The sequence below is a fragment of the Phoenix dactylifera genome, chromosome 16 (assembly GCF_009389715.1).
Source record: "Phoenix dactylifera cultivar Barhee BC4 chromosome 16, palm_55x_up_171113_PBpolish2nd_filt_p, whole genome shotgun sequence".
Lineage (NCBI taxonomy): Eukaryota > Viridiplantae > Streptophyta > Magnoliopsida > Arecales > Arecaceae > Phoenix > Phoenix dactylifera.
In genome coordinates, this window is record NC_052407.1 from 12,150,773 (window position 1) to 12,399,916 (window position 249,144).

The 249,144-nt window shown below is 39.0% G+C and overlaps 16 protein-coding genes and 1 long non-coding RNA gene across 44 annotated transcripts; 9 read left to right on the top strand and 8 right to left on the bottom strand.

The window, feature by feature from the left end:
* Positions 1-1,844: 1,844 nt before the first annotated feature.
* LOC120104082 lies at positions 1,845-12,225 on the top strand. Of its 6 annotated transcripts, none has more exons than XM_039114557.1 (8): positions 1,845-1,992; positions 4,361-4,610; positions 5,819-5,942; positions 6,345-6,691; positions 6,824-8,597; positions 9,957-10,213; positions 11,330-11,423; positions 11,984-12,223. In XM_039114557.1, the coding sequence occupies exons 1-7, from the start codon at positions 1,877-1,879 to the stop codon at positions 11,399-11,401; spliced, it is 2,940 nt and encodes a 979-aa protein (XP_038970485.1). In that variant the 5' UTR covers positions 1,845-1,876; the 3' UTR covers positions 11,402-11,423; positions 11,984-12,223. The 6 variants fall into 6 exon arrangements, with proteins under 6 accessions (XP_038970485.1, XP_038970486.1, XP_038970487.1 ...); XM_039114560.1 differs by lacking the exon at positions 11,330-11,423 and adding an exon at positions 4,152-4,215 and having other exon boundaries at positions 1,859-1,992; positions 11,989-12,223; XM_039114558.1 differs by lacking the exon at positions 11,330-11,423 and having other exon boundaries at positions 11,984-12,225.
* A 75-nt stretch (positions 12,226-12,300) lies between these two features.
* On the top strand, positions 12,301-13,811 carry LOC103703687 (transcription termination factor MTEF1, chloroplastic). Its single transcript, XM_008786620.4, has one exon. The coding sequence runs from the start codon at positions 12,668-12,670 to the stop codon at positions 13,571-13,573; it is 906 nt and encodes a 301-aa protein (XP_008784842.2). The 5' UTR covers positions 12,301-12,667; the 3' UTR covers positions 13,574-13,811.
* A 199-nt stretch (positions 13,812-14,010) lies between these two features.
* LOC103703685 (syntaxin-52-like) lies at positions 14,011-25,787 on the bottom strand. Of its 2 annotated transcripts, XM_008786616.4 has the most exons (8): positions 25,632-25,787; positions 20,751-20,845; positions 19,870-20,089; positions 16,056-16,157; positions 15,760-15,863; positions 15,304-15,404; positions 15,181-15,225; positions 14,011-14,347 (listed from the first exon to the last, which is right to left on the bottom strand). In XM_008786616.4, the coding sequence occupies exons 3-8, from the start codon at positions 20,085-20,087 to the stop codon at positions 14,216-14,218; spliced, it is 702 nt and encodes a 233-aa protein (XP_008784838.2). In that variant the 5' UTR covers positions 20,088-20,089; positions 20,751-20,845; positions 25,632-25,787; the 3' UTR covers positions 14,011-14,215. The 2 variants fall into 2 exon arrangements, with proteins under 2 accessions (XP_008784838.2, XP_008784841.2); XM_008786619.4 differs by lacking the exon at positions 20,751-20,845 and having other exon boundaries at positions 25,632-25,786.
* A 3,617-nt stretch (positions 25,788-29,404) lies between these two features.
* On the top strand, positions 29,405-53,201 carry LOC103703684 (solanesyl-diphosphate synthase 1, mitochondrial). The gene is given in 14 exon segments (XM_039114566.1): positions 29,405-29,605; positions 29,704-30,020; positions 38,490-38,582; positions 39,750-39,830; positions 39,990-40,061; positions 40,353-40,484; positions 40,663-40,749; positions 42,756-42,827; positions 42,940-43,025; positions 43,242-43,374; positions 43,484-43,573; positions 52,183-52,206; positions 52,208-52,282; positions 52,604-53,201. Coding segments are annotated over 13 exon segments (1,257 nt in total). The 5' UTR covers positions 29,405-29,605; positions 29,704-29,888; the 3' UTR covers positions 52,784-53,201.
* Positions 52,088-59,119, bottom strand: LOC103695846 (pentatricopeptide repeat-containing protein At1g09900). Of its 4 annotated transcripts, none has more exons than XM_039114564.1 (2): positions 55,847-59,119; positions 52,088-52,343 (listed from the first exon to the last, which is right to left on the bottom strand). In XM_039114564.1, exon 1 carries the CDS (start codon positions 58,593-58,595, stop codon positions 56,040-56,042), a length of 2,556 nt encoding a protein of 851 aa, XP_038970492.1. In that variant the 5' UTR covers positions 58,596-59,119; the 3' UTR covers positions 52,088-52,343; positions 55,847-56,039. The 4 variants fall into 4 exon arrangements, with proteins under 4 accessions (XP_038970492.1, XP_008775491.2, XP_026656484.2 ...); XM_008777269.4 differs by lacking the exon at positions 52,088-52,343 and adding an exon at positions 54,112-54,403; XM_026800683.2 differs by lacking the exon at positions 52,088-52,343 and adding an exon at positions 54,408-54,668.
* Positions 59,120-67,668: 8,549 nt separating this feature from the next.
* On the top strand, positions 67,669-82,588 carry LOC103703679 (putative hydrolase C777.06c). The gene is made up of 10 exons (XM_026803242.2): positions 67,669-67,952; positions 75,852-75,987; positions 76,250-76,377; positions 78,001-78,148; positions 78,233-78,338; positions 79,516-79,574; positions 81,183-81,218; positions 81,325-81,434; positions 81,731-81,792; positions 82,191-82,588. Exons 1-9 carry the CDS (start codon positions 67,741-67,743, stop codon positions 81,786-81,788), a joined length of 993 nt encoding a protein of 330 aa, XP_026659043.2. The 5' UTR covers positions 67,669-67,740; the 3' UTR covers positions 81,789-81,792; positions 82,191-82,588.
* A 6,362-nt stretch (positions 82,589-88,950) lies between these two features.
* LOC103703678 (protein kinase PINOID) lies at positions 88,951-91,441 on the top strand. The gene is made up of 2 exons (XM_039114568.1): positions 88,951-90,319; positions 90,436-91,441. Exons 1-2 carry the CDS (start codon positions 89,703-89,705, stop codon positions 91,160-91,162), a joined length of 1,344 nt encoding a protein of 447 aa, XP_038970496.1. The 5' UTR covers positions 88,951-89,702; the 3' UTR covers positions 91,163-91,441.
* Positions 91,442-104,500: 13,059 nt separating this feature from the next.
* On the top strand, positions 104,501-106,129 carry LOC103703677. Of its 2 annotated transcripts, none has more exons than XM_008786608.3 (2): positions 104,501-104,923; positions 105,044-106,129. In XM_008786608.3, the coding sequence occupies exons 1-2, from the start codon at positions 104,842-104,844 to the stop codon at positions 105,946-105,948; spliced, it is 987 nt and encodes a 328-aa protein (XP_008784830.2). In that variant the 5' UTR covers positions 104,501-104,841; the 3' UTR covers positions 105,949-106,129. The 2 variants fall into 2 exon arrangements, with proteins under 2 accessions (XP_008784830.2, XP_008784829.2); XM_008786607.3 differs by having other exon boundaries at positions 104,512-104,923; positions 105,089-106,129.
* A 1,332-nt stretch (positions 106,130-107,461) lies between these two features.
* LOC103703676 (mediator of RNA polymerase II transcription subunit 32-like) lies at positions 107,462-126,913 on the bottom strand. 16 transcript variants are annotated; one of them, XM_026803238.2, is made up of 6 exons: positions 126,080-126,913; positions 116,757-116,848; positions 109,940-110,228; positions 109,222-109,581; positions 109,032-109,100; positions 107,462-107,773 (listed from the first exon to the last, which is right to left on the bottom strand). In XM_026803238.2, exons 1-2 carry the CDS (start codon positions 126,636-126,638, stop codon positions 116,823-116,825), a joined length of 585 nt encoding a protein of 194 aa, XP_026659039.2. In that variant the 5' UTR covers positions 126,639-126,913; the 3' UTR covers positions 107,462-107,773; positions 109,032-109,100; positions 109,222-109,581; positions 109,940-110,228; positions 116,757-116,822. The 16 variants fall into 16 exon arrangements, with proteins under 16 accessions (XP_026659039.2, XP_026659038.2, XP_026659036.2 ...); XM_026803237.2 differs by adding an exon at positions 114,990-115,313 and having other exon boundaries at positions 109,222-110,194; XM_026803235.2 differs by adding an exon at positions 114,983-115,313 and having other exon boundaries at positions 109,222-110,194.
* A 798-nt stretch (positions 126,914-127,711) lies between these two features.
* LOC113462509 lies at positions 127,712-129,121 on the bottom strand. Its single transcript, XR_005506575.1, has 2 exons — positions 128,821-129,121; positions 127,712-128,740 (listed from the first exon to the last, which is right to left on the bottom strand). It is a non-coding gene; the product is annotated as an uncharacterized LOC113462509 (long non-coding RNA).
* A 2,579-nt stretch (positions 129,122-131,700) lies between these two features.
* On the top strand, positions 131,701-139,760 carry LOC103703675 (CSC1-like protein ERD4). Its single transcript, XM_008786601.4, has 6 exons — positions 131,701-132,192; positions 133,883-134,028; positions 135,559-135,834; positions 135,973-136,817; positions 138,355-138,610; positions 138,975-139,760. Exons 1-6 carry the CDS (start codon positions 131,922-131,924, stop codon positions 139,350-139,352), a joined length of 2,172 nt encoding a protein of 723 aa, XP_008784823.2. The 5' UTR covers positions 131,701-131,921; the 3' UTR covers positions 139,353-139,760.
* A 778-nt stretch (positions 139,761-140,538) lies between these two features.
* LOC103703718 (phospholipase A1-Igamma1, chloroplastic) lies at positions 140,539-142,569 on the bottom strand. Its single transcript, XM_008786665.4, has one exon. It carries the CDS (start codon positions 142,291-142,293, stop codon positions 140,794-140,796), a length of 1,500 nt encoding a protein of 499 aa, XP_008784887.2. The 5' UTR covers positions 142,294-142,569; the 3' UTR covers positions 140,539-140,793.
* A 3,853-nt stretch (positions 142,570-146,422) lies between these two features.
* Positions 146,423-152,808, top strand: LOC103703717 (protein BREAST CANCER SUSCEPTIBILITY 1 homolog). The gene is made up of 14 exons (XM_017841929.2): positions 146,423-146,595; positions 147,268-147,321; positions 147,447-147,517; positions 148,289-148,402; positions 148,766-149,259; positions 149,345-149,443; positions 149,565-150,581; positions 150,684-150,784; positions 150,877-151,063; positions 151,205-151,305; positions 151,409-151,529; positions 151,612-151,777; positions 151,898-152,016; positions 152,343-152,808. Exons 1-14 carry the CDS (start codon positions 146,540-146,542, stop codon positions 152,688-152,690), a joined length of 3,048 nt encoding a protein of 1,015 aa, XP_017697418.2. The 5' UTR covers positions 146,423-146,539; the 3' UTR covers positions 152,691-152,808.
* Positions 152,809-153,560: 752 nt separating this feature from the next.
* On the bottom strand, positions 153,561-163,835 carry LOC103703672 (hydroxyproline O-galactosyltransferase GALT2). The gene is made up of 7 exons (XM_008786599.4): positions 162,534-163,835; positions 159,910-160,142; positions 159,395-159,685; positions 154,952-155,080; positions 154,660-154,833; positions 154,152-154,259; positions 153,561-154,044 (listed from the first exon to the last, which is right to left on the bottom strand). Exons 1-7 carry the CDS (start codon positions 163,423-163,425, stop codon positions 153,838-153,840), a joined length of 2,034 nt encoding a protein of 677 aa, XP_008784821.2. The 5' UTR covers positions 163,426-163,835; the 3' UTR covers positions 153,561-153,837.
* A 1,642-nt stretch (positions 163,836-165,477) lies between these two features.
* On the bottom strand, positions 165,478-186,677 carry LOC103703674 (protein PLASTID TRANSCRIPTIONALLY ACTIVE 12, chloroplastic). 2 transcript variants are annotated; one of them, XM_039114572.1, is made up of 12 exons: positions 186,573-186,677; positions 186,155-186,250; positions 185,993-186,063; positions 185,083-185,754; positions 184,780-184,892; positions 183,022-183,284; positions 180,572-180,693; positions 177,347-177,415; positions 177,138-177,191; positions 176,777-176,872; positions 176,156-176,293; positions 165,478-165,976 (listed from the first exon to the last, which is right to left on the bottom strand). In XM_039114572.1, exons 2-11 carry the CDS (start codon positions 186,186-186,188, stop codon positions 176,195-176,197), a joined length of 1,593 nt encoding a protein of 530 aa, XP_038970500.1. In that variant the 5' UTR covers positions 186,189-186,250; positions 186,573-186,677; the 3' UTR covers positions 165,478-165,976; positions 176,156-176,194. The 2 variants fall into 2 exon arrangements, with proteins under 2 accessions (XP_038970500.1, XP_038970499.1); XM_039114571.1 differs by having other exon boundaries at positions 186,155-186,352.
* A 26,483-nt stretch (positions 186,678-213,160) lies between these two features.
* On the top strand, positions 213,161-225,532 carry LOC103703671 (auxin response factor 6-like). The gene is made up of 14 exons (XM_039114573.1): positions 213,161-214,577; positions 215,264-215,376; positions 215,774-215,872; positions 215,966-216,022; positions 216,117-216,272; positions 216,398-216,482; positions 218,632-218,722; positions 218,823-218,987; positions 219,066-219,188; positions 219,768-219,843; positions 220,021-220,168; positions 220,583-222,009; positions 222,626-222,816; positions 225,106-225,532. Exons 1-14 carry the CDS (start codon positions 214,535-214,537, stop codon positions 225,299-225,301), a joined length of 2,970 nt encoding a protein of 989 aa, XP_038970501.1. The 5' UTR covers positions 213,161-214,534; the 3' UTR covers positions 225,302-225,532.
* A 4,102-nt stretch (positions 225,533-229,634) lies between these two features.
* Positions 229,635-248,822, bottom strand: LOC103703670 (suppressor protein SRP40-like). 2 transcript variants are annotated; one of them, XM_008786596.4, is made up of 7 exons: positions 248,473-248,822; positions 241,034-241,098; positions 237,373-237,416; positions 235,772-237,171; positions 234,828-234,917; positions 234,674-234,735; positions 229,635-230,053 (listed from the first exon to the last, which is right to left on the bottom strand). In XM_008786596.4, the coding sequence occupies exons 1-7, from the start codon at positions 248,752-248,754 to the stop codon at positions 229,948-229,950; spliced, it is 2,049 nt and encodes a 682-aa protein (XP_008784818.2). In that variant the 5' UTR covers positions 248,755-248,822; the 3' UTR covers positions 229,635-229,947. The 2 variants fall into 2 exon arrangements, with proteins under 2 accessions (XP_008784818.2, XP_038970502.1); XM_039114574.1 differs by lacking the exon at positions 241,034-241,098 and having other exon boundaries at positions 248,473-248,772.
* Positions 248,823-249,144: the final 322 nt, after the last annotated feature.

A 249,144-nucleotide genomic window follows, 5' to 3' on the forward strand; every position in this document is an offset into this window, starting at 1 on the left:
TATTGCTAACAAAATATAATAAATATCCACTTTGATAGTTACTATCCATATTTGGTTTCTACTTCTGGTGGTTTTAGTAACACAAACTAGTTATCCTTTCCACGATGTATATCTATTAGAGCAACCTAACCTTGTACCATTTGTCATATCGATAGTTACATTTAGTCAATCTAAACTCTTGTCGCATGTTAATTCGGCCTACTTTATATTAACATCATGTTTGGCCCTTTTCTATATGTATTTGGCCTCTACCATGATTCCTCGGTCAACTCCATACATCGTCCATTCGGCCTTAGTTCTTGGGATATTTCTGATACCTATTGTACCTATTCTCAGTTTACCATGGGGCCAAACTCTAGTTATATCTTCATTCGTCCTACTTTATATTTACATCCTATTTGGCCTTTTTCTATATATATTTGGCCTCTAGCCTAATTCCTTGGTCATCTCCATACAACATTCATTCGGCCTCAATTCGTGGGATATTTCTGATAACTATTGTACCTATTCTTGCTCATCACAGAGCCAAGTCGGTGTGTGTCTCTTATATGTCTGTGGTATATATGTCTGTGCTCATCACATATTATTTAAATCTCTTAAACTCGAACCCAAGCCTCAGGACAACCAGCTTTTTAAGTATGGATGTGGTATATATAATATGTTAGTAAAAATAAATGTATTTTTTCATATTGAATATTTAAGATTTTTCTATTACATGTAATTGCAATGAATTAGAATTGTGCTGAAGGTTCATTAAGCAACTATTAGATGATAATAATGGTCCCCTGCATTTGGCTCTTCCCCAATCCCTCTCCTGCTGCAATTAAATTGAAACACTAATTGTCCTGCTTGCTTCCGATATGTTGGTGATTATTGCTGTTGAGGCTAGTTGAGAAAAGTCGAGAGTGACCACCAAACTCTTGTTCAATTTTTGGCTTAATATTTATCTAAATATTTTTTTGGTAGAGAATCAATAGGATTTCAGCATGCCTATAGAGAAGCCAAATACATAGCATACCTATTGTTTAGGATGGGTGTTTAATTCATGAAGTATTTATCATAATAAATATATCAAAAGAAGTTAAGACTTGTTTAGTTCTGAAAAGCTGATACCTAAATATATAGCATCTGAAAAAGTAATTTTTATATATTTAGTTGAACATAAAAAATAACATATTACATAATAACTTATATTTGGTTGAGTACCTTATTTCTAGGAATATTATGTAAAATATATATTATTCTCTTAATAAAAAAATCTTATCCCGTTATATATAATGACTTTAGGATATTTTTGAAAAAAAAAATTATCCTAATTTTTCACCGCTGGGATTGAACCTTTTTATCGATTTTCTTTTTACATAAAAACCTAGTTCTTATAAAAAAAAAAGTTACTTTTCCAATTTTATTTATTTATTTATTTATTTATTTATTTTGACTCCCCTTTCCCCTCCTCTTCACACTGGCCAAAAGAGACGGTAATTGTACTTCTGTGTAGCACCCGTCCAATATGGTCCGTAACATCTCCAACGATCTTGGGACTGCTTTCCAGTTCTCTTTTAGCACCGTCTGATCCAAAAGACTATCCATCCCAACCATCGAAAATCTATCAGGACAGGCCCCGCTAGTAATTGGGCGATTACAGCCGTCTATTTCCCTCTTCCCCGGACCTCTGCGGGTCAACGACGCAATACTTGGACGGCTAATGATTGGTTGGCGGTGGTTTGGGATAATTACACGTGTCCATCTGTTTGACGGTGGAGATTGCGAGGAGATGCGCCGAGCACCTCCCCCTCGCCATGTGATCAGGTCACCTGAGAGGAGCGTGCCGAGGGATTTTTTTTCTTTTCCTTTTCCTAGTTCCGAGAGAGAAAGGATGGGGAGGGAGAGGGAGAGAGAGGGCGGGATGAGAGAGGAGGTCATAAGCTCGGGGACGGTGGATCCCTTCGCGCTCGCCAGGTCTTCTTCTCCTCCTCCGACACCAGCCGCGAGGTAACACCAGCTCTCGCTCTCTTTCTCTCTCTGGCGTTCTTTTTGAGGCGCCTTTCTTGATTCTTGTGAAATTACTGTTTGATCTCCGCTTCTCCTTGCCTCAATCGCGGGTGTCTAGCCTCAAGACGGGTTCCATGGCAGGGAACCTCGGTTTTTGGCGCTTTCCGGCCCCAAAGCCCTAGAATTGGAGGTAGTTAGGTCAGAGGTAGCTGGTACTAAGTCTTGCTGCGTTCATGTGTGCTTGGTTTGACTTTTTGAAGAATTTTTTGTTGATGGATTTGAGAAGCCCTAGAACTTAGGTCGGTTAGCTGGAGAAGTTTGTAAGTGGCTTAACGGGAAGTGATTCAAAATTGCGTGATACTTGAGATATTAAGTGCGAAAAGTTTCGGTTTTTTTTTCTCCCTTTTTTCTGGTCGTTACTGTTAATTTGGATGGGGGGATCAGGGAGCATGCGTTTAGGAGTAAGGCCCTGTTTGAGGGAGCTTTTGGAGGGCCGAAAAGCACTTTCGAGCCCTCCAAAAGTAATTTTAGATAAAAATTGATGTTTGGTAAAATTTTCGGAAAGCTGTTTCAGTTTTTACGGAAAGCTGAAAACAGTTTTTGAAGAGAAGCTCTAATTTGGAGCTTGTCGAAAACGGTGTTTTTAGCTTTGTCGGGAAGCTGTTTTTTGGACCAAAATATCTCCATTTAAATCACACTTTTTTCCCCAAAACACTCATCCCGCCTCTTCCTCTCTCGCCCATCCTCTCCCTCTCCCTCTCCCTCTCTATCTTCTTCTTCCTCTCAACGCCGCCGTCTCTGTTCCTTCGTTCTCTTCTTTTTTTTTTTTTGGGAGCTCGTGGCTGCCCATGGTGGCCGCCACCATGCCGGCGACCCCTCTATTTCAATAAAATAAAATAATAAATAAATAAATAAAATAATGAGTGAGTGGCAAATAATCTGATCTAAATAAATAAATAAATAAAAATAAATATTAGTAATTATTTAACTAATTTTATCACCTAGCTAGAAAATTTGTTAGAGAGATAAAGATCATTAGAATGATGAAAAATTAATTTACACTAATAAATATAATATTTTTATATATTTATTATTGTATTATACTATAAATATAATATTATATTACATTATATCGTAATACATTAATATGTTATGTTAAATAATTTAATATTATATTAAATTATTATTCTATAATACATAATGTTATAGCACTATATTATAATAATATTATATTACATTACATTAATATTATACTATATCGTATATTTATGTATTAATATATATTATATTTTATTATGATCTGTTATATAATAATAGTAATGTCCTTTATGGTTATTTTGTCACACAAAAGTACTTTCTCAATTTGTTTACCAAACACATGTTAAAGTGCCACAACACTTTAGAAATGTAGTTACGAAACAGTAAACAGTTTTTTATAAACGCTCTACTTCAGACAGCTCTACTTCCAAAAGCTCTACTACTAACAGCTCCCGCAAACAGGACCTAATGCTGTTGGTATATTGGGGCTTCTACGGGTTACGTGGAGTTTCATCAGATAAATTAAGGATGTCAATGCAATTTATAATAAATAGTGTCTTTAATGGAAATGCGGGATTTTAGGGATTTGTTTATTTAGATTAAGTGTGTTTTTTATGGGAAGTCTTTCTATGGCAAAAAGTTTCTAAATTCAAGTGATATATTTAATGAAAGCATTGTTGTAGGTGGAAACTGAGTTGTCAACTGCGGTATTGATTTTCTGTCTATGTAAGTTCTTAATAGCAGCTGCAAAAGAATTGGGTTATGCTGCAGAGTATTTAATTTCCTGGGGTTGACTTCCCATAAAATGCCAATAAGTTTTATGCCTTGTCTCTCCTTGATATTTTTACATTGAGAGGCTCCTTAAGCTCTCTGCTCTCTCTCTCTCTCTCTCTCTCTCTCTCTCTCTCTCTCTCTCTCTCTGTGTGTGTGTGTGTGTCTTGAGCTGAGGGGTTTTATGTTGTTCTTTTTCTAAAATTGGATTCCTTGAATGCTGACGAAATCTGTTATGGACTCTAAGAAGGATCTTTGTTCACTATCAAGAGAGAGTTGTTCATTACGACAACATTTTCCTTCTGATGCTTGAGTGGCACATTTGATATTGCCTGCTTTTGTCATGCCAGTTTGCTTCTTTTCTCCTTCCTTCGCTGTGAATATTGGAAGGAAAACAATTATGGTGCAATAAAGGTAACTAGGTTCTACTGCCACAAACAAAAAGACTAATTCTAGCTCTAGATGTATCATCTTTCTGTTTGAGTTATATTTTCCAGATACATGACTTATGATATTATTCTTCTTGCTCACACTAAGCATGATATTGTTTACATATCAGTTCTGCTGGGGCATCCTCAGCTGCTGCTCCAACCAATATGCCCAGCATTGATTGGCATGGTAGTGCTCATGGTTCCAAAGCAGGTTCTTTGTCCTGTTTTGGTCCCCAACCCATTCGGACTTCTTTAAGCACAAATGCTGGTGGCTCTTCTCTGGGCTCCTCACTACCTTCATGCAGACCATGGGAACGAGGTGATCTACTTCGGCGTCTCGCCACATTTAAGCCTTCAAATTGGTTTGCAAAACCAAAGGTTAGTACCTTTCCAATATTAGCCCAATTTCTCAAGTATGCTTTAAATTTTTATGTGCTAATGTGTAATTGCCTTCATAAGTTTCATTTTCTTAATCCATGTATTGATGGTCTGTATTTTAGTTAGAAATACGTATTTGTTAATATTTTTATGTTAGATAGTGTGAAACTGTTAGATATTTGCTTGCAATTATGCCTGGACACTACTACTAGGAACATGTTTTCTTATATATGATTATGCATGTGTACATGCTCAGTGATGTGGTTTCTATGCACACCAAGATGTATGCCGTTGTTATATATGTGAAACAGTGGTAGCCAACAGACTCATCTTTTTATCATGCATGTGCATTTTCATCTTCAAATATAATCTGTTTACACACCTTAGCATCTTTAGTTGCAGTTTGTTTACCCAGATTTGTATCTTATGTAGGGGTAGGAATTTTAGCCAACCAGTCATGTACCTGATCTGACCGACCCAAATGGGGCGAGTTTTATCTGACCTGTTTAAAATCGGGGGCAAGTATGGGTTTTAGATATAATACCCGAGGCAGGTTCGGGTCGAGTATAGGTAATGGTATGCCCTGCCCCAAACCCGACCCAATATAAGATAACCTTAATCCACCCCCCTGGTTCACTCGATAGATGATAGCCATCACAGCCCTGTTCACCTCGATCATCCCTCCCCCCTTTTATTTAGAAATTTATTATTGTTAAAACTTAGAAAACATATATATTATGTGAAAATCATAACATTCGATTATTTTTGTTTGTTTTTGTTTCTAAACCCTCAATTAATTTGACTTATGTATGAATTGTTTCTTATTAGAATATATTGTAATTATTGATGTACACTAGGATTCTCTCTATATGAATCAAAAATTGGGTCATAAGAGAATAAGCTATAAGCTTCTCCCATTTATATAGCAGTTGTAATCTCATTAATTATAGCTATAAGCTATAATTATCCAACCCAACTGGATTTGTATTGTCTACACAACCCGACCCGCCACAACCCACCCCTACCCAACATGAGATCGGTACCGGGCGGGTATGGGTACAGGGTTCTTAAATGCGGGGCGGGTACGGGTATTGGCCGACCCGACCACTTGCCATCCTTAATCTTATGTATATCCATGCCAGTATTCTTGTTATAAGTATGTTGTCTTTTTTTTTTAATTTGAAGGTCTTCATTTATAAAACTTTCAGGCAGCCAGCTCGTTGGCTTGTGCTCGAAGAGGTTGGATGAACACTGATATGGACAGAATTGAATGTGAATCATGCGGTGCGCAACTCAAATTTAATGTATTAGCATCCTGGACAACTTCTGAAGGTATGATTGTAGGATGGTGCTAAATCTGTATCATAATTTACCCCAGCTGCTTTTACCAGGTTGTGAAAGAGATACGTGGTTTTCATTTACTGACCTAGTTATGTAACAGTTTCTGATCATAAGTTTGTTGTCTTTAACTAATATAGAATCGAATTTTTGAGGAAGAACAGCTTGTTCAACATCTTTGTTCGTTGTTGAATAGATATTTACGATGCAATTTGTTATCTAATATTATCAGTGCCTCATCAATTCATAATAGGTCACATTTAGGACTGACCTCTGCATTTGTGCTCTGCTTTAGTAGCAAAAAAAGCTAACCATTTTTTCTTCTTTGGCTTCCTTGCCAACTATTTTGGGCAGCCTTGCCAACTTACTAATGTTGTCATGTTATGCTGTTTATAGTTGATCATGCTGGGGAAGTATTTGCAGAACAGCTTGATGCAGGCCACAAAGTTACTTGTCCTTGGAGAGGGAATTGCTGTGCTGACAGCTTGGTGCAGTTCCCTCCAACTCCTCCATCGGCACTTATTGGGGGTTATAAAGATCGGTATGATGGGCTTTTGCAATTTCACTCCCTTCCAGTAATAGCTTCATCTGCAGTTGAGACTATGAGGCTCACAAGGAGTAGTCAAACTGATCGCCTTCTGTCACAAGCACATACATTTTTTTCTGGGGAATTAGGCTGTAAAGCAGATAGCACACCAGGATTAGAAATCCCTCGAGATGATTCCTTTTGGAGCCATTCTCATGTATGCTCTTCTATCATTCCTTGATGTTTTACAATTTACTATTATCATTCATTTCTTCATTGCTGGATCTGGACTTGTGGCTTCTTACTTGTTTGCATGTATTAACCTTCATTTAATTTTGAGTAAGCACAGAAGCTTATAAGCCTGTGTGGATGGGAGCCTAGATGGCTTCCAAATGTTCAAGACTGTGAAGAGAATTCAGCTCATTCTGCTAGAAATGCATGCTCAGTTGACCCGACCGAAGATGAATTTCATCATTCTCACTTTCCCCAACTTAGTAAGAATGCATTCCTTGTCTCAGTAAAGAAAGATGCTGGAAAGAAGTTGAAGACTGCTAAAGAATCTAGGTGCAGCATGAGATCTCCATTACTAGATTGCAGCTTATGTGGGGCTACTGTCAGAATCTGGGATTTCCACACAGTGCCTCGTCCTACATGTTTTGGCCCCAATGCTGATACTCCTGATGTGGGCAAGAAAAAGTCATCGACACGTGGAGTTAGTGCAGCCAGTGCAATCAATGGATGGGTTGCTGCTGAGGAAATGGAGAAGGAGCAGATTGAGGGTTGTGATGAAGCAGCAACAACTGATGAGGGAAAATCACTATCAAATGCTGGCGTGGATTTGAACCTCATGATGTCTGGAGGATTACCATCTATTCAATCTGGCATGCCAGCAACATCACGACATTTTGATGATGGTGGAATGGGGAGAGATCTAATGATTGGCCAGCCTACTGGTAGTGAGGTTGGTGACCATGCAGTTTCGCATGAGTCATGGGGTCCAAGCACTAGGAAGCGTTGCCTGGAGGAAGGTGGAAGCACAGTTGACAGGCCACAGGACAGGATTCAGCAGGTTGACAGTGTTGAAGGGACTGTTATTAACCATGATGGTGATGAAGTTGGTGATGGTACACAGGATTCAGATGGCCCCCACAAACGTGCTCGTGGGTTTGATATCTTTGATACATACCATCCATCATGCAGGATAGATTCTTCTGGTGCTGGTCCTCGTCATAATTTATGCTTTGATATAGATATAGATGTCAATAAAGTTTATGCCTTTAAAGAAGAGAGTGATGCAGCTGCTGGCCTCCCATCCACAAGAGATTCTGCTCAGGCATCCTCTGTTATTGCAATGGATACAATTTATCATACCCCTGAGGAGTATTCTATGGAAAGTGTTGAGAATTATCCAGGAGATCTTGATGCTGTTCAATTTCCCTCTCCAAGCATGCAGAGGAACTTTGACATGAAAGAGGCATTGGATTTAAATTACAGCAATCAAGCACAGCAAAGCACTTGCATACAACCTGCTGCTGGAAGTGTTGCCAGAGAAATGGGAGGCAGCAGCACAAATGAGGGGGAAGAAATTTTAAATGCAGAAACGGACACAGCTTATGCTAAGGACAGATTTAGTTTAGGAATTAGTGGAGGGAGTGTTGGTATGGGTGCAAGTCATGAAGCTGAAATCCATGGAGCTGATGTTTCTGTGCATAGAGCAAATAGCTCCGTTGATGATGCAGAACCAATCCCTGAAGTCACTGAGAATCTGAGGCAGACTGGTGAATCAGCTCGAGGACCTGGACTAATAGATGGTTATGTCCCAGAAGAAACTGGTAGAGATGATCCTCACGGTGATAGTCAAGACATGATGTCTCGATCGGTAGGAAGAGCTGATAGTGGGCCAAAAATTTATGGTTCAACAAAATCTGATTCTGTTGAAAGTGGGAAGAAGATTAGCCATACCTTGGGTCAGGACAGCAATGCCAATCCTTCACTTTCTTGTAATGCAATAAAACATTCCAATTATGAAGCATCCAAAGAGGAGGTGACTCAGACTGGCAAGGCATCTGCCACTGATGATCGTACACTCCTGGGATCAGATTATGTTCCTGAAAATGGGACAGGTACTTTCATCTGCTCGTTTATTGGTTTTTCTCTTCTCTGCATAAACATTTCAAGCTTTCTTGAACTGTCAGTAGAAGCTTTTATATGGATTTTTTATTAACATGTCTACTTTGATGTGATATGCAGAAATTATTGACTTTGGTTGAGGTCATAAGCAAGTTCCAATATTTAACTATTTGACTTAGCTTGGATCGATATTATAAGCAAGTTCCAACATGTGAATGTTGGGATAAATACTTACATATAAATGCACATTTAAAAGGGGAACAATACACTTGAGATTTAACAAATAATAATTCAAAAAGGTTTGGAAGGACAGTTTGTAAGGAAAAAAGATGAACTAGGGATAAGTATGAACTATTGGAGATGCTAAGCAGCTGGGCTCTATTCCCTTACAGTAACATGCCATTAGAATGTTTTCCTTTGAATAATGTTTTTCTTAAAAACTAATGGCAATTTCTTTTAGAAAAATGACATCCCCATGGGCTCAATTCCCTCATTGTGATATAATTAGATATGGTCAAATCTCCATAGTTCCTTGATTGGTTATCCTACTTTGTGTTGACAGGATTTATTTCTTTTAACCATCATTAGATCTGTTCATAATCTCAAAGTTAAGTTTGTATGGTTGGTCTATTGTCTCTGAAACTTATCTTGTGTACATGTAATGTTTATTTTCTTCACCCCTCCTCCTATGTGGAGAGGGCTATACTGGTGATTTCGTTAATGTATGCCACTCTTGTCTTCATCTGCTATTCTGTGTTTGTAATTTGCCTAGTATGCTTGAAGGACTTGGATTACATTTTGGTGTTAATATATGTATTGCCACTTAACGAACATGCTTGGTTCTGTATCATAACCATAAGCCTTAATTGTGAAAGACTTTCCTTATCTTTCTTTAAATCATGTCTTCAATTCAAGCCTGATTTTTTAACTGAAGGGAATGTTTTTGAGTTCTCTGACACAAAAACATCACTATTTTTCATGTCACTCAGGAATTACCATAACACTGGCTATAATGAGTTGTGTCTAATGCTAAAAGAACTCTCATAGATACTTTTGTGTAGCTGCAAAGAATTTACATTCTCCATAACATATTGGAAATATCAATGAACTTTTGTATGTATTACTGTAAGTCAATTAAGGTGGTGCTTGCATGTGAAATCATTTTGTGCCTTTCTATCATATCTACTGTCCACATTCTGCAATAATGTGTTACTGTTTATGTAGATGTGGTCCAATGTTCACGTAAAGAGAGAATAAGGGTTTTTCTTGGTTAGTCGTCACCATTTTATGCATGATTATTACTTTGTCCTCCGATCACAGTGCTTGTAACTATACTGCTATTTGTTTTCTAGGAACAGCAAATGGAGAGAATGACTATGAAGCAGAAGCTGGAGAATTTGATCCAATTAAGCATCATAGCAGTTATTGTCCTTGGGTAAATCGAAATGTTGCAGCTGCTAGTTCTGAAAGCGACAGTGGTTCAAGTTCCAGCAGTACTGTAGCTCTTTGTGGTTGGCAGCTTACGCTGGATGCTTTAGATACTTTTCAATCCCTTGGGCATGTTCCTAATCAAACAATGCAGTCCGAGTCTGCAGCTTCTTTGTATAGGGTAAATTCTGACTATCTGCTTATTTCTTGTTCCCAGAAAGACTTTTAGAATTTAGATTTTAATGATCTATTGGTTTTGCAAAAACACTTGTTAACTTTTTTTAGTTGAAAGATTGTGATTCTTTCATTTTACTAATTTAGTTTAAAAGGAAAGCAGGCAACAAACTTGTAGAACGCTTGCTTGTCAAGCTGATGTTAGTAAACACTTGCTGATACTTTTTTCCACTCCCACCCAGCCGCATGCTCCCATGCACAGATGATTTAAGGCGTCTGTCCATACTGTACAGTGCATACTGCCATTTCATGGATATTAATCTCTGCTGGTCCATGTTAGTTCTTCTCAGTCTGTTATGAACTGATAAGGACCACAAAAGACCCTCTTTTTTACTTTTTAGGCAGCTTGTGCTTACTTTGGCCTCTTTTAGGTGTATAATCTAGTTTTGACATATTTATTTTTCTTGTTGTTAAGCATTATACTCATCGATCCATTAAGAAAGTAACCTTAGACTAGCGTACCCAAGCATGCCAATGCACTAGTTGCATGGAAGTGGTTGCTATGTTTTGGCATAGCGCCGCAACGATATGTACTGTGTCAACCCAGACCATCACGTTTTAGGCATGCAGTGACCATCGCCTAGCTACATACAATTTTTTGGGACATCCATCTGATATTCTCACTAACTATGTGGTCAACTTCTCAGTATTCAGTTTGTTTCTTCATGTTGGCCGATTTACTGTTGTAAGTATCTGTAGCTTTCTCCAGGTAGTACCATTTCTATGAGGACAAGCTAGTTGGAATAAGGATTAATTTTACATTTTACTAAAAGAGAAGTAAGGATTGGAAACCAGGATTTCCTATTAGGGTCCTAGATTGGGGAGGGAGCAAAATAAACAGATGAAGGGGGTGATATATCCACTTTGTACCCGTGCACATTTCCTCAATATTAGGTATCATAAAGGATTTATGTTGTACTTTTGCTGATGCTGTACTCACATATGGACATAATTGATTTCATCATCTTTTTTTTTTCTTTTGCATTATATTTTTGGAAAGCATTTGGCAGTGCCCAATAATCCGTACTCATAACTCTTCGTGTGAGCATTTCCATGTGAACAGGATGATCATGTAACTCCTAGCCAGAAACTTTTGACACACTATTCTGTGAGTAAAAGCCAGGGAAAACACTGACCGAAATTTAATTAAGCACTAGGTATGTGTGCATATTTCGGTTTTCTTTACCTGCAAGTTACATGATCAGCAAGCACTCTTGCTTAGATTAAGAAAGAAATGAAGTTTCCGAAGATGCTGCAATTTCCATTCTTACAAGTATCCTTTCATTTCCCAATTCTGGTCGGACAAGTGACCAAGTATCCCTTATTGAAAGTAGTTCCCTTCAGGCATGCTAACATGTAGTTGGATATTACTTTCAACATACCAAGTGTTCTATAGGATATCTTGCTCTGAAATTTCTATTTTCACTCGTAGTCTGTCATGTCTTCTACGTTTATTATCAATTGTATCACGGGCATCACGCTGTGCAGCGTTCTGGGTGAACCCATACCAAATACGATGCACAGGTTCACATGTCCAAAAACAACTACTATTCAATATAATCCAAAATATGGACTCTCTAGTCACATATATGGATGGATCTGTGTGTTATTTGACTGAGTACTTTGAGCATGCATTGTTTGCACAGATGTAATGGATCTATCTTTGTATGAGGAAGAAATGACAGGGTGGATTACTAACTTCTTACAATACAACCAGGTCAGCTGGGCTGCCGCAGGAAGGAGAAGCAGAGCATGCGATTTCCGATAAGGGAAGAACGCACCACGTTTGTTTTTAGACTGTGTACTATGTATTCTCAATAACTCCCCGCAACTTTTCAGGGCTGTGACTAGCATACATCTAATTGTGCTGTAAACCAGGATTTCATGCACATCCTAAGTTAATCTTTTAAAGAATCTAAGGCAAGCCACTCTAGTTCTTGCTTCAATTCCCATTTCATATAAATATGTCTCAGTTTCTGCATTTCTGATGTCGCCATCCATGCGCACGACGATGAGAATTTATCTGATTTATCTGGTCGCCTCAGAATTTGCCAAGGAAGTTACTGGGATCTATCTGATTTTTCTTCCTTTTTATTTCTTTTTCGATGGACTGTTTTATATTGGTTTTCACCCCTTCTGAGAGGCCAATCAGGTGTACTGTACTTATCGTGAAATCATCTGCTACTTTGTGGGAGCTATCTTTATCACTTCACTTGTCTGGTCTTTTTTGGATGCATGCTTTTGCCACGCGTCGGCCTCTCATACCTATGAAATCTTAGCTACCAATGAGCTTTCAGCGAGGCAGAAGCAGATAAAGTGGGGATTACGATTGGATCCTTGCAGCCACCTCCAGAAACATAACAATACTCTCCTCCATTCCCTCTCTTGCCCCCGCTGCAGCATGCCAGTCCTCCATACTCTCTGTGCCTCCTCCTCGCTACCCAACACCATGACATCCCCCCAGTTATCAAACCTATCGGCTAAACCATCGACTCTGAATTCAAGTGCAGGCACGCCCAGGGCCATGCAAACTGACTTCCCTCTCCCTCTCCCTGAACTCCCCGGCCATGTCAGGGAGAAGATCCTCAGCCTAGAGGTCATGGGCATCGACTCCGGCCGGGCTCTTTCCCTCAATCCAGCCCTCCGCAGCGCATCCCTCGACTCCATCAACTCCATCATCTCCTATCTCCAGTCCAAAGGCATCCACCACAAGGACCTGGGCAGGATCCTCGGGATGTGCCCGAAGATCCTCACCGCCAGCATCCGCTCCGACCTCCGCCCTGTCTTCCAGTTCCTCTCCCAGGACCTCCAGGTCCCGGAATCCAATTGCAGGAGGGTCATCAACAAGTGCCCCAGGCTGCTAGCCTCCAGTGTCCGGGACCAGCTCAAGCCCGCCCTCATCTATCTCCAGAGGCTGGGTTTCAGGGACACAGATGCACTTGCCTACCAGGATCCAATCCTTCTGGTCTCCAGTGTGGAGAAGACAATGATCCCCAAGCTTCAGTACTTGGTGGGCTTGGGGCTCTCCCGGGAGGAGGCTGTGGGAATGGTGCTGAGGTGCCCGGGTTTGTTCACCTTCAGCATTGAGAAGAACTTCAAACCCAAGTACGAGTATTTTGTGAGGGAGATGGCTGGCACACTGGAGGACCTGAAGGAGTTCCCTCAGTTCTTTGCCTTCAGTTTGGAGAAGAGGATCAAGCCCAGGCATCAGGAGCTCATGGAGAAGGGGATCATGAAGGTCCCTCTCTCGGTCATGCTGAAGAGCACCGACGAGGAGTTCAAGGAGTTGATACAGAAAGGCAGTTAAAAGATGAGCTGCTCTCCTACCTGCTGCTGCTGTAAATAAAGAAAACCTGCATCATTTGGTTTAGTATATGCAATGATTTCGACATATATACTGGTAACAGTGATTTCGTATCAAAGACTACTTAGCTGGTAGCTAAATCATCTTCAGACAAATCTAGGCATCTTAATGAATAACCAGTGCCATCCTTCTGTAAAGCTGGATGTTTAGCAATGCCGAAGTATGGATTTTCATTACTTAATGGACGAGCCATAACGCAGCCAGCAGCTTAATGAATCCATTATGCTGGCAGGTCCTTGCAGAATTATTGTCGCATAAAAATTTTGCCGAAGACAGACTCTTCAGAATTTTGATTATTGGGTATGCTCAGCGTAATATAACAAAAATTTGTCTGAAAGAAAATTTTAATGGTTAGAAACTAGCAATCAAGAGGGGAAGGATGACTCCACAAACAAAAATTTTTGTCTTGCAATCAAACATACACGTAGCACTGGGTTATCCAACAGCATCTTTAAGTGAAGCGCAATTCCTGGAAACAAAACAATTGCCAGCATAACAAATGACAGTGTCCTGGAATGCTACAGATTGGTGAGCAGACTCAGACCAAAACAAGAGTGACTGGCAAGAAAATTGCCAGGGAAACTTTTACAAGTATTTGATGAGAATGAAAGCTATAGCAGCTAGAATCACAATAGCGCCCACCGACAGGAGAAGGCACTTGCAAGAGCAACTTCTTTTTACACGCCTGTTAAAAACAGCCAGTCTCTTTTGCACCCTCTGCATCCATAACGAGCAAAAATGGCAAAGATAGTCAAGCTTACATTATATAAAATATTTATAAGCTTATTTCCCAACAAACTGAACAAGTATTTAGCAAGATGATCACCGAATTCATAAAAGCTTTCAATTCACTTCTTTTGTTGTTGTGTGTGTGCGTGCGCACGTGCGTGCGCGTGCGTACATGCATGCATGCATAAGTCTGTGGTTGAGGGGCAAGTGCCTGAGATTATGACTTTTCAAACATATCACCTCAGGTATAACCTCATCAGGGGAGACACTAGTCCATTTTCTCTGCTCACTAATAGTAACCCCCAAAATAGTTAGTCATATTTGGGTTTTCTTCTGTTGTAAAATAATGGACCTCCTTACCCCTCAAGAAAAGAAAAGGAAAAATTCCAAATTGCTTAAATTTGCAAAACAGGGGCTCATAAATTCTGCAGTTTTTATTGGATGGGAAATCTACTCCTTTAAATCAAAGGTCAATTTACGTCATTAAGTTCTGATGTGATGACACCAGATCTGTATACTCAAAGGTCTACCACAGTAAATATATCAGAAGTTGTAAGTCGCAGTCCATCTCATGTTTAATATTTCCATTTTTCTATCTCTACCATGATCCCCTTTTTCTAATATTTTTTAACTAATATCAAAGATCTATAAAGTTTGGAATACATTCTTGATTGATATTTTCTGTACTTATTGTTATTGATCAACCAAAAGTGCAATGTTTTTTGCCTAATATAATCAAGGGGGCACTGACCGGGGAGAAGAAAAAATTATCATTATTACACATATCAAAGTAGACAGAATGTATAGCAGAATAGATTTACCTGAAGCCGTGAGTTTGTTGAGTCCACATGTTGGTCCAAGTCATCCTGCAATAGTCGGAGAGTTGCAGAGTGTCAATACAATCCATGAAATAAGGCAAACACATAAAATCATTTCTAACATACAATTAGTCTTGTATGAAGATCCAATTCTTCATTGACTGCCAATGCAATATGTTTTGTGCTTATCACTGTTTCCTCTAGCTTCTCAAGGCTCTCATCTTGTTCTAGAAAACACAAGACAGCACATAATGTCAAATCAGAACTTGAGTTATTAAAGCCAGACAGTACCAAGAAGGTCATTCCAATAAGTGTTGAGAAAGCATGTAAATGTTTAGACTGCCAAATGCAATGGAAGCTTTCCTTTATGATGTCTCAGTGGAAGATTAGCCATCAAAGTAAGGGTTTTCTCTCCAGGCAAAACCTAGCCAACTTGTAAAGAAGGTAAAACTGGGGGGCTGACTAGAATCATGGGATTCACTGGACAGTTTCCCTTCGTTCTGTTAATGTGATTCTTCAGCCAGACTTCGTATAAGGCTTTCTTGGCTATTTTGTAATCCTCAGTTAATCAAACAAACATACCTTTCATGATCTGCCGCTGTAAATGAACGACACCATAGTTATCTAACCCCGAAGTTCTTTCTATCTCATCAACTGATTTTTTACTTGGTCCAAGTAAGTCTTCCCTAAATTTCACAAGGAAAAAGAAGACCCCCCTTAGTATTCAACAAAAAACTAATTGTGACTGAAAACAGAATGACAATTGCAAAGTATACCAACAAAAACTAGTCTTAAAACAAGATTTAAATATTTAATACATAAAGAGAAAATATGTGGTATCATCCTTACAACAATTGACTCCTGCTTCAGATTTTTACCTCTTAGAAAAACTGGACATGTTCAATGCAGATGCCATCTGCTTTGCTTTAGATTTCAAATTTGCAACCATGTCTTGGCGTTTTTGCAACTCCTTTTGCATTCTGCAAACAGCAGGGGGAACTCAATTTGTTTTTCACTTGTGTTTAAAATAAAATTAAGGATTATGTTACAATAAATTCTGAACATATCGTCTTTCATTGAAATATAGCATTCATTTACAATAAAAAGGAAGCTATACACTGTCACTGTAGTCCATACTTCTGATAGTGCATTGCTGAATGTGATTCATATATTAACATTTTGAGGAACCAACTCCATTGCATGGTTATTAACCAATTCTCTCTTCTGTCAGCTATGTCATCCTTGGAAAAAATGATTTCTCACTAGAATGTTATTGTCAAAATGTATAATGCATGCCTTAATATGTATATATGTGTGTTTACTTTTATCATTCATGGATATGAGACACACTACCCACATTGTCAACCATTGCAGTCCACCTTAGTTATACATTTATGTATGAGTAACCAGAGCATATTATAATCTACATATTATATGAAATGTAATTGACTGGCCCATAAAATCTTAAATTAAAACTACACTTCTACAATAAGGCTAAAGATGGCCTTCAACAGCTGAGAGGCAACAGAATTTGGGCCTCTCTCTCCCTCTCATATTTCTCATTCTTCCTCTCAACAATTAAACAACTACCAAAAATCCTTTCAATATGAAATATTATAGAAAGAGCTCCAAACAAGATAAATCAGCAGATAAAACTTTTTTAAGCATGGAATATCACATAAAGAGCTCCACATGAAATTATTTCATTTTACTATAAAAATTGAATGGATAATACTTTTGGTTCAAGACTCGAGATTGAATGGATGGTAGAGGATACTGTAATATAAGATAGAGTTTTTGAGAAGAATGAAAAACTGAAAGTTTCTTTCAAAGATATAGTAATGATGATATTGAAAATGTTTCTCCCACATATATTCATGCATGTGTGCCCCTATGTTTGTATGTATAGTATTTGACAGTGATAACCTCTTGATAGTGATCAACAAGACAACAATGTAGGTTGCCAATTTTAACATCCTGTCATATATTTTAGCAAGCTAATACAATGGACATTGTAAAGAAGGAAGTTTTGGGTTTATTCCAAAATGCAGGTCGGAGTCCTGCTCCTAACTTGTGTATTTCGCATGGACTTGTTGCATTCTTAGAGTTCTCCAAAACATATGATTTTTTTCTTTTTTATTTCTAAGCATTTTTAGAGGTACAGATCAAAATCAGTGGTGTAAATCGTTGATTTTCAGATGGCCTATTATTGGTTTTATCATTGTGATGATGATGATGATCACCTTGTAATTTGTTAAATTGACAAGATCAGTTTAATGCTTTCAATGATCAAAAAAAATACTATCTGCAAATTTTTTTAATGGCATCACCAATTTATAGAACATTATAGAACAGAATATTAAGAAAACCTTGTGTGGATTTTTATTTTGCAAGCATATATCATTTTGTTACATAGATATGTTGTTGGTAAATCCTTGTGTGGAAAGGTAGAATTATAAGATCTACAAATGACAATTGAGTAGGTATATTTTATGAACTGAAGAACACAACCTTGTCTTACAAAAAACCGAGAATGAAAACACTATGTCATTCTGAAATTCTTAAAACTATCAAGGCATAATGATGTATAATTCCTGCTTGGAAAACAATGTACCTTAACAGCCACTACCAGAACTTTGGGCAAGCTCAAAAAAACTAACCATACTCATTAGAAAAAGGATCTCAAAAAGAAAAGAAAATAAAAGAAAAGAAATCCCAAAGTTTTTTCTTCATATTTGCTGGATGCTAAGATTATCTATACCCACATTCATGAGTTCTTTAGCAGATAGATGCTAGAACTTACAAATTGAACCCAAATAGAACTCACTTGAGTTCACATACATGGATACTGAAATATATTCAATTGCATAAGTGAAGAATCAGCATGTATTATGAATATCAGCTATATATAATTAGGTGCATCTAGTTTATCATGAACAAAAATTGCTTATGCAGTGATTGCCATGATATTAGCCATGATAAAAACAAAGGTTTGAAAATTGGCATTCCATAATAATCACAATTTTTCCAAGACCCTACACAAAATGATGACATGACAGGATTCTCCACAATCTGCCTCCCTCCTGCCATCCTTCTTAAGTGCAGCAAACCCTAAGACTACAACTTAGTCATTAGAGAAAAGGATAGGTAGTTATAAAGAAAACTTAAGACATTGAAAAAAACCCTCCATACTCGAACAAGCCAAATGAGATGGAAGGCCTTTAACAAATCTTTCTTAGGAGATTATATATATATATATATATATATATATATATATATATATATATATATATATATATATATATATATATATATATATATATATATATATCTGTGTATATGTATATATCTGTGTATATGTATATCTGTGTATATATGTATATATCTGTAGATATGTATATATCTGTAGATATGTATCTATATATATATATATATATGTATATATGTATATGTATATGTATATATATATATATATAGATATGTATATGTATATATATATATATATATGTATATGTATATATATATATATATGTATATGTATATATTATATATGTATATTATATATATATATATATATATATGTATATGTATATATATATATATGTATATTGTATATATATATATGTATATGTATATATATATATGTATATGTATATATATATATGTATATGTATATATGTATATGTATATGTATATGTATATGTATATGTATATATGTATATGTATATGTATATGTATGTATATATATGTATATGTATATATATGTATATGTATGTATATGTATAGCTATGTATATGTATGTATATGTATAGATATGTATATATATGTATATGTATGTATATATATATATGTATATGTATGTATATATATATATATGTGTGTGTGTGTGTGTGTGTGTATATATATGTATATGTATAAATATATATGTATATGTATATGGAGAGAGAAGAGCATGTCATGTAAACAATTTAAACAAATTAATAAATGTTTTCAAAAGATAGAAGGCAAAGCTACAAATAAGTGAATCAAAGGAAAATCAGGGGATGAGAATTGCATATGGTTAGCCTAAGACAACTCAAGAGGAGAGAGGCTTGTATACACATTTTGAGGATTTCTCCTTCAGCACAATTAGTTGGAGCATAGTATGCAACAACTCAGCCAAACAGACTAAATAAGGTTTGTTATTTATCTTTATATTTTTTGTATCTTGTATAATTCAAAATTCCAGAAATGAACGTTGAAAGAGAGAACAGTAAAATTAACATTAGAGTCTCTCAATGCATACCTCATGTCATATTAATAGGAAACCACCAAAAGGCCTTTGAACCCAGTCCAGCTGGGTTTACTCAGGTCATACGATGAATACAGGTTTAATCCTCATCATGATTGAATGAGGTTTTGTGCCATTTATTGGTACTATTTTCTATAGCATCAATTTCAAACCTAATAACTAATCAAACAGAAGCTTTTTATCTGAAAATTGGTCTTTTCCATGTGATGATAGGGTTCAGGATATCAGTAGCATGGTGTGCTCATAGAAATAAAATCTAGAATAGGGAATCTAAAATCCTTAAAATACCCAAGAAAGCCAAAAGCAGGGTAAAATAACCATGTGGTCTTGGTGGATTATAATAAATTATACACCCCCAATCAATTCTTGCAAAAGGGAAAAGCTTGAAAAGATTTACGTACTTTGGCTGAGTACTGGGATGCTTGGACAGAAGGGATTCCAAAGTATCTAGTCTAGTCCCAAGAATTGTTATCTTCCTCCTGATGGCAGATGTATGGCGTTGGGTTTCTGGGCCAGATGGGGGCAAAGAACCACTTTCAGAAATCATAACAGTAATATCATCAGCAAGCTTAGAAGCTTCATTGAACTCCTTTATCCATGGATCCACAGAGGACGCCATCGCTGAGAAAAAATGTAGCAGACATTAACTGACAAAATCCTGCTCTTTAATATTATATGGCTGCATTAACATCTATCACATTACAGAACAAGAATTAACTTAATCTAAAACAACTTCAAAAAATAGGCAATGAAACTAAAAGTTAGAGGCATATGATTTAAAATGTGGAAACCAAAGTTTATCATAAGAAAAAAAGGACATCCTGGAGAGGATGACCAAAGCAAACTGGTCATGGGTGGAAGAAGAAATGCAAGTTGTTGTTATGCTGATTGACTCGTAAGTCTTCAAAACATAGTCCATTACTTGAGAACCTAGATGAGGCAGGAAACTGAAAACAAAGATAAGAAAAAATGTGCCGCCACAATCTCCACAAATCTAACCCAAACTTTCAGGAATAGAGGATGACTTATTCCTGCCAATGCCATGATGTTTAACAATCTTCAGAACACTCTATGTTAGGGATACCAAGAGAAACCATTATCCAAAAGAATGCTGATCAAACATGTTAAGTCCATCCCATGGTTCCATGAACTCTAAGCAAGTTGCAACAAAATAAGTAGATGATCAGATCTTGTCATCATATCCAGGTAGATTCCATGCAACAAGCTAAGATTGAACAACCTTCTTAAGGAAAGCTATTATGCTTTGGCTATTTGTCGATACCTCATCAAGGTCACTTCAGATAAGCCTCCAAGTACCTCAACCTTCTCAATCACAGATTATCATAAACCCAAGCATCACTAACCTTAGTGAAAAGCCTGCAAAACAAGGATAAAAATGTTATATGGCATACCACTTATTAAGCTAAAATTTAACTCCATCAACCTACAACTTAGCAACTTTGAAACTGCCTAAAGAACTTAAGGAGGAGAGGAAAGGAAAAGAAAGGCTCGCTTTCCAAATCTGCTAAAGAGATTTAGCATCTAAAGCAATTATGTTTCACATGTTAGTATCTATATCTAACTGCTATTGAACAAAGACCAAAATCTGCAGTAGTTAAATATTAACCAATTGTATGTATTATGTCAAGCAATCTATATCTAAATATTTTTTGATCCCCCTTGCTCTTGCAAGCCTTTTGATGGGACAATCCCATCTCATCTTTCAACAAAAAATATAACCTTGATTTCTTTCATTTTTCAAACTGCTATAGGCCTCAAGCACAGAATGATTATACATAGGATATTTAGGGGAAAAATATTGAACTGAAGTGATTTTACCATAGAAAAAGAAAAATCATTTTGCACTTTCTTCATACGTGTCTTTACTTAAATGCGGAGAAACATTATATATAGGATGCAAGTTTGGTGAACCTTATGGGTTAACTGGCATCTCAATGGCGTAATCCAATTACTTCCTATCAAACCTGCTCCAGCAGGTTATCTTTCACTCACTTAAAACTTGATCTCAATCAGAGGATTGCTGCTAATACTAACTCTTGACCTCATCACCTCATCACTCAATACAAAGGAGGAGAAAGTGATAATAAATAGTGGTTTGCAAGTTTGATCCATACCCATTAACCCAGCTTGACTCAGTCTTAACCACCTGTCCTGATCTGTTAGTTCTATAGGTTGGGTTTTGGGTCATGCATGGCTGACCTGTTGAAAGGTTAAGTTTGGTTTGGACTGAGGTTGATGATCCATCAGGTCCTTGTTATGAATCTTGGGTAATATATAAACATTAATGCTTAAAATCCCTTCCTTAATCTCCACTCCTTTCCCTTCTACTCCTCTCCTAGTCTTCCCTTTCCTCAACCTCCTCTTCCTTTTCATTCTCTTATCGTTCCTCTTCCCCCGTCCTCTCCTCCCTCCTGTTCCTCCTTGCTCTCTTTCAATCCCCTTGGAGAATAGAAGACATAGCTTACTTTCAAATTTTTTTTTGCTTTAGGATCTTTTCTCAAGGTAAATTTTCATGCTAGTGTTATAGTCACTTTTGATAAGCATACAGAAGTCCCCCTTTAGATATAATTTTGGATTAGGAAACCATGAAGTCAGTAGGATCTAATTTCAGGTAGACTTTGGTGTTGAAAAATTCAAACTTAAACCATTGGATATGATCTACAGGCTCTAAAATGTCCATGTGTGAAAAGTCACATGCTTTGAAGACTCCTTGCCCGCAAATAAGGACCCCTCAAATTTATAGGTCTTAATGGCACAATAACATGTATTGGTTTCAGGAAGACTTGAAACATAGAGAAAAGGACATCGCAAACATTTTGTACATAGGCGTTTTAGACCTTGTAAATCACATTCAACAATCTAAGTTTGTCATGTTAAAATCATATGATTGATTAGGACTTTAATTGATATGTGATTGATTGTGCCAAACTTAGTTAGCCTTGATAAATTTCACCTTGATTGATTTGTGATTGATTGTGCTAAACTTAGTCGGCCTTACCAAATTTCGTCAGTTTTCTAGTACTATATAAAGGCTGCTATTGTACATTGTAACAAACAGACAAAAATACAATTTTCTTCCCTAATTCTTCTTTTTCAATATGGTATCAGAGCCACCGATCATATAACCTACTATCGTCCTCTCTTCCGCCTTCTCTGTGGTCGTCGTCGCTCGCAGATCCTCTATTTCTCCTGCCTCGTTTGGGGATAGCCGGGCTCCGCCCTCGGCGGCTTTCAAAGCCTCTTTCTTCTCATCGAGCTACTGATAAAATCCTAGCCTTCTTTCTTTTTTTTTCTTTTTCTCTTAATTATTTTTTTGTTAATTTCTCATTATTTTTTGTTTGACTTTCAATCGGAAGGTGATGCCGGCCCACTTGGATGCTCGAGGGGTATAGTATTTTTTTTTCACTCAAAAAAAAAAAGAGAAAAAAAAATTGGGCTGCCATGGGAGTGTTGTGCTTCACGTGGAGGGGGGTGGCCATAGCGTTTTCTTCCTCTTCACATGAGTATTATTTCACTTGGGGGGTTCAATGGGTTTTTTGGATGCTGTTCTTCTCTCCAAAGCCAAAAGAGAATTCTCTTCCCCGTGGGCGCTCAATCAAGTGGGGGTTCTCAGGCAGTTTTCTTCCCAAGCCAGAAGAAAGAAAAAGAGAAACCCTCTTCTTCCCATGGGTTCCTTTGTTCTTCCCGGTGTTCTCTAGTATCCGGCAGCTCCCAAGGCAAGGGGGAGAAGGATCTCCACTGCGCACCGCTGTCGACGTCTCGGAAGATCTCCTACCTGCAAGGGTTTGTTCTTCCGCTGCCGCCCGTCTCCTACCCATAGGTTCTTTTGGCTTCTAGGCCTTCTTTCCTTGGAAGATCTCGTCGATCTCGTTGCCAGGCTTTTTCTTCCTCTGCTTCTCTTCCTCCTCAGCCATAGCCATGGCCATGGACTCCTTCTCCCCCGATTTATTCTCCTGGGAAGGAGCCGGCTTCTTATTCTTCTTCTTATTTGTTGGTGTCGAAGCTGTCGGACTCGTGGGGTCGAGAAGAAGGAATTAGACGAAGGGAAGCAGCCGCCACCATGGCGCTGTACCGCGCTGAGGACCTTCTGGGGCTGTGAGCTTATGACTTTTGGCATGTAGAGGCATCCAGCAAACCCACCAACTCCACCCACACATCTGCTCTCTTTCCTTGGGCCCCATGGCCTCAGAAGTGCCGGAGCGTGCGAGCCCTTTCCCTCCAACAGAGCCTTGTCAGTTGGAAGCTTCGGAAGTCCCTTTGCTTCCCCCTTCAACAGTTCTACGAAATAGGAGTTGCCAAATTTTAGAGGTTCATTTGTCCACGCACCTTCAAATCAAGACCTTTTGGGGCTGTGGGCCCACGACTTTTGCCATGCAGCGCGTCACCCAATGGAATCTCGATTTCATGGAGATGAGGGAGTTAAAGCTCACTGAGCACCCACTTCCGATGCTCCTATTCCTCCATGTCAGTGACCTCCTCCTCCACAGTATCGATCATGCAACAGCAGCGCGCCAAACCGTACCGTCAAAAGCTTGGCAGGTAAACTTGGCAGGCGTGGTCTCGCTCCAAACCCCAACAGCAACGCAACAAACCGTACCGTTAGAAGCTTGGTGGGTAAACTTGGCAAGCGCGGTCTCGCTCCAAAACTCCAACAAAAGCGCGTCAAACCGTACCATCAAAAGCTTGGCGGGTAAACTTTGCAGGCGTGGTTTTACTCCAAACCTCAGCAGCAGCGCGTTAAACCATACTGTCAGAAGCTTAGCAGTTAAACTTAGCAGGGGTGGTTTCGCTCCAAACTCTAGCAGCAGCGCGTCAAGCCGTACATCAGAAGCTTGGTGAGTAAACTTGGTAGGCGTAGTCTCGCTACAAACTCCAGCAGCAGCGCGTCAAATTGTACAGTTAGAAGATAGGCGCGGTCTCGCTCCTTCACCAAAGCTCAGCGCGTCAAACCGTACCATCGAAAGCTTAGTGGATAAACTTGGCAAATGCGGTCTCACTCCAAACCCCGCAGCAACGCGTCAAACCATACCGTCAGAAGCTTGGCAGGTAAACTTGCAGGTGCGATCTCGCTCCTTCACCAAAGCTCAATGCGCCACACCGTACCGTCAAAGCTCGGCGAGTAAACTTGGCAGACGTGGTCCCGCTCTCGATCATGGAGGCGTACATCTGCATGGCACCACCCCAGTCCTCAATCTCCAGCTTTATTTGCTGCCTCCGGCTCCTTTATCATCTAGTTTGAGGTCTTTTGCTCTTTTTCTATGGTGCTTTCGTCTATGAGCATCGTTGAGCTTCGATTGCCTTCTCTCTGAGATCTGTCCTCACTGCGGACGTCTTCACCAAAGCTCATCCTTCTGGCATCTTTCGATTTTTTATTTCCAAACTCAAGTTGGTGTCTACTTTATTACCTTAAGTTTGAGGAGGGATGTTAAAATCATATGATTGATTAGGATCTTGATTGATCTGTGATTGATTGTGCCAAACTTAGTTAGCCTTACTAAATTTCACCTTGATTGATTTGTGATTGATTATGCTAAATTTAGTCGGCCTTACCAAATTTGTCAGTCTCCTAGTACTATATAAAGGCTTCTCCTGTACATTGTAACCGATAGAAATATAATTCTCTTCTCTAATTCTTCTTTTTCAATAGTTATTTCAATCCCCAACATTAAAATTTTGCAATCAATGTAAAAAGGAAAACAAAATAGGCTATTCTCCAAAAATCCCCTTCTTTAAATCCAACAGCTGAATATGAAGTACAGGGTGGGAATGAAATCCCATCTTTATCTAAGTCCTTTACATACCCAAACCAACTGCAGGCTATCTGCTAACTAGATTCAGAAAAGAACAGCAGAAACAACATTCTCAGCTCAACAATGTCAACCAAAACCAAATCAGTATAGCCATTTTGATATCCGTTTAAATTACAACCGTCGGATATCAGATGAATAGATTATAATTACCAAAAATATCGCAAGACAGCTATTCAATTCGACATATGCAATTCAGGAAACCAATTACAAACCAGCAAACAGCAGCAATTCACACGAAAAAGAGAAAACCATTTCGAGCAATCAAGTAGCCGTGGCTTGACCCTAAAGATCAATAAATCCATCAACCAGTTGTTCAGAGGGCAGACGAGAACCTGTGAGAGATCGAGATGCCGCGATGAATTATGGAGGGAGATCGATGGTGGTCGGCGAATCCGGAGGGGAGGAGAAGATCGAACTCGAAGCGGGAGGAGACGAGGAGAGAAGCCGAATGGCTTCCGTCTCGCCAGGGGCCTCAGATCCGAGAAGGGAGGCATGGCAGCTCGTGAGGGAACCGGGTTCCCATTTGATGCGGATCGGGTTCGAGAGGGGCAGATTCACGACCCGTTTTGGCTCCTCGAGTCGGGTTTACGGGTGGAGTGGAATCGACCCGGTCAAAGTCAACAGGCGGAAGCCCGGTGGACCGAGGAGGCTTGCCTTGACCGTTGGACGCATCACTAGAAAGTTCGGTGGAACAAGAACTTAAATGGTGAAGGATGACAACGACCCCGGAATTGGCGCGCTCGTCTTGTAAATATCTAAATTCCGGCATATTATTTACACGTATACCTCATGAATCTTATAAATATATAAATTACATGTATACTCTTTCAAATTTATTATTATTATTATTATTATTATTATTATTATTATTATTATTATTGTTGTTGTTATTATTATTATTATTATAAATTATTTTTTTATGTATATCCCTGTAAATAATTGTTTTTTGCATGCAGTCATGCTACAAAAGTAATTTATGTGGAAACGTATAACTATTAAATTGACAAGATATACATGCAAAAGAATAATTTATAAAGAAATACATGTAAATAGTATATTTGTAATAGTATACATATAATTTTAGATATTTGTAAAAGTATGCATATAAAATTAAAAAAAATATAAAGTTATATATATGTGTATATATATATATATATAATAAATTTGAAAGTGTATACTCATAATTTCAAATATGTATAAGGCTATATATGCGAAAAATCTTCACTTCTTAGCCGTACATGACTACTTAAATGTGAAAATTAATTATCTGGATGATGCTTTTATTTATACATCTATTTTTTGTGAGAGAGAGAGAGAGAGAGATGGAGGGAGATTGACATGTGCTATAGTTATGGAAGTTCATGTCTTTTGATATTGTTCACACCACATTCTAACATCTAGAAATCGTCACACATGTGGTGGCTCTGGGATGTGATCCGACAAGAAGGTTCCAAGTCTTAAGCTAAATAAAACAACTTTTCATGCTGTTTTACCAAGAAATATCACTTGATAGATTGAAGTAGTGAGCATTGTGGAAAAGCTGACCAAGCCAGCTTGAAGGTAATTTAGCATGGGAAAGCATTCTATGAGCTAAGTATATAGGGATAGCTGGGGTAAACTATTATGAGCAAACTGAACAAAGATACTACGACAAGCTTAAGACCGATCGAGTATGTTAATCAATCCAACAAACAATAGATGAGTCATCCATTATGATGAATGTGAATAGTAGAAGAAGTTGGTGCCAGTTGCTAGAACTGTTAGAGATGGATGCTTGATGCGGATTGCTATCATGGGCAATTATCTTATCATTTATTGTCTAGTATAAATAATAGATTGTAATATAAACAAAGGATCTTTTCATCATTTAATGAAATATGTTTATTTTTAAGTTATCCTTGCTTTATTTTTAAATTTCTTACTTTTAGTTTTCTAGTAGAACTCTAATTTATCAGTAGGAGTAATTGTAAAATACTTTGATTGTAGCTCCAGTTATACCCTATCTTTCCTTTTTCTAAATGGGAAGTGTGGTGATGGTGAAAGTTCTTAAAGAACAACGCACCTAGATCCATGCTACTTTCATCACCATTGTTTTATTATACTCCTTCCGACTAATTCAACACTAGTGACATGCACATACGTCTACCCTTACCTAGCCAACAAGCTCGTTACCACTCTTTGCTGCCTCCTATCATCATTGGGATCTCTCTATTCCTCTTGCCCCTCTCCATGCTGGTGGATAAAGCTAGGCCATAGGTGGAGAACCTCGAGCACTTATCGGGCTTGAATAATTGGAGCATGTGGCCTCTCGCCCTATGTTGGCATCTATCACGGCCATCCAATGAAAGTGGAGGGCATTGAGATACTTGAAGGCCTCGGTAATCTTCCTGACCTAGAGGCGGCATCCCCTAAACGATTCTTGAGTATGAGTGGCCGCATGAGGCTTGCCCTTGAGCTTAAGGGCAGGAGTAGCTCAATTTATTTGGGGGCCTAAGGCCGTTTTATCTTTGAGACTTCTCTGCAGTAGGCCGGCCTAAAGCAAACTCACAGGAGGCTTTTTTTCTTTCCATTTTGTCTTTGAGGCCTTTCTACGGTGGGCCTTTTTTGGGCCGGGATTTTAGGCAACCGTCTCAGTTGTCTAAGGATTAGGCTAGTCCTGCTTAAGGGACTTGAGGTGAGGAGGTGTTGCCAGAGCCAAATGGTGCCTGTGGAGTAGCAAATGGTGATGGGGTTGTGCTTTTGAGTGAATGCATCAATCAACACAATCTTCTGGCCTGGGGGTCCTCAATGTAACCCATCATGCGCACTAGCACCATGTCTGATATCCCCAAGCTCATCGCCTACTTCAACCTCCGCTGCTCTATCTTCGATCAGATTAGCAAAGGAAGAAGCTAGGGTTTCCAAGAAAGATAGATCTCAAAAAGGATTGAAGAAATCGATCTGGTTGAATAATGAATGGAGCTTATAAAAGTAGATTTGCACCTTGTGAGAGAAAATTCCGTGCAAAAACTATTTCTTTTCCTTATATGGGGAGTGGGGACGAAATGCTTGACAATTTTCAGTATGAGTTTTTCACACCAAACTTGTTGAAAAGATTAGATCATGGGAGAATGCGACTCATGATCTGCAATTTGGGCATGTATGAGTTGTTCGCACCAAAATTGAGCAGTATTGAACATATCATAGATTTTAAGAGCAACTCAATGAGTAAAATATTTGCCACAGCTCTTGGCATTTCCCTTTAACCATGTGTGTGTGTGTGAGTATGTGTGTGTTTCTTCTACTCCCTGCTGTTCCACCAGAGTCCTTCAAGAATGACATGGGAAGGGTTAATTGAAGAGAAATTTAGCTGCAACCAACCAAGCCCTCTTTTTTTTTTCTTTTTTTTTCTTTTTTTTTTGGGGTAAAAATGGCATTTCATATAGCTCTAACATGAGTATATTCTGGCAAGTCAAAAAAAAGTAAAAAATACAAAAAATGAGGTAAAACTGTCAATGTCGTCTAAATGAACTCTTCGGAGTGCCGAGCTATAAATGAGACGACCAAGTCTGCTGCTCTATTTGCCTCCCGGAACACATGTGCTGCCTGAAAGGAGGTAAACTCCCGAGCCAGTTTACGAATCTCACAGATCAGTGGGTGGTCAATCCCAAACTTGTCCACTCTTCGAATCCAGTCAATCATCGTGGAGGAGTTCCCCTCGAGACACACCCTATTGACGCCGAAAACATGCCTCGCATAAGAAATGTCTTCTCAGGCTGTCCGCAACTCCATCCCGACAACAGTCAAACCTAGGGTATGTTGACCCTCAGCTATAATCAGCCTGCCAAAATGATCTCTAATCACAAATTCTACCTCTTTTAAGATCTATCTATTGACATACTATCATCGAAGTTTATTTTGAGATAACCAACTAACCCTGTCATGTAGCCTTTAACCACACTTTCGTATCGCGGCCCACTGAGCCTGCCTCTTGCCCTTGGGCGATGCAGCGTGCGCACGTGCCGCGCACATGGCTCCGGGTCAGAGACGACCTTCGCACTAGCTTGGGCCCCGTAACATGTACTTATGGAATCAAATAGACCTCCTTGTTTTCCTATCTTTATAACGTAACCCATTTCTCCTCCTGAGCGGCTGAGGCAGGGGTCGCGTTCACCCTCTCCGCCGCCCTCAACGCTTCTCTCCCGTCTTCTCCGCTTCTTCTTTTACCACGAACACCCTCCCTCTATCTCTCTCTCTCTCTCTCTCACACACACACACACACAGCTGGAAGCATCGCCAAATCGGGGGAAGATTCGGATTTTGATTGGTTAATGTTTGACTTGGATTTTTTTTTTTTTTGACTATTTTTCGATCCATTCTTTGATTCTTTTCTGTTTTTTTTGTTTTATGGAACTTGGAAGCTAGGTCCATCTGCAGAGCTGAGAAGAGGAAGAAAAGCCGAGAAAGAAGTTTCTGGAGAATTGGGCCAAAAGCATCGAAGAAAATGAGACGAAATTTAAAGAGAATATAAGGATAATTTCGTTGCTTTTCTATTGGATTATTACTTCTATCTATCATTTTGTGATCCGGGCTTGACCGCATCGGATCTCATGTATCTGAGATGGGCTTTGAGGAGCTTGAGCTCAAGAACGAGATTTTGTGGCCGGAGACCGGAAAGTTTTTTGATGGAGGCTCGTGCTGGAACGCTTCTGAGTGGAAATGCTGCTAGTTTGATCTCGAAGGTACGATTTTTCGCTGAAATTTGTTTGTTTGCAGTTACATGTCTGGCTGAAAGTTGATGAAAAATGCATTATAGAATAGTTTGCATATGTATATATTTTTATGGACTTGGGTTGTTGGCTTGCGAAGAGAAATCTTGTTTATAGATGGCAGTGGCTATGCATTCTTAGTTGTTAGGGAGGATTTTTTTTTCCCAAGTCATGTGGAACTGTGGATTAACATTGCAATTCAGATGTTTTATTGGGCACTAGACCACCATTATGGTTAACAGCATCTTTTTTTCTTTTCCAGTCATGTGGCATTGTTGATTAAATTTGCATTTCAGATGTTTGATTCGGCATTGGACTACCATTGTAGTCAACAGCGTTTATGTGGACGAAAGCATCCACATTGATATGCCTACATGAGTTCTACTATAGTTACATACAGCTTCTCAGTATAAATGCATTCTCGCATATCTAGATGCAAGTACATGTGTTTATCCTCATCTCCTGGATACATCATTAATGCTTTCCAAGATGTGTTTCTTTTTCCTTGTAATGTGAAATGGTGTTTGCACTGTTTATGGTATATTCGTTTTACATGTTTCAAGATTTGTATAGTGACCGAAATGAAGCCTTGGGACTTCCATCTTGCCTCCTTTCAACAGGCTATGTTTGGAGTGTATCAACATAGGACAGCTGAATATGTTTCATTGGTCTGAGGGAGTACAGAATCAGTCGTAGGAATCTAAACTACTGTGATTTGGTACTACTTATAAAAATTATTCAAGTGAATGGTAATTTTTCTTTTGAAGAAGTTTCAAGAGCTGTAAGTATGAAGGTGAAGATAGAGAGTGACAATGGATGGCAAGAATTATGCTATTCATTATTGTCTGAGGTCAGATGTTGAGTGAATGAGAAAGTGCTATCTAGGTGTAAAAAAATAATCGCACCTTTCACTTCTGTTTTCATCTTCATGCTTATTAATTAAGAAAAAGTCTTTGAGTATTATCAATATGTACAGTCAAGTGTCATTTTGTGATGATATGGCATGGGCCATTCAGGCTGGTGCCAACATATGCCCTTTTATGTCTTTCTGGAAATAATTCAAGTTCTGTGTATATTCTGTTGTATGATGTGGAATTATGGATCTTATTCGACATTTCAGTGATACACAAACTCTGTGTCATTATAAGAGGTGACTATGCCACTGCATCAGATAATCCATCTGTAGTTGTTTTATCTCCTTTATTTCAGAGGCATACTTCAATCTTTGTAGCTTGGAAGTGGACTAAACATCTTCCAGTTTGTCTTTGAAGCGGGAATGCTACCTTAGAGTATGATTTCTTTGTAAAAACTTTTGAGCTTTTCAAGATTTATGAAGAAGCATGATTTGATCCTAAGATGTTGCACTTCTCATGAATACAGTAGCAGATCAATTCAGATCTGTATGACCTGAATTATCTAGCAGCTCAACCCCCTTCACTCATCTGACATTTTGAACAGAATTGAATCCTGATCAGATGTTGAAAGCAGACCACAAGCTGATTTAACCCATGTCCAATATCACACCTAATAAACAATAGCAATCTGCTGTATCTTATTACAACAAGCGAATCACTAAACAAAGAAAGGTGTGAAGAGGGAAAATATGAGAAGAGTAATGAGAAGAATAAAAAGAAGAAGAGGACAAAGAGCCTGCTGGCCCTTTTCTCTATTAAGTTTTCTCAAAAAGACTCCAATATGTGGTCCCCCAGAAGAGCTGGTGTGAGTTGTCTGATCAAGCACTGGTGATGCAAATGGACCGGGCTTGGATTGAGGGTATCAAAAATATTCAATAGATCTTACATGACAATGCAGCCCAAATAATGTAAAATTTGGCCCATGGGTGATCCCATTTGCAGAAATTTGGGCCATGGGCCATTCCATTTGTGCCCTGGTAGCTGGTATTGCGGCCCTTCAATCTCCTGTTTGGTTGATCCTTCACTGTCCTTAAGTGCATGAAGATTTGAAAATGATGTATTTCTAGACTGGAAAAATAGCCTCTATCTTAGAGAAATAGAGAAACTGTGAAGCACTTTGCTTGCATCATAAAGCAGCTTATGACTATCTTTGGTGGTTGGTAGTGGTGGAAGCTTGACTGATCATGCAAATCATTTGAATAATGATGAATTCAGATTTTGTAAATGAACTCATCTAGTGACAATTGGAGGATTAAGCCTTTGAGCAAGAATGATCATGTAGAAGAATGGAAAATGCATTATATCATGCGTTTTTGGCTCAGTGATGATGACTGCCATTGATATCCTATTTTCTTGGCTGACAATTGATGTCATATTCAGAAGCCTCTTAGAAATTGATTCCTTTAAGTTTATGTTGGCATTTATATCTTACAAATTGTAATAATTTCTTGTCTCACTGATTGGGGGAAGTGGCAGAGTTCCAGTAAAGAATGACAATAAAAGAGGTGCTTATTGTCTCTCCCTCTCCCTCCCTCCCTCCCTCCCCCTCTCTCTCTCTCACTCGGGAGTCATTTGAGAATCAAACAGTTGAATAGGCATCTTGCAGACTTAATCATCCCTTCCTTTTTCAACAAGCCCATAGAGCTAGAAATGAGATGACAAACTTGCTAGCTTGTAAGATTAAGTTGCAGCACCTCGAGTTAGTGACTTTGAATTCCTTTCAGAGGGAATAGCTATTGAAAGCTGAAATTAAAATGCAGAGCTTGGTAATGCTAATGTTCACACTCATAAGTGTACTCTAATTTAAATGTTCTATGTTTCCTGTCAGAAATAATTGAGGCCTTTGGATGATGTGTCTATTATGATATATAACTAGAAGTGTTGAGTAGCTCTTTGTCCGTCTCCACAACTCTGACTCTCATATGGTACAAGAAAAAGGAAAAAAATAGGCAACTCCAAACTGGAGACTCTCTCTTCTTGGAATCATAATACTCCCCTTTTCCCTCTTTTTATTTCAAATACTCGTCCTAATATACTATTAAGTGTATTGCATGTGCCAAATTCCTGTTGCAAATAACTAAAACACACACAATCCAGTAAAAGTGTGAGGAAGTGCTAATTTGAAACTTATTCCTAGCATAATTAGGATGCTTAAAATGAGTTGCATTAAGTATGCATCATTTATTGTCTAGAGCTCAATAATGACAGAAATCCATGATCATTTCAACAATTACATTATTTATAGCAGTGCCTCAAGAATCATCAAAACAACATGAATTTCATTTGGGAGAATTAAAGTGAGCACCTCATGCTTCTTACATTCAAGCAACTTGTTTCGTTGAAGCAGAAAATTATGCGGGATCAACTGGGAATGGCCTTTGAGATGTGGCTTAAAATGTTACGAATTTTAGATTTGGGTTAGATAATTATTCTGCTATTCAGTTAGAGAAAACATGGCAGGAAGGCTTGTTTTGAGTGCTATATGAAACTGATAGTATTTCTAAACCTGAAAGTTGGTTATGACATAACCAAGGATTTTAAGAAAAATATGTCAAAGTTTTGCAGCTGATAGATCAGTGAACCTCAGGTGTCAAGGCTGATTTCTGCAGAACCATCAATATAAACTGTGAGTTTAATAAAGTTTCCAATAAAATCATAAAAGAAAGTTGAAAATAGTGAATGGAAGAGGGAAGGCACAATGATATGCATCAAGCCTCTTCTCAACTGTGGCCAGCTTTATGGATTCTGTGAGGTTAAATAAGCTTTTTTATATTGCTTCACAACTTCTGTCTATATTATGATGTCTAAAATCAAAGTTGGGAATAATATATGCTACAGTTGCTAAGAAACTACTTAACCCCAAAAGCTTAGTGGGTCAAAACGTGTATATTATGCCTAGATTGCATGTGACACAAATCAAGACAACAACTGAAACAATTCAAGATGACAACTTCTGTACGTAATAAATAACTGACCTGGAGGGGATTTGAACTCATGACACTCAAGAATTTTAGCTCTTATAGCATTTTAACAAAATGTTTGATGAAAGCCTTAAGATGTCGGGAATGGATCGATGAATATAATGCTTAACAACAAAAAAAATAAATACGTCAAAACAATAAAAGATACAAATGACAGTGAAAAGTAGGAACATGGAGAAAGAATGTAGGTGAGAGAGGAGAACATGATCGAGGAAAACAGGTTGAGCCTCATTGAGGCTCTTTTTAACTAAAATTTCTCCAGTAATTCTTTGAAATTTGTCACTGTACATCAACTGCTATTTAAACAGACCTAAACAACTAGGAAATTTTTTTTTATCCTATTCTTAAAAGGACTCATAGTCTCATGTCCTACATGTTATGTCACTAGAAATCCTTCAACGTAATTTGAAGATCTTTAGCTGGTGCTGATTATGTCATAAGATTTTTGTGCAGAAATGAGTACTTGTAGTAGCCATTGTGCTACACTCCGATCAGAGAACAAAAGATGCCCAAGAAGGAGATGGCACACCTTTAGAGATAGGATCCAACATTGCGTTGCAACAACGAGTTAACCAATTAACTGAATCACTAAGCACCCTGATTTTGAGATTGGTGTTATTCACCCACACTACTTAGTGGGTACTATGATGAGAATCATTATTCAATTTGAGCATATGATGGCATGTCAAGAGAGAACACTTATGCAGCTGCTGAAGTCAAATGATGACAGTGCACAATTGGCCATGGCACTGGGCTCTAATCTTCATGTGATTCTCTTGTTGTTTGGTGAATGACCTAATGGTGCATTAGTATGGGATGACTCGATGGGTGCAAGAATCAGCTCAAAAGCACCCAGATCACTAGTTGAATTAAAGATTGGCTTGTATTGCAATATCAGCAAGTGTAGGAGGTGTTTTTGAACCCCATTCAGCTGCAAGAAGCACCATTGGAACCAAGGTCTGCCATACCGATCGGTTCCATAACGTACCGAACATACTATACCATATTGGTACCGAATTGGTATGCAGTCTCATACCATACCGATACTTGGTACGTCTCACCTTCTCGTACCATACCGTGTACTGACACTATAATAAGATGGTATCGGTACGGGCTCCGGTACCGAGATGACGAACCTTGATTGGAACGTATCAGACCATCAGATACAATGAAATGTTTGGCTGCAGCTTGCTCCCCAAAACTTTCAAGAGAAATTTTTAGTGGCAATTAGAGAGCTTTGGGTTCAGTCAAATTCTTTTTTTAGCACCAAATTAAGAGTTTTAAGTTTAGTAGAATTTTTTTTTGGCACCAAACTATCTTGAAAAGTCATAGGTCATATTGGGTAGCATGAGAGATCAAGTGTCCTTTTGGGAGTAGGAAACATTTTTTTCTAATTATATTAGTCTTTTGAAATAGTTCTCTATGTAGGGTAATGTAGTTTGAAGCATGATTAGTAATCTTGGTACCAGACCCTGTACCAATACTATGTTGGTATAATGTTGGTACGCCTTGTGTGGAGGTCGGTGTGGTGTAAGGACATTCTGTATGCCCCACGTACTGAATATCAGATCAATACCAAAAGGTATCACATGCACCGGTATTGCGAACCTTGGTTTGAAGAACTATTGAAGTTATTTTGATTAAGAGAAAAGACATTGGCATTTGGTCAGTCCCCTTTTCCTCCCTCTATTTGATCTTTTCTTCTTCACTCAGTCTCACAACTTCCTTCTTTAATTTCATTTTTTTCTCTGGCTCGTGAATCTGAGGCCCTGTTTTCTCAAAAAATTTGGGATGCAATAGCCCAAGGTCGGAGCAACCGGTATCGGGCGCCGTACCGGTTCTTTGATGGCTCGAGTTGGTACGGACCATGTTGGGCCTGTACCAACGAGGGCACGGTACCGTGAGAGAGAGAAAAAGAGAGAGAGAGGAGGAGAGGGAGAGACGCCGGCGGAGGCCGCGGCCAGACCCCTATTTTGTTCGAAACAGGAGAACTGGCTGCAACCTCGCCCCCCGCAGCCTCTCCCTCGCTCTCCCGCTCTCTCTCTCTTTCCTTCTCCTTCTCCAGCTCTGCCACGCGTTTCGTTTCTACAGCTGGAACCGTACCGGTGAGCCACCGGTATGGCTCGAAAAGGGCAAAACCATTCGGTATGGCTCGAAACGGGCGGAACCACCCGGTTCAGGATGGTTCTGCCGACCTTGAATAGCCCATTTCACCTAATTGGCATTCCTAGGTTGTTCAAGGATTGTCGATCAAAAGCAGCATTATTTTCTGGAATTCATAATTATTGGGGATTACCTATTCCATGAGGAGGGATGGAATTTGTTATTCCTAAGAGGAGGAATTTATTGCACCCTACTTTTTTCAATTCAGACTTGGAAATCTTAATGCTACCACCCAAAATCAATGTTTATCCCAAGTATCTGGAATATTGAAGAGTATGAATACATATTCCATATTTTACTGTTCTGCAACCAATGTCACCCTTATTTTCTTGTGATTCACCTTTCTTGCTGCTCATTTTAATTTTGATATTGATTTAGAGAATGCATTTCATTTGAATCAACGAACTGGTGCTTCTCCCTTCTGTTCACTCCTTTCAATAGTTTTTAGGTGATTCTATTGAAAAAAACATTACAGATACAGTTTGTATTTATATTTTTGCAAAAATCAGCTCTTGACACTGGAGACTGACTTACAGGTAAAGTGCAGGCCTTCTCAGATTCCTGTACTTTTTTTTTAGATCTGGTTTCCTAACATCCTCTGGGACCATCAGAAATAACTTGAAGGTTTATATATCCCCTTGGATCTGTGTAGTAGAAAAGAAAACCTTTCTGCTTTATTTTCTATAAAATGATAGCAAGATGATTAGTTATAACTAAACCCTTAATTTATTGACCATGTACCATGCATCATGGGCCATCCAAAAATTTTACCATGTTAGCAAGATGAGGTAGTGAAAATGTTATTGCCCTGTGAATTTGTGATAGTTGCTCTTGTCATGTCATGTAGCAGGATGCACGTGTGTGATGGCAATCATTACTTACTATTGGTTTTAATTTCTATTCAACTTCAGAAATTTTTTTTTTGTGAAACTAGTTTATCAGTAACTGGGGTGTCATCTTTCAGTTAGAGCAACTCTTATTCACTCTATGTGCTGTAAATGTGCAATAAGCAGATGGTGTCCATATGAAATATGTGTTTTGCTTTACACTGGTTATTCACTTCCTGAGATTTCCAAGTTTAAATGTAATGATGGCGTATTATCTCATTGGTTATTGCAAAACCAATCTGTAGTGGGTTATTGTGGCTGCATAGCAGGCAAGCAAAGTCAAATCTATGTATTCATCATGCTCTGCTTAAACTAATTTCGTTCCAGTCCTGTATTTTCTTGACAGATCAGACCTAGGCATTTCCATCTTCTGTTTTAAGGCTGCAGACTGCATTGGGATCTCCCTATGCATTATCATCACTCTTCATGTTCACTGCTTGCTGATGCAATGGTTGTGGTTCTGAAAAATAGTAGGATCATATTCTTGTGCCTTTAAGCATATTGGTTGTGACTTGCAAGTTAATGATTAAGCAAAAATGGCCATCATTGAACCACTGATTTTGATGTGCTCTGAATTTTCTAGCGGAATATATTGGCCTTCTCTTAACTTGGATGCTCTAAGATGATTCACCATTACAGCTTAATGGAAGAGAGCATGAATTAAAATCAGTTTGGCCTGCAAGCATGTTATAGGTGATGTTCAGGCCTCTTCTTTACAGCTTCACTCGGGAATTCTGAATATAAAGTCTTCTAGGCATTACAAGAATGCTAGTTGATCCCCCCTAGATGCCGTGCAGATTTGTTCAACAAGTCCTTGGTTCCTGGTTGAGCTGAATGCATATTCAATTATAGCATATATCCACTTAATTTTTCACCTTTACCTCCTTGTAAAGCATATGACTCAGCATTATGGTTGAGAAAGATGTGGGGGCTCCACCTAGGTTTTTCATACAAATCAACTGCATTGTCAGTGGTATTTTTTCTTGATTAAATTATATGCTAGACTATATTACTCAGTTGATCATTAAACAATCATTTATTTGCAGTGGTAGATATGATCTAACTTTATTATGAATGATTCTTTAACATTTAGCTGTTTTACCATATACTGTCTCAATTGTTTATCTTTATTTTTCTGCATGGCTGCATCTAAATCTAAGAGAATCATCGCTTCTTTTTCTACTAATATTTCACTTAAACATTCTTTCATTGTTTGTATTACTAAGTCTGCTAACTTGTGGAAGATATCTTGCATTTTCTGTGCATTTCTAGGAGTAAAGGCATAAGCATTTCCATGATTTTGAATAAAGAGTGTAGAGTGGATTAAATTTGTTTAGCTCGCCAGTCTTGTGATTCAAAAGAGTTCCATGCTATCCTCTGATTGCCATTTTAAGTACATGAAGAGGATTCCATCTACTGTTTTTCTATAACTATTGATACTCTGACATACTTATGGAGATTCATTGATGTGTCCATTACCTTTGTGTGGATTAGTAGGTGTTGGGTTGCAGAGGATCATTTTTTTGGAGTTCACATGACTTACATGATGTCGGATATCAGATTGATCAGGAGGGAAACTCTCCAGCTGAGGTAGTTGCTCTACTTTGTCATTGTTGTTTCAAAATTGTTCCGACTAATGTGTTGCTTTTAAGGATTAACTTAGAATTTAGACTAGAAAAGAAATAGCCAGTGTAGTGCAATAGTTGGACACAAAGTACAGTATCTGCAGCCTGCGTAAAACACTTTTTTTTTTTTTTTTGTGGCACTGATTATGCTATCAAAGGATAACATGCCATATCATCTAATAGCAAACTGAAAAATGCTGGCTGGAGAGTGGCATAGTCAAGGACAGGAGGGAGAGAGAATTAAATCCCATTCCTCTTTTTCTATTAAAATGGCACACAATAATCATTTACAAAAAGCTGTATCTAGGACAATAAAGATGCTGGAGATTTTGGCTTCATCCAGTTGATTAGATAGTAGATACTATTCTCAGCCTTCAATGGTTTACTATTTGATTGGATACTCCAACCATGCTATCCTTGTATAACAAGGTGTCCTCGTTGAGGTGTTTTACATGGACATATACAGAGTGCTGGACATGCATGTTGTGAATATTCCAAACCAGGTAAGTATGTCATACATCACAATTTTGTCTAAGAAATCAAATGAGACACAACAGAGTGGGCTATTTTTTTTTTATTTTTATATATACATCATATCTTCATCTACGAACTAAAATAATACAAAATGAGAAGAACTTTTATTTGTTTTCACTATTCATATTCCAGCGTCCTTTTTTACAATTTTTCTCTTTCAAAGGCCATATTACTGCCATGTGAATTCTTTTTTCTTATATCTTCCAATTATGTAGGATTTCTCAGCTCTATCTTTTTGCTTAATTCTTTATTTGTAGTTTCCTGTTGTTGTTGTTGTATCTGGCCTGCCTTATGCAGTCCAAAAGATGATCTCAGTGAAGCATTCCTTGCGGTCAGATACCCCTTTCTTGAGGAACATATTTCATCATGCATTTTATAAGCCTAATAAAAACCTGCGAAAGAATGATTTATAACAGCCAGAACAGTGCAGAGAAGAGATAATTTGTTTCAAGAAAATCAGTTAATTTTTCATTGTAATGCTCAACATAAATGATTGTAAAGGAATTATCATTTTCTTTTACACATGATGATACTTGCAAGTATGGTAAGCAAAAACTAAATGATTCTCATGCTTGGAGAGATCATTTGTTTTTATCAGGAACCACTGGATCCGTTCTCCCTTGTTGCCGATGAATTGTCCATCGTTGCAAATAGACTTCGTGCAATGGTGGTTGCAGAGGTATGTAATTTTACCATGCTTTGTCTGACTATTCATGCCATTTATTATATTTTTCTAAAGTAGTTTCCTAAAGACATATCATGTTTCGTGCACGACAGGAAGTGCAATTCATTTTAGAAACTTTATGATTGTGATTACTGGAAGCTAAGTTTCCTACAGGTCCCAAAGCTAGCTTCAGCTGCTGAATATTTTTTCAAAATGGGTGTTGAAGGGAAAAGATTCCGTCCTACGGTAAAGTCTTAAATCTGTAAGATATTCTGAAACAAAATGTCTGCCTACCTCGTATGCTTTTAGCAGCCCGCTGTATGCTTCATTCTATTTTACTTATTTGTTATGCATATACATCATTTCTGTTTATTCTTAAATCACAAGTGTCAAGAGTTATTTCTGTACAACCATATTAGTTTATTTACTTTATGATCGATGAGACAAAAGAGCCTGATAGATCATGTTGGTAATATTCATTTAGCTTCCTACCCATTCTCAGCAATTCGTGGAGTTATTGACTAGCACTTTGCACAGGTCTTGTTGTTGATGGCATCAGCTTTGAATATGCCCCTACCACATTCAGCTGCTGACGGTTTGTTTCATAGCTTACCAAATGAACTGCGTTCAAGACAGCAGTGTATTGCAGAAATAACTGAAATGATTCATGTTGGTGGCCGAAAATAGCACCTTGTGTTTGTTCTTCCTTTTATGACGTTCATACTTGTAACCTTGTATTGTTGGTGTTCCATCTTTTCTTCCTGAAAATTTGCTCAGTAAATATATCTGAAAGCCAAAATTTGTTTTTGGCTATCATTCATGAGCTTCTTTTCATTCCTTATTCTAGGTGGCAAGCCTTCTTCATGATGACGTCTTGGATGATGCAGAAACAAGGCGTGGTGTTGGTTCATTGAATTTTGCTTTGGGAAACAAGGTATTGCATTGGCTTTGCTTCTAATGCTTATGATATTATGATACTAATGAACAAATTTAAATTTCTTTGATATAATTAAGGACTAATCAATGATCATATCAAGGTAACTAGCAGTCAAAAGCGAGACATAAGTTTATGACTTATGAGCATGACATTGACTTCTTGTATTTAAGGCAGACTATAGGCACATTAAGTGTAAAAAGATAATTTCTTGGATAGAAATGGAAAAAAAATGATGGATCAAAAATTTGGTGAGAGAGGTTAAGAGAATTATGTTTTTTTTAAAAAAAATTTACCCATAGTCTCAATCTATAACACATATTGTTTTAATAAATAAATTAATTTCTTTTTCAATATGGGCAAATTGTCTAGACTCAGGCCTTAACCAGTATTGCCAGGACACGGCATTTTTGGGGACATGATATGACAAGCTGAATATGGCTTGATACACCGTGGATATGCAACTAAAGGAGTTTCCACAGCTCATGCTTCATCCAAATTCTTGATTCCAAAGACTGCTATCAATGATCAAGCTCATCTCCTGATCTAACAGATAACTTAGGGTTTTTTGGGACTGTCACGTCTCATCCATCTGCTCCTTTATGAAATATATGGGGAAGAGAAATGAAGGAAGAGGTGAAGAGCCGCAAACAGGGGGAAAAAGTAAAAGAAAAAAATAAAAAATCGAAAGAAGGAGAGAGAGAGAGAGAGAGAGAGAGAGAAGAGGGAATACGGCATAGCAGTGATCATGAAAAAAAAAAGTGCAAAGAAAAGAGAGAAGAAGAAACAGGACATACCATCTTTTGACCCATCCTCCACATCTAGCAGTAGTCTTCTCTTCTTCTACCCACTAGCCCAGTACCCCTAAACAGGGGCTGTTGGGACTTGAGATATATTATTCTTTTCTTTCTCTAATTTGAGGGTATTAAAATATAAAATATTTATTTGGTCTTAATAATGTGGCATATATAGCCGTGTTCCTGTATCTATATGTCGTCGATCGCCATGTCAGGTTCTTCAGTACACGTAGACACTTGACACCCCTGTCTAATGTGCAGGTAGCGCTAGCCTTAACTTATACTTTTCCACATAATATAGTGCAAAGTCCGCTGTACCGGCCATATCGACGTACCGGTGGGCGCCGGTACCAGTACGGTACCGGTACCATATCGAACCGAACCGGTACTGTACCGGTTTGGCTGATTCGGGCCAAAAGCCAAAAAAAATTTGAGGTCGGTACGAGCCGGTACCAGTTCGGTACGGCCGGTACCGGTTTGGTACGGGTTGCGAATAGCTGGAACCGAAAAATATAGCTGTACCGTACCGGTTCCGTCTGGTACCGATGACCCGTACCTGGCAGACCATTTATAGTGTTTATATGTACATACACTTATAATTATGATTTTATTTTTTGGTAAATGGTGGGAAGATTCCACCCAGTTTTTAAGTTGCCTCAAGACATGAGAAAGCTAAGTTATATCTCAGAGATGGATCTAAAGTGAAGGAAAAATAGGTTGAAGTTATAATAACTTATACGTGACTTGATGAATGATATTCTATTTGATGAAAGAGATATTTGTATCTAATGTCAATCTTAATGATCACTTGGAAGATGAAATATACTAGTTGTAAGTTTTCCATTTTGCAGTAAAATCTGCTATGGTATTGTAAGCTGGCAATACAAGTTTTATTTAATATTAATTCCACCATGATGTGTTTTGCAGATCAGGTCTTTTGAAAGATCTCATGTATGATAATTTATAGATATTATAATGTTACCTTAAGTGATTAATCGCCATATGTTTGTAATGAAATTCAAATATGATGATAATTCATGTGGAAAAGTTCTGTTACCTTGTACATGTAATTTCTACTCATTGAATACTCTATGGCACATGCCAAACATCAGTTCATTGTTGTTTTCACAAGATTTACATCATGACTTGTATTTTTTTTTAAAAAAAAAGGAGATGATACTAAATATTGTCATTTCCTTGGTTGTGTAGCTTGCTGTGCTAGCAGGAGATTTTCTGCTTTCCAGAGCTTGTGTTGCACTAGCATCACTAAAAAATACAGAGGTAATTATTGACCTCTAATTTTGTGAGCATAACTTGCCGAATGCTTCTGGTAATTATTTTGCAATTTATTCTTCTGTATAATTTTAGTATAATCTTAATTGCATGTCTGCAGGTTGTATCATTACTTGCAACTGTTGTGGAACATCTAGTTACTGGTGAAACAATGCAAATGTCAACCACATCTGAGCAACGACATAGGTACATAATTTCATTATGTACAATATGATATCTTGTTTCTACTCCCACCTCCCTTCCTTTGGATGCGATCTTGCAGGATGCCTAAATCCGCTTTCTCATGATTCTATTCCTTGCTGACTTTTGATTTCTCAATGGCAGTACCCATGATGGGTGAGATTTGTTGCCTTTCTTGATTAAGATAAAATCACTTAATGTGGCTATCATCTGGCTTTACAGCATGGAGTATTACCTGCAGAAGACATACTATAAGACAGCTTCATTAATTTCAAACAGTTGCAAAGCTATTGCTCTCCTTGCAGGGCAAACTGCTGAAGTTTCGATGCTTGCTTATGAATATGGCCGAAATCTGGTTTGCTATCATCTTAATCATTTGAAGTAGCCTAGTGTGTCCATGTTCTTAATGTGTTATATTGTCGACTCAATATTTAATTGAAGTACTAGTCTTGTCTCATATCCAGGGTCTGGCGTATCAGTTGATAGATGATGTTCTTGATTTCACTGGCACATCAACTTCACTGGGAAAAGGTTCTTTATCTGACATCCGCCATGTAATCTCCCTTCACCTAATGCTTTTTTTTAGTATCTAGATAAAAACAGCTTATTCTTTCTTTAAAAGAAATTACTGTTATCCATTTTGAGTCATTATGATATCATCGCAGATACTGTAATAACTAACAAATAAATTCTGAAATATATTTGTCAACATATTTAACTAGTGCTGTTGCGAACCTCAAATAGCTGTGATTGATTTTGTTGGTTATGTTGGCTATATTCCATTTACTTGTGCCATTTTTTTATCTCCTTTTCCATGCTATGCTATGATTGAAATGGACTTTTGATCCAAAAAGAAGAATAATATGTTGATGTTAAGAGTTGGATCTTGTGAAGGAGAAATGATAACAGCATAATAAAGAAAGTGTTGAACATATAATTGATGAACAACTTAGTGTTATTATGGAGATGGTGGAGATAATGAATGTTATAAGGGCTTGGATATTGCAAATGGAATTTTTTTAAGTATCAAAAGGCAATCATGGGATGAGATCGACATATTAGTGGTAGTATTGATAGAGGGAAAACATAGATAAACATGTATAGGAGTTATAAGAGGAAATATAAGTTGACAGGGAAACAGTATGTCAAAATGTTTGATAAATGAGGTAGAATAGTAATACTTTAGTCTGCATTGGTAGTTAGTTGATGAGTTAGCGCTCTCCAATTGCAGTTAAGGTCTTAAACATCTAATAAATTGATATTGTATACTTAAAGTATCGGGCAATAAAGAAAGTATACGAAAATAGATTGAATGTCGTAGAATGAGAATGTTAAGATGGATGTATGGTAAAATTAGAAAGGTTAAAATAAAAATAAAAATGAATACATTAGAGGCAATGTAGAAATTACACAAATTAAGGGCAAAAAATATTTGCCATACCAGTGTATCAAGTATGGAGGGCCTACTTAGTCTCGGTACATTGAACTGGCACCCATACGAGTGTACCGACACTATATCATATGGTGCCAGTATGGGGTTCAGTATCGAGATTGCGAACCTTGGAACAAAATGATGGAAAGTCGATTGAGATGGTATGGCAATGTATAACGAAGATCTAAAGAGGCTTCAATACTTTGGTTTGTATTCAAGATGGCAAGAAAAAGAGGGGAAACCTAAGATAGCATGGATGGAGGTTGTGAGGAAGGATATGGGAAAATTTGGATCAAAATCAGAGATGGCCTTAAATAGGAATACTTGGAGAATAAGGATGAGGATCCACCAAACCAACCTCAAATAGATGGAAAAAACCTTGATGATTATGATTATGATTATGAAATTGATCTATTGGGAACTTGAATATACCTTTTGTTGAATTGCTTGAGTACATCCTATATCAGTAAGATCTCAAGCAAGGTTCACCATCTCGGGTACAAAAATTTGTATTGGTACCATACTGGTACAACATCTATATGGCCGGTATCGGGATTGGTTCGGTGTATCAAGACTCGATAAGCCTTTCGTCCAAGTCTCGGTTTGTTACTAGACTACTAGTGTAGTATGCCTATTACAGGATAGTACACACCAATATATCAAACCTTGATCTCAAGTGCTCTACAGGTCTATAGCATGGATTTAAAACCTTAAGGACGTTTTCTCATAGTTCTAACCTAGTGAATAGTTGTCCAGTTATAATGGCACTTGCTTTCTCAGTTACTATATACTTGTAAAGGATCCTCCTCATTTCTGGTCCTATTAAAATGATTAATAGAGATTTCATCTTAGAAATTGATCTCATTAATAAATTTTACGTCATGGAACAAAGATTTATCTTATAAACTATTAATTTTGGCCTTTAAAAAATTTGAATATTAAATTTTCTCCTTGACAATGACATTGCTAATGGACACCCAAAAACTTCATTAGGGTTTGATGACCTAGATCTAAAAGAAGAATGAGAAAGGGAAAGACCAAGGCTTACCTTATAGAGGCCCTAGCTAGGAGAGGAGATGAGAGAGATGAAAGGATGGAGAGGAAGGGGATGGGAGACAGAGTAGTGCATTGCAGAGATCCTGAAGGGAGGTGAAGACTTGGTAAATGAGAAAGCAGCCAACAAGACTAAAGCAAAAAAATTCCAAATCCTATGGGCGGTGGTTGTCCCAGTTTTTCCATGAAAAGGGGATGCGCCACCATCCTGCCCCCTCCTAACGCTTGGGATGGGGGATGTCTCGGGACATGCTGGACGGAGGATATCTCGGGACAAGCTGCGTGGGATTCTGGGACAATAGTGGCATGGTCTTGTATTGATACTTGTGGCAGTGCCCCATCCTAACATTTCGTGGACACTCGATTGGGATTTGAATCACTAGACTAGAGTCCAAGGTGAAGATAGCCAAAAACTAAGCTCTTTGTCCATCCATGGAGAAGAGATGTTGATGCCGATTGGACAAGTAGAAATGGAGATTCTAGTAATATGAAGTGCTTATGGGCCTAATTAACATGGGTAAAGGAAGGTATATATGGGAGACAAAGCATCAAGTTATCAAATTAGGAGATAAAGGAAGTCTATAGGCCTTGGAACCTAGCTTAGCAGGAGAAATTCTTAGGATAGTGTTTCTTGATGGGGTTCTTTGCTATAGTTTCCAAGCTGCAATGGAAGCTTCAAAGGAAGTCTAAAATCTTGGCATTTTTAAAGTGTGACTTCCTAAGATGAGGATAATGTCTGTGTCGAAACTAAAAAGGCTATGCCACTATGCGTTGTAGGACTAGATGTTACCTTAAGAATTGGATGCTCTATTTTAAATTGACAAAGGATGTGATTTGCTGTTCCGTATTATAGATGCAGATGTTAGGCTTTCCGATCAAGTACTAGGGTTGGAAGATGATCCTTCAGATAGCATTTGTAGTAGAGTCTTGTGTCTTACCAAAAAGAAAAAACTACTAAAGCAGTGCTTCTATATTGAAACAAGGGAGATGTTTTGGCAGCCATTTATCAATGAAAACTTAAAAGAGTTTCACTTCATAAGTCATAGAATAGGTCAATTGCAAAATTAATGTGTTAGCACCCTAGCAGGGAAAAAGGAGGAACACGGGAAAGTAGTGTTACCTACCGTCTTGGCCTTGGATATGGCTAATGGTTTGACACCCACCACCAAGAATGGAGTGGAGGACCCAATGGGTAGGTGAGTAGCCATAGGAAAAAGCCCAAAAGCCTTGTAGTATGTTTGCTATTTCTCCTTGGCGTAGTGAAGGCTTGATGCCTTGATCACCGTGTTCTCTATAAATTTGGGTATATTATCAAAGTCCTTGATGCTGAACTTGAGGTTGCATAAGAGGGCTTTCATGCAGTTTATGATCGAATTGGATGCAGAGCATATGCTTAGAGGAAGACTCATTAGTAGCGGCCAGCTTGTTTAACAAAGATTGGTTGCAAAGCACTAGCTCCAAACGTCTTGTAGTATAAATTGGCGCCATCTATGGGAAACCACTTGTAGGGGATGCATGGTTTTTGGTAGACTTCTTCCACTGTTTTTGAGCTAGCCATACATACAAGGAGATGGATTAACATGCTGACTGGTTGGTAGATGTGGATCCATGCCACAAACATGAATGTATGATCAGAGACCTGATGTCGTATTAGATAGGTGAGATGGTTAGGGCCAATTTTATTGGTTGTAATTTCCATAGATATCACTAACTAAGGCTTCGCCTTTCTTCGCATCCCCCCAACCCAAAAGAAGCACCCATTTGTTTGAACATTTTATATTGGAGCTAGTTTATGTTTTGTATTATATAATCTTTGTCTTTCCTTATAATGTATCCAGCTTCCTTAGTTAATTAAGATTCTTTGCTTTTTCCTTTCATTTATTGAATAACACCCAAAAAGTTGCAAATGGTTTTAAAGGCGATTACATTATCCTAGTGCCCATGAGATTGCATTGTGCATAAAGAGGCGGTTGCTTAGGTGGAACACCTAGCTGAATTAAAGAAAAATCAAAAAAAAATAAATGAAAAATTTTACATTTATTTGAAGGCTTAGTATAGTGTGACATGGCATGTTAAAACATATAATTAAAAAGTTTTTTCCTACAAAAAGTTTAATAACTTTATCTAGTAATAAAAAAAGAAATCTCATTAATTCAAGTGAGTTGAGGCAACAAGCAACTCTATGTAAGATAGTTGAATACCAATAGACAAATATGGGTAATGGGTTATATAATTTCCTCATCTGACATGCATAATATCATGGAGACCAAAACCAGTGTAAAAGTAACCAAAACAAGATATTAATGGACCACCTACACCTACATAGGCCACTTAAGTATCTCATAAGCTATTAGTCCATTATGTCCATATATAAGGTTCACCAAGGCGATCAAACACCAAATAGCAAGGCCAAGAGGCTGCTCTAGTTGCCTAGACATTGTTGGTAGCTACTTTTTATAATAATGATGTTGCATGCCTCTTCTTTACGAATGCTATGATTTCATGTCCAAGTAACAAACAATTTCTTAGATTGAACTACAAATATATTTTTACTCATAATTGACATTTACATCCTACTTTTTACACATATATCTCAAATTGCCAAGAGAATTAACTTAAATTGATGAAGAAAGATACTTTATTATTTCAACAATAGATGATAAGTACTTTCTCTCATTATTGTCGTCATTTTTTAAAACTCATCATTATATTCTAAATTTATGTTTTACTACTACACGAAAGAATCAAACATCATTGATTGTTGCACCCAAAAGTTCGATCGATTGAAACTTAGAGAAACTTACCATCAGTATATGTTAATTGGAAAGTGAAAATCGAACAAAATGGAATTTTTGACAAAGAGTGTATCTCCCAAGAACTTGGATGTGGAGCAAGGTTTGCAATGTTGGTATTGGATATTGTATCAATACCTTATTGGTTTGGTACGATAAGGTATGCACCTTGCACCAAAAGAGTCCTTGGCTGGTACGCACCTCGGTATACCTCAGTACATATCGGTAGACCTCAGTACATGTCGGTACATCTCAATACGAGGTGGTAAACCTCAGTACGGGATGGTACGAGGCTTGTACCGACTCGAAGCTGAATTTTGTACCCTTTTTTTCTGATACAGTCTAGTACGTCTCGTACAGAGCGGTATGGTAAACCATGATGTAGAGAGTTTGAATGAATAACTAGTGAATGATTTAATATATTAACATTAAAGCTTTATGGATTTGAGTTTATATTTAGATGCATTTTAAATTATCTTGTCCAAGGTTTGGTGAACCTGCTTGAATTGGGTGATATAGTCCAAACTATATCGAGCTAGCCAAGAATCGGGACAAAAATGGACTCTTATTCGGTTGCATGTCCAAACCTGCTTGGACTAGATGGTACCAACTAGTTCTACCCAGTTTTAGATAGTACTGACTGGTTCTCCTACATCCTCTCTCATACAATGCTGAATCGCCTATATAAATATTCAGCATCCCTCTTTGCTGCAAAGAAAAAAAATAGTGTTGGTTTGTTGTTTTAGGCTCAAACTCCTTCCATGGTGATCTCTTCTTCCCTCCTCCTCCCTTGCCACTCTCCCCTGCCCACCCGCCACCCCCCCCCCCCCCCCCTCTCTTTCCAATCACAACCTCTCCCTCCCTAAGCCTCCCAAATCCCTCCAAAATCAAAACTTTTCTTTGCTTGGGAGTTAAAGCTCCTAGAGGTGTTTTCAAAGGAGCTCCTCCATGATCTCGCTCGATCTCCCCTAATCTGCCTCCCTTTGCCTCAGAGATTCTCCTTGTTTCCTAGCACTTCAAGGCCTTGCTCGACGATGCTCCACCTAAAGCTGAATGTGACTCCTCCTCCAGGTTGAGAACATGGCCAATGAGTTCCACGAGCTCTCCACTTTGCTGGATATTCTACCTTATGTAGAGCCAGCTTAATGTTGTGGGATGTAAGGGATCTAGTGATGTAGGGCCAAATTGGGATGACCTGCATTGTGTGAGAGGACCTTGGGGATTAGAATTTAGATGGCATAGGGTTTGAAATCAGCTTTGTTGCTTGTTGTCCAAGTCCTGAGAACATGACAGCCAATAATAAAATTGAATTTAGGACAATGGTAGATCAAAGAAATGTTTTGAACTGAGGGAACATGGTAGAAAGAGGTCCCTCACAGATTTAGGTCTTGATTGATGTGTCAGTTGTAGAGTTGCAATCAGATTTCAACAATAATAATTGGAGAATGAAACATAACATAATAAACTGAATTTAGCAACCAACTAGAGGAATCTATTGTGGGATTTAGAAGGAAAAGATTGATATATTTAAACCTAGCAGATTATAAAGTAAAGATAAAATTTGCTGAATGAAGTCTGATGACCAATTAAATAGTATCTATAGTAAACTATAAATAGTATAAAACGAAGAGAGATGAAAAACAGAATTAATGGAGCAAGTAGAAGTTAAGAAAGCAAAGATATAGAAAAGAAAGGGGAGTGAAGGGCAGTCGAACCAGACTCCAAAGAAGCAAGTTTGTCATTCATAAAAATTCTGCATGCAATGTTCTTTTAGATAACTCTTTTTGGACCCTTTATATTCGCAAAGATCCCCTAGCTTGAGTCTCCAAGACTTACAAATTATCGAAAGAAATTTCTCTAAGATCCCATTAAGTACCAATCTACTTTACTCTTGGTAGGACTCCTGAAAGGTCAATTACTAATAGACAATACTATTCATGCTACAACACCAAATAGTGACTCCGAGACACTTACCTACAAGGTTTGTTGTCTCGATACCAGACCCCATATCAGTAACATCTTGGTACAATATCAGTAAGCCTGGTATGAGGGTCGGTTCGTTGTACCAACACTTGGTATGCCCCTAGTATTGCATACTATTTCAGTATCGGTGTGGTACATTTTTATGCCCGGTATGCACCAATACCAACAATACGGCATACCATGCTTTCCTATCTAAAACACCAATTATAGAAATAAAATGCATAAATCAGGCCTAAACAATTTTTAAACCAAAGATCGCAATATCAGTACCTAATACCGTACTAGAATGTTACTAATTCGATACGACAAGGATTGATATGGTATGATACATATCCCATATCGAGACAGCTTCTGAGCCATTTTCTCACTTTTTATCACTGTACATCCTAAAACTAGTCAGTACAAGGCTGATCTGATCAAAATAGTATTTTCATGCCAATTCCGATTTGTTACAGTACGGTACGCACCAAACTGGTATTTTGAAGTGGTATGGCAAATATTGTTCTAAACCAAAAAAAATTGAGTTCTAAACCAAATAAACTTGAAAAGTTTGGATTATTGGATTTTTAATGTTCTAGGATCGTCTGATCATCGGTACATGACCGGCATAGTCCAACATATCATGTATTGGAGCAGGATTGTAATTGTACTTCCGATACAATGCCTGGTAGCAGTGAGACCAACCTTGGTCATGTCAAATGTCTTCAGTGTCTTTTGGTGTTATTCTTATAAAGATATCTGCATCAATAGTTTCTCTTTTGTTTGAGAAAAGCAGCAATAGAGGCTCTTGCTATTCTTTCTTTTTGTTTTGAAGGAAACTTATGGGATTTTCTTACAGCTGCCCCTACATACGAACATATCACATTTGCATGGAATAGTTATTCAAGAATTATTTTATTATAAAATTTATAAGCCAACTATGAAGTGTCATTTGTATATATAATAAACCATATGAACACCAAGATAATGAGATATAATTTTTCAGAATCAGATTTTGCTGTTTAAGCTAATTTATCACTGTTTTGATATTCCTTTTTAATTTATACTGATTATGTATTTGAAAATCAATAATATAAATTGACCACTATCTGCAGTCACTACTGTCCCTGTCTGTGCAAAATGCTGGCTTTACCAGTAGGCCCATTTGGCTGTTTAGTTTTCTTTCATCAGCGATCCTTAAAACATTCATTTCTTGAAGGTCTATCCATTTTTAGAAGAAGAAGAAGAAGAAATGGAAGAAATAATGGTGGAAAAAAAATAATTGAAGAGTCTTCCTAGGAGATCTCTGAAGCCATGATCCACTCCAACTTCATCTGTTCATGTCTATTATTTGTACAACTTTTTTCCTTTAATAATTCACCCTTCTTTGCCTAAATCTCTCTCTCTCTCTCTCATACACACGATGAACAAAGTTGTTACACAACCCAAATAATGGTGCTGCACATTCCGAAGTTCTAGTACTATAATATGGATGTAGAGATCAGTTACATCCCATTCACCAAATTAGTGGACTTATGGCTTGTAGATTGAATTTTTCCACTTGAATGATTTATAATTTGATGAGAATGTTTCCTTTTAATGTATGTCATGATAGAAGAGTATTTCTAGGTTTTTAATTTTGTGCTTCTAATTATAATACTATATGTACAAGGCACTTACACTTCAGTTATCTACTAGCTATAATATGGTGTGAATATAAGTACTTGGCTGGTTTAGTCTTCTTAGGTTCTTTCTATTTTTCATTCTGTGGTAGTTTTTGACCTAGAACTTATCATGCCTTTGACAATATCTGAAGTTTGTTGATTTTCTAAATTTATCCTGTGAACAAATGCAGGATTCAGTGAATTGATATGCCTTACATATGTTGTAATAAATTGTGCCATAACAAACTTTGATCTTACAGGGAATTGCAACAGCTCCCATATTATTTTGCAATAGAAGAGTTCCCTCAGCTGCGTGAGCTTGTAGACCGAGGCTTTGACAAACCTGAAGATGTTGATGCTGTAAGTTTATGCTGCCTTGTAGTCATGGTTTATATTCCGGGACCTTTCCCTTTTTCTTCTCCTAATTACAGGAGAGCATGGAATTAATTGAACCTACCAATCAGCATTGAGCATGTTGGGGACTTGACATGTGTGCCTACATAATCATGATGAACATGCAATATAATATCAAAGTATTAAATACTATTCTTTTGTATCAAAATGTGCTTAATAATGGGTTATCTTAGAATGATGAATTCAACATGTTTATGTTGTTATAGACAAAAAAAGTTATTTCTGGAGACAGTAATTTGAATAATTTTCCTTCAAACAAAACTTCAGGCTCTTGACTACCTTGGGAAGAGTCGGGGAATCCAGAGAACAAAGGAACTAGCCGAAGAGCATGCAAGCCGTGCTGTGGAAGCAATCGAAGCTCTTCCTTGCAGTGATGATGAGGATGTCCAGGTGTCAAGGCGGGCTCTTGTGGATCTTACTCGTAGAGTCATTACAAGAACAAAGTGAAAACACCCATCCATCTTGCTGAGAAAGCCCACCTGTCTTCACCTAGTTTCAGAAAATTTGGATTTATTGTTGCCTCACTTTCCTGTCAACTCCTTGCCCATTCTATGCCTACTTAACCCTTGGCTCTGAGGATCCACGTTGTCATGTAGCTCAAATTTATTGATTTTTCGCTGTAAAGTACAGCTCTGATGGTTGTAATCCATTTATTCAGATAAACGCCTTAGCCTGTAGCTGGTTTTGGTTAACCAGGTCTGAAGCTTCGTTTCTGACCTCCAAGAAAATATTATCCACCGATGCTTGGCAGTGGATGACTTGTATCACCTAAAATAATTTGTTTCTCTTGTATTTCATTAGGGATCGATAGTTCTTACTAATTTCGCACTGAAAGGCGTAAGACCAAGTGATGATTCTTTCTTCAGATTATCAAAGTTGTGGCATCCTCAACTGCCAATCTTTATCTCATGTTTTAGGGTTGAATTGCACAGATCTCTCTCTCTCTCTCTCTCTCTCTCTCTCTCTAGCTGTGCTCTAGAAGGAAAATAAGAAGAGTAGGATTATGAGTGTATTACCTCTCATGTAAACCTTATATTATAAGTCCCAAATATTTAATAGATTGATCAAGTCCTACATTGATCCATAAAATACTCCCTGTGCCTTGCCTTGCGTTTGATAAACACCATCATGCTGAATCCCTTCTTTTAAGAAGTGGTGACAACAAAGTCTGATCAGCATCTTGTAAATTATCTCTACATATAATAGCAACCCCCAAGGGTGTGACCGCACCCCTAAGCTCCTCTAGTTTCCACTTCTAAAATTACCTTCTTCAAAGAATAAAAATTCCAGCCTGTTTCTTTTCCGTTACAATGGGAGGGAAACCATAGATCTTTCCTCTTCATCCATAGATCTTTTCGAGTCTAGGTGTTCTTGGAGAGCTGTCCCTTACATTCAGGATCCTAAACTACGAACGAATGAGACCATTAATTGGTGCCTTTCTCCTGCCCAAAGTTCCACAGCTAGGGAACTCAGCTCCAGCTTTTAGATGGTTGGCATTAATGGTCAAGTCAAGATCTATGAATCCAACCTTGTGTGCACGGGATAAATCTTGTTGGTTGTAGTTAAGATTGGATAAGCAGCACATTGTTCTGAATGTTACTATTAGTTGCACATTGCTTGGAACTTAGCCAAGTGTTATTAATTTATTCTTTTTGTTTAGAATGGTGAGTCAATGCCAAGCGTTTAATTTTTATGCGACCAATGATTACGATGGAAATGCTTTTACTCTTCATCAAAATGTTTGATCACTGACTGTCATATATAAATCTCAGAAAAAGCGAATGTGTTACATGACATGTTCTATTTTGACGATAAATTGAGTACAATTAGTTAAATAATCTCCATCTACTAACAGTTGTTTCCACCATGATTAGAAGTTTATAGAGATTTTGTATGTATATACACAGACTGAGCAGTATCATTTTTACTAGGCACAACCCACCATACCTTTACTGAACAATTCAGGCAATTTGATGGATGGATTGGTTGTACTCCAGAAATTGTATGGCTTGATGACTGAACTACACCAAAATATGTTCCACCTGATTAACTTTTCTGAAGAGTAGCCTGATGAAAAAAGTAAGATTCAGTTAATTGGACCGGAAGTTGAGCAACTAGACCATCGGTCTTTCTCTCATTCTACTTATCTGTCTGCATATACATATAAATATCCAGGCAGTGATGATTTTAAGTAGTTCATAATACATCTTCATTGACATCTTTTGCTCATCAAGTCAGGTCGGCTGGGGAGTAGAATTATACTTCATAATCTAGGTTCAATTAAAGAAAATAACCATGCCACCGACCTACATACGAGTTTGTCTGCATGCCACTGGATGACACCCATCTCGCCACCACATATACCAGTAATCAACATGAGAAAACTAAGATATCAAGTAAAATTGACAAGAAAATCGAAAGACCAATGACGAAAAATGGAAATAAGAATAGTATCAGTCTAAAATCAGAAATCTCATTCTTTATAACATCCTGGAAGCATTACATCAAGTCTTCAGTCAATCTAAATGACTTACAAATAGCAGAATGTGGATCTATACATACAAAGAGAATGATCATCCGCCACACCAAAAGCTTCAAGAAGCAGAATTCAAGAACTTGTTAAAGCAAGAGAATGAAGTCTTCCATCACCTTTCTGATTACGAAGAACACTAGTATTATAGGAGTGCACTATGAATGCTGACTAATTACTAATGTATATGTGTTTTTGTTAGTTTAAAATGGTTCATCGGGGAAAACTGGTTGAACATCTAAGGAATGCTTTTTCATGAGAAGAGTGTTCTATCTAAGTAAACAATTAAATGATTTTGTGCAGTCTGACATAGTTGTGAATGACATTGGTTGATGGAATACACTGATAAGACTGCTATATCACCTATATGATTCAACTTTTATGCAACTCGCACATACTATTTGTTCAATCTTATAATGTCACAGGCAAGTTTGGGGGATGGAATCTACTAATACCACTACTTGGCACATATTGTGCACATTAGAGGAGGTGTGCAAGCTGGCATTCCTCCCATGATTAAATACATTCTTTGTTATTTATGTAACATGATAAATATATTCCAGCTTGGGAGGTGTACATGTTTATCTCTTCCTTAAACTAAAAAGTCAACTAAGTAATTGTATTTGCCTAAGATGGGAGTAGCTATACAGGTAGGGGGAGTGTGGGGATGTGCGGAGGAGAGACGCTCCCTAAAACATTCAGAAGACGAAACTTTTTTATTTAAAGAAAAAATGACAATGAATACCAGGCAAAGTGTTGCATTATCTAGTAGTATACATGTGCTGAACTGGTAAGAAGTCCATATGCTTGTGGTCCAGCAATGGATGACAAACTGATAAGATATCCTAAAAGCAATGGCAAGACCTTTAATTTCAGACAAAGACTTGGATTATGTTATGGTAATCATATTTTGCATGGAAACAGATATATATCCCTACAGACATGTATGACTTGTGAGCATAAATTGATATTATACAAACCTCAGCATGCGCTGCCTTGTCAAATCGTGAATAATAAAACTCCAAGCCGTCTCTTTGTGCAAATTCAAATCATTCAAGTCATGCAGCTGAATTCTACCCCCGAATTTTCTGAGTAAGACTTCTCCCAGCATCCTGTACATTCAAATGTCGAAATAACAACCCTCGTAAGCTTTCATGTCAAAGAGCAAATCTACTAATGCTGAGGCAACATAAGTCCTCTCTCAACAAACTTAATCATAAGCCTTCCACCCTCATCTGAATGTCCCAATGAGACCAACTTGTTGCTCACTTTCTGACACAATTTCACATCAGGAATCAAATTTCTCTGGAACATTCGGCAGGCAACTTTGTATGACTGCAAAGGAAGGCCTTTAGTCAGATAACCATCCATCAAAATATGGCATGACAAAGCGTCTGTCTTTGAGGCTGTCCTCAAAACCTTTCCTAAGACTTTATAAGCCTCGTCAAGTCTACCACATCCACAAAGTTTCTCCATGACCTGATTGTATGCCGTTCTAAACTCCTGCCTCGCCAGCATTTTCTCTAGCAGCTTGAGTAACTCTTCTACTCTACCTTTCTTGCAGTACCTATGGATAACTGTCCTATAAGTAACTGGTGTCGGAACCAAACCCCTGTGGAGCATCTTTTTTATGAGTTCGGTTGCTTCTTCAAATCTTCCCTTCCTTCCCAAAGCATCAACCACAACTGTATAAGTTACTACATCAGGATGCCTGTTAGTCAAATACATGTCATCTAGCAAAGAGAGCGCAGACTCCAAATCATCCTCCTGGCAAAATCCATGAATTATAGTGGTAAAATTCACCACATTAACTGTGCAACCCTTGCTCTGACACTCCTCCATGAACTTCTTTGCCTCACTGGCTTTGCCCTCCCTGCAGAGTGCATGAATCAGTAGGTTAATCTCAACCGGGGTGGGAAAAAAACCATTCTGCAACATCTGCATGACTAAATCACAAGCCTCTTTTAACTTTCCCTCCCTCCTGAGTCCATGCATGACAACACTGTATGTAGTACTGTTTGGAGTCCACCACTCTTCCTCACTCTTATTAAGCATTTCCCAGGCCTCCAATGAGTTTCCAATTCTGCACAACCCATTTAACAAGGCAGTGTATGTAACAGTATTGGGCTTGCAGCCATTCTTATACATATGCTTCAGCATCTTTCTAGCTTGATCTATCTTCCCTATCCGGCAAAACCCATTGACAACTGCACTGTAAGTTACGACATCAGGAAAACACTCCTTTCTAAACATCTCATTCACAATCCCTTTCGCCTCCTCCATCCTCCCATCACGACAAAAAGAATGCACAATGGCACTGTAGCCAACCTTGTCGACACGAAACCCTTTCTCTTCTGATTCCCTCAGGAATTCAAGAGCCTCATCTGCATGCCCATGCTTCGCAAGTACATGGATCAACGTATTGTAGGTAACCTGATCAGGGATCAAGCTAGCATCTATTTTCATCTTCTTTATCAACTCTCTAACCTCTCCAACCCTTTTCTCTCTACATAAGAAGCTTATCACTGTGTAGTAGCTGATCTTGTCTGGCAAGCAACCCTTAAGAGGCATCTCTTGGATCATCTGAAGCGCATCTTCAACCCGGCGAGCATCACAAAAACCCTTTATCAAGCAATTATATGTTATGACATTAGGGGTGATACCAACACGCTGCATTCGATCCAGGAACCTCAAAGCTTTCTCCAGCCGGTTAGCCATAACAAGCACATGGATTGCAGTATTGCAGATAGAAAGATCCGGCCCACAGCCATCTTTCTGCATCAAATTCAAGACCCTCATTGCACTCCTCAACTTTCCGGCACGGCTGTACGAGACCATCAAGTATGCAAATGCCTCAGGTTGTCGACTGATCCCTCGGCGGATCATCAGCCTTAGTATCCGCCTTGATGCCTGGCACAGCTTTGTCTTGCTGAGGATCTCGAGCATCGTATAGTAGACCTCCGGAGCATGTCGGTATCGCCATTGCCGATCAGCCCAGTAGAAGAAGCTCACGGCAATACGCTGATCAGGCTGAGAACGGAGGGCAGCACTGACATGTTGGGGTTTAAGGCTTCTTAGCAGATGTCGTAGCTCCCCTTCGAGGTTCGGGTTCCAAGCATGCCGGAGTCCAATCAACCTACATGCCTCTCTAACCAGAGGGTGTCTTGATACATCTTTCTCTTCCTGTTCAAAGTGCTTGCTTTCTTCCATCAGATCAGCATTCCCATCGAATATATCTAAAACCCTAAAGTCGTCGTCATCATTCCCATCTCCACCCTCCATTTGGTCGTTGGATTCCCCATCTTCATCCCCCTCATCATCAAAATCATCAAATTCACCAAAACGGCAGCCAGAATCTGGTTTGATTTCACTACTAGGGTCTCTAGCTGGACTTGATTCTTTACCAAATTCTCCAGGATCACCAAGACCTCCCATTGGAACCTCTTGTGCTGCATTAGTATCTCCATCCCTCGCCCATGGATCATCAAAGTCGCGTCCTTCCTCAAACAAGGAACCCGAAAGAGGGCTCAGGTTAGGGTTAAGGTAAGGGTTTAGAGGTGGAGCGGATGAGAAGAAGATCCCATTTTTGTACCGATACTTCGGGGCAAATGAATCAGAAATGGAACTAAAAATAATCTGCGATTCCCACAATGCTGTCTTCGTCGAACAGGCATGCTGGGATAGGGTAAAAATCCTAGATTTGAAACCCTTTTCTAAGGTTTTACGCATCGTAATCGAAGAGGGGGAAAAGAACCTTGGAGGACAATTAGCGTATGAAACGAAACATAATCAACCTTTCTAAATCAGAATACATGGTATCTAAGACAAAATCTTGTCTCAAACAATGTGCTTGAGAGAGAGAGAGAGAGGATAAGAGAATGAAACCAGTGACTTCGGCGGTGGTGTTGGGTTGTCCGTTGGGGTGGTGAGGCCACGGTATGGATACCAGAGATACCAGACGTGGGAGGCGATGGCGACACCGCGAGGAGGGAGAAAAGGGGCGAGGAAGGGCGACAGCGCCGGATGGCTCCGCCGCCGGAGGTGGCGGAGGCCGGGACAGTGCTAGCGGCGGTTTGGAAGGCGGGGAGGAGGAGGGGAGGGGTGGAGTTGGAGTTGACGGCAACAGAGAGAGAGAGAGGAGGGCGTGGGGCGACGCCGGGAGACGACTCGGTCGCCGGGGAGGAGCAGGCGGGCGGCTTCGGTGACGTCTGTCGAGCGGGGGGGCGCGTCCCAGGGAGCGCGGCGTGATCAAGTGCGCGGCCACGGGTTCCTGAAACCTGACATGGATATCGGCACGAATCTTAAAGCTGGATACCTAGAATTCCACATAAAAAGAATAAAAAGTTTTTTTTAAAATGAATGTATTATACATAGTAGATACGAATACATTCCAAAAAAAACTAAAAGGACAACAACTTCCGAAATGCACCTAAAAAACCATTACTATTGTAACGTTAACTGTCGCATTTCAACTCTCTAATTTTTTATTATTTTTAATTCCTCTTAAACATAGTTCAGGCCGGATTATCTTTGGAATCTTAGTGTCTCTCTTTTTTTTTTTTCTCTCTTTTTTTTCTCCTTCACAGACCCCAATACATTTTGCTTCCTATCATTTAACTGTAAGTATATGATTTGACAATAGAAAATATATGAAAAATAAGGCTCGAGCTAGAGATGGGTTAAATTAGATCCAAGCTTGATCCTAATCCGACTCAACTAGGACGAGTTAAGTTGGGCCTATTGAAAAGATTTTAGACCAATTGATTATCTGGATAAGGTCAGGATCAAGCATAACTTGGATCCGACCAGATATGTTCTTGTTTGGATCAAGGTTGGGTCAGCCTGAATTTATAGTTGAGTCAAATATTTAACCATTATTGCATAACTAAAATATAATAATTAATAAATTAAATATGAAATCATTAAAATCTTTTAAGTTCTTAATTTGTACTATGTAAAAAAAATGATAAGGGCTTTTATAGCTCATCAATAATTTCTGTCAAAAATGATAAGAGCTTTATAGCTCATCAAATCAATCTCGGCCATCTAATTAGCATACATTCCAAGATATCTTCAACTTCATCATATAAATGGTCTCCCATTTTATTTTCATGACTCTTCAATTAAAGGCTTGATTGAAAATCCTTGATGGACCCTTTTGCAGCTCAACTAAGTTAACAACTCCACCAATACTTTCAGTTAAATAAGGATTATAAGGTTCTGTAACTTAATAGTTTTCTTTTCCTTCAACTCCTAACATATATAACTATAAGGATTATAGTTGATGTGTGAACATAATTGAAAAAGTTATATGTAAAGTTATATGCAAATTTATATGTAGATCAATAATTTGGAATTCTTATGCTTGTATGATTTTATTTATAGGTGACTGTTAGAATAAGTGGCTCATATTAAGTGGTATTCTTATTTGAGTGGTACACCGGTATTCTAACGGAGCGGAGCGAAGCGACGGGATATATTTATCTTTGGGATAATTATGTAATATTTTATTTTACCAGGGATGCTGATAGGGATTGGGACTCTAGGGTTAGGGTTTAGCTATAAATATCTTGTAACCCTTGTTATTTGGTGACAGAAGAAAAGTTACGGCCGTTTCGCTCCCGTGGACGTAGGCACATTGCCGAACCACGTAAATCTCTGTGTTCAATTTCTTCTTCCTCTTCCTCTCTCAATTCTGTGCATTGTTCTGTTCGCCGTTTGGATCCTGTATTTTCCGCAACAATTGGTATCAGAGCCTCAGGTGATATTTCCTGCGGCCGTGGGCGGTGTTCTTCCCGTGGGGAGATTAGAGGCGTCTTCTCCCAGAGAAAACGCAAAGAAATTTTCCTCCCGTGGGTGGTCTTTTCCGTGCCAGGTTGGTTTCACAGGAGGGGTTGCTTCTTGAAGGCAGCGAAGAAGAGGTCCTTTCGTAGGAGGCTTCACGTAGGGGAAGGGGCTCTAGTGTTTTCTCTTCCCAAGTGCTTCACGTGGAGGGAATTTTTTGTTTTGGGGTTTGTGTGTTCTTTTCCCAAAACGAGAAGAAGAACAGAGGAAGGAGCGTGAGGGAAGGAACGACGGCCGTGGGTGCTGTTTCTCTTCTCACAGAGATTTTTGGGCGTTGTCTTCGTCCAAACCAAAATCCCCATCATCGGCGGCTTCCAAGGCAAGAAGAGGAGAGGAGATCCCCCCGGCCGGCCGGACGCGAAAGAGAAGGAGAGGCCGCGCGTTCCGCCGCAACGCCTCCCGTGCTCCCCTGATTTTCTCACCGGCTTCCACGTGAAAAAAAAAAACTCCCTGTTGCAGTCCACGAGCGAGGAAGAAAAGCCCCCGTGCGCCCATGTCTGCCAGCGTCCTCCCGTTGCACCATTGCCCGCACCGCCGTGCACCAGCACCCGTGCCCGTGACTGCGACGCCTCCGCCGCGCACGTTTACATCCGGAAGAGAAGGAGTCTTTCCCGTGCGCACGTTCTGACCTAGGAGAAGAGGGGCGTTTCTGGTATTTTTTATTTTCATCAGATCCTATTTTCTCTAATTTATTTTGCAAAAAGGTAAAATTGTAGGGATGTCTTCTGCAAAGTTCGATGTGATAAAGTTCGATGGAACTGGGAATTTCGGGCTATGGCAGAGGAGGGTGAAGGATCTGTTAGTATCACAGGGTATGGTGAAGGCCTTGTATGGAAAGAAACCAGATGATATGGGTAATGCAGAGTGGAAGGAATTGGAGGCTAAGGCTGTTTCAAATATACGACTTTGTCTGGCTGATGACGTGATGTATCATGTCATGGACGAGGAATCACCGACAGCAATTTGGTCAAAATTGGAGAGTCGGTACATGTCCAAGTCGTTGACGAACAAGCTCTATCTTAAGCAGAAACTGTACGGTCTTAAGATGACAGAGGGTGCTGATTTAAGCCAACATATCAACGTGTTCAATCAGATTATCAGTGATCTGCAGCGAGTTGATGTGAAGTTCGAAGACGAAGACAAAGCGTTGATGTTATTGCATTCTTTACCCGCTTCTCCTACGTACGAAAATTTGGTTATAACTCTGACGTGGGGAAAGGAGACCCTAGAGTTAGAGGACGTCATTGGAGCCTTGTTAGGTTTTCATCAGAGGAAGAAAGCCAGTGCTGAGAGTTCTCAGGGAGAAGGTTTAGTGGTGAAGGGTAACCGGGAGCGTGGAAGAAGCAACACAAGGAATGGATCAAATCGCAGTAAATCCCGGTCTAAATCCAGGAAAAAGAAGAGCATAACGTGCTACAAGTGTGGAAAACAGGGTCACATAAAGCGAAATTGTCCTGAGAAAAAGAAGGGTAAAGATGATGACAGATCTGAAGGGTCCAAGTCTGCAAATATAGTGAAAGAAGACACAGAGAGCAGTGACGGTGATATACTTTCAGTTTCATCCAGTTCAGATCATCTCGCGGATTCTTGGATTCTAGATTCAGCATGTTCCTATCACATGACGCCCAATAAAGATTGGTTTGATACCTACAGGTTAGTTAATTCTGGTTCTGTTTTGATGGGTAATAATGCATCTTGCAAAGTCATTGGAATAGGGAATATCAGAATTACTATGTTTGATGGTGTAGTTAGAACGTTGTGTGATGTTAGACATGTTCCAGATTTGAGAAAGAATCTAATTTCATTGGGTACCTTAGACTCTAACGGGTTTTGTTACAAGTCTCAAGGTGGAGTAATGAAGGTTAGTAGAGGTGCTATGACAGTGATGAAGGGGCAGAAAGTAGCAGGGAACATCTACAGGTTGATAGGGACTACTGTTGTAGGTGGAGTTGCTGCTGCAGAATCTGAGTCTGATAATACAGTCTTGTGGCATATGCGTTTGGGTCATATGAGTGAACGTGGTATGCTGGAACTGCATAAAAGAAATTTCCTGAAGGGTGTTAAAACTTGCAAACTAGATTTCTGCAAGTATTGTGTTCTTGAAAACAGAACAAGGTTCAATTCAGGACTGTCACGCACATGACAGAGGGTATTCTTGACTATATTCATACAGATGTTTGGGGACCAGTCAGAGTAGCATCACGAGGTGGACATACATATTTCGTAACTTTTATTGATGATTTCTCGAGAAAGGTCTGGGTGTACTTCATGCAGCACAAGTCAGAAACGTTTGCCAAGTTCAAGTTGTGGAAAGCTGAAGTAGAGAATCAGACAGGAAGAAAGATCAAATGTCTCAGGTCAGACAATGGGACTGAGTACACAGATTCAAAGTTCATTGAGTTTTGTGAGCAGCATGGGATTAAGAGACACTTCACAGTACGCAAGACACCTCAGCAGAACGGTGTGGTGGAAAGGACGAACAGGACTATAGCTGAAAGAGCACGGTGTCTCACGTTAAATGCAGGGCTTGCAAAGAACTTCTGGGCAGAGGCAGTGAATATGGCATGCTTCTTGATTAACAGGTCACCTAGGGCAGCACTAGATGGTAAGGTTGCAGAGGAGGTATGGACAGGTAATGAGGTAGACTACTCCGGTTTGAGAGTATTTGGATGTCCTGCCTATGTACATATTCCTAGTGAGGAGAGGTCAAAGCTAGACCCGAAGTTTAGACAGTGTATCTTTCTGGGGTATCAGAAAGGGGTGAAAGGGTACAAGCTTTGGGATTCGAAGGCAAACAAGGTGGTGATCAGCAGAGATGTGGTTTTTGATGAGAAAGCCATGTTGAAAAGTACTCAAGAAGAAGAGAAGCAGATGCCAGAAAGTTGCACCAGCAATAAGCAGGTGATGCAGGTGGAGTTAGAGAGTTCTGTCAAGAAAAATAATTTTCAGGGTACAGAGACTTCTACCTCAGCCGATCAAGAGCAACATAATATAACCACAGATAGACCCAAGCGTACTATCAAGCCACCAACTAGGTATGGTTTTGAAGATTTGGTTTCCTATGCATTAATCACTAGCAGTGGAGATCCTACTACTTTTCAGGAGGCAGTACACAGCCAGGAGAAGAGTAAATGGATGGGTGCTATGATGGAGGAGATGGAATCTTTGAATAAAAATCAGACATGGAAGTTGGTGGAGCTTCCAAAGGGGAAGAGAGCGATAGGATGCAAGTGGGTGTTCAAGAAAAAGGAAGCAGTATCAGAAAAAGAAGGGGAAAAGTTCAAGGCACGTCTGGTAGCAAAGGGATACTCACAGAGAGCTGGGATTGACTATGATGAGATTTTCTCTCCAGTGGTCAGACACACTTCCATCAGGGTAGTGTTGGCATTGGTAGCACATTACAATATGGAGTTAGAGCAGATGGATGTAAAGACAGCTTTTCTTCACGGTGAGTTGGAGGAGCAGATTTACATGCAGCAGCCAGAAGGGTTTTCAGAACCTGGACAGAAGCACTTAGTCTGTAAATTGAGGAAGTCACTTTATGGGCTAAAGCAGTCTCCGAGGCAGTGGTACAAGCGTTTTGACTCCTACATGATTCGGATTGGCTACAGAAGATGTGAGTATGACTGTTGTGTTTATGTGAGGAGCCTTGATGATGGTTCTTTTATTTTTCTGTTACTTTATGTTGATGATATGCTGATTGCTGCGAAGAGTATAAATGAAGTCAACAAGTTGAAGATTTTGTTGAGTAGAGAGTTTGACATGAAGGATTTGGGCGCGGCCAAGAAGATTCTTGGGATGGAGATTCGCAGGGACAGAGATTCCAGAAAATTGTGGTTATCTCAGGGTAGTTATATACAAAAGGTGTTGGAGAGGTTCAGCATGGGTAATGCGAAGCCAGTGAGCACACCTTTAGCGAATCATTTCAGATTGTCTACCTCACAGTGCCCAAAGACAGAAAAAGAAATTGAAGACATGTCAACGGTTCCATATGCTAGTGCAGTGGGGTGTCTGATGTATGCTATGATTTGTACCAGGCCGAATTTGGCGCATGCAGTTAGTGCAGTGAGCAAGTTTATGGCGAATCCAGGAAGACAGCATTGGGATGCAGTCAAGTGGATTTTCAGATACTTGAGGAGTACTATAGACCATGGTATCATGTTTGTCAGACAGCAAGATGATCTTTCAGTCGTAGGGTATGTTGATGCAGATTATGCAGGGGACTTGGATGACAGGAGGTCGACTACAGGCTATGTATTTACTCTTGCACGAGGGCCTATCAGTTGGAGGTCCATGGTACAGTCTCTAGTTGCACTATCTACGACTGAGTCAGAGTATATGGCAGTGGCTGAGGCTGCCAAGGAAGCATTGTGGTTAACGGGATTAGTCAAGGAGCTGGGTGTTCAGCAAGGTAGAGTTCAGTTGCATTGTGACAGTCAGAGTGCGATCTATTTGGCGAAGAACCAGGTGTATCATGCGAGAACCAAGCACATAGATGTGAGGTATCACAAGATCAGGGAGTTGGTTTCTTCAGGTGATATATTGCTTGAGAAAGTTCACACTTCTGAAAATGCAGCAGACATGTTGACAAAACCCGTTACTGCAGACAAGTTCAAGCATTGCTTGGACTTGGTTAACATCTCTAGGTGCTAGAGAGGATGTGTTCCAACCTATCAGCGTCAGGTGGTGTCCCATGTTATTTTTCTCCTAAGGGGTGAATATTCGCCAAGGTGGAGATTGTTAGAATAAGTGGCTCATATTAAGTGGTATTCTTATTTGAGTGGTACACCGGTATTCTAACGGAGCGGAGCGAAGCGACGGGATATATTTATCTTTGGGATAATTATGTAATATTTTATTTTACCAGGGATGCTGATAGGGATTGGGACTCTAGGGTTAGGGTTTAGCTATAAATATCTTGTAACCCTTGTTATTTGGCGACAGAAGAAAAGTTACGGCCGTTTCGCTCCCGTGGACGTAGGCACATTGCCGAACCACGTAAATCCCTGTGTTCAATTTCTTCTTCCTCTTCCTCTCTCAATTCTGTGCATTGTTCTGTTCGCCGTTTGGATCCTGTATTTTCCGCAACAGTGACCAAATGCTTCATTTGTTGGAGGTATGGTTAGTATGGACACATGCTCTTCTACATAAACCAACCGAAGGTAAGCGCCTTGCTTTTTGATTTTAAGAGAGAGGCAAATGACATAATTTGTTGAAGAGTTTAGTTGCAACAGCTTAATCAATGCTCATGACCTATTGTCATGTGGTATTTGAATTCCAGTAACAGTACTCTAAGACCTCTATGATGATCCTTCTCTAAGCCCAAATACACTCAAGGAGATGTAAACATCCAGTCAATATCAATCCGACAATTGAAGAAGACTTAAAACTGGATCTCTAGCATCATTCTGGTGATAGTAATCAACCACCATAGACAAGGAGATAGATGTGACCAAGCTTTACTCTAGTCCACTATTGCAAATGTCATGATTTGGAGTCAACAGTTGACTATGCAAATTAGATACTTGGCTCCTATGGAAGGTTGTATCTACATGGAAACAATGTAGGGGCTAAGGGGCTTTGGCCCCTTTGCCTTGCGAGAAAGACCAAAAAAAACAACATCCTAGTTAGTGTTTTTGTTTGTGCAGAAAAAAAGAAAAAGCAAAAGGAAAAAAAAAAAAAAAGAAGCTAACCACCTTGTTTTCTAAATAATATGCTCAGATATGGATGCTTTTTAACTAGTGCTGTATCATTTTCACTTTTGTTTTTTTCTCTAAGAAACAACCTTCTCTCACTTTTTCCAATGTCTATAGTTCTCTTTTATGTAATAAATTCATAATAGCTAATGATCTGAGCTCTGCATGATTTTTTTTTTTTGGAGTATCATGTTCACAATGAAGGAAACTATAATTTATATAAAAATCATTGTTTTATTCTTCTGGCTATATTTTGGAAATTTGATGCTTGGCATTTAGCTTGTGAAGTTTATTTATTATAGAATTGAGTATATGAAAATTGTGCATTCTAAATGATAAGAAGATGCAGTAACAAATAAAACCATCCATATAAACAATAATCTCATTATGGATGCCCCACAAATCATGGTAAACACGAGAGTTGATGTGAGACAGATTCATGTGTTGAAGTGTGACTGTATAAAAGTACAGGACAAGTGTGGGCTCAACAAAAGCCTAATCTCTCTTCTCGTGATCAAATAAAACACGCATCTATTTTACTCTATTCTACCATATGATGCCAACTTCCAAGTTGGACGATTCAAACTTTTCGACCTCCTCCTTATGTGACTAAGTTATATACCCATACCTGCTCTGTATTTGCTTTTGGATGGAACAGAGTGGATAGAATTAGGCAGAATAAATTAGATTGGAGAGATCAATTAAAGTTATATATACATACATATATATATATATATATATATATATATATATATATATATATATATATATATTGCACATATAAATCATTTTTTATTTCGAAAAAAGTTTTATAAATAGTTATATATCTTAGGTTGTGTTCGGAGCGAATTTTACCATTCTGCATCCACTTTGAATTCGCTGCGAATGAGGTAAATCAGATATATGATGGAGCCGAATAAATTACCACCTCTAATTATATCATATTTTCTTCCTAGGCTAAAGATTCAAGATTTTTGTTTATTATTATTGTTATTTATTTAAAAGTTTTTGTTTAAAATTTTTAAAACAATGTTGAAATTATTTTATTATAAATATATTTTTTTAAAAAAAAATTGAATAAAAAATACATTATAGCACGTGCCACGGTGGTGTGGGGAAGGATCCTGGAGGCTTGATGGTGGCACCCGATCGCCAATCTCTAACCTCGAATCTGGGCCGTTGAAGAAACGAAAGCGTTAGGATGCAAGAAAGTCCAGCAATCCGCGGCCAAATTCCCGCCCCTTTAAATACCGCTTCCGTTTGCCTCGAAGGCCGCCTTCCCACCCTCCCTTCTCTCTTTCCATTCCCTTTTCAAGCATCAAATTCCAAGGACCATGGAATCCAAGAACTCATCGCAAAACGGGAGCCTTTGCAAGGGCGATGGTCTAGGCCCCAACAATAGCGGATCCTCTTCTCTGATCTTCCTTGGAACCGGCTGCTCCAGCTCGGTCCCCAACGCCCGATGCTTGATCCAGCCGACGGATCCCCCTTGCCAAGTCTGCTCCCAATCGCTTTCAATCCCTCCGGAACAAAACCCTAACTACAGGTCGGATCGCCGAATCTTTCCTCTTTGTTTTCGATTGTTGGATGTTTGATTTCTTTTGGATCTGTTTTCATGGTTTGAGATTTGATCGTTGCTAGGGTTCTGTGAGTTTCTTTTGTGAGTCTGATTCGATGCCGATTTGGACATGCGAGTTGGGTGGTTTTCTTGGAGTGGAGCGTGTGATTTTAGTTATTATGAATGATCTGGTTTTCTGCGCGCTGGATTTGTGGTTTAATGGAAGGGAATTTGTGTCGTGAGACTGCGAGCGTAGTCAAAGTATCAATTTGGATACTCGGATGTTTATTATTTGAATTCAATTGGTTGTTTGGCCATGATACAGCGGTTCTTCTTGGCTATTTAATTGTTTGGGTTATTCAGTGCTTTTTGATTGTCATCACGCATGCACTCTAATAAGAGGTGAGAGAAACCGGTCTGCGCGAGAGAATTTCTCCTTTGCCTTTTCTTATAAAACCTAATGAATGTAGGTTTCTGCAATGCCCCATGAAGCATCTGTCCTTTCCCCCTCCTCTCTGTAATCTTACTACTCCCCCTCTCTGCCCACCACCTTTTTTTATGCGAAGAGCAATGCAGTGTGACACATAAAAGTTACAGATGTGGAATTCTGCTATTATTCTCTTTTTAATCGGTGCTGTGCAGCCTGCAAAGCTACAAGAGAGTTACCATCAGTTGTATAACTTTTCCTTTGTTTGATATTTCTATCACTAAAATATTTTTCATTATAAATTCTCTGAATCAGGATTCCAATGCTCTCCCAGCAATCCCACCACATTTCTTGGTTTGTACTCAATTAGCCACATATTCATCTCTTTCCTCCTATATCATCAATTACCCACTTCTCTTTTTATTCTTTCTTGCTCTTCCTCTGCATTCCTTAATTACTCAGTTATCTCACTTTTTTTTTTCCTGTGGCGACTATTGGTTTTTCTTTTCCAACCTCAGTAAACGACAAGTGCTTCGTCTATGAGGGTTCTATAGGGTTTGAGTTTACAATAATTGCAGCATTTCACCACAGGATGTTCCTGAATTCTTTCTCTATCTTATTGATAAAAAAATGTCTTTTCTATTCCCTCAGAAAATACCTCCTTTCTATTCCTTCTGAAGCTTTATTTATCCTATTTTGTTATGTTTTCAGAATAAAGGTTATGTGGTGGGAGAAAGCTAGAAAATCATACAACTATTGGAAAAAAAAAACTAATTTGGAATAAAAAATGGTTGTGCATTGTTTCCATCTGTTATTACTGATGATGAACCTAGATCCAATTTTTAAGCAATGGATTTAGATATACACTAAAGTAAACATGGCAAATGTGACATTATTTTGTGTGATTTTGAATGAGATTATTATTTGAACAATAGTAGCATGTTATGCCATCTGAAATCCACAATAGCGTATCGAGTTTATTGGTTACTAGAAAGAAATTAGTCAAAAAAAGAAAATAAATAGTTGTCTTGACCAAAATCCACATTTTAAATCATCATTGAGAAGACTCATAAGATTGAGATTCAGGCTTTTTATAAATGGGCAGGACAAATTCTTTCATTCTTTGCGTAATGTTCTTTCATTCTCTATGTAATGCACAATGTTCACATTTTCACCTCACTCTTATGATTTCATTTATGGGCTTGGTGACTGTTTATGCCTGCATAATTGAGCGGAGCTCAGATAATTACTTGAGGTTTGCTAGATTCTGATTCTTGTATTAATAAGAAGTGTCCCAAACGAACTGTAGTTGATTTTACTCATTCGAGCATATGCCCTATGATGCTTGTATTTTATAAAAGTCAACTTAGGTCTGGCTGAGTTAAATACATCACACCTCTTTATTGAACTTAATTTGTAGGGGATGCTTCAGTCTGTTCAATTTTGATCAAGTGGGTGAGGTTATGTTGGTATTGGGCTGTATTATACAATTTAGATTCAAATATGATTCATTTATTTGATGGCTGGGTCCTGCTCATGTTAGGTTAGGTTTGAGTTAAACATGCTAGACCTGAACTTTTGACTTGGTTGGAGCTTGAAGTCTCAATTTCAGCACCATACCAGTCCCATGGGTCCAGACTTCAAAGGTTTGCTTTGACTAAAATCATGCAGGGCATGATATCTAGGTTTACCCAAACCACTTGCACTTTGACTATTTTCCATATAATGTTAAAGGACTGACCCGATTAAATCATTAGTTTGATGTCTGGGTGGCTTTATTTTTTTTAATGTTCATGGTACAAGTTATTTCAGTCCATTATGGTTAGGTTATGAGTGGGTCGGATTAATTCCAGCTATTAGCTTACCCATATGCAACTTTAGACTAGCTTCAAGCCCATGTTTTGTACGCAGATACCAACTGGTTTGATGAGATGGCTTACACTTCCAACCCAGTTCAGGTTGGGACTGTTTTATCAGCTAGCCCAAAAATTTGACTAACCTTTTGTCATCTATAATCAAGTCAGCCTTAGACTTGAGTGGTTCACTCTAATATTGCTAGAGAAGTGTTCAATTTGATAGGAGTTTGAGTTTAGGTTTTGGATTATATCATAAGCCATAAGTATAGTTTGGAGTAGGACAGTTATTGATTGATCGATGCCAATGGTGTCTGTTCTTCCCTCTTTTTTAATGCACCCTTGTGCTTTGCACGGGTCTTTAGCTTATGCTTGTGCGGGTATGGTTATGATTTAGAATTTAAGGTAGTTGCTTCTTTGAATAAAATTTAATTTGATTCTACAGTTGGTAGCGCTTAACCGTTTATCCCTTTTAACTTGATTTAACCTATTGTAGGTCGAATTTCATTACCTATTTAATAAAATGGCCATGTTCGTATCTGACTTTTTTTGCCCATTTAATAAATAGGTCGGGTTTGCGTTGATAGATTTTTGATCTATCCCATATCCAACCCAACCTATATCTGGTCCAACTCGTCCCGATTGTCACCCCTACTTTATTCTTATCTTACTTTATATTGTAATCATCTTAGGTCCTTGTAGGGTTTTCTTAAGAGAAACCATTTACCTGCATTGTTTCCTATCTGTCTAGTGAGAGGCCTAGTGATGTAACCCCTAGGGTAGAATTACAAGAGGGTTACAAGATTTAGTCCATATGATGTACAATTTAATAAAATGAAGGCTTGTTATTTAGGATTTCAAAATCTGCAAAGCTGAAAATGAATCTGGGTAGTAGATACCAAAATTGGGTTATGCATCAAACTAAGGTTTCTAGTTGTTAAGACTATAATTCGGAATCAAAGCAATAGGTGTATAAAGCCTTATATGATGTGGAAAGATATGTTTGCAAGAAATCAGATCAGACATACTAGCTGTTTTGAAGTTGTGTTAATTGAAGAGCCTATACTAGGAGAAAAAGAAGGGTGTCTAGTGTTGGGGGGCGGATGGGGGACTCGGGACTTTAGTCCTACATTGGAAGAGTAGCGGAAAGGATTGTGCCTTATAAGGAGGGGCCACTCCTTTTCTTCCATAGGGCCCTTTTAAGAAGGACAAAGCCGTGAAGGGAATATTGCCCATTAAGAGCTGCACACGACACGTGTCGCGCGATACGTACGTACTTTCCCAAAGAGGACAATATTTTTGGTCGGGATGCAGTCACTTTTCCGTTCTAACAGATGGCGCTAGAGGAAGGGCCCCGCCAAAACTTTTCCGCACGAATCCTTCCCGCTGAGGGGGGGTAGTGTTGGGGGGCAAATGGGGGACCCAGGACTTGAGTCCCACATTGGAAGAGTAGCAGAAAGGATTGTGCCTTTTAAGGAGGGGCCACCCCTTTCCTTCCAGAGGGCCCTTTTAAGAAGGACAAAGCCGTGAGGGGAATATTGCCCATTAAGAGATGCACACGACACGCATTGCGCGATACGGACGCACTTTCCCAAAGCGGACAATACTTCTAGTCGGGACACAGTCTCTTTCCTGCTCTAACAGTGTCCATGTTTATATGGTCAATGCTTTGATTTAAGGTTGGGCAGTAGGCTTTAGATCTCAAGGCTGTTATTCAAAGAACAAATGGTGTGTAGTCAAATTGCATATGTCACGGCATATACAAGATAAGAAGATGAGGACCATGCATGCAGACATGACAATAATAATGTTTACTGCCATGTTTTGACAGGGACATGCTATGGCAACATTGACACAGATAGAGTGCAGTAGGGACATGGCTTGATGGGTGGATCACATATCTCATGATAGCTTATGAAGCAAAAGTAAGCCACATGTCTCACTCATGCTGGTCCTGTGTCTCACCCTGAAAAAAGGAACAGAAAGAGTCACCCCATGTTTTTGCTTTCTCCCTTGCTTTTGACCACCATGTCCTACCTAGTTCAGATTTTAGCTGACAAAGAACCTTAGCTGGGTGGGTGAGAGAAGGTGGGGGGGGGGGGGGGGGGGGGGGGGAGGATCTTGGAGATAGTGCTTGGCTTCATGTAGTTTTCTTGTCATCTCCTAGCTTCAAGCATTCCTCCCTCCCTTTAAGCACTCTTATTTTTTTCCCTCTTTCTTTCTTATCCTCTAACTTTCATCTTTCATATCTCCACAAAAGCAGGAGATAATGTTGCTTTTTAAAGCTTAGAATGTGCTTGAAATACGTGTAAAACCTACTGTTTTGTAACTCTTGGGGGAAACTCATGGTGGTTAAGGTTACCCACTTTTTAGATATATTTGAGGGTACACAATAAGGCTCCATCTGCTCAAGCTTTGTCAACAAAGCCCCATCTGCTCCTTGGCTAGAATTTGCCCCCAAGGGGGTTGACCATGGGATTAATACCTATCTGAAGCAGCTACGCGATTTTGTTTTTGCTTATCTTTTGGGATGTATTTGCTCTAGACCTTTGTAATATATACGGTGTTCCTGAAAAAAAAGGCACCAAGCCTACACCATAGTGCATTCTTTAAGGCAATAAGAAAAAAAGAACTAAAAAATCAAGCTTGAGATTATATGGACACCATAATTCACTCAAACATAAATCCTATTATGATTAAAGATCAGAAATTATGAATTTTAGTTGCATAAGAATTATTCAATTTATTATCTTATATCACATCAGTGTACTAAAATACAATGCATGCTGCCATATGCAGATGTGATCACCTGACAGCACCACATTTCTTCCTTGCTATTATTTATGGTTATTATTATTATTATTATTATCATTTATTATTTAATGCATTTTATTCATTTTAATTATTTAAAAATACAAATCATCTATGCAGCCCACAAACCACATATCCACTATGCAATCCTGTGCATGCTCCTACTCTGCAGTTGCCTTTTAAAACACTATTTTTTCCCTACCAACCATGCATGCAAATAGGTTTAATGCTTCCCACATACAATGTGAACATTTATTCTCTTTGCTACAAAATCTAATGCATATCTTTTAAATGTTAGATGATATATAAACATTTTGTATTCTTGAAATTCATATGTATGGAATATTTTATTTCCTATGTAAACTGGCAGTCTAAGATATTATAACATCTTTTAGGAACAGAAAAAAACTGATAAAATGCTATCCATTATCAAATACTTATTTTGATAACTCTAGACACGACCAATTCAATAGAAATATATAAACACTAAATTGATTAAAAATAGGAAAGGAAAAACAAGAAATCTATCTTATAGATTGATCTGATATAAGGGGTGTTGACTGTGGTATAGAGGATGTCAAAAAGAGACAAATAGGAAAGTACGCCACAACCTAACTATAGCAATGGGTGATGGTGGCTTGGGAAGTGGGATTTTTTTTTGGGGTGGAGGGAGGCAAAGGTTGACACTTGGAAGCAACTCGGTTTGGGGATCGCTAGCCAAAGATTAGCACACAATGCCTCGAAGTTGAGACTTGGTGTTTGGCACTTGTGTGTGGCTCTTGACGCTCCCATGTTCCATGGCTGATGCTCGAGACTAGGGGTGGTAAATGATCTGAACAGCTCGGGTTCAGCTCGAGAAAAGCTCAGTTTAGTCTAAGACCAAAGCTAGACAAACAAAGATTGAACCAACAATCTAGGCTCAATATTAATTTCAAGTCGAGCCAAAAATATACCTGTTTTGATCAATGTCGGCTCAATTAGGCTCAAAAATAAATGTCATATATATTATATATGTTTAGATAGTGACTATTGGATAAGATCCAACGGTCCATAGTATTAGGACCATTTCAAGCTTGAATGTTTATTTAGTTTTGAATCCATTAAATGTTAATTCAGGTACGGAAGCTTGACATCAAGCTTGAGTCAAGGGTTAATTCAAGCTTTAAACAAGTTTGTCTTAAGTTTGAATTCATTTCTAGCTTGATTTAGCATTTCCAAGCTGATCAATTAGGCTCATGTTTGGCTCAATTCGAAATTAAGCTTGAAATTGTAGTAAACAAATCAAGCTTGATCTTAACTTTCAAGCCAAAAATTATTTTTCAGACCTAGGCTCTATCAAGGTTGGGTCGTTTACACCTGTACTCAGAGACAAGCTAGAGATAAGGCAAAGCTTCAAATCAAAGGAGAAAAGGGAAAATAAATGAGTCAATCAGGCAAGATGGCTAGGTAAGTCAAGTGATATCGGTATTTGAATAAAACCTTCAGATATGTGAATCCATATCCCCAGAAAATGCTAATATTTGGAGATTCATATCTGAAATATTTTGTAGGTCTCTATCTGAATCCATATCCAAATCTGGGCCAGACAGACATTTGTACTTCTGAATCCGACCAGATTTGGATGTGGAATTGTATTTGGTCAGAGTACATCTGACATGTTTTCAGCCCTATTTCTGGCACCATCCCATTTTCTTAGTCTTTCATATTGTTTCAAATGCAAGTGTTAGATGCCCTGATCAAAAGATTCTCAAAATGTTGTCTGAAAGTTCAACTACTGCTTAATGCCCTTTATTGGACAACCTTAATGAAAGTCCAAACACATTGCGCGAAAGCTGAGATGAAACTATTGTTCAATCTGCACCTTATAAACTGGTTATGGATGAAAGTTTTTAAAACTTGCATGCATTCATATTTTGCGATAGGAGGATTCTAACATATAGTCCTCTTGGAACATTCACATGGCAAGACAATAAGTGTTTTTTGTGTGTATACCCATTTGCCTAGTAGGTCAAATCTATTGGCCTAATGCTGCAAAATGCAGATGGATTATTAATCTATGTATTATAAGATTATATTGAAGATGATCATAAGATTTAAAATTGCATTATCATTTTATACTATTAGGTCATCATTTAAAGTAATATTTACCCCCTATGCTAAATAGATCTGTACATGGTATTGTCCGGTCCATGAAACTGAGAACTAGGAAAGCCATCAAGAGGGTTAAAGCATTATAAGTTGCTTTAGCATTACATAATATATTGAATAATCATATTGTTTTATTGTTATTACTAATTTACTATTATTACTATTAGACTAGCATTTGGCATGTGCAATTCATGTGACAGATGCCTTCAGTATGCAGACTGCAATGATTAGTGTGCTTCATAGGAGTGGTGGGTCACATCATCATTCATGCTTGTCAAAAGCAAAAGGTGCCATCAAGGTGACAAGAGCCCCATATTGTCCTAGGGGTGGCAATCAAGTGGCTGTGTTGGGCTTTACTTCATAAATCAAGGTCCATAGAGCTTTAGCTAGACTCGATCTGCCAACCCACAATCGATTTTCCTTATTCAAAATTTGTTTTATTCATTGAAAAATTAGATTTGATGCATAGATTCAGTATTTTGGGAACAATTAAGAGACTTGGAAGGAATTCTGTGCCATTGGCTTATAATGATTCAGGCTGGCGTGTCTAAGAAAAATAGCTCTCTTTGATAGTTTAACTATAGACACCTTAATGTGGTATCTGACTATCATTTGCTAATGACTGTCCGATTTTTTTTTTCCTTATAGGTGCAATACCTCCCTTCTGATTGATTATTGTCAAGGTGATGGTGTACATGAATACATCTTGATTGATGCTGGAAAGACTTTCAGAGAGCAAGTTTTGCGATGGTTCACTCACCACAAGATTCCCCGGGTGGATTCTGTGGGTATTATTATTATAAATTTCTTATCATGTTATATATTTCTTTCTTATTATATGGTAAAGTCTTGTTTTCCCATTATTTAGCTTCAAATTAAAAAAAAATGAATGTTTGTGTGATTTCATGCTCTTTATTGCTGCTGTCATGTGTCTAATTTTTGCGTATACACTGATTAAACAAAATGCAGATAGTGGCTAGAACCAATCCTGTACTGATTACAGAACGTCTTTTATATGAAGCTGAAACAGTTTTGATTTGCTGCAGATCATTTTGACCCATGAACATGCTGATGCAGTTCTTGGTCTTGATGACATTCGTGCGGTACAAGCACATAGTTCTACAAATGATATCGATCCCACTCCTGTTTATCTTACCCAGTATGCAATGGACAGGTAGATTTTTATGTCATTAAATAATTTTCATTAGTATTTTTAATGTTCAACTGGCTTGCAAGTATCATCCTATATTACTATAAAAATCTAGTTTACCATGTTAATTTTTGAAGGTAGCTTATTCTATGTACAGAAAAAGTTTGATAACAAGAAGAAAGGAGTTATCACGGGAGTGGAGTTTTCTTGTGATTTGATGCATTTCATGTCGAAGAAAGGTCCATTATCTGTTCATATTTATCTTAATATAACAAGCTTATCAGCACCTTCATTTGTTGCTCTTAGGTTGCTACTAAATCTGGTAAGGCTATCTTTAGATTTCACATAAAATGAGCAATATATTTTGAAGCTTTCTGCAAAACATACAAGAATGAATATCTAGAGCTCTTAGTGGAACATTTACCCGACAATAGTGAAGAACCTAGAAGGAAATTGAAGTTGATTTAAAAGTGGATCGATGTTTAGTTAAAGACAATCATGCTGAAGTTGTCTAAAGTGAAAAAGACCCAAAAACCTGATAAAAGAAAGGCGCTGGAATCATGTGATCCATATCCAACTGCCTCTAGTGGGTATCAAACAAAATTAGGACGTTTCTATGACAAGCAAGACAACTAATAATAGAACATTCACTCTCTTCTGTTTGGATGATGTCATCGGCCCACCTTTGTTGTCAATGAGAGGTATGATTCCTGTGATGCTATAATTTTTAGCCAAGGAATTTATCTAATGTCTAAATACTAGAGATAATGTTTTCAACTGAACACCCCCCCCCCCCCCCCCCCCCCCCCCCGCATGCTAGCAGCAAAGTTTATCAATTGACAAAATATGGAATGAATGAAACCTTTTCTCTTTTGAGAATATAATAAAAAATTGAAGTGAGCTGTTTTTGACATCGCTTAGTAATATCTTTTTTTGACACCATTATAAGGATAAAGACAAAATCGCATTTGCTTCTTTTTTTTCCTTGACCAGCAGCCACAGGTATCAGTGTTCTCTCTGTCTGGCTTATATTGGCCTATAGTCCAATGTCAGAGTGGATTTATTGGCATGCGAGAAAGTTGTAGATTTATTACTTGATATGAAAAAATGTGAAATTTTATACATTAACTCTCTTGTGGATGATTTAGTTGTAAAGGTTATTACTGAAAGATTTTACATTCGGAATCTTTTTTACCATATGTCATTGAAAATTTACTAACGAGGCAAGAAGTGGATATTAAGGATGATGATTTGAATGAGTTCAAATTTGGAATGCTTTTTTTTTAAAAGTTCTAGATAAGAGAAGCATATGAAGGACTTAGTAGATATGAGTGAATCTTTAGAAATATTCAACATATTATGGGACAATGGTATTGTTATTACCTGCTTCGTTTGTATTGTTTCAGTGGGCATGGCTTGCATGCAAATCATTACCCATCAATTAACAAGGTCATGAATCTGCGTGATAAAAAGTAGTTAATACTATGATCATTGAGCTGGGAATTTCTTTGCAAGTAATCCTTGTTAGTAGTGTGATAATTGATGTTTTTTGACTCCACTCATCATTACTCTTCATGTTACGAAATTACAGCATGATATTCAATCCCCTTATCTTTATTCTGACACATGTTTGCACCTTGGAAACAGTATCAAAACAAAATTCCCATACTTGATTAAGAAAAAATTAAAAGAAGGCGAAGAAGTGAGGCGCGTTGCTCAACTTGACTGGAAGATAATTGAGGGCCACTGTGACAAACCATTTATATCATCAGGCCTAGAGTTTGTTCCATTGCCAGTTACTTGCTCAAATTTCAGACCCCATAATATTCTAACTTGTTTGTCATCCATCTATTTTGTTAATTTGTATTTCTGTATGCAGGTAATGCATGGAGAGGATTACATTTCCTTAGGCTTCCTTTTTGGGCGAAAATCAAGAATTGCATATGTATCTGATGTTTCACGTTTCCCAGCTAGCACTGAGTATGGTATGCATTGTTTATTCTTTTTCTTTTTCCTTTTGGCTTATTCACCGCTTAAAATGTTTTATGTTCTTATTTATCTATATATATATATATATATATACGCAAAGTTTCAAGTACATAATTTAACGGTTGCCCCATTTTATTGCTTTGATAAATGATTTAAGTACCCTAAGATGAATTTGTTAATGGAAGAATTTAGGTAAACCATATATATGGGTCAAAGTTATAGTTGCTTGGAATTCGGCAATGTAGCGTGGTAGGTTATTGATTCATTTCGAGTCAGAAGAAAAAACTTGTGGAGCTACTTGACCATAATACATGCTAATATGAACTGGTCTGGTCGAGTTCAGTGTGGCAAAAGATCCTTGAGTTTCAGTACTTTAATCGGTGGAACCCAAATTGATTCTTGATTTATAAGCATTAGCAAAGGAGATGCAAAGGCATAGAAGCTGATTCTTAACTATATCCTTTGGAAGTTTTTGTTGCCCGGTGAATGTGCTGAATAGTCTCAAATGATTTAGGCCTCACAACGAGATTCCTTATTTTATTTATTATTTCATTTTATTTTCCTTTGGGCATAAATCTTGGTGAATGTGACTGGTTTTCTGTTGGCAAGCATGTCTTGATGTTTGTTATGAAATTACCAAAGGGTTTTGTTCATTATCCTTTGCCACCATGCTGTTGGCTGCTCTTCCTTCATGCAAACTATCTTGGCATCTCTGAACGACCCAAAGCTTTCTCTTTCTTTTTATATTTTTCCGCTTTGGCTTTTATGCTCTTCTTGTTTACCATCAATCACCCTTCTTCAAGAACACCCACCTTTCCCTTTGAAATCGGCTTGCTAAAGACTCTTAACTGAAACTAGGATTCTTATGCACTGATTGAGGACATCTACTTTGACCGGTATGTTCTCTTGCATCGACAAAGCTTCATAGGAACATTAAAACTGTTGATGGACCCTAGTCAAACTGTTGATGAAGTAGGAAAACCACTTATGTGCTGGTCATCTATTGACTAAAATATTTGTGCCATAATATCCATAGGTTGAGCAAGTCATAAACTGAGGCCAGTATATCAGACTTAACCTGATATGATCAGTTCTTTGCAGCAAGTATTTAAGTAGCATCTGCATTAATCTCTTTTCCTATATCTGCTTCTTGATACACTTTTATTTCTGCAGTTATTTCAAAGTCTGGAGCAGGACAGTTGGATCTTCTCATCTTAGATACATTGTACAAGGTCAGTTGGTGAAATATATTGCTTCATTTTCTTTAATTTTTTCCAGAAAAACTTGGTTTTGCTTCACTACTCTTTCCTTCACCTTCCTTGCATTAGTGACTGCATAACAAATTTGACAGTCTTACTTAACTTTTGCAATTTTATAATATTGGAGTTGGTTTGCTTTTTCCATCCTCATTCGCTTTCCTTAAATTGTCTGAAAACCTTATATTAAAATTAAGCAGAGTGAAATTTGGCAGTTATTTTCATATAGCTATTCAAAACATCTCAAACTCTTTGCAGATGGTTCTTGCCAACTTCATTGAACTGTCCTGCTTGACCTTTTTTTTTTGTGTGCATGTCTGCTCCCTGAGCCAACTTCAAATTTTTAGTCAATTAAATGAGTAGCAGATATGAACAAGTTTCATTTGCAACTTCCTGATTCTAGAAATTGTTTCTGGCAGTTTGTACTGGACCACGTTTTTCACAGTTTGAGCTATATATGCTGATTCTTGACAGCAATAGAATATAGCTACTGCTAGAACTTGCTGACACTGTTTTACATTGTAATTTTCCACTCATCATCTACTAATCCTAATTATGTGAAATAGCAATTTTGTTGTAGGATTATATCATTGGCAAGTAAATACTGTTTTCCGTTAATTGATGATGTTATGCTGACTTCTTTAGACTGAATTTGCATTATTACAGCCTTCAAGAGAAATGGTCTAACTGTATGTTGTGCAAAATAACGGCTGGACTTCAGATAAACAACACACAGCAGTCTTAGGCATAGTTTAAGAAAGTGATTCATTACAAATCCGAGAATGTTTTATTAGCTTGTTTTGCAAACAATGTGTTAATCGTTAGTCAACAACGTGCTGCTTTTTCCAGTCAATTTCCTGTCTTGTTCTGTCATCTGTCATCCAGTACAAGTTTTAAAAACTTGATCAATGTGAACTCAGGAAACTTAATGTTCAATTGAGCCTCATTTTTATAATTGCATTTTGAAGTTAGACATTCTGTGTACTAACTAGAGCTGATCAAAATCCAAGCCAGGCCGGGCTCTACAACAGAAATTAGGCCCGATGGCTATGCCCAGGCCCGGCCCGGCCCGACTGTCGGGCTTAAATTTTTGTCCAGGCCCGACCCGACTTTATAAATCTGGTTCTAAGCCCGTCTCGCCCGGCCCGACCCGATAGGCCCGATCCGACAGGCCCGATTTTTTCTTTGTTTGGAATCTGGAAATGGGCCAGAATGGCCCGATCAGGCCCAGCCCGTTTTTTTGGTCGGGCCGCTTTTCTTGCCCAGGCCCGACCCATGGGCCTTTTTTTAATGCCCAAGCCCGAAAAATTTCGGGCCGGGCTGGGCGGGCCAGAAGGCCCGTGATCAGCTCTAGTACTAACATAGGTACTGTTGGAGTCAGTTTTTCTTCAAAAGATCTCAATATGTTTTTGCTACAAATCATGAATATATTGTAACAGAGAAACTATTTGTGATTTTGTTCATTTATTTCTGAGGCACCAGAATGAAATTGGGATGAAATATACTTTTATGAAATCTTGACAATCATAAGTTTTTGGTACAGATTACTCATATTCTAATATAATATATTTCTTATTTGCACAGAAAGGCTCTCATAATGTACACTTCTGCTTTCCCCAGGTTAGTTTAGTTTGTATTGCAGTTTTTCATCAATTATAAACCATTATGGGCGTATTAAATTTGTAATTTTGGACTGGATTTGATGTAAATATGTCCCTTTTATTAGGCTCTTGATGCTGTTAAGAAGCTATGCCCCAAACGGGCGCTGTTAATCGGAATGACTCATGAGTTTGATCACCACAGAGATAATGAGGCACTTGCTGAATGGTCTAGAAGGTAAATAATCATCTTGTCTTTTAGAGAATAAGTTAGCTGTTTAAAAGCCAATATTTGCAAACTTAATCTAACATGAGCTCTTCTGCTCAATTCTAGATAGGTCAAAATTATAAGACTGTAGTCCCTGATCTGGAAAATCTGCATTCACATAGTGCATAGAAATTCTTCTACCAAAGAAAACAATCGACCTGTAGTCTTTTCCACATGGCATGCCCAAATTGCTTTTATTTTTAAAGTTCTCAAATGTCTTCCTGGTTGAGAATCGCTATCTGAACTGGAGTATTTCTTTTGCTCAGAGAAGGGATCCCGGTGCAGCTTGCTCATGATGGTTTGCGGATCTACATAGACTTGTAATAAGGTATGAGCACTGTATTTGATTTAATATGCTTCTTGACACGTTACTTTGTTATCTACGATTAAGCACCATCTTTTTAAAGAAAGTTTAACAGTAGCAAGGAGTCACCAATGAAAGGGGCTACTCCCTATTCCAGTTCTGCTCAATTTGATACCGACCCTACCACTCATAATGTGTTCTTTTAACAAGTGGTTTGCATGTCCCTTTGGCAAGGAGGTGTAACATTGATATAAACTGGGGTACGGTATCAGTGATTTAATGATGTGAACTTGGTTCAATCTGCTGTTATATCAGTGTCACCTGCAGCGACAGATTACTTTGTTAAATATCATTTCTGACTGCTATTTTTTTCTTAACATACGGCAGGCTACTTGATTTTCTTATCCTTTTTCAATTAACAGGCCTAACTGCAAAGACTGTATCTGGATAGCTGCATTGCAGAGTGCTTATATTCCCAACGTCTCCATGATTATTTGTTATAGAAATTATTGGCTATCCGATTTCTTTTAAATCTTGATTGAATGGGCAATACAATTCTTCCATGGGAACTGCTGAAGTATGTAAGTGTGAAAGATGTTCCTTTGTGCAACAGGGGAAAAGAAAACAGTGAGCCAAGCAACTAATTGTTGGTACTCATTTTTAATACATGTGTCTTAGAAGCATATCATATGATCTTCCATAGGGATTGTATCTATAAAATCCAATGTCTTTGTCTTCATTATGATGATGTATTTTTATAGCAAGTTTGCAAATAAACATTCAGACATATTTAGGTTATTGATTGGTGGCTTCTGAGGTACCAAATGTTTGTTAGCATGAAGACCATTTTGTTTACCTCGTTTGACATAAATAACCTATCAAGATGTAATGTGGAAAATAAAATTTTAGTGCCTGCCTGAGAAAATCCGGCACGATTGGCCTTGATTGTTTTTCCCCTCTCCCTTCCCCTGTTCTCTGATATTCCCAAGCAGGTCATGATTCCATTCGTAAGTGAACTAAATCTTGTCTGGCCTGGGATTAGGAATGGTTGAAACTTTCGCTTCTTTCCCTTCTGCATATTGGGTGAACTCCTGTGCTTCTAACCTAGACCCCTCTCCGTTAAAAAAATACAGCCATCAAGTGAACTTATAAAAAAGTTCTTGCCCAGCACTCATGCATCTCTCCCTCCCATGCAGCTCATAGTTTTGATATTACTCAAAACTTAGGTAGAATGGACCTTCACTTTAGAGCTAGAACTGTACTGATCTTCTCGAGAACAAACCAAACAAGCCAGAAAAATTAATTGAGGACAGATAGAACTTTACTTAATCACTCCTTTTTCATGGACGGAAGGTTCACACTTTTGCATGCTGTTGGGCACGCAAAGGAGGGTACTTTGCATTTTTTCCAAAAGAATGTTTTGCATGCAAGGATAATAACAGTAATTTTATGTCATGCAAATCCAGACAACTTGGTCTCTTCTGTGTATTCTTGAGAGTCATAATTGGAGAAAATCTGGCCAAAATTGGAGTGACGATAATATATAATCCATGTTATTGTGCTTCATGACTTTACCAAATTCAACTATTTGGCACCCTCATCCAGTATATTTAAACAAGTATTTTTCTCATAAATAATTATAATAGTGTATATATTATAATAGTTTTCTACCCTGGATCTTTCAAATCCAGGAGGATATATATAGATTGTGTTTAATAGCTGTAAGACTAGCCATAACTCCGTGTTCTTTATGATCACTAGTGAATCTCTGAACCGCCATGATTAGATTAAAAACTTTATGAAGTACAAAATATGTCTAGATTCCCTTCAGATGTGTGACATTAGTGTATGTATGTTGGGTACCAGGGGAAGGGAGTGTCATGGAGGTGACATTGTTGTGCACTGTTGTCTCCCTATCAAAGCAGCGCGAATATTGGTGGGGCTGTCTCTTTTTGCCCCCTGCTGCTCCTTTGCCTTTGCCTCCCCTCCATCCTTCTCGGGCTCGTCAACAAAAAAGTTCTTCCATGATTGATCAAAATTTATTGCATCATATATAACAAGCTTGTGTTTTGTGTGCCAACTATAATCAATTCATCATTGTCATCTGCCTCGGGGTTTCTCCATTGGAATAATTTATTGTTCCTAGGCTGGTTGTAGGCATGCCATCCACAAGGAGTGAGTGGGAGGTATTGGTTTTTGAGATTGATTTTTTAGTTGAAGCATTTAGAGAATAAGGCTTGGATGAGACACCTATAATTCTGCAATCCAATTCATGGAGATCTTCTGCAGCAAATTTTGACAGGATAGAAATTAGCTTTGAGATATGTTTCAGTTATATGTGCTGGATTCTCTTTAGTATAAGGAGAACTGATCATTTGGATGGTTAGATTAGAAGTGAGAAAGGTAGGGCACTGAGAGATGTTGAGCATGTAAACTTGGACATCCCACAAGCTCTAAATTTAGCTGTTGGACAGGTATGATTTGATGCATAAATGATGGAACAGGGGTTATAAAAAATTGATGTATATTTTGTAGCCCACCTTGGGGGAGTAGCATAGGTGGATGAATGGGTCCTATGAGTCACTTTATTAGTTGGTGTCATGTGAGAAATTACTTTGGCATAATAAGCAACTAGTGTGGTGAGCTTTGTTGCAAAGTATGAATCCTACACCTCCTAGAGCTTGTAGACTAAACAAAAAGGAGTAAAAAAAACTCAAGAAACTATTGTAGGAAGAGTATTGATGCAAACTGGTTGCCTAGAAGAATTTATTAAAAAAAAAACACTTTTGGGTTGTCAGAAGCATTGTTATAGAGACTGATGATTTGTAAAGTAGGATTAAGCCAGCTACTGGCTCTCTTGCCAAAGAAATGACTTCGAATAAAATGTTGATTGGAGTGGCAGTTCAAGCACTCATTTTGTGGTTGAACTCAAGACTCATGGCAATTAAGCTCTTCTACATTAGTTTAATTGGTTATAGCTATATCTGACCAATATTCAAAATTAGGAAAACCTGAAAGTTGTTTAGGATAGCAATTCAATTCATACCATACAAACATTTTAGAAGAAGGATGTTTTGATAGGCAATAACATTTTTCTAAGTAGGTTTCACCATTATACTAAGTGAAATATTATCATGAAAAATTGAAGGAAAAAAAAAACTTGGAAGCACATCATTTTTTTTTTTTTTTTTGTTGAAAGAAGCATCAGATACTGACAGATGGGACCACCTGACAAAAAGATCTTTGAGGATTACTTTCCACTGGGATTGTTTTCATAGTATTATTCTTATCCTTTTCCATTTTTTAATAATATAAATTTTTGTTTGGTTGGATGATATAGAAGCATGAGGTGGGCTCCTCAAATTAACTTGTATCTCTTTGGTCCATCCTTTGTCTCTTTTGTCAAACGAAAGGCTTATAATGGAAACTAAGCTAGTCAGTGATAACAGAAGTAATCTATAGCTTAACAAGATAATATGCATCAAAGGTGTCATCATCTTGGTGAGAACTAGTTTCGGCAGATTTTTATAATTTTTTTCTTGCATTAAATTTAACTTGCATTTGCGGTCTCTTTATATACATAGATGCTTCTGTCCAGTGCCAATAGTGGTTATTTCAGCTGGTTGGCACCTCTCTTCTAAGAGCTTGTTCTTAGTGGAGGTCTAGGATTTTAATCCTAATGGCCACAAATTAAAAACGTGTTGCTAAAAAGATTCTTTAACTCTTCCTTTAATAACCTGAGTAGGTGGAGATCCTTGATCTTTGTTTTCATGAATAAATTGCAGTGTTTAATTTTCTTTGGATGATGACATCATTAATTTGGATAATTAATACTTGATGGTTACTATTAAATGACCATCCTCCCTCTGAAAGAGAAGATTTGCTATATTTTTTGTCCATCAAGCCTCAAGGATCTTGCCAAGCTAGTATCCACTGCAAATTTAAATCAAATTTGGGTTTTATTGTAGTTTGATTTTTGTCCTAGGAGTGAGCTCTGCAGACTTGGGAGGCAGAATTGCTAGGTAGTTTAACTAACATTGCACCAAGTGTTCATTTTATATAATGCCATTCTCGAAGCATTATGGAAAGTTTATAAGCCTCACTAACCCCTTGGATATAACACATCGAGGATGCCTCCTCCATGGATTCACATATATCGAGCTCGACATTTAAGTTTTGGTTCTCTTAAACCTTTCAACGTGCAACCCCTTTGATGAATACCAAAGTGTTGGACAGATTTCCCTGCAATGTTACATAGCGACATCTTTATCTCTTATCCTCTCTTTTCTTGAGAATTTAATTCTTTGCATCAACGTCGACGCAGCCGAATCTATTTTTCGATCTCAATCCTTCTTTTCTACAGTACCATTAGACAACTCTGCTCTTCTTGGATCCAATCATTTGTGCTGTAATAAGCCTTGGACAGATTTACTGTTATTTTTTAGGACCTAGTTGTTCTTGTAGCTGGTGACAGTTATTATGGAAGGGCTCTAAGCTTGTCCTTGAGCAAACCAACAAGCATCTCTTAATGAGTTGTTGGCATCCTCTTCATTGAGGAATATAGCTTCTCTCCTCAGGCAGGGCTCCACTTGATGTACTTTTGGCTGGCATTTCATTAGACAACTTTGCCTTCACATACATACCTCATAAGGCCCCTTCCTCCACATTTCCTCCCTCCACTCTAAGATATCCAAATAATATTCAATGTACATAAGATAAGGATGGATCATCATAGTCATTAAGCTATTAATTCCCAATGTGGACCCTAATGCCATTCCTAATGTGGGACCTGCACTCCTGCAACTGAAATGCCGCCTGTTGCCGCACATGGGTGTGGGTCGCACGTGGTCCATAATGCTGCCATGACGTCGAATCGACATCGGTTGGTTTGAACAAGATCAAGAATATCAATTTTATAGATGGATGGAATCGATACTTTCATATATTATTAGTATTCTGACCACCATTTGTTCTAATTAGCAATTTATATACTAGTTCTGGCCAAGCATATTCTATTATTTGGTGGACCGAGCCATAAAAATAAATAATATTCCGACCGGATCAAGGAACACAAGTTTGTTGTGAATTAAATCGATTACTATGACCATCAGTGAATAGATTCGAATAAAGATATACTAGACAAAACTTAATTATTGGAAGCACGAACTAATAGAGATAAAAATTTCGAATGATAAAGATTATGGATGAAACTTTGGCCTTATTGGAAATGGCTCTTATTAGATGTCCATTTCTTTTTAGAGCATTTGACATGAATCTAAAACCTTAATCCAGAGCAATCTCCTAGGCATGATGTGCCTAGTTTTAACTTTTTGAATGGTTTGCACTAGAATATTCCTATCTGGAATATCCTATCCAATTTAATCTCATCCATGAAAACAAGTAAAACATTTAGTGCGCTATTGGTTAATCCTAACCTTAGCAATTTTCAGCATTAGAATAATTTTCTTGCTTCTCAGAATATTGTCATACATAATGAATCTGCTACTCTAAAGCCCTCTTTGGTATAATTTAGTTTCATGTTGACCTCTCAACAAACAAGCCTAGCCTCTGCCTGCCCTCAGCCAGCATCAGTAATCGAAAGTTTAGATTATAAATACCTAAGAAGCTACTAAAGTTTATACTCCCAACTTAATAGAACCTTCATTAAATCGGTCATGCTCTCATGTTTAGATTTTACAACATAGAGCTTGGAACGTAATTGCATGCCTAGATAATATAGCTAGATGGATACTTTTTGTAACCCTACCTAAACAACAGGAAAGAAGGAGAGATTAATACAGGAAGGTATGTTTAATATAAGGTGTTACCTTCATCACTACAAATATATATAAAAATCAAAAAGCTAATTCAAGTGCAGTGCTTGCGAAGATTCTTTCTTTACGAAAATAACTTCATAATAATATGTAGATTTTTAGTGTTTCCAAATGTTGAAAGTAATCTTAATGATTTAAGCCTACTTATCTAGTAGTAGCTTGAGTTCCTATTACCTTTAGATTCATCGATGCTCAGCCTATTGTAAGTTAGCTTCAGATCCTCTCGTAGTAATTGGATAATGAGTCCATGCCTGGAAAAAAATGTAAACTCCGATCCTGTCTAGCTACAATGCATGTAATTAACAACAGCAGCGGTAATGAAGTATTTTCATATATCCGTCTTTTGATCACGATAAAAGTTACCCTCTCAACTTTCATATCTTGCCTTGCCAATGTATCCAATTTATCACAGATCATCGTCCTAATCTTCTTAAGTATTTGAATACCACCTTAAGAGTCTAAATCCTTGGATGAATAAGTTCAACTTAGTTCTTTTTATGATTATTCCATCTTTATGATATACCAGAGTAACTCTAAGTTTTTCATATATTTTACCTTATTTCATAACTAAGTCAATTTATTGAATTACCACACATTCACATTATTATTTACTTCATTTTGTCGTTCTATCATATTTGCAACAATTTAAGTGGGTTTTTAAACCGATCTTAAACATATTAAATAGGTTAATTCATTCCCATATTCAATTATTAATCCGATCAAGATGGGTTATTTTGAACCCAAATCGATGGGTCGGGCCATAAAATACCACCCCAACCTAGATGCTAGGGTGCAAAATCCATGGCAAGAGCAGCTCAAAAGAGCAGTGGCTTATCATAATTTTTGGGGTTCTCAATCATTTATGAGTCTCTCTCCTCTTTTCCCTGCCACTTGTGCCACCATTCCAGTCTCCGAGGTCCATTAATTACTGCTTCTCTCATTAGCTCAAAACCAAAATTCCACTTCTACCCCTACACTGACGACGCTGCCTCCCACCTCTTTTTTTTGCATGCATACGTCATATCCTGCCCACTCGCGCACGTGTCAGGTCAAACGCAGAATAAAAGGCTCCGAAAATAGATACGGGCACCCGTGTGACGCACGTGCTAGGGAGCCGCACGCACGTGCCAGTCTAACCCAGGTTACCTTCGGCTAACTTCGGGTTAAGCTAACCATAAGATTAATACTAATTAAATAATTTTAAGAGGATTATAGAATGCTTCAACTCTACCAAGAAAGAAGGATCACAGAAGGATATGAAATTAGTACTAATTAAGTAGTTTTTAAAAGGATTGTAATAGAAAATAGTTTTGAAAGGATCGTAGAAGGACCGCGTGCGACCTCGTGCCGCCGTTGCTATAAATATTGAGCCGTCCTTCTCTCCAAACGAAGAAAGCAACACCCCGAGAGAGAGAGAGAGAGAGATGGGGAGCTCGAGAGGTGCTCTAATGGCGGTCTCAAGGTGGTAGCTTTGTGGGAGAATCGGAGCACACTTGACTGGTCTCTTCTGTCCCCGTTATTATTCCTGCCGAAAGCCTCTCGATTCCGTGCTCTTTTGCTGTTTTTCTCCTCGAAGAATTGCTGCTGCTTTTGAATTTCTTCTCTCTTTTTTTTTTTTCCCTTGCTTCCAATGCGTCCAGAAACACGGAGGCGAGAGACGACGAATCCATCTGGGTCAATGCGTTTCCTTTGGTGTTCCCGTGCATGAATGCGAGCGAGAAATGGGAAGGAAAGGGGGAGGAATTATTCCGAGCTCTTTCCTCTATTCACGCCCCTGTTCCGCGTATTCAGTTCTAGAATGCCCTGAGTGCGGGGAAAGGAATCGCTGCTCCCTTTCACTGTTGCTGTGATAATCGATTCCTGATTGAAGAATCGCGTCAACCGTTGCCAGCAATTGTTGAATGTCTCCAATTGTTCTTCTTGGTGTCTGATTCGGCGGAAAAGGCCAAAAAGATTCCATCTTTTCCGCTTTCTTCTGTGCTCCCCTGTTCTGGCATCGAAGAGAACAGCAGATTTTGGGGGGGTTTTTCCCCTTTCTTTTCCTGAATTTAAAGCGCTCGAGGTTGTCGAGGCCGAGAAGTCTGCGACCGGGACGCTAAGATGATCGGTCTCCTGCCGGATTCCGACGGCGAGATTGGTTCCGAAACCCTAAATTCCAGCCAGAGCTCCATGAGCAGCGGGAGCTGCGATCGCCGCAGCAGCTTCTCCCGCCTCTCCTTCGACGCCGCCGCGGAGCCTGCGGCGGACTCGTCCGGCGGCGGCCACTGCCCCTGCTCGCCCCCCGGGCTGGCCTCGAAGCCCCACCGCTCGTCGGACCCGGCGTGGGCGGCGATCCGGTCGCGGCGGGGCGGTGGGCTCCCGTCACGGCTCGGCCCCCGCGACTTCAAGCTGGTCCGCCGGATCGGGAGTGGCGACATCGGGACCGTCTATCTCTGCCGGCTCCGAGAGGAACGGCAGTGCCCGGAGGCGTCGCCGGTGTGTTACGCGATGAAGGTGGTGGACAAGCTGGCGCTTGTGAAGAAGAAGAAGCTGGAGAGAGCAGCGACGGAGAAGAGGATTCTGAGGGTTCTCGACCACCCGTTCCTGCCGACTTTGTACGCCGACTTCGACGCGTCGCCGCATTTCTCGTGCGTGGTGATGGAGTACTGCAGCGGCGGCGATCTCCACACCCTCCGCCACCGCCAGCCCGGGCTCCGCTTCTCCATTAACGCCGCCAGGTCCCAAAAAAAAAAATCTCTTTTCTTTTTCTTTTCCAATTAAAAAATTTGACCAAAAACCACCGTTCTTTTTATTAAATTTCTCCTTATTTTGTTTCCGTTTCCATTCCTTCCAGGTTTTACGCCGCTGAAGTATTGCTAGCTTTGGAGTACCTGCACATGCTCGGCATCGTCTACCGCGACCTCAAGCCGGAGAACATCCTCATCCGCTCCGACGGCCACATCATGCTCTCCGACTTCGACCTCTCCCTCCAGTCCACCTCCTCCCCCACCCTCGAGCCCGCCGCCGCCTCCGCCGACGCCTCCGACGGCGTCGCCGACCCCTCCTGCCTCCCCGACCGCCTGTTCCGCCCCCGAAAGCCGGCCCCCTCCCTCCCCTCCCGCCGGTTCGTCGCCGAGCCGGTCGCCGCCCGGTCCTGCTCCTTCGTCGGCACCCACGAGTACGTCGCCCCCGAGGTCGCCGCCGGCCGCTCCCACGGCAGCGCCGTCGACTGGTGGGCCTACGGCGTCCTCCTCTACGAGCTTCTCTACGGCCGGACCCCCTTCGCCGGGCCCTGCAACGACGCCACCCTCCGCAACATCGTCAAGCAGCCCCTCGCCTTCCCCCCGGCTGGCTGCCCGGCCGACTCCGCCGCCCGGGACCTCATCTCCGGTCTGCTCGTCAAGGACCCAGCCTCCCGGTTCGGTTCGATACGCGGAGCCGCCGACGTCAAGACCCACCCCTTCTTCAAAGGCTTGAACCTGGCTCTCCTCCGTTCCTACCGCCCCCCGGTCATCCCCAATCTGACCCGGTCCAACTCCTGCCGCGAGCGCCAGAACCCGACCCGCGTCGACTACTTCTGACATGAACCGAACCGGTCGCATACTCCGGCTCACCTTTTCTTTCTCGTGGCAAATCATGGCCAACGCAGAGCTGCCACGTCCAGTTGTCACCAGGAGACAGGAGTTGGAATTTTTCTCCTCTCTTTGTTTCCATGCTCCCCGTCTCTGCGAAGTAGAAAAGTATTCACGAACGAACTTAATTATTAAGCTTTGGAATTGATGTAAGGGGCCATGCATTGACTCATGAGCAGGCCTTCTCCTTGGTCGTACATATAACTGCAAATATTTTGCCTTCTCTTCGATGCTTACTGTTCTCTAAACAACTATAATTTCGCCCTCGCAACGAACTAATGCTCCGGAGACTATTAGCAGCACTCAATTATGGCCGCTAGTACAGTACTTAGACTAACGGCTAGCAAATCCCAAGCCTAATAGCTTTTGAACTCTGTAACCAATCCTGGCAGGTTGGATAATGGGTTGGTCTATGTCGGAAGGGAGCTGTACGTCCCACCAAAAAGTCTTGCCTCATGGCCTTAATCTCGTTTGACTTTGTTGTTATGCTGATCAGCACCGTTGGATTGATGAACTTTGTCGATCTTTGCGTGGTCCAGGAGAGTAGTGGGATGGAGCATTTATGGAGCACCATGTGGGCGTCACATGTGACGGGCTTTCGGTTGGGCGCGGTCTAATGCGGACCGGACATATGGGTTTGGCCTTACGTGCGACTGCGCTGACCGGACTCGCTTTTCTGGGCTCCGCCATGTGGCTGCTCCCCACCCGGCCGACTGTGAGAGCTACGTCGATGGGACTTGCCTCGCCATCTTATTAACCTCGTTTCACGCCATTAATGAACAGGATGATATGATATAAACTTGTTACTCGCCCTCATTTATTATCTAAACTTGGCTCTGTACTGCCTCCACGTTGCGGGTGCACACAGTCACGTAATTAAAACCTAACGCTGGTATCGGTAGATTGCATGGTACGGATGAGTGGTAGTAATTCCAGTAGCTGCCAAAACTCGAGAGCATGCAATGGACCGGTCCAAGCCCTGGTGTCTTGTCCGTCGGTAGCCCGGAGCCTTTAGCCATCATCATCATAATTAAGTATCTGGAAAGAAGAAAGGTGGGATCGGGCTGCGCAGGGTGCGATACTCTGAAAAACCTAGTGATGCTACGCTCGATGTAAAGGCATGGAGGAAGGAGGGCACTAGGAGAAACTCCGAGAGGGACATGACGCAGGGACAAGATTTGTTTACTTGTGGACGTGCCGGGTCTCCATTGGCTGCATGGAGAATGGGGTCTGAGAGGAGAGGAACACGCATGCATGGTCGTTCTCGGCTCCAATATCCTTAAAGGCAAAGGAAAGAGAAGGAGAGGGGGGGGGGGGGATCCACGACATCTGACGGCGACGGTGACGCCACGACTGGTGCTTACCTGGCGCGGTGAGTTTTCTTTTACGATGATTTGTTATTCCTATCTTTTTTCTTTTCTTTTGCATGGGAATGGAACAATGAAGGATAATAATGGTGACGTACGAGAGCAAGCTCTGCTACTGGTGCTCGTACTGCCACTAACTGGCGGGCTGTAGGGTGGTCGTACTGCTCTGGGGACAGGGGAACGCTGCCCCAGGTGTTGAGGTGGATGGATCGGTCCTCGCTGCCGTTGACATCTGGTTGCGTGGGCGTCAACTTCGCGACACGGACCGTAGAATGGTGGTCCTGCCTCCCAAAGATTCCCCGGTGTCTACTTTTACGGACTCGTGCTTAGGATTGATCTCAGGATTATAATATATATATATATATATATATATATATATATATATATATATATATATATATATATATATATATATATATATTATAATGTATGTATATGTATACTTATACTTTAGTTTCGGCCGATCTCAACGTACTTTGATCTCGACCTAGATCTTGGCCAACCTCAGCGCACCTCAGATGATGACTGACCTCAACTTTAATTCTAACAGCAATACTAGTTAGTGGATGTTGTGTATGCTCTTAGTTTTTAGATTTAGATTATCAATTATATATTTATCTAATTTGATTATTATAGAAATATCAATCTAATTTTAAGTCAATTTACTTTAATATATATATTCTTTGTAATTTCAAAAAAAAAGAAAAAATAATTGAATATCCTAAAGACCAGATATATCCTTCTTTTTTGTCGTCCTTCAAAAGACTAGCTCAGCTTCATTGCCCCGATATTTGTTTCCTTTGTGAGACACGGGTGTCCGGAGATGGTCTACGTCGGGTGCAGCGACGTTTAGCAGCTGATTGGGAATCATTTGAAGTTGAATCCCAGGGCTTGTCTGGAGGAATTTTGATGTTGTGGAAGCGAGGTGTTGCCTCTGTCGATGTCTTCCGCCATTGTACTCAGCAGGTGGTGATGATCATTTCGGAACCAAATGAACCCCCGTGGGTCTTGTGTGGGGTCTATGCCAGCACTGATTACCGGACTAGGAGAGTCCTTTGGGGTGAGCTGTCATGTTTACTAACTCAGGGGGTGCCGACAATGGTAGTGGGTGATTTTAACTGTGTACTAGGCCCTAATGAGAAACGAGGTGGGAGGATCTACTCTGACTCAGTGGACAGGAGGGAGTTTCGGGAGTTTCTGGATGTAAATGGATTGGTGGACCTCGGCTTCACCGGATCGCGGTTCACTTGGTGCAACAATCAGTCTGGAGGAGGGGTGGGAGGATCTACTCTGACTCAGTAGACAGGAGGGAGTTTCGGGAGTTTCTGGATGTAAATGGATTGGTGGACCTCGGCTTCACCGGATCGCGGTTCACTTGGTGCAACAATCAGTCTGGAGGAGGGAGAGTATGGGAGCGGCTTGACAAAGGTATTGCATCCCCGGATTGGATTCAGCGTTTCCCACCTTACTAGGTTAGTCATCTTGCTCGTATTGCCTCAGATCACTGCCCTCTTTTGATTTCTACAGCTTCGAGCTCCAGTCATTATAGCCCCTTCCGCTTTGAGAAGCTGTGGTTGTCATACCCACAATCTTGGGAAGTGGTCAGGGGGGCTTGGGGAGTGCCAGTACAGGAAAATGCTATGCAGAGGGTGTCGCGTAGTTTGGAGCTTACTAAGCGTCGCCTTCGCAGATGGAATCGGGATGTTGTGGGTAATGTGTTCCGGAGATTGGAGGAGGTGGAGGGGTTGATTGTGAACCTCCAAGGAAGGGAGGACCGTGAGGGGGAGCTTGAGGAGGAGGAGATGGCAGACTTACGACGACATCTGTCCTCCCATCACTCGTTGTTGCATCAGCAGGAGATTTTTTGGAGGCAGAAGTCGAGGGTTCAGTGGGTCAAGGAGGAAGATCGAAACACCAGCTTTTTCCACCGATCGACGGTCATCAGGAGGCAAAGGAATATGATACGATCACTGAGAGTAGGAGTGGGACAGCGGGTGGAGGAGGATTCTGCAGTGAGACGGATGTTGTTTGATTTCTTCAGGACTAGATGGACGGAGGTAGAGGAGCCCTTGGAGCTTGGCCGGCTTCCCAGGCCGGCGGTCAGAGTTGAGGAGGCAGAAAATGAAGCATTGATTCGACCTGTGTCTGATAAAGAAGTACAAGAGGTGGTATGGGCTCTAGCAGAGGATAAGGCCCCAGGTCCGGACGGGTTTCCACCCTTCTTTTTTCGGAGATATTGGAGTATTATTCAGAGGTCGGTGGTAGAGGCAGTGCAGCTATTCTTCAGTCGGGCGGTGATGACAGATGACTGGCAGGCTACTTATATCACTCTGATACCGAAGCGTCAGGATGCATCGGAACCGGGCCACTACAGGCCCATTAGCTTGTGCACCACTTTGTATAAGATAGTGACGAGGCTTATGGTTGGGAGAATGAAGACGGTGCTGCCTAGCATTATTAGTCAGGAGCAGGGAGCGTTTGTGGGAGGGAGAAGCATATCAGATAACATCTTGTTAGCGCAGGAGATGATGGGTGACCTACAGAGAGCCCCGAGGAGGAGGGGTTTGATGGCAGTGAAAGTGGACATGGAGCGTGCCTATGACCGGATCCGCTGGGCCTTCCTTAGATGGGCACTGGAGAGTTTTGGCTTCCACCCGACCTGGATTGACTGGGTTTCTGGCTGTGTGCAGGGACCTAGCTTCTCCATATTGGTCAATGGTACGCCTTCGCCTTTTTTTCGAGCCACTATGGGGCTCCGCCAGGGATGCCCTTTGTCCCCATACCTTTTTATCCTATGCTCTGATGCCCTTTTCCGTGCACTACGTGTAGCTTGCGAGAACCGGGAGTTGGATGCCTATAGTCCAGCCCCGGGTGCTCGCCCCATTTCTCACTTGCTTTTTGCAGATGATTGCCTGCTACTTGCCAGGGCGAGGGTGAGGGACGCACGAGCCCTCCAGAGAGTGTTGACTGAGTACTGTGGGGCTTCCGGACAGAGGATCAATCTCCGGAAGTCATCTATACATTTCAGCCCACGCACGGAGCGGAGGGTGCGCCGAGAGATCAGGGTGATATTGGGGATGCAGGAGCAGGAGGGAGCTCTGGACTACCTTGGGGTTCCCATCACTGGGAGGAGATTGCGAGTGGCGGAGTGCTCTACTTTGGTGCAAAGGATGCAGAGCAGACTTGAGGGCTGGAGGGCCTCATCACTTTCTATGATGGGTAGACTGACGCTGGTCAGGTCTGTTCTCTCTTCCATGCCTATTTACCTTATGGCCCATACTGTTGTGCCGAAGACGATTTTGATGGGGATAGAGCGGCTTATGCGTGGCTTCTTGTGGGGCTCCTTGGGGAGAGGCCACGGGGTACATTTGGTGGCCTGGGGGAGAGTTTGTTCGCCTCTGGGCGAGGGTGGCTTGGGGGTGCAGTCACTGCTGGTGAGGCGGGAGGCGCTCCTGGCGCGGCGGGCAGTGCAGATTGTTCTGGAGCCCCAGGGACTGTGGAGTCAGGTTATGATAGCGAGATATGGCCGGGCAGGCCCTGCTGGCCCGGCGGTGGGGAGACGTAGGACCTCTGTTATGTGGCGGGAGGTTGGGAGGTATCTGCCTATGGCCCTGGCGCACACTAGATGGCTGATTAGTGACAGTCGGAGCATTGACGTGATGGAGGATCCATGGGTGGATGCACTTCCGTTGAGTTTGTGGCCGACGATGATCAGCGGTGAGGGGGCGGAGGGACTACGGGTGTGCGACCTTATGATGCCGGGGGAGGCAGAGTGGGATGTGGACAGGCTGGGCCAGTTATTTGGGGAGCACCTAGCCGAGCGAGTACAGGCCCTTCCTGTTCCGGGATCAGCAGGGCCAGATGTCAGGGTATGGAGCACCACCTGCAGTGTCAGAGTCAGGGTGGGCGATGTTGCTCGGGTCCTTCAGCAGGGATCAGAGTTGGGCAGGGACTGTGGCTGGGTCTGGAGATTTGGGCTACACCAGAGAGTTGCACTTTTTCTCTGGAAGGTGGCCTGGGATCATCTGCCGACGAGCTGGATTTTGAGCCGACGTGGGGTTAGCATTCCACCTGTGTGCCTATCTTGTGAGGTAGACGAGTCAGTGGATCATGCACTATTCCAGTGCGTTTGGGCGAGGCGGACTTGGAGGCTGTCCGAGATCCCGGAGAGTGCCTGGAGTCGGAGGGATTGTTTTTTGGAGGAGGTTCGGCAGTGGTCTAGCTCCCCTCATATGCGCCTTGCGGTTATTCGAGCGTCCTGCACAGCGTACCAGATCTGGCTGGCCAGGAACGCTCGAGTATTTGGCGAGCTCCGTCCGTCCCCACGATTTGTGATGGAGCGGGCTCGGACACAGGCAGCAGAGCTTCTCTCTGCAGGGTTGGATGATAGACCTTTGATAGCTCGGGACATCTGGGGCGCCCATACTGCTACGGCAGCTTCTCACACGGTGTTTTTCACCTGGGAGCCCCCACCCCCGAGTTTCCTCAAGGTCAATTTTGACGGTTCGGTCCTAGATGGAGGCAGGAGAGGAGGGGCAAGTTATGTTATCAGAGGACCGAGCTCTACCATGGTGGCAGCAGGGGGTGTCAGATCTTTGATACCTCGGTCCCAGGGGCCGAGCTGCGAGCGGCTTGGCTGGGATTGCGACATGCGCAGCGTGTGCTTCGGGCGAGCGCTATCCTTCTGGAGGGCGACTCGTCCACGGTGATCAGATGGGCCCAGCAGGGCCCTCACAGGGACGGAGGAGGGGTGCATCCTCTGCTTCGTGATATAGGGTCGATAGTAGGGGAGGGGATCACCTTTCGGGCTATGCACATATATCGGGAGGCCAACGGGGCCGCGGACTGGGTGGCGGCATATGTGGCTCGCCACTCGGGAGATACCCTATGGGTTGGTAAGGATGACTTACCCGGTGCTTTCCGGGACATTTTGTTTGCAGACGCTTCTGGGTGTATTCGTACCCGACTTGTATGAATCACCTATTTTAGCAAAAAAAAAAAATAATAATAATCTTATACTATATAATCTTTATTTTATATATATATATAGTGATGCTTTTGTATTATTTTTATCTGTGGATGTAGGTCAATAAATCGAATCATATAAATATTATGTGTTTTTATATTTTTTTTCTCTTCTTATTTTGTTATTTTTTTTTATTGCAACAATGGAATATATATAGCATGCATTACCAACCATTCTACCATTTGCTAGCCGGTTTAGATTCATACTGTGTAAAGTACCCTTACACTGCGTTGTATTTATCTACTGCGCTAATCGTTGCGTGCTGGGAGAGATAAAGGTGCAGGTACCATGCACGGCCTGCAAGAATAATGCTGAAGTTGGCCGAGTGCCGACGTAGTTCCCGTGAACTGGGCGGTGAATGGAGCGATGATGATTTCCAGTGGTATTCCATCTATACCGTGTTCTAAAATGCTAAGCAGAAAATTAAGTTAAATAGGCTAGCAGTATGAAAGAAATAAAGATTAGTAGGAAGGAGACAAAGAAAAAGGTTTGGAAGAACGGAAGAAGAAGCGAGATACGTCCACAGCAACTTTATTTCTTATTAAAGAAGACCGTGCCTATCAAGTAATCTTCTGACTGTCTTCCTCGAAAAATGCAAGGGTTTTTCTACAATACTCTGAAAGGTAAAATGGCTTTTTATTTTATTTTTTTACCGAAGTCAAAATTCTGACCATCCGATTCATGGATAGCCATCTTTAGTCGATCATATGCATGGCTAGTACAGGAATTTTCTAAAAATCCAGGATGATAAGAAGCTTAATTTTGTCGAAGTTGAATAGTCTTCAAGCCCGTGGTGGACGAAGGAGATGGCGCCTGCGAATCCAAGGCTGACGGAGGACAAGGTGGCCGCCTTTCTCACCAAGCATCGCCGCCTCCCTCCACTACCCCCTCCCTCTCCGGCGCCATCGCCACCTCCACTCTCCTCTCCCCTACCTCTCCGCCACCACCGTCCACTGCTAAAAAAATATTAAAATATATTTTTAAAAAAATAAAAAAAATTGATAATAAAATATTTTTTAAGAAAAAAATAAAAAAATCTAGTAATATGTCGCTAACTATATATCGCTAACCTGCTAGAAATAAAATAATGTAAATACTTTAATTTATTGGCCGGTTTAGACATCTCACAACTTTTTATAAAATATTATAAAAACAATACCGCATGCAGCTAATCCCATCCCAGGAGACAACGATCTCATTTCCTTAAGGATGCATGCAGTCATGCAAAGAGGTCGACTCAGAAGGCATTCATTAGCAGGGATTGGTAAGAATTATTTTAGAGTATAGGAAAACCTTTTTCGCTGGGAAGCCTTTCACAAGTACTCTCTCGAAGGGGAGAGTTGAGATATAATACTAACGCTCCAATATTGGATCAAGATGTTGATTTGGGAACTTCATAATAATAATGTCAAAAATCTCTCCATGGGATAAAAAACCGAGTGAAGACAAGTATACGTGATGAAGTGAATAATAAAAGTAAAAGAATTTTTAAATGGCTAAAATTCCTTTTAAAATAAACATATAAGATATAAAACAGCTTTTAACCATCCCCCTCTAACTTCAAAATTTTGGTAAAAGAAAACAATAGGGCAGCATTGTGTGCCATGGTTTCGATGATGACAAGTGTTTTTTGAACTTGAACCTGAATCTAATTGACTCGTATTTTTGTACTCGAAATGTTAAAATGCAGGCTTTATCAAGTCAAATGCATGGTATGTGGCTACAAGATTTAGATTATTCAACTTTGTACTTTAATGTACATGTATCTCAACTAGATCTGTTCATGAGCGGCTGGTCCACCCTGCATGCTCTAGTCCCAAATATTTTGGACAGGTTCGAGCCAAAGATTTTAAACCTGATGGGCTGGACTGGATCGAATATGGAAAATATACCTATTTAATAAATAGATTAGGCTCGGGCTTAGAATTAAAGCCTGGCGCAATAATGGCCCGACCTTTGTTTTCTTTTATTTTTTCTTATATTATTTATTTATGTTTCATGTATTTGTACATTTAATCTATATTTTTTTTGCTAAATAAACTTAATCGGATAATAGACATGTTATAAGTGACCAGCAATATTTAATTATTCATATTTAGTACTCTTTAAAATATTTTTTAAATATTTTTATTATTTTCAAAGAAAAAGGTCGTGAAGCCTGAGGTCCGGCCCGAAGCTCATAGCTCATGTAAGGGCTGGGCTAAGGCCTGGAATGTAGGCCCGAAAGCCGGGCTAGATTGGCCTCAGATCTAAGTAAATTGTGTTAACCTTTAAGCAAAACTCGGCGAGAGCCTGGTTTGGCCTGGGCCTTGCAATCGTGATTTTCACAAGCACTCTAGGGAATTGCCTTGACTCTAGGGATTTTCATGAGCACTCATATGCATGTGAGCTCTCTAGGGATGTCTTGCAACATACATCATGCCTTAAAATTGCAGTTCTCAAACTCATTATTGCTTCAGCTCTTTCTCTATCCACTGCAATCAAGCACTGACATAATAGGGATTGGCATATGGAGTGAAACTGCAACTTAGTGCTATTTCTTGGGATAACTCAAAGCAATACGTTGGGTTGTTACTTTTGTTGACTAAATGTAGGCTTTAGTCCTATCCCCACGATGAATATTGAATTAGTCTCTGTGCTAACAAAATCTGGGTTTTAATCCTATCTACTCGACGCATAATGGATTAGTCTCCGCACTAACCCTTTATTCAGAGGATCTACAACATTCTTAATAGACTTAACATAATTCGAAGCAATTCCTTGGGATCCTTAATATAATCATGCCTCGATTACATAGGGCGTAGACATAATAGTGGCTTAATTACATAGGGCGTAGATATAATAACTAGATTTGGCTTGACCAATAAGGAAAGATCTATTAATAAATAGATCCTTAATCCATTCTGCCTAGCCCCAGGTTGCGTCAAGAGCTACTAGCTCTGCTTTTATAATGAACCAAGGAATAATATTTTGCTTAGCTGAACTTTAAGAGGTAGCAATGCCACCTAAAGTAAGTACAAATCTTGTAGATTCACTATCATCTGAATCTGAGGCCTAGTTAGCATCACCATACCCTTCATGAACTGCAGGGTAACCAGTAAAGTGAAGACTATAATCTATGGTACCCCTGAATACCCTGTCAAGTGGCACTCTAATGAACCTAACTAGGCTTGGAAGTGTATCTACTCAACCTACAAGCTATTTAAGGAATATGATGTCTCAAATTGCTTTGGGTTTCTTTTAGTCCATATGAGAAGTTGACAAGTTTGCAAACCTTGTCCTCTTGTCCAAGAATCACATATCCCTCTGGCTGCTCCATATAACTCTCCTCCTCCAGCTCTCTATGAAGAGTTGTCTTAACATCTATTTGATGGACTTGAAGTTTATAAATGTCAGTTAGTGCTATTATCACATCAATAGTGATAGTCCTAGTCATAGGAGATTCAATATCAAAGTAATCTACCACCTCCTTTTGGTTAACCCTCTAGCAAAAAGCCATGCCTTGAATCTTGCTATGGTTCCATTAGGCCTCAATTTCTTCTTAAATAGCCACTTACACCCTATGGGTTTATGACCAGAAGGCAGATTACTTAGTTCCTAGTTGTTACTTAAAGAGAATTGAATTGGGCTCATTTTTAATAGCTTCTTTTCTGAACCTAGCATCAGAAGATGCCATGGCTTCGGAATAGGAGGGGAGATCCTCCATCAAAATACAAAATGAAATCATTATCTAAATCTTTTTCTACTCTAGGTCCCTGCTTCTTCTAGGTTCCTCTGTATAATTTTTGTAGGATGGTACTAGGAGATGGTAATCTAGGAAACATTCAAACTTGGAGAGTATATGCAGTTTATTTTTCATAAGGAATATATTTTTCAAGAAGGAAGCATCTCTAGATTCAATTATGGTCCTAGAAAAAATTTTACAACATTCATGTTTGATTACAAAAATCTATAGGTTGAACTATTTTGAGAACAACATGGAAAGACGGCGTCTACAAATTTGGGCCCCTTCTCCTTTTAACTTGGGGTATGTCTTACCTTTGCAAGATATCCCCACACCTTAAGGAAGGCCAAGTTAGGCTTCCAATCTTTCACACTTGAGAATGTGTCATTACACACCCTTTGAAGGGAACCCTAATAAGAATGTAACAAATTATAAAATGGTCTTCGCCCCAGAAGTTCTCTAGGCAAATCAAAGCTTCCTAACATGGTATTAATCATGCCGGTTAGAGTTCCATTTTTTCTTTTCTGCTGCCCCATTAAGTTGAGAAGCATAAGCAGTTGTCACTTCATGGATTACACCATGATCCTCACAAAGTTGAGATAACTCTTCCACCACCGCCTAATCTAAGGATTTCAGTTCACCTTTCTAATTGGTTTTTAACTTCATTCTTATAAGCTTTAAATCTATCAAATATCTCATCCTTAGTTTCGAGTAAGTATACGTAACAATTATATCATCTTTTAAAGTAATCAAATATCTAATACCAAACCCTAGTAAAACTATAAATTATTTAAATAATGTATATAGTATAAAAATATTAAGTTGTACATTAAATGCCACCATTGCTGTTTAATTGCAGCACAAAATAAAATTATCTCTATTTTAAAGAACTTGTAAGAGAAAATTATATACAAATATAGGAATATGTTGATGCTATTGATGTGTTTAAATACTTTTAAAAAATATTTTAAAAATATGACAATATTAGAATGAAGTTATTATTTTTTTTATCAAAGGTAAAATATTAAAGTTTTTATGAAAATAAATAATTATTAAAATATGAAATATCACCACATTTTTTGCATGAGTATATTTCTTAAGGCATATAGCCTTCTAATATCTATAATAAATCTTAATTTGATAAAATAAATTGTTGTTGTTGTGGTTGGGTGCTTTTTAGCTAATTGATGGATTATTAGTTCGATTCTCCTTAAAGGTGGCACATAAAATAGTTTTTAAGTTTTTTTTTGGCACTAAATTTCTATATTTTAGAGAGCGGGAAAATGCCGGGATATAATCCATGACACCATATTAGCCAATACTTGTCCTGCATTTTTGAAAAAAGAGGGGAGATAGAATGGGCCACATTTTTTTAATTTTTCCCAATATCTTTTGGCCTTCAAGGATTCTATGATTTCTTGTAAGAATAGTATGTGTGAAGATGGAATTAAGTAGTGTTTAACGAACTTATATAATTCCATCATATGATAGAAATATATGGGCTTACAACAAAATACACAATTATATATAAAATGTTAAATATACTCACACATTAATTAATTAACATTTATCTCTCTTTCTAATGGATAGAAAGAGAGAGTAGGGTGTGCGCATTTAAAAATTGAGACTTGTTGTCTTCCACCAATCTTTTGTTGGAGCTATCTCTGGTTTTAGGCATCACGCCATTATTCTACTAATTAAAAATTAAGAAAACGATATATACGATGGGGCAAGTAGTGGAATTAGGGTTTGTCTTAATAGTTACACCCATCCGCTTAGAAACTAAAGATTATGGATTTGATTTTTTGATAGCGCATCACCAAACTTAGTTAATTATAGTGTGAGAGTGTGGCATGGAGATAGGAGTAGATGAACGCTTTTTCCTGCCATTACAAGGACCGAGCAAAGCTAAAATCTTCCTATCTACTCTATATGATAAAACTGCTACATTTGGGCACACAAATTGGATTGCAAGAAGCCTTAGCATAGAACATTCTGTACAATCAGAGAGAGAAAGAGAGATAGAGAGAGCAAACTGCATCCTAAGTATTGGTTTTATTTAATGAAACCTAGAGTTTGATATGTGTAATGCATGACATTTAATTAGGCAATCTCACATATGGAGCCTTACAACCCTCTGCTCTTATCTTTGCCTTTAAGAGTTGAAGCTTTTTCTATATTAAAATGCAATTCATATTTAATTCTAGGCTATCTAATTTTAGATAAAAATAATGGCAAGATTCTTCGATCATATCAACTATATCTGGAAATCTACTAGCATTTTTATTTAGTTGGAGAAACCAATGTCGTCCCTCACTTTCTTAGGGCCTTAGAGGTGACATTGGGCTCAAGCATGGGGCTAACAGCCTAGGTCTCATCCTGGAGGTCCAAGCCAACCTCAAACCTCCATACATTCACAGGAACTAGTACTTTTTACAAAAAGCCTGATTTTGGCCCAAGCTTAACACTATTAACAATATTTTTGAGAGAAAAGGAGACCATTAACTGGTTATTCTTCCAAAATATATAAAATTTAAGAAAAATGAAGATATGCATACATGGATACATATATATGTACCTACTTACACACACACACACACACACACACATATATATATATATATATATATATATATATATATATGTATATATGTATCTATGTATATATGTATGTATGTTTATATGCACGTAAGTATGTATATGTGTATGTGTGTTTGTATAGCTGTAATATACATGGGATATAAAGATCTCTGTTTGCAATCATTATAAAAACCCATGATTCAATGTATTTTTATACTGGTATAGATCTTGATCAATGGTAAGAATTATCTTCAAATTTAAATATCCTATCACCTATTTTGGAGTTAAGAGAAATAAATATCCTCTCACGTGTATCACCTATGTATATGCTTTTGTGTGTATCTATCTATCTATCTACATAGAGATAGATATAGAGATAGAGATAGAAAGAGACCTCGATAAAAAATGAACCAAAACTATAATTTTGTTGCCTCGAAATAACTTAACAAGGACATGGATCACATGACTTTCCCTTTAGAAAAACGCCGAAGTCAACATGCTCATGTGGAAGAAATCTGGACCCCAGAAGGCACGGGCAGCTTTTACTAAATTCAAAGCCTCAGAAAAAGTCCAGGAGACACCCCGAGATTTCGGACCGGCAACCACAACCACCAACATATCCATCGCAAGCTACTCGCAGCCAAATACCCAAAAAGCTTCTACAAAGAGAAGGAAGAGATACAAAACAAGAAAATATTGAGACGAGACAAGGGAGGAAGAAAGAGGAGAGCGAAGCCTCCCTTCCTCCTGTATCTCTCAATCCAACTGGAAGGAACATCCGTTGAATAAAACGTTCTCCTTCTCTTCTTCCAAGCAATTTATAAAATCTTTTCCTGCTCAAAACCATACTACTATGTATTTTGGATATTCTTGTCTCTCTCATACATATCTATAGAATTTGTTGGTATAATCAACAAGGCCTCTAGAAAATATGAGTAAGCTCGCCATGAAGTCATCCTCTGAATCACTTCCTTTGCCCCTTGGAGAACTTTCAAACGATTCTACTTTGGAAGGTAAGTGATGTACGCCATCTTCTCTCTTTCATGCACGTTAAAAAATATATTTGATGGGTTTTCTCGAAGTATATCGCTTTTTATTCTTCTATTTCTCATATTTCTCTTTTGCTTTTTTAGAAGAACACACCATGCATGTCTCTCTCTCTCTCTCTCTTATTTCAGCTGCAAGGGCAGATGCGAAGCTATTATTGAACTTGATCCACGATCACACCCATGCATCTAAAGAAGACGACGTCCGGAAGCCGCAACGTGTCACCGGGATGATGGCCATCTTCGACGACATAAAATCTCGGCTCGACAGATATCAAGTCCCCAGGAAGAGAGAGGCTGAGCTCCGGCGGTGCAACACCGACCTCAGGCGTGGCTTTCCACCCAAGGAGAAGAAGCCTCAGGACCGGATCGCCGAGGAGAACTGTAAGCTCCGGAAGGAGCTTAACTCGAGCATGACGGCCCGCAAGAACCTCGAGAGCATGTTCGCGAGCTTGGGGAAGGAGAAGGCCATCATGGCCGCCGAGCTCGCTCGGAAGGTGCAAGAGCTCATTGATACGGAGGAGCTCCTCGACGACCTCAAGGCACAGAATGAGACGTTAACAGAGAAGGTGAAGGCCTGCGTAGCCGAACACAAGGCAAGGAGGAACAGCATCGGCATCCCCGGCGACTCGCCGCTGCAGGAGCGAAACAAGGTGCTGTCGGAGCAGCTGCTGAAGTCGTTGGATGGGTATCGATCGATGAAGAGGAAACTGAAGGAAGCTCAAGAGGAGAATGCTAGAATTGCTTCTAAAATGGCAGCGGCGGCGGCGGAGGTGGCGGCGGGCATCGAGATGATTCATGGCTTGCGTGAAAGGATCGGTAAGGGCGGCGAGGGGGTGGCGGGGATCGACGAGGAGCTCGCGGCGGTGGAGCGGATGCTTGTTAGATCGCATGGGAAGCTAGCTAAGGGAAGCCCGAAGAGTGGGGAGAGTGTGAAGCCGGTGGCTGATTTGCCCGCAGACAAGCCTTCAGGTTTAGCAGCAGGTGAGTAGAGAGGCTAAGAATGAAGAGGGAGGAATTGTGTGCTCTTTTTTGGTTTTCCTTCTGAGTTTTTGTTTAGTGTAATGGTTCTCAATTTTCTTGTCATGGAAAATTATATATACATATATATATATATATATACATAAATAAATAAATAAAAGCACAGTGCGACCTCTGTCTTTCTTATATATATATATATATATATATATATATTCTCCTTTCTTTTCTTTGAAAAAAAAATTATATGCCATTGCACCAAAAAAATGCTATACTGACAAACTTCCTAAGTGTACCATGAACTTGAGGACAAGAAAAAGATGAGAAGCACATGCAATGCCCATAATATAAGAATGACATGCAATGAAGAAAAAAAATATGGACCATTTCATGATTTGGGTGTGTCATCCTCGCATAGATATCTCCAGAGAGGCAGCCATCTAAGGTCTCTGAATATGAATGAGGAGGTGAGTGGATCCAAATGCATCTCAATAAGGCGGCCTTAGTAAATGAGTTGATTGGGGTTGGTTTCCATTTGGCATGACTTGACAAAGCTTGGACTTTTAACTACAGGACCAGAATCTTGATGCAGGAGAGATTTTTCTTTCTTTTTTTTTTTTTGGTTTGCTGAACCTTCACATCATATTAGCTCTCACTCTACAAAATAAAACATCTTTTTCCTTCATTTGACGTACATTGAGAAATTTATACATTTTTTAGTGAGTGAAAAGATTTAGATTGACTTATCCCCAAATTTTATGAATAGAAACCCTTGCGAGTTCTAAGAATGCAAGAGCTAAGTAAGGTCACCAATGGCTAGATAACTCTCAAGCTTTGTTAGAATGGCAGCATGCACACCCCACGCTTACATGAAGGTGGGACAAGTTGGATGGATTTAATCAAATAAAACTACTTTTTTTTGCATGGAAATTATTTTTTCCAAAAGAGAGAGATTTCTGAAAAGATATATATCCGGATCAGATTTGAAAAAAAAAAATCAAATTATCCATATCTGCTCCGAATCTGCTGCGCAAGATAAAGCCTGCCCTCTTAGAACCTCATGGGGTCGAATACCAGAAGGACAAAATAAATTGCCAGGCGTAATGCTTGGTCGGCAAATTTTGAGCAGCTTTGGTGCATACACCATGCATAATTGCACCTGTGCCACTTTGATCTCCTTCCTCGTTCCTTTACCCTCATCTATCTGAATATTTGATCTCAACCCAAAAAACTGGTAATAAGCGCAAAAACATGAATTCAGGTTCCACATTTGTTTGATTACATCCAACTTATATATATATATATATATATATATATATATATATATATATATATATATATATATATATATATATCAAGCTTCCTCGACTAAAATTACTAGTGGGCTATGTAGATTGGAAGCCACCCGTCATCTCAACCAATTGGGTGGTCGGCACTCGAAGGCAAACTGCCGATTAATGGGTCTACATTGGAAGTACACCTAGCAGTCTAGCACAAACGGACACCCCTTAAAGCTGTGAAGAAATGTGGTTCAAGCTTGCAGAACTTTGATCTAACACGCTTAGTAGTTAGGATGTAAACTTATGTTTCAGAAATAAAACCACTTAAAAGACTGAATCTGGATCAGACTGTAGGCGATCATACATACCCCTATTCCACACTGGCCTGAAATAGTGCAAATTCTTAGATGATCAATCTAGAACTTGAGTATTCGAGCATCTGATACCCTTCATAAATCTTTCTTTGGTAAAATTTTTTCAGGAATGATGAGAAAATCCAAGTTTGGAAGGATCTAAATATGTTCTTGAGCACTGAGATGTGAGAGTAGTCCTCCTTTACCTGTCACAAAGAATTGGAGATGAGTAAATGGTGACATGAAGTGACCTGTTAAGGATCTGTTTCAGCTGATGGCTCAACAAGCATGTCCTCTTCAAAAAAGAAAGAAAAGTCCATACAAGAGAGAGGAGGAAAGTTGGAGAGCGCATATGCAGCATATAAACAGGTTCATAGTTCTTTTAACAGCAGAAATTGAATCAAGCTTTCATCAACTTTTCAAAATAATGCACCATCTGAATTGCTAATGATATGGTCAGACCCTCATGGCAAAAGACATGCATGCAGACAAGTCCAGACCTTTGCTGGTTCCCTCAGTAGCTTTGGTGCATATACCATGTACAATTGCGCCTAAGCCAATGCACTGAACTCATCAGTTTACCCCCATCCATCTAAATGATTGGTGTCAACTCACGAGGAAGAACCAGTAATAAGCATAAAACCATCAATTCTGGTCCGACATTTGTTTTATCACATCTATTCTTCCAGCGTTGCATATATATTACACTTCCTCGACAAAGGCTGTCGGTGAGCTCTCTAGATTTAGAGCCACCCAACCCATAATCTCAACCAACTGAGATAAAAGCCCCTGTTTGCCTAAACCAATTGAGCAGTTGGCACTCAAAATGCAAACTACCTAAACAGAGGTCCCAACCAAGAACTTGAATTCCAATGGGGTTTGGATATGGTCATGCATACCTAACAGAGATGGACAAGAGCGCACCTGATTAGACCTGTCAAAAGAAGTGAAAGAAAGGTCCTTCAAGCTTGCAAAACTTCGATCTAACACGCCGAGTAGTTAGGGTGTAGATTTGCATTTTACACAGCCATTTGGACTGAATCGGGATCAGACAGGAGGTGAATCACACCCACCATCTGCACCCCTACACCAGACTGGCCTTGTACAACTCTAGTGGAGGTTCTGATGTTCGTAAATTGTTATTTGGTGAATCTATTCCAGAAGTCTAGAAGGATCTGTTTTGTGTGGGGCAGGGTGTAATATGTTTAGTACACCCCATGCATGTGCGCTAAATTTGTAGTGCAATGTGATGCTAGACCTAGAAATTCCAGTTTTTAACATAAAACATTTTGATCTGGAAAAACAAAGTATTTAAGGAATCATATATTTATATTTGTAGACATCAGATAAAGCAATGGTTTACCAAATTGTCGGAATCAATATATTTCTAAATCTGTTCAGGAGAAAAGCTCAAAAAACTTTGATTTCTGTTTGGACAAGCATAGAAGAGAAGTCTGCCCATACCTGTCATAAAGAACTGGAAATGCGTGATACCGACATGAAATGACCTGTTAAGGATCTGTTTCAGCTGATCTGCTCAAAGGAAATAAAAAGTCCATGTAAGAAAAATGGGGAACTTCAGAACTTGCAATAATGACCTTGGGATTATGTATTGTTACAAAGAAAAATCACAATCTACAAACTATCAGCTGACCACATCTTGGAACAGGCGCTTATGGATGGATCCTTTCAATCTTCCACTCCAGAAACCTTTCTCAGAAAGCAAGCCTTGAATGAATTGGATTGTGGGCAGCCTTACAAGGATGTCATTCCCCGCTATCTTAACAAACCATCTGAATCACTGAATCCTCCAACATAACAGATGATCGAACCTTTTTTTTTTTGAAATAATAAATAAAACTTAAATAAAGAAATTTATGAAAATTTAGCACAGTATTCGGAAACATCACCTTAATAAGGAGTTCATGATGGAAGCTTTTAGATCCGCAAGAACACTCCAATTGCCTCCTTGTTCAGAGATGGAACAAACTGGAAATGACCACAGTGATTCTACCTGTTCCATTTTGGTCTTAACTACACCAGGTTTTACAACTTTCAGAAGGGAACTTTCAAAGTGTGTTGCAATGCCCATAGAATCTAGCATTGTAATGTTTTAATTTAAATCTTCTATGTAAAACCAAATAGATAGATATTGACAAGCCTTATCCCAATTATATCAAGCCAGAAGCAAAGGCCAAATCCCACAAACAAGTACACATTTAAATTTCATAACGTCCATCCAACATTCATGACGAACCTAAGATCATTTCTTACCAATTACCATATTTGGAAATACCACAATAAACTGAATTAAATAAAAACTTTGGAATCAATAACAAAGAGAAACCCAAAATAGAAATACAAAGACTCACTTGTTCCAATCAACAGAGTTGGAGATGGGGCAAGGAAGATGCCCATTCCACTTGCTTGACAGCACAGCAATTCTTCAAGCCTCGGAGGTGAGAGGCGGCATACCTTCATGCAGTTGCATGCCCCACTTTCATTGCATGTCCATTAATATGCAATGTCATCACATCATGCTTCCGCCACTCATCAGTTTGCACGACCAGGTCACGGACATATTGGTGGAAAGTCCTCTCCACATAAGTACAGGTAATGGCATGGACCTGTTAAAGCATCAGGTAAGCCAAGGCTTCACCACTGAAACAAAAGCAAAAACAGCTCAAGCAATCTTCAAATGATGTTATTAGAATCTCTAAAGAAGTATTTATGCGAACTATCTGTCAGTATTTGGTCTGGTGGAGGTGCTAGAGACTATATCAGTTTGTGGTGGCCTGTGCACAATAATTATAGGCATATGAAGCTATTCTTGGCTTCTCATGGTCTAGAAAATTTCTGCTGTGCTCACTTAGCTATGAATAACAAGTGGTACAGAAAAGGAAGTGATGATATTAGTTATTTTGACCTCACTATGTAATGAAAAGGAAACCCTGTAACTCGATAAAATGGAAGTGCATACCTTCTAAAAATGACAGGCAATGGCTTATCTTAATTATATTAGAGGATCGATCATGCATATTGTATGTCGACTTTTGTTAAGTCTCCTTTTTCTGATATGAAATACTTGAAGGAGGTCTTGATTTCACTAAAACTAAAAGCAGTAGACAAATGATGTTAATCTTACAGTGCAGGAACTGTTCTCCCTGAGGACATTGAATTTCATAACATTTTGATATCCAATATATCATGTTTCTTGATGAAATTATATCCCCAAAATTAAATTGAGAATTCCATTTTAATCATAGTTTTCACAAGGGTGCACCTTGAGACCTAAGATTAACATTACACCTCACAGTCCAACTAAGTGAACTCTTTATCTTTCACTTCAATTGAAAACCAAATATTTGACAGTAAATATGTAAATCAAATACAAATCATTTAAGAGTAGGGATATACGTACACTATAATTCTATAGTCTATGTGATAATTTGCATACTAGAAAGCATAAACACAGATGTTTCATGTTTTACTCTTCATATATATTTTTTGTTCCTTGGTGGCTCTGGTTCTAACTTGCTATAAGATGTTATTAGGTTGATTAGGAAAGTCCCAAAGTTATTAGGATGGTGTTTTATAGTGATTTTTGTGTCTGCCTATTTGAACTATATGGATACTAAATTATATTTCTTTATATTAAATTGTGAAGACTTGAATTGGGCCCGTTCTAGGGCCCAACAGACTGAAGTCGGCAAGGGGTGCCGACTTCAGCTGGGTCATCGTGGGGGTGACCACGATGACCACGCCGGCCGAACGGCCAGCGAAATCACCGATATTAATGAATAGCTGACACCAACTAATTTCGGATTAAAGGCTTAGTTGAGTTGAGTATATTAATTATTAATGAATCCTTTCTTAAGGATACTACACTCCCTTCTCTTTTTGACTTTCCTCTTCCTTTTTCCCTTCTCTTTCAAGCTACCAGCCAAGGTAATGGCCAACAGCTACTAGCTGTAAAACCATCTACTCTTTTCTCTTCATTTACAATCAAGATTGATATCATTCTAATAGTTCTGATTTTCTGCAGAGTTCTGCATTGGAACATTGCATCAAAAAAAAAAAAAGAAAGGAAGAAAAAAGAGTTCTGCATGGAACAGTTTCCTCTATGTTGTCATGGTTCATATTCTCACCTTCTCTTAAAATTGAGAATGTGCCAGCTGTACACGATCCTCAAATTCATTTTTTCACCCAAATTAGCATAATGTATTGTATCTGAATCAATCAAGCAGTCTAGAAAGCAAACACCAATTTGTCTCAACTCCCTTTCTTTTTATAATTTTCATTGCTGCAATCACATGGATTGCATAACTCATCATCTAGATTCTCAGATCACATCTATTTTCTCCATAATTTATCTTATAATTTCCTATTCTTTAACTTTTTGTTTCCATTTTGCTGTTAGAGCCTCTTTATTATCAGATTTTATTCAATTGACCCTCAAAATGTAAAATGATTATATTCTGATCTCATAATCAACAAGCCATAACATTCTTACCATTGACTAGCATGCTAGCCTCCTTTAGTTCTAGAGTCTATCAACCAATATTTGAAGCCACATGTAATTCAGCCCAGGATATAGCTCCAATTAAATACAAGGGCTCATTTCAATTCTCATCATTAATTCACCGTGTCACTCCAATAACAAGGCGCAACACATAGCATTATTCATCTTGAAAAAAGGAAAACCATTCCTGTTGCAAGCATTTAGATGGGTGTGGTGACCAAAAATCCTCATTGGCAGAGAATTCTTTTGGATGTTAAGCAACATGGATTTTTTGAAGTAGAAGAGATTCACATTGTTGGTTTTTGATAGGGCAGAAAACTAACCAAATACTGATTGGATATCAGTAATATCGATATCCATATCATTTTTAATTTGGCAAATACGGATGCAGACACAGATATCAGTAAGATTGAAAAAATCATATCTATATTTGTTTTAAATAGCCAAGAATACAATTTGGATATTGATAGTATGGAAATAAATATGGATATAAGTTGGATAGTTAAACTTTATAGCCACCAAATCAAAGATACCACTTAATGGAATTGAAATTAAGCCAAGAATGTCACTTGTTTCCTTTAAAAGTTCATGAGTGCTATATAAGATTAAAAAGGATCACAAACAAAACTAGATATTTGGATATGTATCGGATAGTTGTCTATCTATATCTGTGTCCATTTTTCTTTGATGGAGTTAGAGGTTCAAATTTGTATCCATATCCGGATAGATTCACATATAAAAATGGATCTGGAAAGATATTATCCAGATCACTTTCACCCCTAGTTTTTGACAGATTGTGTGTTATCTAAGAAGTTATACGTACCCTTTTTAAGAACCTAAGTAGTTATCAGGCATCTTCTTAGTAAATGGTGATGGGAAATTTTTACCAATAATAGATAAAATGATGGCTATAACTTATAAGGGTTACCTAATGACACATTTGAGACAATGCTTGAAGCATTAGAATGGAAGAATATAGTAACATTTTAATCATTTGTATGTAGCTAGGCCTTTAAGATTATGCAATGGGATAGTAGATGAAAGTTCATGTGTAAGCCACAAGGATGGTAGGTCGAGTTGTCGCACTAAGCTAAAGATTAGGAAATTAGATAATTAACCTTCATTACTTTACTTCCAAGAAAAATTGAGATAAGCTAGATCTTAGGTAGGATTGACCATCTGACAAGCTGGAAAAACTTTAGACTCAGCCACGAGGCTTACATGTAGAACAATATAGCAAATATAGAAGTTTTATTGTATAGTTAGGATTATTTTGCAAAAAATCCTTTGCTTGGCAAACATGTTTTTAGGGTAAAAGAAAAGGCAGACAACATGTCGAACTGCAAGAAATTGTACCTATTTTGGATAGGATTCTAGCTATTGTAAGATGCATAGTTGATGGTGAAAAATTCTATTTGTTTTATGGGATAGCCCGAACCGGTACCAAACCGGTCCGGTGGCCGACCGATACGCCTACCGGTACCGGTTCGGCGATCCTTGTCTATAGTATACTATTCTAATGAAAAACCAGCACCTTTACCATCCTCGGAATGCCAAAACCAGTTGGACCAGTATGTACTGACTGTATCAGTCTGTATCAACCTATACAAATCAGTATCGAAAATATCATACCAACCATGCTGCTCAGTACCAGTTGCTATTCATTTTCTTGTTTTTGATTCTCTTAGTCTGGGTACGTAGAGACCATGCTAGTATCATACCATTTTGATGGGAAAAAGGTATAGGTTTGATATTGGTATCTAAAACCTTAACTAGTGCAATTTAAAAACAGAATAGGAAATTCCAATTTAAAGCTATATCAGTCAATCTATGAACAATCATTTTAATTAATTCAAAGAAAAGATTTGCCAGTCAACCAAAAGCTGTTAATTTATGACTCCTTGAATATTTTAAAATGTGGCGTAAGATTCACCGTCTCAGTACCAAACTCCGTATCGATAACACACTAGCATAGTGTCGGTACGGTATACGATTTTTTTGGCGTACCGAGTGTCAGTATGCCACCAATACCGGTACCGAACCAGTATGGTATGCTCGGTACTGTCCAATACGGTACGCCCGGTACCATCCAGTACGGTACGACATACCATGATGTGGCGCATGCTACAACACATGCATATGTGGTCCCTTGATGCACCACATTGCTTATATGCGGTAACATATGCGATCATACTACATATAGACCAAAAAAGCAATCAACTTAGCATTTCGCAACCACATATCGACCTACTTAATCATATGGCTGCAAATGTGAGTCCACTTAGTATTTTGGAGCTACATATATAGCCCACTCTTATCTAGGTCCATTTAGGTGAAGCGAGTTCAAGCTGATGGTTAGGTTTGATATATGTTTTCAAATGAACCAAATATGAGTATTAATTGGGCTAAAATGTTTATTATACTATAATTTTGCTATGGGGTATTAGATACTAAGTAATAAGCACTGATTTTTAGTAGTAGTTGTTCATTTTTTCGTAATCTATCCATAAAAAATTACTATCACTATTATTTTTTTTAAAAAAAATATCATGTTTATTTTTAATTAGTTAAAAATAGTAAACACATATGCACCTGCATATGCAGCATGTATATTGCATATGCACTATGTGATCCCTTGACTGCCCACATACTATAGCCAGTTTTAAGAAACTAGAATTTTCCTCTAGAGCTATAACATTTTGGATTGGTACTTCCTTTTCTTTGAGCTCAAGGCAGTTTGACATGCAGGTTTGACAAAAAAACTAAGAAAATGGTGAAGTATAGCTTCTGCATGCAATAAGGAATATTGAACTGTGCTTATGGCTTCTAAATAGGCATCGATGATTAAAGACTTCAAGGCCAATCCCATTAGGTGGTAGCAAGGAAGTTAAACCTCTTACTAGTTGCTCCTGCTCCCAGGTCTGGTCCCCATCTTCATATGCTGCTCAATACTTTCTTGTTGATCTAAACCATACTCTATAAAGCTAAAAGGAAAAAGTTCTTATAATATCAACCCCACAATGCATAGACCGGACGAACTCTTGAGATGCACATATATTTTTTTAAGTCCTTATATCTTCACACTTCTCACAAAGAACTAGCTCCGGATACTCAGGAACAGCCTCATTGTGTTTATAATTTGTGGAGGTGGTAATAAAATAAGATGACAGCATGGTTGAATGCTAAATTAGAATGATGTGGCAACAAATTGGAGGTCGATAAACCTGCAAAAACTAGAATAGTTAAGAAGCCACTCCACTACAAATACATAAGGAAATGAAACCCAGAAAATAGACCACCAAAAGCTATTAAGTTATGCTTCTCCATTAACAAACATGTTCATTCATAGAAAAGGAATGCTATGAAATCATTATTGTCCTAGATCTACTAATGGAAAGAAGAGTTGACCAATGAGGACACTTCCAACAAACAGGAAGTGAACTTCATAACAAGGAGATATGCTGCTGAAGTATTGCATGACTTCACCTAATAACAGGATTGAAGAGTTTAATTCATGAAAGAAAGACAAGTATTGGCAGTATTGCATAAATCAAATTGTTTCATGATACATTCCCATCAGTTGAGAGAAACAAATACATCAGTAGGAAGGTGTCTAGCAAAAGATAGAAATGCATACAAAAGAGATGCTAGGGAGTTCAATGAGTGATAGATAAAAGGAAATGAAGAACTATGAGATTGAACATGGTTAACATTTCGTCTAAAATATTTTGTTTTGGCCAAAATGATTAAGATGGGAAATAAATAAATTGTAGCGAAATCACACATGACTGTGCAAGTAACAAATCATGTTTCATCTAGAATTGAAATAATAAATTTGACTGTTTCAGCTGGAAATAGTAATGCTTTAATTCGCATAAAAGAGACTCGTCCAAGAGTTCTATTTAGTCATTTAAACACAATGAAACCAATTAGCTTTAATTAGTACTTTTTTCACAAGCAGGAAAATTTCAAGAAACTTCATGACAATTTCGCAAAGTTAAACAATGCTGTAAAGTTGGTTCCAGACAGAAAAGGTCAGAACAACTTTGCTTCCATCATACCTAAAGGATTTTGTGATAGGGACCTGCTCTTGGAGCCACTGCTAGTGACCTAGATTTTGTCATTGGCATTGTTTATTTTCTTGGTTGCGCATGGCAGCAATCCTAGTTGAACAGGACAACAAGATAATGCATGATCACAATAAAACAATTTTTTCCTTTTAATGGCCTATTTAGATATATGCTTGATTTACCTGTTTTAGGTTTTCACAAAAAAAATAACTTTTATTTGAATAAATATATAAGAGGGAGGTTAGAAGGAACATGAGTAAAACTGCAAAGTTGGTATGAACTTTCAACAAGGAATAATTTTTTAGATAAACAGCTTTCATCAAATTTCTAAGTATTGTTAAGTTTTTTACTAAAATGCATTAATATAAAGTGACAGCATACAGTTTTCATCGGAACAAATGATGAAGAATAAATAACGAAAGTAACGATCTAAAATGGATTAGATAAAGCTCTCTGTTTGTAATTATGATTGAGGTATTAGGAGGATATATTAGAACACAGAGTTTGACGGTCAAATATTATAGAAGCAAAATGAAAACATTGTCAGAGTGGAGAGAAATAGAATATAACAAAGTTTGCTTTTATTAAATTATTCACTTTTTTCAGGCCTTCTATGCTTCCACTTGTGCCGGAAAACTCAACAAAGTTGAGAAGATATTTGCTTCATTCGGCTAACCACAAGGGCACCTCTGCATAAAAATGAGTAAAGAAGGGTTCAAAAATCAATCCCATGGAAACAGGGGCTGAGATAGAATTTACCTTTTAGGGGGGAGGGGGGGTGCAAAACTTATATGATTATATCTACTGTTTTTTAAAGAATGAATGTACATGAAATTGTAATTTAAATTTAAATTATTCATAAGATTAACATGACATGATGCTGATAAATAAGGTTGTGAGCATTTCAATGAAAGAGACATATCATAGCAAATCTGAGTCGCTAGCTTTATCACTATATTTATAAAACTTGGCACCACCTGTAGATAACATTCTAGAATGGAGCTTAAAATTCAAGTCTAAGACAACAGTCACCCATAATATAGTTGAGATTTGGATCATAATTTAAAACTACGTAAATCATATATAACACTTCTCATTAATAATATCTAATATAATCAAAATAAGACAGGATAGCATTGCATCCTATAGAAGCTTAGTGCTCTTTGCTTAATTTTGGAGTATCTTGCTGCATTGAGTCACTTCTATAATTTATCGAAATTTATAGCTGATAGAATATGTTTTTGCAATCTAAATTTAACTAAACTCTATGAATGCTACTCTATTCCATTTCTTGAATATCCACAGAAAATGCTTGTTGTAGAGTATTTGATTTCATCATGAAAGCAGCATTGGTGGATCCCGATGCACATGGACTATGATCTAGTTTTTAATTAAAAAAATATATGTTCAGAGTGAAAAACACTCATCTTACATGAACTTGTAAGCACAAGCAGCAAATCTCAAATGGGCACTAATTAGGCAAGAGCTTTAGGGAGGGAATGAGAAGGTCAAGAATAATGGCACAATAAAAAATTAAAATGTTCATGGGGAAGAAAGATAAGCTGGCATTTTGAATTTTAGAAAAGTGAGTAAATAGGGAGATGTATCTTTTCAGTTATAGAAGTTCCTTCTATTTTGAATGGATATTTATTTATAGATAATGGTAAATACAAATCATTTTATCTTCCAACTTAAGAGAAGTCCAAGGAATTTGGTTGTATGTTAAGGGACAGATATTGAAATATTTTAAGAATAAGCCAGCTATAAAGTTTTTTTTAAGGAAAAGAAAAGGCCAGATATAGAAAGTTGGCACTGAAAATGGATTGGAAAGGGAGGGAGGGACTGAGAATAGCAGGCCTGGGCTTGGGGCGGAGGCGCGGGCATTGGCGGACCATGGCTCCCACCACCCCCTAGATGTGCCCCTGCATCCAAAGCAGATTAGATTTGTTACTTGGCTGTTGCTATAATCATCATATCAAAACATGGAATATCAACCATCCAGAACTTTTCCTCCTTACATGTGATCCTGCATGCTTCTCTTCTTGTCCATGCTCACCTCCTTTTGTGCAGCCTCATATAATTATGGCTGATCGCATGCTTCTACAGACATCTTTGTATGCCATAATGGAGTACATTTGATGGACCACTTGTATAAACCTAGTATAAACCTAGTTTTCCATGCTTAGATTCTACAAGAGTTTCTTCCTCCAATTCTAAGATGTCACCATCATCATCTTGGTCATCTTTGCCATTCTTGTCTTGCTACTTTAGTTCATAATGATGTATTAGGCTTCTTTTCTAATTTACATATGTCATCCTTTAAAGGTTGTATTCTTGAGAAGCATGCGAAATTTCTCTTCCTCTCTAGTAATTCTATTGTCTTTTCACCCATAGACTTAGTTCACCCAATTGTGCGGCGTCATGCTCCTCCTTCTGTACCTAAAGATGGAAATAGGGATTTTATCATAATGATTTATTAGACTTCTTTTCTAATTTACATGTCCTCCTCTAAAGGTTGTATTCTTGACAAGCATGTGAAATTTTTCTTCCTCTCTAGTAATTCTATCGTCTTTTCACCCATAGACTTAGTTCACCCAATTGTGTGGCATCATGCTCCTTCTATACCTAAATATGGAAATAGGTATTTTATCATTTTTATTGATGATTATTCTCAGTTCACACAGGTTTACTTTGTGCACTCTTGCACCTCATTACAAACAATATATAAAAACTTTTTGCTACGTTTCACACAATTTTCTAAACCATTAAAACTTTTCCTTGACTTTAGTACTGAATACATGTCTCATGACTTTCTTGCCTCACAAGAGACATCCTAAGCTCTTTCTTGTCCTGGCTTCACTAGCTGAATGGTGTTGTTGGTCAAAAGTATAGAGTAGTTCAGTCCATTGTTCTTTCTGGTTTCACTCAAAGTGACTACTTGTGTACATTGTTTTTTTAAGCATTACCTTAGTTGTTCTCCATGAATAATCTTGTTCCACTTCACTATTTTTTTTTTTTTTGGAGGATTGAGGTTGCCTACAGCCCTAAAGGTTATATCAGCAAAACTACATTATTGACCTGCTTTCTAAAGCTAGCTTGATTGACCATTATTGATACTCCAATAGAGCTTTGTCATAATTTACAACTTGGGGTGGTGGGCCTCTCACTGATCCTGCTCGCTAAGCACCTAGTGGTAGTATTGTCCATTTCACTATTTTCAAACCGGATATTCCTTACACTGCAGATGCTTTAAGCCACTTTTCTCAGCCTCATTATTAGTTCATTGTGCTCATCTCACTTGTTAATTATTTCCAGTGTACCACTCTACCAGCCTTGCATTTCTTCAATACCTTCCATCTTCAGCTACATGCCTTCTCTATGCTACTTAGGCAAATGATCCACTTCATCAACAATAAACCACTGGTTACTCTATATTTCTTGGGATTTGCCTTATATCATGAATCTGCAAGAAACAAGGTATCTACTATCACTCGCTCATCTAGTGAAGATGAGCTATGAACTATGGCTATGGCTACTAACATTCTTAAGATTATTTGGTTTCATTGGGCTTTTAATTATGTGGGTGTCATCATTTCTAGGATACCTCCACTTCACTGTAATAATAACAATGCTAATCAAATTGTCACCAACCCTAGCAGCCACGACCTCACCAAGCATATTGGTGTTAATGCTTCTCGTTACGTGTCATCATCAACACCACCTTATCGCAATATTTTCTCTTCACTATTTGCCTATAGAGATTCGGCCACTTGATTTATTTGCAAAACCTTGGATGAGAGCACAACACTCCCATCTTCTTTACAAACTCTTGATCTATGACCCATCAAATGTTGAGGGAAGAAGTTAGAGTACTAGATGTCTTGCGCAATGTATATTGAATGTGTTAGATGTTAAGCTACCCCCTTGATATTATAGTCACCATGTATATATGAACCTTGCCAAGACGATAACATACACAAAAGAGTTTCTCTGCAATGCACTTCTCCAGGATTGACTTTAACAATTTAATTCAGTATATGTCACTAGACTATTTGATGGTTCTTTAACAACATGGAAGAGATATATAGTAAAATTACAGAAAGATTATGAATGCAAGAAAAAGACCTCATGTTTCCTACCTCCCTTATTTCATGTCAGTTCTTGCAGCAAACACCCAAGTTGTTAGCAGTTTTATTTCAGTTTAGGTGTAACATGGTAATATTGGGTGGATAGCAACAAACATACCAACTTGAGGCCAAACAATATTCTGAAGTGGAGAGTCCAACCTTCTCAGACTAAGAGCAAATTGAACCCTACTTCTTTAAAGTGTGCTTCCTCAAGAGATTAGATACTTTTTTTCTTACCTTTTATCCAGAAGTGAGTTTTAAAATCAGAAAACAAGGCCACTATCACTCCTGGGAAATATTTAATCTAATCCTTATATAGTGATATATATAAACTGAGAGAAACAGGACATCTATCACTCTCTGGAAATATTTAATCCAATCCTTATGTACCGGTATATGCATAGCATATTGAGATTCCTTCAACTATTAATTTTACGGCTAAGTAGGCCACTTCCATTCAAACAAAGGTTTCAACCCCAAACTACTAGGGATCTTTCATCTCTATTCCACCCAAGGTTCGTCGTACCAGTACCGAACCCCGTACCGGTGCCACACTAACATAGTATCGGTACAGTATGGTACGAAATTTTTTTGGCATACCGAAGGTCGGTATGCCACTGGTACCGATACGGTATATCCGGTACTATACGGTATGGCATACCATAATTCTACCACATCCTATCAAAATTTAACACTGTTCAGCTGCCCCAAATTGCCTAGATGGATCTATCCAACCCAAGAAAAAAAAAATTGATAAAATGATCATACTTCAGAGAATTACATCAATACTGTTGGGGGGAAAAATGGACCACCCCACAAATACAATTAGAGCACCCGAATCCGATGACAGGCATGACCCCGGCAAACATGATCTCGACATACACGACCTCAGCATACATGAACTCAGAAGGCTGCCGAGCTCAGAAGGCCGAACACAGAAGGCTGCCGAGCTCAGCAGGCCGAGCACAGAAGGCTGCCGAGCTCAGAAGGCTGTCGAGCTCAGAACGCCAAGCTCCGAAGGCCGAGCACAGAAGGCCGCCAAGCTCAGTACCGAGTTCAGTAGGCCGAGCACAGAAGGCTCCGAGCTCAAAACGCCGAGCTCAGAAGGCCGAGCACAGAAGGCTGCCGAGCTCAGAAGACTGCCGACCTCAGAAGGCCGAGCTCAAAAGGCATGAGCTCAAAAGGCCGATCTTAAAAAGCTGAGCCGACCTCAGAAGGCCGACCTTGTCGTCCACATGCTGCGGCTATGCCCTGCAGCAGCCTCACCGCACCATGCTTTGCTTGCCGGCCACGCCACGACATATCAACCAGGGACCATACCTTACTACGACTGTCAACAATTAAATGCTAATGATCTCCACGGACCTCCTGCCAGCCCAAAATCTTAGACCATCCACGGCAACTCGTTGACTCACTCAATCCCGTCCAGTCATCCACGGCAACTCATTAATTCACATGATCACGCCCAATCATGACGGTAACCCATTAATTCGCCCAGTCACATCGCAGGTAACCCTGGCGCCCCTCCTATAAAAAGAAAAACTTCTTCCTCTGAAGGGGGGATTGGGACTTCTGACTTTGACTTCTACATACAAACTCCCTCCTTCACGAAAGCCCCCTCTAACATAAGCATCGGAGGGCCGGCGCCGGAAACCCCAGCCACCGACTTCTTGCAGGTCCCCCGGAGGACGCAGCCCGCCGACGTACGACCCGCCGGAGCTCCTCCTCCCCAGCCAGCGGTCGCCCCCGGGTCCAGTTTTCAGCAACAGTTGGCGCTAGAGGAAGGGCCTGAGTCGTGACCATGAAGCTGAGGAGTAAAAGAGCCTCTAATGCCTCCCAGCATCGCGCACCAAGTCCTGGACACTCAGTCCAGAACCCACCACCAAGGCCTCCGGTGGATCCAGTCCCTCAAGTCCAACCAGAGCAGTTCAACCTGCTTGTCCAACAAGTCCAAGCACTCACTGTGGCCGTTCAAGGCCTACAGCAAGTAGAAGACCAACCTCTACTCCCTCCTCACGAGCATGAGTCCTCAGGATGCCGCTCGCGACGTCATTTTTCTGTAGAGCGTCGCCACCACCGAAACTTCCACCGAGCTCGACCCCCAAGCCGGAAGGGCTTGTCGCGCATCCATTATTTTGAGAGCTCGCGCCGAAGCCTGACGCCTCGAGTACGAGAGCACCCATCTGAGGCGGGGTCTGCCCCATGCCAAGCTACAACAGGAGCCCCACCCGAGCTCGGCAGAAAAGTCGAGGACTTGGAGCGGCAGATACAGATGCTTCGAGACCGAGGCCCGAAGCGAGACGCCGACCTTGACTTTACAACAGAATCTCCATTCCCTCGATGGATCATGGATGAGTCAATCCCCCAAAGGTTCAAGATGTCACAGATTGAGCCATATGATGGCTCATCCGATCCTCTGGATCATTTGGAGAGCTACAAAGTCCTTATGACACTCCAAGGAGCCACAGACGCTCTACTCTACAAAGCCTTCCCAGCGACTCTCCGCAAGGTAGCTCGTCTTTGGTTCTCCAGACTAAAGCCCAGCTCGATTCTCTCCTTTGAACAGCTGGGCAGGCAACTCGCCACCCATTTTACCGCTAGCCGGCATCAGCACCGGACCTCAGACTCCCTCTTCGCCATCAAGCAGAAGGAGGGAGAATCCTTAAAAGACTACATCAGTCGCTTTACCTCGGCTACATGGGAGGTTCGCGATCTCGACCAGTCAATCGCCATGTCGGCATTGAAGATTGGAGCTTGGTCCTACAAATTTCTCTTCTCCATCGAGAAGAGCTTCCCCACCGACTTTGTTAAAATGTTGGCCCGAGCTCGCAAGTACGCCAAGGCTGAGGAAGCCATGGCCTCTCGGCGGGAGGCAGCCGAACGACCTGCCAAGATACAGAAGACGCGCCATGAGGAGCGCTCCCAACCAAGCAGCAGATTTTCCTAGCATGAGAAAGAGCCTCCTTGGCCCAAGAGCCTAGCTCACTCGAGGTCTCCCCTCCAAAAGTTTCAGATATACACTCCCCTCACATCCATGCAAGCAGAGATCCTCATGGAGATTGAGGGTCAGGGCTACCTCCGACCTCCATTGAGGATGCGACCGACAGAGTCGCGGAAGTACTCGAAAAAGTACTACTACTTCCACCGAGATCGCGGCCATGATATGGAGGATTGCTACAAGCTCCGTGATGAGATCGAGGCACTTGTCCGCCGAGATCGGTTGAGTTGTTTTGTCCGTGATCATGCCTACAGGAGAGAGCTTGAGGAACAAAACCCAGTGCCGCGTGAAGAGCGGAACGACAACTGACCTCTCGCGGGCATCATCAATACCATCAGAGGGCGGGCGAGTAGAGGCACCTGAAGCATCGAGCTCAGAAGAAGGAGCTTCCTCAAAGCACCCATGCACTGCAAAAGTCGTTTCCTTTTCCGATGAAGACCAAAAGGGTGATGAGCCCTCTTTATGACGACGCCGTAGCTATTTCCTTCATCATTGCAAGGCTTTAAAAAGTATTTTAGTACATAATGGAAGCTCGGCTGACGCCTTATTTTTGTAATGCCTTCCAAAGGATGAGCGCTCCTCTGGCTAGATTCACAGGAGATTCCACCCCAAGAAAGTACTATGAAATTAATTCTTCTCATGGCCCAGGTCAGCTCGGCCTACAATGCAACTCTTGGCCAACCAAGGCAACAACGAGATCGGGTCCAGCCTGTCCAAAGAAAATGCTCTTGGGTAGCCATGGATCCTGCATAATCATAGCTCCTCAACCTCGAGGGGTAGCGGCGTGGCCCAGAGCTCAATGCATGCCGCCTAACGGCCTCCAACGACTCCCAACCGGTACTAAGCCAAGTCTTGAGAGACCTCGAAGCTCGGAAGCTGTCAATATATCTCCAAAAGGTACCTCCATCTCCAACATCGCCCTCCCTCGTCTATGTTCTCGAGCTGATGCTTACCTCTAAGCTAGACTTTTCTGTTCTCGAGCTTATCTAAGTGCTCGAGCTCTTCCGTGCTTGAACTCTTCCGTTCTCAAGCTCATCTAAGTGATCGAGCTCTTCCGTTATGCTCATCTAAGTGCTTGACGACATTTCGACGCCATTTCAATGCCATTTCGACACCACTTCGACGACATTCGACGCCACTTCGACGACATTCGACGCCACTTCGACGACATTCGACGATATTTCGACGCCTCCTACGACGATGCACCTTGATCTGAGTGGGGACACCCTGCTGAGTCGACCACAAACCAAAGAAGGCCGCTGAAGTCGACCTCGGAGTAGAGTCGCTTAGCTCGGCTTGAACAGCTCGGCTTAAGGCCGTTAGCTCCGACTGCACGAGAGGTACACCCTACTTGGCACGTACATCTTCATAGACATTTGGCTATATTACAGGACGATCGACGACTGGACTACTTCCTTCGCCCGAGCTAAAAAGCAGCTCGAACTCGAAAGTCGGGGGATAGTATTGGAGGAAAAAATGGACCACCCCAAAAATACAATCAGAGCACCCGAATCCAATGACAGGCATGACCTCGGCAAACATGATCTCGACATGCACGACCTCAGCATGCATGAGCTCAGAAGGCTGCCGAGAAGGTTGACGAGCTCAGAAGGCCGAACATAGAAGGCCGCCGAGCACAGAAGGTTGCCGAGCTCAGCAGGCCGAGCACAGAAGGCTGCCGAGCTCAGAAGGCCGAGCTCAGAAGGCATGAGCTCAAAAGGCCGACCTTAAAAAGCCGAGCCGACCTCAGAAGGCCGACCTTGTCGTCCACATGCTGCGGCCATGCCCTGCAGCAGCCTCACCGCACCATGCTTTGCTTGTCGGCCATGCCATGACATATCAACCAGGGACCATACCCTGCTACGACTGTCAACAATTAAATGCGCACGATCACCACGGACCTCCAGCCAGCCCAAAATCTCAGGCCATCCACGACAACTCGTTGACTCACTCAATCCCGTCCAGTCATCCACGGCAACTCATTAATTCACACGATCACGCCCAATCATGACGGTAACCCATTAATTCGCCCAATCACATCGCAGCTAACCCTGGCGCCCTTCTTATAAAAAGGAAAACTTCTTCCTCTAAAGGGGGGACTGGAACTTCTGACTTTGACTTCTACATACAAACTCCCTCCTTCTCCACGAAAGCTCCCTCTAACTTAAGCATCGGAGGGCCGGCGCCGGAAACCCCGGCCACCGGCTTCTTGCAGGTCTCCCGGAGGATGCAGCCTGCCGACGCACCACCCGCCGGAGCTCCTCCTCCTCAGCCAGCGGTCGCCCCCGGGTCCAGTTTCCAGCAACAATTACCAAAATCAAAAATGGGGCCCCAGAATGGATCTATATCCTATCAAGATTCCTTCAACTACTAATTTTAAGGCTAAGTATGGTCACTATCATTAGACAACGGTTTCAAACCCACACCACAAGGGATCTTCCCTCTCAGTTCCACAACAACCTACCAAAATTTTAAATTATTCAGCTACACTAAATTGCCCAAATCAATCCATACACAGCATGAACATGCCGCATCTGACGTCATAGAATTAAATCAATACCCATATAATAAGAAATGGAGCCCTAGAACCGCCAACGCTACAGTAATCAATCAAATGAGACTCAATTTGCTGGATTATTCCCTTAAACCGTAGTAAATACTAAACTTTCAACAAAAACGTCTTCTTTTGCGAACAAAACAAAACTTTCGAGACTCTTCAGCCATCATAAAAGAAAAATGATCACAAAAAATGAAATTTAAAAAAAAAAAAATCGCCCGCACCTAGCGAGCCGGACCTTCGGAAAACCTAGCGTCAGAGGGTGCCAAAGAGGAGGAGGAAGGACTAGCGGCGGCGGGTGGCGGGGCGGCAGCGGAGGGGGTGGCGGACCCGGCGCCACGCTGGATCTCGAGGACGAGCCAGCGGACGGCCTTGCTCGTCTGCTCGAGGCGGGAGGCGTTGATCGGGAGCACCCCGCTGGCGGGCGCCTGGGAGGTGGCGCCGGTGGCCTCGTCGACGAGCAACTCCGACCCGATGCGGTGGCGCGCCCGCTCCACCATCTCCTCCGCGCGGTCGCACACCGCCTGGAAGGTCTCCCACCGCTTCTTGAAGCCCACCAGGGTGGCGTCGGTCTCCGCCGTCTTCTGTTCCCCGGATGCGGACCTCGCCTCCAGGACGCCCGCAGTCGCCGCAACGAGCTCATCGTAGGCACTGCTCAGCTCGTCGACGATGCCGTCCATCGGTGCTTGCGGTTCGGGGTTTTTTTTTTTTTCAATTTGGTATTTTGAGCCGAAGCCGCTCGATGACATTATGATTTGGATTACTGTTCCGTTTAAATTTTGTAAGAACCCCGGCATGAGACACGTGGGGGTGGGCGTGGGAGAAGGATAATTATCATTTAGGATAGACACGTGGGGATGAGTGTGGGCGGTAAATTGGATGGATAATTATCATTTATGGTGATTGAAAGTTTTTCTAAAGAAAATTATATTTTATGGGTATAATATGTCCGTAAGACAATTTTATTTGCATATTTATTATTCAACTTTTTGTTCTTTATGATAAACAAAAAAGATTGGGTATCTGCAATGCATGTTGAAAAAAATAATGAATGTACAAATACAAAATATTATTTTTCCAACTTTTTATATATTATGAATTATATTATATACAAATCGAAGATAAAATAAAGAGGAATTTGTGCTTAAAGGTTCTTTATTTCAAAATAATGATTTTATTTTTTGGATAAAAAATTATGAAATTCAAAGTTCAGATTTTTTTTTTAGATGGTATTTGGTTATAAAAGTGGGAGTATTTAAAAATAAAACAAGCATGTTTGATTAGGACCGTTAACGAGTCGAGCCGAGCCGAGCCCAAACCTCCGCGGGCTTGGCTCGGCTCGTTCCATAAAATTTTCGGCTCGGGCTCGGGCTCGATACCGAGCCCTGTATTGTGTTCGGGCTTGGGCTCGCTTGGCACAGCCCGACTCGGGCTTGAGCTCGCAAGGCTCGTTTGCCCGAGCCCGAGCCCGAGCCCGCCCCCATCAGCAGTTCGTCGGAGGAGAGGAATAAAGAAAAGAAAGAAAGAAAGAAAAGAAAAGAAGAAGAAGAAAAGAAAGAAGGGGGAGGCCAGCACGGGCATTAGCCGCGGGAGAGGGAGTGCAAGCTGGGGGTTAGCCAGGTAGGGGGAGCCTCGCCACAAGAATGGCCGAATGGGGTGTGGGGGTTGGGGCAGCAAAGCTTCTCGGAGAACTGGGATTGGGTGTACAGCATTGTCCTCATCGTCGTAGCCGTTGTCGGAGGGGAGGGCGGGGAGGGGGGCATCGGCTTCATCCTTCAGGCTTGGGGGCGAGGAGACGGAGTCCGGAGTCGTGGGTGGGGGTGGAGTCGTGGAGGTGGCGTTGGGAATGTTCTGGAGAAACCAAGAAGAAGGGAGATTTAAATTGATTAACGGGTTGGTTCGGGTTAACAGGTTGAGTCCGAATCCAAACTAATCCAATTCGATTTAAAGAAATTAAATGGATTTGCATTAGCCTGTATTGGGTCTGATTTAAATCCAAGTAGGTTCAATCAGATTAGAATTTAAATTGATTAAGCCAATTAAAATTTATTGGGCACATTTCCTTGCAAGTCAGCCATATTTGCCATACCAACAAGTTGGAGAGCAAGAATGGTATTGGGTTATACCTCCACTAGATCCTCCATAGTTGCTATATGCTGCTCAAGCTTCAATCTAGCTTCAGCTAAATCCTCCATGGTCTTCAAAACGATCAAGTTGGATGATATTCATTCCAAAATTAGGCTGATAGATGTGGTGTCAGATACATCCTATCAACCTCCTAATCTTCGACTAATTGGATGTGGGGGCACTGTTTACACGACACCATATCCAAGTCCAAAATATTTTTTTAACAAAATGCTGCATTATACTCACCTCACTGAAAAATCAGGCAAAAAGCTCTTGAATTAAGTACAACATGAGAAACAGTTTGATCGCACATTGGGGGTGAAATATTCTACTATTTGGCTTCCCTTTCTCCCCCACTCTTCTCACTTCTTTTTCCTCCAAGTACATGCATGACATATGAGAAATAGTTTGATCCTATTAATCCTTCAACATGAGAAAAAGTTAAAAAATATGCCTTTTTAACTTAAGCCATACTGACCTCAATTATCAAAAATCGTAGACCTAACATCAAATTCTAACTCTAGAAATAGAAAATCTCATTAGGAAAATAGGGAAATAAAACATAAAACAGCTAGAGAAAGATAAAGAGAGGCTCAGATTTGCTTTTCAATGATCATAATATTTGATTTCCTTTCCCTCCACTCTCTTCCAAGCCTCCTCCTAAAGGAATGGCTGCAGCGGTTGCCTCAGCGGCCATCGAAGCTACCCCACCGTCAATCCATTAGGATAAAAAATAAGAAGATATGATCGAGGGTTTAGGGTTTCCATAACCCTAAGAATTTTAGAATTAAGGAGTTAGGGTTTGCAACCCCCATGAGCTTGAAGATCTCGAGATTAGAGATTAGGGTTTACCCATCAAGAATATTAGATTCTCCATCTTTGCAACCTTCATACAGAACTGAAGATAAACATCATCATTATTGGCTCTGAAATATATAAAAAAATAGGAAAAAAGAGATGAAGAGAAAAGAGAAGGTGAGAAGATAGAATAATCATTATTCTGGTAGTCGAGCCAATGGCAGAGCATATTCCACATGTTTTGGTGCCAAGGATTCCTTGAATGGTGGGAGATACACCATCTATAATTGCGTGACTTGGTTGCTTTAGAACCTCTCAAAGAAACTAAAAAAAAAAATCATACCCCACATGTCAACCATTTCATTAATAATAACAATAATTGAAATTAATTCTCTTTATTAAATGACAGCCATACACAAGTGGATGACTTGATATTTTATATAAAATAAAGTTGTATCACACATCAAACTCTTGCATAAATTGTATATAAAGACATATATAACCCAACCATCAAGCCCTCCATGCTCTTTAGTACTATTTCATTAATGATGCCTGAAATTGGTACCTACATTGATAATGATGCATGTGGATGGCATGGTACTTGCAAAGGAACAACCTTCACAAACTTTTTTTTATAAAAGAAACAGATCATCACCACCAGAGAAATATCTTAGGATCCTTTAGAGGAAGGCCATCCACAGCCACAAAAGCGAATGGGGGACGTTGCTATACTTTATCCACCCTCGTGCTCACAGAGGATCCAAAGCTGTCGGAACAGAACAACAAACAGCATTTCTCACACTGGTCCATGCATATTAATTGTTATAATGACCATAATGATCACCATCATTCTCCCCTTTTATAATTTCATATCATTTAATACGAGAATAATAATTATTTTGCCATAAAGTATAAGCAATATTAGAAGAAACTACAGAATTGTCCAACTTATTATTTTGCCAAATAAAAAGATCATTTTTTTGTCATACAATAAAAGTATATTAGGACAGAAGATTAATATAGAAATCTGAAATTTAAAGTATTAATCATATAATAGCTATCCTAAGTCCTAACAAAATTAGGGTTTAATGACATCTGTTGTTTAGATATTGATATGTGGTTATGTTAGGACGGGTAAAAACATCAACTACGTTTCGCTGGTTTGCATGTTAAAATATGTGTCTGCTGTCTCTCCAAAATAGGTGATCCAAGAGACACTCGCGCGTCCAACTGTCAGTCCCGGAGACGCGCGAGAGAAACGGCCATTTCCGACGGAACGTTACGTCCACGCGTCGGTTCACCGAGTTCGTTGCGCGTCTCGGGATGGCTGTTGCCCGGGTTTCCTGCATTGGCACTTTGTTCTGAAACGGACACTGCCGGCTGCCCGAATAATTAACTTCTTGCCCGTGTCAAAGGGACGCCTCTTTGTGGACCAATCACCCAAAACTCAAACTCAATTGCGGGGTGTGAACGTGGGTGCCATGGACAGGACACTCTCGGATGTAACGTGAATCCACGTGTCTGTTTTCCGCGTCCGCTACGCGTCTCGGGATACCCGTTGCCCAAGTTTCCTCTTTTGGCATTCAGTTCTGAAACGGACACTGGCCGCTGCCCGAACTAATTCAACTTCGCGCACGTGTCAAAGGAACGCCTGTTTGGGGACCAGTCACGTAAAACTCGAATTCAATTAGAGGGTGAGAGAGTGGGTGTCGAGAGTATGGGTGTGTTTATTGATGCAGTGGCTTCACGGGAACTGAACAGTGTGGAAAGTGGAAACCGTTTTGATACCGTCGGGCAGGCCGGTCAAAATACAGGTGTCGGCAGAGAAGATAGACATGCCACGTGGCATTGTCGACGAGAACGTGCTATCCGAGTGGGGCCCATAAATCTTTTTCGATGGGTACACCCGCGGGGAGGGACCTGGTTGTGAGATGACACAAATACCCTCCCATCATCCACGCGGAGGTAACTTTGGCCGCGTACTATGAATCATTTAATAGAAGCATGAAACCTGGAGCAGAAAACGGAATGGCTTTCCTCAAGAATCTGCGTACTCCACAATAAATATATTTGGTCTTTGGACGGTTAGAGTATGGAATAGTTAAAGGTATTTAACTTTAGTTTTAGATCGAGATCTAATGACAAATGAATATATAATGTGCATAGCATTATTTTGGAGTCTCGAAGCAATCGCACATTATAATTTAATATATATGAAGTTTTAAACGTAAGAACATAAGTTATAGCTGCTAATTGCTAGAATTTAAAATATATTGAAAATTTTTACGTATCGCTTATATTTCTTACGAGGCTAATATTTAGCTCATAAATCTGAAATACTCACATCTGATCATCGAATTTTGGTTTAATAATTTTTTTAAAAAAAATTGTGCATTATAATTTTTATCGTATAATGTTTGATAGATACTATCAGAAGATAGACAACTAGCAAATAAGATGATGTTATACACTGTGCTTGGTAGGTTGTTGTTGCCAGGTGATTTTTTTTATCCCAACGGATGCCAAAGAGAAAAAACTTCCAAACGATTGACAATGTCGGATAATTTTTTTTTTTTTAAATTTGAGATACTCTCATACCTGATCATCAAATTTTGATTTAATATTTCTTTTAAATTTTGTGTATTATGAATTTTATTGTAAAATACTACATAGCATCGATGGTTGCTATCATAAGATGAACAACTAGTTTGCTGTTGCTAGGTGATTTTTTTTAATCTAAATGGGCACCGAAAAGGAAAAAAAATAGGAAGATTGACAGTTGCACAAAGAGGGCAACCTAGTAATTACAGCAGCGGCAGCCCGCGCCCACAGCCGTTTCCCGTCCCATCAAACGATTCAGAAGCAAGCAAGCATCATCAACTCGTCCCCTCCCAAAGCGGTCATCAAGAGGCAGGACCACCCCGGCGCTAATTTATAGCTTTACGCCTCGCAAAAGAGGCACCATTAGAGCAAAGAAAAGAAAAGAATCAAGCTTCCCGGACCCTCTTTCTCTTCCCTTAACCGAGGCAAGCGCTCTTAGTACCCATGCCCCCCATTCAAACGGCTTTTTCTTTCTGAAACCAACGGCTAGTCTCTGGAAAACAAAGAAGAGGAGGAAACAAAGCAGCGGAAGCCGGGAGTGAGGACAAGAGGAGATGGACTTCAACTCCTTTCTGACGTCGCTGGGGACGTCCTTCCTCATCTTCGTGGTGTTGATGCTTCTGTTCGCGTGGCTCTCCAGGAGGCCCGGCAACGAGGTGGTGTACTACCCCAACCGAGTCCTCAGAGGGCTGGACGCATGGGAGGGGAGGAGGAGAACGAGAAACCCATTCGCTTGGATCCAAGAGGCCTTCAGCGCCACCGAGGCCGATGTCGTCGAGGCGGCCGGCGTCGATGCCGCTGTCTATTTGATTTTCCTCGGTTCCGGTATGGCCTTGGATTTTGGCCTCAACAAAAAAACAAAAAAAAGAAAAATATTCCATTTTCTTCTTTCGATTCCCTTTATATTTTATAGTTTTGTAGATCTTTATTGTTTTTTCTTTTTATTTTGAGTTGTGCTTTTATGATTCTGGTTTTCAACTTTTTTTTCTTCTTGTATTAATGTTTGATGGATTTTGATCTTTTTAATATCTCGTACGGTATTCAATTGTAATTGTTTCGATAATAACTTAAGGCTGTTTGTAGATGGTCTTTTTTCTGTGCTCATAAAAGTCGACTATTTCTTTCCTGATATGAGTTTAAATTTTGTTTTATGTTTTTTTTAAGGAAAAAATGTGGCCTAGGGTGATAGAATTTCTGCCCAAAAGAAAAATCTAAATTTTGAGGATTTTGCGAATCTTCCTTTTTTTTTTTTGATATATCGGTATGATTATATGACTGTCTGTTTAACTTTGATTTGATCATTTGAAAGGATTTGTTTTAAACTACGCATGAGAACTACTATCACACCCTCAAGGCCTTATGGGGTGTTACAACGCACTGTGTTTCGTCTTAATCGAGATCGAGGATGTCTATTTTTTTAAGTTAAAAAAAAATCTTTATAAATTTCTATAATTTTTGCTCTGTATCTTGTATAGTTATGAGATATTTCTGGGCATGTTATCTTCTCTGTTGTTCTGAGGCAATGTTTAATTTGGTTGGAACTTTCTCTTTCTCGCTCAGTACGAATCCAGCATTTGGGTTTCCATTTTTGTTATATGTGGATTTGTTGTCCTTGGGGATACTTTATTTGTGGGTAGTTTTTTTATAAATTATTATGGGTAAAGAAATTTAGCCTACCTCTTTAATAGATCTTTGGCATGTTTGGATAAAGAAATTTAGGCATGTCCTTTTTTTTTTATAATGAATTCAGACTTCTTCGTTCTTCAATACTTTGCCTGATAACAAAAAACACACACACAAACACACACATATAGATATAATATATTCTTGACATTTATTAAAATAATTTTTCTCAATATGTTGTTTTTCCCTATTTTTGTTTCCTTTCAACAATTATATAAATGCTGATAGCTGCATTGGTCCTTTCTATTTCGCCTTTCTTTTCCTTATTTTCCCTCTCCATCTTAATTGATGTTTAAACTTGGTTCTGTCTCAAAATTGTAATTGCAATATATGAATGCCATTTTAGGTGTTTGCTTTTATGCTTGTTGGGTGTTCGCTTCTTTGTGACATAATTCAATGATCGAAGTGTTCCGAAAATAGAGCTTTAGCTACTTCATTGTTAGTAAATCCCTTTGCCTTTGGTCTGCCGAAATAGTGCTGAATATGCTGAAATTTATTGATTTCATTGAATACTCTATGAAGTGTTGACACATTCTTTGGCCTGTTAGGATTTTGCCTTCCAGACTTAAATTAGCTATGTTTCATCATTGTATTTTTTTATTATAATGTAGAAGCAGCATTTATTAAACTATGAGTCAGTTCATTTGTTCTTCCATAAGAAGAGGATAATTCATGTATGATAGACATTATAGATGTCGTTCTCATGCCCTTCAGTAACAAAATTACTGTAGTATCAATTAAGGTTGGCATGCTGTACAACTTTGCCTCACTTGCAGAATTAGCTGACTCAACATGCAACATTCTGAATAGTTTAGTTCTTCTGCTTGTCCAGTTCTTGGGATATTGGTGTTCTCTGGCATCGTGCTGCTTCCAGTTCTTCTTCCAGTTTCTGGAACCGATCATAATGTGAAGGCGCATGCTCAGAACAGTAATGGGACCTTCAATGATCTTGACAAGCTATCAATGGGAAATGTCCAAGTAAGTTGCATTAGTCTTCTAAAGCTCAGCCTTCTTCTATTGTAGAAGGAAAAACAATCACTGGGAAGTAAACCAAATTGTTCATAACCATTGACAACAACCTGATTGATGCTAACTTCATATATCTATAACCGTATGTAGAGGGATCTTTAATTCCTAAGGACCAGTTGCTACGTTGCCTGAATACTCTGTTGTTATTTTGGCTCAAGATTTTGATCTGAATGATGCCCGCCTATCGATTACTTTGCATGAATATAGATAGGATTCAGGCTAACCAAATCAGGTACTAGCATTTGCTGAAGGAGTTCCCATGTTTTTACACTGCTGTTCATGTTTAGTTCGGTGAGATTTTCTTCTTCTATGTTTTCAAGTGGTATGGAAAGGGCTAGATTCGCCAAATTGAATGTACTTGACTCTGAAAAAGAACATTGCTTCGGTGAAGTTTTTTTGGTCTCTCTCTGTTCAATAGGTGAATACCAAATATGACCGGAAGTATTTGGAACCTAGCCTGTCAATCATCATTGCGGATCGTAGTGAACTAAGCATGATCTAGCAAGAAACTCAACTGTAAAGCTGTTGTCCTTTATTGTTGGAACTCCTAAGCTGCCTTGACAGGTCATCATTTTAATTATCTTCTGATTTTACCATTTATCTGGCTTAACAATGATTCATATAACACTAAAATGCCTACTAAACTACGAGGGTCCCTCTAAATGGGTAGCATCTGCATTGCACAATGGTTTAATAGTGAATGAATATATCCACATACTACCTGCTTAATTTTGTAAGAAAAGTCTTCCCATCAGTTCCAATATCTTTATAACAATACCTGGCGTCTCTTGATGAGAATCAAAAGTCAAAACTCAAACTTACTGTTCCCAATATAATATTGAGCAGTACAAATATTCTGACTTCACTAACTCTTACATCGTCGTCCTCTTTAATGTTCATGCTCATGCGCTCTTGATTGTCTCATCAACTAGCATTCAGGCAGGAGGGTTCCTGAATATCAGTAATTCAACTAGCACCCAAGATCTGTATCTATTGACTGACTGAGAAAAAAAAATTAATTGTGACTTCTATTGGGCGCAAACTGTTTCTTAAACACGTCGAGACGCCAAGTGTGGATTTGGAAAAGATCCTGGTTGGACAATTCTTTGTGGTTCTTCTTTGGAAAACAGCCACCTTGGCTAAGCTTTTCCTCCTTCCAGGGACTCAAGAAAGTAGGTTAACAAAATAGCCTGGTAAGGAGATGATGCAATTTCAAATAGCTTAGTTAAAGTTGAAGTACCAGTAATTTAGTGTTGCCAGCATCAGTACCCTTCATATCTAGCCTCTTTAATTTCTCTTAAAAATGAGATGTATGTAGTTAAGTAGATGAAAGTTTCAGAGGGTTGACATCTACTGGTGGGGAAATGTTGCATCCATGTGATTGGAACATAGTTATAAAGCTTTGCTTATCACAGAAATGATTTTTCGCGCTGGCTTTATTTATGCTTTCTGTACTATTTGTTCTGTATATGTTTTCAGGAAAAAAGTCCAAGGTTGTGGGCATTTTTGCTTGGAACATATTTGATTTCTTTTGTCACCTTTTATATGCTATGGAAATCCTACAAGCATGTCTCCGATCTGAGAGCTGCAGCAAAATCAAGTCCAGAAGTGAAACCTGAGGAGTTTGCCATACTTGTGAGAGACATTCCTAGTGCTCCACCAGATCAGACCATAAAAGAACAGGTTGACTCATATTTCAGAACACTCCATCCAGAAACCTTCTACAGGTCATTGGTGGTGACAGACAACAAAAAGGTAGCTAATTATATTATCATTCTGCTTATAATTCTTGTTTCCAGTACTTATGACCCAACCTGCTCCAATGAAAGGAGAAATATTAGAATTCTCCACGATCGGAAACAATATCATCTTCTTTTGTTTCCACTCTTTTAGGTCAACAAAATTTGGGAAGAGATAGAAGGTTACAAAAAGAAACTTGCTCGTGCTGAAGTTGTGTATGCAGAATCTAAATCTACAAGCAAGCCAAATGGCACAAGACCTACCAATAGAACTGGCTTTCTTGGTCTTATAGGTGCAAAAGTTGATACTATTGATTATTGCAACGAGCAAATTAAGGAACTGCTGCCTAAATTAGAAGCTGAACAGAAACTCACTCTCAGAGAGAAACAGCAAGCAGCAGCCCTGGTTTTCTTCAATAAAAGGCCAGCTGCAGTTTTGGCCTCCCAGACCATCCATGCTCAGATGCTCGATAGATGGACTGTGATGGAAGCTCCGCAGCCAAGTCAGTTACTATGGAAAAATTTGCCAAAGAAGTTATATGAGAGGGAGGTACGACAGTCTATTGTCTATGGTGTTGTCTTTCTGATTGTGGTCTTCTACATGATCCCAATTTCATTCATCTCTGCAATTACAACCATGGAGAACTTGAGGAAGCTGCTTCCCTTCTTGAAGGTTATAGTAGACCGAACTGCAATTAAGACAGTTTTAGAAGCTTATCTGCCTCAGCTTGCACTTATTATCTTCTTGGCTTTGCTTCCATCGTTCCTCATGTTTCTGTCAAAGGCAGAGGGAATCCCTTCTGAGAGCCATGCAGTACGAGCTGCCTCGGGGAAGTACTTTTACTTCATCATATTCAATGTCTTCCTCGGAGTTACAATTGGTGGAGCACTGTTTAGTTCTCTGAAGACCATTATAGATCATCCCAAACAAATTGTTAGTATGCTTGGGACGAGCCTGCCTGCAAGTGCAACCTTCTTTCTTACATTTGTCGCTCTGAAGTATTGTTCTCATCTTCCACATTTGCTTATTTTCCACTAAAGAGTAAATGCTATTTGTTTGCATCCCTTTCTTTTCTATGGTCTAGAAACATGGGCGCATCTATTTCAAGTTTCTACTCATATAGCTTCTAATCTTAATCTTCAGATGCAGCACATTTTCTATATCCGTAAGATGATTGTCTTTATCTATTTTCAGCATACAATACTAAGATGTGCTTGTTTCGTTATGGCATGATTTATAGTGGTAAACATCCTTTTATTTTGTGATTCTTTTTAAAGCTTTCCTTGCATAAAATTTTCGGCACAAGCATCCTTTTACCAGACTTGAGATCCACAACAGGTAACCTGATGCTAAAAGTTATTTTATTATTTTCTTGTAGGAAATAATTGCTCTTTAATTAGACCTTTTTCATCTTAAACACTTAAGAAGCACTTAGCTTTTCCAGCATATAGGCTAAACACTGTAAAAATATTCATTTTTAATTATTGATGAGAAAGAAATAAGCAATTGGAGAAAACTCAGGAGTTGCAGAGTAGAGGATAAAGTTTTACAGAACTCATTATCCATTTTCCTTTTTGTTAGTGCCATAAATGTATAGTTATCTTTCTCACATTTCTTACTAGGAATATAAAATTCTATTTAGCAGGCTTTTTTAGTGAGGATATTTAAAAAGTCGATAAATGTACCCAGGATCGCTGATACCATATAATCCATTTTGTTGTTATTTTCAATGAATAACAAAATGATTAGAAAGCACTAGCTGTTTTAGTCCATGATATATGCCAGATACTGTTTTCTGCAAGTGATTAAATGGTCACGGCATTACCTGCAACGAATAAATCAATGGATGGTCAAGGTGGTTATGATTCTACGATATCCTTCTCAAATTTCTTACTAAGAAAGCTGAGTTCTGTCTGTTAGCATAGTTATTTTGATCACGGATATCTATAAAGTTTCCAACTAGAAGACTAAGGATACTTGCTTCCATCTAATCTCGGCTGCTATTGTGTTTTAGTTGAAAAGCGTACTTGAATAAATAATGTAATCTGTCTTGACCTCTTGGCAAACACTTTCCTATATATTATGCTACATGCCAAACAGAATTCTCTATATGTAATGATGCAGACAAATAATGAGTACATTTGAGAATGCTAGAATAGCTCAATATTGAATACAATGATACTGATTGAGATTTTATGATTGTGTTTAGATATGATCTCCATCTTGTGTTGGAAAGATCCAGTAGGAGGAGACATAAGTGATATCTGGAAAAAGTAGTGCGATAAGTTGCTGGAAAACAGCAAATTTTATAAGAACAAATGGCAACAATTGGATCATAAGGACCAATACTGAATAGATTGGATTAGGTTTGTTGTTTTTAAATATCTCTGTGAAAAATCGATATCTCACTTTCATAAGGAAACTTAATTTGTAAATCCATCTTTACAAATTTATGGTCTGTGAATTTATTATAACTGGTTGCTGTCATTTTCTACTGGCACTATGACAAGGAATTTCTATTGGATTGGGTTTCAGATTTTTTGTTGGATATGGGCTTGAGCTTTCTCGTTTGGTTCCTCTGATTATCTTCCATCTGAAAAGGAAGTTTCTTTGTAAGACTGAAGCTGAGGTGAAAGAGGCATGGGCCCCTGGAGACTTTGGTTATGCTACTAGAGTTCCCAATGACATGCTTATCGTAACGGTTGTCCTCTGTTATTCAGTAATAGCTCCTCTGATCATTCCCTTTGGTGTTGTATATTTTGCCCTTGGTTGGCTTATTGCGCGAAATCAGGTGAGTGAAAACCTGTCATTTACTTTTAGGAAAGAAAAAAAAAATAATAGTAGTAATTTATGATTTTACATTAATAATCTCAAGTTTGTGAAAGAATATTTTATTAAAAAAAGGATGAACTTTTTATGTGTTACCTTTAAAATGGCACACATATCATTTCAATAGCTGATAAAAACCTTTTGAGATTTACTCTATTTCATTGATGCAGTAACTTGCATACACTACTTTGTTTGAATGGGAGTTAATTAAAAGAGACAACTAGAAAGCTAACATGCTAATAATTAATGTAAACTTTCATTGCATGAAATGGGAACGGAATTGACATTATCTAACAAAATATAATTGGCCGCTTCCCTCTATGCAGGCACTGAAAGTTTATGTCCCAAAGTACGAGAGCAATGGGCGAATGTGGCCTCACATGCACTCAAGAATTCTTGCAGCTCTGATCATCTACCAAGTCACCATGTTTGGCTTCTTTGGGTTGAAGAAATTCATTTATGCTCCATTTATGTTGCCCCTGATCATATTATCCTTCATTTTTGCTTTTGTATGCAAAAAACGTTTCTACCTTGCCTTCTACTACACTCCATTGGAGGTTGCATCCCGAGATTTGAAGGAAATCCCGAACCTTGAATCCATATATGCAGGTTACATTCCTCCTTGCTTGAGGCCTGAGAAACTGGAGGATGTTGATCAATTTGAAGATGCCCAATCACATACATCTAGAACTACATCTTTTTAATGCAACATGCATCCTCCTTGCCTCGATTATGTCTTAGCGCAGCATTTATTCATCTGCTAACTCACAGTTGGCGATGATCTTTACTTCCAGGACTGCATATAAAGTAGGTGTTTGCTTGCTCAAGAGTAGAAAAAAGTATAGATGCTGTTGATTGGTTGTACATGTGTGGGTGCTGTGTGTCTGTTGATAGAATTCTTCTGGGATTGTATTCAGCATGCTAACTGTAGTGACTGAGGCCTACTATATTTTGGTTGTTTCTTTTCATCTTTTCGGTTATTGGTAATACTGTGATGTCGTATATAGTTTCTAGTTGCATCTTGTGTACTTGAAGTTGTAGGGGAAAATTACTTGATGGGATGTAATTTGGTCTTTGTGAGAAGTTTGTATGCAGTATATTGTTTTTAGCTACATGCGGTCAGCAGCTTTTCCTGCTTGTCATGTTTCTGGTGGTGGTTCATGTGCACTGATACCATTCCCACCTGGATTCTTCATCACAACTTTGTTACTGGTTTCTCACTTTTCCCCACCATGGTTGAAGTACCTTTACCCTCAGCTTTTCTGAAAACTGATAATTGATAAAATAGAATAGTTTATTAGAAGATATTATACGAGTATCTACAGGATCTAAATTATCAGCAGATTCTCTAAGAATATTGAAAATTCATCCAAGAGTAGCTCCGTCGACAGGTTCTCTAAGAGTATTAAAAATTTGTCCGAGACCGGCTCTGCCGATTAGAACACTTGGGGCTCATTTGGTTCGTGGGAAGCATTTTTCCTTCTAGAAATATAATTTCTAGGAAGCAGATTTCTAGGAAGATGATGCCTAGAAAAGTACTTTTGACATGTTTGGTTGACAATGGGAAAGTGACAGATTTACAAAGTACTTATGTTTGGTTGACCATCCACTTTTCTGGAAAAGTTATGTATAATTCTTATTATACCCTTAATAAAAATTAGGTCTTTAATGCTGAAGGGTTTTTTTTGAGAAAAAATAAAAATGGAGTGATTCCCGCCTCATGAGAAAGTAACTTTTCTATGTTTTTCATGGGAAAGACTTTCCCATGAAATATGGAAAATATGATAATGTGGGAATCATATTTTCATGGAAATATAATTTTTCCGTCTTTCTCCTTTGAAAACTTCAACCAAACAAGAGGCATCTCATTACTTTTTCATTGACCACATTTTCCTCCCTTCTTTTTCCGAACCAAACGAGCCCTTAGAGGAGCTTTAGTGTTAATTGCTAAAATCAATTATATATAGAAACTAACACAATTAGATCGTGTTGGCACGAGGGAAGCAAAAGTGAGCTAGCATATGCTATTGATCAACTTGTTGCAACTAAAAATAAGATATTGTTGAATAAACTCGTCTTGTAAATTAATTACACAATATGTAGCCCAAGGGGTCTAATTAATTCCAAGCCTTAGTGGTGACTAAGTCATGGGCCACTTCTGTAGGGCGAGGGGATATCCTCGGGATCCCTCTGGGGCGGCACCCATCTCCCATACGAATTGCAGGCCATCCCCTTATTAGCCGACTGATGCCAGCACGGCGGTATCCGCAATTCCTCCCTCAACATCCCGGACGCCTTATTCACCAGCGCCACATCCCTCTTAGCATCAACCCGGAACTCTGTGTCCGAGCTAAGATATCCATCCACCAAGTGCAAATAAGTCTCCAAGCTATGGAATCCCGGGATATCTAGTCCCTTCTTCAGATACGGCGAGGATCTCACGTCCAGGCCAAGCTCCAGCCCAACGTGGGTGTAGACCCACTCCAACGTTCCAGTAACGTTCTCAAACTTCTTTATCTTCTCGTTGAACAAAATCCCGGGCATCTTCGGCACCACGTCCTGCTTCACGACCACCCTCAGCGTCTTCACCTCCATTTGTTTCAGCTTCTCCCCGAATGCGATGTTCCCGACGCGAGGCGCCCCGAAGGATATCACGCTCACCGGGAGGTCCGGAACGGCCGACGCCGCCTCGTAGGCGTTGAGAAGAGCCAGCGCGCCGCCGAGGCTGTGGCCGGTGATTGTTAGGCTTACTTGCTCGCCTTTCTCTCTGTAGAAGCTCACCAAACGTTTGATCTCCTCCATGACTTGCTCTGAGGCACTGGACTTGTTGTACCGGGTGGCGTCGCTCTTCGAGGTGTAGATGCTGAGGAATCCATGCTCGACTCTGACGTCGCCATGATCGGAGCCCAGCGGCTCGAGCTTGCCTTGCAAGTCCCCGAACCACTCTGCCGGCGCGATGGTTCCGCGCCATGCGACGACAATGTCTCGACATCCGATTCGATGGGACTCGGTGTCGTCGCTCACTGCGACGTAGCCCATCCAGTTGGAGTCCTTGCTCCAGGTATCAGCATGGATGGAGCGTTCGAGCCAGCGAGGGAGCTCGATGTGGGACATGGCGTAGATGTACTTGGTGACGTCGTAGCCGTTCTTGGCGAGGCCGAGCTTGTCGAAGAGGCGGCGGCGGCAATAGAGGCAGCTGCCGCAGTGTTCGGAGAAGGGGTTGAAGTCGAAGGCATCGTAGGTGGCCTGAGCAAACTCGCCGTACTTGACGATCTCGCGGCGGAGCCAGCGGTGGAGGGGGTTGAGGAGACGGGACCAGTCACCGGGGCCATGGAGCTCGGAGCACAAGGAGGAAACGTCCTCTTTGGGGGATTCCGTTGGGGTCCGGCGATCTGCGGGCAAGGCGACAGCAAGGCTTTCAAGGGAGTTTTCTGGTTTGGGGGTGAGGTGGAGGTGGAGGAGGTTGGATAGCGTCGTTGGGAGGTTGATGGTGGAGTTTGAGCGTTGTTTTTGGTGGGGCAGCTCGGCGGCGGCTGCGGCGGCGTCGGGTGTCCGGTAGGCGGCGCAGGGTGCAAGAAGCGAGCGCCTGGTGATCAAGGGGATGGGAGCGGGGAGGTGGACGGTGGAGGAGGATGCCAAGGCCATCAAGAAAGAATGGTTGGAGGGAGCGAGATACGGAAAACTGTGGGTTGATGGAAGGGTTCTGAAACCTTAAAACCGTTTATATAAAGTGCGGAGATAATGAAGTACAAAGAATGGAAGGTAGGTGGATAGTTTAAAGGTCAGGCTGCAAGCCGGCTTGGAACAATTCCAAGTCAAGAATGTGATGTCAAATGGATCGTATGACTTCGAATTCATGTTGCCTCAGTCAATCTATTCGCGTGTGGAAAATTCTTACTAAGTCCTGATCTTTCTTGAAATCGACTTTTTTTTTTCAATGAATGAGCCCAACATGTGAAATTTTTAATAATAAAATTAAAGAATCTGAAAACAGAGTTCGAACTCTGGATCTCTATTCTGATACCATATTGAAATCACTACTTATCCCAAAAGCTTAAACTTATAGAATAAAATATATTTATTTATATATTTTATATTATTTTACAGTCTTTCAATTCAACCATGTTTCTTGGGGTGGTATGAGATGGAATGAATCAGAACAACCTTGTTGCTTCCTGAGGAAGAATAATCCTAGTTACAACTTCTTCAAGAGCAGTTGGAGAAGAGATGGTGGGTCAAGACAGTGGTTGGTTTGAATGTTGTACGTCAACATGCATCAATCCTTCTCATTCTTAGGAATATTTCCGTGGTGTGTCGTGTGAATAAGAGAATTGGGAGTCCAATGGCAATTTGGCTGCTTATGAGAAGACCATGGAGCCAGAGCTAAACACCAAGAGCGCACGTATTCTTCCCATGGTTCCAGAGACGTTTGGAAATCTTGTAGCCATGTGTTTCGAAAGACGAATAGAGCCATAGACTGGATCGCCTCATTTGTAGCCCAATACTCCGGAGAGTTTATTTAGAGGACATTGACAGTTTAATCCCTTTTTCTTGTATCTTTTACTTTTTTTTGATTTAACAGGATGTATTCACGTTAGAGTTATATGAAATGCTATTTTTACCAAAAAAAAAAAATAATCTTGCAGCCTATGCGCGGACCCTTCCCACACACTTGAAGGAGACCAGGTCGGCAAAACTTTTATCCGAGCTCACATCGAGTGTCGTTAATTAGGTGCAACTAGGGTTGGCTAAAGACGCATAAAAACAGGATTATAGTTTAAGGTGAAGTCAAATGCTTGGTTCGACGTGGTTTTAGTTGACTCACGTGTGGTACATCCATGAAGTAGAACCACAGCCACATGGCCGGAGGGAGATGGAAATGGTTGTGAATTTGTGGCAAAGTAGATTAAGAGTTGGGCTCCTAATAGGTGAATATATTAGATCTAATTGCGTTGTTTGGTTGAGTGTTTGGCGAAAATGGAACTTTCAACTATTGCAAGAAAGGAGTTAACAGATGAGAATCCATGGCATTGTTTCTTAAATGAATGGGAGTAGTCTACTGCTGATAAATCTCCACTGAAAAGCAGAAGGAAGGTTATCATTTGTCATATTTAGGATATATGTTTCATTTGTGTTTAATGGCTGTCATTTTTATTAGTTTCCATAATATACTTGAGAGGAATATCCTCACTAGATTTAAGGTTTGGGGACAATAAAAATACATGTCGAGAAAACTCAAATTTTCAACCGTCCAAGCGTGCAGAGAGTTAGCGTTCCCACTTCACACCTTCATGAGCTGACCGCATTATTTATAAACTATCTAATACCAATTGTTGAAAGCTGGATGGTAGTATGTATACCATCTTCAGAAAAACAGGAAGAAATATGGATGCTAAATTATTGAAAGAGGAGCTATAAAGATCATTCAAGAGACAAGTTGACGAGAATAATTTTCTCCCTTGCAGTTCCTTCTGATGTTTTCAAGCTTACGTAAGATGTGATCAAAACAATCACCAAGAAAGTAAACTGCACATTATTTTTGGATATTCGACGATCTAATAGCACTCCTATTCATCTGTTATATTTTAAAATTTTCTTGTAATAGTTCTTTGGAAAACAGAATGGAAACCAAATAATAAGCATGATATTTCTGTATGACAACATTAAATATGTGAATGAGATTTATACCCGGGAGAAAATGCTGGAATAAGGACAAGTCATTTAATCATTTCAGCTTGTTGTTGTGTGTTCCAACTAGCGCTCAATGGCCCCCTTATCTGCCCTCTCACATTGCACTGCACTTTATAAGCATGTATATAATTAATCGCTTGCTTGAGTTTATCTAATTCAATGGTCCAAGCCAGATCACAAAACCAAGAAGTAAAATTGACCAAAATTCAAATCACACTTTAATTTGGTTAGGAACCAATGGTTTCTTCTTGCATATCCGTCTAGATTGGTGCAAGCACATCCTATAGCCAAGAAGACTGATGTGGCAGAAAACACCTCCAACTTAGCTCTTACTAACAAAAAGAATCAATAAACTGTGTATAGGAACTGGAATCTAGGAGAAGAGTTCGCTTTCCTTATGTGTGTGAATGACACAGTCTGAAGCTGGATAGGAAATGCAAGTCAGGATGTATCCCTTCTCCTTCTGTGAGTCATCAAAGAAGGATCCTTCAGACTGATCAACAGACCCCGATGCTATGCTGAGCTGAGTCCAGAATGTAAGCATCATCTGGGGCTTCCAACTCATGCTCCCTTCCATCCGAGCTGTTGAGCTTCGCTTTGTAGACTGCCATTGCAGTTGTCCTAAAACATTTTGATGACCTCAAGACAAGTGGTTTTGAGATGGTCCCTGTGAAGCCCAGAGAGCTAGGGAGGGCTCTTGGGCAGCACAGAAAGGCCTTGGCTTTTAATGGTGCTCTGGAGTGTGCAAATGTTCTTGGAGAGTGTAATGGCTGACATTTTGAAACCTGAAGAAACAAAACAAGAGAAATGGTGAAGTTGAATTCATGTGAAGATTAAGCACTGAGCAAAACATTCCAAATTTCAAGCAATATCACTTCGAGAAAACCAGGAGGCAGTTAAGTCTCGGGGTAAACGTAATCATATGATCAACAATTGGATCATGTATATGTTCAGCTTGTCAGTCCTCAGACACGGTCACTCCCCATGCTAAGGACACTTATAACTCACAGCAGGACTTCTTATGTCAAACTGATTTACGGAACATGGTGGGGATGGGCTAGAACACAAGGGATAGCAGTAAAATATGATTATCTCGATTATATAATAAATATAATTCGACTCTCGGTACTCTCAAAAATATAATTTAATAACATTAGTACATTATAATTAATATAATACTTATATTGTTATAATGTATATTCCGACAATTTTTATAAAAGATGGCATGCTATAATATTCTATTTATATAATATTTTCTAGCATAACATATAATAATATATTATAAATATAATATATTATGTGATAATATTACTATTATAATATTGCTTAACACCAATATTTTATGATATGAGTATAATAATATTATTTTACTTATATAAAATATATATTAATATAATATGTTCATAACTCTATGAACTATGTAATTATAAAAGACGATAACATAATAATTGCAATAATAGATTATTATCTAATAAAATATCAATATATTTGTAAGACTATATAATACATTTAATAATTACATACACAATATTAATATGGCAATGTAGCTTATAAAAAATACGCTAATATTGCTTTATGAATTATATATTACAATATTATTAAAATATATCTATTCTATATAAGGCATGATGCATTATAATAATATATAATATAATAAAATAACAATGTTATATATTCTCTATGATTCTCATATGTTTGTTTTTTAGAAATTAAAGATGGGAATGTTTTCCCATTCTTAGAATATCAGCTTCTCTATAACGGTTGATCCTAATTCCTATCTAGACGCAAAAAAAATTGAAAAAATTAAGCAAATAATACATATAATATATTAATGCTACTATAGTTATATTATTTTGATTAATATTATTATTAATATTAGTGCCATTATTAATTTTAATACCAATATGAATTATTCGGAGGATGAGATCTGACCGGGTTGGATTTGTCGCCTTCTGGTTCGGGAAAAAAAATCAGAAGGAAGGGCGCCTTGCCGCCAAAATCTAAAATCGAAAGCAAACAATTGGCGAACTCGCGGGAAACAGGGAAATGGAATACCCGGGCCTGGCGTTCAGATTTTACCAAATTTTACGTCCCACCGCCTTTTTTCCTCGTCTTTAATCTCCTTCACGACCCCTAGTTTCCATCTCCCTCTCGCTCGCTCGCTCGCTCTTAGAAGCAGAGGAATCGCCAGGTGGCGAACATGGCGGATTTGGGTCATCTGGAGAAGATGGGCAGAGAGCTCAAGTGCCCCATCTGGTACCAGAAGCCCCGTCACTTCGTTTTTTTTTTTTAATCTCGTTTTTATTTCTTTTCGTTTTTTTACTAGACTTTAGATTTTCTGCATGTTTCTCATTTGAATAACATCACCCAGACGTCAAACTTAATGAAAGCAACGAAGCATATCTTTAGTTTTTTGATGCATTTGATAGTCCCAGTTCAAAAAATTGGATTTTGATATTACTGACATTACGGCTGTCGCATCTCCGAATCTTCTAGGTTTTCTTTAATTTTCGTTCCAGGAACTGCATCTAACGCTGATGGATCTAATTTCCATTTGAATGACCTTTACCCAAATGCCAGGACTCGCGAAACTTCCGAAGAACAAATCTAATTTTCCCTGGATTTGATAGCGTGTTTTTTTTTTCGCTGAAAAAAACGGATTTTGAGATTACCCGTATATTTGTTGCATTTCCTAATCCTCAATATATTCTATATCTGGATCTCTCCAATTTCCCCGTATATTTTTTGCACTTTCCAATCCTCAATATATTCTATATCTGGATCTCTCTAATTTCTACTCCGAGTACTGCAATCAGAGTTCAGGAATCCATTTTTTAAGCTCTGGAATTCTCAATTTGTTGATAGAACTGAATAATAGAATTCCCAAAATCATATTCACTTACTCTCTCTATCATTTATGTTTTGCAGTTGGAGCCTCCTAAGCTCTGCGGTATCACTTCCATGCAACCATGTCTTCTGCAAGTGAGCTTCCATCTATCCTTTTTTCTTTTTTTCCTGTTGTATTAATGTTCTTTAATCCTCGGGTATTTTTGTTTTGGGATAGAAAAGTACTGGGGATTTATGCATCTGTTACTATTTTGACCCAGCTCATGCATTTTGAAATCGATGAAGTCCATGTCCGGCTGCCCGGTCTGCAAAGTTCCATTCCATCATAGAGGTTTGTTTCCTACCATATCTGATTCACAGAGATAAAAGCAACATCTTAGGGAAATATAGTTTGAATAGAAGCTTGAAATGATGCAGCTTACTCTTTTTAGTTGACACCTAGATGGCAAAATCCAATAACTATTCTCAGCGGGGGCATTCTTTTCCTTATACCTTAATGCCTGCAATTGCACTGCTTATAACGCAGAGAGCAGTTGTTATTAGAATAGCCGCTTTATGGGATCCACATCCAAATTTGCAGTTGTTCACCCAGGAAAGCAGTTTATATCCACATCCATAAGAGATGGGATTGCAAAGCTGTTGATAAACAAAGTTCATATTGTCTATGACATGGTTTGTACAATGTAGTAGTATTTGACAAGCTAAGTGCCATCTTTATTTAAACCTACTTGTCGATTTCCAATTCTGCATCACACCTTCCTTCTATATGTAACTAATAGAGACCTCCAAGGATTAGGTTTCTTTCTGAGTCCCTTATGTGCCAAACTAGCAGTCAATTAGTCAACAGATTCTGGAGCATGGTCTCCAGAAAATATGTCAGGACCTCTCTACAGTTAAATTTAGCCATTGATGAGTGCTCTGGTTAAATAGAGATTCCAATAAACTAGATCAATTTGTTCATTTTCTAGAAGATGTATCCCGTTAGTGGTCTAAGCTTCCATCTTTCTTCAATTGAAATCCTGGATCTGTCTATCTTCAATCTGTCCTTGACTTTATTATATTAATTCTTGTCATAAAGGTTATGGTTTTGACTTGGTTGCAGAAGTACGTCCCGCTCCTCACATGGATAACCTGGTAAGCATTTACAAGAGCATGGAAGCTGCAGCAGGGACTAACAATTTTTCCACTCAATTAGCACCTTCAGCCAAGAATTCAGGTGATGACATATCCGGTGGCCAGTTACTTTCCTCTTTTAATTGCGAAATGGGGGAGGGTTGGGGTTCAAGAACTCAGGATGTATGAAAAATTGTTGCTTGTGTGATTTATTGCTTAGAGCTTTAGAGTTCATTGTGATGTGCTGCTTCTTCTTTGAAGGCTGTTCAATTTTGGTTGCTTATATCCCTGTTCTTTTTTTCCTCTGGCATTTAGTACTGTTTATTAGCACTTGCATAAACTCTAGTGTTATTGGGACTGCCTTAAGTTTCATTAAAGTATCACAGATTACTAAATTTTGCCTCTTTTGCCCTCTCTGCACTGGTGCTGACTATTATATTCCTCATTCTGTAAACCATTTCAATAGATGGATTGGCCAGACGCGATGATAACAAAAATTCTGGTTCAGCAGAAACTGCTGTGGCACATCGAGGCAAATCAAAGAGAAAAGGATTATCCAAGAAAATGCAAAAAGAAAATGAGAAATCTGATGCCAGGAATTCTGATTGTCGTCCATCAAAAATGCCTTCTTTCCCTGGCAAGAAACGGATACATGTTACGCCATACCCTGTCTCAGAGACTCCAGTGCGTCCTGAAAAGATTTCTAAATTAGGAGATTCAAGCATTGAGTTGAAAGATAATAAGGAAATGAATAAAAATGAGGAACTAGCTATGGAGGACCAGGGGGATCCTTTGTTTTCACCTTTCTTTTGGCTGAGAGAAGAAGAGGAAGAAGATAATGAAACTGCAGAGAAACTAAGCAGTCAGCAGACGGCAGATACACCTCCACCCCATAATGTTCCTTGTTTTAGTGACATCAAAGACTCTGACCATGAATCTCCCGTTAAAATGACCCCAACTGTAAGTTTTAGTTATTGTGTGGAATGGAAGAACAATGGAAATTTTGAACTTTCATGTTATTAATCTTTTGTGAGGTGAATTGCAGAGCAAACCCAATGCTGCAATAGCTTTTGACAGTGAAATGTTCGAGTGGACCCAAAGAGCCTGCTCTCCAGAACTATGTTCAACATCAATTAAAGAGCTGGTACTACTATTTCATTCAACTTAATTTTTTAATTTACTTCTGCAGGTTTCACATCTTATGCAACTGATTTGATAAACTCATCTTCATCAGTGCTTATCAATGAAATTTCACTGAAATACAGACTGAAGGTAGGCATAGGCTTGATGGAATCCAAGACAAAGAATGTAGGAATGACTTGGAGATCGGGATTGAATCAAGAGATGGAGTCCCCCACAAAAATGTTGGAATTGGAATTGCTGAAACCAGAAAAAGAACCCTTAAGAACAGAAGAAATAACAGTAAACCTCAGAAAAGACATGCGGTATCATCTCTTTCAAGAACCAGATGCAAGGTCTACAACAATGCCAACAAAGAAATTCCTACTGATTCTGAGGAAGTAGCTCAAGATTCAAGCCAGGAAAATGAGGAAACTGATAAAAGGAGTCCAACTTCTGGAAGGAAAATACTGAAACAGTGCAACAATCCTGCTAGCCATTACCAAACAAAACATCTAAAATTTTCAACAGACCAGGTTTATGATTCCGCCACAACTGAAGCATCTGAAAAGCATCTGACTATATATACTAGGTCAAAGTATAAGAATGAAGAGAAGGGAGATCCAGGTATAGTAGGTAAAGCCAGCAAAAGGGACAAGGAGTCCACCATCAAGTCACAGAGAAAGTGCACAAAGAAATTGATAGATGGTTCTGTGGAGTGCATAAAGAAAGCAATAGGTGATTCTGTAGCTAAGATACATGAGGAACTACCCGCCAATTTTATCAATGAAGCAAAAGCTAAAAATCAAAATTGTAAGGAAAAGAGTCTAGAACATGACAAAGGCTCTGGCAATGGTCACCCCAGAAAAGGAAAGAAGAATGAGGAAAAGCAGTTAGGAGAGTCAAATGCACAAAGAAGGATGAAAAATCAGACTTCTGACTTAGCTGCCACAAAGGATGCTGTCCAAATTCCTCCAATGAACATGGCTTTGGGTGAAACAAATAAAGCTGTCATTTATCTCCATGAGGAATCCGAGAGCTTGGCTATCAAAAATTCAACAAAGATTAGGTGCCGCACTCTCGGGGATAGTATTTTGAGGAAATGTGAAAACAATCATATTCAGATTCAATGTGCTTTCTGTCAGTCTACAAATGATACAGAGGTAATCCTATCAGCACATTGTCTAACATGATCTTATATACTTTCTTATTCTTTCATTATTGTTTGTTAGAGGAAGCTTTTATATTTGTAAAGAAAATGACAGGATTCTGGGGAAATGATGCATTATTTCAATGGCAAGCCTGTAACTGCAGATTTTAATGGCGGTGTCACTGTAATACATTCTCACAAGAATTGCACAGAATGGTCAGAATCTTTCTTACTCAAATTAAAGTTCTAGCAGCAGTATTCCGCCCCTATAGCCATTACTAAATGCATGATCTATTCTTTAAATAAAGGGCCCCTGATGTATACTTTGAAGATGATATGGCCATCAACCTTGCAGCAGAGGTAACAAGAAGTAGAAGGATAAAATGCAGTTGTTGTGGCATCAAAGGGGCTGCTCTTGGATGCTTCGAGAAAAGTTGTCGCAAGAGCTTCCACTTCACTTGTGCTAAATTGATTCCAGAATGCCGATGGGACAGTGTAAGTGAAATTAGTAAATTTGCCGTAAATTGAGTTGTTAGATTTGTGATTACAAATATTTTTGACCGTATAATGGTTTACTTTTTTTGATGAAAACCTGAGAAATTATCCTGATGAAAACCTGAAAAATTGCCATAACAGGAAAATTTTGTGATGCTGTGCCCCCTTCATTCATCGGCCAAACTGCCAATCGAAACTTCTGAGCCCCAGAAGCAAATCAGAAAGAGATCTGATCAGAAAGGGTATCCGCATGGATTTGGCTCGTTTAAATTTGGTTATGTAATTGATTAAATTTTTATAACTCAATTTTGTGCCTTTATGACTAACTTGGCTAAGAATTTCCAGAGTATCTCAAATTTCATCAAGAAGTAAACCTGGTAGCGACATGAGCCAGATGTGGACATGGCCTTCTGGATTACCTTGCAAGTGGGTCATCTGTTGCTCTGCTCTTTCTGATGCAGAGAAGGTTGATCCAAACTTCCTTTAGCTATTCTCAGAGGCACCCATAGTACCATATATATTTTTTTCTAACTTGAAAATCTGTTCAGGTTATTGTCTCTGAATTCACAAAGATGACTGGTGTACCCATCACTAAAACTTGGAGACCAACAGTCACTCATGTCATTGCATCAACTGATAAGAATGGGGCATGCAAAAGAACTATTAAGTTCCTGATGGCCATCCTCGATGGAAAATGGATCTTATCAATTGATTGTAAGAGCAATATTCCATCTCTTGCCAAAATCATTTCAGGAGTACTGATGTTGCTAAAATTTTTATCATTGCTTCATCATATTTTTTTTTTATTTTTTTTGTATCTATCTTATAATACAGGGATCAAAGCATGCATGGAGTCTAGGGAACCTGTTGATGAGGAGAAATATGAGATTACAGTTGATGTGCATGGAATAGGCAGGGGCCCCCAATTGGGAAGACTGAGGGCAATTAATAAGGTAATTCTCACCTGCATCTTTTTCATGCTGTTGTTCAATATACAGAAACACTGTCTAGTGTTTTGTTCCTGCCCACCAAATTGTTAATAAATCCAACTCTTTGCTTCTAGTGCTCAACCATCTCCAATATTCTCTGTAAGTGAAACATTAAAAGTTTGTCTTAGACATAACTTTTTATTGGTTACAACTTTGCAAACATTGGCTAAAGATGATAAATGAAATATGATTGTCTTTATGTGGCCTGCATGCCTTTGTTGGTAATAGATTTGTTGCCCAACATGCCTCCATAGGTTATGTAGTAATTTACTTTCTGCCCCTAACTGCAGCAACCAAAGCTCTTCGCTGGAATCAGCTTTTATTTCAGTGGAGACTACACACCATCTTATAAAGGCTATCTGCAAGATCTCGTCATCAAGGCAGGAGGGACAATTCTGCAAAGGAAGCCCATTTCAAGAGACCAAGAAAAATTGTTGGATAACTCCTTGCCTTCCACAATCTTCATAATCTACAGCCTTGAGCATCCAGAGAAAAAGAGATGCAATGATTATGCTTTGGTTTTTAACCGTAGGCGAGCGGAAGCCCAGGCGCTTGCTGATGCTTCTGGAGGCAAAGTGGCAACCAATACATGGATCATAGACTCCATTGCTGCTTGCAAACTGCAACCTCTCACTTGAACATCCAATAATATATAACAATTTTTTTTTGAAATGTTTTCAGCAACAGCTAGCTCCAAGTCGTGTATAAAAGAAATGATGATTTATGTTTGGCAATTAGTATAACAAACGCTTGTTTGATATATAACAGTAGCGTTTGGGCTTTACCTTCAACTATCATTTCTTAAGCATATTAGTTGCTTCCTCCTGCTTGAGTGTGCAGGTAACGCCCACGTATAATTTTTCCCAGGGAGTTCTTCCATTTGTACTCATGCAGGAGTCGTCTTTTATTTTTTTTACTCTTTTCTTTTACTTTTAGCTGCTATGTGCTTCCAAGGTCATAAGATGGGAACTCGGTCCAAAGTTGGTTTGCTTGCTGGTTCTTTTTAGTACAACCATCTTCATTATAGTAACTCTTTTGACGCATTCCAGTTCGGAGATGTAGATACTTCAAGACCGGTTCAAGCAAGACGATCTTGCTCCTGGCCCTGAGAAAAACAAACTCGATGAAGTTTTTATTTGCATGACATCTTGTCTTTACAGGGGGCAAAATGCTTGCTGGATATGTTAAAAGTCTCGATACATGAGCACTTCTGATGCAATGTAGTAAAACTTGCCAGGGCTAGGAGAAGCCTAAAAATTAGGATCAGAAATCGGTACATTTCTAGAGATCACAATTTTCAGTATGTTTTATTACACGACCAAGGCAGCGTTTGCCACCGGTGCCGAAACTCATTCCAAACCACACAAGAAGAAAAAAAATAATTAAATCTTGGTTGGTATATTGGTGCATCAAAATGCGTTGCCGATTGTCTACTACTTGGCCGTCAAAAAAAATTGGATAATCAACCATAAAAGAACGCCAAGCATTCAGAGAAGTGCAAAAACTGTCTAACAAAAGTTTTCGTTCAGTTGCAAGATATGGTGTGACAAGCTGTATTGACTGAGAACTGTCAAAAAACAAAATCAAATATACATACTTTTACAAGATGCGACAACCAGGAGGGAGGCAGGAGATGATGCCAGTCCTCAGCCATCCAACAAAACTTGAAGGCTCGTGGGGCCAGAAATGCTACACCGAAAAAGCATCCATCAACAAAAAATGTTGTGGGGGGTTGATTAATGGGAGAAAAGAGATCAGCTGCTATGAGAACAATATCTTGCGTGGTTATCTAAAGTTACAGCATTGGGCTCGACCCCTCGATAATTTGTCCCACAGACAAATCATTTGCCTTGGAGACTGGTAATGTGCAGTGTAATAGTTCTCCATGCACCCATACTGACAGAACTTCCAACTGTGAGAATACTGAACGGTTGTGGTAGCATTAAACTCTTCAACCCACATTCCCATGCTTACATCTTCCATTTTGAACAACTGCAAACAAGTCGCAAGACGTGTCAGATGTACATAATGGCCGAGGCTTGAAGATACCTTGCAACTAAATAGAATGTGGGGGTTGATTTCTGAGTTATCAGCCTTACTCTTAAGCTTTGATTGGCATGCTGAGACATGATAAACTTTGCAATGTCACCTGAAATTATGTAACCAGGTCCGTTGGCATATGGTGGGTATATCTCTTCTGGCCACTCCTACATCCACCATAAAGTAGAAGTTATAAATATATAAGCCATAACTCAGATGACATAAATATTCATTGGAGACCGGTGAAAAATATATTGCTGTCGAACATATCTATGAAATATTTGAAAATGTCAACAATAGCCAAGTTGAGCCAGTATTCTTATACTGATGTTTGCTTCAGGTTGTATAGATCAAAGCTTCACTCAGCTAACCTAACTCTCACAAGTTAAATTCAAATTCAGACTACTTTTAATAGTTGAGAAGTAATATTTTGATAGTCAAGGATGTCCCTAATTTGGAATAAATCAAATGGCAAAGAATCTCAGTGACAAGCTTTTCAGAAGGAAAAAGAGAGAATTGAATGACTCACTAGCAAATTCTCAGAAATGCTTGGTGCAGACTCCTTACCTCATATGTAACTGCCCATTTTCCACTTCTGAGTGGCCTATGTAAAAGATTCAGATTACCCATATATAGAGATTTATTCTGAGCAATGCTCTCAATTTCTTTCAATACGACATCCACCCTGATAAATGTGTCATCATCAGATTTCATAATATATTCTGCAGTCAAGTTGTGGACCTGCAGGATAAAGATGGCTAACGTCAGATCAACTGCCAAGGACCAATAACATCAACATCACAAATGGCCAAATACATTAGCAGTACACCAAAAAGGAAACAAAACATATGTAACTCACCCCAAATTCACAAATTGCAATTGTTTTAAGAACAACTAACTCATAACGGTCCATGAATGGCAAAATCACGACGTCTCCAAAATATTCAGCTTCCTTCTTCAGCACTGCATTTACCTCCTTCCTTGGACTCTGCACATTGCAAGATAAATGATAAGAGACAAAAAAAATGCTTACATAATAATTTTTTACAAGAATAAACACAAAGCCAAGGAAGGTGCTACACTGGTGCACGCACTCAGAGAAATGCGTTTTTTTCATCTTAATAAGCGGCAGATAGAGAAAATAATCCCTAATCACATACAGTCGGATATTATAGCTAAATGAGGTTGCAGAAAAATGTTTCCTGCACGATGGACAACCACTTGCATAACAGGTGAACAAATTTGCCTGGATAAAAAAGAAATTTCCATTCTAATATCATGAATCTCATCAAAGTAGCACAATTTAGAAGGAAAACCTTCACAAATCCAAGCTAAGTTAATATCCTCACTTTTCACAACAATTCATTAAAATCTTATACATGCACTTCCAGGAATGGAGTCACGAGAGGTGGGGTCCCCAAAAGCCCGCATACACACCTAAAAAATTAAGCATTGCCCCACAACCTCCGTTCTTAATCCTGCACAAGGGCCCAACCCCACCATCCTTTTCTAATCCGGTTTATGGCCCCAGCAAGGATTATTTATCAGTGGTGAGATACAGTCATACAAGAGAACGGACAGTAGATCACTCATGCAGAGTATATACCCTGGATCAATATGGGTTGCTGCATTGAATGTTCCTTTGTTTTTCCTCCCTTGGCTTGCAAGTTAGAAAACTAAGCAGCAAATGAAACTAGGATGGAATTCTAAAAGAAGATATATTGAAGAGAAAGCAAAGGAAATTTTTGGCTAAATTCTTGACAGATTTTCTCTTAGCCGCTACCCCTTCTGCTTCTCTCTTCATCGCTCTAAGGTGAGTCTCCTCTCCATTCTTTTTTGATTAATAATAGCCGGACCTGGCCAAATCTTATTTATTTTTGTTAACTTTTTCTCTTCCATTCCTCTATTTTGCCCATGGTACCTAGTTGAATCTACTTCATTTGCTAATTAATAAAGCTCTTCTTTTGTACTTTTGTTATACATTTTCCATATGTTTTCGGCTTTAAATAATAACTTTGTAAGTTCTGTTGTTATAAACCATTACGTCCTGTTATAACTAACATTAACAATTATTACATCAACAAATTTGATTGAAAATAAAATTAAAAACATAATGTTTATTATCCTAATAACAATTCATGATAAATTTATAGTGACTTATAATGGTTGTAGCCCATGAGAACTATAAAATCATAAAAACAAAACATTGATATAAATATATAATCATTTTTCCTTTTTTCATATATATTTTTTCTTTTCCTCACTATGTATTTGGCTGTCTGCACATCTAACCTGGATTTGTTCCTCTGCACTTTGAAAGGTTTCAATGAAAACCTTAAACTCCTGTTTGCATGAGTTCTTCACACCAGTAAGCATAGATAAATCCTAAATGATTGCCACTATCATGACCCCTCACTACATCACTAATGCTGGTAGAGCCTACATTGCTATAGAACTACCAACACAATTCAGCTTGAGGACACTAGATGACACTACTATTTCAATTTTAAACCAAACTTCTAGCAACTAATATTATGAAAAGGAATCTACTTATGTCCCACAAATAGATGTGGAAGTATACAACTTTAGAAGACCCAACAAAAGATAAACCCTTTTGAGCAATATTAGCCGAACCGTGCCAAACTGGCCGGTTCGGGATGTACCGAATCAAACTGGTTGATTACCGGTATGCCTCAGCCAGTTGATTCAGAATATAAAAAGCTTCGCTCCTCCTTCAAAGCTTTTCGTTTGGCACTACGCCCACTCAATTTCGAAGCTCTACTCTCCAAAGCCCACCATCCTATCGAGTCAACGATGATGCCATACAATGACGACAATGAGGTCTCCAACCAGGTGAATCTCACTCTCTACCCTCTCTCTCTCTCAGTCTCCATCGCTAGATTCAGAGCCCTCAAAGCTCCTTGTGACGACTCAAACCTCTCTCTCTCTCTCAACCTCTCTCTCCCCCCTCCATCTCTCTTCCTCCCTCCATCCCTTCCTCTACCTCTCCCTTCCTCTCCCTCTCTCTCCCTCCCTCCCTCTCCAGTTCTCCCTATTTCAGTACGCCCTACAATAGCATGGTATAAACTTGTACTGTATTCAACAGGTCATCAATCGGTACAAGCACCAATACCGGTTCAGTAGACCTTGCTTTTGAGTTTGTTCTCGGGGACCACATTGAAATCAGTCTACTTGCCACCTGCAATCAATGGAATCCATTCTAGTTGGAGCTTGGTCACTCCATAAATCCACAGTCCAAGATTGAGAGTTGTCCTTTCAAAGAAGAAATTTAAAGAGATAGGATGACAACTGGAGTTGAAAAGGTGTGAGTCCCATGATTGTAGTTATTGAAACATGACTGACCAACACATGATTCATACATTATCTGTAATGATTATTCAAACATGACTCATGAGTCTAAATATATGTTATCCCGTGATAACTAAAGTATCCCCATGTTATTTTCAGAAATACAAATTAACGAGCAGTAAATCCCGTGATAACTAAAGTATCTTAATGTTATGTTCATAAGCACAATTTAATGAACAGTAAATGTTACCAAAAAAAGAGCATTAAAAAATCAAATATAAGATGCAACCACTAATGCTAATAATATAGAATATAGTTTGAAGCTTCAAGACTATATACATAGAGATGGACTACATACCTTACTTTAACTAATTAAAAATGGAGTTAAGGATTCAAAATCAATGGACTATTCAAATCCAAGATCCAAAATTGTGGAGCATGATCCCCACAATAAAAAATTCCCTAGATTCTAAAATTCATATGTTTTTGTGGTCTCTAACCTAATCATCAAGTAGGTGTCAAAATGGATGGTTTTAATAAACATGATACGATGGTTTACTATGATCTAATCATCAAAACCTAGTAGATCCAAATTTACCCAAGTTTCAAGAAGTGTAGATCATGATCCATTTAGTAGATTTTTTAATTTATGTATCTTATCATATATTTTATGATACTAATTCAATTGATATAGTTCATTTTTGTACCGATTTGATGCATAGGTCACAGAACCCCAAAATATATGAATTTTTTGGGTCTAGGCATTTCTTATGGTGTACATCATGTTCAATGATCTAGATCTTAAATTTGGATAGCCTATTAATGATTTTGAAATCATTAACTCCATTCTTAAGGAGTTAACATAAAGTGTGCAGTCCAGTCCAAATGGTATATATATAGTAGATGCCATTAATTATTGAAGAATTTGTTCATGTAATGGATTGAAATACTTCTATAATTTACTAAATAAACTGATGATAACTCCAAAATTGAAAGTCCAAAGACCTTTGACCATTTGTAAATATGGAATTAATTATTCAAGTGGTCAAGTAATTGACTACAAGACCCCATATGTGACATACATTTTAGAACTGAGTGCAATTTATATTTGCTAAAATAAAAAAAAAATTCCCAATGGTCTTGTTTCAAAAATATATGATAAAATTCTAGAGCAATTAGTTACTAGATTGGGTATTGGGAGTGGTCGAAAAGGTTTATGTAGCTATGATTTCAACATGCATGTTGTTGTGGGGAGGGGAGGGGGCCTTGAATTTAGTCCCACATCGGCTAGTAGCGGAAAGGTTCCATGCCTTAAATGGGGGGTGGAAATCCTTTCCTCTCGAGGCGCCTTTTGAAGGGCAAACCCGTGAGGGCACCAGTCTCCCCCCGTCAGCGCTGGACGCGCGGGCCGGAGCGCCCAAAGCGGACAATACCTCGGGAGGAACGTGGTCCTCTTTCTCTGCTAGCTTAATGTGGGCTATGCTGTTGCGCGAGGCTCCGGCCAAAGCGCCGTCCCCGCAACAGATGGCGCGCCAGGAAGGGGCGCCTCCTCCCTCCATTGACTACCCTTCAGGACTGTGGGGGCCCCCGGCGTTAAAAACCGGCAAGGAACCTTCCCGCTGGGGGGGCTATGTTGTGGGGAGGGGAGGGGGCCTTGAATTTAGTCCCACATCGGCTAGTAGCGGAAAGGTTCCATGCCTTAAATGGGGGGTGGAAATCCTTTCCTCTCGAGGCGCCTTTTGAAGGGCAAACCCGTGAGGGCACCAGTCTCCCCCCGTCAGCGCTGGACGCGCGGGCCGGAGCGCCCAAAGCGGACAATACCTCGGGAGGAACGTGGTCCTCTTTCTCTGCTAGCTTAATGTGGGCTATGCTGTTGCGCGAGGCTCCGGCCAAAGCGCCGTCCCCGCAACACATGTCATTATTCATATTTTATATTTATTTTCAGGTGCCAGATTCACATAGTAACAAGCAACTAACAGAAGATGAAGCTTACCAGAGCAACAAAGAAACGGGCAACTACATTTGATGACTGGACAGCAGGATACTGCATCCAGGTTTTCCTGATAGCCATCCGTTCAGCAAAATGATTTGTTGCAGATAGGACACCAATGAAAAGATCAACTGGGTTTTCTGGTAGAGAAGGGGTTTTCCATTTCTCCGACATTTCCAAAACATGCTGAAGTGAAAAACTGGGATGTGATTTTGGAAGAGAAGTAGCATATACTGAATGTATGTCCACATTTCCCTTAATTGCCAAACCAGTTGCATCTTCAAGAGTAAATCCCTGGAAAAATATCCACAACATGTCAAAAGCTATTTATGCAGTGTAAACAATATAACATAGCATCTATCATAAAAAACAATGGTGCTCAAGTCTACAACTAAAAATGCAGAAGGCCGTTTAACATACTCTATAGACCCAGACATTTGTTAAAAATGACCAGTTAATTAAAAAGGTAAACAGATTGACTAATGCCTCTGGCAAAGTAATAAGGCAGATATACAGACCGTGCGGTATGGGAATGAAGTCACATGCCGCCCCCCTACATTAATGTGATATCCTTCAACACCAGCTCGAAGTGTCAAAACAAACATTCTGCCCTCTACAAATGGAAATGGCCATGTCATTTCTGGCTTCTTTGCACGACCTATGAACCGTTTCAACCATGAAGTTGTTTTAGATTCCTTCAAGTCAACAGTATCGCCACGTTCCCATTTCTCACATTTGTTGAATCCATCAACTAGCAAAAAAAAAGAAAGAAAAAATAAGAAAGATTTTAGCCCAAACATGTTAGGCTGAAGACTGAACAGATTCATGTATGCATTATGCTTGATTTTGGAACTCCTTACGACCAAAACAAACCAGGAAACAACAAAACTGGAGATAAATAACAATTAGGAGACCTAATAAATCAAGAGGATTCCTTATGAAATGATTTATATATCATGGAACTGAACGACAAGGCCAAAAAATCACATTACCCAATCTGTAAAAGGATACGAAAGATATCTTAGGATCCTCAATTCAATGATTTTGTGTATGCAAAAAGTGATGATTGAGACAGACCTGAGCATTGGAAAAGGCTGTCAGCCTGGCCAAAATGAATGATGCAGTTGGACGGTGCAAAGAAGTATGAAGAGGCCACTTAAAAGAGCACTACAATTAAAAAATGACTGATCTCACCTGGCAACATTTTTTATGAATTTGGTTTCCATGTAAAGAGAAAAAAGTTCTTAAAGGCATTTTGATAGGCGCCAATTTCAAAATAAACATGCATACAAAAAGGCATTGCATATTACAGCAAATTTTAGAGCCTACGGTGGTGAGCCATGAATTTGGTTCTAACAAGGCACCAGCCTAAGCATGTAGTGAGGAGCGTTCAAGTCTTTAAATTGCAAAATCCTGGCCATCTTGGTCAGTGGCTGATGCTGAATTGAGCTGAGATCTTAATTTACCCAAGCTAAGATGGAAAGTTGGGAAAAATGGGAAAGGAGCAAGATATTCCAAGATCTTGGCCGATGATATAGAAACCTAGATATCAAAATCTTGCCAATGTAGGAAACCTACAATTATCTATCACTTAAGGAATTGGAGTAAATATTCAATAATTAAAAATTAATTTGAGGAGGCACAAAATTGATTAGTAGTTTGAAATTGTATTGGCCAATATATGAGGAATTATCAGTTCATGCATGACAAGATGATAAGTGCTAGTATATTGATGAATATCATATTGTCGAGGGCTGGTTACATATCAAATGCTTGGCTAAGATGCAGTACACATAATGATGTAAACTGGAAGTCAAATTTCTGGCATTCAAACTCTGATATCATTTTTTTAAAAAAAAAAATAAAAAAATACAATATCATAGAACTGATCGAAGCTAATGTAGGTAGGTGAGTTAACAAACACTATAAGCAGCTCTGCATTTGTTTGAAAGAAATAATAGGGAATACATTATTTTTATCATGGTCTGCCGTACCGGTCCAGCCTGAGACCGGTACCGAATCAGCGTGGAATCCGGTACCGGTAGTTTATTGTTGAAGAATTGGTACGGGACCGGTTTAGACTGGTACGTACCGGTCCAGGCTGTCACCGGTACGCCGACCGGTACCGGTACAACGGACCTTGATTTTTATCAATAATGAAAATTATAACCAAGGTCCGCCATATCGGTACCGGTCGGCGTACCGGTGGCGGCCCGGACCGGTACGGTACTGGTCCAGTCCCATACCGGTTCCGGATTCCACGCTGATCCCACGCTGATTCCGTACCGGTTCCATACCAGTTCTCTAACGATAAGCTACCGGTACCGGATTTCATGCTGATCCAGTATCGGTCCCAAGCCGTACCGGCCAGTACGGACCAGTTCGGCAGATCTTGATTATAACTAATGATGCATCAAACATCCCTTAAATGATTAAACAAAATAAGTAAATTTTGTATAAAAACTTTCTCAACATGCGCTCATCTAGTATATCCTCGACCTCAATTGACAGTTACAGATAATTTGCTAAGACATGAATCTCATCGGTGACTAGATGAAGTTACTAAAGAAAGAGATAAATGGTGTAAAAGTTTATATATCACTATTTGCCTAATCTGAAAGCAAATCGAGTTCTCTGATGTTAAGACTTAGCCTGAGCTTCATAAATCAAAACAGAAAACCCTTGTTATGTTACATCACAAAAGTCGCTACAATTGGATCTTCTATTTGGATTCAAGAAAACAGGATGCCTACCCTAGTACATCAAAGCTGACTACCACCGAACAAATGCCCAAATGCCCAGAGCTCTCAAGCGGCACTTGGAAACAAACTACTAACTCATTCACTCAAGTGGCACTTGGAAACCAGGTGATAAAAGATGCAACGTTTATATAACACAAAACAAACTAATCTTACAACAAACTTCCGAAACATGAGTATCAACTACTAGCTCATTCACCCAGGTCTCCACTCAGCAGGGCCAATATATGTTCCAATTATGCACATCTGCATCTCATGAAGCAAGTCACCATTTTACTCCTATATTTTGCTATTTTCAGAATATTGTAGTCAGATAGATAGGTAAGAACATTGACCGATTACTTGATAAAACATAAAGCCGGGGAATAGGGATGGCGACATACCAGATTCCTCACTGCCCTCAGACGGTAACCCATCACACCGCATTGCCTTACCCCATTGCATCCGATAACAGGTGTTATGCTCGATGACTGGCCTTCGGCTCCAATCCCCCTTCAGCCTCGGGTTCACATGCAAGATCTTGGGCGGGTCTTCACCCTCCACTGCCTTGAGCCCCTGCAGCTCCATCATGAACTGCGACACCATCACCCTACCATCCCCCTGCCGGAGCCTCGCAAGTTGGGGCACAAACTCCTCGTGCGCAACATGCGGCGTCCCGATCACAGTGATCGACGAGCCAACCGCGAGCCCGCACGGAAGGAACATCATCCGCTCCGCGTCGGGCCCCACTTCGGCCCGGCTCATCAACACCGAGGACGGGCACGACTCGGGCTTTCCCTCGAGCACCGTGGTGGAGTTCAACTTCGCCCCAGCCTTGTTTTTCTCCACCTCCTCCCAAGCCTTGAGCCCCAGGGCCCAGGCCTCATGCGCCGTCTTCTCCAGATCGGAGAAGTTCCCGCTCCGCGTCCGGTTCCATCTCCGCCCGTACCGCCGCAGCATCTCGCCGGTGATCCGGCCGTAATGCCGGCGGAAAGGCCGGAGCGGGCCGGCGCGGAGCACCAGCGGGTCGTTGTGGGGCATCTGCGGCGTATCGCGGCTCCGAGCGTCCTCCAGCTTCCGGTGGAAAGCATCCCCATGGTAGATAGATCCCAAGAAATGCTGGCCGACGTCACCGCCGGCGAAGCTGCGGTCGCCGCTGAGCACGGTGGCCATCTCCAGGAAGTGGCGGAACTTGAACGAGATGAAGAGCAGGTAGAGCACAGCGGCGGCGAGCAGGGCGTGCGAGAGCTTCCACCGCCGACCCCCGAGGGCTTCCACGCTCTTGGACCTCTTCATAAAGACCAAAAAAAAAAAAAAAAAAAAGTTGGAACCAAAACCCTAGTGCCGCCAAGATCCACCGCAAGGGTTTGGAACAAAAAACCCTAGAATTGGACCAAAAACCCTAGACGGGGATCGAGGCGAGCTCCGCCCTCGGCCCCGCCGCGATCGGAGAGAAACTCTTATGGATCGCTTCGAGCGAAAGAGAGAGAGAGGTGGGGAGAACAATAAAAAGGAGAACCTCGTCATAAAACGGAAAAAACGGAGGAATAAGGAGTCGTTTCTCCCCAATTAATAATACTTAAATCAAGAGTTTAAATTAATAATTACATGCTAATAAACGTCGTTTTCTTTTCTTTCTTCGAAAGAAGTAGAGAGATGAAACCGAAATATTTTTCTTTTTGCTTTTTTTCCTTTCAGTTCTTTCCACTGTTAGAAGAGTCGACTATTTTGAGTACATATTCTCTCTTCAGCTTTAATGATGGGTTGGCGCCTGGAGCGGCAGTTCCAGTTTTAGGACTTCTTTAATTAAAGGTTAAAGGTTTTATTAATGGCTGCCTCTCGCTGGATCTGCTGCAGTTGGACGACGACGTGGTAACGGGGGCCGAGGAAAACGGGGAACGTAGTATTCCCGAATAGAAGATTGAAACGTGGCGTTTGTCGTTTGGCGGTTGCGGCTGACAGCGACGGACAGCCGGACCCCCGAGCACGACGGTGACGGGATACAGACCAAGCAATGAGGTGGCATTCGCTCATTCGGTAAAAAAATGCTGGGCCCCACCAGCTCGGCGGTGCAGGTGGATGGCGTGGGATTATTGTTTAACAAATAGAAAAAAAAGAATTCGCGGTGAGCTTGGACGTGGTCGCCAGCGAGACACGTACGAACCATTTCTGGTTTTGGATTGGAGCCATCAAAACAATGTGGCTGCTTTTGGGAGTATCCTTCTCTAATGTCAAATTGCATTTTCTCATTTTGCACAAATATGCATTTTTCCATGCTAGGGATAAAATTGGATCAGATAATATTCATTCAGATTTATTTTTTAGCTAAATCTATTTAGATAAAAATTTGAGTTTTTTACAAATATCCATATCTATATCTATAAAAAAAAATAAATATAGATAGATGATGATCCAATCCTAATCCAAATATCCAATTTTATTTTTAGCACTCAAACTTAAAAAAAAGTAAATAACTATACTAATATGCTATTAACTTGACTTATCATCCACTTAATTATATCTTTAATTCCACAATAATAAAATTTAATTATCTGACTTATATCGATATTTATCTCCATACTTCGAGTATCTGAATTATATCCATATCTATTTAAAATAAATATAAATATAAATTTTTACATTCGACTAACATCAATATATATATTTATATTTATTAATTAAAATATATACAAGTATTGGGTGCATATCCAATCTGGTTTTAGCCCTACCGACAAACTGTAAAAAAACATCCCTCTTAGGATTTCCATAGGCACCAGCACATTGGTGCAACAGTGGCTTAGAGTGGAGGCACGGCATTTAAAGTCATCCCCATGCAACCATGCTCCCCCTATTTGAGTAGTCCTTCCACCCAGCTCCATCATTAGTCAAGTATAAAGGCTGCTAGTGGTTTCAAAGACCCAGCAAAAATGTAGCACCTTCACTTCCACCCTTCCATCTCCTCTCATTCTGCCATTGATGCCTTCAACATTGAGCTTTCATCCAACTCTTAACCCATTCCTAGAAATAGATGTAGCAGTTTACTCCGCCTCATAGGATACCTTGTCCAACTCAAACCTAATAGGATGGGTTTTACCTAACTTGCAGTGGATCCGGGTTTTACCTAATCCGCAATGGATCCCCATCTGTATAAATATAACTCTTCACAAATTTCTTCTTCTTCAAGAGGAAAAAATATTTATATGTAAAAAATAATTTTTATAATATTATGCAATCCGATCCATCCAACTCGCTCATCTAACTCTACCTGCCTCGCATCGAGGCAAGTGGAGAACGGGTATGAACAAAAGCAAGTTTGTTTTGGTTCAGAAAGAGCAGATGACACATTGCTACAATAATTAACCAACTCATGGAGATCAGATGAGTTCACCAAAGAACTTACAGATAATTAGAATACTTCAATTATTCTGGGACAACTTGTCCGAGTTCATCGAGAGATTGTGACAATGGTAGTGGCTTGGACAGACTGGGATACTCATCAATGCTCAAGCCACTTGGTCCATAGCCTTTTCAAGGAACCAAGAATCCTGTAATATTTCATTCACTATGACAAGCAAGATGAAAGATTTCCATTGCGAGGCCATACAGAATCCACCCAAGCTCCTGCCGTGTATCAAACAACAACAAATTGCACAGCTGTGTCCTCTCATTTGATTCAAGAAACATGTGGAAAAGCTCTTGCATAGCATTTATACCACAAGAACTGCAACATGCTCACACTGTTGGCATCAAGAGTTGATCAATTTATTTTTGTCGAAATCTGCAATCCTGCGATCAGATTTACCATGACTCTTTCTTCCTGGCGCCTTCGCTCTAATATGATTAAAATCTGCAAGCAAATTAAGTGCATTTCAGGTTATTCTAAAATCTAAAGCTCATAGCTGAACAATACAAAGGACAAAAGAAAACAAACCCCATCTAATGATGACTTATTATAGATCATGTACAGAAGTACAATGTGAGCACACCCTAGGGTTGCAACTAACATCTGTGTGCATGTGCAGCCACTAAAATGACCCATTCACTAAAAAACTTGCTTCTAACTTCTCAGGCGCAAACTGCATGTCTGCTAGTGTTACAATAAAAGCAGAGAACATGGATGTCATCATACCGCAAGCTAGGGGTGTAAACAAGCTGAACATGGAGCGAGCAAGTCCTAGCTCAAGCTCAGGTCAGTTTGTAATCAATCCAAGCTCGAGCCAGCTCATCTAACTTCTTGAACTTGAGTTGTTCATGAACAGCTTGTTTAAAAGAAATGGAAAGAGCATAAGGTATTTCAAGGCCTTTATTTATATAGTTTTAGACTAAGAATTTTAATTATATTTTAATATTATAATTGCAATTCATTTTATTTTACATTACCTATGTTAGTTTATCATAGATAATAAAAATTAGTTTTATATAGACAATATAAATTAAAAAAATAATATAATATATAAATTATTTATATATATTTATACGTCGAGCCAAACAGAGCTGAGCTAAGCAGGTTAAGCCCAGATCCAGCTCGCCTCGTTAACTAACTAGGCGAGCCAAACTTCGATCCAAACTCAAGCTGACCTGTGAATAGCTTAAATTTTAAAAACTCCGCAAGCAAGCTTAGCTCTGAATGTCTTTTGTGGGTGAGAGGCTGAGAGTTGTTCTGATCAGGCACTTCTCGTGTGTGCTGTTTGGCTGATCCCCTTCTATGTCAATATCAATTGACTGGATTTGGATATGATTTATGTGACAGGCCAGATTCCTGAGGCAGTCCCAAATTAGAATAAAGGATGCCTTTTATGTTTATCCAAGCTCAATAAAGTTTCAGTGGCCACATTGTAGGATCATTGGATTTGCATTGTTTACTTTCTAGCTGGCCCATATCAGAAAAATTAATATCCTTGTAATTAGGCATCCGTTTTCAAACAGAAAAGTTTTACAGCCTAAGCATTGATCATAAAGTTCTCTGTATCTCATTCTTATTACTCTTATTTAACTTTCATTGTAACAATTAGCACAATCATTTCCATCAAGTTTTCTCCTAGCAATATATGGCTTAATGCATCTGTCTGCTGTTCATTCATTTGGACCACAATTTTTATAACGATCTTCTCATGTTCACGCCTTACAATCCCCATCCATGTTATTTTAGACTTTCAGTGTAACTTTTTGACCACCATATTATCCATATCGCACCTTCTATCATGCTGATTTGGATCTATGTTGCACATCATCTTGGTGGCGCAATTCCTAACCTTCAAGTGGTGTAAGTTTTGTTCCTCCTATAAATTATTCATGTTCCATCAACATAAACCACAAGATAAAATCCTCATATTTATCATGCTTAGTTGATCTGAGAGGATCACTAGACTTGATGTGGAACAATTTGGTCACTATAGGGAGCACTAGACAGGACTCATGAGCAAGATTTGCCATATCGAGAAGTCGAATCACGCGCTAAACTTCCAAAGACCATAATGTGCCTATATGATGTTTGATTGAGTTGCTCTTTTTGATAATTTTTCAATCTATACGACGTGGCACCCCCGCAAGGGTGTAATGCATTGAACAATCAAGGTCAAATTCCACTATTTGGGCTCCAAAATAGACCAGTCAAAGTAAAAATTTTCTTTTTGGAAAAGACTTTAATCAGACATATCTCTCGATCTAAGAAGAATAAGGCGAAGCAGCTGAAGACAAAGTCGATGTCGAAGTCAAGATCTCCCAACTATAAAATTTTAGATTTTTCATAATTATTTTCAATGGTCATGTCTATTTCAACAAAGCTCCATCTTTTTTAACTATAGGAGGAATTTGACCTAAATTGTGAAAGGATGGATCTCACTACTATAAATAAAGACTAAGTAACACAAGTTTAAATTCATTAATAAAAGAAAAAAGGACCAAATTCATTAATAAAGAAAAGTTGGATAACTAGTCAGACCAGTTAGAATCCATTTCACTATCTATGGATACACGTGCCTAGTAGTTTTTACTCGCCTCAAGCTTTCTAGCCATACTCTTATCTGATGGAATTAGTATATGAGAAATAATGATATCTCTAATCTGATATGGAGAAAATTCAAGAACTTAATTAAGAAGTAATTCTATCCAATCGACCATAAGGAAGATTGGCAGACTAACTAGCAGTACCTGCATTGAAATATTATCAATTAATCCCGTCCTACACCACCACTAAGTTTCACAAGCAAGCAATCTCACTCGTGATCTCCATTGATGATTATGCAATCTTCGTGAAGTATGTTGAAGGTCTTCATGTGAGTATCGAACAAAACTAAAGCTCTTTAAAGTTGAAGACTTTAGTGAAGCTAGCACGAAGGTCACGAAAATTGAGGAGAATAAATGGTGCAAAAAGTGTGATAAGTTCAAGAAAGGTTGTGGAAAACTAAGCCAAAATGATGAGTAGAGTATGAAATAAGACAACAAGACTCAAAAAAATATTGCAACCATCGTGGGATCAATGGATTAAACGTTTCTTCGTCTCCAATTTTGATTTAGTAAGAGCTAAATCCTCTAAAGAAGAGCCTTGATCTAGAAGAATCACCATACTCAATGTGAACCACTTTGACCACTAAAAGGAGTCAAGGAGGATTGGATAGGCCCAGGTGCGAGATCCACTATATTGGAAAGAAGAATCGCATATCAAACTTTCGAAGGCCAAACTTGCCCATAGGTTGTCCCATTGAGGTGCTCTTTTTTTTGAAATCGGATAACTTTTTGAGTTCTATAATATGGCGCCTCCCCCTCCACACAAGGCATGGTGCACCAAATGATCAGAGTCAAATAGAATCATCTTAGCCCTAAAATAGACCGATCAAAGCAAAAACTTTCTTTTAAGAAAAATTTGACCGAATATACCTCCTAATCGAAGAAGAATTTGGCGGAGCGGCTAAAGACAGTCAACGTAGAAGTTGAAATCTACCTCTTGTAGAAATTTAACTTGTTTATGATTATTTCTACTAGTCATCTTTATTTCGAGAAAGGTGATCTTTTTTAACTAGAAGAGGAATCAGACCCAAAGGGTAAAAGGGCATACCTCACTAATATAAATAAAGACTATGTAACTCAGTTTTGAGTTCATTAATGAAAGAAAAGAGGATTGAGATTCTACTTTTACCAATTTTTCTACCTTTTCTAAATTATCTTAAGAGATTCGACTTGAACAGGTTGGAAAAATTACTTCCTCCTCCTCGATTGGATCACTAGTATATGTACTTGAACCTTTTTTGTCATGCTTAATTCGTACAACTTTTACACAACATGCCATGAGCACTTCTGTGAGACAAGTACATAACTGGGCTGGTCAATGTTTAAGGGGGGAAGGATGTGAGACCCTAAAACTAGGCTCGGTCCATTGACCGGCCCAGCCCCAATTTTGGCCTCACGTGCGTCGCACGTGAGGGCACGTGATGAGGGGGGAGCCATCCCGAAGAAGCCGGCTCCACTGTTTTTAGGGCTTCATTCTCCTCTTTGAGACCACCGGAAGAAAAGGCCGCCAGACCCCAACGTGCAGCCGCCCGAGAGAGAGAGAGAGAGAGAGAGAGAGAGAAGGAGCCATCGAAGCCGGATTTCTTTTTCGGGTGGTCTTCTTCCTCTGTTCGCCGCTGGAAGGAAGCCGCCGGATCTTCGCCGGAGCTGTGGTAAGGATTCCTAGCTTCACCTTTTTGTTATACCATTTGATAAAAAAAAGAAGAAGAAGAAGAGAGAAGGAAAAGGAGGGGGAGGCACCCGTGGCAGTCGGCATGCCTTCGGCCACAGGCGCCACCGGCCCTCAGTGGCGGCCACCTTGAGGACCGAAGAGCACCCCCATCCCTTGTTCCTCTTGTCTGTTTAGTGAAAACAGGAAGGAATAGTGGAAGGAGAAAGAAAGAAGAAGAGAGGGAAGAAGGAGAAGGTTGATCGTCGCGGGCTTTTCCTCTTCTTCCGTGCGCATACCTCCTCCACGGGAAGAAGGAGAGAGCCGGCCGACGCGGGCGCCGCTGGCCTCGACTTGACCTCTCCCGAGCTCGCGGACTTCCATTCGCGGGAGAAAGAGAAGGAAGAAGAAAGAAAAGGGGGGAAGGAGAAGAAGTCGGGAGAAGGTCCTGGAGAAGGAGAGAAGAAAAAGAAAAGAGAAGGAAAGAAAAGAAAAGAAAAAGAAAAGAAAAGAAAAAGAAAGAAAAGAAAGAAAGAAAGAAAAAGAAAAGAAAGAAAAAAAAATATAATAAAATAAAGGGAGGAGGGTGGTTTACGGGTATGAACCCGAACCCGAACCTGGGGTGCTAGACATTTCTGCAGGGTCGGCCCTCGGAGAATGTTAAAATTTAAGTTTTTTATGTATATTGTGATAAATTTTAAAAGAAAAATATGATTTTTGGATATTAGGTTTTGCGAGAAATTTGTGAGATTAATTGGATTTACTGTGGATCGCGTTCAATGTAAGTAATGAACTGCCTTCTCTAGACTTTTCATTTATCTAATATTATTTTTGCATCGAATAAATTGTTAATGAATTTATATGTGATTTACGAATTTTACGAGATGATGATTTGAATGAAAAATAGATATGTGAATTGGAATAATATTTTTTTTTTGATATATTCACTGTTCTTGCATCGTATACACATATTTAGATCGGATTATGATATATCTATTATGTACCAAAAGAATTTTGATGTGTATTAGATTTGGAACTCTCAGCTTGACTATGTTCTGGACCCTGCCAATTAGAGGTTATGCATTGGCAATTCTGGCCCCTCCGCAGGGTATAAGTGCGGTATTCTGGCCCACTCCGTAGAGTATAAGTGCGGTTCTGTTTCTGGCCTAGCCACAGGATATAAGTGTGGTCATAGTTAAAGGCTGTTGAGATTTGTTTCAAATCAGATTATGGTTATGTATATGGATATTTGAAAGATACGGATTTCAATGAATTTGTGTTTGAAAAAAAATGATTATGTTATTATGTTGATTCATCGTAATTTGTGTTTATATTTTATATTATTATATGAATTGACTAGTTAAGGTGTTTATTACTTACTGGGTTGTCTAGCTCATTATATAATTTCTTGTTATTTTACAGATTCCGAGAACTAACCTATCGTGGTTTTAAAATGGGAGAGCGACTAGAAGAAGTGAAGCACAAGTTATCTTAGACTAGGATTTATTTACATTGATGTTTTATCTTAGACTATTGTTAGACATTGTAAGGTTTTGTTATTTAAAGAAATAAGCTTTTGCATGCTAGTAGTTTATTGTTCCGCTGCATATTTAAGAACTGGGAGACTTTATAATTTGTGTCAGTCAATGAAATAAGACTGCATTTATTTAGCTGAATTATTTTAGTTATATATTTGAGATATTTGGTTAAGATGCCTTGTATGCTCGTGGGGAGAGTTTTCTATGGGTGTGCGACGGTTGGCACAGACCCCCGGCTTGCAATCTCAGGCCGGAGGCGTGACAACTTAAGTGGTATCGAGCATAAATGGATAAATTCTAAGATAAGAAAATCTGACATGACATAAGTGTAGGTGGGTAGACACTAGGAACATTGGGACGTTAGTTTATGATGAGTGTAACAACCATCCTATATACTTGTAATTAATTAGTAAGCTTATTATTGGCATGCTGCTATCTGATAGATATAGGTTAGGATGCCCCCACGTCGGGTGAGAAAGACTACTCGCGGAGCTACTGATAAGGCAACAAACCCGCAAAATGGCAGCACACCTTAACAAGTTGGTAATATCCCTCAGCAGGAGAGGGTTGTGAGCCCTCAAACGGGACAGGAACCGGGCCTAGGCCAGGTTATGCAGACCATAGTGGGCCTTATGCAGATGCAATAACAAGTGCAACAGCAGTTGCTCCAACAACAAGCGCAGTTGCCCCATACAGCCACAGCAAGAACGAGGGGAACAGTGTGAACAGCGTAGCAATATAGCTGAATTAAGAGGCTGGCTCCTCCAGCTTTCAAAGGGACTACAGAACCGTTGGAAGCAGACAATTGGCTTATAGAGATGGAAAAAGCATTTGCTGTCTTGAGATGCCAGGATGATGAAAAAATTTTGTTTGCATCATACATGATGCAAGGTGAGGCATTCAACTGGTGGCGGATGTTGGAACATAAATATGAGCAGGATAGGAAGCCACTTACTTGGGAAAGATTTCGAGGAACATTTTATGATAAGTATTTTCCTCGGAGTGTAAGGACACAGAAAGAGCAAAAGTTTATTCATCTAAAGCAAAAAAATATGTCTGTTGCAAAATATGAAGCTAAATTTACTGAGCTAGCCAAATTTGTTCCAAAGTTAGTCGAGGATGACCTAGATCGAGCGCATAAATTTGAGATGGGACTAAAGACTGTAATTAGAAAACAAATGGTACCTTATGAATTGATTACCTATGCAGCTGTGGTAAATAAGGCTTTAATAATTGAAAGGGAAGTTAATGATGAACGGTTGGAAAGGGAAAGAAATCAAAAGAAGAGGAACAGGTCAAATGAATTTCAGGGGCAGAGCAATGAAAACGCCGAAAGTTCAAACAAGAAATCAATGAGTGACAACCCTAAATAGATGAATAGCAATAAATATTCCAGATGTGGTAAGGCTCATGCTGACAAGAATTGCCATTGGAACACCGGTGCCTGTTTTAGATGCGGTAAGATAGGTCATAAAATTGCAGACTGCCCACAAAGAAACGAGAATAGATCTACTCAGGCAATGGAAGGAAGCCAGGGGCCAAAGACTCAAGGAAAAATATTTGCACTTATACAGCAAGATGTACAGGCTTCTGATGTGTTAATGACAGGTATTAATCTAGTCCCAATATTTATTTCTATTTATTGTCTAGCCATGCCCACTGCTCTTTGTTAGACAGCTTATTATGCTGCTAGAAAAATTAAATAGTTACATGACACTTTTTCCTGATTAATTGTCAAAAGAAGAATATGAGCTTTTGAATTTTGAAAGTGTTCACATGGATTAAAACATAATAATGAATGTACCAATAAGCAAGTAATTCAAAAAAAAAAATCTAGACTTGACATGGGTATGCTAAGGTTTAAATCAGAGTGTGCAGAGGAAGTGTGGTGAAAGAAATTATTTGACATTGGTCAGACAAGACGACTTTGATTTGAAGAGTGTTATGACTTAATTTGGAAGAAGTATTCTCTACCCTTGAACTGCATGTATAAAAATTTCGTCCACGAAATTTTTTTAAGGGGGAAAGGATATGAGACCCTGAAACTGGATTGATCAATGTTTAAGGGGGGAAGGATGTGAGACCCTAAAACTGGGCCCGGTCCATTGACCGGCCCAGCCCCAATTTCGGCCTCACGTGCGTCGCACGTGAGGGCGCGTGATGAGGGGGGAGCCATCCCGAAGAAGCCGGCTCCATTGTTTTTAGGGCTTCATTCTCCTCTTTGAGACCACCGGAAGAAAAGGCCGCTAGAGAGAGAGAGAGAGAAGGAGCCGTCGAAGCCGGATTTCTTTTTCGGGTGGTCTTCTTCCTCTGTTCGCCGCTAGAAGGAAGCCGCCAGATCTTCGCCGGAGCTGTGGTAAGGATTCCTAGCTTCACCTTTTTGTTATACCATTTGATAAAAAAAAGAAGAAGAAGAAGAGAGAAGGAAAAGGAGGGGGAGGCACCCGTGGCAGTCGGCATGCCTTCGGCCACAGGCGCCACCGGCCCTCAGTGGCGGCCACCTTGAGGACCGAAGAGCACCCCCATCCCTTGTTCCTCTTGTCTGTTTAGTGAAAACAGGAAGGAATAGTGGAAGGAGAAAGAAAGAAGAAGAGAGGGAAGAAGGAGAAGGTTGATCGTCGCGGGCTTTCCTCTTCTCCCGTGCGCATACCTCCTCCACGGGAAGAAGGAGAGAGCCGGCCGACGCGGGCGCCGCTGGCCTCGACTTGACCTCTCCCGAGCTCGCGGACCTCCATTCGCGGGAGAAAGAGAAGGAAGAAGAAAGAAAAGGGGGGAAGGAGAAGAAGTCGGGAGAAAAGAAAAGAAAGAAAGAAAAAGAAAAGAAAGAAAGAAAGAAAAAAAATATAATAAAATAAAGGGAGGAGGGTGGTTTACGGGTATGAACCCGAACCCGAACCTGGGGTGCTAGACACTTCTGCAGGGTCGGCCCTGGGAGAGCGACTAGAAGAAGTGAAGCACAAGTTATCTTAGACTAGGATTTATTTACATTGATATTTTATCTTAGACTATTGTTAGACATTGTAAGGTTTTGTTATTTAAAGAAATAAGCTTTTGCATGCTAGTAGTTTATTGTTCCGCTGCATATTTAAGAACTGAGAGACTTTATAATTTGTGTCAGTCAATGAAATAAAATTGCATTTATTTAGCTAAATTATTTTAGTTATATATTTGAGATATTTGATTAAGATGCCTTGTATGCTCGTGGGGAGAGTTTCCTACGGGTGTGCGGCAGTTGGCGCAGACCTCCGGCTCGCAATCTCGGGCCGGGGGCATGACAACTTCACTTATTTTGCTTGCTCCAATATAGTTACATATTTGTTCATCGATACCTTCATGATTATAGTAATAGTATTTTTGGATGTCTTAGCCACCAATTTTGGCTCGTCCATGATTTCATATATTATTCGATGATTTACCAATATCTGGGTAATAGTAGCTGACACAAAATTGGAGTTTAATGTGAATTCAAAATCAAGGGCGAAGCTAGAAATTCTATGTGGGGAGGTGAAGTATTAAAACTTTACAGTATTTATTTCATCTTAAATTAATAATAATAATTACATCATTAATTAAAAAATATAAATTATGTTTATATTAATAATTATAAAAATACCTATATTTACATATTGAAGTTTTAGATTTCCTGAAATTATTATTAAAAAGGCAAAAGAGTACTTAAATCATGGGTAATTCAGAGATAAGCATGAATTTATGTGGAGAAGCATCATAATCTGCCAAATGTTAATGGTAAATTTTTGCGAGGGGTTTAAAAATTTGAAGAAGAGGGAGGGAATCAAGTTGGGCAAGTTTGCGAGATGTTTAAAATCACATATTCGATATGACTTAGATTTTCTTTTTATATGCAAAAAATCTCTATCGGACAAGAAGGCTTGGATGAGTGAGAATCTAGACGAGAACACAAAATCTATTACAATTAGCAAGTGATAAATTACTTTAAACAGAAAATACGGGTGAATGAGGGGTTCCATATGGACCACGTCTCATGAGGATATTTTTCCCCATTACGTAAGTCTTGGGGATATGTTTTGTGATTGTAGTTGTCTTTCTTTCCTGATTGGGTTACGTATCACAGTAGCTCCATGAGTGCATAGAATCCACATATCGGGAGGCAGGAGCGGATGGAGTTCAAATCCACGGGGCAAGGAGTGAGACTTGAAGGTTTCTAAATACTACCTAGTGGACTACCTAATGGATTTCATGGGACTCGGGGGAGAGGGAGGCATAGCCACCCCCCCCCCCTCCCCCCTTGCGACACTATGGCCATGCCCCTGTTTAAAATCATTCTGCAAAACTGCACACCTTATAACCTCAAGTTAGTTTTGTTGATTTCAAGTTATTATCCCTAAAGATTCTCCCCATAAATCTGAATTCCCATTGAACTCCAATTTTGTGTCAGTTATGATTACATCATCTTTAAATAACATAAAATGGCACCTTCTCTTGAGACTCATGGTTCATCGATAACAAGCATGGAGAAATATAAGTTCAGATCAGACATTACTCTAGGCAAACTACAGTTTTCAGTTGACAAAAATGTGCAACATTAGGTAATGGAGCAACAAATAAGGAATTAACAAATATGCCATTATTTCCCTCGAAGCTCCTAAAGATTTTTTTTTTTCCTTTGATTTTATGTTTCATAATGTAAAATAAAAGCAGTTACATTCTTGTATTAGTGTATCTGAGATAATTCGGCAGTCTCAGATACTTCAAGGCTCCTAAAAAAGAAGTTATGTGGCCACCCCAAATCAGCAGAAAGCACTTACATAGAATATGCTGGCAGAAATCAAGTTAAAACTTGTCTTCTACTCACCAGTCATAGACGGTTTCTGTCAGCAGCATGTTACAAACATCATTCTTCTTCATCAAAGTCCATAAGGAAATCAGTCAAGTTCTCTGAATCATCTATAGCATCTTCTAGTGTCATTGGACCTTCCTTCTTTGGTTTTTCCTGCAAAAGGTGGAAATTTGAGAAATAAAATTTTTTATGCTTGATTTACATAATGGGAGAAACCATTGAAACAAATGAACAAATAATGTCAAAGAGAGTTACACGATAACATCTGATGCCATAAATTATATATATTTGCAAAGTTTTTTAACTTTAACAGATTATTATTGTAATAGGAAACACTTGAACGGTTGTATCTGGTTATCTGATTAATTCATTATATGTTAAATATGGAAGAGATGCTTGTTACTTTTCTTCTACATAATTAATGCATATCAGATATTGGGCACCATATGTTTCCTGCCTGTGAATAAATAAGGAGATGAAAGAAACTTGCACAAGCTATGAATATTAATGGGAAGAAGAAGCACTGATGGCTCAAATGCACACAAAACAAGACTTTGACATCCTAAAACTGGAATACCACAATTATTGTTTTTCTACCTGCATACATAATATTGAATGCTTGGAATCCAGGTGTACCTTTGACTTACGAAGCTGAGTAGTAGTTTTCAAAACGCTCCAGTTGCGGGTAATTTTCTCCTCCTCTTGTTGTTCGTCCTCACCATCTTCCTCATCCTATTTCAAAAAAAGAAAGAAAGAAAAAAAAAGAAAAAAAGAAAAAAGGGAATGTTCGCATAAAAATGAGCTGCCAGTAAAGAATATGGTAATGCTTATCTGTTTCAGTATATTATCCATAAATTGTAGATGTCTGAAAAACTACTCCAAAAACAAAAGTCTTGTATCCTTACCTTCCTCCGAGACAGAAAATATGGGTGGAAAGAAGGAAATACATGATAACAATATTGAAAAGAGAGGTAAAATTTTCACAAGTTTGACTCACATCATCCTCTCCTATGTCAACTGCACTTGCCATAGCTTCATCCACATCAGTGATCTGCATAAGTAACCACGACAGTGAGATGTAAAGTTTATGAAGAAAGTGCAAAACTGATAGTAATTAGATGCTGCAATTCTTACAAATAAAAATGTGCCTAACATCTTTAACAAATTTTTGAATTTACCTGAACTCTGTACCAAAAGATTAATTACCTCAAGTTCTTGAGTCTTCTCTTTGGCCAAAATTTTCTCAAGCTCCTCCCTTGGTATCATTTTTCCTTGCTGAGATATAGAAAGTCAGTAAACACAAACATCTGAAAACATGTTGACATATCTGAAGCCAGATAGTTCCTTCATGTGGTTTAGGACGAACAATAACATCCAAACAGATAGGTTTGAACTTGATATTTAGTCATGAAACAGAAAATGGATAAATTAATATAAAGATCCCAGCTTACAGAAGTCAGTGCAAGCCCTTAATCAATGCAGAGTCAGTACAAGTACAAACGCTTAAACAGTGCACTTAGTGGCATAACATACAGCCAAAATATGGTGTACAGGTAGGTACGCATTATTTCTCAAATAGTCAATAATGGCAAAGAAGCAGGTTGACCAGATCATTGCTAATTTGCCTGCCACAGATGTCATAACAGAGGAAGGCAAGATAATCATTCCTAGATCAGTTAAAGAGACTCAACTTGTACTTGGCTGGGGCTAAAGAAAAAGGGTGTAACCAATAAAAAGTTTAAAATTAATTTGTCATCAACTACAAATTATCAGAGCTTGTAGGTAAATATTTAAACTACTTTGGTTTCAGATATATTGGCTTTGAAGTGTTTTCTGACAATGCAGCAATGAAAGTCACTGTCAGTTGCAACATTTGCCACCAGGCAAGAAGAAAGCGATTTATTTAGACAAGAATGAGCAACGATAGATAAATGCAATGCAACATCCCTAAAATTGGGATGAATATCAAGGCAACAAAACCATACTGATATAAATGTTTAAGAATCTAGGAAACAACGGAAGAGTGAACAAAAACAAAGAAGAAAAAGAAAGAAAAATAAGATTCGGAGTTCCCATAATTTTTGTAATGCCCTATCAATATAATATGGTTCTGGAACAGCTTGGCTTATATTAGAGGGGTTTATCTCCTCTTTAAGTTTGCAAAATATTATTTCAGCTTTATATGCTTGATTAAAGAAAACCCATGGTGCTGGTGATAAACCATTATTTTATTTGTGCATGTATGAGCAATGCACAATTTAAAATGCTGGCCGTGTTGATCAGCATATAACATGCCAGGTCAGAATTGGCACTTGGCGTAGGACAGCATGGCATATATTTAACTCTTTTCTCATATGATTAATTATAGAAAGATTTTTTGCATTCAGTATGGTGTGGCACATTGCAGCATCACAAGTACCATGCTGATCAGTGACTGGTATGCCCACCAGCACCAATACTTAAAATCTTAATATACATGCCCAAATACAGAGTTACACATACATTTAAATATGCAATTCTATATACATATATGTGTACCTATATACGTACAAATGTATGTATGAATATGTGTGTGTGTTTATGGATATGTGTTGCACTTGCACGAGAGTGCATATACATCTAGGCATGTGTTGTATGCATATGTGCATAAATATAATACATACATTATGGATGCACGCATTTGCGCATGCAGATATGCATGTATGTGAATGTACAATACTTTCCAAATAGTGTGAGACCGTGAGACTGCGACCTCTTCTAATACACTGCACTTCAATGAACATTGTCCTCTTGAAAGTCGAAACTCCTTTCCAAATAATGTTAGAAAATATACAGTATAAAAAAAGAGCATATTAAAAAGTTCCACGGTGAAAATGTATTTAAAATCATAATCAAGGTTCACTGTCTCAATACTGGACCCCATATTGCTAACTCAGCACAAAGGTTAGTTTGGCGTACTAAGACTCAGTATGCCCCCTGTACTGAGTCTCGGTTCGGTACTTGTACGGGGCAGTATGCACCGGTATGGCGAACCTTGATCATAGTTATTATGAAGTATCCTTCCTCTTGAATTTACCTCGTACATGCAGATTCCTAGTACTAGCACTACTTTGATCAGGCAACACTTTAACCAGCCAGCTCCTATCTCCTGTTTCTTCTCAAGCGATCCATGAATTCAAAAAGACCAATTCTTTCTATCTCCCCCCCCCCCCTCTCCCCCCTGATGTGCACCACAGTGAAAACATCTCGAAATGTAAGTGATGAATTCTAAGTCTATTTCTAGCAATGACTAACAAATTAATCTTCTTTTCATCTTCGGTTGCTTATTAATTGTCCCTCCTACTCTATTTTTTCCTTCATTTTTTTTTGCTGAAATATATATATTCTTCATTGGTTTTCCCAAAATCACCTATCTTCTCAATGCATCCACAAAATCTGACCTATATCTAAGAAGCACAGAAAATTCAAATTGCATGCTGTGTCTACATCCGATACCTATATGATACTGGTACCTGTTGGATACAGTCAACTAGGATACATGTCAGATAGTTATTTTTAGCTATCCATTTTTTTATGAAAATGGGTTATTGATACTTGATGCATAGTGTAGTTCCCCAATATCTCTATGAATGACAGGGTGGGCCTTTTTTCAAATGATGTTGATCTTTTAAAGATAGATAGTAAAGCCTATGATTCGAGTGATCAGTGATGACTAATGTAGTTTGTGGATGTTTATGTTATCTTATCAGGTACAGCCTATATTTTTTTGTGATAATCTATTATATTTTGTTGATGCTTGTTCATACATGTAAATAATATATAAACATATATCTCCTATCCTGGCTATCTTGTATCCCGTCTCTAAAAAATGGTCATATTGGCATATCTGCACTGTCATATCCTAATCTGGAAGGTTTCTACAGAAAAAACATAGGATTAGGTTAGCAATGCATGGGTAACACTGGGGAGAGCACTAGAAAAAATTCCCAGCCTTTTCTGTGCAACATGGCATATGTTGCAGATTCACACAATTAAAAAGCCTAAACTGAATTGGCTTCTGAAACGTTGCTTCATGAAATGCATTTCTGGAAATAAATATGACCATGGTAAGCATACGCTATTGTAACTCTTTCTGATCATTTTAAGAACATGCTAGGCAGGTTTTGTTATTTGCAGCTAATAAATTTGCATCTTTTCTGAAATCATGCTTTTGCTATCATATATGTTTCAAGGAAATAATGAAAAGGAGACAAGATTATAGATGCCTTGAGCATTGAATGAAACACATAGAACTGATTTCATCACACAAAATTGTAGAGGGTCAATGAGCTGTTACACATCATTAGGTAGATGTTCGCTTTATCATCAAAAGATACATACTGTACGCTATATCTTGAAAAAAAAAATAAGAACAAGAGAAATGGTGTCTACCTCTATTAGATAGGCCAACATGTCGTGTGTTGGCTCATGGAAATCCGGACCTCTATAGTCGATGATCTCATCAGGGTCTTGAACATAATTCACAGTTGGGTAAACAGGATCACCCCCCCATACTGCAAAAGGACATTGGATAATTTAACATTAAGGCTTACTATCTATTCAATAAAGCTAAAAGGATACAAGAGTAAAAGATAAGATTAAAAAAATAAAAAAAAATTCTTAGTTTCTAACTGTGTTTAGCTTCTGGAATCTCGTATATTAAAACCAATAGAGTAGCGAAAAGGTGCATATATTTAGCATAAAGATGTTATAGGTTGAATAAAGCAGCAAGAAATTCTACACCCCATCGAACATGTTATGACAAACTGTGTACTTTGAATTGCAAAAAGAAGTCAGTCACAGCATGGTTACTAAATGAAGCATTAGCAACAACTTGAGTTCTACCATGTAGATCATTGAACAAAATTGAATGGAGGATAAATCTATTGCAAGTAAATAACATAAAACACCTGTATTGGCATTTTAGGGGCCTGTTTGGATTTCTAGGTCAATTATCTGCCAAAATATCCCACATATGGTCATGGGCGAGAATAGGTAGGCGGGGGATTTTTAACGAAGTTGGGGAAGGCCTAACATCAGCTTTAGAGCAAAACAATTAAAGATTATAATTTTCTAACAAAAGATTAATTAATCTTAAAAAAGATATGGTTTAAGCCTAGAAGCTAGAAAGCAAGAAAATTAATTTTGAAAACTAAAGGCTAGGAAAACTAGATCTATGAGCTAAGGGATACCTAGTAGCTTCTTTGCCCTCCTACCAAAGGGCTTATATTTACAAGGACGCCACCAAATTGACACCTCAAAGCACGACATGATCAAGGATTCCATTAACACACTTGCCTCGAACCTAGAAGCCACCAGGGCTTGCACTGAATCTACCATACAAGAAAGAGGAGAAAAGTAGCACCCAAGATAGAAATTTTCATGAACTTATGAAAACAAGGGTACCTAAGGGGTATTCTGAGGATCTGGAACATCTACGAGGGGTAATGATGTCTACATACCCTCAAAGTCTTAGCAAAACTCAATAATAGCTCCTAATACATTGCTACTAAGTAATCTTGCGGAAAGGGCACTTTTAGAAGAAAGTTTCTTCCAACAGTGAACTAACTGCCATGAGAAGGGTTCAGATGGTACCTATTCTGCCATCGGAAAAGCCTATGGTGAATAGTCTATCGTTAGATCCTTCCATGTTGTTCTATGACCCAGACTAGGATCCTAATCCTTTAGATGATAAGCCTGGATCTTCGAACAGTGTACAGCGCGCCATCGAACCTAGATAGTTAATCCAAACATCCAAACTGGCATTTTGAGACTATCTTCAGAGAACATTTTCATAGAATATCTTGAATCGAAGGAACAGACTCCACTAAGAGTATATAACTTAGAAACTTATGATGAACCTTAGTAAAGTTTGCATTTAGGTCCATTGTGCATATATAACAACAAGCATGTATGCCTACATCTAGACAAACACATGGGGGGAGGGGCGGGAGGGGGGGGGACCTACCAGTGCACCTAAGTACATACCCTACTGTTGCAAAATACAGTATGAGCCATGTTGATCATCAATCAACACTTCTAATCACGATCTACAGCTACAACACCCTACTGACCTAAAATTTGAATATTTTGGAAATGCACGATGTTCCATATAAATCAGAAATTGCACTATTGAACATGATCTAAGAATTTTAAGAAAACACATGGATCAATATCCAGTGAAAACTGGGCATTACTGAACTATAAATCATATTAAGTCATTGTATCTTGCCATAGAATCAGATAATTTGATACCCACATGATGAAAAAGTAAAAAAACCTTAATAACATTTGCTTTTGATTCTCAAGAAATCTGTATATTGTTCATCAATATTCAGATAATTTTGTACCCACACGACGAATAGGTCAAGATCCTTAAAAACATCTGATTTTGAATTTCAGGCAATATATATATTGTTCACCAACGTGTCTCCAAGCATTTTCTAGATATAGGTCCATACTATATTCTATTGTCAAATTCAATTATAAGTTGGACTAAAAATAGACTTAATTTTACTAAATTTTCTGCCACTAATCAATTAATTTTTTAGGGGATAAAAATAACAGAACTACAGAAAAAAGTAGCTGATAAATAGTTGGTGGTGAAAATTCAATAATTTGCTGACCCTATTAATGTGTGATATATTTAATGCTGGAATGCATATATATCAACAGTTTAGATTCATCCATCTTACTGGCAAAGCCTGAACCAAAGAAAAATTAATATAAATTTGTTCCCCATCTAACATATGCTTTGGTATCACTAAAAGTTGAATAACAAATATATCAAAGAGAGGAAAAAACATTTGGTAATATCTTATGGAACTGGAGAAATGTCATACTCTCTTTGATTTGATCTTCTCGCATCCTCATAGCTAAAGGATCCCGCTTTATACGAATATCAGTGCCCATCATAATGCGATACTCTTCAGCAGTTTGGTGCTGGAACATTGTGATGAGTTGAGTGTTCTCATCTTCTCCAGTTTCTTCAAAGTGCTTCTCCGCAGCTTTGCGTGAAGTATCCCTCTTTCTATATGCTTTAACCCATTCAGAATAGTATGCTAATGGTCCTATCTCTTCCAGTCTCCTCTGCTCTGCTTGTAGCCTGAATTTTTTTTGGCATATCAGTTAACAGAGCCAACAAAGAATAGTTTTATATGAAAAAGTCTCATTTTTAATATTTGGAATCCCGACACAAGTTTGCCCATGATATGCAATTTTTTTATGAAGAATAACACAGAAAAAATAACAGATGAATTGATTGTGCAATACTTCCTTTACGGGATTGCTGGGATGAATATTTTGTTCAACTGGTAAAAGTAAAAGAAAAGAAAAAGGGGAGCAAAAGCAAAAAAAACCCAGAAAACAAGCACATGGTGTGACGCCCACCAACAGAAATAAAAAAATTCATAGCATGACCAGAAATGGACAACACCTTGGATAGGCAGAAAGCCATGATGATCCCTCGGACAATATTATATAGTATTTCAATATACCTGCTTCAATCTGAAGGCAAGATTTCAAGTATTGCCAATCAGTAATACATACCATGCAAGAGATTTACTGGTGGAATACGCTCCCCAGGAATCTTGGGGCTCATGAAAACCTAGTATGGTTGGCACTGCTTCATCTTGTAGGATATCAAGTATGAAGCAACACAGTTATCATATAGCAAGACATACTGCAAAGTATACTGACACAGTTAACATATACCAATTCAAATTTTCTAAAATTTTTTGTTAACATTGTTTTTTAAAAAAAATTGTTATCGTATTTTTTGTAGTTAATGCTATGAATCCTCACCATTGCTTATCCAAAACAGAAATGTGTATGTGAGGGAATCCAACAATTTTAATGTGCTTATGAGAATCTAACATATAATTTGAACATCATGAACATGTATTCATCATTTCAAACCATTTCAAACTGTTTGATATAAGGTAAACAAAAATGTTTTACAAATGCACCTACCCATATCATTAGATCATCCTTTGTCAAGGCCGTTATCCTTATATGCTGAATGCTGTTGTGTGCCATTAGGCATATGTTGTACAAGCTGATTTCTAACTGTAATCAAGCATGATATACTCAACCATGTCCAAATTAATGCACTGTAACTGATAATCCAATTGAAACATAATACATAAAGCTTACTCATTAAATCATAGAAGTGTTCCTTGACAAAGTGGAGAGGTGGGGAGGTTTGCTTTTGAAAAAAATTCCAAGGCAGTTCTTTTGTTCAGAAAAGAAATCAGCACAAGAATTATTAGAGTGATGACTGTGAGGGAGAAAAGGGAAGGGGGGATGAGCTGCTTCGTCAGTTTTTCTTTTCTCATTTTGCTTAATTTCCTTGCAATAAAAAATTAAAAACACTCTCTTAGTTTTTTCATCTCATCTGTAGCCAATAGAGTCAGGAAAATGCCTCTATGTAGCTGGCAAATAAGATTCTGAAACATATTCAACAAGTTTCAAATGTTTTCACAGATATCAGTAAATGGCAGCCAATTTAACGTTGACAGCAACAACACACAGACAATGCAACAATCATTTGCAAGTATAGCTTTAATATTAAAATCTTGGAAGTTTGCTAGTTATTTTACCTTTCCTCTTTGAATACATGTCTTCTTGCCTTTGCAAGAGCAGCTTCAGTTCTTGTAGGATAGTCTCCATAAAGCTTTATTTGCCCAGTCTCTGCCATTGCCTTTGCAAACACCTGCATTCATGATATATGACAAATGCGGTATATGAAAAAAAGAACTATCAAATATATCCGACAAATGACTTAGGTCCAGAGCACCTTATGAGCTCTACCATAAAATGGTACCATTCCCATGTGATATATATTGTGCCAAAATGATACAGATCTTATTTATCTTCGAATACATAAACCATGCTAGACTAACCGTGTCAACATCTGGACGCCTTCTTTGCCACCTTGACCATTGCTCCTCATCGGGCTTTCTCCAATTCCACCACAAATCTTGACTTGTTTGAGGCTCTTCTATGGGCTTGCTTGAAGCTGGATCAATAAAGGGATGTGGTCGCCCCATTTCTTTGTCCAACTCATAAGGACTGAGATTCTTTTCCTCTGGTTCTGTCTGATAAATAACATATTCCTTGGATGGGTTTTTAGGTTCATCAGAAACATCATCAGAAGTCTCAAGCACAGGTGGTGGGTCAGTCACATCACTACTCATTTCTGAAGTTTCGGAAGCAGCAGCCTGCCCCTTATACTTCTTCCTCCTGCTTCCAGGACTTTTTCCATATGAAGGCTTCCCTTTCGACTTGCCAAGTGGTTCAGGAGCCCTGGCTGCCCTCACCCGGCTAGCAGTTCCTTCAGGCCAGTACTCCCTCCCAGGTATACTGGCCCGGGCACCAGATGCTGGCTCAAGCTGCCCGGATGTGGAATCAAAGTAACAATGGTATGGCGGCGGTTCGATGGAAGATGGATCAAATTTTCCATCCTTTCTTGCACACCTTATACAAGGTAATAGTCTGGACTTCCTTTGGGAGTATCTATATGACCGAACAAGAATTCGCAGCTTGCTTGAATGAAATACACCTACAAATGGTGTCTGGAAATTTCAAATTGTACAAACAAAGATAACACATTACCTATCAGTAAGATGATATTATCAATAGTGGTCAAGCAATTAGGTATATGCATACTTCAACGAATTCCATTCCTTTAAAGGAAGAATATTAGGTACACCACAAGCTAGGAGGTTCCGGTTTCAAAATTACAAAATTAAAATTTGAGACTGAAACTATTTTGTAAAAAAGGGGTGCAACGTAGGTAAAAATTTGCTACACCTGGAACTTTTGAGAATGAGATTTTCCAATAAGCGCACCACTTGCTGCTGCTAAACCCCCCATGGATCCCTCTGCCCAACAAATACAAGCATTCATCAATTCAGTGGATTATGTGAAGAATAAAAAAGGGAACTTTTATTGATTCTTTCAAGTCCAGCGCACCTTGAAACAGAAATGCATTTGAAAAAGACGTCATCTTTCCTTTCCTTGAATTCTCGCTTGTTGAATAAAAACTCTTCAAGTCTAATATCTACCTATCTGCAATAGGTTAACAGTAAGACTAGGGTTCCTCTCCAACAGCATCTTCTAAATTCAAATTTAAAGAAAATTTCAGCTCCTTTCCATTCTTCCTTCACCAAACTGTATACAAATCCAATACTAATCAAAAGACTAATCTATCTACAAAAAAAAAGGCAACATACTGGAACATATCAAAAGCCTCGATAAAATTCAAGATATTAAGAGGAATCTGGTAGAGTCTAGCTGATTAGTACACGATGCGAGAGAAAAGCTACAAAAGCAACAAGATTAGGAGACCTGACGAGGTACAAGATCAGGGTTCTAGGGTTTGTGAAAGTACCCCCGAGAGAAAGCGGTCTTGAACTGAGCTCCGTGTTCTTCTTCTCCCCAAGGTCCAGACTCCAGAGACTAGTAGGAGCAGGCTCCTTGGTGATAACGAGAGGTTGAGGGGTTTATCCGGAAGCGCTTATCGTGCAGGGTCGCGCACGGTTCATCTGGTGCGTCGCTGGAATAGGATAAGAATTTGGACAGGGACTCGCAAACAAAAACAAGAACACCACCGCCAACAGCAACAATTCGGCAATTTCAAAAAAAATCTTAAAAATTTATCAACAATTTTGAAAGAATTCACATGACAAAGAAAATAAAAATACTAAAATTTAAAATATAAGCATTTGAAAATTTATAAATTTATTTAATTAAAAAAAAAGTATAGGAGAGGTAAAAATAACAAATAAAGTAGTAAAAGAAATTCTTAAGCAATAATATATGGTATCCCTAATTTATAACGCATAAAACTTTTTTAATTCATCCAAAATAATTTGTGAATAAATTATAAATTTTGTACATGATTCGGGAATAATTGACTATTTTGAATCAATCTATTTTTCGAGAATAATTTAGAGAACCATTCAATCATGAGAAAAATTGAGAATAATTTGATATTTTTTAAATTATTTGGAGAATATTTGTTCCGAAGAAGGTAGAAGTAATCGATGGTTGGGCTGCATAGATGCACGAGTATGCTGCCGATGTCTAAATTAGAATAGATGGATGGTTGTGGTTTTCGCTGCGTTGATCTACAAAGACTTTTACTATTAAGTACTACTATTTCGAAGAAGGAAGTAGTAAATACGATATTGCATAACTTGGCTAAAGATTATAAACCTAACGATAAGTAAGGATAACATAAGATAACTCAAAAATTAAAGAAAAATACTATCATTGATTGACAAAGACCTACTCACAGAATTATAATTTAGCATTTATACATCCTACTTTTTAATCATCATAAAGCTATCTATCTCTAGTATTGACATCTATCATTTCCAGTTATTATCATTTCATCTACTTTCTCCTGATAGTTGTCGCGGCCAATTCTAACGATTTGTCTCCACTTTCTATTTCTTAATCCTTTAGTAACTACATCATGTTTTGCTCTTGAGCCTTCAACCTTATCAAGTCGGTGACTTAGTTGTATAATAGTATAGAGCATGATCAGCTTTTAAATCAACACTTGGACTTTCAGGTAGGTCGTGTCCATAATCAACCTATACTTCATAACTTATTGTCAATGAACATTACACCTGCACCCATGTTCATAATACGGATTTAATAGCTGATGGACTCTTCGAATTTGTCAAGGCTCCATTTCTACCTTATTTAAGACATGGTTCAATATGTCCCTTCAAATCTCTAGGTTACAGTTGGTAAGTGCCATCTATCCCATTTCAAGAGGCTACCCTCAGTGATGCAGGCAACTTCTGCACTATCTAAGAAATTTGTCATTAATTGAAATAATAACTGCATGTATACCTGGGTAGCACACGCTCAGCCCCTATGAATAAGCCTTAGTATTCTTGCTTTGTCATCATCCTCTCTCACATCTTCCTCCTTTAATAATCTTGTTTCCTCATTGCCCATGATCCTGATCAAGACAAACCTAGAATCGATAATGCTACAAACTAAACATAGGTTGGAGCAGCTTCAACATCTCAGTCAATCTATTCTTGCCTAGATTCCTATTCCTGATCCTTTCAATTATTTCAACCTGCTGACTTTAATTCTCAAACTACCTGGCCAAGAATTTAACTAGTAGCATGATCCATGAATAAATTCCATATTTAGAGCTTCATGGTCAACATCTCAAACTTACAACCATTGCAACTGATGGAACATCAAATCGGCCTAGAGATCTTTGAAACAAGGAGAATTCTTGGCCATCTACTAATGGAGCCCGCTCCAACCAACATAACCCTGGTCAACGAGAAAGATGAAGAAAATGCCAAATGATACAACCTTGATCAACAAGAAGACAAAGCAAATGCAATCTTAGGAGAATCATTAAGTTTTTTCATTTTTTGTTTTGTTCTCCTCTTGTCGGCCTATGTACTTTTATTTTTGTTACTTATACCTATTTAGCTATACAATCATTTCTTATAAGAAAAAATACTAAGATACCCTCTCAACCTAGGACTAGTTTCACTTAGTACCTCTTGAGTTCAAAATATTTCAAAGTAATTCGTGGACTTAGTTAAGTTCAATCAATATAATCCTGAGCCCCATCCGACATCCAATGCTATTAAGATGCTACCATAAAGAACAATTTTTTTCTCATCGAAATGACTTATTGGTCGACAAATACCCTCTCTTCTCTCTTATCCCCCCCACCTCCTCCTCCTCTTCCAACACCTCTTGCTCCTCCTCTCTATACCCCGTTGTTGTCCTCGTCCCTCCACTCTATCCCTCCTCTCTATCTAACATGTTCCCACCCGAGTCCCATCCACTCCCTCCGCCTCCTCTTACAACACCTCATCCTCATCCTTTGTACACCTTGCCATCGTCCTCCTTCCTCCTCCATCTAATATGGTCTCGAGCCTTAGCACTTCCACCAGCTCCTGCTCTTCTAACACCTCCTCCCAAAACCTCACCGTCATCATTCTTTCTCTCTATCTAACCTGATTCTGAGACTACCCATCCCCACCACCTCCGTTTCCAACACCTCATTCTCTCTAAGCCATCCTGCTACCCTTATCTCTCCTCTTCATGTAAACCACACTTCGTAAGGGTTTTTTAGCACATGAAGTTTCATGTAACCATCACATGATGGAATCTTGTGAGCTCAGGTGGACGAAAATGGACGGTAGGATCATATTGAACCACTTAACTAACTTTAGGAACTACTTTAAATTTTTTTTAAACTGGAAGTGTACTGAGTAAAGCTGGCCCTAAATTTAGGAGATGTCTAAGTAATTTTTTCTTTCTTTTATTAAAGGTCACAAATTTTATTCAACTAAAAGAATTTTGATTTTGGCCCTTTTCTTGCATCTCCAACAATGTTCCTTAGTCTTTTTTAAATACTTTCCATTTATAGCTCGGTCATGCACTTATCCGTTAATGCTCATTAACGGAGAAGACCTTCTCCGTTAATGCACTTCTCCGTTAATGCTTATTAAAGTATTTTGTTTTCCAATCTAAGTTCTCAATTCCAAAGGATTTAGACCAAACCTTCTTGTTCCACAACCAACCAACTTTGAGTTTCTAAGTATATAATCGGCCTAATACTGTTAATCTTAACTCATCCAACTATCCCAATTAGGATATTATTGCTTGAGTGTAAGCTTGATCTAATAGTTCAAATTGATGAGTTACTTGGTATGATCAAACTGCTATTCAAGTATAATATAGCACATTGCCCATAGGTCAATGAGATGGTGCAGCTCTGATGGCCGATCTATTTGAGGTTATGTACCCCACAGCACCTTCGAGAAAACTTTTTCTCATACTCTTGACCTATCTCCAATAAACTTGCATATATAGGTTGTTAGAATTTTATCAAGCAATTTGACCGGCTAATTACCTTGGATTCAATATAAATTGGGTAACTTGTTGGGTTTGTCCCACCAAATCGGAATGGCAACCTAGCCTAAATGCATTGGCCAAGTCAATTGGGTTGGGCTCATCATCCAAACATGGGCCTTCATGGGCCATGTCATATAGGCCATGTTTAGATGCCAGAAAGTCTTCCTAGGCCGTTTAACATTGTTCTCCAATGGTTCTCCGTGGCTGCCCCTTCCCTCTTTCTCCACTGCATTGGGTGCTTATTCCATGGAGGCATTTTCAAGCAAGCTTGTAACGAGTGCAACTTAATGGGCTTTCCGCAATGAACAATAAGTGCTACTTCTTGGACCTAGACTCAGCACTAGAATTTTATACATGAAAAGATGATCACCATGAAAGTATCTTGTATATTTAGGTCTCCTTATGGTGAGCTTGTGATTGTATGACATGGAATTTTCTTATAAAATTCTTTGCCATTTTTCTCTTCACCATACATCTTATCCCTCAGTTGCTGAGATGCACTTTCGGCACTTATTGTGCAGGATTTGGGATATGAGATGCACCAGAAAATGCAGGATGGGGCTATTGTGGAGTTTAATAACCAAAGATTGTAATTACTAATTACTAATATATGGTAATTGCCAATATTCAGTACAAAATTTTAGCTTAGATATAGTTTGTTCCAGTCCCATTAAGAATGCAAAAGGCACAAGACCTGCTCTACTTCAACCTGCAACCTATGTTTCAGCAACCATGGGCCAGGTCTAGGCCTGAAACTCTTAGTCCTGAACTAAAATTGGGCTAATATTGGACTAACTTCTTTAACCTGCTAACCCACACCAAAATCTTATGCCATTACCTTGTCATGTTAATTGAATACTTAAATGTGTGCATTTATTTATAAAATAGTTAAATAAGCACCAGTTAAAAAAATACCAAGTAACCAGCATTGTCATAAAACTTAGAAGGCAGTCCTGCTTGGCCTATATCTAAATCATAGAAACAAATAATTGGCCCTGCCCGTGTTGTGCCCAATTTTATAGTACCATCAAAATTCAATTGATTGGTAACCTGTACATCTGCAGGGATCATAACTGGTTAATATGAGCCTCCTAGAATTTTATTTGAGTGATAAGATTAGTGTAACAATTGAAGAAGAAGAGGAGTAAAGATACATATTAACCTTCCAACCTAAGAATTAGCACTCAAGCGAATTCCCAGTGTAGTAACATCCTCATAACTACCTTTTTTTTCTTCAAATTTTCAGGCCGAAATCATGACTACCTAATCTATCGTGCAATTAACATGATTTCGTTTCCTAAGAAGCAGCAGTCTCCTGGCCGATCGACCGGTCATGCCATTTCAGTTAGCCTTGGGTCAAAAGGCTGCAGCTGAATCCATGTCGTGGTGTCGCTAATTGTATCACGGCATGGTTCATTACAGTCTAATTCAATTTAAAAGCAGGCTAACCCTAGATTGAATCATGTAATGTGAAACATCAACATACCCAAAAAATAAAAAAAATAGATAATAAATTAATTTCAGAAGAAATGTGCTCATCTTATCAACTATACTCTTTGGGGAGCCATCTCCAATGTCCTTGGTGCAATCTATGCTAAGGTGGCCTGGGGCCCAGCACCATCTTTTTTGTTTGACGAGGCAGCACAAGCAGATCCCCGATTCCCATTTTCAAACTAGAAATAATGCAAAAAGTTTGCAGTGACAATGAGAATCCAAAACCCTTACACACCTGGGGGCCCTCCTTGCCCATCACCCTCTCTCTCTCTCTCTCTCTCTCTCTCTCTCTCTCACTCTCTCTTTTTTGTGAGAAGCACGCTGTTTGTTTCTTGCTGGGATCTTTCGACATCTTTGAGAGGTCTGCCCCATTTTATCTTTACATAAATGCTGTCGGTGTGTTATAATAACGCGCCATATTTGGTTGGAAAAAATTGGACGGTAAGATAAGAATAGAAATAAGCGATCATCATTCCAACCATTTGGTAGGAAGAAGTTCTATTTCCATTTCAATTTTAGAGAAGAATCAGAATGCCCCAATTACTCAAAATCCAACCTCTACTTTCTTTTAGTATTTAAACTCTATTTCGATTTTGATTTTGCTTCGGGTCGCGTACCAAATACGTCGAAGGATAAGAACATTTCGGCTCCGATCGCGAAACACCTTAGGGCTCGTTTGGTTCACGGGAAGCATTTTTCCTCATAGAAATATGATTTTTGAGAAGCAAATTTCTGAAAAGAGAATGCTTGAAAAAGTACTTTTGGCATGTTTGGTTGACCATGAGAAATTGACAGATTTCCAAAGTGGTGATCCTAAAAAAGTTATGTGTAATTCCTATTATATCCTTAATAAAAATTAGGCCTTTAATACTTTGGATCAAATAAGGATCTTTGAACGGTTTTTTTTGAAAAAAAATAAAAATGTTTCAATTTCCGGATTACGAAAAGGTAACTTTCCCATTTTTATTGTGAAAAGACTTTTCCATAAAACGTGCAAATCATATTCCCACGGAAATACAATTTTTCTATCTCTCTCCTTTGAAAACTCCAATCAAACAAGCTCTTTACTTTTCCGTTGACTATACTTTCTTTTCTTCTTTTTCTGCGAACCAAACGGGCCCTTAATAATTTAAGATTATAACTTTTAATGCTGCAGACTCATCTAAGGCATCATATATATATATATATATATATATATATATATATATATATATATATATATATATATATATATCACCAAAACATAGAAGAAAAAGAATTGTTCAAAACACAAAGCATTAAGCAAAATTTCTATACCATCTCTTTTTAAACAATCTTTGCTTGGCAAATCTTTAGCTAAGAATTTAGCTACGAAGAAGATGAACTGGTCCAAGAGAGACAAGATGATGAACTAAATGTGCTTGGTTACAGTCAAGACAGAGCCAAAATAATGACTTACATGTGCTCATGAAGTGGTCCAATGAAAACTGTCTTTTTTTTTGCTTTTTTTCTTTTGAAGTGAAGACCCTTTGTCCCATCAAGGCAAGAGACATTGCTTGTTAATATGCCTACACAAATATGTTGAGAACAAGTTGAACAATGGTCAAACATTGCAGTAGGATGCTTTGATAATAACTACTTCTTGTACCTTAGTATGGGAAAGACTAATCAATTCTTAATCATCACTAGTTGCCCTCTTTGGACCATTCTTTGTTCTCTAATTATGTATTGCATTATGGTGCATCCCTAAAATGGGGTTCGCATGCGTAAGGTTATTCATATCGGTCTTAGCTATAAAAAAATTGCCTAAGCTTGGCTGGACCACTATTTCCTAGTATTGTTGATCTGCTTTTCTTAACATCATTTCACATCAGACAACACTAATCATAGTGTTAAATTTTATACATTATCTGTTATTAAGCGTGTTCATCATTCTGAATTTTCTATTGCTTTATCTCTCTAAGACAGTGAAACCAAAAAAAATAAAGAATAAAGACTAGAGGATGTCCAAACTTGGTAGAGCATTGCCAAAGTCATAAAGCCATTATAAGAGCTCTCTTGTTGGGATGGATAACCTTCAAGAATCTGGACAGAAGTAGCTATAGCAATAGGAGTGAAATCCGCCTTTTTTTCTGGTTACTTTTCTTTCTTTAAAAGCTTTTTTTTTATAGCTTATCCTCCTTGCCTTGTTCTCGACAAGTTTAACTCAACTGAAAACCAGAAAGTTTGCCTGATAAGACTTGTCATAAAGAATCTAATTCCATGATCAACTTGGAAAATTTTTATGCTGGAGTGGATAAAGGTTTGGATATTATGCAATGGAGCCTAGAAAAATCAATCTCTATGACTGTAAGGATCCATACAAACGCGTGTTTAGTCGCACGTCGGCTATATATTGAGTAGATTTTGAGTACTTATGTAGGGCCAAGAAGCTTAAATAATATCTTCGAGCTAAGTTTTTTTGAGTACGGTCCTTAGTTGTTACAAATGGTATCATAGCGGATTCGGCTCAAGCTTATATGAATATGGAGACACTGCAACATAGATTGGGGCTGACCACATACCAATCATGGTGTCTGGATTGTGCTACTTGAGAATGGATTTAGACCCTTAACTTGATGAGGATGCCGGAACTTAAACAGGAAAAGTATGTGAGGATCTGTATGATATATGTTTAGTCCCACATCAGCTATACATTGGACAGATCTTGGATATTTATACAGAGCCAATGAATTCAAATATTACCTTCCAGCTATTTTTTTTAAGGTGAGATCATGGGTTATTACAATGACCTTTCAAGTAGATAGAAAAGAAAGAATATTTAAAACAAAATCTGTAAAAAGTGGAGGAAAATCTGAAAATAGGTTGACATATGATGTCTGCATGGTGGAGAATTTGGAAGACTCGAAGCAAAGCTATCTTTCAAGCCTCCTCTTTTCTAGTTATGGATGCTTTTGAAGAGATCGATTTTGTTGGTAGAATTGATGTTTACTATTTTCAAGAAGTTCTTAAACGATGTTTGATGATGGTTTACATCCATTATACGATGGAAATTAAGTTTTTGCTCCACACTTCCCTGCAATACCAGCAGACTTTGAGACTTGTGTGGTGATCCATGATAACACTTTGCTGTATTACAGAGCATGTGATGGTAAACAAGAAAATGAAAGTATTGAACAAAGGCCCAATTAACAAATTTAATTTTTGCTTCTAAGCAAACCTAAGCTATGTTCTTCAATTATTTAAGTCTCTATGCTTTTAATCGATTTTCCTAACCAATACTCATGGTATTACATCATTTTCTTGGTAAATGATAAGCACGCAACTTATCAATAATGCATGTTGAAGGGGCAAAAGAGATAGGAAGGTTGCACTAAAAGTCTTGGCTTCCAATAGTCTCCATGGTTAATAACTCATAGTGGCGTCAACATTTGAATCACACAGTATAGCCACTCATTTGATATCTGGTATTTAGACTTTGGTACACTTTGTGCACATGAATATTGCAGAGATGATTGTGGTTTCAAGACATCAATACCAAACTTGTATCCAAAATCATTACGGCACGTAGATAACGACAGATATCAAATATCTCCAACCTAAAATGCAAACTTAACGAACCAAAATTTTCTTTAGAAAAGTATTGCCTCCTAACACTACAAGAATAAATGAGCAGTCATGCTATTCTAGCTTATAGAAAGAGTAATCATATCCAGGCTCGAACATGAGGACACTTCTGCTTTGACGCTTCCTATGTGTAGCATTTCCACCCATCAAATGGCAATGAGCAATAGAAGACTAGGATAGCTGCTACAAACTCTGATGAGAACTAAGTATTGCATTAAAGGGTCACTTGTAGAGCCACTTTACTGAGTCCAACAAATGCAAAACCCTAATTAGCCGCATCGAGGTGCTCCAAATTTCGCATGGCATCAACAGGTTGAGATTTTTATTGGGTTAACACCTATATGATATGTGCAGGTGAGGGATTGACAAAGCTATAGTCCATATCACCTTTATGTGGTGTGAAATTTAAGAAAAATTTCTATCTGAACATGATATGACTATAATAAATAGATGAATATGGATAGAGGCAAAATGAATCCAGAGCCCGTTTTGGATGCTTTACTAGATAGCACTATAGGATGGCGAATAGAATTAAGAATCATAAACCACAATTAGCCTACTTTAGTTGAAAGACTACCCATGGGCAGGCAATTGAGATATGCAACATCCCTGTTATCTTCTTCTTCTTCTTCTTCTTCTTCTTGAGCAAAAACCGCTACCGTAGAAATGAGGTTCTAAGTCTCAAGGAGTGACATGTGATGAAGATGTTCCAAATCTAATATTAAAAAGAATCTCAGATAGTTTTGTTTTAAAAAAAGAAAAAACAAGAAAGAGTCTTCTATTTTACATTAAAGGCTCAATTTTTTTCTAGCAAAAGAATTGAGTCTTCACTACATATTAGATTTTCTATTGTTAGCAAAATCATGGGCATCTTTCTCCAGATTTTTTTTTAAGGTAATAGTTAGGGAGTCCTAAACGGTTATATTATTTATGTAGTAAAGAAGAAGGTTTTACATGCAGAAGCATGGATTAGAAGCCTTGAAGCCTGACAAGGACAATGGAGGGTTCAGCAGAATGACAACAGTATACAGAACCCAAGGGTTTGGATTAAAATTACATGGAGGTTTATATAGGTGCAGAAGATAATGTGGGAGATAAGTGTAGAAATAGATTTCAACTATGAGCTGTTTCCGATGGAGGTCGAATTCTTGAACAAGAACAACATTTGCTGAAGAACCAACCTGAATCCATCTCAAATTCTCTCTCTAGAATTGCAAACCAGTTGTTCAGACTAAATCTCAAATGTAACAAAAAAAATGGCTCGATATCGGCATTCATGTAAGGTAGCAATATAAAATCAGCATTTAACACACTGCTAGCTACAAGCCATAAGAAGAGAATTAGAACCTGTGTACTCTATTCACTAGTAGCCTATGCATTATTACCTAACTTTTCCACTTTTTTTTTCCCTTCAGACGTTATTGCTATTTCATTAAAATATAGATTTTTTTTTAAAAAAAAGCTGCCCATCATTATCTTTACATAGATTGTAAGTAGAAAATTTTTCATGCCTATCATCTAATATGGAACAGTCCAATCTCATACTACGTATAAATACCTGCTTCATCTTAAATTGCAGGAGGAGAAATGACAATCCCTGCCATTTGGCATCAGGGATTGGTGTGATACCTGGTAGATAGATCATGGTATAAAGCATCGATCTCCTCATGACGCATCATGATTGAGCTTTTTGCAGAACCAGGCATTTTTTCTTATTCTCATCGAAATCTATCATTCACCTTTTCCCTACTAACATCTATTAATTAGATTTTTTTTTGGTAGTCAAAAGAACAAGGAGCTATAAAAGTAAATCGGCAAAACTCAAATGCCTTGTTGGTAAAGGGTAATTATAGCTCTTGTTACGTCATTGTCGATGAAATTTTGTAGGGCATTTGATTTAAGTACTACTTGAGACAGTGTTAGCCATAGCTGATATAGAGCTGGAATTTGGTGGAAACCATATTTTTCTCAGACTTGTGAAGAGTCAACAAACACATGGTTCCATTAATAAGGTAGATAGCTTGGATGAATTTCTGGTATAGGACTCAACATGGAACCACAGGACTCCAATAGCAGATGCCAAGCCATAATTTGCTTCTGTAAACAGATATGTGTTATAAATGTTAGAACAGATCCATGGGTTCTCCTCCCTGCATGGAGCAACTCCATCACCCCAAAAATTGTCCATTAATTACAATTCATGTGCATGGCAACTACAAAACAAGGGAAAGAAAATGAAATAACCAAGCCTCCGGTGTCGAATTTCAAACCCTAGATGTTCCATTAGCCAAGATTATTTATACCTATTCTGAAGTGAACTTAGCTCTAAGTTAAGTAGATCTCTTAAGAAATTATTGTATAAATTTAAGGCCATCCATCCGTTGTTCGCGTGTGTGCGTGTATGTGTGCATATGTATATGTATATATATATATATTGTGTGTGTGCGTGTGTGTGTATGTATCATCATCATTCTTGAACCTAAACATCTATGATTGAATATGAAACTGAAAAATCACGGGCTAGCTTGTAGATTTGTACGACATCGTATTATAATGCCATCGGGAATCTACCATTGTATCCCGGTCATGTCTAGGTAAAAATCCATTACATTGAAATGCTTCATCATAGAGTAGCCAATTCTTGGCATTTTGAGTCCCTTAGGGCATCCAAGAAAGCCTTACATGATGGATATGTTTTTGGATTTGTCCATGTTTGACAAACAATCAATACCGATACATATGCATGGATGGATATGCACGAGCCAATGTGCTTCCTTGTGGGTCACATTAATGCATACTTGAGCAAGGGAGAACTCACACTTCGCTCTAAATGGAAAGAGAGTTACAAGCTGGAATGATAAACTTAACAGCCAAGCAAGGAAGACAAAGCCAATGGGGACCATGGGAGCAAGATGACGAACACAAAACCTCATGCATCACATGGTTTGGAGAGAGAAAAGCGAGTAGGAACTTGCTACGCATCATTATTGCACTGAACTTTTGTCAAAGTATGGATGAAGTGAGGTCGATGTCATGTTGAATTGTGGACAACAAAGAAATGGGAAGTTCTTGAGATTAAAATCTTGCAGAGCTTGGAAATGAAACTGGGTCCTGAGTTAGGTGGCTAATATTCTATGAGGTGAAAATCTCAAAAAGCAATACCTTGGTAACTCCAAAAAATCGCTCAAAAAAAGTTCACCCAACCGTCGTCCACCATTCATATTTGCCACGCACCGCAAACCGGGGCTGCAGCAACCACGACATACTAATAGGGAACTACCCCTACAACTAGGCATCTCATCACGATATCATAAAATATCGAAAAAAATAATCAATTAAATAAACCTAAAATTTAAATAACTAAAATTCAAACCTAATGTATCGCAAAATTTCAACCAATATCTAATAGCTTTACATCATACTTTTACAACACCCTAATAAAAAGATCAGAACTCTACTTCTAATTACTCTCCTGTAAGATATTCCTATGCCATCTTAGTTCTCAGGATATGTAGAAACAATAAGATATGAACTAATGAGCTAGACAGCCTAATAAGCAATGAATATATATTTTAACTAGATTAATTAGGCAATAAAATAAAATAATAATCTACAGAAAATAAGTATATGGAATACATCAATTCAAAACCAAAATCTAGATATGCAGCATCATAAAGATATCATACATGCCAAATTTGATCATTCTCAAAATCCAAGTTTCATTTATAAATCCACTTTCTCTCAAAACATCAAGTTCTTTTCGTCAACTATAAGCTATGACCATATTTTCACTACGGCATAGTCATGATACCGTGCATTTTCTTGCGGTGTGCTGCGCATCATGTTGTGGTATAATTTTTTAGGATGGCGCATCTTCTTATAGGATGCCATGCATCTTCTTGTGGCATGAACTCTTTAGGACTAATCCAATGCCAACATACTACATCGGCGAGGTCCTCAACATAATCAGGCTAAGTCCTTAGCATAGCTAGGTCGAAAGTCAATAAACATCTTGAATCAAAACTCTTTTCACAAATCATATTTTATATTTCAGTTCGATAAGAATACATATAATCATGTAGTATCAAAATCAATCCAGCGTGATCCATAAGAATATCAATACTTTCAAAAATGCGTCATCATAATATTTGAAAAATAAGATATATTTAATAATAAAATATTATACATCAAATTATGCATCATGAAATACTATAATCTAGAATTAATTAATATCATAATCTTACAATTTGCGGATAAATCTAGAAAAGTAAAGCATTACTTCCCCCACAATTATACTGATAGATCCAAATTATTTCAGAAATTCCTTCTTCAAAATCCTCAATTATAGATCATATTGCGGTATCCTACTAGTGGACGTCTTCTTATCCAGACAATTATACCTCTATACAGAATCGAGTCCAATAATTAGAAAGGATACAAATAATTATAGAAAGATAGGATTGACGGATAGTAGCATCCAACGGTCCCACTAGCCTATTTATGAAATCTAATTGACTGCAGAAAAAAGGTAAGACCAAGGCAATCATAACATACATGGGTTAATAGTGATGGAGTCCACTAGTGCCTAATGAGAGATAGGGTGAGGGCACGATATGTTGTTCGGCCACTAAGACGGTTCAGGATCCCTCCCTAGGATCGACCCATGCTTCTGAGGGTTCAACTGGTGGGGCCCATGAGTTATGCAGAGAAGATATAGAAAGATAGAGAAAAAGAGAGAAACTAAGAGGGTGGAACAAGGTTGACTAGGCGGCAATGCTCGATGGTCTGGGTTGGTCCGATCATGATAGCTTCATTCGATCAAGATCAAACTAGGGTACAATTAGCTCCATAGAGGCCGAGGCTGACCAAATCTAGTGGTGTCTGACAAGAACCAAGGTAGAGACCAGTACGCCGTTCGGCGATCAGGGGTCAATTCAATCAAGCAACTTCATCTAATTAGGGTCATTTAAGATACAAGGACTCAATTAAGATTAATAAAGACTAGATCTTGAGATGCTCGACAAAGGCACGGGTAGAGCTGACATGCTACCTGACTAACAAGGTGGTTCAAAGCTCCTTAACAGGGGTTAAGTTAGGTTCAAAACAAAAGGGCTTAGGACTTCCTTCTTTAGATCTACAATGCAGATAAAAGAGAGAAAGAAAAAGAAGACGGGGCTTTTTTCTTTTCTTTTCTTCTTCTTTCTTCTTTTTCTTTATTTTTCTCTTACTTTCTAGGTTTATTGGCAAGAAAAAGGGTGCCTCATGCCCGATCCTCTCTAGGATAGAGGAGAATGCAGGTGGTGGTTGTGGCCGATGGTGGTGGGGCTTCACTCACCGCCAAAAGATTGGTGACCAAGCACGGTGGGAGCATGGCAGCGAGATGATGGATGGACGATGCTCAAACAAGGAGAAAAACAGGGAAAGAAGAAAAAAATTGGACTTGGCCATCGAACTGAGCCTCATCACAAATTTTTGATAGCTGGTGCTTTGAGCTAGCCATAGAACATGAAGGAGAGGTTGCTGAAAAAGGGATAATGGTGGCTGGCTTAAAAAAATAGAGGAATAAAGGCTTGTGATTGACGGAATAGGGGTCATGTTTCTATATGATTTTCAGTGATTTCTACTGGAATCCGATCTGCAACGGTAGCATACAAAGAGGGGGCATGCTAGGGAAGGAAATATGTGAGATGGGGCCTCCATACTTGATATTCAGCAAGGCTTTGCGATGACCACTATGCCGGTGGTGAACAATAGCAAAATCCCAAAGGAAGAAGTAGAACTAGGAGGAGGAGGAGGTTTTGACTTTATAGGGAAAGGTACTGTAGGTTAAATAGACGATGAGGTCACCGAAGGTTGATGGTCTTTATCTCCACCTTCGTTCAAGACTCTTCCTTCCCAATTCACCAAGGAAGGTGGGCCACTTGGGCCCTATTCCATACAAGGCAATATCTACGTGCCATGATCAAAACTAGGGCATACCCAAAAAATCATGGTTCTATACCATGCCGATCAAGCAAACCAAGCCTAGTTCATTCTGGGCTAGGTGTTAGAGTCTTTCCCCTAAAAAATAATTTCATCTTCGAAATTTCTTACCAAAAATTTTCAAACTTTAGGGTTTCACTATCATGGTCACATTTTCAAGTTTCTAAGTATTTTACTTATCTATGTGATTTCATCATTATGTCTTATCATAAGAATAAGGTCTAGTACTTTGAGACTTGATTCTTCTTGTAGATGATCTAAATCAAACTCATCCCTTATAAATGAAAATGAATGTCTTAATTCTAAATAAGAATATCAAGTTTCTTTGTTAAATTATCTACTACTCTTGATTGATAGATCTATCACAAGATTAGATCATAAACGACTCCAATCCATCTCTAGTAGAATATTTTTCAAGATCGATAGATAACCTCAAACTCTTTCAATCAGATAGAGAGATGATATATTGATTGAAGGAGTGCAAGCTTCGGAATTTAGGAGGAAAGAAATGTACAGCAAAATATTTCAAATCCAAGATTGAGAATTGATGGTCCACTAACTATAGACTCAAGATACAAAAAGTTTTCTTAGCACGACATAAGATAGGAGAAGCTACAAGTGAAAATCACACAACAACATTGTCCTTTCCTTTAGTCTATAAGGAAAATCAAATTAGATCATCTACCATAAACTTTTCAAATCTGAAGGCTAATATTACTAACCAACATAGAATAATCCAAACCACCATACTTCCGATGTGCACTCTGATTTAAACCACCAAAATTTCTAGGATTCACTAAATAATTTTCTACCAAAATACTACTCTATACTATAAACGGAAAAGATCCAAAATTTTAAATTTCAAGTAAAGCCATAGATTAACTTTTGATTCTCGTCCCTAATATGTTTTGAGCACATCCATCTTGATTAGACCTCGAGCCAATTTCTACATTTAAAACCATCATATGAGCTAACTACTGCAACATTAATTAAATCTTGATTCTTTTATCAGTTCAATTAGATGATTTTAAATCAACTCCCATGGGTAAAATCAATTAGATTTTTTTTTCGATGCTCCACCAAGTTAGAGGCCTTAAGTCAACACAAACAAGTAAAATCAGCTTAATTATTTTTCTCAAAATTTCTTCATAGAGAACCATAGCATCTATCAAAAACCTACTACAATAATTATGTAAGCCTCTAAAATCAAATTCTCCATGCAATACTAGATTTCACTAGTGGCCTCAACAATAATGCTAAAGAACTCTAGATTAGCTCATAAATCCAAAATTTAAATTAAAGTTTCACACACACCTCTTAGTCTCAGACAGGTATAAATAAGATCTATTATTTAATCTATAGATGGTAATTAAAATTATCAAAGATTCCACCAAGATGAATACTCTACAACTTATAAATAAAATCAATTCCTTCAATTGAAAAATAGATCTTTTTGCAATGCCACCAAATGCAATTTCCTTCTACATACCAGTTTTAAACATACCAATATAAACCTCAAAACATATTCCAATCAGATCATAAAAATCTTTTTTAGCTCAAATGTCAAACAACTTTTTATGAACAAACCCTAATTTTCCACTAAACAAATTAACTTAAAAACTAGAAACAATATTATGGTATACCCCTATATTAAATTTGAGCTTGTAAATTCACTTAAGTAACTAATGAACACATAATCACACCACATGATGGTATTCCATGGCTGATCCTCTTGCAATTAATTTAGGTCAAAATCTTCATAACTTAATCAATTGATTGTCCAACCTTCCATCATGTGTCAAACTCTAGAAATCTTTTTTATCATAATTCTCCGATGATCTTTTCATACATAATCATAAAAGCTTAATAGATAAATCATGCAGATAACTTATACTGCAGTTAATAAAGATTTATATCCCAATGCTCCTAGTGTCTACCCATCTACACTCATCCTATATCTGACTTTATATCATATAATTCATCCACTAACGCTTCGATACCATATTAATTATTATGCCCTAGACTTGAGATCATGAACCGATGTTGCGGCAACTGCTGCATACTAAAAGTGAACTCTCTCTACAAGCATGCTAAGTATATCATCATGATAACATAAAGTAAATATTGGAATAAATAATCGATCAAATAAGCCTAAATTTAAATAACTAAAATTCCAACTTAATGTATCATAAAATTCCAACCAATATCCAATAGTTTTACATCATACTTTTATAACATCCTAATAAAAAGACTGGAACTCTGCTTCTAATTTCTCTCCCATAAGATATTCCTGTGCCATCTTAGTTCTCAGGATATGTAAAAATAGTAAATCATGAAATAATGAATTAGACAGCCTAGTAAGTAATGAACACTTTAACTAAATAGAGGAAAGGAGCTTATGATCGACGGAGTAGGGATCATGTTTCCATATGATTTTTGGTGATTTCTATTGGAATCCAACTGGCAATGGTAGCATACAAAGATGGGGCATGACAGGAAAGAAAGTAGGTGGGATGGGGGCTCTGCACCTCGTCTCTAGTGAGGCTTCACGATGGGCATTGTGCTGGTGGTGAACAATGGCAAAATCCCAGAGGAAGAATTAGGGGGAAGAGGTTTTAGCCTTATAAGGAACGGTGGTGTAGATTAAATAGGCGGTGAGGCCACCAGAGGTTGAGATTGAGGAGGAGACAGTCTTCATCTTCGCCTCTATTCAGGACTTTTCCTTCCCCAATTCACTGAGGAAGGTGGGCCACGTAAGCCTGTCCCGTACCAAGCCACATCCATGGGCCATGATCCAAAGTAGGCCACGCTCAAAAGAAATCCAAGTTCCATACCAAGCCGGTCAAGTGAACTAGGTTCATTCATTCTAGGCTAGGTATTACAACATTGCTCCATTATGCGATACAATTCACAATGCAAATCCAAAGGGACCAACCTAGATACAACAAGCAGGTGAGTGATTTTTGTTGTTACATTTTGAGTTACTAAAATATTTTTGAGTCCTAAATTTCCTTAGAGAAAGTAAAAATAGATATATTAATTCCTAAAATTTTGATGATATTAGGAAACAATTTTAAGACAGTCAACATGCAATTCGATTTAGAAGTAAGAACTGTTGCTTAGCTATGCAGCCCAAGACCAGAGGTGAATTGGGTTTTTCAAAAATTTTACATAAATGCAGCGAAATTAAATGCTTGATAGAAGAATATAAATTTAAGCAACCGACTAATAAGTAAATAAGATGAAAATAAAAGCAAATAGATCAAGCAATGCAAACACAAAAGATTTAGAGTAGTTTGATGTCTACCCTACACCTATGTCCACTCCATAAGACTTTTTTTAGAAAATTTTACCATAATCTATAACCCAGATTACAACACAGTTGTTTTTTGAGTTCACAACCAAACCTAGTTAATTTTTTCAGATGATAAACCAAAATCTTTAATCTATTAGTTTTTGGATTCATAATGAATCCAGTTGATTTTTCCAAGAAATCAACCAAAATTTACACCAATTATTTTTTGGGTTCATAATCAACCCAATTGATTTTTTAGGCAATCAGCCAAAGCCTTCACAATCCAATTTTAAGTTTGGATGGACCTTTTCTTCAAGTTTCAATCTCTAAAACTTGTTACAGCAAAGAATAGAAAGAATTAATTGCTGACACGATGAATATAGCTCCAAGATAATAAATACAAGGCAATAAATGGACCTAAACTTTGTTGGTTGACTTGTTGGCTTTTGAAGGCGCTTCACCAACTTTCTAATGTTGAAGATGTGATCTTTTAGCTCGCAATAAAAGCTTTTGAATGATATTCTCTTTAAAGCTCTTTCTTTTTGCTTTCTTTTTCTAGCTCTAGTAGATTTGTTTTTGTAATACTTGAGCTCTTCTTTTTCTTTTGTGTTCTCATCCATTAATACTCTTTAGAGATGGTTGGAACACTTTTCTAGTTGTCAGACAGTTAATAGAGCCATTGTGAGATGAAAACAGCCTTTTTAAATCACAAAAAAATTAGTCATTATTGTTGTCGGGTGCAGAGGGTCGATTCGTCGTTTTTTGGGATCGATTCTAGATTTTCAGGAGGCGACTCGTGATCTTTAAGAGTCATCTTGAGCTTTTTTGTATTTCTATTGCACTCTATCTTTCTTCTATGACACTTGTGGAGTCGACTCAAGAGATGACTGGGGTCGACTCTTCAACGGACTAAGTGTCAATGCTTTCTATTTTTCTACTGTGGCTGTTCTAGGGTCGACTTGTTTGTTTCTGGGTTGACTCTAGTTTGACTGGAGTCAGTTTGTGAATTCTATAGGCCGAGTCGCCAATGCGATGATTTTTCTAGTATTCTATTTTTTCTCTGTGGCCATTCAAGGGTCAACTCGCTTTTCTCTGGGATCGACTCTTGTTAAGCTGGAGTTGACTCATGTACTTTATGGGTTGACTCGTTACTACATTAAATTTCTTCGTTTTCTATCTATCTTCTGAGACTATTCTAGGATCGACTTGTGATCTGCTGAAGTCGTCTCATGAAGGCATATTAGTTAGCACAGTCTACCGGAGTCGACTTGTTGTAAGCTTGGGGTTGACTTTTGAGCTAGCTCGGAGTGAATTTTTTCTATCTTTGCAAGTGAGCTTCCAAGGAATATTTCCAGGGCCTTTTGGAGTTCAGCTTCTTGATGTGGAGCTTCAGGTAGATGATCTTTATTTTAAGAGTAATTGAAGGATTTTTTTTTTACTTTTTGAAATGAATCAATTAAACTCAAAGCAATAGATTAGTCAACTTTTGGATTGGGTCAAGGTCACACATCACTATATTCTTTTGCTAATATGAATAGTGAGAATATGAATCACCAATTATATCTTTTATTTTACATAATGACCTCTAATGAAATTTAAGGCTGGATTATAAAAATTATTAGAATTGATGTGATATGATATATTGAGAGGCCTCTTGGGCCAGTACACTATTATTATTTTGGACTTATATATGTTCCAAAAACAGTAGCTTTAAATAGACAGAGCATGATTCCATCATGATTTTTTTTCTAGAGAATGTTAGTAATTATATTTTTATTTTATTTTTATTTTTCTTTATCATTAATTCAATGGTGAATAATATAAATAATTTCATAACCTTAATTTCTATTGATATTAGAAGTTGGCATGTATGATGCACGTTCAAACTACTATGAATAATCAAGTTTCAGGTTTTCTTTCCAATCCAATAAAATAATATTTTATTATTCTAATAAATACACTTCTAATTGTAGGATGTGCACTTCTATTATTTTTCTATGTTATAAAAAGTATCGACGAGCATAATATATTTTTTAAGGCTAGCAAACATTAGATTTAATAAATAATTCATGAGAAAACTTGGAGTCATATTATGAATACATTTAATGAATTTCCATTCAATTTTTAATATTAAATTTATAATTGATTCTATGATCGATTTCATCATTAATATATTTTTTAGTATGTGTCAAATAATCTGTTACGTATAAATATTATGTTCATACAAAAGAATACCAAATGTGGACAAAATTAATAAAATATAATTATTTTTATGGTGATATGCTTTACAAGTTCGCTTACAAACATCTAACTATGCATGAAAACACGTATTGAATTAAATCGAACTTATTCTCATTCATTGCATTTTTATGTTCACTTGGTTTTATAAATTATTTAAAAAATTAACTTTCTCTCAACCAAGGATACATATAATAAATTAATTTATAAATTATTTTATACATTAAAATAATTATTATTATGAAAAAAATAAATATTTAGCTGCTTTTATTGGCCTTCATTGTCAAGTTTTCTGGTGCTGCCATAGCACTCATGATTTGACCATTAGATTCCAGAGTCTGGGGGTAGAATTATGTGATAAGAACTAAAAGAATGCTATATTTATTCGAGACAGCAGAGCTAAGCTGAGCCACTCCTTTTCTAGCATGACTTTATGCAGGTTAGTGCTCACCAAACATCAGCCACTAATGACAATTTCGACCTTTCAAAACTTCTCCTAGCATTATACCTACTAGAACACGGCACATGTGGTGCACGTGTGAAAAGGGTTAAAAAACATTAAGGCTGGAAAGCATTATAGATGCACTACTGCAAAATAGATGGACTGGAAACTGCAACCATTCATGATATTTTATGTAAGAAATCATCATAATAGTTACCACTATCATTGATTATCATTCTTTTTTTCTTTGGACAATCAACTGTTACTAATTTTAAATATACTATATTTTATAGTTTAACAACCCATGGAGTCGGCATGGAACTCGGTCGAGTCAATTTAATTTGATAAAATTTCGAGCCAATACAACAAGAGACTCAGCTTGCGTAAAATTTAAGCTTCAAATAAGTCTTAACTTGGTTAACTCGCCAGATGCTCGAAACTTGGTTCGAGTCGTTTGACATAATCGAGTTTTAGAAATTAAATACAATCCATTTCAATACTATCTTTCTTCATATGGTTACCAAAAGCAAGTTATTGGAAGTCATTAGTATGTGAATATAAGAATATATAAATGGAACATGAAGGGTTAGGGCTTCTATTTGTCGCCCATCTCAAATTCTATTACTCTAAATATTCTCATCCATCCTCACAACTCCAGCATTTCTAATTCTCACCATACCTGGTTGAGGGGTTCCGATGGCCGTCCCTCCTAGTTCTTACGATGAAAATATGCAAATAATAAATAATATCATGTCAAATAAGCATTTATGTCTTTTAATTTTTATTCTAATATTAAACCATTATATTGGTTATACGATAAAAATAGGTTATAGATTTAGAACTCTATGTGCCCATGTACATAAATAACTATATTTATATTTATATAGTTATTTATGTACCCATGTACATAAATAACTATATTTATATTTTAGAACTCTATGTACCCCATGTACTCGGCTAATTTTCAAGTTAAGTCGGTATTTGAATTTTTAACCATATTATATCTTATTGATATTGATAGTTTTTGGAACCGACTATAACCAACATAGCAGCCTGATCAATAGGAGCTTGTCATATAGCCACAAGTCGGCCAATTAGAACATGCTTGCAGCCGACCCCAAAAGTGGGTGAAGAGTCCTTCAAATTTCAAACTCTTCCTCTAGCAAACGACAACTCGACCATGATCGTAACCAGTTTCTTTAACTACGCAACATACTAGCGATCCGTGCAAACGAGATAGGCAGAATAGATGTGCGGATATGATCCTTGGGTGAGACACACAATATGTTATTAAAACAGCCAATGAACTTGCTTTATTTGCTCGGCGACAGACACTAGCCCTCACTTATATAAACCTTGCCTGAAGGGTTCTCCAGATAACGTATCAATGTGCTCTTTCAACCAGATTATGCTGCCATTTTGCCACTCTCATTACACTTCCGTTATTTTCCAAGAAATGGTATGACTTAAGTATCAAAGGATCTTCGTCGTACACCCTCCAATAAGTGAATTTTCTTTGTATGTTTTGTTTCGGATCAGACCTAGCATTGGAGCCATTGTCCGAGCACAGTCCTCTTAATCCATTTCATTTTGGATGCGTATAGCGACTGTTGTGGGGGGGTTTCCAAATTTAGTCTCACATTGACCGTTCAGCGGAAAGGTCTGTGCCTTAAATGGGGGGCTCAATAACCCTTTCCTCAGGAGGCGCCTTTTGTGGGGCAAAACCGTGAGGCGCCGTGAGGAGGGCTCCGGGTACGCTCGACCTCCGAATCGGATCCAAAGCGGACAATACCTCCTGGGGGACACTTTCCTTTCGCTGCGCGGATCGGTTGGGACTGTGCTGGTGACGGGGTGCAAATCCCGCATCTGATGGCGCGCCAGGTAGGGGCCCCTAACCCTGCACAGGACCTTCCCGTCGGGGGGCTGTGTTGTGGGGGGGGTTTCCAAATTTAGTCCCACATCGACCGTTCAGCGGAAAGGTCTGTGCCTTAAATGGGGGCTCAATAACCCTTTCCTCAGGAGGCGCCTTTTGTGGGGCAAAACCGTGAGGCGCCGTGAGGAGGGCTCCGGGTACGCTCGACCCCCGAATCAGATCTAAAGCGGACAATACCTCCTGGGGGACACTTTCCTTTCGCTGCGCGGATCGGTTGGGATTGTGCTGGTGATGGGGTGCAAATCCCGCATCAGCGACCATCAAGCTAACTTCTCAAATCGAAATAGCAAGCAAGCTGACTTTTCCGCCAACCTTATCGGCTCGGCACCTAAAGATATTAGATCACCACATGTTAATTTGATGTACATGATTATAGATATATTTGTGAATTTTGAGAGTTTATACCGCTAAACAATCATGGAAACAACAGATAGAGTTGCCGCAAAAATACCCACTTAAAAACGGAAAATGTGGGCACATATACGAATGCGAAAGCTTGTGTTCAATACCACCCTTTCCCCCACCCTTCTCTCTCCCTCTCTCTCTCTCTCTCCAACATAACTCTTTACTAATTTAGTCAGCTTACTTTAAACATATTAATGAAATATCCGAGCTAATATTGTTTTAAATATTCTACCATCAGCAATATTCTGCTGTAATGTGGAATAGTTTCAGGCCATGCACGTTGAACAAGGATAAACTATCAACTAAAACCAATCCTGTAGTCAACCCTGCATCTCCATTATTAGTGCATGAATTGGTGCAATCCAACGCTAGTTTACAGCTTCGCCACCACCATCCTTCCTGCTTCCCGGAAGCTGCCAAACCTAATCCCCTCTCGGCCCCATTTCATGCCCTTCGTCATCACTAGCCGCCCAATCTAGAATCGACCGCCCCGATCTCTTCTCGCTTCGCAGCCCCAAACCAACCCCGCCACCCCCAGCCCAGCCCCCTGTCATTGCCGACTCGTCCGGTCAGCCGTACGAGGAGTCGGCGTCAAGGCCGCCCGCGAAAGAACTATATATCCTGCCCGTCTCGCCGAGTTACTGCCGAATTTTTAATCCCTGCCGTCCGTTTGCCCGGGCCATCAGATAGAGGCCACGTGCCCGGCTTAATGACGCGTCCTGGGGTCGCTCGCTCCTCCCGTACGCTGACAGCTACCTCATAAAGCCGCACGATGGTATGTGTCCCATCCCATCGCGGGCCCCGCCCTCCATTGATCCCATAATCGAACGGCCCGTATTCACCCATCAGGCCCTGGTACCCGATTTCGGTGCCCATAATCCCCTGGGGATTAAAATAATAATAAAGAATTAAGCGGCGCGGGCTTCCACGGCGAGGTGAAAAAACATCGCACGCCCCCGCGGTAAAAAAACTCGATTTTACTGCTTTTGAGGAGGACGCGAAACCGATCTCGGCCGTCCGTTTATTCACCGCGGTTTCATGGACGGTGGATAAGAAGGCGGGTATAACGGACGTGGTCCCGTGGATTACTTTGTACGGACCTCTTTTTTGAAAGGGACGATACCTCGTACGATGGATTGTCTCAAAGACGCATTGCCCCCTGCATGTAGTGGAAAATTACTAAAATATCTTCCCAGCCCGTTTGGGCGACACCTCGTACAAGGATTAGATCTGTCGGTCTATGCAGCTTTATGCTTCTAAACTGCATGTTCTACTCTCAATCTAAATCTCATCTATGGATCTACTGATTTTAAAAAAAAATGTGAAGTTCTTGTTTTGTTCAACGAAATTTGATTAAAAGGGTGTTAGGTTGATATAAGTCCTACCTAAATAAACTGCATACTCTATGAATCCAATAGCGTTCGCACATATCCTGCATGCATATTTGAGCTGATGGGTTATTTTTGAGAAGCTTGGCTCGGCAATGGATGAGTGGTTGTAGGAGCCTAACATATTGATATGATTTAGTAATGGATCGGCCTTAGATTAAGTTAACTTAAGCGGGAAAATTCAATTGCCAAAGATTTGAAAGAATAGACGGTTGGAGATAAAGCAAAAAGGGTACACAAGGCGTCACGACCCACAATATATAACTGTTAGGGTGGGGGGAGAAGAGCATGATGATATAAAATACAATTTGCAAATGAGAAAGAGGTTTTTTTTCGATAATACTAAAATATATTTTTATCTTTTATTTATTTTGCTTTGCTTTAGTTTTACACGAGTTCTAGACAAAATTTTCTTTTTCTACAAAATTTTTGAAGTTTCGAGACTCGATCTGAACTCCTTCGAGTTCGGGCCAGAGGCCGATGGCACACAGCACAAACCCCTCGCTCCACCATGAGCTTGCTACCTAGGTTTCGGCCTGAAACTAAGGAAAACAAGTTTCCTGGCATATTCAGTGGGACTAGCATATGGAGTGTCGCCAAAGAAGAAGGGTGGCTCCCAGCCTTCCATCATGATGCAACCCAAAAATCATGTTGGAGATTCTTCCACTCTAAAGGAGCAACAGGTATCCCAAAGTGAACAGGCGGAAAACTCTCTGTTTTTACAGCAACCTTATACCATTAATGGTAGAACCCAACACAAGATACTTCCTTAAGGGAACTTTGCTTAGCCAAAATGCTAGCTACTGATTACGGGATCGTTCCGATAGATTTTGGGTAGATGTGTGATACAGTCGCCTAGTTCAAATACTATTGGGCTAGAGTCAGAAGGACCTTTTGGAAGCGTTGACAAGCTAGTTTGCTATGTTCCTGAGAATATTAGTTAACAAAAGAATTCTTTTTCCCAAATATCCAAGCAAATTGACAAGCTGATTGAAGTGCCGGCCGACCAAAATCAATCCTTGCAATTATCTTGTAATACATCCTCGAGTATGTAAGTATTTGAAAACAATCCTCAAACTGTTTGTAGATTACCTGCTCAGGATCTACAGTACAACAATGTGAAGATTTTAGAACAGCCCGACCTTCAAAAACTTATGTCATATGATAAATGGAATGCTAAGTATTATGTAGGGGAACCTTCAGAAACAAAGCTATATATACAGAGCTATGGAGCCTATGTTAGAATGCAGGTCCTAGGACATGAAGTTGCCTTAGCTAGTCATAGGCCAAATGTGTTGTTAGTGGAGATCTAGTCGGTTGACAAGAGAATACGATAGGCCTGCAGTTGAAGTTGTTATTGATGCCGAGGGGTAGCCGATCAAGTCACCCGAAATCGGCATGGCCACAAGTGCTGGGGCCAAGGTGCTCCTTTGTCTAATACCTCGATCGGTGCTAGTTTCGAGGGTCAATTTACCTCGGTAAATAATGTAACCCCTCATACTAATACCTGGTAGTCCAATGCAACAAGCAGGTTCAGCAGTAAACCTAATGCATTTGGGGAACCTGATTGTAAATGATGGGGGCAATTTAGATACCCATCAACAAAATTTCGCCTCAAGGAACGCATCTTTCCGGTTCTACATCAAGCATGGAAGGGGAGTCAAAATCAGAATGATACGGATGGCTTCGATGCATATTGGAATCCATTATTTCAACCATATCCGTGTGGCCTATCGCAGCAATATGTGCTCCATCAAAATCAGAACGATTGGGGACGGCCACCGCCAAATTTGGCTTAGTCGGCAGATTTAATTAGAGAACAACTTGGCTTCACATATCAGCCTGTTAATAGGCTGATTTATAGGAACCTATACCCAGATATATTTACTATATATATATACACACACACACACACATGCTATATAAATATCATGTGGGGCTGCGTTGGGCTACCAAGCTCAATCACTGGTCGAAGCCATATTTTGAATTGGGCTGGAAGTCTGGTGATCCGAGCTTAGGCCATTGTATAAACAAATCGACATAGTATTTTTATGACACGGGCTGTGTTGAGTGCGTAATGGGCCGGCCCTGTGCGTGTATCCCTACGGTAGATTGCTACCAAGGGTATTTTCGTCAAAGAAATAGCCTTTGCTGTCGAATGGAGGATATTTTATGTAAATTTAGGTAAAAGTGAAGGAGATATTGGTAATTGGGGAGAGGAAAAAAAAGATATATCTCTCACCCTATCATCATCATGTATAAAAGGCGTGACGAAAAAAAAAATCGAAAGAAAGGAAGGAAAAAAGTAACAATAATGGCGGTTTTTTTACTGAGTGATTGGAGCTCGGGAGGGGAGAAGGGGCGAAGAAGCCACAGAGCGAGCTCCCTCGCTTTCTCTCTGAGCTCTCTCTTGATCGATTGGTTTTGATCCGGCGCTCGAGAAAGCGTTCTTTGATGCTGAATTGCTATCGAGAATGCTCGGTCCGTGGCGATTCGTGGCGTTGGAGATGGGGATCTGGGGCATCTAGGGTTTAAGATGAGGTCTCTGTGAGCGAGGAGCTCGGTCGGAGGTCTTCGGAGCTCGTGATTTGGTTTTTCGTAAAAAGAGCTGGGTTTCGTGGTCGGAGGCTTTGTTTTGGAGCTTTTATTGGAGGTTTGGAGAGGCTCGGGTTCGGAATCGAGGGGTTTGTGGAGGGTGGAGCTCGTTGTAGTGCTTCTCGAGCTAAAGGTATTACTTTGAGCTGTTAGGGGAGTTTCTGAGGGGAGATCTGGTGGGTTTCTTTGGTGTTTCTGGTCAAATGCTTGAGTTTTCCTTTGAGCTTGGGTGGTGAAAGCTGGAATTTTTTTGAGGAAGTGCCGAACTGGGTGAAAGCTTGGGATTTGCTGAGCGTTCGGAGCTCTCAAGAGAGATTTCTTGGCTGGTTTTTTGTCGGGATTTGCTTGCTTGGATTACTTGGGTGAGAGGTATTTGGCTACCACTTTGTTCGTTTTTCTGGTGCTTTTTGAGATTCCGGCTGAGGAATTCTGTGGTTCTTTAGTTGGAAGTATTAATACGAAGGATTTGGTTGGAGTTTCCTGTTCGGAGGCTTGGAAACGCCATCCGGTCCATAATCTTGGGTCAAGTCCATCGGCTTTTGTTAACAAGAATCAGAAATTTTGGTGGATTTCTTTGGTTTTGAGCTTGGGATTTGTAGGGTTTTATGCGCGGTAACTTCCTCGTAACGAAGACGATGGATTGGAAGCTGTAGGACTTCGAAGTTGAAGGCGTGGACCTGATGAGAGTGGAAGCGAGCGTTTCTTGTAGCGGACCTGGCTTTGGATGAAGAACTTGGCGGATTTTCAAGCGGCTTTTGTCACCAAATGGAGGTTTTGATGCCATCTGTTGGGTCCTCTTATTTTGTTGTGTGGGCTTTAGCTGGGTGGAAAAACAAGAGCGTCCCACTGGGGTGAAGAAATCAAAGTTTTGAATATACCCACCTTGGAAGAGGAAATTTTTATGGTGGTATGATAACAGCTAATCGAGAGGAAGCCAACAGCAGAGATTCATAGTCACATGGAGTGTCTTCCCTTCAAGATTTCATTTGTTTGTTGAAGATAGGAGGCACCTGTGGTCCTCAGGTGTCGTTCCCTTTAGGTTAAGCCTATTCATAGTTTCAGGATGAGGCTCTCGACATCAGGACTTCCGCAACAGACACAGGAAGGTGAGTTTTTTGCATGCTTCTTTCTGGTCTAGCTGGAACCTGGTATGATAACTGATGAACGTTTATAGGTTTTGCATTTGTTTTACTGTTTGCGGAAAAAACAGAGTTCAGCTTTTAAGTATTCTTTTTAAATAAATATTTTGAGAATTAAGTAGTCATTGGCATAGTTATGTGGCTTTGGCAGGAAAATTCTTTTCAATGCTCCAATTTCCCTTGCTGCAGTTGCTTGCATGAAGATATTTTTTTTATCTTAAATAAGTCATGGTTTGGAGTTTTGTAAAATGCAAGGACTACCTTTCTTGCTGTCTTAGGTTCTCTCTATTTCTTGCTATATCTTTTTTACTTTAATTTGGTTCTTAAATGCTGAACAAGATAGAGCAGAAGACCACTGTGCTTACATATGGAGTTTACCAGCTTCTTTCAGTTATTTTTCTTGTTTGATAAATCTTCAGTGTTTCTGGTTACTCGGAAGGTGCTGGATCTCATTCTTAATTTTGGAAGAACTTGCATCCAATAAATGCCTATGTTTGCATGGCTATTTACATGACTGTTACAGGATATAAAGAGATATCACCTTTGAAAAATAGACCCTGAGCAAACCGTGTTCAGTTATGCATCATAATGAATGCTTGCTTTTCTTCCATTATGCTTCTTCTTAAGTTTGCCTTCTCTGTTAAAATTTACAGGGGAGCAAAAGTGTCTGAATTCGGAGCTATGGCATGCATGTGCTGGACCACTTGTGTCTTTACCTGCTGTTGGAAGTCGTGTAGTGTACTTTCCACAGGGCCACAGCGAGCAGGTCAGTTTATACAAATACTGTAAACCTGAAACACTCTGAACTTACACTGCCGTGGATGATTTATGTCTGAATAAATTTCATACTAAGTTAGTTTTGCATGATTTCTAGTATGTGTTTTCCAGATGCAGTCTTCAGGGTGTTTTTCCTACTTTAATTGTATAATTGTAATTGTCAATAGTTTGGCGAGTATTCATGCTTTGCTTCCATTTTAAGGAAAACAGTATTACATATGGGTCAAGTGGATGAGTGTTTTAAATAATTATTGTGATGTTCGACTTTGCTAGACCATGCACAATCTTACTTGATTAAGACCTTATACTGGTGTCATATAGTATATTTGGTTTTCCTCCTGTCCTCAGAGAATTCAAATCAACAATGCCTGATTTTACCTCTGCAGGTAGCTGCATCTACCAACAAGGAAATTGATGCTCAGATCCCAAATTATCCAAACTTACCTCCGCAGTTGATTTGTCAGCTTCATAATTTGACTATGCATGTAAGTTTCACCCAGACAGTCATTGTTTGATTTAGCATGCCTATAAATTCAGTTGTCTAATGAGTGAATTCCCACTCAAAATTCACATTTCAGGCAGATGCAGAGACAGATGAAGTTTATGCCCAAATGACATTGCAACCATTGAGCCCGGTAATCAACAGCACTTTGTGCTTCTTATCTCAATTTGATTATCTGATGATTGACTTCCATAGACTATATATATTGGACATAATTACGTCCACAGGAAGAGCAAAAAGATCCGTATCTTCCCGCTGAATTGGGTACTCCAAGCAAGCAGCCAACCAACTATTTCTGCAAGACCCTGACTGCAAGTGACACCAGTACTCATGGTGGATTCTCTGTTCCTCGCCGGGCAGCTGAAAAAGTCTTCCCTCCATTGGTGAGAAAACTTTACCTGATCAAATGAACTTTTTCTGTTTTCCATTGAAGTGATTTGTATATTACATATAAAGATATTCTTGTAAGCTTATCTTTTGCTTTGTACATTTGTTTTTATTCCCTCAGGATTTTTCCCAGCAGCCTCCTGCACAAGAATTGATTGCAAGGGACATTCATGATAATGAGTGGAAATTTCGTCACATTTTTCGCGGTAAGTTTTTGTTGATGCTAGTATGGTTAGCGTGTTTGTCTCCCTTCTTTTTAATATTTAATACCTGAACTGCTGGTCTATTACGCCGGACCAAAATCACTGCAGTCTTTCATGGTGTTCTTGCTTTTAATTATTTTTACCAGAAGATATAGCAAAGATGTCAAACAGTTGTTCTGACTTAATTTTTTTATTTAGTCATATATATTAGGAATAAGAGAATGCTACTTGTGAGTTAAATATATTGATCCTTCTCACACAGAACAATGAGGGATAGGATGGCTGCATGTCGAAGTGGACATGCACTTTGAGAGTGCTTTCGTTCCCCGCGTCTCTGCAAATAAGAATTATCAAAGATACTATGATAGCAATGAATGCGATGTATCTATCTATGAATTAAATAGTAAATATAGTTCATGTTGAAATAATTAGCTGGATGAACGTAAATGTACTGAGGTTGGCAGGTGGTATATTTGATAGATAATGATAGCAATGAACCCAGGTGAAATTCAGAGTTGCACCAACAAACAAAGCATAAATATTTTCCAGAATGCTGGAGGAATTTCTCTCACATTAAAGTAAAAGTCAGCAATTTATCTGATCTAATTGTTTGCCCTTGGAGTTACTAAACATAGTTGAATGAGATCCATTTATGGAAATTCTTCAGTGGAAGTTGATCCAGTGGCTGCTGTGCTTTGGCCATTGGGGATATTATGCCACTTGTATTGGTAAGGATCTTGGAAGGAGCCACACATCAGGTTATCATACTTGCAGGAATTAACAATTGATCTCAAAAGATGGTAATGAACTCTGAGAAGGTACTAAATGAATTACCTGTTGATCTCTTCTTTGGTGTTGGTTGGCTGTCTTAGTTTTGTAAACGTGTTTAGTGTCCTTTCACATTACCTATGGGGCATCAATTGTCTCTCAGATTGAGGGAATTATGCAGGTTCTTTCAAAATATAATATGTTGACATTAAGAGTAATTAAATCTGTACCTTCACCAAAAAGGGATAGGTAATGGATGCTTATTTTAATTCAGTCAATCTTTGGTCCTCAAGCACAACGAACTTTCCCCCAGGAAAAAATTGTGTGTGATAAGCTAGCTTTTAAGCGACTGATGATAAGTGAATTCCACAGAACCATTCTTTTTTGTATTTTTTTTAAAATTTTTTTAATGCACCTGGCTAAAACTTGGAGCTATTTATGCAATTGATGGCTTCAGATCCAACCATTCTCATTTTTGATAAAACTACTTAAATTTTTCTTTGCTATATTCATGTAATCTTTCTAGTCTTGGAAGATCTACTACTCCTTTTCTATAGCATTTGTCGGGAGTTAAAAACTGTGTAAGATTTGATCATCCTTTGCTTTCAAACTGATTCTTGAATATGTATCATTTTTTTTTATCTGATATATTCACAAAACATTTTCACTATTAAGGACTGATCATGTGCTTTCACCAGAAGAGCCGTTTGTGTAGTTGTCCCACATAACACGGTAGGCGATCTAATTTTGCATCTTGTCACATGAATCATGATTTATATTTCCAGTGTTTGTGGTGCTAAGTTCAGAAGAGGCGCTGACCTCATTCTCTTTAAATGAATTGTGTTGCTTACTTTTTTAAATAATTTGCTCAGACGTAGCTTGTTTTCCCATATAAAGTCTGAACCATGTAGATGTTCCATATATGTTGGGATATCGGCATCGTTTTTGTAGTGTTTGATCCATGAAGCATTTCTGATATGTATTAATTTTTGATAAACCTTAGAGTTGGCTTTATGGATCAAGATATGATTACCAAGGTTTGAGAAAATTTTAGAGCTAGCTTTCAATTTGACATCACTCTCTATATGGTGTCAAGTCCCTAGTAGGGATTGCGTGAACAAGGTCTATGAAGAAACTAGTTGTGGCTAATTAATGGTTAAGTAAAACAAAAGTTCATAATAATCCACATGGCTTAAGAGGTTTAATGTAGCTCACATCATATGGACTTTGGCTATATGTTTGGCTTCATAATTCTGGCAAGCTTGCTTATTCTAAAAATGTTTATGAAGGATTATATATTAATTTTATTATAGGTCATTGATTGACATGCGGGCTAGTGTGTTTAACATGATAAACTTTTTCACTAAATGCAATTGTGATGCAGGTCAGCCAAAGAGGCATCTTCTGACAACAGGATGGAGTGTTTTCGTAAGTGCAAAACGACTGATTGCAGGTGATTCAGTCCTTTTTATCTGGTATGATGATTTCATATCTTATTTCTTTTACAATATTGGTGTGTGCTTTGATAAACTTTTCACTCATTTTGCTAATTTTGGATTATATTGCTTCTATCAGGAATGAAAATAATCAGTTGCTTCTGGGTATTCGACGTGCTAATCGACCACAAACAGTAATGCCTTCATCAGTATTATCAAGTGATAGCATGCATATTGGACTTCTTGCCGCAGCAGCCCATGCTGCTGCTACAAATAGCCGTTTTACTATATTTTATAATCCGAGGTAATGATAGCATATATTGTTGGAATGTGTATCATCCATTATTTCCGAGGTATGCTGACTTGAATCACTTGCTTCCAGGGCAAGTCCTTCAGAATTTGTCATACCATTAGCAAAGTATGTTAAAGCAGTTTATCACACTCGTGTTTCTGTGGGGATGCGTTTTAGAATGCTTTTTGAGACAGAGGAGTCTAGTGTTCGCCGGTAAGTCTTTCTCCCTTGGAAGTATCATTTTCTGAGTATTTCCTTTCATAAACTTGAAAATTTCTACTATGTCCATGTATGTGTATAAGTAAATACAAAAACTATTCAATTAGAGGCTGTTGCTTGGTGCAATGGCAAAAGGCTTGGGCTGACAAGCGCAATGGTGCGGGTTCAAGTCCTAGGGCAGCCACTATGTGCAAAAAAAAAAAAAAGCCAAAGGTTATGCCCAGCATTTTAAAAACCATCAAAACGGGACAGTATGAGTGGGTACTGTACCATTCTGGTAGATGTGGTAGATAGCTCCAGTACATAGTATGTTGGCATGGGATGCAGTCGTGTACCATGTATCAGTACTTGGTATTATGCCGGTTCTTCAGAAAAAAGGTATGCCCTGCCAGTTTTGAAAACCTTGGTTAGGTTTATCTCTGGTCCACCCCTCCCAGGACCTCGGATTGCTAGGACCATAATTGGTAACCCTTATATAGTTACAAATATTCATCTATTTTTCTCATAGTATTACCATTTCTTATGTCGTACTTGGTCATGTCGTCCTATAAATGTTACCTATGTTATTTTCAGTTACATGGGCACAATCACAGGGATCAGCGATCTGGATCCTGTGCGTTGGCCAAACTCACATTGGCGGTCTGTAAAGGTATTATTTATCATGCAAGTACTTTTCGCTTATACGCTGTATAGGAACTTGGATACTTGCATTATGAGGTTTCAAATTCGACATTTTATCTTTCTTTTTTGGGTGTATTTGGAATATGTCCAACAATTTCTGAACACATCACATATGAATGTCATAATTCTGCTTTTGCTGGTTTAGGTTGGTTGGGATGAGTCAATTGCTGGGGAAAGGCAGCCGAGGGTTTCCCTTTGGGAGATTGAGCCTCTAACAACATTTCCGATGTATCCATCTGCTTTCCCTCTTAGACTTAAACGTCCATGGCCATCAGGACTGCCCTCTTTGCATGGTATGCTTTATGTTTGCATTTTGAAAATTTGTACTTAGTTAATATTCTCTACTATTTAATGAGCGCACTTTTCTACTGGAATTTTCTTTTGTTACCGGACTTCACTTTTGTAGCTGGACTTTAAGAGCACCTTTTCTACTGGAATTTTCTTTTGTTACCAGACTGCCCTTTTGCAGCTGGACTTTGTGCCGATTTGCCTTCTGTAGGTGGACTTTTGTATTCCCAATGCCACTGGAGGAGAAAAAGGGCTCTGTGTGCATATCTTTTTTTCATTCCATTCGGCAAACCACTCACTGTGTGGCTCCCATGCCTCCCTCTATACCCCTCTACCCAACCCCCTATGCACCCTGAAAAAATCATGTGCAACACATCTTGTTCTAGTATATAAAATTCAAATTTACCGCACATCTGCAGGTTGCAAGGATGATGATGTTCGTCTGAGTTCTCCACTTATGTGGCTTCGGGATGGAGACCGCGGGATGCCATCTTTGAACTTTCAGGGACTTGGAGTGACACCGTGGATACAACCAAGACTTAATGCTTCAATGCTAGGTCTCCAGCCTGATATGTACCAAGCAGTGGCTGCAGCAGCACTGCAGGAGATGAGGACTGTGGATCCTCCAAAGCAGACAACACCAGCAATTCTACATTTCCAGCAACCTCAAAGCTTAACTAGCAGATCCACTCCTCTATTAGCAAGTCAGATTCTACATCAAATGCAACCTAACTCTCAGCAGGCCCTCATTCAGACCATTCAAGAAAGCCATGGTCAAAATCAAACTCAGTCTCAGTTTCTTCAACATCAGTTGCAGCATTGCAACTCATTTGGTGACCGGCAGCAGCTGCAGCCAGCACTGCTTCAGCAAAAGCAGCAGCATCAACCACAGCAGCAGCAGCACCAACAGTTGCAACAACAGCAGCAGCAGCAGTTGCAGCAGCAGCAGCAGCAGCAGTTGCAGCAGCATCAACAGTCACACCAGCAACAAATACATCAGCAGAAGCAGCAGCATCAGCAGCCACAGCAGCAGCAAATACATCATCAGCAGCAGCAGCATTTGCCGCAGCAGCAGCATCAACAGTCACAACAGCAGCAAATACATCAGCAGTTGCGCCAGCAGCATCAACAGTCACGACAGCCGCAACACCAGCAAATCCAACAGACACACTTGTCTAATCATCAGCAAGTTCCTAATGCCGTCTCGAGCCTGTCGCAGCTTGCCTCTACTTCTCAGTCCCTGTCTTCATCCTTGCAAACAATATCTTCATTTTGCCGTCAGCAAAACTTTCCAGACATCAATATTAACCCAGCATCTACATCTGATGTCTCCCCTCTGCATAATATTTTGCGCTCATCATTTTCTCCTGAAGAAACACCAAACATTCTTAATTTGCCAAGAACCAGCTCATTAAGCACTTCAGTCACATGGCCATCCAAGCGATTAGCGGTTGAATCCGTGCTTCCTGCTGAATCTCAGGGTCTGCAGTCCCAGGTTGCGCAATTAGGCCAACAATCAAACATCTCTCAGCAGTCTGTCACTTTACCACCATTTCCTGGGAGAGATTACTCTCTTGACCAGGAATGCAACACAGATGCTCAAAACAATCTGCTTTTCGGTGCCCATATAGATTCTTCGTCTCTCTTAATGCAGAATGGGATGCCAAACCTCAGGAGTGTTGGCAGTGGCACTGATTCCACGGCCATGCCATTTCTGACTGCTGCAGGAACAGATTTCCCATTGAACCAGGCATTAACGAGTTCAAATTGTATTGAGGAACCTGGATTCTTGCAACCTCCTGAAAATGTGGGCCATATGAACCCACAAAATGGAACCTTTGTTAAGGTGACAAATTATCTCCACCCATCTATGGTCATTGTTTTGATTTATTTTTTATCAGGATCTTATTTATCAAAATACTTCTGAATTGGTAGTTGTAACTTTATTTTGTTTTATGAAGCTACTTGGGTTTTCTTCTAAATGCTAGTGCAAAAATTTATAATGCTATAAAGAAATATTGTACAATGGAAACATCTGAGTCTAACATACCTTCCAGATTGTTATGTGCACCTTTGGCTCCTCATTATCTTGGTAGTGTAAAACAATGTGCTTATTACATTTTATCACCATTCTCATTCCATGGTACTTATGTCACTGATACATTGGCCTGATTTATTATTTTATGATGGTAGGCTGTGGTGAGAGATATTTGTTGCTTCAAAGGCTTTCATGTATTTCTTTGTTTTTGCAAGATGTATAGTTAATAGTATTAGCAATATCTCTTACTCGAACTAAAGTCTGCAGAAGCAATTTATGATGATAAAATAAAACAGATAATGCAATCAAGTTTCCTAGGTGCATGTAAACTGGTAGAATGACTGTGTAGGCAACCTGAGCGTACTGGTTTCATTGTCTGCGATGCATTGTCCTCTTTACTGATGGGCTTCGCTTGTATTGATAGGTTTACAAATCAGGGTCCTATGGAAGGTCACTGGATATTACCAAATTTAACAGCTACCCAGAGCTGCGAAGTGAGCTTGGGCGTCTGTTTGGACTTGAAGGCCAGTTGGACGACCCTATGAGATCAGGCTGGCAGCTTGTATTCATCGACCGGGAAAATGATGTTCTTCTCCTAGGCGATGATCCCTGGCAGTAAGTCCTTTTCCACACTAGCCTTCCTTGAGGTGATACTCATATATTCACTCTTTCTTGCTCACTTTACATGGATATGGAGCTGTTGTTTTTCAGGATCATATGGCCCAGTGTACTCTATAAGGCTTGCTAGAAACTTTAGCAATTTGTGTGTTTTCTTAGATACCCTCCATTCTTAAAGTAAACTCATTAACTTTCGTCAAACCCACTAATAGAAATCTCTATTCTCGAGTCATTATGCTTGCAGCTCTACCTATTAGAATGTGGCGGTCTGGTTAGTGATTATTTTTTACCCTTTTTTTTGTAATTCTCGATGCAAGGTTTGACCACGCTCCGCCCTATTCATGCAAAGCTCGGCAACAACCCTATTTCTCTTTCATTGCCTAGCTAACCAATTCTAACTTCTAAGATAATGGTATACGACACTTTTGATTATATCAAAGTAGTTGTTTAAAAAAGTACCAAAAAGAAAAAGGGTGGGAACAGAAAAATGCAAATTAAAGAAAAAATCATGAAAAATTTAATCTTTTGGGTGATCAGTATTTACAAGTGTAAATTGTAGTTGCATCATTAGATCCTACCAATGTCACTGTATGTGAAGTTTCACAGTATAGCATGTGTGCATAACTAAGTATGGCAAATGTACGATCAAGCATGAGAATAGATGGCTGTATGATCAAGCATGCATGCCTGGTCAGATGATTGAGATGTAGCCCTACAAAGAGTTCCTCTCTCTTTCTTTGACAAGAAATCATATTTGTCAATGTGGAAATTGTATTATTTGCAAAAAAATAAAAAGTTGAAGTAAATAAAATCTCTTTATGTAGATTCCATTCAATGCAATGCGTTTATTTGGCTCAACTGAAGCCTTTAAATAACATCACTTTCCTTTGGAACAAAGAAAAAAAAGAGCCTACTTTAACATATATGAATTGTTTACATCGAGCGAGGAATGCCTTGACAACTTGGTAGACAGTCAGACTCTTAGTAATTATCTCTGTTTGACTGTTTTTCCCTCTCATTATAATTTTCAAATTTGTAGAGGTACAAGTAACTGATAAAGGAAGTTCCTTCACAAAACTGGTCTGAACTGATCCAGACCACGAGTTAGCGCATATCAGTTGATAGTAACAGGTGTTGGTTCATTCTGACAGGCTTTTTATTTAAATTAGCAGTGTGTGCCCTCAGGGGAAAATAAGTGACAGCCAAATTCTACATTGACCCTGTAAATGCCAGTTTGTTTTACCCAGCTCTTGTTTCCATCTTTTAACCTGCTCCTAGCCATTCTTTCGTTGTGTTTCATTAACGAAAATCCTTGATAATCTTTTGGTGGAAGGACTGAATTTTGTATGCACTTTCATCTTCAAGCTTTTTGTAACACAATGGCATTGAAACTTAGCTCCCAGAATGATATATTTAGGAGCAAAACTTAAGTTGGTCATTGCACACAATAGTTAGGTCTTAAAGTGATTATACTGTTTGACACAACTTGAAACAAGGGCAACCATCCATGTGGAACGCAAACCAATTTGCTTTTCTATCAGCACTTACGTGCACAGGCCTGTTCAGGAGCAAAGCTCAAAGTACCATGTGCGTGCATGACAGTTTCAAAGTGATTACAGCATATTATACATTGCTGGAATGCTAGCATGCGCAAGAGACGCAAACCCTTTTGGTTGCGCACTTGATGATTAAGAGATTTAGCCATATCTTGTTCTATGTCATTTTTTTTGCATATGTTTATATAGAACGCCTGCTTAAAAGGTCTTCAAGACATGCAAGAACGATTTTGGGCCAGTTCATAGGAATAAGCTCGTTATGATCTGTCTGCTCTTCTTGAACAGGTCATTCACTACAAATCCTCTCAAATTAGGTTCATTTCCATGAAACTACATACTACCAAATGTTGTACAGCTGCAAACCTTGACCTAGGTTCTTTAAACACACTTATGATTAGATTGTTCAGGTAATGACAACAATATCAATATACTTCATGGGAAGTATCTTTTATTATGGCTTTTCTATCAGCACATGAAAATACAGACGGACGATAAGTTTCGCTAGCTTGATTCATATTGCTTCCTGATTTAATTGGAGATGCGCGCCCAAAACATGCCCATATGCTTTGGTTTTTGGCATCGAATTTTATATTGCTCTGCATCGTGCATCATCGTTAAATTTATGGCATTGCTTTAGATGTTGCCAGGGTACACCAGGTGTCTAGTGCAAACATGAAGTTATGGAGAAATAATATTTACGTTGACCTTTTGAAGTTTGTGCCTTCTGCAGAGAGTTTGTCAATAATGTCTGGTGCATAAAGATACTCTCGCCCCAGGAAATGCAGATGGGCAAAGGAGGAGGTGAACTTCCGGGCACAGCCCCAAGCAGGAGGCTCCCAAGCAGCAGGTATGATGACTATATGAACAGGCAGGACTCGAGAAACATGAGCAATGGAATATCTTCTATGCTGCCTCTGGACTACTGAAAGAAATATAGGAGGATAGGGAACATGAGATCCCATAACTTTGAAGTCTCGGCGGACCTCCGGCGCCGGCCATCTTGTTGTCTTGCCCTTCATGCGCAGGACTGGATCAAGTAGTTTGGTCTATGTATGTCTAATAACTGTGTTATATGGTAATCCCACGCAACTTTGATACACATGCCGCTGTGGTTTATCCGAATATGATTACCCGAAGCTAGCCATTTTCATAATCTTCTTACCGTGCTCTTGCAATGCTTTATGTCATTTACCATCCTTCTATTTGGTGGTGAATTATTCTTTCATTAGGCTTTCAGATCCAGACTGGCTGCGACCTACTGCAGGTCTCCATGAGCTCTGTGGTGCCCTCTGCTGTGACTCGTTGTGAGCCACATTATTCTTATCTCTACATGCAGAATGCTTCAAACTCCTTATGATTAGGAGACCCATAACACCTGGCCGCTTGTTCTTCCTAGAAAATAATTAACAGCGTTTTAAAGCATCCATGAAATCTCTCTCGACGTGAATAGCTTGGCAAGCTAGCTGAATGGTTATCCTCCAACACTTCATGCGAGGGAAAAAGTTATTGTTAAATTCGGACCTTGATTAATTTGTGATTGACTGTGCCATATTTACCTGATAGATTTGTAATTAGTTGTACCAACTTTAGTTGGCGTTATCAAACTTCGTCATGTAAATATATATTTTTCAACAGTTTACATTCATTAAAATTGGCACCTGCACCAGATCAAACCCACATGGAAACATTTGCAGTCAAAAATATCATCCTATCTGTGGGTCGCGGCTTTTTAAACGGGGCAACTTTTTCAGATCAACCACAGTGGGTGGCCGCCTCTAATTTCCAGTCTGGGAGATGGAGACCTTTCCCACTGCCATCTGGATTATGGATCCATTCGTATGTGTCCTTTTCCAGGCTTAAACGACCGGTCCAAAGCTGCACGGCTTTAGTGGTGTCGAATTGTCATCCTCAATCGACCGTCCGTGCCGAGCCCACCGGCTGCCGACCATGTGATCGGTTGACCGCGGCGACTGCGCCAACCACCCTCTCGATTTAGTACTGGATCTGGCGGCATCTCCTCTCTACCCCCATCAACTTTTTGGAGATTTGCGGTCGCTGTCGAATCTTTGGTCGGGCCCGGCGGCCTCCAGATCTGGTATTTCCTCAGCTCTCCCGTCTCTAGCGTTCTCCAAGGTGGATCCGGAAAATGGAATTGGCATTGATGCTCGCTTTTCCCCGTCGCTTTTGAAAACCTAATCGTCTCTCAATTTTGAGGGCCATGGTTGTAGCTATAAAGGTGAATTATGAGGTGAACAGTGCATTTTTAGCGTGGCGCTCACGGGTGACTTTGACTTGAAAGCCGAACAGTGCATACGCAACTTGTTGGGTTTACGGAGAGAGCATGGTAAATAAAAAAAATAAAAAATTTCATATTTCTTTTGATTATTTTTTTTAAAATGGGAAAATATTTTTTTATATTTTATAAGAAAGAAAAATTTATATAAGATATGAAAAGGCATTTTTTGCTAATTGGAAATTTGGATAATTTTTTGTTTCCAAAAATACCCCCAAGCTTTTAAATAGAATGAAATTTAATTTTTTCTGTTTATTAAAGGTGTAACAGGTATTTTACATAATTTTTTTTTAAAAAATAGAGATTCAAGCAAACATAAGCCATTTTGAAATATGTTACTTTCTTATGATCAACCAAACATGCAAAATTTACTTTTTTATGTATCATATATTCAGACATCAGCTTGTCAGAAAAAATATTATAATAATAAAAAAATTCTATGAACCAAACAAATCCCCGATGATGAGTAGTTTTGTTGGAAGCTTTCCACCGTCTGTTGTTTGGAGGATGGTTACATAACTGAAGCATCACTCTTAATTCCTGGAGTACCTCTAATCTCCGGAACTCTGTTGAAGGAGAGAGTTTTCGATTTATATCTCTTGCATAACCATTATTAGACATTATTAGCCTGGCAAGTTGGTGGCTTTGGAAATCTCCACAAGATTTAAAACAAAGAAAAAACAATTGAGCTACTTATTCCTCTTTAATCATTTCTTCAATAAACTTATGCATGAAACAAACAGACTTGAGAGGTGATTGTGGCCGGATGGATTTCAGGTCACTTGCCGGGTTCTTCCAAAATGCATGGTTTAAGAGAGTGGTCATACTCGGATGCAGCATGTTCAGACAGAAGCCGGTTGGAGTAGTTGTGCACAATTTGTGAGACATTACAAAGCTCGTGTGCGTATCTACTCACTGCATCTACTTTAGTTAATTCTTCTCTCTCTTTTCTTCTTCTTCTTCTTCTTCTTCTTCTTCTCCTCCTCTCTCTCTCTCTCTCTCTCTCTCTCTCTCTCTCTCTGCATTTTAGGGAGAAACAAGAGACATGTAGCAACCAAAAGTGGTACTGCGTCTATGTTTAAAATAAGGATAGCTATAATGATTTTGGAGGCCTCATGTTACATTGTAAATATCGATTGTTGGGACTTCATATTTACAGTATGGTCATCACCTGTTGTCGTAAGTTGCAGCAATTTGGTATCGTCTTTGTGAATCCTCACTTGCCAGGCTTTTTTTTTTTTTTGGTATAACAGCTGCTCATGTTACTATGACGTCCGCGTAGCTAACAGAATCAAGAGAGAAAATGACAAAGCAATGGAAGGGCGACCCCTGGTGTGGCTAGAATACATCTCTGGAGTGCTGAGCAGCATAGATGACAATCCAGTCAGCGGCCTTGTTCGCTTTCCGGTACACATGCATAGTCCGAAAGACGCTACAGTCCCCACCATCCATCGGATATCACAGAGCAGAGGGTTTCCATCCTCCCACCGCCCCTCATTCCTATCTAGTCGATCATCGTCGCTGAGTCCTCTTTTAGAAGGATACATTCAGCTCTCAGCACCCGACTCGCATAAATGATACCCTCCTATGCTACCTTAAGCTCTGCCCTTCTCATAAAACTATCTTCAATGTAATTTTAAATTTTTCTTTTCGATAAAATCCGTTTTTATTATTTTAGCTCCTTTTCTCCTTTATCCTATATACTTTAACACAAAATAAAAATAAAGTACCCCTTCTGCAACAATCCTTCAGATCTTCTTGTACAAACTAGATCAGTTTTCCATCATTTTGTCTTTAGTTTATACAACAATTATTATCTAACCATTATTTTATTATGAAAGCCATTGCATTCAAATAATGGTGATTGTCAGACATTTAAACTTTTTAATCATTTAAAAAATAATTTTTTATATTCAAATATCTTTATTAGTTGGAGAAAATAATTTTTATTTCATAAACAATGGCTTGCTGCTATTTTTACCCTATTACTTAATAACAACAATCAGTATAGCCACCAAGGTGGTTGCCTGGTGGTAAGGAAGCGATAATTTCGCCCGAGCGGCTCAAATTCGAAACTCGGGGACTGAATGCCCCATGCCCGAATGGCTCGTTGGCGGTTATACTTTCCTGCCATCTATAGCTTGATGGTGCCAGGTATAACGTACTCACTTTCGGATGGGGAGGGTATAAATAAAACAGAGTTTGCCCGCATCAAATATTCTTCTGGTGGGACGGAGGCCCAGTGGAGGCTGCTACGCGGGAGTGGGCAGGTCCCTTCCTCACCAAGACAGGTGAGATGATCAGTGAAGTCCTTGAGAGCTACATCAACCGAAAAGCAGTGAATTGCAGGAATGATGGTGAATGGTCGCCAGGATCATCTAGTTGGAAAAGAAATTCTACTACACAAGGACTTCTCTGCTCGGTTTTGAAGTCCTGAGTTTCTAGGGTTCTAATCTCCATTTCACTCCCTGCATTTACATTGTCATCATTTCTTGCTGGTCTTTAAGAAACAAGCAGGACTACCTATGAAATATACTGAGGTTTACATGCAAGTGACAAAGAAACATCAAAAATAAACTCCAAATAACAGAAGAATAACTTAATGAGAATGGAAGGGACAGAAGAGGGAAAATCTAAACTAACTTGATGAAAAATCACAAAATAACAGAACTAGAGATATATCTATGGGTAAATACAACCTTCGACTAGTGATGTGTCTTTTAAGCAGCATACAACACACAAGATTCAAAGAGATAATCCTAAAAGACAAGGCATGCTGCACCATTGATGATGTCACAAGTCCTTTTTCCAAAGATGTAAATGAAGGTCTTATGCGTTTAGGTTGATAAGGTAGAAGTAATCTTATGCAATGTGAAGACCTTTCTATCTGAACCATCCAAAATTTAGTTATTTAAAGAGCATGCACCATCACACAGCCATTATGCTGGCATATAATGAGATCAAGATAAAGTTCACAAACCAAATACTCTCACCTTCTTGTTTATCAATTGCAGATGATATGCACAAAATATGTATCGCCGCTTACAACAAGTGGCAAATTTTTTTAAGGTCAAAATTTTGGAAAATATTTGATGCTTGGAAACACTGGATGTTTTGCATAATCTACTAGAAGAAACAGAATATCAAAATTAGGAGACCATTTCGCAACAACGGCAACAATGTTCGACACCTCCCAGAACAGCAATTGGAACACAGCTTGACAAATGACTATCAAATGCAGAAGGCACTTTAAGATGCGGTTGTTTCACAGGCATCAGTTCATTCCTCATCTGAATGGTTGAATTTTATAGAACGTGACTGTTGATCGATCTGTCCTCCCTTATAAGTTCCACGCTTCTTCTTGGTCTTTTCATGTCTGAAGTCCCTGTAATAACATTAAAAAAATGATAAATTAACATTTGTATGTTACCAGGTATAATCATTTCTGCCCAAATAGGGAACTGGCTCAAAAAATACATGAAAGGAAATGCTATCAAAATATATGCAGATCAAATGGAGGAAATCCTAGCATGGTTCTGAACTTTTTCCAATACTTCTTCATAAAAACCAACAACTGGATCAGAACACATCAATTAATGACCATGGCTGAAACTCTAAGATTCAAATTAACCATATTGATAAAAAGCACGGAGTTAAAATAGTTTACAGCTAATTCCAGCATAGATCTGATTTAATATCTTGAAGAAAATTAATTTGCGATGCCAGTAATCCAGTGAAGAAGAAGAGTAGCAGAAGAAATAGGAGAGAACAATAGAAAGTAGCGAAGAAATAAAGTGAAGTAATTGCAGAAGAAAAAAAGAAAGAAATAGAGGAGAATAGGGATAGGATAAGAAAGGCCAAACATGACCTAGAGAAATCCTTTCATTCGTTAAGAACAAATCATGTAAAATACTTTCTCATTTAACCCTAATAGACCCTTCTATAGACTTTACATGACTTGCTTTCCAATTAAACCAGGATTCTTGATAGGCAAGTAACTAATTCCCAAAATATTTCTTAAAAAATATTCAGAATAGCACGTAAGACACCTAAAGCAATCAAAAATCAAATCCTAATGATTTCATGACTTGTCTAACCCAACAAACACCTAATGTAAGATTCTTTGGTTACCAATTTCACTAAAAATAGTACCATTGGTTGATTGGTCTGATGTCCATTGACAATCAACAACCTTTGGATCATACTTCAGATAGTGATCTTCATTGAATCCAACAAATCAGTCAAGAATGGGTCTTCACATTGCTGAAGCTCTGTCATTGCCTTTAGGGCTGCGACTTGATCTTCCCACAAGTGCTCCTTATAAAAATTTTCATCATTGTGATCTTCTACCTTTTTTTCTTTTTTGCTAAGACGGGTAAACATATTTGGTATGGATACATCCAATAAAGTCAGAAAATAAAAGGTCCCAGAGCGCTCGAGGCAGCTCCACCCCAACTCACAAAGTGCCTCCAGAGTGATTGGCCATGCAAGAAGCCACCCAATCCGTGGCCTCGTTTGTCTTTTTGAATATATGCTTGGCCTGGAAGGCCACTCCATCGCTCATCATAGCCCAAATATTCCGAAACAGAGGGTGGCCCCCACTAACACAGCTAGAGCCACACTGAATCCAGCTGACCACATTGGTTGAGTCGCCCTCAAGAATAACTGAGTCGGCCTGAAGCACCCGCCGAGCGTGGCTCAGGCCAGCCCATGCCCTCAGCTCTGCACCAAGAATTGAGGTGTAGAAAATCTTCTACCTTCAAGATACATAACAGATCATCATCTACAACATCCTCAATCAATAGATCTTCAATTGCAGCATCTTTGTATAATGGAACTTTATCATATGTTGTTCACATTGAGAAGCTTTGAATATAAGCTCTTCATGAAGTGATTCTTTAGCTTTTTTGTTCTTCCGACTCTTGATCTGTAGTTCATCCTCAGAGACCCTTTCAACACATAAAGCCACTATAATTTTTTGCACTGTAGTAGTCATCGACATCAAATCATTGCTGATAGATTTCATCCTATCATCCATGTAGCAAAAGATCTTGACATATTTCACATTCTCATGAAGAACGTCAACTCTCAAATTCAACTCCCTATTTGATAACATTATGACAGGGAAAGGAACAAAGAGAATAGAAAGGAATCAAGAAAAACTAGAAGAACGGAGGACCCCTTAGCTCCGGTACCAAATTGATCTAGGACAGTAAGGGGTTAAAATAGTTTTAAAGCCAATTGCAGCACAAATCATTTTCAATATCCTGTAGAAAATCAGTTTGCAACACCAACAATCCAGTGAAGAAGAATAGCAACAGAATTAAGAGTAATAGAAAGCAGGGAAGAAATAAAGTGAAGTAGTAAGAGAAGAAGAAGAAGAAAAAGAAAGAAATAGAGAAAAGGGATAGAAAGAGAGAAAGATAAGAGAGGTCAACACGAAGAAAGCCTTTCATTCATTCAAAACAAATCAACTAGAGTGCTTTTTCATTCAACCTAATAGACCCTTTTATAAACTTTGCATGGTTTGCTTTCCAAGCAAACTAGGACTCTTGATAGGCAGGTAACTAATACCCAAAATATTTTCTAAAAAACAAAATTAGAAATAGCACATAAACCTATGTAGAAAGACGCCGAAAAGAGCCAAAAATCAAATCCTAATGATTTCATGACTTGTCCAACTCAACACACACCTAAGATAAGACTTTTTTCATCAATTTTACTTAAAATAGGACTCTAAAACCAATTCAATAAACTACCTAAATAAATATTCCGAAAAATATAAAAAATGGAGGCTGAGCCATACATTTTCTATTCACCATCACATACGAACTAACCTCAAGAGTCTGCTTTGTCAATTTATCTATTGAACAAGTTCTTTTCCCTCTCTACTTGATTATAGAAAATTGGGTGGACATAAATTATTGTCTTAAGGTTCTAAATACAGCTAAATTTCACTTTTGCGAGTGTATAAGTTAATTTTGAATTTAAATCATAAAATGAGTATGAATTGCCCAAAGTGGAATGTAAACAAAGGCAGCCAACAACTTTATCTTTTACATACAAATGGTTAAATTTTTATTTTTTTATATCAGTTTTTCATATGCTGACAAACCCAAAAATGGCCCACAAATGGTGATCAGAAGTTTAAGTAGGTCTCAGTAACTTGTGACCCACCCAAAATCAGGTTTAACTTACATAGCTAAACATCCAACATAGTCCAGCAAGTTGCATGAAACCCATACTCATTATATACACCAACTTATCCCACACATTTTCCCCACCAACACACACCGAATACACACAAAAAAAAGATCCCAACTACTAATGCAACATGTGGTTTGTCAACCACTCCCGAACTCCAGGTGGAAGGAAATGATTATTAGAAAGCAAAGATTCAAGTATAAGATGATGTAACCATGCCAATCATCCCATAGAACAGAAAAGTACATATAGCATGAAGTGCTGTGCCATTCATGCGTCAAAGCCCATTTCAAAGGAACTGGGTTCCATGCCGCACAGACTGGCAGATAACAGAATTGTACCTGTGCACCATACCTTGTCCAGCAAAATATGTACCACACAGTATAGGCCATTATGTATTGTCACCAAGACTCATGCTAGAAAGAAATTAAAATATTGATCTTTGCTAACTGGCAAAAAGAAAACATCTTCCACATTTAGTAGTTTTTGTTTTTCACATCCTGTCCATGAAAAGAAAACAAGTCTCATAAACTGCCTGGTTCCCAGTCTGTTAACACTAGGCTTTCAATGCGATCACTTAGATGCAGTCTCTCTGTAGACTGGAGATGGATTTAGGCTACAGGACTGGTTTGATTTTGGATCAGACCAAACGGCAGCAACTTCCTTTCAAAATTATGGAGGGTAGAAGCAAAGGAGAAATGAAAGAGGGGAAGAAGAGTGATATTACGCATTTAGGGAGAAGAGAGAATAAGAACACCCATGGCTCCATGAAGGAGAATAAATTTCAAATTCATTCCCTTTCTTCATCCACTTATCCATGTAGGTCCAAAGGATTCATATATAAACTCTAACTATTTTCTAACCAAATAATATTTGTCTCGAAAGAATCAAGTACCCCTCGAACATGGCCACCCTAGGAGAGAGGAATATGTGGTGGACAGGGTATCAGTATGACCGAGGGAGATGGGCGCCCATTTTTCTTTCTTCTTTCCCCTCTTGCCTTCTATCGGCTGACCTATTTGTATCATTTTTTTATCAACATTTCTGTGTATTTATAAAAAAAATATTAATATTAAAAAAACATTTTAGTCTGATAAACAGCCAAAATAATACCTAGCATCCATTATAACAAAATAACAGCTAAATGATGGCTTTATGTAAATTCTCATAGTACATACATAATATATAACCAGAAGCCATAGTAATCATCATAACAGCTGCTATTATAGACACAACTTACTTGTGTCATAACTAAAGGAGATTACAGGAATGAAACAGAACAAGAAATAAAGATTAGCCTAAAAGCCATCATGACATAAGCTTTATATATGCAGAGTATCTAATTTTAAGGAGAACTAATATGACCCCTTCAGAGTTCATTTTCAAGCTGTATTCAGTCCAAGGGATAACCTGCTAACTAATTGAATGTTATAAATTATGATAGGAAGAAACCTTAAATAACTTTGCAATCTATGATTCAGGATTTATCAAAAAAATTGACCAATTATTTTATGAGTGAAAGCTCGCTCATCATGAAGAAGTGAGATATTTGTTCTAATGACTCACCAGCAATGTGAATCAAGCCTCTAAATGTGAAAACAAATACTTCTCATCCACTTGAATGTATTAATGATAGCTTCAATGAAATCTAAAGACTAAAAGAACATGCTGGGTTAAAAATTATTCTATCTTTTAATGGGCTAAAGAACTAATGTCCTGGATTACATATATAGGCAGCCTGGCAAAATAAACAATTCCTAAAATCTAAGATGGGATTTTAAGGAAGAGCATAAACACATACCTTCCTCTGACTTGACCAAGAATATTTTGTGCCTTTGCACCATATCCATTTTCTGCACCATCCTGCCGAATGATGCCAGTGGGGAAAGTTAGGCATATGCTAGACCTAGTAGTTGCTGACAGAATTTTGATTAAAACATAAAAAAGGAGATTACCTTAGCCCAATAAGAATTATCTTGAAGTCTCTTATCAGAAAATTGAACTTCATCCACCACCACCCTTCGAAATGCATTGACAGATTTTGGCTGCAAATGTAGCAACAACTTAAATAACCTGAATAGTTTCTTTAGCGAGAAGTTTCAGGATATGAGAATTTACTGATTACAACAAGTTTTGAGAATTTACTGATTACAACAAGTTTTGAGAATTTACTGATAACAATTTTCTGAAATCAATTTCTTATATTGTAAACAAAAAAGATAACAAAAATAGTAAAAACACCAAGTGGTAAGTAGGTGACTTCAGTCCATTCAGTCAGGTATGAGTTATTGGATTTTAGATCTGACCTACTCAGAGTAATTATCTTGGGTTTACATTGATGTAGCTTCTAGTTGGGCATTTTAGAAGACCATTGACATAACCACAAAACAGCAAGGGGGGACAGCGGTGGGTGGGGTAATGGGGGATTGAACCATTTGGAAGCCTTTTTTGCATTGGTTTGCCCTACTCGACTCCCCAAATACAAAAGGTAGATGTAAGAATGCAAGCCATGAAAATTTGACAAAGGGATTCAACCATAATATATCAGTAGAAAAATCTGTAAGCAAGGTTTCACTTTTTTTCTTAGGGTAATAATTGTCCGTCTAGCTTAAAAGATTATGTACTTATATCCAACCTACAACCAAAGCTCCACGACATCTCAACAAGTCCATATGAATTAACAAGCACTAAATTGATAATAAATCACATTAAAAGCACAGAGTAGCTAGATGTCCCATCAGCATGCACAGATAGTATAATTGTTTTTTTAAGAGGCTTTTGGTTGGAGGTTATTTACTTGTGAGTTCCTGATAAAACTGCATACCAGAGCCTTATTTTTACAACAAATGCAGAGAAATAACTTATATAAAGCAATAAGACGAATAACATATGCACACACCTCTGCTGAATTCTTTTCTTTCTTTATTGATTTTGATGAGTTGCCACCTTCCATTGCTTCTTCTTCACCATTTCCATTTACCACTTGATGTCCTATTACTTCCTTCCGTGAATCATGTGTTCTAAGGTTATCTTTACACTTGATAATACCATCAAGTTGTTCACCAGAAGGCTTAGTATTCTCCTTGTTTTCTTCTGTTTTCCTCTTTTTAGCAGGAACAGGGTGCTCATACTCTGTCAAAGACTTGCGAGAATTTTCGAGGGTCTCTGTTTCCATGTAATCTTCAGTAACTTCAGGTTTGATTTTGGATGCCTTGTCCATCGGTACCCCTTCTTCTTCACAGGCCAATCTTTTTCTTTTCTTGGATTTTTCCTTCTCATTTTTATCAACATTATCTTCAGATACAGGGACATTTTCCTTCTTGGCATCTGATTTTCTTAGATCTTCATGAGATGATCTTCCATCTACCTGAACAGAGCCAATGGCACTTTCAGAAATTGATTTGCCTTTCCTTTTCTTCTTACATTCAGAATCTTTATGGTCCAATGATTCCTTGACACCAGCATGCTTGGTCACAGAATCCAGTAGTTTAGAATCAGTGCTGTTCTCACAACCTGCAGATTTTGAGTCCTTAGATTTCTTGTTAGTTACAATCTGAGATGCTTCTAGGTCTGATTGCCCAATTGTTTTAGCAAGAGAATCAGAGATTTCTTTGGTTTTCTTTTTCTTTCCATCTTTATGTTTGGCATTTGATTCAGTGGATTTATTGGTTAAACACTTCAATTCCTCTAATTTATCTCTAATCACCTCTTGAAATTTTCCATAGTTGCTAGGCTTCGATTTTTCATTACAAGAATCAGAGTCCATCATGTGCTTCTTCTTCCTCTTTTCTTTTTCATTTACATGGGGTTTTAGCAACTGATTTTCATGAACATTATTCTCAAGTGTCCCATGACTAACCTCCGACTGATTCTTTTCAGCATTTTTACCAAGTGAGTCAGAAGCCAATTTCTTTTTCCTTTTCTTATCTTTAGTTTCAACATATGAGCCATCAACCGATTTCAACTTCTTGAAGTCAGTTATATCATCCATACTCGTCGACTCTTTCAGGGTCTTCTCTTGAGAAACTTGAGTATTTCCAACAAAGCAATCTTCAGAAGTCAGCCTTTTTGTTTTCTTCTCCTTAGATTTTACCTGTAACTCATCCACTTGTTTGTTTGATATCTTTTCCACAGTACCAACAATTCCATCAGAGCTGTTTGCCAGTCCAGTTTTAGATATCTCAGCTTTTGTGCCATTATCAATGCCATCACTTTTCTTTCTCTTTTTCTTGTGTAGTTGTTCAGCATTATAAATATTTTTTGTTTCTGCTTCTGTAGAAATACCAACATTTTCTGAGTCTGCAAGTTTCACACATCCGGAGTCAGACTGACAGCCAAGAAACATAAGGGAAAAGAAAACAAACACATAGAAAGAGCAAACCTTTTCACAAACAAAGTGCCTAGTTCGACATCATTGTAACACCAAATAATGTTGTGATGCATAATAAAAAGGATAACGACTACAAATACAGGGACCATGAATCAGAATGCAGGATATACCTTCCTCTTTCAGCCAATCAATGCTAGCTTCTGCATGACCCTTACTGCAAATTGTAGAATATTCCAAAGATTATGAGAATGAAAAGCATATGTAAAAGAACTCCAGAGTACATCAAGCAAGATCTTTTTCTTTTTTTCTATGAAAAAAGTTGAGTGCCAGTTTAGCATCTTGCAGCATGATATATAAAACAATCTGGAAGACCAGATGGCTGGCTTTAAATCCTTCCCTTCAGCAAAAGTAATTAGTTGCTTTGGTCAATTTAAATGCCAAAATGCAAGACTAAAACAAAGACTGGTTAAACAAACACTGGTTAAGCAACAGATTTAAGACAACCTAGATTGGTGGGTAGCTAAGCAATACGAGTTTGCTCATTTTCAGCAATACTATGATTAGTTCAGACAAGGGGACATTACATTGGAGAGAGTTGATATTTTGGTTCTGCGAACTAGAAGTGCCTCTTTATGCCAAAGAAAATGATATTCTTTTCAGTTTTTTTATTGCCTAGAGCAAGATTCGCTGTCTCGGTACCGGACCCCGTACCAGTGCCACACTAGCACAGTATCAGTACGGTACGAAATTTTTTTATCCGGTACGCCACTTGAATTGGGTACCGATACGGTATGGTATGCTCCGTACCGTCCGGTCCAAGCCAGTACGACGTACCTTGTCTTAGAGAGTTGAGTTCTTTTCTTCCTTGGACGAAGGATGACATTATTTCACATACAAATATGACCATATTCTTAATCTAAGCAAGATTTATTGCTGGTTCATGTTCCATGTTACAAGAGAGATGAAACTTAACCATTGCTAATTGCACTGAAGCTAATATGAACATGGGCATTCAAAAAGAACTCACATGCTCCAACATATGTTGTCCACAGAGATGACCATTTTCCAAAACTTAGCAAAGGTTACTATTGATGTTCATGTAGGGTCGTAAACGAGCCAAGCTTGATTAAGCCTGGATCTAATCAAGCTTGGTTTGAAATTAATTTTGAGTTTCAAATTTGAGATTATTGATTTGTTTACCATTATTTCGAGCTCGATTTGAGCTTAATTTCAAACAAAGCCGAACATGAGCCTTATTGATCAGCTTGAAAATCCAAAATCGAGCTCAAGCTTGAACAGGAGCTTGATACAAGCTTGGTTAAAAATTAAGTTAACATTTAAGGGATTCAAAAATTTAAGAAAAATTCAAGCTTGAAACAACATTGATACTGTGGACTGTTGGATCTACGACTACTATCTAAACTTTATGTATGTATGTGTCTGTGTGTACATATATTTTCGAGCCTAATCAAGTAGAGCCTCATCAAGCTGAGTCTACTTTTGGTTCAGTTTGAAATTAATTTCGATCCAAGATTACTGGCTCAAGCTCGGTTCATTCAGTTTTGAATCAAGCTTGAACCGAGCTTTTTAAGACGAGCTCAAGTTGTTCAGATCATTTGCCACCCCTATGATCATCTAATATGTTACATAGATTGTGTAAATGCGTAAAATCAGAAAAATACAAAGTTCTCCCTCTGGATATGAATTCCATTCAAATTTAAGGATAATACTTTCTCTCTCAACCACTCTTTGTTACTCTTGAATTCTATCTTTTCCAAATCTTATCCATCAAAACCAAATAAGTTAGTTCAAATAACTTGTAATATCAATGTTATTTTTTCTAAGCACGCATTTGAATGTTTCTGCATATCAGCTTTTTTAAAAAAAATGGATATAAAAAAAATCAAATGCTCCACATCTATATTTGTTTAAAAAGTTGAACATAAACTGAGTTTTAGTGACAAGGAGCCAGAAGATGTTGAACTATGCAAAAGCCTTAACTCCTATTGCATATAGCTTTTCAATGTTAAAGAAAATGAACTGAGTTTTAGTGACAAGGAATTACTGAGACAATGAGCAATAATAAATAACACAAGAAGCATATAGTTATGCAAAGACCATCACATTAAACTGATACCTAAACACCATGTAGAAAAGAAGAAGGAAAAGACATTCATACAACATAACTATAAAAAAGTACTAAAATTATAAGAATTGATGATTACGTAATTATCTCGCACATGAAAAGAAACAGGGGAAAAGGAAAAACAATGTTAGAAGGGTCATTACAATTCCACGTCCCTTCATGTCCTCCAACAAGGATAATCCATTGGACAGCATTGAAGGCCTCACTATGCAATCAAGCTTAAAAGGGCCTACTCTAATCGATGGCACTTTTAACCTCGACTAAATGAAGAATTGCCTCCAAGTAGAAAAATATGTCACCCTTCTCTCTCTTAGGACTCGTTTGGTTTGTGAGAAAAATTTTTCCTCATTAGAATGTTTTTCCTAGAAAAATATTCCAAAGTGGCTTAGTTGAGCATCTACTTTTCTGAAAAAGTTGTATAAAATGCATATTATACCCTTAATAAAGAAAAAGACCTTACCCATGGATTTTGATGGCTTAAGGATATTTTTGGAAAAAAAAGGACCTCAATTTCCAACCGGTGTAAAAGTAGCTTTTCCACGTCTCCTATAGGTTTTTCTTTACCAAGAAAATGCTACTTTTCCATCTCTCTTCTTTAAAAACTCCAGCCAAACAAGGCGTATTTCTTTATTTTTCCGTTGACCACACTTTTCCTCTTTTTTTCCTGCGAACCGAATGAGTCCTTAAAGGTAAGAGTAAGCAATCCAAGGGTAGGTGCCTGCCCCTTGAATGTCTGGTAAGGTATTGTTCTTTTAGCTTTGACAAAAGATGAGGGTCATGGACTATGAGTTGGGACCCATTGTAGAACACCATAGCTTCAATGCGATCATCGGAGATGCCAACCACGATTCGGGTTAACAATCATCATTTTCAAGAGCCTTGTTGGCGGAGAAAGTGAAGTTGCTAAGGAAATGTCACAGGCCATGGTCTCATAGGGTTGGAATAGGAGCTAGAAGAAGAAGATGGGGAAGAAACAAAAACAGAGTTTAGGCCTTTAAAGTACTTGGTGTTGGCAGGTCTGTGGGTAGGTTGCAGACCACTTGAAGATGGACAGGAGCGATAACAAGAATATTGGAGAGGGAGTGGTCCAAGGCGCTTAGGATAGAAGGAATAGAGATAAAAGAGATGGAATGGAAAAAGGAAAGGGTTTGACTGTTCACCATTTGAGATCTACGGTTTTTCTTTAGTTTTCTTTATACCAAAGTCGATACATTCAAATCCAAAAAAAAAAAACATCTGCATTTGTGAAACTTGAATTTCTATATATGAATCCAAATCTGATTCCAGTCTAACATAGAAATGCTTATTTGAATCTGGCTAAATTTTGATATGGATATAAGTGGATATAATCCAATCTATTCTCAATGCAGTGAAAGCCTGCTGAGCGCCCATTTAATTGGTCGTATAAATTTTAGACCACAGAATGAACAACAATTGATGCAACTTAGCTCCTCTCAATCCTCTACTGCCATTCCCTGCAAAAAAGAGTAATATCTTCTTATATAGTTACTTAAATCTTCTTTTTCCTGTCTTTCAGCTTACTCCAGATTCTTTGGAAGAACTAATTGTAACTTCTTAGTTGTTTACACGAAATACTATTGTTCAAATAGACTAGTGTTTTACTTTCTCGAGAAGCTCTAAAGTTAACAAGAAGGCATGAGTACAAGATATCTTTCTCTTAGTACCTTAGCTCCAAGCACTTCGTTAATAGATCATCAAAGTTCAAAACAGATGATTTCCAGCACTCCATCTGCACCAAAAACCATATTGCTTCATCTACTTAGAAAAGTAATAACATGTAACAAAACCAAACAAAGTGGCTGAAAAGATGCATGCAATGACAAACTTATATTACAAAATACTAACTCTGCAAAAAACATATGATGTATGTGCAATAGATTTGTTTGCATTCCAGGCAATCATACCTGAAAACTATTTCCTAAGAATATAAGGTGGTGAGTATGAACTTGAAGATTGAATAGTTAATTTATTTAATAAATAGTTAAGTGATGAAGTTATAAAAGGTAATACTTTACAATGTGCATGTAAACTGGTTGATAAAATGACAAGTAAATTTAGCATTTCTGTAATTGGCTTTGCGTGCACGAATAAGCAAGCAAAACTATTTAGGTTCAACAAAGATGCACAAGGGTGCACAGTTTTTATAGGTTATAACAAAGCCAAAATTATTTCCCAGGCACATTGGGGTTTGCTAGGATATGAGTTTCAGAAACAAAAATGTTTGTTTAAAAAAATTGCATTAAAAAACACTAACCAGAAAGAAGAAACAATTGGTGGCAAAGACTGAACAGGTGGTAGGGCCTAGGGGGGTTAATTTCTGTTTGACAACAAATGTGAGGGGGGGAGAGAGAGAGAGAGCACTTGCTCCATGCAATTTATGGTCCAAACTTCGAAATGATGTGGGAGCTTCATTTTTTTTTTTCAGTTGTTGCCCACATCTTACTAGCTGGAATCTTCCACATAGAGTGGTGCTACTGCTTCAGAATCTCCTCAAAAACTTATCCTTGCCATACTTTATTTGTTTTCTTATGAAATTTGTTTAAGATTTGCTTCCCTATACCCACATTGGACCTACTCTTGGTAAGTAAAGCATGTATCAGAGTTTTGGTCATGAGATCAATGTGCATCGAAGATCTAATTTCCATAGAGTGCCGATACTTCCATTAGTTTGAAGATCCCAAGAGTCCATGTCACAATGAAGAGTTCTAGTTGTGTTAGAGAGACTTTAATGTCAAGTAATTGGATTGTTACTGCAGCGGGTAGCACTCATTGTACTGTAACAAAGACTGTTCATGGTATTGTAGCAGCAACTTATAAGGAGATTTTGCGTCTTTTAGTTATTTATGTTTTAATTGATGGCTAGGATTTGTTTTTTATTCAAGGGTCAGCATTTAATGTTTTTAAGGGTTTGACTTTCAAGTCCATCTAAAGATTGTAATCTTGGTCTTTGAGGGGCAGCTTTTGAGTTGGTTTAATTGAAGAAAGAAGAAAGGTTGGGTGGTTCCCCCTTCCCTTTGTCTTATTCTTTCTCCTTACCTTTTTTATTTCCTCTCTGTTCTTCCTTATTATAATATCTTTCTGCTTCTATTTTCTGCAATTGTTAGCTGAAATATAATCTGACTATATTTGTATTCATTAAATTTGGATTGCAGTACTTGATCCCTTAACACCACCAAAATCCTTGCTATCCATTATTAACCTTAGAAAGAAACTTCAAAAGCCTTTTTCCTCCTCATAAAACTCTAAAATCCTCTTCTCTACAACCCTAATCCTTTGTTTCAAGATCCACGCACAAAAATAGCCCTACCCACCTGTTATCCTACATCACAAACCCTAGATGAATACTAAAAAACAAGGAGGTAATGTATTGGATCATAAATTTGCTTTTAATGAGTTTGATAAAACCACCTCCATGGTTGTGAGAAATAAAGAATTAAGCCTTTTGTTCGTTATATCAGAGGAAGAGATCAAACAATATGAAAAGAGTTTCTTTCAACTTCCATAAAGTTAATTTATGTCATTCACCACAAGGCCCTAGTTAGAGAAACTAGTGGAAAGCTACTAAAACTAGTTTCTTAGTTGTATCTCCATGGCTTCCACATACATTGGCATCCATTTTTTATTATACACTTGTTTGTTCCATGATTGTATTTCCTATTTCTGGCATCGGGGACTTTTCTTAACCATCATTTCGCATTTAATGCTCTTTTACTATTTTTTCACATCAGTTTCCCTTCAAACAATGAATAAAAATAGACTTTGTCCTTAAAATTGACCTGTTATTTTTCAATAAACAATACAAAATTTTAACAACTCGAAGTTCACTAAACTTTTTCCACAATATATCATCAACAAATCTGCCAGTGACAACTAAATTCTTATCGATTTAAGACCATTGATTACATCCCAAGAATATGACTAAATGTTATTATGATATTACAATTTAGAACCAACAATTCATAGAGATATGAAGAAAAAATGCATATTTGGTGTTGCTTCTGCTTTATAAAATTAGGAAAAACCAGAAGCTTGATTTTCTGGCCTTTCCTCCAACAACTTTTTGGTTTTTCTTCTTGTAGAAGCATTTTTCATATATAGTATTACCCAAGCTATGTACTACCAATACCAGCACTCGTACTGGTTGGCCGGTGGTATGGTAACATGCTATTCCGTTCCGGCATGTACCGACAAAGGAAGAGCAAGCAAGGGAGGGGGACAAAGAGACGGAGAGAGAGGAAAAGAGAGAGGGAGGAGGAAGGGATGGAGAGAGAGAGAGAGAGGGGGGAAGGGGCCAGAAGAAGGGTTCTGCCCTCGGCTCCCCTATTTTGAATGAAACAAGGGCCCAGAGGACAAGGGCCTTTTCATATTTTTCTAGCCTTGGGCCTCCTCCAGCCTCCCCCCTCCTTCTCCCTCCCTCCCTCTCTCTCTCTCTCCCTTCCTCCCTCTCCCTCTCTCTCGCTCTCTTTTCCTCTCTCTCCCACTCCCTCGCCAGTTTCTTGAACTGAGAGGCAAATTATGCCAATCTGCCTCGGTACAGCTTAGTACGCCCCAAATCGGACAATTTAGAGCGGTACAGTATTCCATGGTTTTACCAAATACTCTATTTCTTGGAAATGCTTTTTTGCCTTTAAAGTGGCAAAAGCATTTTTTTTAAAACAATATCGAACGAATCTAGAGGCAATATCTTTCAAAAGGTATAGAAGCAAACACCAGCAGAGGCCTTCAAAAGTTCTAAGAGAATAGATACAAAGCCATTCCTTAGCTGCATCTTCCCATAAGAATGTAGGGTAAATAACCATCAAATGAATGCAACAATATTATCCTACATAACACATACTAAATACCAGCAAATTTATGCATCATTTCATATTTCCAACACTTAGCCCCTAGGAGAGATCCATCTCTCCCAACCTCTTAATCCTTAATTCTCCTTTTCCGGTTTTGCTCTCATCCGGCTCAAGTAGTTACAGCAAAAAAAAACTCTCTTGGTCCTCAAAAATCTAGTGTTACTTGGAGACTTGGCACTAGTCCCAAGCGTCAAAATCTACTTAGGTATTGCAAATGACAGACCCTGAAAATCTAGACACATGGCCACAAAACACAAGTGCACAGACACTTATACATACATAGTTATGGTATGTCATAGCGTACCAAACGGTACCAGGCATACCGTACCGTACCGGTTTGGCACCGGTACCATATGGATGGCGTACCGACCTTTGGTACGCCAAAAAAACTCCGTACCATACCGTACCGATGCTATGTTAGTGTGGCACCGGTACCGGTACGGTGAACCTTGATACATACGTACATATGTACGTATATATATACAATATTTAAATCATCATTTTGATGCATGTTCAAAAAGAGAAATTGAAAAGGGGAAAGGGGGAGAGAAATATTGTCTAACAAACAAAATAATAGAACAACCTTGAGGTTGCAAGTTGTTTAATTCTTACTGAAAGAAAAAATGACACTTCACTTCCAAGTGCACAATACTTGAAGCCAAAAGTTCACTACATGACACTTCAAAAACAGTGCAAGCGTCGATGCTTTTTGTCAAGGTATGCCATACCGATCCGAATCAGACGGTACCGAGTGTACCGTACCGTACTGATTTGATATCAGTATCCGGTACGGATGGCGTACCGACACTCAGTATGCCAAAAAAAATCGTATCGTATCGTACTGACACTGTGCTAATATGGCATCGGTATAGGATTTGGTACCGAGACGGCAAACCTTGGTCAATACTAATAAGACACTTCAAAGTGAAATGTCCAGTTGTGTCATGTCATGTCCTACCGTGCCCAAGAATCCAAAAGTGCTAACATTTCCAAAAACCTTAAAAATAACTTGCCCAAGTAACATAGCTTGAATCAAGACCTTTATGTTTTCCTTACATATCCTTTCCTTCCATTAAATGGGGAAACACACTTCACAATCTCTAGATGTTTGGAGCACCACAATGATGGTGTCTAAAACCAATGTTATTGTGAATTTGCAAAGATAGCTTTCATTAGAGTAAGTTTGTCCTGCATATCAGTTTTTTTCTAATATGCAAGGTCCTCTCAAAGGTATGATACGATCATGCACCCTTTCTTCCCTACTACCAAGTTACAATTGAATGGAAACCAAAGAAAATATTTGTAATGGCGGCCACCTCTAGTCTAAGGATGGAAATGAGCCAATAGAGCTCCAACCAAGGCTGGATGCACTAAATCTTCCTCGTCCAAACCCACGAGAACAAAAGCTAACTTACTTAGGATAGCACCTAATCTTCAGCTATTGCTACCTAACTAGAGTCGTCTTGTGACTTAATGCGATATCATGACATTTCAAATGTCACTTGCTCCATGGAAGATCGTGCAGCCCTTGCATCATCTCATCATAATGAATATTGTGATAAGAGTAAAAGTTGCATCTTAACAAATTTAGTAGAATGCTAGCTAAAGAAACTATCAAATGGTTATAGTCCAACATATGGAATGGCAAGGAAGATAAAGAATGAATGATAGGAGGGCAAAGCGACTCCTAAAATGTTGTCATGGAAAAGCAGAAAGAGGGAGAGAAAGGAAGTGCCATGATTTAGGTTGTCAATGTCAACGCCCTTAGGTTGTGTTTGGATATTGGTTAAGTGGTAAGGGAGAATTATTTGTATAACTAGCCAAACACCATCCAAAAAAGTGGTGGATAACTTTTTCAGTTAAAGGTTCAAAAAGGTAGTTAACTTGGGTAACTTTATTTCGGAGGGAGGGAATGAAATAAAGTTAACACCTAAAGCATTCTCTCTCTCTCTCTACCTTTTCACTTTTTTCTACAACTATATCCCCTGGACCATGGGAAAACCAACCAAACAATGAATAACTTTATTCACTAGTCAGGGGCTAATACACATGGTTAAATCTATTCAAGGGGTGGTGAGTTATTCGGCATCAAAACAGCCTTAATGGGACAAAATGCTAATTAAAGATAGAACAATGTCTTAGGGTGGCTACCTTCTTTATTGCAAACACGCTTTGACATTACCATAAAACCATGGGTTTTTCATACAAAATGAACTAAAATCATTATACACTATATATACAATTATCATAAATACAAATGGTGATTTCTAGTTGGGTCCTGGCTAACTACACTTGAACTGCTGACCTTCATGCCTAGGAACTTCGACTTGACCACATACCATATAGCAAAAGGCTTACTCCAACCAAGTCAAATACTCAAGGTTGACCAGAAAACTTATGATGTATCCTTTGAGCTTAAAAAGCATTTGTAATTAAAATAAATATTATAGATACATCAATTGATTCTACCTTAGAGTGTTGACTTAACATTTGTTCATAATCCTCATAAATAATGTCACGAGAAGTATAAACCTTACTGAAAGAAGAAGTAAGATCAGATCATTTTGCTTCATACCCTTCTTATAATCAAACAACCATCCACCATCAAAAACTTGATGGCATGAGACCGCTTTTTATTTTAATTAAATACATCTTTATCCAACATATAAAAATTTAGGGCTTGTTTGGCATCATTCTTGTTTTGTGTTTTTGTTTCTATACAATTACTAAAATATGATATGGAGATAGATGTGGAAAATAGCATTTGCACAAAATTCTGGATATTCCTTGCTTTAGTTTCACTCTTATATTAAAATCAATAAGTTTTTGCTCCCAAAATCTCTAAAGATTTTACAAAAATTGCAAGAACGCAAAAGGGTTTCATCATAGAGGGAATTCCGGCTTGTTCCTTTGCCCTCTTGGATTTTTTGAAAACAAAAGCACTACCAAATAGGCCTTGAAAAAAAACATCCCAACCAACACCATCAAGTACTTTATTCAAAAGTCAATAACATTTTTGAAAAAAAATCCTGACTTTATTATTGTGGTAAGCATCAATACATCCATAAGAAGTGAAAAGAAAAAAATATATACACACATGCTCCATCATACGTGGAAAATCTCATAGTTGAAAACAGGTGCCTCAATACTTTCCTATATACTCCGACAAGTATTCTAGAGACAATCTGATACCATCATGAAGTAGACTTAAAGCTTGTTGGATGTGTGAACAAACCATCGTTGAAAGGCATCAAAGATGAATTTTGCAAGGATCAGGGGAGCCCGCCAACCCCAATTTCCACACTCTCAGGGCAGCAGAAATCACCTTCTAAATTGATTCTGCAATCCATAAAATATTATGACTAAGGACTGGCAAGTTCCACTGAACCCTCCAATTTTACATCTTCTATGCCTTTCAGAAAGCAACACCATTTGCTGTTGGGAGATATAACATGGTTGGTTGGTTCAAACCCAAATGAACCCTTAAATGCTTTTCAATATCTGATATTCTAACCAGTTACCGCTCTTCTTGTTTCATAAGACACATGGATGTCAACTCACAGACACCCTGATGTCTCTGAAATGTTCTTGACATGCCTTAAGGGACAGACACACATACACACAAAAGAAGAGAGGAGGGGGGGGGGATGTTGCTGGAGGTGGCATTGCTGTAACCTCCACGATACAGATCAGTTCTTTAAAATTTGCATTTCAACATATAATGATTTCACTATCCTTTCATCCCCTTATCATAGCTACTGTAATGTCTTGTAAGAATTGTTCATTTCCAATTGTTCAATATATACACAACCATGCCAGCATTATAATTTTTCTATCATTTCTATCATTTTTCCGATCCTTGTCACAAATCACTGGACTGCGACAGTAGCACAGGTTAATAACATTAACCATAAATTTACATTTTTACAAATTCTAAAAAAAAAGAACATATTACGATCCATCTCATATAAACCATTAGTTGATGGAGCCTCAAGGGTTCGCCAATGCACCCCATGGTTCTCTCCAGCAGTTATAGCAAGCAACTAAATTAACTATCCATCTAAACCAAGATCTTTAGCAGACCAACTGCCATGTAGAATCATTACATTGAGCCTTAAATCAATAAAAAGAGCGAATAATATCAGCTAAAGAGCAAATTATTACTGTAAGTAAATGATAAATTTCCAAAAAGGAAAATCTTTTTCCATGGTAATCAGAAGACGGGAATGATCACGGATCCTCAGAAAGAGGAATACCTCGAGCTGGGCTTCGGACTGGAAGGCAGAGAGGGTTTTGGAGAACCCATTGCTCTCAAGAAAAGCGGCAATCGATCGGAGAAGGATTTCTCCCCCCTTCCCCTTGCGGGCGTCGCCCCACCCGTTGCTCGCACGATCGAGGTCAAGGGTTTCCGATACTCCGGGGCCGTCTGCTAGCGTTTCCGAGGACCTCTTCTTCTTCTCCTCCTTCTTCGCCTGCTTATCCGTCCTCCTCTCCATGCCTTCCTCCTGGACCGTGACGGCGGTGTGGGTTTCGACCATGATTTGATGGGGAATGAAGGGGATCAGCGACCATGTATGGAGTCGTCTTGGTGTTTTTTTTCACTTAAGTAGAGTATATTGTATTATTTACTATAACGGATTAATCATGCCAAAAATCTAAAATTTTTAAAACCAGACCAGCCTGCTCGACTGTTTGGGTCGGGACTTGGTCGCCTCTCTGGTCCTATTCAAAGGAGAGCTTAAAACTGGTCACAACTCGGTCAAACCCGAAAGAATTGGACAAACCAGTCAGACCTCCACTGCTCCCTCCGCCCTGCCCACCTCCATGCTCTCGACGTCCGCAACCACCTCATCCTCTTCGCCTAGCTTCGCTTTGAGCCCTGCTAGGACGAGCTTGACCCTTCTCCTCCCCCACCTCGCCTCCTACTC

What these genes read in the sequence shown, in the direction of transcription:
- LOC103695846 (XM_039114564.1), bottom strand. Translation starts at nt 58,595, where the DNA reads ATGCGTAAAACCTTAGAAAAGGGTTTCAAATCTAGGATTTTTACCCTA.
- LOC103703687 (XM_008786620.4), top strand. Translation starts at nt 12,668, where the DNA reads ATGCCAGTCCTCCATACTCTCTGTGCCTCCTCCTCGCTACCCAACACC.
- LOC103703717 (XM_017841929.2), top strand. Translation starts at nt 146,540, where the DNA reads ATGGCGGATTTGGGTCATCTGGAGAAGATGGGCAGAGAGCTCAAGTGC. An exon ending in TGCAACCATGTCTTCTGCAA is followed by an intron (nt 147,322 to 147,446) that starts GTGAGCTTCCAT and finishes ATTTTGACCCAG; the next exon opens with CTCATGCATTTTGAAATCGA. An exon ending in CTCTTTCTGATGCAGAGAAG is followed by an intron (nt 151,530 to 151,611) that starts GTTGATCCAAAC and finishes AAATCTGTTCAG; the next exon opens with GTTATTGTCTCTGAATTCAC.
- LOC103703679 (XM_026803242.2), top strand. Translation starts at nt 67,741, where the DNA reads ATGGAATCCAAGAACTCATCGCAAAACGGGAGCCTTTGCAAGGGCGAT. An exon ending in GAACAAAACCCTAACTACAG is followed by an intron (nt 67,953 to 75,851) that starts GTCGGATCGCCG and finishes TTTTCCTTATAG; the next exon opens with GTGCAATACCTCCCTTCTGA. An exon ending in AGATTCCCCGGGTGGATTCT is followed by an intron (nt 75,988 to 76,249) that starts GTGGGTATTATT and finishes GATTTGCTGCAG; the next exon opens with ATCATTTTGACCCATGAACA.
- LOC103703677 (XM_008786608.3), top strand. Translation starts at nt 104,842, where the DNA reads ATGAGTAAGCTCGCCATGAAGTCATCCTCTGAATCACTTCCTTTGCCC. An exon ending in AAACGATTCTACTTTGGAAG is followed by an intron (nt 104,924 to 105,043) that starts GTAAGTGATGTA and finishes TTGCTTTTTTAG; the next exon opens with AAGAACACACCATGCATGTC.
- LOC103703674 (XM_039114572.1), bottom strand. Translation starts at nt 186,188, where the DNA reads ATGACGTCTTTTTCAAATGCATTTCTGTTTCAAG. An exon ending in AAATGCATTTCTGTTTCAAG is followed by an intron (nt 186,064 to 186,154) that starts GTGCGCTGGACT and finishes TTTGTTGGGCAG; the next exon opens with AGGGATCCATGGGGGGTTTA. An exon ending in AGAAGATCAAATCAAAGAGA is followed by an intron (nt 180,694 to 183,021) that starts GTATGACATTTC and finishes GTCCTTTTGCAG; the next exon opens with TATGGGGGGGTGATCCTGTT.
- LOC103703718 (XM_008786665.4), bottom strand. Translation starts at nt 142,293, where the DNA reads ATGGCCTTGGCATCCTCCTCCACCGTCCACCTCCCCGCTCCCATCCCC.
- LOC103703685 (XM_008786616.4), bottom strand. Translation starts at nt 20,087, where the DNA reads ATGGCGTCCTCTGTGGATCCATGGATAAAGGAGTTCAATGAAGCTTCT. An exon ending in CATCCCAGTACTCAGCCAAA is followed by an intron (nt 16,158 to 19,869) that starts GTACGTAAATCT and finishes TGCTGTTTGCAG; the next exon opens with AATGCAAAAGGAGTTGCAAA. An exon ending in ATCTTCATACAAGACTAATT is followed by an intron (nt 15,226 to 15,303) that starts GTATGTTAGAAA and finishes CGACTATTGCAG; the next exon opens with GATGACTTGGACCAACATGT.
- LOC103703672 (XM_008786599.4), bottom strand. Translation starts at nt 163,425, where the DNA reads ATGAAGAGGTCCAAGAGCGTGGAAGCCCTCGGGGGTCGGCGGTGGAAG. An exon ending in CTTCATTCCCATACCGCACG is followed by an intron (nt 159,686 to 159,909) that starts GTCTGTATATCT and finishes ATATTTTTCCAG; the next exon opens with GGATTTACTCTTGAAGATGC. An exon ending in ATGCCAATCAAAGCTTAAGA is followed by an intron (nt 154,045 to 154,151) that starts GTAAGGCTGATA and finishes ACTTGTTTGCAG; the next exon opens with TTGTTCAAAATGGAAGATGT.
- LOC103703678 (XM_039114568.1), top strand. Translation starts at nt 89,703, where the DNA reads ATGATCGGTCTCCTGCCGGATTCCGACGGCGAGATTGGTTCCGAAACC. An exon ending in TTCTCCATTAACGCCGCCAG is followed by an intron (nt 90,320 to 90,435) that starts GTCCCAAAAAAA and finishes CATTCCTTCCAG; the next exon opens with GTTTTACGCCGCTGAAGTAT.
- LOC103703675 (XM_008786601.4), top strand. Translation starts at nt 131,922, where the DNA reads ATGGACTTCAACTCCTTTCTGACGTCGCTGGGGACGTCCTTCCTCATC. An exon ending in TATCAATGGGAAATGTCCAA is followed by an intron (nt 134,029 to 135,558) that starts GTAAGTTGCATT and finishes ATATGTTTTCAG; the next exon opens with GAAAAAAGTCCAAGGTTGTG. An exon ending in CTTACATTTGTCGCTCTGAA is followed by an intron (nt 136,818 to 138,354) that starts GTATTGTTCTCA and finishes ATTGGGTTTCAG; the next exon opens with ATTTTTTGTTGGATATGGGC.
- LOC103703676 (XM_026803232.2), bottom strand. Translation starts at nt 126,638, where the DNA reads ATGCCGGGGTTCTTACAAAATTTAAACGGAACAGTAATCCAAATCATA. An exon ending in TGACGCTAGGTTTTCCGAAG is followed by an intron (nt 110,195 to 126,079) that starts GTCCGGCTCGCT and finishes ATGCTTTAACAG; the next exon opens with GTCCATGCCATTACCTGTAC.
- LOC120104082 (XM_039114555.1), top strand. Translation starts at nt 1,877, where the DNA reads ATGGGGAGGGAGAGGGAGAGAGAGGGCGGGATGAGAGAGGAGGTCATA. An exon ending in CCTCCGACACCAGCCGCGAG is followed by an intron (nt 1,993 to 4,360) that starts GTAACACCAGCT and finishes TTTACATATCAG; the next exon opens with TTCTGCTGGGGCATCCTCAG. An exon ending in CCTTTTGGAGCCATTCTCAT is followed by an intron (nt 6,692 to 6,823) that starts GTATGCTCTTCT and finishes GAGTAAGCACAG; the next exon opens with AAGCTTATAAGCCTGTGTGG.
- LOC103703671 (XM_039114573.1), top strand. Translation starts at nt 214,535, where the DNA reads ATGAGGCTCTCGACATCAGGACTTCCGCAACAGACACAGGAAG. An exon ending in CATTGCAACCATTGAGCCCG is followed by an intron (nt 216,023 to 216,116) that starts GTAATCAACAGC and finishes TTACGTCCACAG; the next exon opens with GAAGAGCAAAAAGATCCGTA. An exon ending in ACTATATTTTATAATCCGAG is followed by an intron (nt 218,988 to 219,065) that starts GTAATGATAGCA and finishes ACTTGCTTCCAG; the next exon opens with GGCAAGTCCTTCAGAATTTG.
- LOC103703670 (XM_008786596.4), bottom strand. Translation starts at nt 248,754, where the DNA reads ATGGTCGAAACCCACACCGCCGTCACGGTCCAGGAGGAAGGCATGGAG. An exon ending in ACGAAGTGCTTGGAGCTAAG is followed by an intron (nt 237,417 to 241,033) that starts GTACTAAGAGAA and finishes TACAATTTGCAG; the next exon opens with TAAGGGTCATGCAGAAGCTA. An exon ending in CTTGGTCAAGTCAGAGGAAG is followed by an intron (nt 230,054 to 234,673) that starts GTATGTGTTTAT and finishes ATGTTATTACAG; the next exon opens with GGACTTCAGACATGAAAAGA.